Genomic DNA, 209,406 nt, shown 5'->3' with positions numbered 1-209,406 from the left:
AGTAGTTATATAAGGATAGATAGGTCAATATGAAAATGATAGATTCAAGATTTTTATTTATTCGTCACATATATAACTTGATGTTGTAAAAAGAGTAATGTTTTTGATGAGTGAATGTGAGAGATGTGACAGAGAGTGAGCCGTCAGCATATATGTTTCAGCTTCAGTAAAAGTTTGCTGGCAGGGCAACTGTCACAATGCAGTTACATTTTAACACATCACAGGTCATACTTGCTGGCATAACAGTAATATTCTTAGATTTCTGTGAAATTTGGACATTGCAATTCAGGCAAACGTCACAAGGTCGTGGTAAGCTGACTAAATGAAAAAATTTTATGTCGCAGAACAAAACTACCCATACACTGGGGTCTATGAATACCACATGACTAAGTGTATTTAGTTATTTGATGCAGTGTTGATTTGTACATATTGTACAAAAGTGACCCATTCAACTGTGAGAAACCACCTGTTCTTTTCTAATCTCTTATTCTGCTTTAAGAGTTTTTGATTTTGTGAACAGTTGACTGTGTTTAAGACAGGAGGGGATAAAATAACTAAAAAATCAAAGTAAAAAAAAAGTCAGGAGGGGAAAGCAGCTGGAGTTTTTCTCTAAAAACTGCTGGCTGAACTGGGTTGATTTTTTTGTTGCACACATTCCTGTAAGTGTTAACATGAAGGTAACGTGCTGTAGAATGCAAGGGAGAAAAAATACTGCCACAGCTACAAATGTTATACTTTTTATGAATACATTAAGCTGATTTTGCACAGCAGCCACTGCATGCATGTGTCCGTTCAGCAAAATTTCCATTGTTTATATAAAAGGAAATAACATTTCATATGCAAAAATTGTGGTTAGCATCAGATGTTCCGTGAAAAAATATGAATATTTACAGTGAAAATACATATTTAAAAAAATGCAAAATAAATATTAATAAGCCCACTTGACCTTTTCATGTGCTAATCTGATACTATTTGATAAGGATCTATGCACAATGCACAAAATAAATAAAATTACAGTAATCAGAAACAAATCCATCAAGGCATTCTCACTTTAAACTGTCGCTTCCGGCCAAAATAATCCATAATAACACTTCCTGCAGTGATAAGGTCAATTCCTTGTTGTCCTCTCCAATTAAAATTCACCAGCATATTTGTTTAAAACTGTTTTGGATTGTAAACGGTGCTTGATCTGTGCATATTTATTTTAACTTTGTCACTGGAGAAAGCGACAGATAGAGGCCTTTACATTTTAGTCAAAAGCAATAGTTTAAAGTTTTGATGGATTTGTTTCTTATAAACATGCAGCTTTTTACTTCACAAGGCATTTATTTATGGACAGGAATGGTGTGGATTACATGTGGATTATTGTGATGTTTTATCAGCTGTTTGGACTCTCATTCTGACCAGAGGCGTCATGCCTATTCAAAGTGAGATTCAGATTTTTGAGCCAAGTGGATTTTGAATGTAGCTTCCAAAAGACAAAAAATGTGTGTACGAATCTGTAAGATATTAATTTCATAGTGTAAACAGCTTCAGTGATTTTAATGGGAGTTTTTGAGAGTGCTTGAACTGTCAGTGTAAATGTTCTTTGCTCTCTTTCTGTACAATGAAAGTGTTATGATTCGTAGCCTAACTTGCAATGTTTTTATTCACATTAAATATAAAATCAGTCTTATTAAAAATATGTTATGGCATGACACCCATAAACAGACAAGTTTTTATGCATAGTTAATAGATTACATTATTAGGTTACTTTGACCATCGCCCACTATCAACATAATCTATAAATGTGAGAATCAAGATATTTCATGATATAGTTCATGCGTTTGGGAATGTTTTCCAAATAAAAAGGAAAAAATAAATAAAACATAAGTGCTGTTGTGGCTGCTGTGTGTCACATGACGATAACCCCAAACCCCCAACTCGTGCCCCCTCAAAAATAATGAGTGCATGACACCCCTGATTCTGACGGCACCCATTCACTTCAGAGGATTCATTGGCGAGCAAGTGATGGAATGCTAAATTTCTCCAAATCTGTTCTGATGAAGAAACAAACTCATCTACATCTTGGATGGTCTGAGGGTGAGTGAATATTTGGGTGAACCATTTCTTTAAATTTAAATCATAAATGCAAATAATATTGATTGTTCTAAACTTTAAAGAGATGAATCACCACAAATGTTGAGACAGGTACTAGTAAGCAGATAAACTATGCTACGAGGAAACAAAAAACAAGGTAGTAAACATTTTATTTATTACACATTTACACATAAAATATGAAAACTGTCAGAATGATGTTCAAAATCTAGAAGAGTTCAATCCATAATAAATAATACAGCAATACATCCAAAATAACACAAGAAAGAATCAATGTTTAAAACATTAAGAGCCAGGTGTCAATCTAAAAATATAATTTTATTCATGTACCCAAAGAACCAAAATGCTTTTCAGTTCATAAATATTTCTGGGTTTGTTTCTCTGCACTCCATATTAATTTTGTTCAGATCCAGAATTTTTATGCTCCCACAGGAATCTAGTCCTCCTTAACAGCCTGGCCTTCATGCTTCAGGAGGAGATGTCCACCACGCACTTGATATAGATGGTGTCATCCTTGCAGTAGGCGTGCTTAGGTGACTTCAATTTCCCCAGAGGGAAGAACAGGGGGCACCCGCTGGCCACATTCATCTCTGAGATGGGGCGGTGGAAAGATGCAGAGGTGAGGTCGGGACGGAAAGCGTCGACGACGTGCTCCCTCTGGTTCTGATCTATGAGAAAGAAAGTGACCTGCCAGGCACGTGCAGGAGATGTCAGCGGAAGGTCACGAAAAATGCTGATGGCACATGATTGAGGAACCAAAGCTGGTTCATTATAACAGAAGCCACTATTAAAGGGGTCATATCATACATTTATTATTGAATTCTTTGTCCTGAGGTGCCTTTAATAGGTTTTTTGCACCATAAACAGCTGAAATTTAGTTTAAGACCATTTTACATTCTCTCGAGCACTTTGAATGTAATGACATGCTTTTTGCTGCATTGTCTTTAACAATTCTATCTAAATGCTTTCTTTAGAGAGTCTTTAGTGAGTTTTTAGTGTTTTTAACTGCCTTCAATAACAGAATCATAAAGTAATCTACATTAAAATGTGCCACTCAAATAGCAAGAATCAGACTGAAATGCATTTAACTTTTTTTTTGGCTCAAAAAGTATTACCAACTATAAAACAGGACTTTTCTGACGTATGTCTTCATATTAGGTGTACTAAACACGCACACATGAGACGGTAACGCCCTTCATTGCTCACTGCAAGTGTTCGGCCCTCTTGAGAAGAACATGATGCTCATTTTACAATCACTGCAAGACATATAGTATACGATTATAAGCATTTTAATCAATCAGGACAGGGACAGGGATATTTTTGTATTATTGATATTTATATAGTATTTACTAATATTATGAATTAGCTTTTATTTTGTAAGTTTTGCTAGATTTTTTTAATATATTTTTTTATTTTTTCTATCTATTTAGCTTTCATTTATTTTTATTTAAAGTAATTTAATACTTAATATATTTTTATTTTGTTTAGTTTAAGTAATTTATATTTTATTTAGTCGTCAAGGCAACATTTCTAATTTTCATTTAAGTTTTTAAATGTCAGTTTTTACATTTATATTTTATTGATATATTCATATATTTTATTTGAGCTTTATTTCAATTAAAAATATTTGTAATAGTTTAGTTATAATTAAGAATATGAACTCTTTATAAGATAATATAGGTTTTTGTGCTCAAAAATAAAATAAAATGATCAGATATTTCAAGTAAGATAGTGATCAATTTGGATAATATTCTAAGCTCAGAATTCAAATTCGAATAATTTGAACAAATTGTCTTGCTGGACTGGGAAGAACATTTTGAGTTCATCATTTACATTTGAGTTCAAAATATTTGTAGTATAATTTCATAATACATCAAAGCTTTTTCTATTTCAAAAGATCAAGGATAATTTGATTCCTCATGATACGACTCCTTTAATGTATGAATTCACAATGTAAACATCATTAGCTAAGAGCAACACAGATGTTCAGAAAATGATTGACTGGATCACTGATTGACAGCTTGATTATAGCGTTTTACCTTGTGTCTGAATGGCCATGAAAGAATGGGGTCATATTCTCCTCTCATAATAACAAAGAAAAGAGAAATGTGCGTTCCCTTTCCAACTCCATCTCCGTTCAAGTAGAGTCGCATGCACACTTTAAATCCATACCTGGCGGTGTAGAAATCTGAAAAACACAATGCGTTGTCATTTTTATGTGAAGCGTGATGGGCTTTAGTTAAAACTCTTAAAAATAGCAGCCGATAATCAGAGAGCTCCTTTCATCTCGAAAATCAAATGCGTGGCTTCCTTTTTCTGACTGTTGTATTGGAAGTACAGTTATTCTGATATCCTGTTCTGTAATGACGTGAAAGAAAACAAGTCGATGAAATTACCTTCAGTTGTTCTCTTTCAGTCGTTCTCATTCCTGGTCTTGCTGTCTATTATGGTTGTGTTCACGCAGACACATGACTACTGGGCAAACAACCCCATTTCAGCCTTTATAACTGCTTCACATTTGCTTTTTTCGCTTTCCCTTTCGCTGGTACCAACCCAATTTTAGCACTGGTCTTATGAATGAGCATCGATTCAACTTCAATAAATGATAACAACTAACATTCATTCACCACAGCTCTCCTGATGAGTCCAGTCCAATGCATTAAAGTATTGAGTGCTGGCAAAACTGTTTTGCTTCAGCACAAAAGTGAAAAGTGATTGTCAGTAATATATTGATTACGTCAACTGAAACTGCAGATGGAACATGCTTAGAAAAATAAGGCCCAGGGGATCAAGATTTTTCTAAATCACAAGGTGGATATAGGCCTGTCCCCCACACAAACCATCATATGATGCACAGATAATATGGGTAGCCCTTAGTCAACATTTATCTAGGTTACAGGTAACCTGAACAAATTATTCCTTTAAACCAGTTCTCTTTATTGAACCAAAAAGACACAGTGCAACCAGTGTAGTTCAACTCACAAACAAATGTTTCTTATGAGCCAGTTCTTTTAATGAATCACTCTAGAAGACTCACTAACTCAGGAATTACCATTTGAATCAGTCTGATGGATCTATTGCTTAATGAACTCACTAAATCCATTTCTGAATCACTCAATGAACCCATTCAGAGTGTTGACTGAATAAACATCAAGTCACCATTATCTTTTAGTGCTGGAATATTTTTATAAGTTAGAATCAGAATCAGACAGAGGTTTATTACCAGTATAGATAGATAGACAGAAAGGCAGATAGACAGATAGATCTGTATTATATTATCTACAACCCGAATTCTGGAAATGTTGGGATGTTTTTTAAATTTTAATAAAGGAATTTCAAATCGCACAAGCCAATATTTTATTCACAATAGAACATAGATAACATAATTTTATGCACAAAATGTGCTAATTTCAAATTTGATGCCTGCTACAGGTCTCAAAATAGTTGGGACGGGGCATGTTTACCATGGTGTAGTATCTCCTCTTCTTTTCAAAAGAGTTTGAAATCGTCTGGGCATCGAGGTTATGAGTTTCTGGAGTTTTGATGTTGGAATTTGGTCCCATTCTTGTCTGATATAGGTTTCCAGCTGCTGAAGAGTTTGTGGTCATCTTTTACATATTTTTAATATAATGACACGCCAAATGTTCTCTATAGATGAAAGATCTGGACTGCAGGCAGGCCAATTCAGCACCCAGACTCTTCTACTATGAAGCCATTCTGTTGTAATAGCTGCAGTATGTGGTTTTGCATTGTTCTGCTGAAATACAGGCCTTCCCTGAAATAGACGTCATCTGGAGGGGAGCATATGTTGCTCTAAAACCTTTATATAGCTTTCAGCATTCATAGTGCCCTCCAAAACATGCAAGCTGCCCATACTGAATGCACTTATGCACCCCCATACCATCAGAGATGCTGGCTTTTGAACTGAATGCTGATAACACGCTGGAAGGCCTCCCTCCTCTTTAGCCCGGAGAACACAGCGTCTGCGTTTTCCAACAAGAATGTCAAATTTGGACTCGTCTGACCATAGAACACTTTTCCACTTTGAAACAGTCCATTTTAAATGAGCCTTGGCCCACAGGACACAACTGTGCTTCTGGACCATGTTCACATATGGCTTCCTTTTTGCATGATAGAGCTTTAGTTGGCATCTGCAGATAGCACGGCAGATTGTGTTTACCATTTCTGGAAGTATTCCTGGGTCCATTTAGTAATGTCAATGACAGAATCATGCCGATGAGTGATGTAGTGTTGTCTGAGGGCCCGAAGACCACGGGCATCCAACAAAGGTCTCCGGCCTTGTCCCTTACGCACAGAGGTTTCTTTGACTGTTTTGATGATGTTATGCACTGTAGATGATGAGATTTGCAAAGCATTTAAAATGTGATGTTGAGGAACTTCCACAATCTTTTTATGCACTCTTTCACAGGTTGAAGAGTCTCTGCCCATCTTTACTTCTGAGAGAGACTCTGCCTCTCTAAGACATCCCTTTTAAAGCTAATCATGTTACAGACCTGATGTCCATTAACTTAATTAGTTGCTAGATGTTCTCCCAGCTGAATATTTTCAAAGTTTCTTGCTTTTTTAGCCCTTTTTTCCCCCATGCCAACTTTTTTGAGACCTGTAGCAGGCATCAAATGTGAAATGAGCTCATTTAGTGGATAAAAGTGTAAAATTTCTCCATTTAAACATTTGTTATGTTCTCTATGTACTATTGTGAATAAAATATTGGCTCATGTGATTTGAAAGTCTTTTAGATTTTTATATATAATATATATATATATACACTGTATATATACTGTATATATACAGTGGGGAAAATTAGTTTTTTGATCCCCTGCTGATTTTGTACGTTTGCCCACTGACAAAGAAATGATTAGTCTATCATTTTAATGGTAGGCTTATTTTAACAGTGAGAGACAGAATAACAAAACAAAAAAATCCAGAAAAATGCATTTCAAAAAAGTTATAAATTGATTTGCATTTTAATGAGTGAAATAAGTATTTGACCCCTTCGCAAAACATGACTGACATGATCACATAGATCACATAGGTCAGACGTTTCTTGTAGTTGGCCACCAGGTTTGCACACATCTCAGGAGGGATTTTGTCCCACTCCTCTTTGCAGATCCTCTCCAAGTTATTAGGTTTCGAGGCTGACGTTTGTCAACTCGAACCATGGAATACCCATCCATGACCCATTTTCAATGCCCTGGCGGTACATGGCCCCGTCCATCGTCCCTTTGATGCAGTTTAGTTGTCCTGTCCCCTAAGCAGAAAAACACCCCCAAAGCATAATGTTTCCACCTCCATGTTTGACGGTGGGGATGGGGTTCTTGGGGTCATAGGCAGCATTCCTCCTCCTCCAAACACGGCGAGTTGAGTTGATGCCAAAGAGCTCGATTTTGGTCTCATCTGACCACAACACTTTCACCCAGTTCTCCTCTGAATCATTGGCAAACTTCAGACGGGCCTGTACATGTGCTTTCTTGAGCAGGGGGACTTTGCGGGCGCTGCAGGACTTCAGTCCTTCACGGCGTAGTGTGTTACCAATTGTTTTCTTGGTGACTTTGGTCCCAGCTGCCTTGAGATCATTGACAAGATCCTCCCGTGTAGTTCTGGGCTGATTCCTCACCGTTCTCATGATAATTGAAACTCCACAAGGTGAGATCTTGCATGGAGGCCCAGACCGAGGGAGATTGATAGTTATTTTGTGTTTCTTCCATTTGCGAATAATCGCACCAACTGTTGTCACCTTCTCACCAAGCTGCTTGGCGATGGTCTTGTAGCCCATTTCAGCCTTGTGTAGGTCTACAATTTTGTCCCTGACATCCTTGCACATCTCTTTGGTCTTGGCCATGGTGGAGAGTTTGGAATCTGATTGATTGATTGCTTCTGTGAACAGCTGTTTTTTGAGAGTGCCCCTAATCTCAGCTCCTTATCTTAATAAAAGACTCCTGGGAGCTAGAAATCTTGCTGATTGATAGGGGATCAAATACTTATTTGACTCATTAAAATGCAAATCAATTTATAACTTTTTTTAAATGCTTTTCTGTATTTTTTTTGTTGTTATTCTGTCTCTCACTGATCAAATAACCCTACCATTACAATTATAGACTGATCATTTCTTTGTCAGTGGGCAAATGTACAAAAACAGCAGGGGATCAAATATTTTTTCCCCCACTGTATATATATATTGGTGCTGTCAATCGATTAAAAAAAAAAAACTAATTAATCGCACATTTTTTATTGAAATTAATCGCGATTGATCCCACCTAACATTAAAGTTTTTAAATATACTTTTATATTGCAATCATTTCACATTCAATCTTCAAATTAATGTAAAAACAAAATAAAGACAGTATATGTTTAATATTTGTTTAATGGCATCTTTTTATGACCGAAGGCCAGTATCACTGATACCAATTAATACTGATTTCCCTATAAAAATGTTTCCCCCTAATATTTAACCATTGACTATAGCCATTCAACATTACATTATAATTAAGAGCTATCCATTTTAACATTATTAGACTTTAAAAATCATTTCTAATTTAAGTGAACTTAAAACAATCTTCACATAAACCCATTATAATAAATGTCAAATTTAGCTACCTGTGCTCCTCAGCAGAAATATGCAGAAATTGAATAAAGTTATCAAACACTAAATTTTAAACTAAATACAGGTGAATCCTTAAAACTATAAAAGTTATTTATTTCCTCTTTTGTTCATAATGTACAGACATCACATAAGCTGGTTATTTGGTTGTTTTGGCTGATATTTCTTTAAGAGCTGCCGCTACTGATCATGACGCAGATCTGACACGCATCGTAGTTTCTCTCAACTCTACCTTTTCTGACCCATTTCAGTCTCTTCTAATGAGCTGACGAGTTGAAACAGGTGTGTTATATATCCTTTTGATCTTTTATTAAAAAAAACAAAAATCACAAAAATCTTACTTTTCATTGAACTAAAACAACTGAAAATGGGGAAAACCACAATTTTTGGTACCCCTAGAAATTCTCATGAGTAAAATATCTCTGAAGTATATTCCCATTCATATTTACAATTTTGAGCACTCCAGGGTGAATATGAACATGAAATTATCCAGCCATGGCTTCCTGTTTCACAGAAATATAAATAGGAGGGAAAACAAAGCCCAAATTCCCTTAATCATCCATCACAATGAGAAAAACCAAAGAATATATTTCTGATGTGCAGCAAAAGATAATTGAGCTTCACAAATTAGTGAAGTGGCTTTAAGAAAAGAGCTAGAGCAGTGAAAATTCCCATTTCCAATCAACAAAAAATGTTTCGAAACTGCCTGGAAGAGGACGTGTGTCTATATCGTACTAGTGCACGGTGAGAAGGAGAGTTTGAGTGGCTAAAGACTCTCCAAGGACCACAGCTGGAGAATTGCAGAAAATAGTTGAGTCTCGGGGTCAGAAAACCTTTAAAAAATTTGGCAAACAGCACCGACATCACCACATGTTGTTTGGGAGGGTTTCAAGAAAAATTCTCCTCACTCAACCTAAAACAAACTCCAGCATTTTCAGTTATCAGACATGACTGGAACTTGAAATGGGACTGGCTTCTATGGTTAGATGAAACTAAAAAATGAGCTTTTTAGCAGCAAACACTCAAGATGGGTTTGGTGAATACAGGGATAAAAAAGTACCCCATGTGTACAATTAAATATACAGCTGTATTATGTTGTGGGCCTATATTTCTACTGGAGGTCCTGGACATCTTGTTTAGACACATGGCATTATGGATTCTATCAAATACCAACAGATAAAAAAATCAACAAATTACTGACTCTGTTAGAAATCTTATAATGAGCCATAATCCAAACACAAACTTCAAAAACAACACAAAAATGGGTCACTGAGCACTGAGTGAGGTGAACTGAAGAGAAGAAGCACCGTCATGGAGCTGGGAATCTGAAGGATCTGGAGAAATTCTGGATGAAGGAATGATCTCTGATCTCTTGTCATGTGTTCTCTAACCTCATCAGGCATTATAGGAAAAAATTTAGAGCTGTTAAACTGACAAATGGAGGTTTCAAAAAGTATTGAATAAAAGGGTGCCTTTAATTGTGGCCTGTGTGTATTAGAGAAAAACACTTATTTCATAATGATATTTCCCCCCATTTTAAATTCTTATTATCCAATGAAAGGTTAGATTTTTGTGAATTTTTAAAATAAAAGATCAAAAGTATTAACAATGCAGATTAATTTTCACAGCCTTCTTTGATCGTATTTACCAAGGGTGCCAATAATTCTGACCATGACTAATATATATATATATATATATATATATATATATATATATATATATATATATATATATATATATATATATATATATATAGAGAGAGAGAGAGAGAGAGAGAGAGAGAGAGAGAGAGAGAGAGAGTGAGAGAGAGTGAGAGATATTTTACTCTGTCATCATTTACCCTCATGCCATTCTAGACTTTTATGACTGACTTTCTTCTTTCCAGCTTCAAGTTGTAGAAAGAAGAAAGTCTAGTTAAGAAAGTTCAAAAAGAAAGTCAGTCATACAGGTCTAGAATGGCATGAGGATAAATGATAACAGAGAAAATGAGAGTAAATGACAGAATGTTTATTTTTAGAGAACTCTCCCTTTCAGAGCAGTACAGGAGAGATATGTGCTTTGGTACCTGGCGAGTACTGACTGATCTTTTGGCCACTGGCAGCCTCTTTCAGTCTCTGGCTGACATCACACAACCGCCAGAGAAAAGTGCCATCATATGAGATGTCCTGCTGGGCGCTGATACACTGCTGCAATGAAGTGATGTGAATCTCTTTCCTGACCAGTCTCTGCTGCTGTTCTGCTACCTAGAATGTGATGGAAAACCATTATCATGGATGAATCACCCAAAGGTACAGATTGGCTCACTGCAAAAGCGCAATATTAATGTATCATAATGGACCTTCAGAGCTGGTTAAGGTCGGCAGCCTTGTGTGAGACACTTCGAAATACAAAAAAAGAACGAGATGTCGACATCCTATTAGACACATCCTTTTTTTTTTTCAACCGCACTTGGAGAACTGTCACACAAATCTATTTTCTACCACTCATTCCCTTCTCATCCTTACTTCAACTTATCTCTTCATTTTCAGCATTTCAGGAGTGTCATCTCGGCTCCCGTGTGTTAAATAACCCCTCCAGGTCGAGCGTCAGAATACAGCCATAATCATTTGTTATCACCTCCCGGTGTTAAGATGAGCACAGGGACAAACATATCATTTCAGACCTCCCCAAAAGAATACCTTTGTTGGTTTTATGTGAATCCTTATTTAAAGCATGAATTATGCAACCCAGCGGCTACAAATAAAAAACACATCACAGGAAACAAATGTTTTCCAGAGATTCCTATATAGCATTTCAGCTCTTTTGTAACACAAACACATTCATTAGCTCTAACCATATTGCAGATTCACAGCATGAGATCAATGCCTAGTTAACTGCAAGGACACATCAAAGTAATGAAATCTGTTGTTGATATTTACACACAGTGAAAAGCAAGTGCTTTGATTTTAATAATCCAGGATGGAAATAATGTGATATCAGGGTTGTGCACCATTCAGAACTGCACTGAATTCCTGTTATTTCAATAGAGGCAGCAGTATGCACAGTTGTAATTTGATTTTGAATTTAGATAGAATTAAAATAAAGTTAAATTAATATATTTAATGTAATATTATAATATATATATTTAATGTAAGTCTAGCTTTTAATAATACAGGTCATGAATTAACCATAAACATGTTATCATACACACATTTCAAGAAACATTGTAAAATTAATGATGTTTAATTCATGTTTGAAAAGCAGAATTTGCATTTAATTTATATTAAAGGGATAGTTCACCCAAAAATGAAAATTTGATGTTTATCTGCTTACCCCCAGGGCATCCAAGATGTAGGTGACTTTGTTTCTTCAGTAGAACACAAACAAAGATTCTTAACTCAAACTGTCTGTCAGTCATATAATGGCAGTCAATGGGACCCGCGGCTTTGAGAGAGAAAAAAACATACACAGACAAAACCAAATTAAACCCTGCGGCTCCTGATGATACATTGAGGTCTAAAGACATGAAAAGATTGGTCTGTGCAAGAAACGGAACAGTATTTATATAGTTTTTACCTCTGATCCACCGCTCTGTCCAACAGTCCTGAGCGCATTCACAGCAGCCGGCACGTAACGCATCTTCTTGTTTCTTCTTGTCCTCAAATGGACCATTAACACTCTATCTACAATCTCAATTAGGAGTGTAAATGGTCCATTTGAGGGATAGGTGGCTGTAATGCACTTCTAAGTCTGTGATCCGCCGTAAAGCAAGAAGAAGACGACACGCCGGCTGTCGCATGTACGAGCTCAGGAGAGTTGGACAGTGCGGTAGATCAGAGGTAAAAAAACGATATAAATACTGTTCAGTTTCTTGCACAGTCCGATCTTTTTGTGTCTTTAGACCTCAATGTATCGTCACGAGCCGCAGGGTTTAATTTGGTTTTGTCTGTGTATGTTTTTTTTTCTCTCAAAGGCGCGAGTCCCATTGACTGCCATTATATGACTGACAGACTGCAACGATTTGAGTTAAAAATCTTCGTTTTTGTTCTACTGAAGAAACAAAGTCACCTACATCTTGGATGCCCTTGTGGTAAGCAGATAAACATCAAATTTTTATTTTTGGGTGAACTATCACTTTAAGTTTATTTAATAAATAAACCTGCTATATTTCATTATCAATTAATTCAAAGTTTGAATATTGGAGACAATGTGATGATTTAAGGATATTTGTGGTGCTGTATTAAATATTGTGAATTATTTAGATACCGTATTGACCCGAATATATGACAATGTTTTTTTCTTGGAAATACAGTTGAAAAAACGCGGTCGTCTTATATTCAGGGTCTAGACTTTGACATGTTAATAATACACCCACAACAATAGGTGATGCCAAATACGCGTAAAACGAGTGTGCCATGAAATACGTAATGTAATGCGTGTTGTAAAGATTGCAGGTGAAAACAAAAGAAAAAAAAAGCTTACAGCGGCATGAGTCGTGACTGTCATGTTAGCCTGATGGGAAACGCTTCCTCTGTAAGTGATTTTAAAACGTAAGACAGTACCCAGATATGAAGACTACAATAAGATTTCACTTCTGCTGTTAATAAAATGTTGGTAGGCTACTATGAGATGGATAGCCTAAATGTTATAGAATTCAGATGGGCTACCTGTTATTTATATGGTATATCAAAAAGTGTATATTTTTAAATGTCATTGTTGGTACATTTTACCAGTATTTACCATACTTTCAAAACAAAAATTAAAATAGGAAAAATATGCAATATGATAATAATTTAAGAAAAAACGTGTTTTACAGAGAAAAAAAAACAAGATTTGGTTTTCAAAAAGCGTTTTTCAAAAAGGTACATCTGGAACAAAGGGGGTCATCTTATATTCGGGTCAATAGGTAATGTTGAAATTATCACAGTTTCCATAAATATATATATATATATAAACATTTAAAAAAACGTACAGACCTTTGAACTGTAGTGTATGCCTGTTAAGCTGAAAAAACTACAAACACAGAATAAACAAAAAGTGTAAATGTGTTTGACTACAATTATGTAAATATTTCCAAATGTGGCCAATACAATTCACATTCCAACAAATTAATTAAAAGCCAATTCCATAACAAATTTTATGTACTGTATGTGTATGGATAGAACATTCTCACAAATCTATTTATTTGAGACCATCACCAAAAGACTATTTCAAAAGTAATTCAAGAAGGAATCAGAAAAAAATCTTTTTTTTTCTAAACTTTTCTGACAAGGCTTGCAACTGCATTGGAATTCTGATGTTCAAACTGGTGGACATGATTGGCAGGATATTAGCAGATAATGTGAATGTGAGCATCAGTGTGGCAGCACCACCGCTATGCAATTTCATCATCTGTACAGTGTCTAAAAATTCCCTAGATGTTTAAAAATCTGCTTTCTCAAATCATAATAACGGCATTTTAAAATTAACTACTGTTTACAAAGCCATTTAATTCCATATAAAGTTTAAATTCCCATACCATATTATTACGTGGCATGACAGATTTATTTTACAACTTGCCTTGGTTTCCAAGTGTTGAATGAGCTGCTGACCGTTGTAATTGTCCCTCTCCATCGCAACCACACTGATCTGCGTCTTCTCCACCTCTCGGTTCAAAGCTGAGATGATGTTCTCCATAACCTGCACTCTCTGCTGTAGAGCGTCCAGTTGCTGGCCCACAGCAATTTCAGCCTGATCATCGTGGAGACTAAGAGCCTTATCACTCACTCCTGGATCCCCTCCGTCGGTCTCAATCTCACCCTCACTCTGAGAAGTGAGGGAAGCACTACATTGTCCATGCTGAAGAAGATCAGGGCTTTCGTGGTAGCCTCGCTCAGCTGAGAAATGCAAGGTACGCTGAAGAGCTCTGGTCACATCCAAGAGAAGCTGTAGATGGCCAACATGGCTGCAGGATTCATGTTCTTTTACTTTATCTGCATTGCCCTGAAATAAAACATTGCAGAAAAACTTATCATTCCCACAAAACACTACATTCTCCACTGCAATAACAAGATTTACTTAAGAAGTAAAACTGTAACGAGACTGGTTTTTAGAGAATATTTTATTTTATTTATTTATAGTTTTTTTTTTGTTACACCGTTGATGATTTTTGTTTGTTTATTTTTCAAGCCAAAATCTTAAAAACATTTTTTTTACGAAAATTCATACAGGAAATAAAACAGAAAAGTATTATTTTTAGAATAAAAAAGTATAGTACAGGATTTTTTTCTGTGATTTTTTTTCTATGATTGTTTTCAATTTTTTTTTTATTCTACGAATTCTTGAAAATGATTCCCTTTAAACTTAGAGCATATCTTTTTTCCTGCAAAATATTTGTTTTCTCTGTCTAGCTAATATTGGGGGAAAAACAATTTACATAAATTTAAATGTATTCATAAGTACTTTTCACAATAAATATTGTTCCAAACAGCCATACAAATCTATATAAATATCATATGAATTATAAAACTATATAAAGTTTTTATTTGTAACTTAAAACAATTTTTATATTTTCATTTTAAAAATTAGCGTCTCAAATTTTCTGTAGACCTTTTTTTTTAAATGTGGCTCAGGTATCTAAAAGTTTCTGCTCAATATAAAACTCTGTTCCACAAAACTATATAATACATCACGATTAACATAAACAGGTACTGTTATTAAAATACCAACCTTAAAAGGACAACCAACGTCTGAGAAAATGCATGGCTCCTTCTTTTTTGAGCTGCCAGGGTGATTATTCTACAAAGGAAACACAGAGACATACTTTAGAATTGTTCACTTTCAGGGTACAATATTCAGTGGTCCACCAGCTTTTCTACCTTTTGTCGTTTATCTGTCTTCGTCATCTTTTTATCGCTTGAATTGGGACAAACATGCTTCTGTGAAAAAATTAGGAAATGTCACTTTCACTAACGACAGTGATGAAAGTTTTGCTCGAATAATTTGGTGCCACAAACTTTCCAAAACATCTCATTGAGACTTTTTATCTTAATTTGAAGCGTGAAACACATTGCATTTGAAAATATCTTGACTAATGTGTTGCGTTTGATGGTTGATGTTTAAATTCACTGGATGGCTGCTTTTTTCCCCTTCTTTTTATTCCTCTAATCCATGTCCCGGAGTGCAGGTCCCGATGGGTGAAATGGAAAAGAAAGTAATATGGGACAGCAGTAAACACTGGAGACTCCATCTGTGGCTTAAAACCGAGCCACGGTGCTTCAAGCAAGGGCACGCTGACCCAAAACCACTTTAGTAAAAACAAAAGAGGCCGAATATCTTGCACTATGAGCCTATTCGCACAATATCACCCATGTATCATACATATATATATGATTTGCACAAATATATTGTTTGTATGTTGGTTTTTGAGGCATATTCTATATAACTGTTTTCCAATAAAATATCCAAACATGCTTAAAAATAGAAGTAAAATATGTGTATGACAGTTTTGTGTTCATGGAAAATATTTTGAATTAGGGTTATTTTTATTAAGTTTGAAGAATAAATCTGACCAAATGTGAGTTCAAAACAAACAAACAAACAAAAAAAAGTAAAAGAAAAATAACATTTTAATTCTGAATTTCTTATACAGTTTTGCTTACAAAAAAGTATCTTGTTTTAAGGATCTAAATTAATTTAGATATAGTTCTAGATAAACAATGCAAAAATACTGATTTGGAAAATAATATTTTGTAGTCTCTAAAGTGTCATTTTCTAATCATACCTGGAGTTCTCTCAGTGTCAGGACACCTGAACAAGAGGGACATGTGGTCTTGTTGTTGGGACAGCCTGTCTCCAGATGTGTAGCCAGTGATTTCCTCTGCACCAATAAGCCACAGCCTATGTTGCAAGGGATCAGGGCATATTCACACTGACCCTGATGGTCCTGTTGAATGGGTCATTGAGCATATTAAAGGGACAATTCAAATAAAACATGAAAATGTATTTAATCTCATGTCACATCTGTATGCTTTTTTCTTAGAAAAACAGAAGACTTTTGTCATCCAAGAATCTTCAGCAGCTCTTTTGCATGCAAGGACAGTTCATAATGAGTCTCCAGAAAATGTCTATCCAGAAATAAAAAAAGCACCATACCAGTTCAATTTTAGAAAATACTTCTGGGTCTGTTCCTCACATAGATTTATTGTTTGTCTTTAAAAGACTTATTTTTATGCTTTAGTTTTTGCCAGGTTTAGAGTTTGGCGGTCACTATGAACTGCCATTGTATGAAAAAAGCTGTATGAAAAGATTCTTTAAGACATCTCAGTTTGTTTTCTAGTGCAAAAAATAACAGCGTATGGATCTGGAACAACATGAGGGTGAGTAAGTACTAAGTAAAGACAAATAATTTTATTTTTGGGTGAACTATTCCACTAAGCAAGTATGATAACTACAAATTACATAAAGCTGCTTTATTTCTATACACTTAACCTTAAAACTTATTATGCTTTTGATCATAATTTCCACTGAAAAACATCAAATCTAAAGCCCAACCTAAATGTTTCTATTGTAATAGGGAGCTTGTGAATAATACAATATTCTCAAAAGGCTTTCAGGCTTTCAGAAAAACATAAAAGACTTCCATTAGGCAGCCATGAGGGTCAAAGTCATAGAACATTACAGTGTTCTCAATAGCTTTATAGGTTTTACATGAATGTGTAGCAGCCCGTGAACAGCCCTGATCTCTGGTCTTACATTTATTAGTACAATGTTCTAATCCAGGGCTCGCAAAATCGCTAGCCCGATGTCCCGGGGCTATTGCGTCTTCCTGTCGGGCTACCAAAATGTATCATTGCCCTGCCCCACGGGCTAACTTAAATACAGGGCTCCCACGCAATGTTCCCTCTAAGCTGAGCGCACGCGCAACCACGCAGAAGAAATAATGTGCCTCGCGCACACAAAAATGAGTCGGGAAGCCATTTGATTGAATGTCACTAGTAAAAGGAAAACAATAGCAATGCTCGGGCAAACCGCTACAGAGCTGATGTCACGACAGAGTTAGAACCGGTGAATGCGGTTTACAGGTTTCATAGAAAGAGAACGATGTGCACCAAATGAGTCGCTGTAGAAACTGAATACTTCAATGGTTGCAGTGCGCTGAACACGAGAGTCAACGCAAACGCAATGACATGTGAAATAAAACATCCTCATGTATTAAAGAAGAGTGGCTTGATTAAGTGCTGGAAATAGCGGAGGATGGGCAAAGAACGGTAACAAAACTCTGAAACATGTACACGAGTATTATACAAACTGTACTTCATAACGATGTTTAGACAGCTATAGAAGAATTCATAGGTTCATGTTTTTTTTTAATATTTCACTTACAGATCTCAGCTTAAGTTTTGCTTCAGTTTGTTCTATTCTATCAGTTTAAATAGTATGTTTTGATAAAATATTATGTTAGGCCTATATTACAGACTCAAAAACAAGGTCAATTATTTACAATTTATACAATTTGTCAATTTATTTAGTCTCTTGCTCATTAAGGCTGTATTCATTTCAAAAATACAGAAAAAACAGTGATATAGTGAAATATTATTGCAATTTCTAATATTGGTTTCCTATTTTAATACCTATACTCTAAAATAGTATTTATTCCTGTGATCAAAGCTGAATTTTCAGCATCATTACTTCAGTGTCCCATGATCCTTCAGAAATCATTCTAATATGCTGATTTATTATCAGTGTTGAAACTGTTGTGCTGCTTCATATTCATTTGGAACCTGTGTTTCTTTTTCTTTGATTCTTTGATGAATAAAACGTTTAAAAGAACAGCATTTATTCAAAATAGAAATATTTTCTAACAATAGAAGTCTTTACTATCAATTTTATCCATTTAACACATCCTTGCTGAATAAAGTTTATTTAACTTTCTTTAAAAAAGTATCTTTAAAAAAGAAATAAAAACATTTCTGACCCCAAACTTTTGAATAGTTTATATTGTAACAAAAAATCTCTATTTTGACTAAACACTGTTCTTTTTAACTTTTTTATATTTTAAAAATATCACAGGTCCCAATACAGTATATATATATATAAAAAAGCAGTAAAACTGTTTCCAACATTGATTAAAAATCTGCATATTAGAATGATTTCTAAAGGATCATGTGACTCTGAAAATACTGCTTTGCTTCACAGGAATTAATTACATTTTAAAGTATATTAAAATAGAAAACATTTATTTTAAATTGCAATAATATTTCACAATATTATTTTGTGAAATAATATTCAGTATTTTTATCAAATAGATACAGCCTTGATGAGCATAAGAAACCTCTTTAAAAAACTTTATTGATCCAAACTTTTGAACTGCAGTGTATTGTACAGTGAAAATGTTTTCTCAGGTAACCTAAAATGTACATCATTTATTTACATCAAGGGTCAAATCAAATATAAATAGCACATTAATGTTAAAAGTTACACACTTTTGTGTGCATGCTGTACAGGTCTGGTATAAAGAACGATTTTGCTCAGGTGCCCGAAATGTCCGTCCAATAGAGAAAAATTTTGCTCAGCAAGAAAACAAATTAGAGGGAACATTGCTCCCACGGGTCCTTAAATTTGATACAACTAAACTGAAGAGTTTTTATGGCCTTAGACAGTTTTAAATACGTTAAACGGTATTAGAAATAATTTGCCTTAAATAGATTTTTAAGAATTCTGCAGATACCTTGTAAATAGTAAAATAAAACTCTTTCCTTGATATTCATTGATATTTGTGTATTGAAAATGTTTTTGATTGACATTTATGGTCTTTATTTTATTTGGGCTAGTTAAATAAATTTTCGGGCTACCAAAACCTGAAGAGTACCTGCCCGAAGGGCTACCAGGGATTTAGAAATTTTGCAAGCCCTGTAATCTGAACTACAGTGGAAAGTGCTAGACTTTATCTCATGGCTCAGGAAGTAGCTCACATTAAGTAGCTCACAGGAAGTAGCTCACATCATGTCCTGTGAAGTTCAAAAAAAGCATTTCCCATACTATAAATAAATACATAAATCAGAAAATCGCACAAATCGAGAATGGCCTTGATCATTCATTTGCTTAGATAGTGTTAAATGTATTCAAGTAACTACATCGCTGCTATAGAATAAGACTATCTCCACTCTTATTTTAAATTTCAGCAAGGTAAATAAATTGAATTTCTGTAGAAAAGTACCTCAAAGTTCTTCAGGGTGCTTCTCCAGAGGCAGCCTTGGTTGGCACAGTGGACATTCAGATCCAAAATTTCCTTATTAATAGCTGCATCGTTGAAGAACTGTGGTTTGAACAAGAAGGGAAATTATGATAACTTTCCAAACATGAGTCACGATGCTTCCACTGTCAAAATCAGACCTTTGACAGATCTGAATATGAACCTCTGTAGCCATCATATATTTTATCAATAGATAGATAGATAGGTAGATAGATAGATAGATAGATAGATAGATAGATAGATAGATAGATAGATAGATAGATAGATAGATAGATAGATAGATAGATAGATAGATAGATAGATAGATAGTTTTGATTACCTGGTCAAGAGTCAGTACACTAGTGTCATTCTCAACACTGGGATCTTCTTTACATTTTGTGCACAGGAGGTCCTTGTTGTTTCTATGGTGAAATAGAAGCATTCATTTATAACATTTTAATAAACCTTATACATAACGGTTTAGATGTTAGTTTCACTTAACTATATATATATATATATATATATATATATACATATATAGCCTACACATACAACAGCATCTATTCACCTTTTTAAAATTTCATGTTGTGTTTCTATATTTAGGTAGCTATTGCATTGTGATTATATGCCACAATTAAAACCACTTTCAAAACCGAAAATAATGTCTTGCCAACCATGTCCTGTGTGTTTTGATGAAACTGTGGTTGTTCTACTTGAACGCTTCTCATTCTCTTACCTGACCAGCCAGTTGACGCACGCGAGGCAGTAGCGGTGACCGCACACCGTTTGACGCGCTTTATTCAAGACATTATTACAGTTGCTGCACAAGTACTTCTCCTTCGGGACTTCATCACAGATGCTCAGAGGGAAACCCGACGGGTACTCGTTCTCACCCGGTGTGGACGAAACCCCGTGTAACGACGGGTCTAGAACAGCTGATCCAGAAGCCATTGAGGTTTTTGATGAAGTGTCTGTACCAGCAGCAGGTTATAATATTGATATGCTTTTGACTTTTTCGTGATATACCCACGGTTGAAAAACACCACGGGGTTCCCCCTCTTCAAACACCCGGAAATATAATTGCGCTGTTTTCCGCCCACTTATCAGGCACATTGTTACGGATGTTGCTAATAATAATAATTAGGGGGAAAGTCTACAAAACTGTTGTTAACATATAGGCTAAGTGAACGTGATACAAACACGTTTCACTGTGGCTGCGTTACTAAAACAAAAAGCAAAGTGCTGTCTAGCTCGACCCCGCCTACAGAGCGCTATGCTCAAAAACAAATAGGAGCGACCTCCAGGGGTTTTTTATTAAACTGAACTATTCTTCATCTGTTTAAAACACCGCTATGGCGACAGCCAGACCCAAATTCTGACCTGACAAGATAATAAGTACATAAAAAGTAGCGCAAAAACAGATCATAAAGTGAAGCCACTAGGCCTTTCCAAAAGTATTCGTGAATAAATGTGTATGTGAAATTATATTTGCAATGAATCAGTTTCACTAAATGCCATGCATTCTGAGTAATCCGAACTATGTTAACCAAATCCTCATGAACCGATTCACGAAAATGAATCTGATTTCCCGTAACTACAATACTGCCATTTAGGATAGCGCCGACGATGCTCAGAAGTGTTGTCTAGGTAGATGTCACTAGATGTTGAGCCGCAGAATCTCTCTCTCGCTTTCTCTCTCTCTCTCTCTCTCTCTCGCTCTCTCTCCTCGCTTTCTCTCTCTCTCTCTCTCTCTCTCTCTCTCTCCTCGCGTTCTCTCTCTCTCTCTCTCTCTCTCTCCTCGCTTTCTCTCGCTCTCTCCTCGCTTTCTCAGAATCCGTCAACACGGAAAGTCCCTGTTTGAAAAACTACCTGCGGTTCCAATGCGGTGGACTCGTTTCACGGCTGTTTTTATTTTTCATGCTCACCCGTCTCTGTTAATCATTAAAGTGGCTTGTCGGACACGTCATTATGGTGGTTATGGAACCATAAAGAGAGGAAGTGAGAAAAAATAACTATTATGCTATTACTTAAAAGGGACAGTTCCTGAGGCATTTAAAATACTATTTTTAAATACATTTTTTATATGTTTTGTTAAGTCTGTGGACAGTTTTTTTTTATTCTCTATTGAAACATATCACACATTGTGATTGCAGCACAATCCATTGTGCAGACATTTTTTTGAGAGAGTGAAACACTCACTGTGAGAAACAGTGTTTATGTAGTGTTTTAATAATATTTTTTTATTCAGTTTTTCTCTAAATGTTCTTTTATCAGAGAAGATAGTTCTTGTAATCCTACTCATGATGAATTTCAGTATTTTGCTCAATAAACTTTAAATTGTTAAACCGTTTATGCAATATTACGTCTGTGGTGTTACTTCAAAAAATATCTGAAATTTCTTTCCTTCAGAGCCATTTGATCATATAATTTAATGTTTTTAGACTGTAAAGTGGTTGTAATATTTTAGAATAAAGACTATAAAAGTAGCACAGACCATTTTTCCTGCCCTTTTTTATGTATATACACATTTTTTAAAAAACGAAACAATTCTTCTTTGGCAAAAATAGGGGCCAAGATGAACAATTAAGCATTTCTTTTGAAAAAATTAATTTAAATGATCAATGCAACTGAGTCCTTACAGTAATTTTTGTATTTATTAATTATTACCTAAAGTTGCATATCCCTGCTCATTTTAGAACAAACCAAAATTTTACTTCAAATATTGGTAACACCATAGACATAAGTGGTTGTTTCACCAGTTTTTGATTCAAATTATTTAAAAATCTAAATGTTATTAAGCTTCAGTTTTAATTGATATATAATATTAAACTAATTTTAAATGCATAGCATTACATTTTATTAAAAGAAAACAAACAAACATTTTTAAAATTTCTGCCTCTCATTTGCCACCCCAATTGAAGAATAAAGTCGTGACGTATTGTCAAGTATGGTGACCCATACTCGAAATTGGTGCTCTGCGTTTAACCCATCCAAGTGCACACACACAGCAGTGAGTAGTGAACAAATGCACACACACACACACCGTGAACACACACCCGGAGCAGTGGGCAGCCATGCTGCGGCGCCCGGGGAGCAGTTGGGGGTTCGGTGCCTTGCTCAAGGGCACCTCAGTCGTGGTATTGAGGGTGGAGAGAGCGCTGGACATTCACTCCCCCCACCTACAATTCCTGCCGGCCGGGGACTCGAACCCGCAACCTTTCTATTACGAGTCCGACTCTCTAACCATTAGGCCACGACTTCCCCAAAAATGAGTAATAGCATAAGAATGACCCTTATGCTATTACTTAAAAGGGACAGTTCCTGAGGTATTTAAAATACTCTTCATCGTGTTTTCCTGTTTTGATTATCATGCATTGCCTTATTTAAAGAAGGCTATACTGTGGATAAGTAATAATACTTTATTATTATTGATATAATGATAACAGTAAAACTAGGCTATATATTGATTCTTGTGTATTAGCATTACTCAATAAACTCAAGCCTTTGTGCAAACCAGTGAACTTTTTCATTTAATGAGATTTTGACCAAAACGTGGTTCTTCTGGTGATGAATAACACAGAAACCATGCAGTGAGACACTCTGCTGTGTCATTTATTCTCTGTAGAACTCATCTTTTTTCAATCTCTGACCTTCATGCTTGGAATATTTGCTTATATAATTGTCTAAAGCAGTGGTTGGCGGAACTCATGCCAACAGCCCGCAATATAACTGCATATTTAGCAAGAATTCACGTGTTAAACATATTTAGCTAGCTTGATAGAAAAGGATCACTCAAATCAGAAAGAATGTGAAGGCATGCAGTTCTCAAAGAATTAGTTTTTTCCTATAGGCCTACTAAATATTTTCAGCTGAAGGCATGATTTAAACAAGTACTAGGCTATAACACTTATTCACACGCAATTGCTTTCTCAATAATGCATTCAAACAAATGTAATGACTTTAAATGACTGTCCTACTACAGGATTTAACACAGAGTAACAGCTCACTACCAGTTACAAAAGACACTGTAACAGTCTGTCAGGCCATTGTAGTTGTATTTGTTATCAATTAATTTCTTAAATTATCCTTTGACTATATTCTGGCCCGCCATCTAGAAAATGTTTTTTGGCCCGATGCCAAACTTACTTGCCGACCCCTGGTCTAAAGACTTAATGTTTCACTTAAGCACCATCCACTCGCCTAGTGAGGTATTGATCTTGTTAATCATATGAGCATTATTTAATTTCAAGAGAAAGTGGAAAAACCCTCAGAAGACCCTTGCATATGCTCACTACTCAAACAGGAATCTCCCATTCAAATAGCAAGCTGCGTAGAAAGCCACACAAACTTCATAGTCAGACTATATAGTCATAGAGCTTACTTATTTCCTTACTGTACAGCGGGTGCCCGAGGTATTTTTTCTCTTAAACCTGTAAATGTCACTGCGTTGCCAAATATTAATTTCGAAAGCCACAAATAATTGCTGATAAATGATGAGTGAATGATGGTCTTTAAAACATTATGAGATGATACATACTGTCTGAACTGAGCCAAATCAGAAGACAGCCGATTAGATGATAAGAGAGTGCGGGAAAGAGAGCAAGGGAGATCATTTTTGCTAAAAGGGCAGTCAGGGGGGTTTCAATATCTGGTTGAAGGGATTAATGACTTGGGTAAAACTATTCACCTCTACAAGGGACATTCTTCACCTCAAATCAATTACTCTGTAATAGGAGAGCAGGGCTAGGCTGGCCTGTTTTTCATTAAACAGCAATCACATGAGGGACCAGTGCATCAAAATGACTGCAGCAGGTGGCTGGTGAGGGGCCCTTTTTCCTTTCTATGGAAAAGAAGATGTTTGTACCCTCATGAATCACTGTGAGAAGATGCAGTTCAATAATACAGAAACCTCATGATGCAAAAGCTTAAAATGCGATGGGCCTTATCGATCAGGCTGGTCGGGAGGCCCCAAGCGGTGTCTTGTTTGCTGGAAACAGAGAGGCGAGGTATAGAGCAGCATCTTCTGTAAATCTGTCTGGGTGGAAGACAAGTATGGGCGTTAAGGATATTGGGGAATGGAGATAAGGAGCCAGATGTGTTTATGACTTGCTGAGTGCTGAATATCTGAAGCGTTCCATCAGCACGCCTCTCACTTCTGATGCATCCCTCACTTGGTTTTCATCCTGAGTTCTGCTGAGTAGATGCACATCATTCTAACACTTCCTGAAACACAGATACTGATACTGTTCTAGGAATTCAGACCTGCAGAGTCATTCTTTACCACATAATAGATAAGACATGACTGAATCTCACAAACAGTCATGAATACACACACATACAGTACATATATGATTACGTATATGATTATAATATTGTGAAATTTTAAATTTGATTATAATAAGAACCATTAGTAATAACTGAGCAGCAAATCAGCATAATAGAATGATTTGTGAAGGATCATGTGACACTGAAGATTTGGATACTGACAATTCAGCTTTGCATCAAAGGAAGAAATTACATTTTGAAATATATTACAATATAAAAGTTATTTTATAATGTAAAAATATTCCATCATTTTAACTACATTTTTGATCAGATAAATGCAGCTTTGGTTAGTATAAATGAGGCTTCTATCGAAAACGGTAAAAAATCAGTTTGCAAAGCCCAAACGTTTGAACAGTTGGGGATAGTTAATCAATATTTTATAACCATTAAAAAGCATGAACAGAGATGAAAAATGAATCAAAAGAGTATAAAACCTTTGCATATTGGATTTTTTAGTGCTGTTGCACTAAAGTTTTTGCTATTATTGTTTTACAAGATGTATTGGCAGACACTCTTGAATTTTTATAGAATTTGGTGTGAAATGTCCCTTTTGCAGAGCTAGTAACCTTTTCGGAAATTATTGTTCTATTACTAAGGGACTTTGCATGAATTGCGTGAGGAGGGTGAACTAAATAATACACAGTAACACAGTCCTAGTGGTGTCACAATTTTAAGAAATATAATTTAAAAAAATTTAACAGTGACTTGAATATCAGCTCAACAAATATGGCCAATGTGAATTTTTTTGGCATTATTTAATTGTTGAATACAATCAAAAAGGCCAATATCTGAAAATCCCAAGAATGTGACAGTTCAGCTTATTTTACACTACCTGCTGGTTACTTTTCATGTTAGGTTCATTTTTTGTTACTTAATAGCAACATTAAGCACATCTAATACAAACATGCAACCATTGCAAACCACTATTTAAACTGATTGCAAAGACACTATTTAAACTTATTGACACATTATTTTCCTTTTTTGATATTGTGCAGTTGCTTTGACACAATTTGCATTGTAAAAAGCGCTATATAAATAAAGGTGACTTGACTTGACTTGACATTTGAGTCACTAATGCTTTGTAATGGGACACAAAATTACATCCAGTCTTATATCTAAGGATTTATGTAGTTATATTAGGAAATACAAAAATAATGTTAAAAAAGGAGTCTGCTGTCATCTAATGAAAATGAATGTTACATGATTGCTGGATATTAACCATTTTCCTCTCCATTCTGAAGGAGAGTCACAGAAAAAGGCAAAATCTCTCCTTTCCTCCATTTAATGTCATGCATTTTCACGACATTCCCGAAACATTAATCATTCGAGAGCCTCATTATGCAATCTAGGCCTGAGATTGGCATATATGCAAATATTTAAAAGTAAGGCAAATGCAATAGTCATAATATTCACATAACAAAGCTTTGCCTAGGGATCTATTCTTGGCCTACCTAGTAAATTACCAGCTGACCTCAGCTGACATTCACTCCCAACTGCTAAGGTGGAAGCAGTTTACTTCTTCTGTCAGGAGAAACGATCCAGTCACACTGCAAGCGAGTATGTTAGAAACTGTGGATGTTTATTAAATGTCACTCTGAACATTAAACACATTTTAATGATCAACAAAAAATACTGCTAATACAAGACTTAAAATGGAACATGGGTCCATCGTAATTCCTAAAATGTAGCAGAGCATACCAAATGTTAATAGCGTACAGTAGATCTGCATTCTTCCATAGCTCGTCAGAAAGAATGGGTTTGTAGGTTCGAGGGGATGTCAGGGAGAGCAGGATGTGTAAAGAAAGGAAAACGTCCTCTTGTCATCCTTGGGTGTTGTTATACTGCAAGACATGCTCAATTTCACGGTTAAATTATTTACACGGATGACTGGCAAGCGCTGTCAGCAGACAGGTGTAGTTTGAGGGGCCATCGGCAGGGGTTCCTGAGTTCCAAGAAGTTCACAGAAAGCAACTGAGGCCACGAACTAAAGATCTGTCATTCCCCAAAAGCAGTAGCTGTCGCACGTTCTCTCCTTTGGTGCAACAAAACCAATCTCAGTCCGTATCTTACATTTATCAGTTTCTTACCCGAAAAGAACAACATTTCTTTTAAAAATACCTGCGGAGAGCAAGAAAAACATGGCGGGATGAGGTGAGGTGATGTTTTTTATTGGCGTATTCTCTTTGTTTTGAATGTGCATGCTAGTACATCAGGACAACTGGATCATTGAAAGCCCTCCTACGGTTTCCAGAGAGAATTGACTGTGAAACTCAATCTACATAGCGGCGTTCATCTTAAACAATTTCACCTCACAGAAACGCCTGCGGTTCTCTTTATTGAGCAAGAATGTGTCACAAACTTGATCAAAACGCATCAGTTTGGTTGGGCTGTGACAGCTGTTCGCTCTGTTGTAGTTTTGAGCTCCTCTGATGGTGGCGAATTGGTTTTTCAGTAGGGGTTGGCATTGCAGTATATACTGTGAATTGCCCATTGAATCGTGAATGAAGAATAAAGCAGGCTGATGTTGAAATACTTTGCATTTTTTAAATAATCTGAGAGATTAGTTATCCTTTGATTCATAAAACTATTTTTGTAAATTCCTTCCGATGTAGATATAAAAGGCATTGTAAAACGTTTTGAAACAGAAATGAGTATTTCGATTTTGCTGTTTAAAGTGCAGACAATGTTCAGGATAATCAAAGTACAGTCACAACAAATATAAAGATACAAATAAACTTATGAAACATTCTAAACACTGGGCTAGTTAACGTGGCAGGATAAATTACATTAGTATACAAATAAAACAGCAGGTTGACATGTTGAAAATCGTACAATCAAGACTAACACAAAGACTCATGAAACACATGTAAATGGGTAAAAGGACATTGCAAGTTGATTGTTTGGAAAATTGACATATGCTCATTGTTAGTGCCATAAATGAAAAAAGAGAGAAATTAGTGAATCAAGCCTGCATAGATTTAAAAAAAAAAACAAAAAAAACAATACAAACGCAAATTGTTAAAACGCAAATCAGTAAAACAAGTTATACACATTCATGATGCTATACAACAGTTAAATAAATTTAGATTTAGTATTGCCAGACACTTTTTTTGCTCCACCAATGAAAACAACGTCAAAACAGAACCGTTGCACACCTCTGAGCAACTAACAAATAGTGGGGTTTCTTCCTTAATGATTCATAATTTTGAATAAATCGGTAAATGATTCAGCGATTGACGTATAAATAATCACTCTTTCGTTCTGAATGAACCAACATATTTATGAATAAATCAGGCAAGTAAATGATTCAATGGTTCACTCATAAAACAGCCTTTTGCTTAGTTTCCAAATGAATCTGTTTTTTGAACATGATTCACTCGTTAATTGCCACCTACTAGTGTAATGATGTAACATCTGAAGTCGCTGAAGAATCCCCACTAAAGAGGTCAAGAACTAACTGTTGTATAAATATATATATCTCTCTCTTTTGATGTTCATTTCACACTTTTAAGAGCCTCAAAAACAAACCAAGCACTGGTGTTTTTACCAGTCTGTTTATTATAGGCCTAATATGCATGCTTTAAATGTCCAAATACAATTTGAATCCTAACCCAAGTTCAATTCTCAGATCTTCTCCAAGTGCAAGCCTTAAAGCTCTGTCAATCCATCTCATTGTGATTTCTGGTGAATCTGACCTACTGTGCATAAGATAAAATCCAACACTCTTCTATCCGGCAGTAACACCAAAGGGTTATTGTGTTTTCTGGGAGACGTTCAGCTTCTCCATTGATAAAACCTTCCACCGACTGACCTGTCAAGAGTGAAAAATGCGCCTGTTGTGGCCCATCACTCTGAAAGCCACCACTGTGACACATATTCTCTTTGAGCATCCCTGGTGGTCAATAACTTATTTACTCGACATGTGGGAAAATCTAGTTACCTCCCAGATATTACAGCAGGGGCTGGACACACCAATAGCAACTTTGTCATGTTTAACCACGAGTTATTGATTAAGCAATGAACGAAAATAACATAGGACAAGCTGCCTCTCTTTCGGATGTCTGAAGAGATAAAAGTCTTTATTTTTATGAAAAGCTACACGTTCTTGCTAAATTTCACAGCTACAGAAGTTCATTTTTTTCTTTTTTCTTTTTTTTTTTAGACAACAACTATCAATTTTTTTTCCATTAGTACATTTTTGACAATACCTGCAATGTTTCGTAATAATATTCAGAGATGTGAACAGTAGATCAGGAGAAAAACATCGGCCCATTGGGCGTTAGCATAAACACTACAAGATGGTGGGAAAACAGTGTTTGAAAGATGGATAGAAACAGAAACATGAGAAAGAAGCTGTCGCCGGAAAGTTGCGTTTCTGCATCGAGTGTCTCTAACACCTACAACCTTTGAGCTCTTCTAGTTGAGTTTTCCAGTTCTCGCTCATTTATTCTCCTCTTTGGTTGGCCTGATCTTCATCTCGGTGAACTTCAGCGAGTACTGCCAACCGGTCCAGGATGACCACTCGATGCCGTCGGCATACGAGGTGTGCTGGCCGCGCAGGTACTGTCCGTTGAGGTTGGAGGTATGGCAGTTGCGGTACCACCAGGCGCCGTGGTAGAAGGATGCGCAGTTATTCTCAGAGTGGTCGTTGTCCTTGTCCTTAGTGGTGAATTTCATCCCGTTGTGTTTGAGCAGCGAGTCGCCTGCAGCGTCGGATCAATGCGTGATGGAAAGAAAGATTGAGAAAGACAGAGGATGGGTGCACGAGTGAGCATGTGAGAGACAGGGATGGCGAGAAAAAGAGACAGAAACAAAAGAACAAGTGAGTCACTCAACTGCAACGTCTTTGTTTATCTGTGTCATGGAAAGTTTAGATTACTGCAGTAAAACAGTACACAGTTTCAATAAAAAGCAGAAGTTTTCTTCCAAAACATAGTGAGCTACCTTGCTTTACATCCTAAATCAAAATCAAATGGAACCTCAAAAAAAGTGTAAAAATAAAGTACTGGAAAAACATTTTTGTTGTTTTTTTAAGATACTTTTTCCTCCAAAAATTGATTGCTAAATTTTTTTGTAACTGACATTAAGGCTGAAAACTAACCAGTAAAATTGATAATAATCAAGTGAATAAAAAGCAAGTAAGTTTGTGTTGAACTTCACAGATTTCACAAACATGTACAATTTAATGATTTTTTTAGTGGTTATCTTTCTTTTTATAATGTAGTTAATACACTTCCATTCAAAAATTTGAAGTCAGTAAGATTTTTTCTTTAAAATCAGTAATACATTCAGCAAGGATTCAATAAATTGATTAAAAGTGACGGTAAAACCTTAACACTGAAATAATAATAGTTACAACAATAATGCTGTTCTTTTTAACTTTACTGTATATTCATCAAAGTATCCTGAAAAAATTACTTTCCACAAAAATATTAAGCAGCACATTAATAATATTAGCAATATTAGCATATAAGAATGATTTCTGAAGACTCATGTGACACTGGAGACTGGAGTAATGATACTAAAAAATAAGCATACCATTCCAGGAATATATTACATTTTAATATATATTAAAATAGAAAAGAGTCATTTAAAATTGTCAAAAATATTTCACAACATTACAGTTCTTTTCTGTATATTTGATAAGCTAAATCCTGTCTTGGTGAGCATAAAGACTTAAACATAAAAAAAAAAAATCATCATCTTCGTCACCTTAAACTTTTGAATTACAGTGAATTTTAAAACATTAATCCTACATTAGTGGATTTACATTTGCTTTTTATAGCCTTCAATTCATAAAATCCAATTGCTTAGAATAGCAATGCTAAAACACTGCTTATAGGCTCATATATCGAGCAGCAAAACATCATTTGGAAATTTCACAATCACCTTAGTGTGTTTATATCTGCATACTGAGATTGCTAGCTCTGCTAGTGAAGAGAGAGACAGAAACCAAAGAGTGGAGCGTGTTAATGCGTTGCCGCTAATGTGCCCTTATTAAGCTCTGTGATGTATGTTTCTGGGACATAATGTTGCAGTGTGCAGCTAGGCTAATATAATCCCAGTTTCCTGACTCCATACCGCCCGGCTCCGTTGGGCCCGGCCTTGCTGACAAGATCAACCTTTTATTGCCAGCCTTGCAGTAAAACCCGTCTCCTGTCCTCTTCCTCTGACTCTAATTCCACTCTGCTGCAACATGAATCGTGATAGCCGTTTTATTGGGACAAAGGAGATCCAATTGATGCCGTTATGTCATATTGTAAAGTCTGTTACACATCATAAACTCGTTTCGGTTGCCTCACAGATTCATCATTGTGGTCTAGCAGATGACGAATCAGCAGAATGATGGTGGTATAAAATGACAGCACCTGGACTGTGAAAGGAGAGCCAATGAACAGATGCAGAGACGTTGCCTGCAGAAACATGACACATCAGCTGGCTTTACCTGGTTTTTAGCATGTCAAAGAAGGTCATTTATGATCTTTGGCTGTCTGTTTTTTTTTGGCTGGTTTAAAGGGATATTTCACCAAAAAAACCATTCTGTTTTATACACCAAACCACTTGAAAACTAAAACAGACCAGCCTAATATCTGGAATATCTGGAAACTAGCTAACATGTCAGGATGGTTTAAAAGGAAAGCTGCTTGAAGGAAATCCTTGACTCTCTATATATGAACAAATCTCAACAAGCTGCCTCTGCAATAGTAGTATGTTGTAATATTCATAAAGTGTTACATTTCAAAGAATACCCAATCATACAAACGACGCTAGAAAACTCATTTGCTAGAACGAGATGATTAATCATTGCAGTAAATTGCAGATTCTGTGCAAAACAGACTTCACAATTTGTGCACCTGAGGGGGTGTGTAGCGTGTGTCAGCATGAAGGTGCATCTCAGACTTTTATGAAATGTCTTGAGACAGACCCACTCAGGAGGGTGATACAAGTCATTAGCTATGCGCATGAATGCATAATCACGTTAATGCCGGAAAAAACACTGCAACATCAGAGAGAAATTATACACTCCTCTACTTAGACAAGCATTGTTACAAAATAATCAAACGCTCACATGCAATTTCGCTTCTTACTCTGGCCTCCCTAATGGTAGTAAAAACATTTCTGTGCGCTTGCAAAACTGTCATTAGCGCACTTTGAAGTTGGTACTGTATTAGTACTCAAAGTGTTTACAGAGATCAGGGCATCATGGGTGTAAAAACTCATCTCAGGTAATTATATCTTCCCAGAGATCCCCGCTGTGGCTGAGCGCTCTTTCTCTACGCTATCGTAAAGGCCTTTCATTAAACAGAGCGGTATTAAAGACACCATACTTGTGCACTGAAAGCAGTTATGATATAAAAATTTTAGCATGCAAGAAAAGAGTGTGTGAGGCACACTTTAACACCAAAAGATCTTCTTTTATCTCAGTTGCGAAAAAACATCAGAGTAATGCATGAAAAACAGAGGATTCTGGGGTACGGCTCATCAAAATCTCCACAGGGATGCACTGTCGTATTGAAATAATGTCATATCAAATCGGTATTTCAGCATCAACACACAATCGGTAAAACACTTTCCGACAGCTGCTCTGCACAGTTTTAGATGTCTGCTGAAGAAGTGACTTGGATGGTTTAGTTTAGTACTAATGGCCCACATGAATGAGATTCTCTGTGGTTTGATGGCAAATTGGCATATCTATCTATCTATCTATCTATCTATCTATCTATCTATCTATCTATCTATCTATCTATCTATCTATCTATCTATCTATCTATCTATCTATCTATCTATCTATCTATCTATCTATCTATCTATCTAAATAATACTACATATTTAAAAGGAACTGACTGTGTAAAAGAATTATGGTCAAAGCTGGTCAAGATGGTTAAAGCTGCTAGAACACCTTGCCTACCAGTAATGTGTTCCAAACTAACTCAATATTAAGTTTCGAAAACCAACTCGAACACCTTAAACTGGGACAATATGGTCAATTTAAACCAGATTAAACTGGTTAAGATAGTCTGATCAGTTGAATAATGGCCCAAACCACTTGAAAACACAATTAAAATTATAATTGATCTAGCAATTAAAATGCTATATCAAGTTTTCTTACTTAATTGTTGTCATCAGATGCATGGATACTTTGTGTTCAGAGACAGTGCATCAGATAAAGTGAGAATATATTAAAATCCTGCTGTTTGTTGAATTTTAAGATGCCTGCCACATTCAATTGTTTTCATCTGAATCTATGGCCAAGATGTGCCTTTTACCATTGACCTTGTGACAGAATTTTTCCTTTCTAATTTCTGTGACGGTTGGACTCTTGAGGAGGGACTTGTTTTTTGTCTGACAAACCGTTATTAAAGGTGTCAAGGACATCTCACAATGTTGCCCTCTAGGAGCCAAATATTTGCGAAGTTGTGTGTTTTTGTGCTTTTTCCTTTTGTTTTTCAGCTGCTGTTTTGTTCCACACTGCTGCTTGCTCTTGAAAAAATGACTGTTTGATTTCATTGTGCTAAAACATTCAATCTATGTTGAGCTCTTACAGCGTTTTATTCAAAACCAAGTTTCATACTTGAGCAAGCACAGCTCAGACGAAACATCAAAATGTGATTTAATGCTAACTGTCAGTCCAACCTACCATTCATGTACACATTAATTCTTTAAATGACCACACGCGCATTTTAATCCAGACAGCGGCGTAAAAGTCCAATCAGGACGTAATTGATAAGATTGGGAATCAATGTGGCATGACTCCTCCAGCGGGGGATGCTTAAGACAGCCTCGCTAATTAGATGCATGGGTGCAGTATTCTCCTCTTGATTTATGTTAATAGGAGTGTTTGTTTACGTCTCCCTTAATAAGCCGAGTGCCTGCTTTATTGGAATGCCATAGACGTATTCTACGGCTTCATTATCCCTGCCCTTTCCGGCACACGGCGGAGGTCACGTCTGTGTCCAGCCCCAGCGAGGAGGGCAGTGCTCGGAGAAAAACACCTGAGAATAATAGAATGCGGGACCCAATTAATGTTAAAAAGAGGCCCCAGCGACAGCGCAGGTGAAGCAGTGAGAATTGCTCATCACTTTGCCTCGGCGCAGGCGATAACCTGCGGCCTCCGTTGCTTTGCGTACCGCGGGAATATATCTGAATGCTGTTGACAACATGGCAGGAAACTTTAAATTAGTCTTGTGATTCTTATGATAGTTTCTATTCTGGGCTGATCTTTTTTGTTTAGATGGGTGCAATTCAGGCCGCTAAATTTGGATTTTCTCTCTGTGCTTAATGTGGGCTTGTTTTCAACACAAAAACTTTGCTAACAAACACACATTTATTTTTTTAGACACACATTCACACACGCATACACACACTTGTGTGTATGCGTGTGTGTGTTTGTGTGTGTATGTGTGTCTCTAAAAAATAAATGTGTTTGTTAGCAAAGTTTTTGTGTGTGTGCATATATATACATTTACATTTATTCATTTAGCTGACGCTTTTATCCAAAGCGACTTACAATTGCTATAGGTCAGAGGTCGCACGCCTCTGGAGCAACTAGGGGTTAAGTGTCTTGCTCAGGGACACATTGGTGTCTCACAGTGGATTCGAACCCGGGTCTCTCACACCAAAGTCATGTGTCTTATCCACTGGCCATCACCACCCCACCATATATATGTGTGTGTGTGTATATACACTATATTGCCAAAAGTATTGGGTCACCCCCTTCTAATGAACAGGTTTGACTACTTTAGTAATTTCCATGAGTACAAATCTTAATGTTTAAGCATATAATGATATTCTAGGGAATTGTGTGCTTCTAATTTTATTTCAACAGTTTGGACAGAGCCCTTTTCTATTCTAACATGACAGTGCCTCTGTGTATAAGGCAAGGTTCAAAAGACCTTGAGCCGAAGACTCATCACCAAACACAAAATTATTTTTTTGACCGTAACAAGCAGACAAAAAGTTAAACATGTAAGTGGATACCGTTTTGCAACCAATTTATTTGCTATGCTCAGTAACGTAAAAGAATGCTAGATATCGCATAATTGCTTTTATATTGACTTGAATGAAAATAGCCTAACCTAAAAAAACGACATGGATTAACGTGAACGCCAGCAAGCAGGAATGCTCAGAATGCTTGTGGATTAAACATCTTCGATGACGTTCATTGCCATGGATTGATTTTATTGGGTTACAAGAAAAGGTAGGATATGGATTTAACTGCGAACTGTTAGTACTGATTTTATGATTGATCATGCTACGGCATTCGAGTCCACACGCATCCAACTAGAAGTAAAAAATAAAAAAGGAAAAAATTAAAAAAATTAAAGATTATTCACGATTAGCTTGCGTATTACTATCTAGTCTTTACAGTGCTTTGTTAGCCTATATGGAGCTGTTTGGTAGATTGTGATCTAATTCGTTTGTCTAATAAAGTGCCAGATCAGATGTATGAAAGTATACAAGTTACACCGTAATTAAAATGCGGCATACTTTAATGGACAGTAAAACAAAGGCAGAACACATATAACTTCAAGCCGGCACCGTAACTTCATATTGCTGCGCGGCTAAACAAAGGCAGAACGCCGTAACTCAGTTTGAGCGTTCCAAACAAAGTGAAAAAGCTGTAACTGGTGTAATATGGTGTTCTGCCTTGGTTTCTCCAGGGGTTTTCAAAGTTACTGTTGAGACAACCCATTATTTTCTCAGAAAAACAATGAAATTGACTCCAGATACTTAACCACATTATAAAGGATGTCTTGAATGTCCCAAAAATATCAATAACTAATTTTCAACCAAAATTTGTTACTGTCTTTTGCCTTTGCACGGCAGTATACACTCCTGTCTAATATCTTAGTTTGTGTACAGCAACTTTCCATTCTTTTATTTATTTAGCCAGTAATATAAGCAATGTGATCATAAATTATAAATATATATAAGTTTGGATTTCCTCCAAATGTATATTTTTTATTATTTTTATCTGTATTTTCACTGCTGTCTAATATCTCCCTTTGGGTTCCACAGAATAAGAAATTATAAAAATTTTTTTATTTATTTTTTTTTTACTGTTTTTTGGTTTGCTTGTTTGTTTGCCAGTGAAATAATCAATACATACTTATACTCAGATATTAATTTTGATCATAAATTTGTAATTTTGTTACTTTTTTAGTGTAAACTTTTCTTTTGTTTTGCTAAGACTGCTGATATTTCAGATATATGTCCCTAAATGAAAAAATATATATTATAATGAAACTGAACACAATAAATGCCAGTTAAATTGTCTTGGTCTAAAGTGGTTGTTCTTGGGCAGAACAATCTGTCAAAAGTCTGTCTAGACGAGACTACATATCAGCCAAAGAGCTTTTACCAGCATTCACCTGAGGCTCCATTAAACCTGACATGAACTTTGGCTCCAGACATCAATGCAGGTCCATGATTGAACTGCTGATGTGCAGGATGTCTTAAGAATACAGAGCTTTAAAAGCAGGACACCATGACCTATGGCTTTCTGCGAGACCTCTGCCTTTGCAATAAATGTAATAGTTTTTGGCTCCACACTACAGGTAAGCATAGAAACTCTCAGTCAAAGGCAGAATAATGTGTAGCATACCAGCCGTTCCGGAGTAGTCCGCAACGCTCAGTGGGTAGCCATCCTCGTCGGGGTCAACAGAGAACAAACCCACTCCAAAAGAGCTATACTTCGCAAAGGAGGTACTGTTCTCGAAGTCCTCCAGGTCAATCCTCAGCTCGTAGTTGGCTTGAATGGTAAGTGCATGGATTCGTTTCATGCCTGAAAAAGAGATTTAGATTAAGTTAATGGAAAAGGTACAGATGAGATTCATTTGAATATACAGAAGGCTGAAAGTGTGTTTAGGTAACCAGCTTCTGCTACAAACATTAATGAAACCTCAAATCATGTGACTTGTTGAGGAGATGTGTGCCAGCAATATGGTAAAAAACACTCAAAACATCTTAGCAATCATATAGCTAGACCCCTGCAACCACTCAGAATGCTCATGGCAAGGTTTGCATAGAAAACTTTCCTAAAAATAAAATAAAAAAAGTGTATAAAAAATTAACTGTAGACTATAAATAAAAAAAAAAAAACATTAATAATTGTGCATTTAGTATTATGAACATTCATGCAAATATTAGTTTTGTATATCTATCTATCTATCTATCTATCTATCTATCTATCTATCTATCTATCTATCTATCTATCTATCTATCTATCTATCTATCTATCTATCTATCTATCTATATATATATATATATATATATATATATGTGTGTACTGTATATATACACACACATATATATATATATATATATATATATGAAATTAGACAACATTAACATGAAATTTATCAACATTACAAACTGAAATTCAATGACGTTCTGTGGAAAAAATTAGCACACCCCTACTTTTTCCCTCAACACTTCAATACTTAAATATTTTAGTTTACTTTATTTTATTTTTCTTTTATGTTATACAAGTTTACCAATTTGTGTTTCAATTTGAGAAGAAATCAGTACAATAACAGAAAGGGTACTGGTAATTTTCTGCCTGTTAAATTTACAGACATTTTCTATAAATCTATAACACACACAATTCAATGTGTAATCCATAATATGGGGAAAACACCTGTAAAAAATAAATATGAAATATTTCCTGAAATATCAGTGCAATACAATTCCTGCATATTATGACTGGTCCCTTCTTTTTTTTTTTACAGACTCTTCTTGGAGTGTTGAGGGCTCTTAAAAGTGTGAAATTGACTTTTTTTCCCTTATATTTTTTCCCGGTCTGCTACCTTCACAGCTCAAAATAGTCTTTATAATAGTGAAACCATCAGACAATCAGAAATTTCCCCCCCAAACTTGTACTTTAACTTTATCATCTAACACCTGCGACTGGGCTTTTGTTTTCAAACTTCTTTGTCTAACATGAAAAGAACTAGCAGTGAACTTTAAGATTCCACAGCTACATTTGTAGCAAAGTTTTATGGGAACCAGTGCAACAGTGTACTTCAGAAAGCACAAGGTCCACATCTTCTCTCTCCGAGGGGTGGGCCTGCTAAAGACATAACATCTCTTTCTTAGCTCAGACCGGCTCGAAGGACTCTGGTCTGCTTCCTGGGATCAATATCTCAACAGGAGACCCAGATTCTAGTAAGTTCTGCTCTTAATATTCCACCCAGTTTTCACAGAGACGAGGAGAGGCGCTTGACAGGAAACTAATGTGCTTGCCTACAAATGAATTCCCTTTGTAGCCCATTCACTGGCATGTGCGTTGCACCCATAGGACAGAAAATCAATACAGCAGAGTTTTGCTAGGTCTAATCGTAGCTTGCTGCTGGTCTTCAGCTGTTGTGAACCGCAGCGCATGTTTGGGTAGGGTGTTAGGTGAATAAACTTTAGCTGCATGCGGCCATATTTGCTAAACAGAATGTGTTGCTTAAAAAGCATCATACTGTGCCTAACAGATGTTCAACAGCCATTAGATATCTCCCAAAAAAGGGCTACGGGTTATAACAATTATTAACATTAGCACTGACACTGAGATATTGTTTTAAAGTCCAAGTGAAGCCATTCAAAACCCATTTCATTTGCATAAACTACCGAATTTCAGAATGAAAAAACATATTCAGACAGAAAACATGTAGGGTAGGACTTGATTTTATCAATCAGGAATTGATTAGATAATGAAAAGATGCTGTTATGTTTTAAAAGAGGAATTAATGATGTCATCCAAAAATAAACACTAGAAAAAATACTTGCACTGAATAAATCTTCCACAAGAAGACCAGCAAAAAAAAAAATTAATGCTAGGCTATAAATAATTTAAAAACATTTATGAATTGTGCATTTAATATTATTATTATTATTATGAACATTTATGCAAATATTAGTTATTATGCGTGTTGCTTTAGTATTTTTATGTATAATATTCATTAATATTTTAAATGATCATTTCAGTTTTCATTTTATTTTATACTTTCATAAATTTGTTACGAGAATTTGAACTTTTGATAAAAAAAAAAATTATTATATCAGCTTTTATTTATTTTTATTTCAGTTTTAGTAATTCAACTTAGACCTCTACATAATACATGCACCATATGGAAAAATGTATTGGGACACCATTACACCAACAGGTATACACTTCAATATGAATTTGGTCTCCGCTTTGCACATTGCTATAATAGCTTCAATTCTTCTGGAAAGACTTTCCACAAGATTTTGAAGTGTTTCTGTGGGAATTTTTGCCTGTTCATTCAGTAGAGCATTTGTGAGGTCTGACTCGCAATCTTCTTTCCAGTTTATCCCAAAGGTGTTTGATGGAGTTAAGGTCAGGGCTCTGAGTGGGTCAGTCAAGTTCATTCACACCAAACTCATCCACACTTGTCTTTACACAGAAGCCAAACATAGAAGTGTGATTCCTTACCCCACAGAACAGGTTTCCACTGCTCCAGAGTCCAGTGGTAGCATGCTTTACACCACGCCATCCAATGCTTGGCATTGTACTTGGTGATGTAAGGGTTATATGCAACTGAAATCCATTCCATGAAGCTCCTGCTGCACATTTTTGGATCCTATCACAGTACCATTTTTGAATTCACTCACTGAACTCTTCTTCGATCCATTTTTCACAAATGTTTGTAAATGCAAACTGCATGGCTAGATGCATGATTTTATGCAAGAGGTGTGTCCCAATACTTTTGTCCATACCTATATATATTTTCTGTCCTTAAATTAAAATGTCTATTTTTGGCTCCTATACCTTTAAGAAACATCTCATAGCAGTGAAATGCACAACACTTTGAGAATTTAAAGTTATAAGATAACCCTGGTGAGAAGCAGCAGTCTATCTGCCTCCCTCCAGTCCTGCAGAATAGACAAACATTTGTTCAAATGATATTGGCATAATGACAGAGATGGCTGTGAATGGAGGGGGACTGGTGTGGTGCCGTTCCAGCGGCAGCCGAGCGCAACATCAGGCTCTATTAAGCACCAACACCCTTCTAATGGTCTCCGCGCTGACTAAATGGATAGGCCATTTGCACTCGAAGGTAATTTCTGTTTCGACCCAGTGATTCAGAAATGTTACACAGAGGTGCAATATATCTGAACAGCCGTGTTAAAGACAGAAGGCTGGCTGTGCTGTTCTTCATGTAAAAACTAATGTGCGTATGATTATCTTCACCTGGTCGGAGCTTCAAATGATACGAGACCCATCTTCTTGATGGTCTGCTAGATATGATCAGGAACTGACCATACTTTGATAAGTCCACTGTTTTTCCCAACAAGCTTGCAGCTTGACCTGTTTTATGGCAACTAATTTAATATAAAAATTATTATTATGTTTTTTCCCTCATATAGTAGCATATGTAGGCCTATATACTACGAAAATGCACTGTTATAAAATATATATGCACTATAATTATATACATATTTACATAGACTACAGTTACTTTTTTATTGATTACTTGATTACATATTTTCACACAATAGCAATGCATTATTCAGAATTTATTGATTCTACCTAATTCTTTTTCATCTTTTTAATATTCATTTCTAAATGAATATTAAATATTAATGAATATTGCCTGCATGACAAGCAGGTAAACAAAATATAAAATTTTTTAGTAAGCATTTTATTTTGATTGATGTTATTTTTTTATTAGTTTATATTCATTTTACATTTTTATGACTTAATTATTAGCTTTTCATTAAACTCACAACCCCCCTGCAGATCTTTCACGAACCCCAGTTTAGGAAACCTTGAAATAATGTAATGCTTGGCTCACTTTATGTTGTTAATAACAACGAATGGAATATATTCTTTCTTTGCATTTTAATATCAATATGGTGCAATACTATCCTATTTAAATCAATATGATATATGAGTTAGGTTAAAAGTAATCAAAAAGTAGTCTGATTATATTACCTAAAATGTGTAATAATTTTTGACATGTATTTTGGAATTAGTAAAAGACTACAATTTGTAAGTAATTTGCAAGATTGCTTGAAAATTGTAATCCGTTACTCTCTCTCTCTCTCTGTATGTATATATATATATATATCTCACACAATACAATTTGGTTCTGTGTTAAGTTGCCACTAGATGTCCAATATAAGATCTGTTTCCTGAAGGAACCCATTGAGAATGACTGCTGTAAGTCATATGTATGAGTTGGATACAGAAGCAATAACATCTCAGGGTGACTTCATATAGCTGCCAGTACTGTTGACACAAAGCCGGTTTGATCTGCTTTTTGGGAAGCATTGATCACCCCCGAAACTGCCGTCTGAAAGCCCTGCGGGGAGGAGCTCACTCCACAGCGGAGTCCACACAACAAAATCAAACACAAGCCCCTCGACCTTTCATCATTTCATTTCCACGGCCTTGATGGGCCAACAATGTTGTTTAAGCACCAAACATCTAGTATATTGTGATGAAATAACTTTTTTAATTGGTGAATTGTAAACAGAAAAACAGTTCTCTTGCATTTACAAAAAGTCCCTGGGGGAAAATTATGTTTTTCATGTGAAAGAAAAAATAAACAAGGCTACTTTCATTCAAATGCTTCCTAGCATCCTAGTAGATATACTGTATGTGTGGAGCCACAAAAAACAACCTAGGGCCTTTACACACAAAAAAAGCTCAAATTTAAATTCTTTCCACTCAAAATGCCAAAAAGAGTTTAGAATGACTAAAAGCATTCGAATAATTAAGCATCTCAAAAGCTGAATTTGTCACATGTTCATCAGTTTACAACATAATTCAGTTTTTTTCCCATATTGTCTATATACCACAGCTTAGTATTTTTTGCTGAAAGGAGTCAAAATGTCTTTTGGCTATTAGAATGAAAATTTACATATCTTCAGGCATAAAATTTTACATGCTTTGACATCAAACAGAAATCTTTGAAATGTAAGTATCGTAGTTATGTTTAAACTGTGGGTTTCCTCTAAATTTACATAATTACATTCAGGCCTTTAATTAAATCTCAAGAGACTCACTCAACCCAAGTAACAATAATTTCTTAGAGATATATGAAACAGCGAATGTGTTGCCCTGAATTAGTATGAAGTACTTAGGTGTAGAAGGTAGTAATTTATCAATTGTTCTGTAAAAGCTACTTTAAAGTGCCGTTTAACTTTGAAAGGCTTCATGTCAAGCTTGAATGAAACAGTTGGAATTAAAGAGTTAGTTCACTCAAATATAAATATCCTGTCATCATTTACTCACCCTCATTTCATTTTAAACCTGTATAACTTTCTTTCTTCAGTGAAACACAAAAGAAGATATTAGAAAGAATGCGCAAGCTTCAATTTACCATACAAGAATCAATCTATCTATCCATCCATCCATCAGGATTTTAAACTCTGAGACATCAAGGCTTTTAAAACTTTTTAAACTGACATTCCAACTTTGCTTTTCTAATGAAAACTTACAATTACATGAATTTCTTGGAATGTCAAGTCATTTTAATTCTTCTTCCTTACATTTAAATTCCAATTCTGCACCTGTTTGAATGGTATTGGAATTTAAAAGGCATTCCCAACTGAGTTCTGTATAGTGCATGACCTTCTTTGCATCTAAACAGTAAAATTACTTGTTGATTCGCTGCTGGACTCTGGGTATTAAACCACATTTCAATTCTTCTGAGGCCTCTTTAAAGGAAGCGCAGTTCGTGTTTCAATTAGAACTAAAGCGAGGCACTTAGGACGTGAGACAGTAGTGAAAACGGAGGCCCTCGTGCTGAGCCATGCCAGCAGAGGAAAGATTTCTTTCTGTCAGGCCAAAAGCAGCACTCATTTTCTCCCCATGCAACGTCCTCTGCTATTAATTTTTAATCAAGCTGCTCCATCTGTGTTTCAGCGAGGGCTCTGCTGCTCGCCACAAACTGTTCTATGAGACGCGTCTCGCATGGCTGTTCCCTGCACCCTGTCAGACAAAAGCGAGACATTCGAGAAACGAGGCAGAGAGATTGGAGTTCAGAGCAGGGGGTTTCCACTCTCACAAACACACAAATTCGCACATGTGATTGCGCCCTGAGGTCGCGGCATACGGGGCTTTGAACAACTGCAAGCAGAGTGACACATTATCCGGCGCTTCTTCAGTTCTCCGCAGGATGAATCATCGCACCTAACGTGCCTGTCCCTTCCCAGCAAGCCACATCAAAGCTGCTGTTTACAGGTGGGCGCTGTCGACCGCACCGATATCGATTTTGCTAATTTTCCAAAGCCTGTCTTGCAAGTCTCTGTGAAATCCATTTTTGGGCCTTGAGCTCAATTATATGCAAATCAAGAAAAAGGGATTTAATTACTCCTGATGCAGCTCTTGTTTACATATTCAGAACGGAGAAAGTGTTTCTTGTCGGATTCTGGAGGAATATGCAACGACCCTTCCGCTGTCAGACGCCAGATCAGAGCATTAAATAAGAGACTCGATAAGGTACCGGAGCGCAGTGCTTTGAAAACAGCTGAGGTAAATGGACAAGATGTAAAACCTAGAGCAGAACAGCTGTTCATATGCTATTGAAAACACATCTATAAGTACACTTCACATTGATGCAGTTGTTTCAGCGCAATTAAAAAGAGCACATGGAGACCTGCCTCCAGAGACTGGAAGGAACACAGTGTTTCTGGCAACTTGCTGAAGACATAGAAGCTACAGAACAGGGAGAGCTGCTTTATATCATTGGCCATTCATACATTCCCGACCAATCCAATTAAAGACGCTGATAATGAGCTCTGCCCCATTAAAGCAGGGTAATTATCTATGACTACTACTAATGCGATACACCATTGTGCATTTAATTTCGCTGATTTCTCATTACAGAATTTACAAAAGCACAAATCCGTTGTTATTCTGGTTAAGTGCACTTTAAAATGTCAATTCTGTACCTTTAATATAATGTTAACTTTTTATTATGACTTTATTTTTATGGGATTCTTTTTCTTTAATTCATTTTATACAACAGTTAATTAACCAAGACATTAATATTAAGTAACTTAACTTTAAGAAACAATATTGCCAGTTATTTTGTCCATTTTTGCTCCGCAAACATAAATAGTTCCAGACAAACTTCATAGTGGTCTTCCTAAATAAATTAGTGTTACTTGACTGAATCAGTGTGTTTGAACAAATTGGTTATGTGAATGATTCTCTGATTTGCTCACTCATTAGTTATGTTCCAGAATGGATCAAATTGGCTGTGTGAATGATTCACTGACTCTCTCAAAGATATGCACTTGTTTTGTTCCAGAATGAATCAGTGTTTTTGAATGAATTGTTTGAGTAAATGATTCAGTGACTCACTCATAAACAGAGTCACTTGGTCTTTCCTGAATGAACTGATGGTTTTGAATGAATGGATTGAGTCAATTAGTCAATGACCCACTCATAAATAAATCCAATAGTGTTTCGTTTTTTTTTCTCAATGAATCAATGATTTTGAACAAATCTGTTGTGTGAATGATTCACTAACTCACTCATAAACACATGCACTTGTTTTATTCCAGGATGAATCAATGTTTTTGAACAAATTGTTTTAGTGAATGATTGAGTGAGTGAAAGTCACTTGGCCTTTCTTGAACAAATCCTTTGAGTAAATGATTTTGCTAGCATAACTAACATGCAACAATCCATATAAATATATAATTTTTAATTTAATAGATGTGGCTTCTACAGTATTTAGTGTATAGCTCTAGAAAAGCAAATCTAATAATCATATAACTGGCTCATAGTGCTGTAAAGCTGTAAATCTATGCATATGCAAATACAACAGCTTGCTTCATAAAGACTTTGGTTTGGACTTGAATCTGCGTCTCCAGCTTGAGCACAAGAGCTCAACGTCAGGAGCACACATATTAAACCAGCAACGTGAATTTGAAATTAATTCATTCTAATTTAATATGTGCCAACAGAGCATGTTTGAACTGGCACTGACAAAAATGAAGCTGAACAAGACGGTCGTCGGATCCAGCGCGATTCACATCCTTTATTCATGGGGGGACTGTCACAACAAATAACATTTCACGTGTCACTAAGGTAAAAACTTAGCCATCTCACTCGTCTATACATAGGGAAAATTAAATAAATCAGGGGGGTGGTGATGGCGCAGTGGATAAGACACATGCCTTTGGTGTGAGAGACCCGGGTTCGAATCCACTGTGAGACACCAATGTGTCCCTGAGCAAGACACTTAACCCCCTACTTGCTCCAGAGGCGTGCGACCTCTGACATATATAGCAATTGTAAGTCGCTTTGGATAAAAGCGTCAGCAAAAAAAAATAAAAATAAATCAGAACGTCTTAAATAATGCATTCAGACTCCAAGAGTCTTTATAGCGGAGATCAGAACAGCAGTTTGACTTTTCTCCTGCATTTTACAGCTGGTCACACAAAGGCTCAGTTTTGAAGCGATACACTCAAAAATGAGAATTTGGGCACACTCATCTCATTCCAAACTTGTATGACTTGCTTAGTTGCTTTTTCAATGGAACACAAAGAGGAGAAATGTTGAGGTAGCCTATTAGGATTGGAAACCTTGCTAAATTTAAACGTATACTTCACCCAAAAATTTTAATTCTGTCATCAGTTACTCATCCTCAAGTTGTTCTAAATCTGTAGTTTCTTTCTTCTGTTGAGCACAAAGAAGACTATTTGAAGAATGTTGGTAACCAAACAGTTGATGGTAGCCATTGACTTTGATAGAATGGAAAAAAAATGCTATGTCAAAGTCAATGGCTACCATTTGGTTCCCACCATTGTTCAAAATATCTTCTTTTGTGTTCAACAAAAGAAAGAAACTCGTGCAGGTTTAAACAAGTAGAGGGTGAATAAATGATGACAGAATTTTCATTTTTGGGTGAACTGTCTCTTTAAACCATCTTCCAAGTGAGATTATAATTCAAAGAACCGGTTCATTGATTCAATGAGTTAAATGGTCTGATTCATGCACAAAACATCCAGACACATTTTCTGATTCACTGTATAGACTGCCAGTATTTTTTTGTAGAAAATTACTTGATTTTGAAATAATTTCGGTCTGTTCACCACACAAATCTATTGTACGGTTTTAGATTTGAAATATAGTGCACTATATGGACTACATTTATGATATTTCAATGCAATTATGATGCTTTTGTTTACTTTTTGAAGCCTGAAAGCTTCATTATTAACTGCATGAAAATGATTAACTAGAACAATATTTAAAAATTCTTCTTTAATGTTCTCTCAGAAGTCACACAACATGAGGGTGAGTGAATAAAGAGAGAATATACATTTTTGCCTAAACTATCCTCTAGTTCCCCATCGCAGTGTATGCTGTATTAATAAGGTAAGGCCAGGTCTGTTCCCCACATTTATCTATGAAGTTATGAGGTATTAATGGCCTTTTGGGTAGCAGTGTGAAATTATCTGGAGTGTTTTCACTGATAGCATCACAGCGGCTTTGCGTTGCCATCAGCTGAAATCTTATCAGGGACATCAGCATCCTATCTGTGTGCTGACCCGGTTTCACGTCTACAGCTCGCCGCCTGCCTATTCCTCTGAAACGCTTCACAAAACACACATTACAGTTCATTACTGCGTCAGGTTTGGCTAAATGAATGGATGCCATGGAACAGAAAAATATGTAGAGCATCCCGAAGGTTACAGAGACTAGAAAAATAATACTGCTTGAAAAATAGCTTCCATTAGGAATCTGAAGCATTCAATGGTGCATTGCTATTTAACATTTTTAAAAATGCATCATCTTTGAGAACGGTAAAGCTTTGCATCCGTCTTAATAACAAGAAGAATCCTTGGCCAGATGCAACCTTTGAACAGTCATGAATTTGATTTTGGGCCACATCAAAAGAAATGATTAATTAATTTTTATGTGAACAGGGTTTTGTTCGGTAAGTTGTGCAAGTTAAATCACAAAGTTTTCTCAAGTAAAATAACTAACGTTTCTCAAATCAGTGATTCGCAACCAGAGGGAACTTGAGCAGGTTCCATGGGGAAAGATTTGGATGGTGCGCTTTTTAAACCGAAGAACAGAAATGAAAGAAGTAAAAAAAAAAAAAAGTATTTGGATACTTGAAAAACAGAAGAATTATAGTTCATTAAATTACTGTCTTTGGTATTGGTAAAAATGTTTAAAAGAAGTTTCTTATGCTTACCAAGGCTGCATTTATTTGATTAAAAGATATAGTAAAAACAGTAATTTTGTGAAATATTATTACAATTTTAAAACAACATTTGTTTAATGTATAACGTATAAATAACATATTTTGAAATGTAACCTTTTCCTCTGATGGCAAGGCTGAATTTTCAGCATCATTACTCCAGTCTTCAGTGTCACATGATCCTTCAGAAATCATTCTAATATGCTTGATGCTCAAGAATTGATGCTCAACATTTCTTATTATTATCAATTTTAAAAACAGTTGTGCCGCCTAATATTTTTGTGGAAACTGTGATGAATATTTTCATGTTTTTTGACGAATAGAAAGTTCAAAAGAACATAATTTATTTAAAACAGAAATATTTTATTTTTTAAATAATCATTTAATAAGATTTGTTATTTGTTACATTGTCTTGATTGTCACTTATGATTGATTTATAGCATCATTGCAAAATAAAATTAAATAAAATTAAATTAAAAAAGTTCTGAACGGTATAACAATATTACATATTTTAACCATATTATTTTATAATATAATACAATACATTTAAAAAGTTATTTATTTTTATTATTTATTTATTTTTTTTAAATGTTATATACTTTATTTATGAATAAAATTATATTTTTTCATATGATAAAATAATATAAATAAATGCTACTTGGTTTGTTTTTTGTTATATAATGCAAAGACATTCAGACATTTATAAGTGTGGATAAAATGTCCAAATACTTTTTTGGGTCACTGTACACTCTTAAAAATAAAGGTTCCAAAGGTGTGCTTTCATAGTGGTGCAACAGCAGATCCATTTAGGGTTCCCAAAGAACCTTTCAGGGAACAGATCTTAAAAAGAACCATTTCTTTCTTAATGTGAATATTTGAATAATCTGAAGAACCTTTTTCCAATATAAAGAACCTTTCGTGCAGTTTCTACATGGAACCACTGACAGCAATAAAGAACCTTAATTTTTAAGAGCGTATGCAAACAAACCTGTCGCAAAAGTTCTGTCAACATATCATCAACATAACTGCTTGATACGAGGTGACACTTTTCTGGTGTTGATGAAGTGATGTTTCTGGATGGGTCTGTGCAGGTAAAACAAACACAGTTGGGAAACACTGTGAAAATATGCAACGATAACACAGGCGTGCACGCTTGGAGAAGCATTGCCAGTGTCTGTCATGACTTTTTCTTTTCCAAGAGGAAAACACTGGGATTGATAACATTTATAATGGATTAGGGTGTTTAAAAGAAAATCCAAAAGCTGTGATAACCATTCCCACAGAAGGAAGAAGAAAGATAGAGAGAAAAACAGAAAATAATGCAGAAGGGCAAGGACGGGAGGAGAAGAAAATCAGGGGAGTTTTCAATTTTAGCTTGCATCTCCCCCATAAAATTCAAGGCCATCCGTGCATGGCCAGCAAGCGCCGTGTGGTTAATCCTCGGCGCGAGATAAGTAGTCGGTCTAAAACAATCCGAATGGCGATTAATGGAACGCTTTGTGGATGCTGAGCAAGGTCATGTTTTATTCAGAGCCTCTGGAGAGCTATACTCACAAATAAATCACAGATAAAGACTCAGTGAAAATTGCCAATACTTTCATAGCGCCAAACAAGTCAGTAGAGACCACGTTGGTTTGATATCCATCTATTTCCCTGGTTAGATTCATTCCTCCAGTCTGTAGACACATTGCAGCACTCCATCGAAGGGGCGATAGATGTGTCTTGAAAGATCTACCCTATCTATTTTGTCCGTCCGTTATTTTTATCTCTCTGAGTCATCCGGGAATTCACCTACAGACCAATACAACAAAACAACTGGATGTGGACACAACGCTGTTCTCTATTACCTTACATGAGATGTATGAAAAATGCACAGAGATCCCACAGAGGAAACCTGACCTGTGAAGAAGACTAAATTGTGAAGGGAAGACTAAATCCATCATGAGAGAAATGCATTGTTAAAACAGGTATCACAACAGCGGCACCAGCCAGCCAGTAACTAACTAAAAGTAGCAGCACTACATTTTTCAGTAGTGTGACAGTTGCCCACACTACAAAAAACAATGTCTTACTCAGTATTTTTGTCGTTTTCCAGTAAAAACTATCTAGACATTCTTAAAACAAAGTCAGTGTACTTGAAAAGCAAAGCTGCTCACCAAGACTTGTTTTCAGAGAACATTTCAACAAGTAAATTAATTTATAATTTAAAATGTTTTAAGCATATCACTAATTTGTTAGATTCATGCTTAAAACCCGCAACCTTTGGATTACGAGTCCGACTCTCTAACCATTAGGCCACGACTTCCCAAAAATGTCAAACTTCTCTCGGCTTGTGAGCTGTAAAGGTTTCTCTCCCGCAGCTGTGATCGAACCCACTACAGTATCAGCTGCACTTTAGACTGTTTAAAAATTTATTCTGAATTAACACTTTCTGACAGAAACATCTCGCTTGAGTATCTGTACCATGGAGAGTCACAGTATCGACTCGTGTTCATTGAAATCCTCTGTTTTTTTTAAATATTGAGGAGGTCACTGTATAGTGGATTCTTCCATCTTGTGGAAGGAAACAATAATAGTGTGATTCAGAAGGGAGAGCTTACACAAGCACACACACACAGAGCGAGTGAGAGAGTAAAAAAAAAAACAGGATCCAGTAGAGACAAGCAGTGAAATGAAAATATGTTTGTCGGCAGTATCTTGGCCATACATCTCGGTGTAACATCCAGGGGGTTTTGGGAGTGTAATACCAGGATACAGATTGGAAATGAGCGAGTGAGAGAACAAACCATGAATTTCAAAAAGACACGAGGAGGTGAGGATGCAAAGAAAGAGAGAGAAAACCAGCAGAGCCTTGATGTAGCTTGAATAGAGTAGGAAATGAAGCAAATTAGCAAGACTATTTTGTTATTGTTGTTTTGTTTGGGGGTTTCTTTTAAGAAAAAGTCATTATTTCATCTGTCAACAAAAAAACAAAAGTGCTCAGGATCAACGTTAATCTTGTCAACGAAAATGGCGATAAACTAGATTAGACATAATTATACATGACATATTGAGATTATTTTTGACAATGAGATGATTTTAATTAAAACATACTTTAGATGAAAATATGACTAAAAATAACACTTATAACAAATTATTGGCACCCTTGGTAAATATGATCAAAGAAGGCTCTGAAAATAAACCTGCATTATTAATCATTTAAAAAAAAATCACAAAAATCTAACCTTTCATTGAACTAAAGCAATTGAAAATGGGGGAAAATCTCATTATGAAATAAATGTTTTTCTCAAATACACGTTGGATACAATTATTACCCCAAGAAATTCTTATGAGTAAAATATCTCTGAAGGATATTCCCATTCATATTTACAATTTTGAGCACTCCAGGGGGATTATGAACATGAAATTATCACAGAAATATAAATACGAGGGAAATCAAAATCCAAATTCCCTTAATCATCCATCACAATGAGAAAAACCAAAGCAAAAGATAATTGAGCTTCACAATTTCCACCATCAGGGCAATAATTAATAATTTCCAATCAACAAAAAATGTTATGAATCTGCCTGGAAGAGGATGTGTGTCTATATCGTCCTAATGCACGGTGAGGTGGAGAGTTTGAGTGGCTAAAGACTCTCCAAGGACCACAGCTGGAGAATTGCAGAAAATAGTTGAGTCTCGGGGTCAGAAAACTTTCAAAAAAAAAAAAAATTGTCAAACAGCCCCTACATCACCACATGTTGTTTGGGAGGATTTCAAGAAAAATTCTCCTCACTCATCCAAAAACAATCTCCAGCATATTCAGTTGTCAGACACGACTGGAACTTCAAATGGGACTGGCTTCTATGGTCAGATGAAACAAAAAAATGAGCTTTTTAGCAGCAAATACTCAAGATGGGTTTGGTGAACACAGGGATAAAAAGTACCCCATGTGTACAATTAAATATACTGCTGTATTTATAATGTTGTGGGCCTATATTTCTGCTGGAGGTCCTGGACATCTTGTTCAGACACATGGCATCATGGATTCTATCAAATACCAACCAATAAAAAATCAACAAGTGACTGACTCTGTAAGAAATCTTATAATGGGCCATGTTTGGATTTTCCAACCGCACAATAATCCAAACATAAACCTCAAAAACAACACACAAATGGGTCACTGAGCACAAAACCAAGCTTCTGCTATGGCCATTCCAGTCCTTTGACATGAACCCTGTAGAAAATGAGTGAGGTGAACTGAAGAGAAGAAGCACCGTCATGGAGCTGGGAATCTGAAGGATCTGATCTCTTGTCAGGTGTTCTCTAACCTCATCAGGCATTATAGGACAAAATTTAGAGCTGTTAAACTGGTTTAAAAAATTATTGAATAAAAGGGTGCCGTTAATTGTGGCCAATGTGTATTAGAGAAAAACTGTTATTTCATTATGATATTTCCTCCCATTTTAAATTCTTATTCTCCAATGAAAGGTTAGATTTTTGTGAATTTTTTAAATAAAAGATCAAAAGTATTAACAATGCAGATTAATTTGCACAGCCTGCTTTGATCATATTTACCAAGGGTGCCAATAATTCTGACCACGACTGTATATATATATATATATATATATACAGTCATGGCCAAAAATATCTGTACCCTTCAATTGAACATGATGAAATAATTACTAAATTTAAAAGATTCTTCTTCTTCAAAAAAAAAACTGTAACTAAATCAAAAACTGTGCAAAAATGAAAACTGGCCAGAATATTCACCTAAAAAATTAAATTATTTTGTGTTCCACAGAGTAGAGTAAGTCAACTTCAAATAACATTAGAATAAGTAAATGATGACAGACTTCTCTTTTTAAATATATTGGATCTCTTCACAGATGCAAATGGCAGAATGACAATAAACCAGACCAGGTAGCGAAAAGCTGACTTCACAGGCTCCTATCACAGCGTGGCTCATTTTTGAAGCAGTTCGTGCTGTTAGAATGCATAGCAGTCTATTAATGGAGATTCTGTGTTGAGTAATGAGTGTAGAGACAGGGGAGAAACACCCAGGAGAGGCAGCCATCTTTTTAACCCACTTTTTAAAATTCACTTGGCCAGACGTGGGAAGCCTGCATGGAGCCCACATCAGTGGTGAGAAAATGCCTGTCTAAGCTTAATGAAGTCAGCAGGACTTCAACATCCGAATAAGAAAATAAAGCGAGAAAGCTGAGATTTAAGGGGGATTACGATATTCCGACCGTCAGCAATACATTGAGAGAGACGAGGGAAAACCTGGTAGAAGCAGTTAACGACTTCTTTCTCTCGTGACCAGTACGAGCGCCTGAGGCACAGCCAGTTTATGCATGTGTAGAAAATGGAAGTTACACTCGTATGTCAAGCTGTAAGAAATAAAAGCCACCGGCATGCTTTTCTGAGATGTTCTGCAGGTAACTAAGTCACTTCACATCAACGGCATACATCCACCCTCGCTTTCTTCACTTACGAGATGCGTTCACGCTGTTTACACACTCTACCACAAAAAGGAAAATGTAATGGGTCAAAAAGCCCTTGAGATAACATCTTCATTTATCGCTAGCTGAACCAAGAGTGCATATCTGTGAATAAATTGCAAATGCACATGACAGTGAAGTTGACTGAGGAATGATTTTTTTATGTTTTCACAGCTGGTGATTCAACAAGTACAAAAGTCTTTTTCACTGACTCTGTTAAAGAAGCAGATAAGAGCAAAGTACAGCTAGATATTTTTTCTTGACCATGACCAGGCAAGCCAATATAGTGGCTTAAAAATATATATATTTTTTGTTCTAATGGTCCATTTGAGCCAGTAATTTAGCCCTAACAAAATATGTCTTTTGCTAACCGAGGCTGCATTTATTTGATTACAAATACAGTAAAATTGTAAAATATTATTACAATTTAAAATAACTTTTCTACTGTAATATATTTTGATATAATAATATATTTCAATGTACATGTTGCAATATATTTCTGTGAAGTAGAATTTTCAGCTGCCCTTACTGATATGCTTATTTGCTGCTCAGTTTTTCTAATTTAATATTGGTTCTCAATATTAATATCTAATAACAATAAAGTAATAATTAATTGGTATTATTATCAATGTTGAAAACATTTGTTGCTGCCCACTGGAACCAGTTGAGCCCTTACAATCTGACTTTGCTGCAGTTGGAACAAACTGATGGTTCGTTTGGCCAGTGGAGAACTCCCCCCCCCCCCCGACTGAGCCTGCTTTCTCCCAAAGTTTTTTTCTCCATTCTGTCACCAATGGAGTTTTGGTTCCTTGCTGCTGTCGCCTCTGGCTTGCTTAGTTGGGGACATTTCATTTCCAGCGATATCGTCGACCTGATTGCAAAGAGACTATTTAAACTGAACTGAGCTGGATGATGACATCACTGAATTCAATAATGAAATGCCTTTAACTGAAAATCGAGTGTTTAATCTTGTCATTTTACATTATTGACACACTATTTTCCTATTTTGATATTGTGCATATCATACATCTCATATTTTAACAATTTGCATTGTTAAAAGCGCTATATAAATAAAGGTAACTTGACAAATTTTTTTTGTGTGGAATGTTTTTCAGTGTTATTTGATTAATAGAAAGTTCAATGATATTTGATATAAACCATTTGCAACATTACAAAATGTTGTTGCTGTCACTTTTGATCAATTTAATGCATCCTTACTAAATAAAAGCATAAGAGACGTCTATATGGTAATAAAGTTTGTATTTATAATTTATTAACATATTTTCAATGAGACAAAAAATGCAACCTAGATTTTTAATGATCAAGAATAGATGGAAATTATACAGAAATAATGTGACTCCATAAAACACCTCACATTTGATCTATTCTAGAACATTCCACAATGATTTGTCATTTTCAATCTGCCCTAACTGATGCTTCAAAACATCACAAGTCCATACAAAAACCTCTATGCCAGCCAGCTAGATAACTTTAACTTGGTAAAAAAAGTTAAAATCACAATAATGTTCAGTGTATCACAGAAAATCAAATCAAATGGTATAAAAACATGTAGATTCAAAATGCATTGGTGCATGCGTTTTCATCTAAAATATGGTTGTCTTCAAGACATTTATGATTTAGAATGCATGCAAAGTTTGTACACAATAGATGAAGGGCTCTTTAACAGACATCTTAGAGATGTATGTGTGCTTACTAGAGACTGGGTAAGTGACAGCAACACTTTCACACTGCGCCTCAGGCAATCCATCCTTATTGGTGAGCCCTGAAATATGATATCTTCAGAAAAAAAAAAAAAAATCAATGAACAAAATAATGATTCTTGTTCTTTACCTCTGCATAGTCTTTTATATATCGACTACAGCCTTTAGCCTGACCAACTTCTGCAAAGTTTCCTTGCCAGAAGGAAGTTCACAGGGTCAGACTAAACTGTCTGTCATGGCATACTTCGCAAAGCAGTTTCACTGTTTGACTCTTATCTCTGTCTAGATATTGTAGCAGTATCTACTCTCAGGACGATAAGGACTGAGGACACACAATTTCAAACTACAGACCATTTGTTATGAGTCATGTATGTTTCATTGTCAAACTACTTCCTTAATATAAAGACTCAAATATAAGACAGGCTTCCTTGAAAAGACAGGAGTCTATTATTGAACTCTTGTTTTTCTAATTGTGCAGACATGACAGATTTCAGCTTTAATGAGTGCTGACTGACGGTGCTAACACCACATGCTGTGCAGCACTGGCAAACCAGACACGTTTCATATCAATTATGCTGAAAAATTCTCACATAGTCTCTCAGGGTCTCTCTAGTGAGATTACGTCACCAAAAAACTAATCAGAAACATCCATCTGTCCTGTCTTGTATCCAAAACATGACAAAGAGCAAACGAATAGCTAAATCGTTTGTAGTGTAAACAGTTGTGCCAATTTCTGACTTCTATCTGGACACATTTGTGATGAGACGAGGCTTGTGAGGATCGATGAGATTATAGGCGACGATCCTTTTTTCTGCTGATGTGGAGCTGGACAGACTTTCAGGAATGCTATGTGATGACTGCGGGGATACGGCAGGGATAGAGTAAATGTGATTAAATACACCCTTTTCTTCCTTAACTTCATTATTTTGGGCAAAAGAAGTAAGTTCACTTCACAAAAGAACAGACCGATATGATTCTGATAAAAAGTTCACCACAATTTCATGCCTGCTTTATTATTTGATTTGTGATCATGTTAACATGTGCACACATAAACATTTTTGGAACCTTAATAGACTATATAACTTAAGCCCGGCTCACACTGTGCGATTTTGGCCACGATTTGGTCGTCTGAGACAAATTTTGAAAATCCTAAAAGATTCCTACAATCCTAGGCTAAAATCGGTTGTCTAGATCGCTGGTTTGACATGTTCACCGACAGCCGATTAATGGGCTTTGCGATCAATTTTTTCCTCCGATTAAATTCTGGCAGTGTCAGAAGATTTCAGACACTTTCCTGCAGTGTGACATCTCCTACGACGACCGTCAAACCAAGAACCAATAGGAGCACTGAACTTGATGACGCAATTAGCGCGACAACTTCAAACCATTCATTATTTGTAAAAAACAATATATGTACAAAGTAAAGTTTACTTAAAGTTTATTTATTAAGGGGCAGGATGTTTAAACTCGAATAACAAAATTACCTCAAGTTCGCTCTGTAGAACTGGAAGTCCATAAAGTCCTCTTTTGCCCGGCCATGACTTGCTCCACACACGTCGTCTTTTTCGTTTTTTTTTTAACATCAAGGCATGTAATTAATAAAACTAAAGCTACACGTTGCTGTTGTTTGCTAGCTACCATTATAGCGAGAGAATGCGGGTCACGTATTGATGACGTAAAACTCCGGAGAAGTCTTCTTGAGTACGTCCGTTTTTGAAAAAAAAAAAGTACTCCGTTTTTGTCGCGTCTTGACTGTCCTACAGTCTGACATTAAGACAACTGAGATCCTACAGTCTGACATGGGGATCTGTTCGTACAGTGTGACAAGCAGCAATCGCAAAAGACTATTACAAATCGCACAGTGTGAGCCCGGCTTTACTGAAATTTGACATTTACCTTTGGTAAATAATTACATTTTAGTTATACTCATAATTGATTTTGGGGTCAATATAAGAGTTTTAAAATGTTTTTGCAAGAAGTCTCATATGCTCATTAAAGCTCAAATTAGAGCAAAAATAAATAAATAAAATAACAATAAATCTTAATGGGTTCAGTAGAAGTACAATGGAAATAGCTGATCTGGCATTTCCCAGATATAAAGCTTGATACAATCAGTTACATATAAAATGAAACCTGCTGATTCAATTCATAGCAAACTATAAAACTGACATAAAACTACCCTAGTAAAAAAGTAAGATATTTAAAATACATTATTTCATAATAAGTATAGTTAAAATCTATTAACATATTTACAGACTTACTGATATAAAAATTATAATTAAACTTTATTTGGAGTACTACTTGTGCACAGTGCACATAAATATTAAAGGAACACTCCACTTTTTTTTGGAAATAGGCTCATTTTAGAACTCCCCAAGAGTTAAAGAGTTGAGTTTTCCTTTTTTGGATCCATTCAGCCGATCTCCGGGTCTGGCGGTAGCACGTTTAGCTTAGCTTAGCATAGATCATTGAATCGGATTAGACCATTAGCATCTCGCTCAAAAATGACCAAAGAGTTTCGATAATTTTCCTACTTAAATCTTGACACTTCTGTAGTTACATCGTGTACCAAGACCGACGGAAAATGAAAAGTTGCGATTTTCTAGGCTGATATGGCTAGGAACTATACTCTCATTCCGGCGTAATAATCAACTTTCCGGCTGAATGGATTCAAAAACGGTAAAACTCAACTGTTTAACTCTTGGGGAGTTGTAAAATGAGCCTATTTCCAAAAAAAGTGGAGTGTTCCTTCAATATTAAGTCTAAAATGGCACTATTGATGAAGATCGCATGATCTTTGTATAATATAAGTCTTTAACTGCAAGATTTTTAAAGTGTACCTGAAGTATATTTGCAATAGTTCCACTTTAGCACAATCAAATATGCTTCAGTATATCTTTAATTAGACTTCAGCACTTGGATGATGGTCACGTATGATCCCCCCTTCTAACTCGTTTCATTAGTTAAATAGATGGTGTTACAACACTCCTCGCTCTTCCCTATACTAATGATTCAAGATTCAAGATTCAAGAGTTTTATTCGTCACATACACAATTATACAGAGTATAACCAGCAGTGAAATGTAGGTAAGGTATAATGATGTAATCATTATAATTATTAAGAACAATAACAGTTCATGGGAGTTCCTCACAAGTGTAAGCGTGTGAGCTTTTGATGAGCACTTGAGTCTTGTATAGACACTCATCTGTAAATATTCAGGGAATGGGAATGACTTATTATAAGCAATTCAACAGAATTATGTGGAAATGACTGATAAAAGACTTATTTATAGTGCTCTGGGAGGTTGATCATGAATGGATATGCTAATACACTACAAAAGGAAATTATGGAATGATAATTCAAACCTCTCCTTTGATGACACAAAAATACACTCTTGTGCATTAATATTCATATTGCTCCCTTAATATTCGACTTACATTTATGCAGCATTTCATGCTAATTGGTAATGCAGCACTAAAACGATCTTCGCTTGCATGCATGCCAAAAGTAGCTCATAAGTTTCTCTGAGAAACTTCAGATTTGTCCGGCATTCGCTCTATACGGAAACCAAAAGAAATATTGATAAATATAATTATATTTTACTCAGTATTGAAAAAGTATCAGCAAAAAAGTTAAGTTTTTAAATAAAAAATGTAATTACTTAATTCAATTTATTGAAGCAACATGGAGTCGCAGCGCTTATGCACATCTACGGTACAAAGAAGAGAAATGAGAGCGCAATGAACTCCAGCAAGTTATAATCATTTTATGTGAATCCCCAGACCTTTATCTACACATCAAGTATTAAAATGGGGATACATAATCTTGGAGAGAGAGTTTTAATACATTCACACACATAACTGAATGTGAATGTAACAAACATTAATAAATGCTTTGAAAATATATTTTTCATTGGTAGTTCATGTTAGTTAATGCATTTACTAATGTTAACAAATGAGACATTATTATAGTGTTACCAAAGCTTTTAATGATTTATAAGCATTTTTTAAGTATTTACTTTTCCATGAACTAACATGAATCATTTTTACTAACACAAATAAAGTAAAAATATATTGTTCATATTTAGTTTATGTTAGTTTATGTAATTAACCAATGTTAAAAAACTATATTAAGGAACTGTTAATTAATATCAACATTAATTATATACCATTTATTAATGTTAATTAATATTAAGTCCAAAATGTATTAATACATTATTAAAATTTAAAGTTGTATCTTTTGAACATGACTATTTTTACTAACAATAAAAAGATTAATAAATGCTGTAAAAAATATTTTGTTCATTGTTAGTTCATACTATCAATAAAGAATTAACATGCTGTAAAAATATATTGTTCATTGTTAGTTCAAGTTAGTTAATGCATTCCCTAATGTTAACAAATGAGACTTAATTATAAAGTGTTACCTAAACCTTTAATGATTCATAAGCATTTTTAAAGGTTTTATTGATCTATAAGCATCTGTGAAATATTTTGCCTGCATTACAGCTTAATCTCTTCATCTGTTTTACTGTTACATTCATGAGATGATGTAAATTCAGATGAATATCATGTCACAGGATCTCAAAGCTCAGTATCAAATTAGTGTCAAATTATTATTTGCAGCACAAAAATTTATAAGACCACGTGTATGCATCTTTAGATTTTTTTTATGTTGTAATTAACATAATTATTAACCTAACTATATAAAATTATGTTGTCAGTGCCCTACAAATGAACTGGTTCTTGGATTTTATTAAGTCTGACAGAAACAGATAAGGCCTAAGAGATTTCTTAAGCTATAATGCAAAAAAATAAATAAATAAATACTGATTGATTTTGTTTCTAGTGATTAAAGAGATTTTTAACCCTCTACGGTACGCAATATGATATCAACGAGGAAAAAATTATTTGTGATGGTTAAAATTGGACACTATAACAATATCAATAAACATTTTCATTAATTTTTAATTCATTTATTTTTTTTAAAGTTTGTTGCCTCAAGGCAATATTGTACCACAAGGGACAAATTTAAACATTTGACATTTTCATGCATAAAAAATAAATATATTTATTGTTAACATCATTTTCTTTAACCCAATACTTGAACAGTTTTATCTAGTTTTTTAATTTTTTAATCTAGTGATTAATGACAAAGTTTTAATTTTGGGGTGGAGTAACCCTTGAAACACTTAAATAAAGACTGAAAGAGTGGAGAGAGTCATGCAACCGTGGTCTAGTTCGCTATAGCCAATTTAGGCTTTAAAATTCATAAAAGTTGTGTTCATTTGTGAAGATTATCATGATGAACAAAATGTAAAGGAATCATAAATGTTTGTTGGTCACAGAGCTAATTTTATTTTGCAATAATCCAAAAGCCAATGGAAAAATCCTATTGGGTTTTTGTGGAGGGAACCAAGGTGATACAAACTAGATTGGACTACAAAAAATACGTCATCACTGCAGCACTCTATTCAAGCACCCTGGCTATATATTAGTATTCATAAATCACATATTAATGCCTTATTCTGCATGACCACATTTTAGATCCTTTAACCCTACCTTAACTTAACAACAGGCTTACTAACTATTAATTAGCAGCAAATTAGGAGTTTATTGAGGCAAAAGTCATAGTTAATAGTGAATAGTGAAGTGACATTCAGCCAAGTATGGTGACCCATACTCGGAATTCGTGCTCTGCATTTAACCCATCCAACGTGCACACACACAGCAGTGAACACACACACACCGTGAACACACACCCGGAGCAGTGGGCAGCCATTAATGCTGCGGCACCCGGGGAGCAGTTGGGGGTTCGGTGCCTTGCTCAAGGGCACCTCAGTCGTGGTATTGAGGGTGGAGAGAGCGCTGGACATTCACTCCCCCCACCTACAATCCCTGCCGGCCGGAGACTCGAACCCGCAACCTTTGGATCACGAGTCCAACTCTCTAACCATTAGGCCACGACTTCCCCAATAGTAAGTTAATAGTGAGAATTGGTCCTTAAAATAAAGTGTGACCCTTTTTGATTTACTTTTTTCAAAACTTTCAGCCAAGGCTTTGTTAAACCAACATTCAAAGGTTTAACTTTTCTACTTAAAATTAGTTGTATGAGTTCCAATTCACTTTAATTCTAATTTCTTACATTCAAATACAGCAATTCTGCATCCTCTTTGTTCAGAATCAGTTTAAATCCAGCAACTGAACTGGAATTTATCAGGTATTCCCAATTCAATTCAGAATGGCGCCCGAGCAAGTTCTGCAACAGAGCTATTGTGAACTGTGATCCGTATCCTATTTGTTGGAGGTGAGAGGCTAGATTGTCTCTCGCTACAGGTCCTCTGCCCTCCCCGGTTTCCCTGTCACCTCATTCCTGATGAGTCTGTGTTGTTGATATTTTCTGGAACTCATTTCGCCAGCCCTGGAGGTTAATTGTCTCCAGCTCCCTCATGTCTCTTATTGATTAAGAGCGTGGGCTGGAGCAGCTCAACTCATTGGCACCGATGCACATCTTCAACATGAGGCAGGGCCCTGAACCTCGTCACTCCAGGGAGGACTGTTCCATCCTGGGCTTGCCCACGGGGACCCGAACCCCTGACCACCAGCGGCACAAGCAATATCCTGTGTCGAACAGCCTGTGGAATTGCTCTAGGCTGGTCTTAATCACTGTGAAGAAAAAGGAGCAGGCCCTGGGAAAAGTCATTCTCAGCCACAGCGGGCGTGAGAGACGCTGCTAGCCCGCGCTGTCCTGCACTCGCTGTGAAGCCGTCAATCTCTCCAAGATGACATTCCGTGACGGGCCTGTCATAGTTCATCACGGCTGATTGAGACACAGGACCCTGAATGCACATTACAGACAACAACTCTACAAGTCTAGACCGAAAATGTTTATCAGGCAAAGGCGAAAAAAGAAACAAGACGCAGCCCATAAGCATCGCCTTCACAGAAAATATTTCCATCTTTTTTTACAACCTTGCAGTAAATAAAAGAAAATGCTATTTATCTTCTCCACGTCCAACATATTGGAGAGCAACTTGCTGTTATGGAAAATACACAAATAAACAACACCGTTTTCCTTATTCCATCTATCAGGTTTAAAAGAATAGGTCATCCAACAATGAAAATACTGTCATTTAATTGCCTCACATCGTTGCAAATGGATTCTCAAATTTTTTTTGAGAATCTTTAAGCTTTTTTTCCATTCAATGACAGTTTACTAGCAACCTGGTTTGTCAAGTATCTTAAAAGTAGAGTATACGACTCTATTCCAGGTTTGAAGCCATATCATAGCTTTGTTTGAGAAACAGACCTAACACCAAACAGAAGACATGGACTACTTATGTGGTGTTTTGACTTTTTATTTTATTTTTAATTTTATTTGAATAAAATACCTTTCAGTTTTGAAATAATGAAATACAAATATATTGATACTTTACATACCCCTGAGCTTGTCACAATTAATTCTGGGATTTCCTTTATTTTTATTTTTTATTTTATATTTTATTTCAATTTTAGACCAATTTTATTTCATTTTATAGAATAGCATATAGTTTAATAAAATATTAATATCAGCTATTTGTAAGTTATCTGTCATAACATAAAAATGTATTATCCAATTATCTTATCTGTATTGGCCATCATTTTTAAAAAGTTACCTTTCAATTTTGAATGAAATATAAATATATTTATACTTCACATTTCTCTGACCCTGTCACAATGCATTCTGAAACCGCCTTTATTTTAGTTTAGTTTCATTTATATTTAATTTAATATTTTATTTTTATTTAATTTAATTTATATTTAATTTAATATTGAATAATTATTTGATTTAATTGAATTGTTATTTAATAAAATTTTATTTTTGTTCTTTATTGAAAAACAGCAGAATACAGGTTTGGAATAACAAAGTTGCGTAAATAATGAGAGCACATTAAATTTTAAGAAACTACTGCCTTAAAAATTGTGAGCTGAATCAACAAGCACTAATCTGTAATTCCAGTATTGGATAGAAGCAAACAATGTCCAATGCTTGATCAGTGGCCGCTATGATGAGTTTCCTCGCTACATTCAGTCTCTTTATAAAGCTCTGCTCCCTGTCCACCCACAGCCATCTGCTACGCTCGGCTTTGGACACACAGCTTGGCATTTTGTCCGCGCTGGCAGCTCATCGTGGCAATAACTGAACTCGCCCGTGTTCCTTACAGTTGTCGGAAAAACAGTCATATATAAAAGAGTGACAAATATGATGAGCTTGTTTGTGTGTGTGTGTCACGACAGAAGCAGAATAACTCCTCAGCTTGCTTTTAAAGACATTAATGCCATTCAAAACCAAAAAGTGAGAAACTGTGATTCACGGTTGCGGGTGCGCTTTTATACAACAGTTCTATAAACAAGAAGTTATATAAAGATACTTAGATTTCAGACACAACGTGATCAGCTATTCTGGTAAGTTTTGCTCCTTCAACAGAAACTGTTTTATAAAATATTATAAAATATTATGAACCAAATTATCTATTTGTATAGTGATTATCACATAATATATAGTACTTATAATACACTATATATGATGTAAATTGTTTAATATGCAGAAATGGATATTACAGCTCCATGCAACTAAACATTTGTAACACCTCAGAAATGAGGAGAAAAACTGTTTGGAAATGTTCTATACATCTCTTAGTGACATTAATATTACTAAAGCATTTTCCAGACAGATTGTTTTACAGATAGTGGCACGGAAGGCTTACCAAGCCAATGTTCTCCTGTTATCTTGCCAAATCCTTCACGATAAGCTTCCCAGTCACGGAAAAAGTTAACAGAGCCATCTTCTCTGCGTTGAATCACCTGAAAAAAAGTAAAAAATGTCATTGTTGTACATTTAAACACACTGTTATCTATATTATATTCATGTGGAGGTGATATGTGAATAAACCCCCTATAATAGGAAAATGTATGATTATTATAGACACCACTTTAAAGCAAATTGTAGCCTTCCCTGCAACAATTTTGGCATCAGAATGGTAAAGTTACAACTATTAGCAGGGATAACCCTCATCCTTCCGACTAAACTGCTTCGATGAGAGATGCATGATATATTATCATATGGCGGATATTAGATTTTTTTTAAACGATTTTATATAGATATGTTTTTTTAATTACTTATATATATATATATAAGTATGCAAAATATGTATACATATACATATTTTTAAATTTTGTGTATGTTCATTATTTATTGTTACCTTTAGATTACACTTAGATTCGCCATTGTCTAACACTCACATAATGAAATCTTTACAAAACATTAATTTAATTATACAAAAAATGTCATCTTTAGCATATTATAATGTTGTAATTTCTAAATTGTAATTTCTTGTAGCACTTTGTGATTTTAGCTTTTGGTGTTTTACTTTTAATCTATTTCGACAAAACAGTATAGAATTTTAATATCAGCTATTTATTAGTTATTAGTTATAACATGAAAAAAATCAACTTATCTGTATTGGCTAGAATTTTACAGAAAGCTAATGAATCCTAGTGAAACCTGATTCAGTCACTAAGTAGATAACACACGCGTTTCTTTCCTGCAGGTACATCCTTTGTCTTTGGTATGCAGATGTATTCTTTACTCTGAGAGGAATGAAGGGGAAACATGTAAATTGACTGGAGATGGATATTTCAGGAGTACGGTACAGAGGACGCATGTAGACGGGTCGGGGTCCTCAAGGGAAAGGTGACGCACACGTGTAATTCAAAGGGAAATTCAGACACTAATTGACTCCTGATCCCTTTATAGAACATTAATCAGGCAGGCAGTGGATCAATGGTTGTTGAAAATGATGGCAAGACTTCTGCTTTGCTGGCAATGTAAATGAGCCAAGCACAGTGCCCTTCTCACATGCTCACCAGTGCCTGCCAAGATGAAAACACACATGCCTCCAGGGACAGTTCCCAGAGGAACACCCTCACCTAAACAAGTCGGGAGGAACTCAAGGAAATCAACACTCAAGGAAAACCACCTTCCGACCTCAGTTAGAAATATTACAGCCATCTACCTATTCATGAGATGACAGTGATGTCAATGTGTTTGTTTAAAATAAGGCAAGAATTTAAGCAGGTATGTAAATGTTACTTAGGGTGTATTCACACCAGCAAAGTCCACTAGTTCACTTGCTTTGGTCCAGACCAAATGCAATGTTGATTGTCTTTTGTTTTGTGCGGTTCGCTTTCACACTGCTCTTTTTGTAAGTGAACCAGAAATTGTAAATAAAACAGTGTGTGCTTAAGGTCATCCATTCATTGGTTTATCCATTCAACCATACCAGAGTTCATTTGGAAGCGGACCGAGACCACCTCTTCAGCTGGGTCTCGGTACGGTTGTTTGGTCCACACTCGAGTGCGATTGTGACTTTGCACACGTACTTTGTACTATCAATTGCTGCCACATGTGAAAATCATGTTTGTGTCGCTAGAAACATATGAATTCACACACTTGTGTAGGAGTTTCAGTCCTGAATATACTGAAGGTGCTTTTTCCTTGTTAGAGGAGTTTATGTTTAGCTAAGGGGCTTTATGTGTGATGACACACAACATATAGATTCTGCAGAGAAGCCCTTTGAGTGGGATCTCCTGGGCATGTGATCTTGGAAAACAGCCACTCTCTCAATAAAACATGCCAACACTCTGTGCAGGTGCTTTGGGCCGCATTCAAAATTAATGGATGTGGCTTGACTCTGAATAAATCCTTTCATTGGTTCCTCTTCCAACCCGCAGAGCAACCTAAAAAATTTTAATTATTCACCATAATCTCTGTAAATGAACACTGCATCACCTTTCAGCAGTGGGCTCACTTAATCTTTATTGTACCTCGAGTATAAAACAGGTAATTAAAATACAGGGAAATTTTCGTGTTCTGATAAATATTTCATAAGTGCTGCTTTGAATATTCCCACCAGCGCAGCATGAGTAGACTTCAAGCGAGGCACCGTTTAGATGGTGGAAAATCAGATGCATATTTCAGGTGGGCACATCTTGGGGCATTCCCAGGGTTCAGGGCGGGGATACTGGGGGCGACTGATGGCTTCTGGCCTGTTGTGTCACTGCACAGATGAATAGCTGACTAAAAACATTTGATGCACTAAATATATGCAAATAAATATTAGGGCCATCAATTTTACACATTTATTTCTGTGTATATATACAGTCAGGTCCATAAATATTGGGACATCGACTCAATTCTAACATTTTTGTCTCTATACACCACCACAATGGATTTCAAATGAAACGAACAAGATGTTTTTAACTGCAGACTGTCAGCTTTAATTTGAGGGTATTTACATCCAAATCAGGTGAACGGTGTAGGAATTACATCAGTTTGCATATGTGCCTCCCACTTGTTAAGGGACCAAAAGTAATGGGACAATTGGCTTCTCAGCTGTTCCATGGCCAGGTGTGTGTTATTCCCTCATTATCCCAATTACAATGAGCAGATAAAAGGTCCAGAGTTCATTTCAAGTGTGCTATTTGCATTTGGAATCTGTTGCTGTCAACTGTCAAGATGAGATCCAAAGAGCTGTCACTATCAGTGAAGCAAGCCATCATTAGGCTGAAAAAAACAAAAAAAAAACATCAGAGAGATAGCAAAAACATTAGGCGTGGCCAAAACAACTGTTTGGAACATTCTTAAAAAGAAGGAACGCACCGGTGAGCTCAGCAACAGCAAAAGACCCGGAAGACCACGGAAAACAACTGTGGTGGATGACCGAATAATTATTTCCCTGGTGAAGAAAACACCCTTCACAACAGTTGGCCAGATCAAGAACACTCTCCAGGAGGTAGGTGTATGTGTGTCAAAGTCAACAATCAAGAGAAGGCTTCACCAGAGTGAATACAGAGGGTTCACCACAAGATGTAAACCATTGGTGAGCCTCAAAAACAGGAAGGCCAGATTAGAGTTTGCCAAACGACATCTAAAAAAAGCCTTCACAGTTCTGGAACAACATCCTATGGACAGATGAGACCAAGATCAACTTGTACCAGAGTGATGGGAAGAGAAGAATATGGAGAAGGAAAGGAACTGCTCATGATCCTAAGCATACCACCTCATCAGTGAAGCATGGTGGTGGTAGTGTCATGGCGTGGGAATGTATTGATGATGTGACTGCTGACAAAAGCAGCAGGATGAATTCTGAAGTGTTTCGGGCAATATTATCTGCTCATATTCAGCCAAATGCTTCAGAACTCACTGGACGGCGCTTCAAAGTGCAGATGGACAATGACCCAAAGCATACTGCAAAAGCAACCAAAGAGTTTTTGACGCGAAAGAAGTGGACTGTTATGCAATGGCCAAGTCAGTCACCTGACCTGAATCCGATTGAGCATGCATTTCACTTGCTGAAGACAAAACTGAAGGGAAAATGCCCCAAGAACAAGCAGGAACTGAAGACAGTTGCAGTAGAGGCCTGGCAGAGCATCACCAGGGATGAAACCCAGCGTCTGGTGATGTCTATGCGTTCCAGACTTCAGGCTGTAATTGACTGCAAAGGATTTGCAACCAAGTATTAAAAAGTGAAAGTTTGATTTATGATTATTATTCTGTCCCATTACTTTTGGTCCCTTAACAAGTGGGAGGCACATATGCAAACTGTTGTAATTCCTACACCGTTCACCCGATTTGGATGTAAATACCCTCAAATTAAAGCTGACAGTCTGCAGTTAAAGCACATCTTGTTCGTTTCATTTGAAATCCATTGTGGTGGTGTATAGAGCCAAAAATGTTAGAATTGTGTCGATGTCCCAATATTTATGGACCTGACTGTACAGGTATATATGTGCTGTCAAACAATTAATCGTGATTAATCACATCCAAAATAAAAGTTTTTGTTTACATAGTATATGTGTGTGTACTGTGTATATTTATTATGTATATATATATATATAAATACACACCCATGCATGTATATATTGAAGAAAAATATGTTATGTTTATATATTAAATATATTTATATATAATATAAATTATATGAATATAAATATATACATGTAAGTACATGTAAATATTTTCAAAATATGTACTGTATGTGTGCGTATACACAGTACACACAGATATATTATGTAAATAAAAATTAAAAAAAAAAAAAAAAAAAATTTTTTAAGTAAAATAAAACAGAATAATCTTTTATTTTAACTAGTTGTCAAAGCAACATTTGCTAAAATAACTTAAAATTGAAATCAAAATTTATATATAACTTATTGTATATTTATTTATATATTTATTTATCTTATTATATACATTCAGATATATAGATAACTACTAACATTGACACATATTTAAACACAAAATTAAAGTTTAAAATTAAAAAAGACAACAGGATATAAAAATAAAAAACTGACTCAAAATATTAATAAAACCTATACTCCAATACTCTAAGGGCCAGTTTTACTAAACAGGGCAAATTAGCGCGAGAGTGCAATTCCAAAACAGCACCGATGTGAGGGGAAAATTTCTGTGGGTGATTTACTAACAACGCGCAAATGAAAGAACACAGACGCAACATCTCATCTCATCACATCTCAACATCTCAATGACTAACACAATCTACCAAGCGCAGTGCAAATTAGCGTAGTCACAAATAAAGAATAAAGCAACCACAGCACGTTGAAAATAACCAGAGGACAAAAAATGAAGATTTGCAAGAAGTTTTGATAGAGCTGGTATTGCGTGACTCCCAATTGGGGGTCCCAAGGTGTCTTTTATTTCCTGAAGCAAATTAAAAATAGCATGGCTTGACAAACGATATGTTTAGACAATGTGTTCTTCTTGCTTTCTAAATATGTGTGGAAAAAATCCTCTCCATTCTACCACGTGCCTCCTCCTAGCAACAATAATTGCAGTGATTTCAAGCGCAAAATCGTTTAAGACATGCTTTATTTGGGCGTTAAATAATGGCGCAAAGACCAGTCATTTGACAAGCGCAAACATTAGTAAACCTCATTGAGTGATTCATTTGAATACTCTGCTCCCATAAATTTTGCGCCTAAAAGGGAAACTCCTACAAATACATATTCAATCAGGTCAGGCGCAAAAAAAAACTGTATCCACACCTTTTCAGCACTAATTCTTTAGTAAAACATGACAGTACAATTTTAACACCAAAAGATGTTAGTAAAACTGACCCTAAAACTACTCTGATACAGGTGCTGGTCATAAAATTAGAATATCATGAAAAAGTTGATTTATTTCAGTAATACCATTCAAAAAGTGAAACTTGTATATTAGATATACATAGGTTTTCTATGGGGTTAAGGTCAGGCGAGTTTGCTGGCCAATCAAGAACAGGGATACCATGGTCCTTAAACCAGGTACTGGTAGCTTTGGCAGTGTGTGCAGGTGCCAAGTCCTGTTGGAAAATGAAATCTGCATCTCCATAAAGTTGGTCAGCAGCAGGAAGCATGAAGCGCTCTAAAACTTCCTGGTAGATGGCTGCGTTGACCTTGGACCTCAGAAAACACAATGGACCAACACCAGCAGATGACATGACACCCCAAGAGCTCTGTGAACAGCCAGCCTCTTTAGCAATGACCTTTTGTGTCTTGCCCTCCTTGTGCAAGGTGTCAATGGTCGTCTTTTGAACAACTGTCAAGTCAGCAGTCTTCCCCATGATTGTGTAGCCTACAGAACTAGACTGAGAGACCATTTAAAGGCTTTTGCAGGTGTTTTGAGTTAATTAGCTGATTAGAGTGTGGCACCAGTGGTCTTCAATATTGAACATTTTCACAATATTCTAATTTTCTGAGATACGGAATTTGGGACTTTCATTAGTTGTCAGTTATAATCATCAAAATTAAAGGAAATAAACATTTGAAATATATCAGTCGATGTGTAATGAATCAATCTAATATACAAGTTTCACTTTTTGAATGGTATTACTGAAATAAATAAACTTTTTCATGATATTCAAATTTTATGACCAGCACCTGTATGTAAAATTAAATACAGGTGCATCTCAATAAATTAGAATGTCATGGAAAAGTTCATTTATTTCAGTAATCTCAAATTGTGAAACTCATGTATTAAATAAATTCAATGCACACAGACTGAAGTAGTTTAAGTCTTTGGTTCTTTTAATTGTGATGATTTAGGCTCACATTTAACAAAACCCCACCAATTCACTATCTCAACAAATCAGAATACTTCATAAGACCAATAAAAAAAAACATTTTTAGTGAATTTTTGACTTCTGGAAAGTATGTTCATTTACTGTATATGTGCTCAATACTTGGTAGGGGCTCCTTTTGCTTTAATTACTGCCTCAATTCAGCGTGGCATGGAGATGATCAGTTTGTGGCACTGCTGAGGTGGTATGGAAGCCCAGGTTGCTTTGATAGTGGCCTTCAGGTCATTTGTATTGTTGGGTCTGGTGTCTGTCATCTTCCTCTTGGCAATACCCCATAGATTCTCTATGGGGTTCAGGTCAGGCGAGTTTGCTGGCCAATCAAGCACAGTAACACCATGGTCATTGAACCAGCTTTTGGTACTTTTGGCAGTGTGGGCAGGTGCCAAGTCCTGCTGGAAAATGAAATCAGCATCTCCATAAAGCTTATCAGCAGAAGCAAGCATGAAGTGCTCTAAAATTTCCTAGTAGATGGCTGCGTTGACTGTGGACTTCAGAAAACACAGTGGATCAACACCAGCAGATGACATGGCAGCCATGCATGAGACTTCACACTGGACTTCAAGCAACATGGATTCTGTGCCTCTCCACTCTTCCTCCAGACTCTGGGACCTTGATTTACAAATGAAATGCAAAATTTACTTTCATCTGAAAAGAGGACTTTGGACCACTGAGCAACAGTCCAGTTATTTTTCTCCACAGCCCAGGTAAGATGCTTCTGACGTTGTCTCTGGTTCAGAAGTGGTTTGGTAGCCCTTTTCCTGAAGACGTCTGAGCGTGGTGACTCTTGATGCAGTGACTCCAGCTTCAGTCCACTCCTTGTGAAGCTCTCAGAATCAGCTTTGCTTGACAGTATTCTCAAGCTTGCAGTCATCCCTGTTGCTTGTGCACCTTTTCCTACCCAAATTCTTCCTTCCATTCAACTTTGCATTTAATATGCTTTGATACAGCACTCTGTAAACAGCCACACCTTTCAGTAATGACCTCTTTGTGGAGGGCGTCAATGTTTGTCTTCTGGATCATTGCCAAGTCAGCAATGATCCAGATTGCTGATTTCTCCATTATTGTGGTTTCAAAGAACAAGAGATACCCGGAATTCATACTGTAGGGATGGTCATTAATTGAAACTCAAATGTAAATATTCTAATGTTTTGAGATACTGATTTACATTTACATTTATTCATTTAGCTGACGCTTTTATCCAAAGCGACTTACAATTGTCACATATGTCAGATATGTCAGAGGTCGCACGCCTCTGGAGCAACTAGGGGGTTAAGTGTCTTGCTCAGGGTGTCTCACAGTGGATTCGAACCCGGGTCTCTCACACCAAAGGCATGTGTCTTATCCACTGCGCCATCTTTTGAAATGTTTTACTTTACATGCAATGAATCTAAAATATATGAAAATTTTACTTTTTTAAATAACTTACAAGAAAAAATGAACTTTTTCACGACATTCTAATTTATTGAGATGCACCTGTATTAACATTGTATATCATTACATATGATTAAATATGTAATAATAATAATAATAATTTAAATATGATAATACACCCTTAGTGTATTATATACCGTCTATATATACAGTATCTCACAGAAGTGAGTACACCATCACATTTTTGTAAATATTTTATTATATCTTTTCATGTGACAACACTGAAGAAATTACACTTTGCTACAATGTAACGTAGTGAGTGTAAAGCTTGTATAACAGTGTAAATTTGCTGTCCCCTCAAAATAACTCAACACACAGCTATTAATGTCTAAACCGCTGGCCACAAAAGTGAGTACACCCCTAAATGAAAATGTCCAAATTGGGCCCAAAGTGTCAATATTTTGTGTGGCCGCCATTATTTTCCAGCACTCCCTTAACCCGCTTGGACATGGAGTTCATCAGAGCTTCACAGGTTGCCACTGGAGTCCTCTTCCACTCCTCCATGACGACATCACGGAGCTGGTGGATGTTAGAGACCTGGCGCTCCTCCACCATCCGTTTGAGGATGCCCCACAGATGCTCAATAGGGTTTAGGTCTGGAGACATGCTTGGCCAGTCCATCACCTTTACCCTCAGCTTCTTTAGCAAGGCAGTGGTCATCTTGGAGGTGTGTTTGGGGTTGTTATCATGTTGGAATTCTGCCCTGCGTCCCAGTCTCTGCTTCAGTATGTCACAGTACATGTTGGCATTCATTAGATTAGATTAGATTAGATTCAACTTTATTGTCATTTATGCAGAGTACAAGTACAGAGCTAATGAAATGCAGTTAGCATCTAACCAGAAGTGCAAGAATATAGTGTTTTATATACATATAAGTGCAGAGTAAATGAAGATATGATTTACAGAATGTACAGTGGAATTGCTATATACAGTATTGTACAGTATTGAGCAGAGTATATACAGAATATAAATAGGAATGCAATGTAGGGATTGTATGTACATATGAACAGAGCAATGTAGGATTATATACATTATGAACAGCAGAAACATGAGAACAGTGGTAATAAATAAATACAGCTGGATGAGTGTGCAAAATATTGATAGAACAATGTATTCTATGCAAAATAGCAGTAGTGCAATATTTTATAGAAATAGTTTACTGTGCTTTGTGTAGTAACAACTTTATACAGTTTATAGTGTGATAACTTGTGCAGTCTGTGCAAAATAAGAGTAGTGCAAATGCATGTGTGTAAAGTACTGTGACCAGTGCAGTAATAAGCAGGTGCAGGTTAGATTGGTGGTGTGGCGTTCAGAAATGTCACAGCCTCGGGGAAGAAGCTCTTCCTGAGCCTACTAGTGCGAGAGCGTAGGCACCTGTAACGCCTGCCGGATGGAAGGAGGGTGAAAAGTCCATGGTTAGGGTGAGAGGCATCCTTGATGATGTTTCTTGCCCTGCCCAGACAGCGCTTATGATAAATGTTCTCAATGGAAGTTAACTGGGTGCCGGTGATCCGTTGAGCAGTTTTCACCACCCGCTGGAGTGCTTTGCGGTCAGATGCGGAGCAATTGCTGTACCATACTGAGATGCAGTTCGTGAGTATGCTCTCAATGGTACAGCGGTAGAATTCCACAAGGATCCTGGGATTCAGGTGAACTTTCTTAAGGCTCCTTAAGAAGTAAAGGCGCTGCTGTGCCTTTTTGACTAGAGTGGAGGTGTTATGGGACCATGTGAGGTCATCAGAGATGTGGATGCCAAGGAACTTGAAACTCGACACACGCTCCACTACAGCTCCGTTGATGTAGATGGGTGTGTGTGCATGACTCCTAGTCCGCCTGAAGTCCACAATGATCTCCTTTGTCTTCTGGGTGTTTAGTTGTAGATTATTGGTGGCACACCACACAGCCAGGTGCTGCACCTCATCCCTGTAGGCTGATTCATCGTCATCCTTGATCAGACCTACCACCGTGGTGTCATCTGCAAATTTAATTATGGTGTTGGAGCCATAAACAGGAACACAGTCATGGGTGAAGAGGGAGTACAGGAGAGGGCTCAGTACGCAGCCCTGTGGCACGCCGGTGTTCAGGGTGATGATGGAGGAGGAGAGGTTATCTAACTTAACGGACTGAGGTCTGTTAGTCAGAAAATCTAGAATCCAATTGCAGATGGGTGTGCTGATTCCAAGCTGGCTGAGCTTGGAGATCAGCTTGGAGGGGATTACTGTATTAAATGCAGAACTGAAGTCTATGAACAGCATTCTCACATGTGTGTTTTGACTGTCCAGGTGGGTGAGGGCAGAGTGAAGCGCTGTTGAGATGGCGTCCTCTGTTGACCTATTGTGGCGATAGGCAAATTGGAATGGGTCCAGTGTAGCAGGGAGACAGGATTTTAAGTGGGATGCAACCAGTTTCTCAAAACACTTGGCAATGATGGGGGTGAGTGCAACAGGACGGAAGTCGTTAGGGACCGAGGCAGTGGAATGTTTCGGTACTGGTACGATGGTGGAGGTTTTAAAGATAGTGGGGACAGTTGTTTGGGCCAGGGACAGATTGAAAATGTCCGTGAAGACCTCAGCTAGCTGCTCCGCACAGGCTTTAAGCACACGACCAGGTATTCCGTCAGGGCCAGCTGCCTTCCGTGCATTCACCTTGCACAGAGTGGAGTAAACATCTGATGTGGAGAGAGTGAGAGGCAGTTCACTGGGTTGATGCTCAGCTTTGAGTGAGATCTCCTTATTATTTTGATCAAAACGAGCATAAGTGATTGAGCTCGTCTGGGAGGGAGGCAGAGCTGGAGGGGGGCACAGAGTTAGGTGGTTTGTAATCTGTGATAGATTGTATGCCTTGCCACATACGTCGGGGGTCTGAAGAATTGAAGTGTTCTTCAATCTTCTGTTTGTGTGTGAGTTTGGCCTGGCGGATACCCTTCCTCAGGTTGGCTCTGGCTGAGCTGTAAGCCTCCTGGTCTCCAGACCTGAAGGCTGCATCTCTTGCTTTGAGCAGGAGGCGAACCTCTCTGTTCATCCAGGGCTTCTGATTGGGGAAAAATTTTATTTTTTTGTGTGTGGTCACTCTGCTCACACAGCTGTTGATGTGCTCCATGACAGAGTTGGTATAAATGTCAATGTTAATCTGAGAGTTTGTGGTGGCCTGGACAGCAAACTCACTCCAGTCTGTGTGCTGGAATTTATGTTGAAGAGTGGAGTCAGCACCTTCCAGCCAGATTTTAACAGTCCTTATTGTAGGTTTCACGCGTTTGATGACTGGGGTATACTTGGGGAGCAGGAACAAAGAGAGGTGATCAGACTGACCCAGGTGGGGGAGGGGTGTGACTTTGTAGGCATCACTCACATTAGTATAAACGTGGTCCAATGTTTTATGTCCCCTTGTAGTGCAGGAGACATTTTGATGAAATTTAGGGAGAACAGATCTAAAAGTGCAGTGATTGAAGTCCCCAGCAACGATAAAGGCTCCATCCGGGTGCAGGGTTTGTAATTTGCTAATAGCAGCACAAAGTTCTTTCATAGCCACGTTAGCATTAGCGTCCGGAGGTACATAAACTGCAGCAGCAACAATGCAAGTGAACTCACGTGGTAGATAGAAAGGCCTGCACTTGATAATCAGGAACTCCAGCTCAGCAGAGCAGTAGGTATCAACAATGACAGAGTCTTTGCACCATGATTTATTTACATAAATGCATACTCCACCACCCTTGTTTTTACCAGAGGTTGCTGCTACTCTGTCAGCCCTGAAGAGAGAGCGTCCATCCATATGCACCACGCTGTTTGGAACATCGTTGCAGAGCCATGTTTCAGTGAAGAACATAACATTACAGTCCATAAGCCATTTCTGTGTGAGGGTCCAGATCTTTAGTTCGTCCATCTTGTTCATCAGAGACCGTACATTGGCAAGGAAGATGCTGGGCAGAGCTGGTCGATGTGGGTTTAGCCTTAGCTTAGCACGCAGCCCTCCACGCTTTCCCCGTCTTTGTTTACGGTCTCGACGCCGACGCCGAGCACTTCCGGCCGGTACGAGTGATCCGCTTGTCCGCGGTGAACTCAGTAGCTCCGGCGGGAGTTCGCTGAAGTCGAAAGGATGATCTAAAACTATGTTGGAACACTGTTTGTTGATGTCCAAAAGTGACTGTTTACTATAGCTGTAGTTCGCATAACTGAATCGCGCGAACACGAGTGAAATAACCAGGTAAATTAACACTATTTTCCTAAATCTGGTAAGATGCTGAGCCTCGCGATGTGTTCGCGCCGCCATCTTGGATTCATGGTTCCCTCAATGAACTGTAGCTCTCCAGTGCCGGCAGCACTCATGCAGCCCCAGACCATGACACTCCCCCACCATGCTTGACTGTAGGCAAGACACACTTGTCTTTGTACTCCTCACCTGGTTGCCTCCACACACGCTTGACACCATCTGAACCAAATAGCAAAGTGTCATTTCTTCAGTGTTGTGACATGAAAAGATACAATAAAATATTTACAAAAATGTGAGGGGTGTACTCACTTCTGTGAGATACTGTATATGTGTGTGTGTGTGTGTGTATGTGTGTGTGTGTATGTATATATATATATATATATATATATATTGTGGCGGGAGGAGCATACGACAGACACAGTGGGTGTGGCATCAAGCCTCGGAGAGGTTTTTATTAAACAATAATCATCAAAATAGTGTCCAAGGGGAAAAAGTGTCCAAAATAAACAGGGGATCTGGTGTCCTCGCCGTGATACAGGGTTCGTGAAGGAGGGCAGTGTTCCGAAAGGAAGGGTCCAGGAAAGGGGCGGAGTCCGGTGGCCGCACGCGCTCCCCTCTCGGGTCCGGGAGCGAGTGGCGGCGGCTTTTTCCCGTGGCTTCGTCCTACTCCTTGGCCTCCGGAGCTTCTGGGGGATTAAACGGCCCGGCATCCTGGCCCGTCAGCCGTAACGGGTCTCCCTTCTCGATGCTCCCTTCCTGGACCCGCGAGGACACCAGCGTGCATGCACGGGGAAGAGACCGGTCTCCCGAGGAGAGGCGTGCTCGGCATTTAAACGGCGGCGGTGATGAGGCTCTATTCACATCAGGTGTGCCTCATCACACTCCGCCAGCCCTGGCTGTTTCAGCGCCCCTCCTCTCTCACACACCCACTCCCGTCGTTAGCCTGGTGAAGGGTGTCGAATACGGGACGGGGTGGTGATGATGATAAGGGGGGAGGCAGTTGACTCGTCACAATATATACATATACATATATATATACACACATATACATATAAATGTTTCTTCACTTATTTACTTGTCTGCCAAAAATTAATTTGTGCACTTTTCTCAGCACACTGGTTATTTGTAATTTAACTGACAGATCATGTAATGAAATGATTGACAGCCCTAGTAAGAATGTAAATCGATATTATTTTCATCATGATGTCATAAACAGAAGGGAACCACTGTGTTCTGCTCCTGCTGTTTTGTTCCTCCGTGCATCTATTTCCGTTAGCCTAATTCCAGAGCCACACTCCAGCTGACCAATGAATCTCCAACGGCAGCAGAGCACACGGCAGCAGTGTTAATTTCGTTGACGAAGACGACGACGAAAAATATTCGTCAACGAACCTTTTTTCTGTGACTAAGACGAGACGTTGACGAGCTAAAACTAATATCTGATGATAAAAACTATGACGAAATTTATGCGCGTCTTCGTTAACAAGACGAGACGGGACTAAAATGTTATTTGAGGACTACCGGACATTCAAAATACATCCTATAGGCTAAGTTAACTGTCTTGTCTTTCAAAATGTGCTTCTCTGTCATTGGATAAGGTGCGTTTGCATATCTAGTCTCAGTATGGCAGCCGCAGTGGACGGATAGCCTACCAAAACGCGAACTAGCGATCTGAAACAATGGTCTCAGCAACCGAAGGGTTAGGGAGTGGGTGACTAGACGTCCCGTTTTTCCCGGGATTCACAATTCGTTGTCGATTAACTTAAAGTCAGTGAAGGTGCGATATGGCAGAAACGCGCTGATAGAAGTGCTCTCTCTCGCGCACGCTCCACTTCTTCAGTTCTCATACAGCACGCGATCAGTTCTCAGTGCTCAAATACACACACAGCAGTCCACATGTCTCTCATGTAGAGTATCTCACGGAAATACAGTCCGTTCTGGTTTAAGTGAGCTTAAACAGGTGGGTGAAAACTGAATGTATGTCAGTAGGCTATTACATGCATACCTTCCGTCTTAAATGGACAGCATTCCTAATTATCTGTCATAAATGTTAACCAACAAAAGATGTTAAATAAATGTATACTTGTTAAGTAAACCTACTGTATCTGAAAAATGAGTTGAATTTATATTTCTACCAAAAAATGAAAATTTATTCCAGTTTTTCCAAATCCTTTTCTCATAAGCTTAATTGATTTGGTCTAAAGAGAGAAGAATTAATGACTATTTTTGTTAGAATACTACATATAAAATAGCTACCAAAATAAATGTTGGTAACTGCAGTTTGACTAAAAGTAATGACTAAAAGTTGACAAAAATGCAATGACTTTTCGTCGACTAAAACTAGACTAAAACTATGATAGACTCAAATGACTAAAATGTGACTAAGACTATTAAGCATTTTCGTCTCAAGATAAAGACTAAGACTAAATCAAAAATGCCTGCCAAAATTAACACTGCACGGCAGCAGACGTGAGTCCTTCAACGCAGATGAGGCTCAGCTCCAGGTCGCTGCATCGGGGCCGCAAATCGGTCACACACTTTGTCTGAAGCGCTAACGCAGATGGATGACCTTGTTCCACAGGAGACGAGATATTCTTCACTTTCACAATTGCCACAGACTTGCACGTGCGCAATTCAGACAGAGAACGAGCCGGACAATCTTCCCTCCTTAAGAGAGTTCAATTGAGTCACTCGCGCAGAAGGAAAGCATCCTTAAGAATCGTCTTGTTATTTCTTAATTATCTACGTTTTGATTTGCGGCACTACGGCAGACAGCACACAGCGAGGCCCGGGGGAGTTTTGAAAAACCTCTAGCGAGCTGGTAAAAATTAATAATTGTTCTCAAAGGCTGAACCTCTCTCATATTAGCTGAAGTATTTCATTTGCAGTCAATGTAAGAGAGGGAGTGTGTGAAAGATAAAAAGGAAAATGAGAATTGTGTTGAATATTCAGAAATGATGGAGTGTTTTGGCTCCCTCAAGCAAATTAGATTACGAATTTATTTCACCGTTTTGCAGCCGATGGCTAGGTTTAATTCTAAAGAAGAGGAAAAGAAGTGCGAGTTTATTGGTCTAACAACGGTTCTATAAAAGCTGATTTATCTTTTGGAGTGTAGGTAATGACCTCTGTAATTTCTCAAGAGATATCCTTTGTAATCTACCTCATTTTTCATTGTTTTGCTATGTTTTTTGCTATGCTAGTTGTGGCCTAATGGTTAGAGAATCGGACTTGTAACCCAAAGGTCGTGGGTTTTAGTCTCAGGTCCAGCAGGGATTGTAGGTGGGGGGAGTGAATAACCAGCGCTCTCTTCCACCTTCAATACCACGACTGAGGTGAGACCCTTGAGCAAGGTACTGAAACCCCAACTGCTCCCCAGGCGCCACCGCAGCATTGCACTACTCTGGGTGTGTGCTCACTACTGTGTGTGTGCACTTGGATGGGTTAAACGCAGAGCACAAATTCCGTGGATGGGACGCCATACGTTACTTCACTTAAAATAAAGCACATAAAGAACATCGACCGTGTATAATTTAGCTGCCTAAATGAAATGCATTAAAATATTGTGCATGCAGAACCAGATCTTTAATATGCACCAAGTGACCGCAAAAACAGACTTCTGAAAGAAATCAATGACCTTTTATTTGAACAGCAGACAAAACCTGTAGTTTAAAATATCCTAAACTTCAATGATACGCTTTGTTCACATCTGTTAACCGCACATGTTGCAAAATATAAGAATAATGTCACTCCTTTAGGTAAATAGCCTCTCCGAGCTTGTAGTGGAACATTTGTGGGCTATAAATGCTGCAGCAGTGTGGGCTGTTTTTCACTGGAGAGTCGCTAGGTACTGGCAGGTTTGGTTTCATATTGCTGAGAGCAGAGAAAACAACCCTGCTCCAAAAAAAACTGAAATCAAATCATGTTGTTCGCTCATATTCCCCATTGAGACCCCTCCCGCAGTCAGCAGTTGCACAACAGACCGCTGGAAACAATCTGCTGGGCTGGAACAAGAGAAGACATTCAGTGCCAAAAAACACGGCCTCCTCCTGTCACTCTGACAGAGTCTGACCACACACAGGGCAAAGAGGTGGAAGATTTGACAATGGTCTCCCCGAGGGCTGTCAATCAACGGAGGTATAAACTTGTGGCATCTACACCGCTGGTTGCACTGGCGGAGGGTCAGAAGCGGTGACAGAGCACCACAGATGTGTCCGCTTCCTACTACAGCGACATTGTCTCCGACATTGATCCAAAACTAAAAATTGATGCTGACGGTACATTGCATGACAGAGATGATCAGAACGGTTGAATAATTTAAGAAATTAGATAATACAATCAGTCATGTCAGTGCAAGGATTTTCATTGACAATTCATTGGTATTCCTTTGATTTGTTTAATCTTAAGAGTAGTCCAAAACGGATTTGGACATTTAACTTACACTTCAAAATGCTTTAAATTACATTATATTACATTACATTACAAATTATTGCATTATGCTTTTTTAAGAAAGACATTTCACAACAAATGTTTGTTAGCCCTAGTAAAAAAGTAATATATTTATTTCATACTAAGTATAGTTCAAATCTATTAACATATTTACTGATATAAAAATAACAATTAAACTTTAGAGTACTACTTGTGCACAATGCACCTTTATTAAACCTAAAATGTGTTTTAATGTCACTATTGATGAAGATCTTTGAATAATATCAGTCTTTAAATGCAAGATATTTCAAGTTTACCAAAGTATACTTGCAACAGTTTCACTTCAGCACAATTAAATATACTTCAGTATATATTTAGTTGGACTTCAGCACTACTTCCACAAAATTAGAGTGCATTAAGTACAAAATGAGTTTTTCCAGTTTATCAGAATTTAAGTATACCAGTTTAGTATACTAAAAGTACAATTGCAGGGTATTTTTTTATTAAGTACATAAATCTATAAATGTATTTGTAGTATACTTAGTGTGAAACAAATGTACTTCCAATACATTTTAGTATATTCATTTTTCACTAGGGAGGTTTTAATTGATAAAACAATATATATATATCTTTCATATAGGACTAAATAGTTAAAGGCCATCGCAAAAAAAAAGCAGCTGAGTAATTAAATCAATGAATATGGTAATATTAGTGATAATATCATCAGTCATGTCAGTAGCTACTGTACATTCTGATTCACAATTTATTGCTTTTCTTTACATTTATTTAAGAGAGGCCTAAAAAGTATTTATAATTCACAATTAAAGATGCATTAATGACATTATGTTACATTATTTAACAAATAATTGAATTATACTCTATAACACAGGATCAAAACAATATATAGATATCATTCATATTAGAAAATCAATCATGTCAGTGCCTTAATTGTGATTCACAATTTATTTTTCTTTAAATTCATTTAATTCTTAGAGTCTAAAAAGTACTTGGACACTTAAGTCACACTTTGAATTGCAATTCAAGGCATTATATTACATTATATAATACATTTTGAACAATGATCAGACCAAATGTTAAAGCAAGCCCTAAAAAGGACAAAAAGCATCTAAACAGCTCGTGTGTGTGTGTGTGTTTGTGTGTGTGTGTGTGTGTTTGTGTGTGTTTGTGTGTGTGTGTATGTATATATCTACTGTATGTATGTATGTATGTATACTGTAAATAGTGCAGTGTAGGGAAATATTCTATTTAAACCTTCAATGGCAAAATAATATTACAAAATATACTCAGAGGAGCAAACCTGTACCAATATACCCCCCCCCCCCCCCCCCCTCCCAAAAAAAGAAAAGACAAGAAAAAGAATGAATGAATACAATAAAAAAAAAAATCTGAGAAAAATGCATCGTTTATTTTTAGTGTGATTTTAGTGTACAAATGCTTTTTGGAGCCATCATATGCTTATTTCAACATTCACTGCAAAAGTGAAACTAGATCCCTTTTGCAACTACAGTAAAGATATAGAATTCATAAAAATAGGCGTAATAGATAAAATGATAAAAATCCCTGTTTTTCTTCAGTTTATGGTGCATATTCTGCCTCTTTCTGGAGTCATGCAGAGTTAAAATGGCCCATGACGTCTATTGCATAACTAGAATTTACCGTAAAAATTACTTTGCACTAACCGAAAGCCAACCGGAATGCACAGCATCCTTGAGACACTTCTCTATAAAAGGCTTGCATGTGTCTGACACAAAGTCATTTGAGCTGACGTCAGAGCGAGAGCAGGTCACACTCTGAGTGGTGACCCTTTCCTTCTCTGTTCTCACCAACATCAGCTCTCCAAATTAGAGAAAATACAGCGAATGGAACCAGCCGCACTGTTATTTTCAGACAGATCACACAGTGTCTATATTGAACAACCAATTCATTCTTTATCAAGGCAGAAATACCGCCTGGCTAACATAGTCCTGAAACAAAAAGACAAACAAAATGTAGCATTACTTCATGTACCACAAAAGACATGATTAAACAAATTGAAGGGGTGGATTTCAGATCACTACATGTTCTTACTGATACTCCGAGTATTTAATTAAGACTAATCTTGTAATCTACTTGTGTAATCTGGCATTTTGCATCACAGACTAAGTCTGATCCTTGTTTTTAATAATCGCTTCAGTTTGTGAAGCTGCTGGGAAATGGTTTGTAAACACAAAAAGTGTAATTATTTTCTCATTCTTGTCATTCCAAGTATTGTATATTGTTGTTGTTGTTTTTCTATGGAGCATGTTGTTGTTTTTCCTTTTCTTAAGGAAGGAAGGATGGATGGAAGGATGGATAATATAACCAGAGTATGATATTCTAAGCCTTCTGCAGACATATAATACTATACAGCAAAATTATATGCATTTTCTGGCCAAAACAACCAAAATATATTCTAAATATATGCTGTAAATAGTGCAGTTCAAGGAAATATAGTATATATTTCATCTAAGCCTTCAAATACAAATTAATATTGCAAAATGCAAGAAAATACGATTTCCAGTCTTAACTTTTCTTTTTGTAGATGTATTTTGGATATATATATTTAAAAATTCTTAAATTCTTAAAATGGCCAAAAATATATAATATAACAATTATTATATTATATTATGTTATATATTCTCCTACTATATATGTGACCCTGGACCACAAAACCAGTCTTAAGTCGCTAGACTATATTTGTAGCAATAGACAAAAATACATTGTATGGGTCAAAATTATAAATTTTCTTTTATGCCAAAAATCATTAGGATATTAAGTCAAGATCATGTTCCATGAAGATATTTTGTAAATTTCTTACCATAAATATATCAAAACTTCATTTTTTATTAGTAATATACATTGCTAAGAACTTCATTTGGACAACTTTAAAGGCAATTTTCTCAATATTTTGATTATTTTGCACCCTCAGATTCCAGATATTTGTATCTCGGCCAAATATTGTCCAATCCTAACATACCATATATCAATTGAAAGCTTATTTATTCAGCTTTCAGATGTATGTATAAATCTCAATTTTGAAAAATTGACACTTAAGACTGGTTTTGTGGTCCAGGTTCACATATTAGACATTCTCCTAACTATACTCTTGACTCCTAACTTTGCAACATGTCAACCAACTCTCATTAGAGCATTAGTAGATTGTTAGGTTAGTTGTAGGGTTAGTAAGACGACATGTTACTTAAAGTAAGTAGAATGTATGTTGAGGAATCATCAAAATAAAGTGTTTACAGATATTAAGCAGACAGTCTACTAATACTCTTATGACTAATAAAGATATTTGGAACAATGTGGGTAACCAAACAGTTGCCGGTAGCCATTGACTTCCATAGAATTTTTTTTTTTCCCAAAACTACTTGATAGTGAGTAAATGATGACAATTTTTATTTTGGGGGTGAAATATCCCTTTAATTATGACTTATGTCACCTTGATTACTGATGGTGAATCAGACTCAAGAAACAGCCTGGTGTTTTTATGGCTATATATAGCCATAAAAATATGTGGGTATTATCAGTACTCTTTAAACGGCATACAGCATAGGCTTTCTTATATGCATCCAATCTGTGTCACAGGTCGCTGGTGACCCTGATCCTCACTCAGCGATTTAAGGTCAAACAGTTAAGCCGTTTGGATTACCCATCATGTCATGAAGTTTAAGCACATGGAATGAACAGGCTCTTAAATGATCTACGCCACCTGTGAAGGACCACACTTCTTACCTTCACAAATCATAGCCATGTAATCCTGTCAACGCTGATAAACTCGCTAACAAACACCACTAACCCGATCAGAACCAAGCTGTACTTAAACACCCGATGCTCACTTCTGATTGGCTGCTCAGGTTATTATCAATCTGCTAGCTCGCGCCGTGTGCCAACTGTGTCACTGTTGCTCATGAGATCAGGGTTGTTGCCGCATGATTGAGAATGTTCACTTTGACGCATCGTGTTCTGGCAAAGCATCTGCAATACATAATGAAGAAAAGCTCTCAGATACCTTTTGCTAAAGTCAGGTTTTGGGCTACGCTGCAGTCTCTTTAGACACAAATGATCAAACTGAAATACAGCCAGTGAAAGAATTTTACTGCAAAGCATGACACGACTGTTTGAGTCAGATATCTGAATTTCCTTTTGAGACATGCAATGGAAAATGTCCTTCAAATGAGAGAGAGAGAGAGAGAGAGAGAGAGGAGTAGAGGAGGAGTTTTTTTTTTTTTTTTTGTTTAACTTAGAAAAATCATTTTACTGTCTTAGGGTCATTCCTATTCTACAATATATTTTCGTGCCCACATCATATAAAGTTAATATAATGAATTAAATATTGAATTCACATTTTTAAAGGATGGAAATCATACTACGTAGTTTTCTTTCATCACAATTTCACCACTAAGTGGACATACAGAGTTCATTTTAAATAATTTTACTACTTTGATTTGAGCAGATGTTGGAAATGACATAGTTTTGTTAGAAAAACTACAGTATTAACATTAGTAACAATTGTGTGATTTTTTTGCCATTATTAATTCAGGCTGCGGAAATATTTTGTCAAAAAATGGCATAAAACATGAAAACGGAGAGAATATATGCCAAAAAATATGAACAGAACCACAACTTTAACAGGTTGTGCAAAATAAATTTTGAAGTGGGAAAAAATTCTGAAGTTTAGAATATTGTCCAAACCAACGCATATTTAATCTAAACAAAGACTGATGTTGCTTGTATTATCCAAAAACCAGTTTGAGACTATTTTTTTTTATATAAATTGCCATTTGGAAGTGACATTACATTTATGTATTTGGCATATGCTTTTTTTTCCCCAAAGCAACTGTGCTTCCAAGTTACACGTTTTGTCATGTAATAGAACCCATAATCTCAGGTATGATCTACCGGCTGAGCTGACAAAATCTGTTCAAACTACATAAAATAAAAAAAATTGAATTCACATTTTTAAAAGAAGGAAACTAAACACAAAGGGCAAATTATTTAATCAATTCAATACTTTGGTTTGAGCAGATGTTGGAAATCACATGGTTTTGGTTAGAAAACAACATCTGTGATTTTTGGGGCGGTATTAGTTGGCATATTTTGAGATGCTGATTTTTTATAAAAAAATTTGCCAAAAATTGCCATAAAACATGAAAATAGGGAGATAAAATGTGCCAAATAAAAAATATGAACAGATCTAATCTACCAACTGAGCTGACAAAACCTGTTCATCCAAACAAAATGAAATTACTCATTTAAATTCACTTAACATTTACTCAAATGTGATAGATATCAATTAATTCTATAAAATTTCCATAGGATTTAAATATGTTACATCCCACAATCTCAGAGTTTCACTGTCCCCAACTAAAAATGCCACATTGGCACAAAATTAAGATGGACACAAATAACTTTTAAACCCATAGGGGGTCATGACACTCCATATAGTGTAAACCACAGAATAAAAAGTTCCTGGCATCCGAGCTGTACTTTCAGGCAGAGTAAAGTCAGCCATTCTTGTGCCATTGTCTTTCACTGTGAGAGTGTAAATTGATCCAAACACACAATACTGTCCAGAAAATACACTGACACTTCAAAGGGCCGGGCTCTCGGAGGCCAAAGAACCATTTCACACCTAATCAAGTCAGCCCTTAATCCGGGCTGGGCCTGAGCAGATAACACACTTTGAAGTAAGGAGGTCCACTGACGGGAAAACTCGCAAGTCTGAAAAAAGGATTCCTTCATTCAGACTCATACGTGCTTATTCCGCTTTGCTTCATGGTTCAAGTTTGTCAGGCTCTGCAGTGTTATCATTCAAATGCTTCATTTTCTTCCAATTCAAACTGCTCTAAACAAAACTTAATTTCAGCCTTGTTTACACCAGGTATTACCATCAGTCACGGGTGATCTAATTACACTGGTCAGCCAATCTAACATGCTTCTCAAACATGACCACTTGTGATCGGATTATGTTGTAGGGGAAGGTCTTTCATTTCAAGACTACATACATCATTTATGTCAGAAAAAGAAATGTATAAATTAATTCAGCAAGGATGCATTAAATTGATCAAAAGTGACTGTAAACACATTTACATTGATACAAAAAATAAATGCTTTTGAACTTTCTATAATCAACATTAATAATAAGACATTTTTCTTGAACACCAAATAAGATTTCTGAAGGAGTATGCGACATTGAAGACTGGAGTAATGACTGCTCAAATTCAGCTTTGCCATCACAGGAATAAATTATATTTAAAAAAGAGAGATTTCTAATAATATTTTGCCATATTACTGTTTTTACTGTATTTTAGCAAATAAATGTAGCCTTGTTGAGCATAAGAAACTTTCAAAAACATAAAAAAATCCTACGAACTCTCAAAACTTTTGAACTATATTGTATATAAATTTTTTGGTGTAAACTGATTTTTAGGATGTTACAGCTGACTGTGATAAAGATTTTAAACTGTGACACAATATATCCCAGTTACGTTGATTTAAGTGTTGTTCCGTTCCTGATCAGATCATCGAAGCTGGAACATTAATACGAGGTATAAATGAGGGCTAATAAATGGTTCAATCTTTATGAGCCAGACGTACCATCATTTCAAACTAATTTTCAGTTTAAAACTTCAGCAGTAAACATCTAGTAAACAGCTGAAAGGTTGATAAACTTCAGGCATAATTTTCTAAATACACATTAATGATGTTTAATATGCAGATTGTGTGGTTAAATCAGAGGAGAGTTGAGTCTCCATTAAAATCAATGGGACCATCTGCAACCCATCAGCGATTTTACACCCTCTAATGTGGTTCAAATTGAACTGTGGCACTGGACATTCAGACTTCCAACACCAGCGGATCAATAAAAGGCAGTCGTGCCGTGAAGGATTGCACAGATAACATCTGTAACAAACTCTTGTTCAGATTCCAGCTGTGCACTGCTTTCCAGCCCTTAATACAATACCACAAATATTGCAATATATGCGTGCTTTGTACAGAAGCCCTGTATATGGCATATAAATAGTATATGCAATGCAGGAGTATTAGTATTAGTCTTCTAAGACTAAATATCTCAGGTGAAGGCCGCGTAGCGAACAGGCTATCTGTAAAGTGCAGTGAATGGGGCCAGATTTCAAGGGTTTACCCTCTAATTCTCAAGGTTAACATAGGCTTTCTCCTGTTATCTGGACCACATTAATCATTATATGAGTTGTGAGCTATATTAGGAGAATCATTGTGTGCTTGAACATATTCGCAGGGGTATAAAAGCAGATTTTTAACGTTGGATTATGTTTTGTGAGAATCACATACAGTAAAAGGCCAGAATATGTATAGGAATAATGGTTGAAAAGCATATTTTGAAGTTATATACGTTATATAGTTTCAGCACAAAGGTATATGGATTATGTGCATTTATAGGCATGGTGTTTGGGTGTTAACATGCGTTTGGCCATATTAGAAGCACATTAGAGGGTGTAAAATCGCTGGTGGATTGCAGATGGTACCATTAATTTTAATGAACACTCACTCTCTTCTGATTTAGCCTCACAATTTGCATATTAAACATCCTTAATAAATACAGTATTTGCATACAGACAGACAGATAGTTTAGCACCTGGATACATCAAAGCTGTTAACAAACTGATTGTGTCAATGCTTCAGTGGCTCACTCATAAATAAAGCCAACTGTATTGTTCCTGAACTGTGTTGTTGAATGAAAACAGTTGACTGAATGTTTCAACTGACTAACTCATGAAGACAGTCATTTGTCTCCACCAATTGTCGTATCTTTTTAACAGTAATTGTTTGACCATTTGAAATGCTTCAGTCTATAAACATGAATGTCTAATATCAAGAAATCACTTATGCTCAGCAATGCTACATTTATTGGATCAAAAACAATGTAAAAAGTGCAATATTGTGAAATATTATTACAATTTAAAATAACTATTTAATTTTGAAATCTTATTGATGGTAATCACAGGAATATACACTGCTCCAAAAAATTAAAGGAACACTTTTTAATCAGAGTATAGCATCAATTAATCAGTTTAAGTCAATTAAACTCCTGGGATATTGATCTGCTCAGTTAAGTAGCAGAGGGGGTTGTTAATGAGTTTCAGCTGCTTTGTGGTTAATGAAATTAACAACAGGTGCACTAGTTGGGCAACAATGAGATGACCCCAAAACAGGAATGGTTTCACAGGTGGAGGCCACTGACATTTTTTCGCTACTCATCTTTTCTGACTGTTTTTCACTAGTTTTGAATTGGCTAGGGTCAGTGTCACTATGAGTAGCATGAGGCGATACCTGGACTGCCAGAGCCCTACAAAATGACCTCCAGCAGGCCACTGCATGGTGTGAATGTCTCTGACCAAACAAGAGTATGCAGGCAGTTCCTGGAGGATGAAGGAATTGATACCATTGAATAGCCCCCACACTCGCCTGACCTAAATCCAATAGAATACCTCTGGGACGTTGTGTTTCGGTCCATCCGACGCCACCAGGTTGCACCTCAGACTGTCCAGGAGCTCAGTGATGCCCTGGTCCAGATCTGGGAGGAAATACCCCAGGACACCATCCGTCTTTGAATTCAGCCCTCTGTAGGTTGATAATTTTAATTTCTATCAAACGATGTGGCATCCTTTCATTCCTAACACATTACCCAGTCCATATCATTATAGAAAGCCAGAATTATATTTTTCCCCATTGAGCTCTGATGTGTTTTCAAAGTGTTCCTTTAATTTTTTTGAGCAGTGTATATTGAGCTATTTGTATGCATATAGAGAGCTGTTTTAATGTGTTGGAGAATGAATGGTGTTAGTAGGTGTGTCAGAGTCAAAAACATCCACCGTAGAGAAAAGTGAGAGATAACTTGACAAATATTGCAAATATGTCCTGAAGGGCCAAAGAGTTACAGAACAGATGAATGAATAGCAAAGGCTTTTCAGGAAATAAAAACACGGCAATGCTTACTCACAAATTTCATAAAACATCAGTCCTGCTGGGAGCTTGAAGAAAGCCAGTGAATTGCATGGAAATTTACATGCTCTATGAGAGCGGCCCGTGTAATAACCTTAATCCAGGAAAAAAAAACAAAAAACAAAAAGCCTACTGTCTGAGGCCTGACAGCATGCACGTAAAGATTTGCTTTACAGAAGAGGTAAATATTTCAACAGAGCCACTTCATGTGCCATCTTCTGGCAATCTATAATAGATAAAGCATTTAATTTCACCAGGCCGCTTTCAAAAAATAGGAAATTATAATACAGCAAATAATGCTTTTTCCAGAGTGTTGTGATTACACTTGAAATTTTCAAAAAAGTACAGTGCAGAGTCACGTGACGTGCTCATGAACCTAGTCGCACTTGAGTAGAGCTCCGTATGTTTGACTTCTTTTTGCTGATTTTTTTTTTCGTTTTGTTTTAAGTTTTATTCATTGGTGGTGCTTTACCTGATGGAATGCAGTTGTAAACAGCAGGAGTTGTCTTCGTCGGCTTCTCCGATTAAGAAGAAATCCAAGTCACCGAACCCAAGCGATATCATTGACAAGATGGCGAACACTGTTGCACACTTTGAGGACATTCTAAGAACCGAGTTGACGGCGATGCGGAACGAGTTCGCTTCTCACATGTCAGACGCTATGCCCTAAACTGGATCTTCTTACAGGGGAGATGAGAGAACAAAAGAAAGTTGACGCAGATCATGATAGACGCATTGCCACACTCGAGCAACAGGTTGTGGACTTGCAGGATCGCAATAGGCGCAGCAATCAGCGTCTGGTTGTATTGCCTGAAGGTTCCGAAAAGGACTATGGGCTTTTTGAAAAGATCGCTACCGATGTGGCTCCCGTCTCTGGTGGGCAAAGAAATTGAAGTGGACACGCATCGCGTGTACACAAGGCTCTCCTCAGATCGTGCTAAACCACGGGTTTTCATCTTTAAACTGTTGCGGTACACGGACAGGGAGCTCATTCTGCGGGCCGCCAGACTTCATGCACCGGTGAAAATTTTGCACGGAGCAACACTGTCTTTCTTTCCAGATTTTTCTCGTCACCGCAAAAAGAAGTGCATTTGCGCCAATTAGGAAGGAGATGAGAGACACTGGCATCCAGAATTTTCTCCTTTATCCTGCAATGCTGAAAGTCATTCTAAATCAAGGTGAACCTAAAATGCTACACTCCCCATTAGAAGCAATATTTTTTATCAGATCCCTTTCATCCACCAACTCTCAGTGATCTCCAGCTGGACATTTGCTGTCTAATCAGAGAAGAGATGCTCTAATTGGGAGTGCCCCTCTCTCTCTCACCTTTTTGGACCTATCATATTTGTTGGGTACTGAGATATGTTGGACTCCGTGCCATTTTTTCATGAATGACTTTTGGGACTTCACCTTGTCCATCCAACAAAGATCTTTACTGTTAGCTGCTCTCACAGCAGCAAAAAAAAATTCTAGTCAACCGTTGGAATCCTCCTCACACAATGGACACACGAATCTGGACTGTGTATTTGTTTGACATTATCTCAATAGAAATCTCTACTTCTCGTATACATGGATCTAACGTGAAAACTGCAAATTCATGGCATTCAGCTTTTAATGTTGTGTCTTCGTTTCTAAAATCTTTGTAAAAATTATTTTATTGTTATTTGTTTATCTATTAATATTAATTAATGTGTTTATTATTATTATTTATTTTATTTTATTTTATTTATTTATTTATTTTTTGAGTCTACCAAGGGGTGGGTTTTAAATTTGTACAGATGCTTTTTGTTTTGTACTACTGTTCCAAAAAAAAAAAAAAAACAGTAAAAACAACAACAAAAATGACATTGCAATCTGCACAAGGAATAATGCATTTTTCTTTCCCCTTTGAGACCAGCCTTACAATTCCAGCCTGTCTGTAATCATGAGAAATCATTACTCTCTGCTAAGATCAATGCCAGAGAGAAACACGTCTGCCCCGGCACCCGGCCATTTTGAAACAACCTAGGGGTAGCGCTAGCTGCCTGAATATAAATAGAGCAACCTCAAGAATCGTTAGACCTCCAGACCTTTAGTGGTCATGCAAAATTCAAACCGTCAAGATGGAAAAAGAAAAAGAAAGATATGCTGAGACTTTTCCCCCTCTGGCAATAATGTTACTTTCAACTTTCATCACCTTTTAAGATCTGCCATCAAAAACCGACCCCCCCCCCCCCCCCCCCCCCCTCCTCCACATCTCCAGAATTGCTTCTCAAAGGTTACAAGGGGAGAAAAATACAGCAATTAGTGGATATCCGGGGCAGGACCAGAGACGGCGGAGCAGGGACGATTAAGCTGCGGGAGTTTGGGAGTGGGCGGAGGGGCTCCAGTTGAAACTTTTCTGGGTTTAAATTGAAATTAGATTGATATATTTCATTCCCCTGCCATGCCAACAAAGTAAGATGCCATCGCTGGTGCAATTTCCTCTCAGATGCCTTGATTGCCGCCCGTGTCAGGCCATCTTTCAAAGAGCTTTCTCTTGATGGCCTCCCTCGACTGAAGTCTGTCTTTAGGAAAAAAAAAACGTTCATGAACCGCGCAGAGACCGCTTGAAGGTCTGCTCTAGTTTCTTCAATCATTCTGGTGGTGCGTTCTAACAAGTGCAGTGTGTACTCTTACACGCTTAAATAAAAAACAACTAATGTCCAATATGCTGCCTCGGGTTCAAAAGAACACAAAATTCAATCTAGCAACAGCAAATATCATTGTGTACACACTCTCAAGTCATTTCAAACCCACATGAGAGGACATGAGAGAGGTAGCCATGTCAGATTTGTGAATGAATCACTCTTTTGAATTTATTTGTTGATCCAGATCACAAAAACGATCGGAATGATTATTTTACAAATCTGACTTAGTGACTCAGCCAAAGCGGTTAACAGCTCACTGGAGAAGATTATCAATAAATAATGACTTCATTTTTACATCTTCTGAATCATATGGCTTCAGGAGACTAGCGCACAAGATTTATGGGTCACTTTTATGGTGCTTTTGCAAGTTTGAAAGCTTCAGAAGCCATTCATTGTAATTGCATGGACTACAATACTATTCATATACACTAGTCAAAATGTTAAATTTCTGTTTTTGTGTTCCACAGAACAAAAAAAAAAATGTTTGGAAGAACATGGGGGTGAGTAAACAATTTTCATTTTAAAAGCAGCTTAAAAGTCTTGATTAAGAAGGTAGAGAAAAATAATCGAAAACAACAGAAATATATCCAGAGCACTTTTATGGCTCTCCTAAAAATAAAAGCTATTTATTATGTGTCCCAAAAACCAAAATGCATAAAGTTTGAAAAAACACAGAGGAGGACAGCACTACTTATTAAAATGCCTCAGGGGACTCTGGTTTCCAATTTTTGAGGTGTTTGTTTTTGCCTGGGAGTGCATTGTTATTTTTGACAAATAGTACTACGAGAAAGCTTCTGACAGAGGGGAAATATTACACAAAGAAACAAATCATTGCATTCAAGTGCAAAATAATCAGAATTTCTTGAAAAAATGCTGGGGGGGGGGGGGTAATTAAGGAGGAAACGGTATGCAACTTTTGGTGTTAAATGAGCTTTGAAGATCCAAATGTCAGCTGCACCATCTGACAGTGCCGAATGAGATCACTAGCTATTAGAAAACCAGGTGAGGGGCTGATGTATGGTTGGAATCAAAGATGGGGTCCATTTTTGAAAAACAATATTGAAACTGAATGATTTTTATGAGCTCCATTTATGGTACTAGGTTATCTGTATGTGGACGAATGCTGCACTAAAATACTTTTGACAGTGTTTCCTGCAGTGCAACTGAGCTTGTGAGTTTTAGCTTGCAGTTTGAATTGACTATGATGAGGGAGAAAGACTATTGGCTCTCACTGGTTTAACACAACAATCAGTTTGTTTAAATTAATCTGTTATAAAGACTAAAAGAATCAGCTCTGAACAAATGTGTTATCAGTCTGAATCTGCATTAAAACCCACTGGGAACAGAAGAATCATACGTTTAGAAGATTATTATTGTTTAAATGGATAAACAGAAAGTCAGAAACATACACTCATAGTTTGGGGTCAGCAAGAAATTTTAAAAGCTTTTAAAATATTATTACATTTTAAACTAACTTCTACAACATACAAAAATAATTCTGATATGTCAACAAATGTTCAAAACAGTTATGCTGCTTAATATTTTTGTATTTTTTTTTTCTGGATATTTCTCCAGGATTCTTTGATGAATAGAAAATTCAATAGAACAGCATTATAAAAAAAGAAGAAGAAATATTTTGATACATTATAAACATCCTTACTTTCACGTCAATCAATTTAACGCATCATAAACGGCTTAAGCATAAACAGGTCGTAGCAGTTTTTTTGCCTCTTACTCCGATTTCGCGCAGCATGTAATGCAATAACCCGCTTTCTGTCGGCTTATTGAAGTGTGCATGTGTGATGTGTGACAGCAACGCATCGTTAGTGCAGATTTAAGCACATCTAGACCGAGCAGTAAAGAAAGAAGGAAATATATCACAAAAGCAGACTTTTTCATGACTCAGAAAATGATAAAAATGTGTTCTCATCTCATGCAGCAGAAGTAAAAGTGGTTCAGTCGCAATGCTGCATTTATAACTGCATTAGAGGATAATATATGAGCTGTAAGTTTCCCGCTGACATGTTGCAAGCATAATTTAACATCACAACTAACAAATGTATGGAATACTTAAGAGTCAGATATGCAAATTATTAAATTTTGATGACGTCACTACAGGGAAATAACCTGATTTATTAATGAAGTCATGTAAACGCAGCTTACTTGTGTTGTCAGGTTACTGATGTGCATGTAAACGGCGAAAACTGGTTATTTTAATAAGCTGATATTTGTGAGTTATCAGCTTACTGATGTGCATGTAAACGTGCTCACTGACTAAATGAATCAGTTATTCTGAATGCTTATTCAGCTAAATGAATCATTAGTATGTCATTACAAGGGTGCATAAAGACAAGCCAGGTTACATGAAGTAAATCTGAACAGACTGTGTGTGAAAATGACCTATAGAAATTCCTTCATTGTATAATTCACAAACTAAGCATGCATGCTTTCACGTGTCAAAACAGTTAATTCAAATGTAAACAACAGGGCGTATGAAATACCCAGAACTCAGACAGGTGCTAGTTTTGCAAGCTGATGGAATGTGTGAGGACCTGAAATTCGTGTCACTTCACTTCTCTGTTTCCTCACTTCTGCGTAGACATTGATATTCTGTTCACAAGCTTCCAACAGTGGTTCACATCACACTGAGTCGTGTCACACTTTCCTTCCCAACCAGTATGCTGAGAGAAAGACTTTGGGGTGAAGATTCTGTAGTAGATTGTAATACACCAATAAAAAAACCCTACAAACCGAAACAAAGAGTCAGGACTGTGCTTCTCTAACTCTTTGCTGTTGGTCGATTTAACTGAGCGTTTAGGAAAGTGGTGTTCAGGAACGCTGTTTGGGGGCGGAATGCACCTGTGTGCTGACAGAGGTAGAACAGGGATATTTTCCAGACGTGGCCGACAGCCACAGCTGCCTTCCAGATGTTTACACATCTGATTACAGCATAAATGAAGTATCTGCTCCAATTAACCACAGTTTGCCATTGTCATTTGTAGTTTCAGAGGATTCTAGCTTTTTTCATCACTCCCATGTGCACTTTCTCCCCCTGACCCCTGTCTGTCTATGTCTTTCTGCCTTTTTCTGTATGTATACAGGAGCAGCAATTGAACTGAACACATTTAAAGAAATATTGTGGTCGAAAATGAAAATTGTGTGGTTATTTTACCTATGGAACACTAAAGAAAATCAACAATCAGATCTTTAAATTCATTACTGTCAAGCTTATAAAAGCATCATAAAGTGGCATAAAATTGTTCCATATGGCTCACAAACAAATTATTCTAATGTGTCAGTTTTTTTTTATCAATTAGTTAAAAGAGCCAAAAATCAGCCTTGAACATATGAGGTATTGTTCTGAATCAGTGTAACAAAATGTGAACAACCGATTCACCTGGGGTAGGTATTTTATATGAAATAGTAAAAAAAAACATCCATAAAAGAATAAAATAAAAGCAATTAAAAACAGTCTTTAATGTATGGATTTGATTCAATGCTAATGCCAAATGAGCAATTCTGATGAGCGACTATTGATTTAAATAGTTTAGTTAAAAAGTGTCAAAAATCTTGAATGAATTATGAGTCTGAATGAGGGTAAAGACTCACAGCAATTGGATGATTGGCTATAAAGACTCAAAAATCTATCTTAAACCCACAAAACATTGATTTGAATCATTGTAACAGCTCACTGCAAAACATATTCTTATGACCAAGAACTTTTAAATGAATTGGTTAAAAAAGTGAAAAATCAGCCTTGAACAGTCTTGAGTTATCGGTCTGAATCAGTGTAACAACTGTACTGCAAACAAATGTTTCCTCTGGGCCAGGTTTTGTATATGAATTGGTTAAAAAGACTCAAAAATGTCTTCTTTTTTGTTCAACAGAAAAAAATAACACTATGCAGGTTTAGAATGACATAAAGGTGTGTAAGTAATGACAGAATTTCATTTCTGCTGAACTATTCCTTTAATAAAACACCAGAGACCAAGCGTTTGGAGAGGTGAAGAGAGGACAGCTCATTCCACCGCTAACTGGGAATGTCTGTGGCAGGGATTGTGTGCATGTCCGAGCATGTGAAATTACACCCCCTCCCCCACCACCCATCTCCGTGACCCGCCTGAGCTCGGCCTGATCTACTCCGCTACCAGCAGAAAAGCCCCACATCCTCATCAAAAACTGCTGGAGGCCGCAAATGATGAATAGGGGCGCTGGATCTATTAATTCCCTGTACCAGTTCCTTTCTGCCTCTTCAGATTCCCAGCACTCCCGGCACGCTTAATGGTGAAAGACGACGTGCTAAGCTAACGCTCTCGCTGCCGCAAAGCAGCTTTGACTGTAATCAGGGAATACAATATGTCACCCTTTTCAACACCATGTATGTAAGCCACCGAGAGCAAATATGAAAATACAGGTCCTGGCAATTGTATCGGAATGGAAGCTATTGCGTTTTTGTGTTCTCAACACAAGGACAACTCAGTACCGTACCGTCCTGTCCTTTCCACCTCTACCACTGACCTTAACGAAATACATTAAGAGGCTGATGACCATAAAGACGATGTGTCATCAAATATCTTCTTTCCTTTTACTGCAGATGTCAGCCTACCTACTGTGTCTTTATCAGAATGCTCAAAGTTAGTAACACCATCTGCTATTTGAAATATCTCCTTTCATTGTAATAGCCTTGCAGAAACAAGTATTGTTCAAAGTATCTTCTCTGAGGACGGCGAGCACATGAGGATACGGCGGTAACGGCGTTCTTTCAATTATTCATTATCAGATACGTTTCACATAGTCTAATCAGTTGGTTTTACAAATAATTGCGCTAAATTAAATTAAAACAAAGTGCTTTTCTGTTTCATATGCTTAGAGGATTGAAAATAATGAATACAAGATCTGAAGCCACTTGTTTATGAAGCAGTACCACTACCTATCAACAAGCACTAAAAGTCGTCCTTGAGAATTGATTAAACCATTTTTAAGAAGGAACATGCTGTCTGAAAAGCAAGACCTGGAAACGTGCCACTTTGAAGCAATCAGCTGTATGCCACTGTAATAGCAATTTTACAAAGTGGACTCTTTAATAATGGTGCTAGAAAACACTGTTAAAGTTTCTTAAATAGCTGTCCTATTTGTGGTGAGCAGCATTATCAAAACCTCATAGTACTGTATGAGCAATTTTACACAGTATGCTACAGCCTATAAATATATATATATTTTTATAAATTTATATATATATATATATATATATATATTAGGGGTGGCAAAGTACACAGATGTCACGGTTCTGTACGTACCTCGGTTCGGGGGTCACGGTTCGATATGATTTCGGTACAACAGGAAAAAAACAACAAATCTACTATGCTAGGTTTCTTTTCATTTATTTTTGAACAGTGATTAGTACTGCAGTAATACTAAATATTATATTACATTATATATATAATCAGCAGTACATATATACATACAAGGAATAAATTCTTGAAATATATTTGATTTAGTTAACAGATAAACAAGGGGGGAATCAGTGTGACGTAACATAGCCTATATATGCAGAGTTTCAATTCATTTTTGTGACAGGCTTAATTTGTTCACAGAAAGGAAACTCAAATCATTTTGTTTTCATTGTGAGTGTACACAAATAAAAGCAGATCTTTATACAGTGATGCATAATTAAGACGATAAGTGTTTAAAGTTGATTCTGTTGATATAAGGAAACAGTTGATGTGATCGCGTCACACACACACACACACACACACATCAGTTCCAGCATTGCTAAAGTTGGTACTTTATCAAAATAAAATACAAACATCAGCGCACACGCCTCTGTGTCACCGTTGGAACGCGACTGAAGAATAAAGCCTATAATTTACATAAATAATAGTTTAGCATTCAGATACATTACATCGCAAATATGGAAATATTATGGAATATTTGGATTTGTGCCGAATGGGAGAGGTAGGATCCAAAAGCACAAAGCTCCATTTCAGTTGAGTGCGCAAGCCTTTAAAGTATACTCCTTTGTCAGTCTATGTGAGAGACGCGTTCAGAATCAGCACATAGTCACTGTCTAGTGGGCTTTGTTTTCAAGCGCGCAACTCATGGCTGTTCCTCTGCTGGCGATTATCAAACAGCGTTGAATTGCTGCGGGCACCCCCTTCTGGATTGAGGATGAATTGCTTGTTTTCGTTGTAAGGCCTCACGCACCGAACCGAGATATGCCCGTACCGTGACGGTTCGGTACAAATACATGTACCGTGCCACCCCTAATATATATATATATTAGGGCCGGGACTTTAACGCGTTAATTTAGATTAATTAATTACACAAAAATAACGCATTAAAAATTTTTAACGCATTTTAATCGCACTTATTTTTGCACTGCTGAACGTTTCTCACTGGATGAGTTTCGGCGGACCGATTACACTAGAGCACCAACTAGCGTTCAGACAAAAACAAACCACAGTGAACATGGACAAAGAAGCTGATGAGACCGCTTTGGTTGGCCCTGTGGATGGGAAATTTAAAAATCCATATGAAAAAACTTACTTCTCACTGTTCTCAGGTCAAATATTTATATGCGATTAAAATGCGATTAATTTCGATTAATTAATTACAAAGCCTCTAATTAATTAGATTTTTTTTTTAATCGAGTCCCGGCCCTAATATATATATATATATACACACACACACACACACAATGATAATGAAAATATAATTATTTTAATAATAATATTTAATAATAACATTTATTATTTTATATGTTATATATGTAAAGGTATTATGTTTTATGGGTTTTTAAAAATATTTTTAAATTGTATTTTTTTATTTATATTAGAACTAATTAAATGTCAAAAGCATATAACAAGAGGACAAACTAAAAATCTAACAAAATATTGAAATATAAAATGATAATAATATTTAGGAAGTTAATTATAGTTTAATATTTAAAATGTAATATTTTTAATTAAAATACCAAAATAATTACATATATAAACATACATATTGTTTTAGATTAAATTCTAATACTATATATAAACATGTTTAATGTTTAAAAATGACTCTTTATAAAACATATAGTCTCCAAAAAATAAAGTTTCTTGTGAATAAGTTTCTTATTCCGTTATAATTTAAATAGTAATGCATAAAATGTCATGATAAATTATCCTATCGACTTTGAAATGAACACAATATTCTAATTCTTAAAATATATTTACCATCTATGATTAAACAGGCTTCTCTGGTAAGAACAGAGCAGTGGCTTGGACACACTTGCAGTGTCACCTCTGCTTATAAGCCATAATCTAATTCTGTTTACACTCAGTAAACCAAATTCAAGTTCTGAGCGTCATATCATCAGCAATTAAATCGAGATTAAACTCAAACGGGACCCTAATGATAAGATTATTCATAACAACTGAATAATCAGTCAGTGCAAACCCACCAAAAGTAAATCACTCATATTGCAGGCAAAATAGCTGGAAGCACCAGTCTGTGACACATTTTAGAGTACTCTATAGTTTTCTGCTTGTCAGACTTGTTAATGCATATAAGCTTGGCATAAACGGCACAGCAGAATCTTTACCAACTGGCACTCTTCTATCGCAGCATGATATATACTGCCATCCCTATGTCTTATCTTTATTTTTATTCAAAAGACCATGAAATTAAAACTCTCCTGCGTGCATCGAATGTGAAGATAATGTTCACGGAAAAGATAGTTTGCTCTGTCTATTCTGTATGCAGCTGCTGTAATGAACTGTACACTTGTGAAACATCGGTTTGAAGCGTGTTTGTGCATGCGAATGCGTTCATGCGCGTATCTGTGACCTGCTTACGGATGTGTGGGAGCGTACGCTTAATAAGTCAATGCCTAATGGAGTGACTCATTACTAGTGATTTTTATTCCTACGGCTGTTCAGTCAATTCAGATATATTTGCAGAAAAAAAACAGCTTAGAGGTGACTGGAAACAACGTCCGAATTTTGCCCCAAGCTGCTGGTGTACTGTATGATGCTGACTTTGGGAACTGTGTGACTCACCGTCCATCCACCCCCATCAGTAGTCATGTCACAGAAGACCTGGAAGCCTGCTGGGTAATGTGTGGGGAACACAGAGTAGATACCATCCTCTCTTTGCCCGCTGGCATAGATGTCACTGCAATCCCTGGGTCTGGAACCTGCCAGAAGATACGACATGCCAGCATCATCAATCTACATTAAATGCCAAGCCATAAATGCATCTGGGTTTTTTTTTTTCATTTTTTGAGAAACCCGTTCAAGGTAAGGCATAAGAAAAGAAAGCTTCAGACTTCAAATCTGCCATCATACACCTGCTGTCTAAGCAGTGGCATGTCTCTTTCACACTGCTAGAAAGCTTATGAGGGAATAGGTGTGAAACCATTCTAGGGCTCATTAGGGATGGCTGGAGACTTGAGAATATGTGTCTAATGAGGAGGGTTTTTTTTTCTTTTACCTTCTCCACCGGCACAGTCCTTAGGCCGGACGCTGCGCACCGGAGCTCTCTGCAGATCTGCCTTGAGACGGCTCTTGATGTTTCCGGCTTCCTTCTGCATGGAGCTGAGTGCGTCGCTCACAGAGTTCACCACTTTCACCATGTTGATCTGGCTCTCCGACAGCAGCTGGAGAGAGAAAGCAGGGGAAAGTGTGAAGAACAGAGAATAACACACATGTTCCATCAGGCTCCCATTTTTATGTTCAGATATTTCACTTAAATGGCAATGAAAAGAACCTATTCATTGCCATTAAAGTGAAAATACTGAAACTACACATAGGAGCCTTATAAAAATGCTCATTTTAGAAGACAATTTCAAACAGCACTTAAATGCTTTTGCATCTGAACTCTTCATATATGTTTTAAAATTTATATTTATAATTTATAAAATAGAAATAGACTCTTGTCTAATTTTTATTATAATGTATTACATTTATAGTTTAATGTTTTAGTTTTTTATAGTTTTGTATAGTTTTTTATTAAAATGAAAATCACTCAAACAATAAAATATGTAACTAAAATGCTATTTTTAAATATATTGTTTTATATAAAAATTCAAATATTATATATAAACATTTTAATGCTTAAAATTATTACACACACACATATATATATATATATTTATATACATATATACACACACTAGATATTTACGGACGGACGGACGGACAGACGGACAGACGGACAGACGGACAGACGGACAGACGGACAGACGGACAGACGGACAGACGGACAGACAGACAGACAGACAGATAGACAGATAGACAGATAGATAGATAGATAGATAGATAGATAGATAGATAGATAGATAGATAGATAGATGTTTGCCCTGCCTTATATTTGTCATCAATCAACTGTGTGAAATGTCAGATGACCCACATAGGTCTGGGGTGGGGCAAGTGCGTTAATAATTTTAACGTGTTATTTTTCACCGAAATTAATTAATCTAATTAATCAATTAATCTAATTAATACGTTAAATTACCAGCCCTAATACACACACACACACACAGACACACACATACAGTACCATACACAATCACGTCTACTGTTGAGAAACCATTTAAAACCATTTTTGCCGTTTAACATTTTTGTGGAAAAATTGCTGAAATCGTGTTGCATCATACCTGATTTCTGTGGCGTTTCTGTGCTGTTATAACATTGTCAGAGACCTGGTTCTAACAGAGCTTTGGTTGACTTTGGCCTTTCCTAAAAGCCTTACTTAAACAATAACAACAATGGAGTCTCTGTATCAGCATGTGGTCCCCGGCACTGCATTAAAGTAACAGGTGCACTCTGCTGCACAACACTGATAGCGCTTCAGTTTAGCAGGCTCACAGCCAGCGGCTCTGGAAACCGCTCGGTTTGAGGTTCCCAGACAGCTCTCTTTATTGCCTGCATCAGCAAAGCCGTTCAGGTCACCTCGATGGGGAAAAAAAAATTGATTCTGAGTGAGGCAAACTGTGCACCTTTCTCCAAGGACAGCTCTTCGTGTCTCACATCAAACATCATGAATCAACGTGGCACTTGAGGATGTAGGAAGCTCAGTTGGCGATTAGCAAAAAATTAGCCTTAAAGTGAAGCTTGTTTCCTATGACACATGAAAGCGTAAAGCTATCCTTTGGGGTGTGAACGAGCATCGAGTTCTTTGAGAGTGTGTCATTAACACGTCTGCGTGTGCGCATATGTCACTGTGTCACACTGCAAGTTAAGTAGGAGCTGGTGTGTGTGTGTGTGTGAACTCGCTTGAAGTTGATGACGGCTGACGCACTGAGCGGATGGTCAGGACATTAGCACTCGCAGCTCTCAAAACGCTGCCATAGCAACATGTCTATCATTACGAGGCCATCCAGCATCAACAGAAAAAGCATAATGTCCCCAAAAGTACAATGCACTCCATGCTATAACCTCTAACTAAACCTGTTTTTTTCAATGGCTTGAACTTCTTGGCATACACTCGACAGGACACAAGACCTCAGTCACATCTACTCCAAACATTGCCTCTCTTTCATTAAAGCACACAGCTGGAAACTACCAATTAAAAGATCCAGGCCTTCAAAACGCACCTTGAACTATCAATTTCAATGGCTGTGTTTGGAACAGAATGCATTGTTTGCTGCATACATACATTTTTTAACAAAGATGTCAGTATGTCAACAGTAGCCATTATTTCATGATGAATGTTTCGATGACTGTTTGCATGTATAAACATATTCGAGTATTAGTCAGAATTTGCTCATGATTGTAAACACATCAATATTCCTTTTTTCTCAAAAATGTAAAACATCTGGCATTTGGGTGTTTTTATCAGAATTTGGGAGCAGGTAAGCACCTATTTTTGAATATTTAATTATTTTAATTATTTATTGGTGTATTTGTATGAATGATTATTAACATGGACATTAAATAAGAATAAGAATTATTTAATCTTATTTAATTATTATTTTTATTTTATCTTATTATATATATATTTCTTTGAATATCCACATGTCCAAACAATGGCCAAACAAAGGTAAATGTGGGTGATTTTAGATACAGACAGAAGAAACACATTTTTATGGTAAAAATAAATTATTTATTTATTTAAAAAAATAATAAAGTATATTATGGATATTCAAAATAATAATAATAATAACACATTAGTTGTATTATTTGAATATTCACAGTAACAGAACTTTCATTTTTATCTGTGCATGTCTAATCAAAGATCATTTTAGGAGATTTTAGACACAGGCAGTTAAAAAGTCAACCTATTGAAGAAACACATTTTTTCAGCGAGGAAGACACAAAAATTTCATAAATGTTAAAACCAAGGTCATCCTTCTCTTGTTTTATTGTTAAAGACAAGAATGAGAATGAATGAGTTAGCCAAAATTTCAGCAAAATATAATGCAAAAGTGTATCTTAAGTGTTTCCAGAAGAAAAATTGAGGAAAACAGCATGCATGTCTTCAATATATTTAGATCATGCTGATTACATTTATGCTAGAAAATTCAATTAAACTTTAACCTGAAAATTATATACAGTACATGTACACAACATAAACACCACATGACCTCATCATCACGTTGCATCTGCTAGCATCTCAGAAATAAAATAAATTTTGCATAATGCATTAATCCAATTTTGTGTAATTTGTTTTACAATTTGGCCATCCAATCAAATAATGAGTCAAGAAAGAGATATATTATTATTATTTCTGTATTGTATATCACACTGTAATTGGAAGATCAAGTCAGCCACACTTCATTGTGTGATGTCATATTCCACACTGTAAACTCTGGTTTATAAGACAAATATAGCAGGTTATGCAAGTATTTTGTGTGAATATACCTGTATACCTGTACTGTATATTGCAGAAACAGCAAGAGCGATAAGATAGTAAGCTATTACGAGCACAGCCAATGTCACGGCATGGTACTGGCCACATTAGCGCCCACTGACTGCACATCTACCCGAGGTATGTATACGTTCATCGCTCTAAAACCGTGTTAAGAGATGATGGAGGAAAATGAACTGAGGTTAAGAGTCTCATGCCAAAACATTTTAGCAGATAAAGAGACACAGATAGCCCCTCTTTAAAATAAGTGCTACCTGGCCCATTTGTCATATCCAGGCTGGACCAGGACATCGATGGCATGAACATTATTTAAAGGGAATTTGCTTCTTGTTTGAGGGGCTGCCATTAATCACAGACATATTCCAGTGCACTTCCTCCGCAAGACTCTGTATCATCAATAATCTCGCCAACAGAGTATGCATCCAAGTTTGGAACACAGCTCTCAGTTTTGGAAATGACTGATGATAGATCAAAGGCGAAAGATTAATAAGCACAATCGAACAGGAGGAGACCAAAGGGAAAAATTGTGCTGCTTGCTGACACATCAAAACTTTCTTATTATGCAAATGACTGAAACACAAGATTCTGCACTCATGTGAACTCAATGTTTCCTATAGATTGGGCATTCATTTTAAATTCTCTGGTTCTACAGCAATAGCTTTCAGATAATGCTGCTGTTAAGTTATTTCAAGCCTAATTTCATAGCGATGTCAACATGTACCTATAAATTATAATATAAAATGGCCATAAAATGTTTTTGGACACCTTTGAACATATAATGTAAGTCACGCTTAAAATGTATGAATGTATTATATATAAACATATTTTAATGCTTAAAATTATTACAGATAGATAGATAGATAGATAGATAGATAGATAGATAGATAGATAGATAGATAGATAGATAGATAGATAGATAGATAGATATTTTTGATATACTCAAAAATGTAAAAAAAATTTTTTAAATAAAATAAATTAATTAATACATACCTAAATAAAATATAAATATATATATAATATAATCCAGATTATAATTAGAAATTGTAGTATTTAGAATTAAAGGTCACCCAGAAAATACATTTCTGTCATCCTCTAAATATGCAATAAATAAATAATATAATATAATATATAATAAATAAATATAAATATGTGTGTGTGTGTGTGTGTGTGTGATGTAAAATGAGTGACAACAATTATGAAAATTATAATAATAATAACAATAATTTTCTATAATCTCCTTTTTCTGTGTCACAGGTTATTTTCAGAGAGTTTAGGGTTCTTTTGAAAGATAGTGAAAGCATATTTAAATAATCAAATAATTAACAACGTTGTTGTCCAGGCATAACAACATTCACAAAAAAGTTAAGTCGAAACTGATCTTTCATTCGAGACACCATCCTAGAGTTTCGCGGCAGACGACAGATACGATTTTGCCAGGAGAAAATGGAAAGTGTCAGCAAGTATTAATTTCAAAGTCTGGCTGACAGATGAGTCAACATTTCCTTCCTACACCCACCTTCCAAAGCAAAGGGCAAAAGAAAGTGGTCTCTTTGCCAAAAGTTTATCGTAAAGAAAGAAAGGCTGCAAGCTTCTCCATTCACAGAGCAATCTCCCCGGGCAACTGCTCTAATGAGTCTACACTCATAATTAACAAGAGAGTTTTAATAAGGTCCTGTAGCAGGACTAATAAGTTCTCCTGCAGGACCAAATGGGGTTTAAAAAAAAGACTGTCAGAGGGCACCTGCCCTTTACAAAACCCAGGTTTCATGACATACTGAACACTGGTGTTAAGATGCTGTTAAAGTGGAACAGTGAGGTGCAAACTACTTCCCCAAATGCATGTTACTGATCTCCTGCCACTTCAGATGTGCTGCCAACTCTGCAGCCGTGGCAGTGACCTAGTTGTGAGTGCTCCGGTCTTAACAAGGAGACGGAGATGGCAAGTACTTGTGCTTTATGCCGGAAACAAATTATATTCCATGAAAGTTAACGACGTGCAACTATTTAAAAACGTCAATTTAATTTAGCTTGAGCTGACTTTGTAATAGAAGTACAGAGATTAAAGTATGATTAATCACTGAATTGAATAGATCATGCTCTTAAAAATAAAGGTTATCTATCCGTATCTATGGTTCCAGAAGAACCTTTAAAGAAATAGTTCACCCAAAAATTAAAATTGGCTGAAAATCTATTCACTCTCAAACCGTCCAAGATGTAGATGAGTTTGTTTCTTCATCGGAACAGATTTGGAGAAGTTTAGCATTGCATCACTTACTCACCAATGGATCCTTTCAGTGAATGGGTGCCGTCATTGAGAGTCCAAACAGCTGATAAAAACATCACAATAATCCACAAGTAATCTACACCACTCCAGTCCATTAATTAACATCTTGTGAAGTTAAAACCGCATGTTTGTAATAAATAAATCAATCGTTAGGATGTTTTAGCTTTAAACTGTCACTTCTGGCCAAAATACAAGTTTATAATTCATAATAACAATTCCTCCAGTGAAAAGGTCACATCAAAATCCACCAACATATTTGTTTAGAACTGTTTCCGCTTGTAAATGGTGCTTGATCTGTGCTTATTTCTCTGCTAATTCAAATGAGATGACTTGTTCACTAGAGAAAGCAATATTATGGAGTTCAAAGTTCAAATTACTTTATTTGTCCCCAATGGGGCAATTCGTTGTGCAACAGATAGTACAAATCACACACAATACAGAGATTGCCTACCTTACAGGCATGGCTAAAAACAATAAAAACCAATAAACAATGAATAATAGTAAGTCAATAAGTTATCTATGGTTCTTTATAGAATTGAGAAGCAGAATGGCAGCAGGTACAAAAGAGTGTTTATATCTGTGTATGGAAGCAATGGCTTTAAGTTAAAAACATCTTAATGACAGATTTGTTTCCTACAAACATGCAGCGTTTCACTTTACAAGACAAACTGATCAGCTGGAGTCATGTGGATTACTTATGGATTATTATGATGTTTTTATCAGCTGTTTAAACTCTCATTCTGACGGCACCCATTCACTGCAGAAGGTGAGCAAGTGATGTAATTCTAAATTTCTCCAAATCTGTTCCAATTAAGAAACAAAGTCATTTACATCTTGGATGGCCTGATGGTGAGTAAATTTTTGTTCTTTTAACATCCATGGTACCTTTTCATTGCATTTTCAATGGAAAAAGATTATTTAAAATGTAATTATTTAAAATTAAAAGGATTATTTTTAAAATGTTCACATTAAAAAATTGTTATTTCAAAAGCTGCTCACTAAAGGGTTCTTTGGGGAACAAAAAAAAGAGCAGGTTCTTCTATGAAATAGCTGTGAAAATCCCTTTCGGACCTTTATTGGAGTGTATGCAATGGGGTTCAACAGTGAGAAAGCTAACACTCAGATCAAAAGCATGCAGACTCATGCAATGTTACACAGTGGTAACATTCTGTGGAAGTTATGCTATAAAAGTGGCATATTCACCCCAATGCGTCACCATGTTCCCCGTGTTCTAGTTTCTCAGCACTGAGGTGGGATAATGACTAAGGAGGCCTGGATTCAGCCAACCTCATTAATAATCCAGGCCTTCTGCCGAGTCAGATCGCTAGCACCTTGGGATCCACAAAAGAAACCTTTATCCATCCTTCAAAGACGCCCTGAGGATAGATTTACTTAGCATGTCTGCAATTCCATTGTCACTGGAAGAAATAAGCCTTCTATTGATCAAAGTTCGAGTATGTGATTTTTGCACCACTAGTGGTGAAAACTGGAATTGCAAAAATAAAGAGATTCCAAACTGTGTGTTTGTGTGTGTGCGTGTGTGTGTGTGTGTGTGTAAAGTCACCACAAAACTAATGTTGTTTTAAGGTTAGATAAATTAATAATTCCATGAAGTAATGATAAGTGAGAACATAATTTAAGTTTACTGCAAAATATTCAGATATTTACTAATTTAAAAGTTCCAAACATTTGGAAGAAACTGATGCTTCTATTCAACAAGAATGCTTTAAATTTATCAAAAGTGACAGTAAAAATATTTACAACAAAAAAAAGATTTCTATTTCAAATATTCATCAAATATTCCTGAAAAAAAAAGCATATGGTTTCCACAAAAATATTAAAATTTATGATTTCTGAAGGATCTTGTAAGACTAAAGACTACGGTAATGGCTGCTATAAATTCAACTTTGCCATCACTGGAATAAACTACATTTTAAATTAAAATATATTTAAATAAATATCGGTCCACTTAGAGCAATTTTCCCTACAGTGTTAGACCAATCGCTTACATACAGCCTGTAAAAATACATTTAATGATGCCTATTGTGATTTACTTGAGCTTACTTTAAATAACATGATCGAATCCATTATTTTCTAGTAAGCACTGAGCAGATATTGCATTTCATTTCATCTATAGAGGGTAAGTAAACACAGGTTATAGACAGATCTAATCATATGAGCTCAGGGTATCATGGTATATCTGTAATTAAGTTTTGAAATTACCCCTCAGAACTTTCATTTGGTATTCTTGTAATTCCGCTCAATGACCTCATATTTGCTTTCAGATTTAAGAGAGAAAGAGTGTGCAAACCAGTTTATAGCTCCCATCAAGCTAACCACGACAAGCGTATGTGTCCCTTGGGCTGAGAAACCCATCCATATCATGAAGTTATCTCTGACTCTGTGATAAATAATAAAAAGCTCCCATGATATTACCAGGCTGTATAGTCTAAACCCCACAAGGCTGAAGAATACAACCCCCTTTTCTCAACCCAATCATCCCTATTGATGGTGCTGTGTTTTTATTGTCTGGCAGAGGGAATCTAATGAAAGCATGGCCCTAGTCTAGTTTACTGGCTGAATTCATAAACCGTTGATCTGAATGTAGGGGCCGCAGATCCCATCTGTCTCTCATTCTGTCTCCTGCTCTCCAGAGCCAGGTCTGAAATGATGCTATCACATATCAGACACACAGAACACCTACGGTACTACAAATATTTTTAAAAATATGGACAATTACACCATAATTTACACAATTTAACAAGGGATTTGACTGATCAGACTTTTAGTAGATTATCAAGACATTCCTATAACAAAAAGGTGTTTAAAAAGTACTATTATGAGATACTAGGAAACATAGAAATAGCTGATTTGATAAAATATGTAATAGAATATATTGGTCAAAATATATAAGACAGCTACGAACTGTAAATGTTTTACAGGAAAAAGCAGCACATGAATCTCGATAAAGAATATTGAAATATATAAACATTGTCATAGACAGACAACTGTATGTAATATATATTTTCTATATATTTTTATAATACATTTTAATATAAAAAGTGCTACTATAAATATTATGTAGATATATTACATAATATGCATATATGGCAAACGCAAAAGGTTTTAAAATAAAATATATGTAAAACATTTTAGAATATTTGTGGACATTAAATGAGATAATGCAATATTATATTATATTATGTTAATATTATTACTTTTTATAAGTAAAAAGTTTTTCAATAAAACGCAGCACAGCCGAATTTCAATTAAGCACATTCAAATATACACACACGCAGACAACTGTACATAATATATTTTATAATGTTTCTGGATATAAAATAATTATGTAATATTGACTGTAAAATCGATTAATCAAAATTAATCCCATCCAAAATAGTGTTTATATAATATATGTGTGTGTACTGTGAATATTTATATGTATAAATATTTAAGAAATATATACGTTATATATGTATATTTATATAAATCGCTTATAAATATGGTAAATATTTGTAATAGTAAAATATAGTAAATAATGGTAAAATATGGTAAATATTTCCTAAATATATACATGCATGTGTGTTTCTTTACATAGAAATACTTTATTTTAAATGTGATTAATCACGATTTTACAGCCTACTAGTATTACGTACAGTAAATATGTCATATATAACAATATAACAATAAAATATATATTTTGTTTAATATAACAATAAAATACATGTTATATGTTTAATAATATAATATAATATAATATAATATAGCAAAAGAAAAACATTTAGCCATAAAAAGCTGCACAGCCGAATCTCAATAAAGCACATTCAAATAAGTCTATATCTCTTAAACAGACATCATTAGGTCGACTAAATTCTCTGCTATAAATTCCTTGTGGTGTGCCACATCGAATAAAGTCCTCCACTGTTTGACACCACTGAGCTCCAATGCATTTTGTCATCTCATCTTCAAATGCACAGTGAAAAGGAAGTGTGTGCCTAGTGGGGATGTTAGCATACGGCTGCATAGTGTGAGCTCGATCCCCCACTTGTTCACATGCAAATCAATTCCCTCAAATTTCAATAAAAAATAAATAAAAAAAAGAACAGAACGAAATAAAGATGGAGCTGTTTCATCACATGGGAAAAGCTCATAAAGAGCTTTAGTATGCCAACAACATATTGGCGGAAGAGACAAATGGTATCTTGTAAACACTAGGAGATTTGTTGAATGTTTGAGAAACCTTAGTATTTCAGCCTCAAATTAGTGTCAAGGATAAATAATCTCTCCGTCTGCTGTAATCAGTAAGTGTTACACTCATAAAAGGTCATAAAGTGGGAGCTTGTGGGACATTGTGAGTAATGGTGCTTGTGATTTTCTTTCAGTCTTTCATCTTGACAATCTAGATGGTGCTGATGAAGGCTTTTATAATAAGGACATAGGTGAAGGAGAGGCAAGCGGTATGGTACTTATGAAGTTGAGCCGAACTATTTTAAAACTGCTATAAGTAAAAAGTTTAGAAAAATGCTAAATGTGGTTTTCAAGTTTTCAAGGCCTGTTCACATGAAATCAGATGCCACACAGAAGCATAACCTATTTCAAAGTTGGGTTATATTGACAATGTGGAGCGTCTCAGGTTACGTATCGTAACTGCGTCGGAACACATTGGGAATGCCTCCAGCGTGACCGCGCTCTGAATCACATATGTAATCTGTCCTATGGCTGGGCGAGATGTCATAGGCAGGTGACGTCACCGACCGGGAAGCATAAAAGCACGTGCGGTGGAGCCGGCGTCAGCATCTAGGAGTGAAGCAACCGCTCACAGGGATGCCAGAAGTATGGCCTCGAGATGCAGCGTCTCTTTCCCTTCAGGGAACCGGGGTTACATACGTAACTTGAGACATTCCCTTCCAGGAACTAAAGCTGCGTCGGAATGCATTGGGAACGAGATGCCCACGCCTCCAGATTGACAGCATCCCTGCCTAGTGTGTGTGATGCACAGCTAAGGCGAGAGAACAGAAGAGCCCGGAGTGGCCCGCATGTCTAGGCCATAGAACCTGACGAAGGTTAGGGACGTGGACCATCCTGCAGCGTTGCAGATGTCCTGCATCGGAACACCTGCTAGAAAGGTCTTAGAGGCCGCCACACTTCGGGTAGAATAAGCTCTGACTCCCATCGGTGAGGGGAGCTGAAAGAACTCATAAGCAGTGGTGATGGCATCCACAATCCACCGACTGAGGGTTTGCTTTGTAGCAGGCAGACCCCTCCTAGGAGGACCATAGCATACCAGTAGTTGGTCCGTCCTTCTCCACAGGGCAGCTCGCATTGGACACATACAATTAAGCTTCCGTTGGTCGGTCTCCCTGAAGGGAGGAGGACTGAAGACTTGCAGCACGACAGGCCGTGGTGTAGAGGAAGGAACCTTGGGGACAAAAAGGCTTTGGCCAGACCGGACGCAAAGTCAAGATATGAAGGGGCCACTGAGCGGGCCTGTAAATCCCCAACTCTCTTGAGAGAAGATATCGCCAGAAGGAAGGTAGTCTTAATAGTGAGAAGGCGATCAGAGATCTCCTCAATAGGCTTGAATGGAGGTCTACGGAGAGCTTCTAACACCACAGCCAGGTCCCACGTGGGGACACGGGACCATACTGGAGGTCTCAGCCTCAGCGCACAGCGGGGGAAACGTGTAACCTGGGGGTGTCTACCCACTGACTGACCACCGAGAGGGGTGTGGTAGGCCGCAATGGCCACTACGTAAACTTTAATGGTGGAGTGGGTTAACCCTGCGGAGAGTCAGGCCTGCAGGAACTCCAGCACTGTACCAATCGGGCAGTTGACTGGGTCGAGCTGGCGGTCTCCGCACCATGAAGTGAGAAGTTTCCACTTCAGGGCGTACAATTTCCTCGTAGAGGGAGCTCTGGATTGGAGGATGGTCTCAGCAACCTCGGTTGAGAGACCGGAAGCTATGAGCTGTGCCCCCTCAGAGGCCACACCCACAGCTTCCACAGCTCCGGGCGAGGGTGGACGATAGTGCCCCCTGCCTGTGAAAGGAGATCCCTCCTGACGGGAATCTCCCATGGAGAGCCGTCGAGGAGAGAAATCAGGTCCGAGAACCATACTCGGCCTGGCCAGAACAGTGCTACCAGTAGTAGACTGACCTCGTCCCGGCACACTCTCGCCAGAACTCCTTGGAGCAGAGCGATCGGGGGAAAGGCGTACAGATGAAGCCTCAGAGTCAGAGAGAACCAGAGGGGACATTGCGATGTCTCCTTAGTCGCAAAGAGGTCCACCTGTGCCTGGCCAAAAACTCTCCATACCTGCTTCACCACCTGGGGAATGGTGAAGCATCCATTCCCCAGGCCTCGGCCCCTGTCTCGACAGGATGTCTGCTCCCACACTGAGATACCCAGGAATGTAGACAGCTCTCAGCGAGCGGAATTTGTCCTGGGACCACACAAGGATCTGGTGCGCCAGCTTGTACAAGGGGCGCGATCGCAAACCTCCCTGGTGGTTGACGTAAGAGACCACTGCTGTGCTGTTGGTGCTCACCAACACATGGTGATCTCTTAGATCCAGGAGAAAGTGTTTCAGTGCATTCCTATTTACTACTAGTTATAGCACTAAATAAAAATGAATGAACATTAGAATGTATGTTGAAAGAAACCATCATGGTTTAAATGTTTATGTTTCAACAACAAATTGGAGTAGAAACATAATTCAGTTATCAAAATGTTGACATAAAAACTGCCTTATGTGCAATTATACTAAGTCCAGAAGAACTGTGGCAACGTCTCCAAGATGCTTCAAAAGACCTACCTGCAAAGCTACAGTACTGTCAAAAGTTTTAGGCACTTGTGTAAAAATGCTGTAAAATGAGGATGCTGTCAAAAATTATTTCATAAATAGATTTTCTTTATCAATTACCTTCTATTAACTAAATTAAATCAACATTTGGTGTGACCATCCTTTGCATTTAAAGCAGCTTTTCCTCTTGGTGCATTTGCGCATAGTTTTTCAGGTAGCTTAGCAGGTAGGTCTCTTGAAGCATCTTGGAGACGTTGCCACAGTTCTTCTGGATTTAGTCTGTCTCAGTTTGTTCTATTTCTTCATGTCCTTCCAGACAGATTGGATGATGATGAGATCAGATCTCTATGTGGATCACTGGCTGTTGTCAGACTCCTTGTGCAAACAAAAATCTCACTGGATTATTACAATTAATGGCTAAATTAATGTTTGGAAATGTAAACTGATACTTCCTACAGACACACTACAGCAAAAGAAATAACTGACTTAAAACCATTTTTAGCCACCACTATTTTGGCCACCACTGTATATATATGTAACAATTTATAAGCTCAAAAGGGAATTGTATATAAATAATTACGATTAATTATGATTAATGACAATTATTTATATTGGCTGCCAGTAATAACTGTCACAGAATAAAATTGCGAACATTCAGTGTAAGTTCGTATCAAATTTAAGAAAGGGTATTTCCTTGGCCACAGAAAATACTTTCCTATTAATGCATTAGAGCATTGTAGCAAGGGTCAAAATCGTAAAGGGACATTTAATATACAAGGCAGAATCAGAAACTCATGTAATTTGTGCACACAACTTTTATTAACTAAACACTAAGGCAGACTAGTCTAACAAACAAACAAACAAACAAACAAACAAACATACATACGTACAATCACTCATACATGGGGAAAGGGCAAATGATAGTTGATGGATGAAGCCATCAGGAAAACCAGAGAATGCAGTTATGGAGAAAGTCATTTAACCACCAGAGTAAAACCATCAGCACCATTTATAATGGGGTCTATAACTTATACTAAACCTCTGTTTTGTTTAGTTAAATGTTATACTTGCACTGCCTTTGGTCGGGTCGAGTGTCCGGAATGCAGTCTCAGATGAAAGTCTTAATGGTTTCAAAGTTTTGGACTCCCGATCATGTTCTTCCGGGTTGAAGAGTGATGAATTCCAAAGATGTTCTCAGGTAGAAATGTTCTTCCGAGTATTGAATGGAAAAAGAGCTAAGAGAAAGATCTGCTGAGGTCCAAGGAGCTTGGTTGAATGGAAAGACGAGGCCGCAAGGCCCGGCACAAAACTTAGAGGCTCCAGAACAAGTTCTAGCTCACATCCTCTTAGGATCTAACAAAACCGCAGACTGCTTGGGCATCTCTGAAGTGACAGCTTATCTGCTATAGAGGTCACACCTCTGGGGTGTCAAATACCCAATGGAGTCCTGGATTTTTGGAGGGAAAGTTTTACGACCCTTTGTCTCTGAACATGGTAATGTGCATAGGTAATTCACCTGGGTTAATGCACAAACTTCTAGAGACTCTTAGGACACTAGTATGTTGCATAGGTATCGACATGTAATATTCACTCTCAATTAGATCATCCGAAGACGAATTGATAGAGACTAAACATGATGCAGCTAAAGTGATATTAACTAGTGATCTATCATGCAGAAAACAGTGTACAATACACAAAAACATATACAAGAACAATAATAATATACACAATGACCTAAAGATATGTGTGTTCATTCAAAGAAGGGTTTTCTATGAATTAAGTAGAGAAGAGTCCATTTTTATGGTGTAATGTGCCTTTCCTAAGAGGAAGTGTTGCTCTACCCGCATTCCTTTGAGCAATAAAACCAGTGTTATCAGATGGGTTGCCATGGAACCAGAGACCTGGAGTCGTTGACAGACCCACCAGCACCAGTATGTGTATTAGGTGGGGGGGTCTGTGAGCATTTGTTAATCTAATAACTAATTGATTTGTTAAATCAATTGCAAAATTGTGTGTCTGATTGGTCAAAATGCTACATATATAAATGTGTATGTGAATGAACGCGATTAAATGCGATTAATCATTTTGTAGCCCTAATATATATATATTTTTCTTGTCTTTTTCTATGTATAAAAAAGCTCTTGCACCTGGGACTATTAACGCCAATGGAAAGCAGACGGTAAACCAAATTTAGAATAGCTGTTCCATTATAACCAGGCACATATCCAGACCAGTGAGGTGAGTGAGCCGAGTCAGGTACCTGGACCACAGTCATTGGGCAATGCTGTACAGTCCCAGAAAAGTATGCCAGATCACATAGTGTGCAGCATTACCCAACAACCTCAAAATCAGAACCAGCCTGAAAAATAGTCACATTTGTATGGTTAACTAATTTGCATAAATCCTTTAGTGAATCAGCCACTAAAACAATGCAAACAGCACATGCAAATTAAACAGCGCTATCAACGGCACCATTCATTCATTGTGAATCCTCCCAGCATTGTTGTATTTTAAAATCTTGTTTTCTAAGTTCTTCCTGCCAGAAATTCAGAATTGGTACGCACTGGAATTTGGCTTTGTGGATAACGCAACAACTACAAGGGACAAATTAATTTCAGCCTGTTTCTTCAAGTCTCCACTTGGAGTGAAATTTCCCAAACTAACCTGAATAAGCCGGCCCTGTTCGTTGTGCAGAGTGCTGAGCTCCTGTCCAATGTTGCTCTGGCCTTGTCTCAGCGCGTTGTACTCCATCTTCAGCTGACTGGCATGGGCGGACAGCTTGGCCACCTCCTCAGCCAGTTTAACAAGCAGAGCCCGATCTTGCCCTTTCACTGACTTCAGATCAGTGTCATGGTCGCTGAGCGAGTGCAGTAGCGAGGTCTGCACACCCTCTAGACGCAGGAAGTTATTGTTGTAGTCAGGGCAGTTGGGGTCAATGAAGATGTTGATGCGGGAGCCGTCACCTCTCTCGATGGTTACCAGGGCATTACCCTCATCCTGGTTAGTGCTGATGAGAGGGGGGCCATCCGGGCCGCTGGGTGCTTGGGAATGGTTCATCAGAAGGATGATCCCGGTTACTGTGACAGCCAGTAACACAGCAACAAAGAGCAGGATGGTGCATAGGAGATAGCTACAGCTCATCCTCTGTAGAAAAACAGATATAACAAGACGCATTAGCATACAGAAATAAAAGACAAGTCTGAAAAGAAGCATTAAAATGACCAGCACGTCAAAGACAGTCGGAATTTATTTATTTTTTTTCATTTTAATCTCAAATACAACTCCGTAAAGCTGATACATAAGTAATACACGCTGATTAAACTTGCAGGAGGCCATATCAAATCTGATATACACCGATAACACAGATTCAAAAGTAGGTTCCTCACAACTGCAGCTTACAAATTTCTAAAAATCCCTGTTGAGCATTAAACATGTATGGATATGCTTCTTGAAAATTTAATCTGCTATTATGTAATACCTGAAGACTCCCAAATGCATAAATGCAGGCTTTACACAAAGGTGTTTATAAAAGACGGAAAATAAATTGTATTTGCTCGGTTGCCTAAGACCTAATCATCATCCCTTGCTCCAGATAATTTAAGTCAGGATGATAGTATTCATAGCACATGAATGCAACCTCAACCAGTAGGAAACTCTGGATTTTCTCTGAGCCCGGACTTTCTGAATTGGGGATGTTTTGATAAAGAATTGTGGCGAATGCAAACTGATATTGGAGGTAATTACATTTTTATTTTGAGTGCGCTGTTTGGTTTGCAGTGAATGTATTTAGAAAAGCTACAAAGCTAAAATACTACTCATTTAACTTGTTTAAGAAGCAACTAAACTACATTCTCTGTGCATTTTATCATTCTAGTTCTCCCACAGGTAAATCACCAATTACACATAATGTGCATCATTTGCTCCTCATTATGTACTAGAGATAATATATATTGTGAATATATGAAATTTCTCACATCATCATTATGACCTCTGGGACTTTGAATCAGTATATAATTCCGTTCATGAATTTACATACCCTTTGGAGAATATGCAAGGTGTTAATAATTTTAACAAAATAAGAGTGGTGATTAAAAAATGCATGTTATTTTTTATTTACTACTCTACTGGATAAGCAGTTTCACACAGATGTTTACATAGAGTCCACCAAGACAAAATAATAACTGAATTTACATAAATTAACTAGTTCAAAAGTTCACATACCCTTGAATCGTAATACTGTGTTGGAGGATCAACAACTGTTTTGTTTTGCAAGGTGTTCCTGAGTTCCTTGTTTGTCCTGAGTAGTGAAACATCCCACTGTTCTTCAGGAAAAATGCAATTAACTGAACCCTTAGCAGTGACTGCATGATTTTGAGATCCATCTTCTCACAATGAAGACAACTGAGGGAGGACTCAACTATTACAAAAGGTGAAAACATCACTGACGCTCAAGAAGGAAACACAATGCATTAAGAGCTGGGAGTGCAAACTTTGATTGAGCTGTAATTATTTATTATTTTGTTAAAAGATTATATATTTTTTCATTTAGTACTGCCCTTCGGAAACTATGTGGATGTTTACATGTTTCCCAAAAGACAAAATAAGAACAATTTACACAGATAATCCAATAAAAAAAAGAAGCCATCAATACATATTTTCAGAATACAGAAAACACTGTAAATTAGTGCTAGCATTTGAGAAAGAAAAATAATTACGTACATGATATGCTGATCAATCAAATCCAATTAGCCACAAAAACAAAAATTAATATTAGTACAATATGAGCAAATTTTACTCAGAAATCGTAAGCAAATTTCACAGATAATTACAAAGAAACAGCATTTATTTATGTACAAAACCTAAATACAACTATATATATATATATATATATATATATATATATATATATATATATATATATATACACACACACATGCATACTTACATATAACTTTCCATTTCCATTCTGTTTATTTCCATACTATTCTATTTCCAAATCTGCTTTCAATTTGGGCAGGAGCCACGATTAATTGCATTCATTTTTGTATCACACAATTGATAACCCTACTTTAAATGCACAGTTTTCAAACATAAGATGCACCTCACTGTGGTTGAGATGCATGTAAGCTTCTGTTCATCTTATTGTGCATTAAAAATGTAGCATAAAACCAGAACCAGTGTACATTAGAAAGAGGAGTGGGAGTAGATAATTTGTGAACACTTTACACTGATTTCTGTGATTGCCCAGGGCCCAAGCGGTGGGCTGGAATATAAACGATAAGATGAGCAGTGTTTCCTTTGAGGATCTAGGAAGGCAAATCCCCACAGGGCAAAAGACTAGAAACTACAGACATAAGCCTTACAGCTCAATATTACGGTTTGGTTAAGTGCCCAGAGTTGACAACTCTCTCATCTACGTGAGTGTGTGCCAGCATGCGGACGTGTGTGTGTGTGTGTGTGTGTGCATTCGGCAACAAACACAGATATAACAACAAATGAAGTGAAGAACATTTGATGGGAAACTGGGGACTGCCACACAGGCACTGGAATTGACTTGCTTATCATTTTGCCTTGTCTTTTTATTCACGGGGACCCTGCATTGCTTGCCCCGCTGTTATACAAGTGCCACTTCAATATTCCACTTGACAGCGGGTGTCGGTCCCTCGTGTGAGCTTTGAGTACATTTTGTGTATTTATTTGTCGCACTTTTACATATATGCCAGAGTGACTCAATGCTCATGTGCAGTAGTGCCATTTATGAATGAAATTAAATCACTGACACTCAGATCAGAAGAAATAAATATTTCAGGTCAGTTGAATTGTTCAGATTTCTATTTGACAGCATAATCACTGGCCCCAGCACAGAAAAGATTATAAATATAAACATTTTAGAAATTATATTAGAAATTAATATAGCCTATATAATTCATATAGTCTTTTTTGTGCTGAGGCCAGTGAATATGTTGGTAAACAGAAATTTGAACAATTGGGCTGACCATGTAAGCAACGATATTTCATTAAATTAATCATTTTTAAATTTAAAAATTTAAAAATACATTCATTGTTTTATACTTATTTGTAAATTATGAACTAAGTAATTAATAATACATAATTTAAAATTATTTAGCATATGTTTTTTAAATATTATTTATTAGCATTTTTAAATATATCTTTATCGTGTTTTAAACTTGCTTTATAAGAAAAGAAAAAATGCAATAAAGAAAATGTGCAATAAAAACTAAATTAAGACAACAACAAAAAAAAAGAAAGAAAAGAAAAGAAAAAATACACAGCAAAATAATACTTCAAGGTTCATGATTTTTAACCTATTCAAATCCATGCAAAAAAAAATAAAACATTTTAACATGTCAGGCTACTCAATAAATTTATCCTAGTTGACAGGTTTAAAATGTTTTTTGCAATCCTATGTAACAGAAAACTAAATGTTTGAGGCATTATAATGCATGTGCATGTTCAAAGAAGTAAGATATAGTGATGGCACAATTGGGCATGTGACAGTTAAACTATTGCCTATTTATAGCTTATATTGCTTATAGCTTATAAACTATATATATTTCACGCTTTACATGTTACCCTTGGGAAATATCATCAGGAAACACGGGGTTAGCTTTGACTGTTATGCTGATGATACTCAGCTCAGCTGATACTGATAATACTCAGCTCTATATCCCGGTGAAACACACCAAATTGAGAAACTTATGGAATGCATAGTCGATATAAAAAACTGGATGACGAGTAATTTCTTACTGCTAAATTCTGAAAAAACAGAGGTGTTAATTATCGGACCTAAAACCCCCACAAGAAATAACCTGGAACATTGTCTAACACTTGATGGCTGCTCTGTCGATTCTTTGTCATCAGTCAGGAACCTAGGTGTGCTATTCGATAGCAATCTCTCCTTTGACAGCCACGTTTCTAGCATTTGTAAAACTGCTTTTTTTCCATCTTAAAAATGTATCTAAACTGAGACCTATGCTCTCAATGTCAAATGCAGAAATGTTAATTCATGTGTTTATGACCTCAAGGTTAGATTATTGTAATGCTTTATTGGGTGGTTGTTCTGCACGCTTAATAAACAATCTACAAATGGTTCAAAATGCAGCAGCTAGAGTTCTTACTAGAACCAGGAATTATGACCACATTAGCCGGTTCTGTCAACACTGCACTGGCTCCCTATTAAACATCGTATAGATTTTAAAATCGTGTTAATTACTTATAAAGCCCTGAATGGTTTAGCTCCTCAGTACTTGAGCGAGCTCTTATCACATTATAGTCCTTCACGGCCACTACATTCTCAAAACTCTGGCCATTTGATAATACCTAGGATATCAAAATCAACTGCAGGCGGCAGATCCTTTTCCTATTTAGCACCCAAACTCTGGAACAATCTACCTAATACTGTTCGGGAGGCAGACACACTCTGTCAGTTTAAATCTAGATTAAAGACCCATCTCTTTAACCTGGCTTACACATAATACACTAATACGATTCTATTATTCAAATCCGTTAAAGGATTGTTAGGCTGCATTAATTAGGTCAACCAGAACCGGGAACACTTCCCATAACACATGATGTACTCGTTACATCGTAAGAAGATTGACATCTATGCTAATATTAGTCTGTTTCTTTCTTATTCCGAGGTCACCGTAGCCACCCGATCCAATCCGTATCCAGCCCAGATGGTGGATCAGCACCTAGAGACGACCTCTACAGCCCTGAACGTCAGCGGAGATCAGGACACCTAGATGAGACAGAGACAGGACCCCGTCACCTAAGCCCCTTTCACACAGAGATTCTGGAAAATACACGCGTAATGTGTTCCGGCAATTGTTCGCGGATCGTTAGATTTTGGTTCATTCACACTGCCAGTGATTTTCCGGAATCTGTACGTGTGTTCACACACAACCCGTAAAGACATTTCATGTGACGTGTATAATGCCCCGCGCACCATTTCACTAAACTGGCAAATGAAAAAAAAAAAAAACTAAACTGGTGAACGATTTCAGCTTCAGCGAGGATAGTGAGGAGCTCCGATCGCTGCTTCATTCCAGTTTACACATTTTTCATTGTGTGAACTTTGATCTGCCTTCAAAACACCCGGTAAAAGAGTCGCATGATAACGTGCGTCATCAGACTTTACGGCATTGATCCGGCATTGTTCACACAGCACTCGTTCCGGGACTGAACCCGGCAATGTTACTAGGTCCCCAACCCGAGATTGATCCCGGAATCAATCCCGGGACGTTGTTGCGTTCACACAGAAGGCACTCCGGCAATTTTCCGGGACCAACGTGCAGTGTGAAAGGGGCTCTAGACAGCCATTGGGGAAAGACCACTGGAACCAGTTGAGCCCTTACAATCTGACTTTGCTGCAGTTGGAACAAACTGCTGGTTCGTCTGGCCAGTGGAGAACTGGCCCCCCAACTGAGCCTGCTTTCTCCCAAGGTTTTTTTCTCCATTCTGTCACCAATGGAGTTTTGGTTCCTTGCTGCTGTCGCCTCTGGCTTGCTTTGTTGGGGACACTTCATTTCCAGTGATATCGTCGACCTGATTGCACAGATACTATTTAAACTGAACTGAGCTGGACGATGCCATCACTGAATTCAATAATGAAATTCCATTAACTGAAAATTGAGTGTTTAATCTTGTCATTTTACATTATTGACACACTATTTTCCTAAAATGATATTGTGCAGTTGCTTTGACACAATTTATATTGTTAAAAGCGCTATATAAAAAAGGTGACTTGACTTGACTATAGCTATAGATCAGAGTTCTTCAACAGAGTATGGCGCTAACAACACCAAGGTCATGGGTCTGACAGGAAATGCATTCACTGGAGAAGAAAAAGAAAACATAACTTGAATGCACTTTAAGCTTCTTTGGAAAAAATCTTCTGCCAAATATATAAATGTAAATGAGGTGGTCCTACATTTCCATGTGAAGTTAAATCACCAAGTGCTGTACACTCGCATATACGCAAACACACTCCCACAAACGCAATAAAAATCCATATACCCTCTGAGATGTTGATTTAGCAGTCACTGCGGTGAATAACAGCCCCTGCTCTCGTGAAAAAGTTCCAGTAAAACACATCTAAATTTACAATGCCTGTGTTCTGTCCTTAATGGATACATTAATTTGCAGAGAATATTCTATTTCTATACTTGTGTGATAAAGTATCTCTTTACAAGACACCTATGAACAAAAGCAAAAGTGCAGCCCAGTGAAGAGGGCCCTATTCCCGCACAGAGAGCAGACATTGTCATATTTATTTTAAAGATAATTAATGTGCACAAAAGACTCCGGCCTACTTCATCATGCAGCAGCAGACGAGAGCGGTCTCAGATCAATTTGTTACAATAAAGTAACAATACCTGCTGTCTGCAGAAATTAGCCAGGCTTATATCTGACCCCTCCGCTGCGGGCGTATCGCATGCAGCCGCGCGGCAACAAAGACGTGGGCGAGACCTGGCTTTTCCCTCCAGAGCAGCCCTGCGAGAAATCCTCACCAACACAATGAGGCAGCAAGCACGTCCATTCTATGTACGTGCACACCATCAATCTTGCTCTTCTTCATTGTGATAGAGCCTCTCTACGGGTGTTTAGGAGAAAAACCGAGGGCTCGTAAACATTCGGTCGCCGTTCCACGACCTGCATCTTAACTAGACGGAGGGCCCTGACTGTGGCCGTCTTCGGAGGCGTCTATGCACCTTTACTTCCCTCTCACAGTCTAGTGGGCAGCAGGTATTCAGATGCCCCCTGAGCAGACACAGGTTGAGATTAGAGGGTCACGCTTAGCTGAGCGCAGACAATATTTGATAAGGGCTTTTATCTGTCGCGCTGAGACGAGGCTCTTGAATGAGAAGAGGTGAAACAGAGGAGCCTGCAAACAAAAACACTGCTGCATTTTTTCCAACGCCCTCTTTAGACCTGTAAGACACACAGCGGATCGACACAGATACCAGCCGCAGGAACTGAGAGGGAGGTCAAGCGCATTGACACACTTGGAATGTCACATGACCAGAGCTGGTGATTGCTTATTCGGGGAGATGTAGATGAGGTGTTGGGTTCTCCTCTTGACACTGGTTTCCGACAAAAGAAAATGCACAAGAAATAATGCATCGCCTGGCTATAATAAAGCAAAATTAAAGTAAGATCACTAAGAGACAACAATAAGATTAAATAGAATTTAATGGAGAGGAAACCCTAGTAATTCAGATATATTCTGATTCAGAATTGTGCAAAATCCAGAAATGAAGAACTGACTTCTTATTTCAATTAATTTGTGTAAATTTTAATTTAAAGGGATAGTTCACCCAAAACTTTAAATTCTGTCATTAATTACTCACCCTTCATTCATCTTCGGAACACAAATTAAGATATTTTGGATGAAATAAAGGAGCTTTCTGACCCTCCATAGACAGCATGGAGGACTCCATAGACAACTACCACATTCAAGGCCCAGAAAGGACATTGTTAAAATAGCTTAAAATTGGATTTCATCAAAAATATCTTAATTTGTGTTCCGAAGATGAACAAAGGTCTTATGGGTTTGAAACAACATGAGGGTGAGTAATTAATGACAGAATTTTCATTGTTGGATGAACTATGGCCACATGCTACAGAAAGTTAAGTTGGAATTTGAATGGGAAAGACAGAAACGATAAAATATTAAATATGAAATATGATATTAAAAATATTAAATATGAAAAAGTGGCATTCAAAATACAGTTCATCAACTCAAATCTAAATTTAAATTCAAATTCTGCATCCTGTTGGCTACCTCAATTCATACTTATATTAAAAGGCTTTCTCAATTCAATTTAGAATGGTGCACAACCTTAGTCTCCTCTAAAGTTTCAGGACACATCGAGGAAGATCCTTCAAGGATCCGTCCTAGAGGAGAGGGGCATCTAGCGGAAATCATATCAGCTACCACTTGGCCGTCTCAGGGTTCTTCTGTTTAAAGTAATTTAAGAGAAACATCTGACAAAAAGTTAAAATATAATTGAAGTCCATTAAGTCTCCAGAGCTATGAAAAAGCAACCTCCAAGCTATAAAATGTCCCCCGGGTGGTTTCGCTCACCATAACTTTAATTGTAGGTTATATACCAGTAGTTGAGATACCAGGGAAAACGGTTTTCTCTCTGTTCCTGAAAACTATGACTCTCTTTTTGGAAGGGGCAGCATCCTACCCTTGAGACACATATGGTTTAATCATAATTCAATCAATACTAAAATAACAACCCTAAACCTCATTGCATTTGTGTGCCCTTCTAATCTTATAAATGCAGCTCTGCCAGTTACAAACCACGAGACTGTGAACTGCCTCAGGTTTATATTGGTTTTTCAATGAATGCATGCATTCTAAAGGGTTCTCAATACAATGAACTGCCAGCAAGGTTGCAGGCACTTTCAATAGCGATTCACAGTCTGCTCGGCTTAGCTTCATTGTAAGGCCAAAGCTTTTAAAGTCACTTTTTTAGGTGTCATATGTTCTAATATGTACCATAATGTTGTTGTAAAGATGACCATAAAACTAGCCAGGTATTAGTGAAAATTAAACAACACTAAGCTTTTGAAAACCTTCATAGAAGTATAAATCCAGGCTATGAATGTAGCATGTGAGAAGATGTAGCATGTGAATAGCAGATATATTTCAATGGCTTAGCATCACTGTTGATTCCTTGGGCCTCTGAAAAGCAGTAATTTCTGATTTCAACATGGTAAATTGATTGTGGAGTGAATTTTACCTTAGTATTTGTACCAGTGGTCAGTCTACCTTCTACTCTGCTAAACTTAAAGGAACACAAGTATGTCAACATTTGCACAGCCAGTTTATTAATATATGTTACGAAGAACCATCTTTGCGAGATAGACTGTAAGTTAAAGTCCTCACTTAACAGATGGAAAAGGGCTTAAATATAAACATTTAATAATGTTTGTACTGTACATGCAAGGATAACAGGCAGACAGGACAGCACTTCCGGTCAGCACCTGATAACAAACTTGATGATGTTTATCACAATATTTGCTTTAGCTCAGGAGTTGCTTTATCTTGCAATACAAATCTACAGCTCTTGCTGAAATATCGGGGTGCCTCAAGACTCTAATCTAGGCCCGACCTAATCTTTTTATAAGAGCTTAAGTTAGAAAGATGCTCTACCAGCTGTGCACATACATTGGGAGGGTGAAATAAACAGGCTGGCAGTCAGACGTATGTAGTTACTCTTTCCCCTGAGGCACAGATCTTCCTGATTTAAGAGTGCTGGGTATTCATTAACTACTGTACGGGTCTTCATGAGTGACCTTTTAAAGTTCTCAATGCTTCAGCAGAAAACCAATCCCAGACAGACGAAAAAGCATCTGCTAATGTGTACGTAACTTGACCTACTAACAGCATACATTCAGAATATATGCTATTTATATTCATTAGGGTTGAGAACTGAGAAAGGGGTCTTATTCAGAACTGAAAAAAGCTGAATGATTTATATGTTTTGGTTCTGGAAATGGCATGTATTCTTTTCACTCTTTTTAACCGGTTATTTTTCGTGAATCAAAAACCCTTCAGAATCAGTCCAGTTATTTTATGAAAAAAATGAATGATGCTACCAAATTTATCTGGTTTAATAAAAAAACAAAAATAGCTTAAAAACAAAATAAACATTTTTTATTTATATATAGTTCTTAAGGAAGCCAGTTTCCACCACTGAATAAAAAATAAAAAAGGTTATTGTGACTTTTTATCTCACAATTCTGACTTTTTTTCACAGAATTGTGAGATATAAACTCGCAATTGCGAGTTATAAAGTCAGAATTGCGAAATATAAAATCAAAATCTGCCTTTTTTTCTCAGAATTGCGTGATATAAACTCACAATTGCGAGTTATACAGTCTGAATTACGATTTATAAAGTCAATAAAAACTCGCAATTCCGCCTTTTTTACTCGCAATTCTGACTTTTTTCTCGATGATTCGATGCTTCGATAGGAGGAGCCTGATTCGACTCCCAATCTCACAGTCGAATATTCGCGGGGTGTTATGATCATGCCATTTTGGCTATTATGGGGGTGCTCAAATGTCTGATTTCACATATAACTACCGTTTTTTTCCCAATAAGTTAATACAGCCTATTAAGATAATGCTGTAAATAAGAATCTGAAAAGAAATAAGCTTTAGATAAATATTGTAACATGCGTAAATAAATCCAACCACCCCTATAGATTTAAGTTTCACTTTCCATAATCCGTGACCGACAGAGGATCTTGGCGGCAGGGATTTAAATCTTTAACAAGACTCAAACTGACACAGGCAGAGTGAAAGACTGGATTTTTTCAATCAGGTAGGGTACAAGTGATTTCAAAACATTTCAGCAGGTTTATATATATCGTGCATATAGTATTATTTATCTCGTATAAGATGCATTTGGTTGAGTTGCGGTAAAGCGCTTCACTGTACATCTCGCCAGTACGCAGCGCGAGCAGTACAAACAACAATGCAGAATATTAATAACTACGACTGGGACTGTCATATACATAACATTATAATGAGAACACTATGATAATAAAACGTATTTACAGTTGAATTTTTAGTTGCCGTGTTTCTGCACGTTGTTGGGTGAAGAACGCTTTCATAACAAGAGTTAATTCAGAGCCGTGCAGACACGTTCACTTCTGCATTCGGGGCATTTTGTGCAGATAAGTCGTAATATTAACGTTATGTTGTATAAATAACAAAGCGTATTCTATATAGATAAGATGATAAGTTAAATTCCGTTGATTAAAAACCTGCTATCAAATGCTTTATTCTATTGGTCATCTATAGCGCACGCAGCAAAAAAACAGAAATGCAGAATATTAAACTGTCATATCCATAACGTTATAATGAGGGCACTGTTGTAAAAAAATATTGTGAATTCTTAGGGTTTCCCTGACGTTTAATGCTAACTATCTTTTAATCAAAACATAAAACATTATTTTTGTATCTGCGAGGCGTCCATTACACATTTTCCCTGTGTGTTATGTGAAAATTCCGATTCGACTGTGAAAATCCTTAGTCAGGGACACGCCTAATCTCGGAGTTCTGACTTTATTTCTCAGATTTGTTATATTTTTGTTCTATATAATTCTGAAATTATCTCATCACTTGCTAGCAAAATGCAAAATAAAAAATAGATGTTTCTATCTCAAAAGTACTGAAAGATTCTAAAAAGACGCTAATAAAGACGCTAATATTGTTCAATATTAATACAATATTGGTATTAAAGATAGTACAATATAGTTCAGAATACATTTATTAAAGTTTTGGATGCTTAAGTGAAGTGACATTCAGCCAAGTGTGGTGACCCATACTCGGAATTTGTGCTCTGCATTTAACCCATCCAACGTGCACACACATAGCAGTGAACACACACACCGTGAACACACACCCGGAGCAGTGGGCAGCCATTTATGCTGCAGTCGTGGTATTGAGGGTGGAGAGAGCGCTGGACATTCACTCCCCCCACCTACAATCCCTGCCGGCCTGAGACTCGAACCTGCAACCTTTGGATTACAAGTCTGACTCTCTAACCATTAGGCCACGACTTAAAACTCATTAAAACTTTATTTCCTTTTTTTCTGATTGTCATTGTCAAAAGAACACAAATGAATAAATGTAATGCATCATTTACTGTAAATTTCAAATGTTGATCTTTTTTTTGTCCTAAAAACCGGCATATATCACATATTTAACATTTATATTGCACTCAGGTTCATGCTGCTGACACGGTTTATATCAAGGTTTCAACCGAAGACCCCTAGAGCACTTTCAGACCCTTCAAAAACACACAAGTCTTAAATGTGGTCAAGCTCCAGTTGTTTTACAAATGAGACACTTGTAAGGCCAAACGCCTGAAAGCAACGCCCGTCAACACGCATTAAAGGATCACTACGCCATTCGTCCTGAATTACACAGCAACCCGAGGTTTAAAAATTATCTTGTGATACAACATGAAAGCAGAAATGCCAACGAGTAAGTCTTAGCGCTTTGGGCAGACCAGATGTAGGGGATTATTGGCCACACAACTCTAGCGCTTCTTCTCCAGTTCATTTATCACTAACGTTGCATGGCAGTAAGTCGCGGGACCCTGAGCACTGACTCACTACAAGATCCGCACTGCCGCAGCCACACAAATCAAAACACACACACATGCGTTCACACATACAAGCACAATTTGTGCTGGCTCAGAATATGTGACTTCATTAGCCGGTTTGAAATGATAAATAGTTTATTGTGCGAGGGGGGGCATGTCCGAGGCTGTCAAAAGCAGACTGTTCCTCCCCCTCCACCAAGGCTATTAAAATGGCATCTTGCTAAAGTGTAAAACTGCTTGTCTGAGCCAATAGGTGATGACATCCTGAGAAGGGCTCTCTGCATATCTTTGAAATATCTCACGAGCATCTCCGAAGCAGATAACTGCACCTCGCCGACAATCTGAGAAGTTCGTAGAGGGTCACAGCGATGCAACGTCCTCGTTGTAGCCTGAGGTGAATGATAAAAATGATTCTGCTTCCCGTGTAGGGCGAGACGGGTAGACAAGGCAGGGGATATGACTTCAAAATGAACCTCGTAGCACTCATACAGTTAATTAAAACGGAAAGGAAACAATGGTTCCCCAACTGTAGCGATGTCAAACTAAGATCTATACAAGCGTGGGTCAAAAACAGCATTCTTTGTATAAAAATTGCAGGTCTTTCTGCGTAAAAGCACAATGTTGTCTTATCGAAGGCATTTGCAGAGAAGCGGTCAGACTTTGAGCTCTGCGTCCTCTCACCATCTCAAAGGAAATAAGTGGGTGCCACTGCGAATAGAGGAAATCAACACTTCAACGTTACATGTTGCTTCACGAAATGGCTGTCATGTGCAGCTAAAGTGGGTCTCAAATCTCGTCCATCAATTTTTAATCATGGTCCTCCTCCACTGACCCTAAACCTCATTTCTGCAAACCTTAGATAACTTGGACTTATGTGAAAGTGTACGCCTGCTCTTTTTGTTGAATATCTCTTGCCTCTTCAGCTATAGGAAAGAAAAATCACAACTGAGCTCTCTTTAATATCGCAAATCTTTAAATGGAGACTTTTTCATGAATCTTTTAATCTCAGATTTGTTTCAGAGTTTCAGAAGGGATTTCCACAATGTCTCAAACTGGGCTCAGATTTACCAAAATGTCCACAATCAAAAATGAAAGAATTCAATATGGTCTCAAAATATCTTACAATGTTGCATAATCTTTGCTATACTTACATTTATTTATTTATTTATTTACATAGTCTTTTATTATTTAATTATTGTTGTTTTTATTTAATATAGAATAATAATAATTTATATATATAATAATAATTTTATACAATATTAAACAACAGTTTTTAACATTAATATTAGGGTTAATATATAATATATATTTTACATTAATATATACATTAATATATATTTACTGCTATATACAACAAAAAAATTTGTAACTGTAGTGTGTGTCCACTCAACTGTGTGTGTTTGCGGCTTGTGTATGTGTAACTCGGCAGAGAGGCAAGCAGCAGTGACAGTGCCTTCTCTCTGCAGGCTTGCCTGTCAGTGCACTCCAAGGACAGGCAGCGATGTGTGCAGGCAGCGATTTGTCTTTCAGGCCTCTTCTCTTCTCTCCAGAGAGCAGCTTCTGCAGGGATGCCACAAGTCACTATTCACACTCTTCCTCTCCACTCCCTAATGGCTGACACACAGAAGTCAGTTCTGGCTTTGCTCTGAAACACTGGATCAAAACTGCAAGGGACAAAAGATCAGCCTGTACACTCACACAGAGACACACACTCACGGACCAATGGAAGCCATATGACAGAAAGTAAATGCATAAGACGTAAAAGCGAACAGCGCCTCTTATTTGTGTGATGCCAGCAGTGAGTAAACACTCTCAAAATGTTATTTCGCTGTGTTCGAGCAGCAAGCAAAATGTTGTTTTGGTTGTCTTGTGCACAAGTTCAATATCCTTCACGCAAAAGTTCAAAGCAATGAGAAATTTTCAGGAGAAATCCAGTTGTGACATTTAGGTTGGGAGTCTGAAATGAACAAGATTTCAGAGGAATTTTACATAATTTTACTGAAACATTGCAAAATGCTTGGTTAAATAGAAACTAGAGAAAAAGCTTTTTTATACATCTTGCTAATTTTGGGTAAAACTGTAGAGTCGTCTACAGTGTCGTTATTGATACCTTAAAGTAAATGTATTAAAGATTATTTTATTAATTGAAATAAAGATGAAAATTAACCAAATATATTGAAATAAACAATGAAAAACTTAAAAGAAAAGAAAATTTTCCTTGGAAAATAAAATAAAGTAAAATACAAAATTAATATTTAAATAGATATTTACAAAATATTTATAAATTAACAAATTATTAAATTAATTAAAAAACTGAAAAACAAAATTCAAGATGAAATAATATAATTTAGAACAATTACAAAAGCATATAACAAAATTACTAAAACTGTAATTAAAATGAAAACTGATATTTTAAAAATAAAAGCTAATTAAAAATGTTAATAAATACTATAACAGAATATAAATAATACTAAAATAACACTGGTCATTTGGGGAAATTGCAGCAATTGTTGATTCAATTCTGAGACCGATTCTATAGCTTTAAAATTCACTGGCAGAGAAAATATGCAAAAATAAATAAATAAAAATAATTACATTTAACTGGGGCAATACCATCAAAGGTACAACAATGAATGTTAACTTCCACTAAATAGTGCATATTAGTACTTCAATGACATGAGTAAAATGATTTTTATTTTGGGGTGAACTATCCTTTTAAACTAGCTGTGCCATCTATTTATTGTCTTTCTCTTATCCCCACATTCAATTAAATTTCAATTTAAATTGAATTGAATAGAAAGCATAATGGTTTTACCCTTATATGGCTTAATACAATCCTAAAGGCCACAAAATTTGAAGTGTTTCTGCTCAGCAATTGAGAAAGAAAAAGCAAATGGAAATATTCTATCACTCATGGGAAGTCACAGCTTGTGGTGCTTAATAATGGTCATTTATTTCTGTTACAGAGAGAACCCCCCCCCCCCCCCCCCCCAGCCCCCCCAGAAAGCCATAGTTAGAAAGTTGCAGGAAATACTACTGGGAGGAAATGTCTCGCTGAAAGAATCTGAGATACATTTCCATAAAACGCTGCAGTATTGTAAGGGTCAGACAAAATGTTTTCAAGTCACATCTTTAAAAATCCAAAATAGAAGGAACAGAAGAATACTGCCAATGGAAATCTTTTTAAAATTCAGCGTATTATGCACAGACGTTCAATAAATTGCAGCTTTCACACACTTATGAACACCATCACGAAATGCACTTCGCTTCAAAATGGGAACCTTCAAGAATTAGCCGGTAATTTGCACATAGAACCCCCTGAATGGCATGCGTTTTGAACCTTGGCTTGTGCTGAGCATTTCAAATGACACAGCCGGTTAGAGCTTCACAGTGCAGAAACTAATTAGATTGTCCATAATGGATTCCATCTCACTTTATATGATGTGACTTGACAGCTGCCAACGCAGTTGTGAAGTATGTAACTGGTTTTTGTGTGTGTCTGAGGACAGTAATTCGGCCCCTTATCTCTGGCTTTCTAAGTGTATTCTTCTAAAATCCCTGTTAGTCGATGACCGGCTCTGTCCGCAGAGGTCAAATCCATTTGCGCCTCCAGCAGGTGGCATCACACCAGGATGACCCCGGGTTAGAGCGGCACCGAAAACAGCCTTTTAAAAGCCATCAGAAATCCCAAGCCACATGCACAAACTCGGAGATGTTATGTCAACACAAATGCACAGTAAAAGTAAAGGTGGGCCGGGGGGATTTAATGCCACTTGTTTTGTTAGTGACTGATGAACATGGTCCAGATTTTGGGCTGTGATGCTCATGAGAAATCCAGATGAAGACCTACAGTATTTCAATTCAATGGTTTACCTTTGGACAAAAACATCATTCGATGTTCACCATTTACAGGGTCTCCACTTGTGATATTTTCATCAACTGTTGGCAATCTGACACTTCTCTCTGTTTGCTTTCTGCTAAGCCTCATATACACAACCCGACCAATCATTCCACAAGTGAGCCATTTAACAGGACTGTTTTGTTGCATTGTAAAAATCCTATTAATGGTCACAAAACAGTTTACTGAAAAGGCTTCATGGTTGCCTAGGAAAGCAAAACAGAACGTTTCCACAACAATTTTCAATGATGACACTGGATGTTGAGAGAAAAAGCAATGCAATACCAAGCAGACACAAGAACTACTACTTGAATAAAGCCCTGAAATCTCTCAAACTGTGTACCAAGATTAGATTTTATATAACGTCACCAATTGCAAAAAAATATATACTTTTCAGATTGTTCCTGCTATTTTACATGCAGCCATTTTTTCAATCAAAGCAATCCTTTCTTTTCCTAAAGCCACCATACTGATAGTTGCAAATGATAAAACATCTACATAAAAGTCAATTACACAATTAATGCTTCTTTTTTTTTTTTTTACATATAGGATTAATGATAACGCACATTCTTTCTCATTTGGGGATTGAAAAAGCTTTATATTTTGTTATATTACTGACCAAAGTCATCTGAACGCACAACATGCTACAATTATTCAATTCAATTCAAGTTTATTTGTATAGCGCTTTTTACGATACAAATCGTTGCAAAGCAGCTCTACAGGAATTTAAGTTTCCACAATATATTTATATGTTGCAGAACCTTAATATATTTAACTTATGGCAAAATTAGGTAATTCTGTATGTTGTCTGAGCTTTGGCATCCTCTGAGGGGTTGGCATTATGAAGTCAAAATTTCCCAAGAGGAGTGATAAGTGGCATTGGCATTGATCCAGTGGTTGATTTGGATAAAGGAGTCTTTATGCTAGGCAGAAGAAAAAGGTGATCATTTAGTAATAGTGATTGAACAGTCAACTGTCCTTCATTACAAATAACAAATTAAACGCGAGTTGCATACTCAGATTACTTTTTTCCAGTAACTAGTAAGGTAACACATTACTTTTAAATTTACAAGAAAATATCTGAGTTACTTTTCCAAATAAGCAACACAAGTTACTTTGTTTTTCCATTTATTCACTGACAGCTCTCCCCATGTTGAGCGACATTGGGAGTGAGGTGCATTGCTTCAGGCTGAGGCTGATTAATTTAGCTTTTGGTGTGAAAGAGCCTTTACAGTTGCCAAAAATATAATGTTTGGGTTTTTTGCTATTAAAGAATAAATAATCATATCCCAGCTCATGTGACAAAAAGTAACTTAATGCATTATTTTCCATAAAAAAAATTAAGTTAAAGCGACTTTATGCTCAATATTTGCTTATGTAGAACATATACGGTAGTCTATTAGAGCATATATCATATGTGACCCTGGACCACAAAACCAGTCTTAAGTCTCTGGGGTATATTTGTAGCGATAACCAAAAATACATTGTATGGGTCAAAATGATTGATTTTTCTTTTATGCCAAAAATCATTAGGAAATTAAGTAAAGATCATGTTCCATGAAGATATTGTGTAAATTTCCCACAGTAAATACATCAAAACTTAATTTTTGATTAGTAATATGCATTGCAAAGAACTTCATTTGACAACTTTAATGGCTATTTTCTCAATATTTAGATTTTTTTGCACCCTCAGATTCCAAATTTTAAAATAGTTGTATCTCGGCCAAATATTGTCCTATCATAACAAACCATGGAAAGCTTATTTATTCAGTTTTCAGATGATTTATAAATCTCGATTATATATGCTTTTATGTATGCTTTATATGTCTACCCACAGAGCCTGTGTAAGAACTTTATGGTCCTCCAGGGGCTCTACAGGAATCCCTGATGGAAGAAATAATTGTTATTTCAAACAATTAGGCCAGTGCCATGTTTCAGTGAGATGTGATATGGGGGTGAAATTAGTCTGATTATTTTTCGTTCAGTCCAGTCAAATGAAGAAGGTTGTGGTTATGTTGCTAGGTGTCACATTCCAATCAGACACTTGATATATCCGTGGCCACTGTAAAGTTGGTTGGCCAGCTTTTAGTGTTACATTTACAAGAGGCTAAAATAGATGAGGTAGATCTCACCAGTAAATGCCTTATTTACTGGTCACTATTGACAGCAAACATTTGGGGAAGTTATGGAGAAACACAGCTTGCGATATAACAGGAAATCTATAGGTGCAGTCAGTGGGTGGTTGGCAGAAAGCAGAGCTGGATGTCGTAATGAGCAATGCCTTAGATATAAGGTTCTGCGAGACATTACACAGGGCAGAATGGCCATTAACATCCTCTCTATATGGCTTCAAGCTAAAAGGAGCTGTCAGCAAAGCTCCAGTTTTCCAAATGTAGCCCCTATCATCTATATGCAACACTGTTGTATCTGCAGAAAATCATCTCCTCTTCAGTTCAATTTGAGAAAGAATGATTATATGATTGTTCTGCTGTTACTTGACTACCAAAAAAAATAGTTTGACGTCAAAAAGCCACTAGATCACTGATGTGAAACTTCTAACTGCAGAGCAGTAAAAAAAAACATATGTTGGCCTTAGCGCATAATACATTAAATAGTGTAGCAATCATTTTTGTCCACACAATAAAATGACATCATATGCAAGTCAGCAACCTTAGAAACAGAACAAAAGATCAGATTTTGCGCAATACTTTCAAACTGAAAACAAACAAGGACAATAATAGGACTGTGTGATATACTCCTTAATATTTATGTATTTGCAGTGAATTAGCTTAAAATCAATTTTATTCATTTATTTACATAATTTTAATTTAATTTTATTCATTTATTTTTGTAACAGAGGAACCATCATTTCTACCAAAGGGTCACTGATGTCAATTAGATTAAAAATACATGAACTGAAACACATACACAAATAATAATAATAATTATTTTTATTTAATTTTTTTATTATTATTATTATTAATCATCATCATTATTGATGAAGTCATGTTTTCCCACACTATTTTTCAATAAATTAACACAATAAACCAATAAATTAATAAATAATAATATTAATAATAATTATAATAATATAATTTTAAAAATATAGTAAAATATTAACATTAAAAAATACCTATTATACTAAAAATAATATATGGCTACATATATTTTTTACATTTATGAAAATGCCAAACAGGGACAAACTTCTGATCATATATTTTTAAGTGATGATGCATCTTAAATTCAAAAGTCATGATACAATATTTAGGAAACTTAAAAGCTAAAAATCCACATGAACAATATTGCAATGTTCACAATCATCCTTAAAGAGATAGAAAATTCTCTCTTCATTTACTCACCCGCATGCTGTTCTGCTGAACACAAAAGAAGAAATCTTGGCAAAAAAATATGACCCCCATAACATTTTTCAACACAATGGAAGTCAACTGGTTTGGTTACAACTATTTTTTTTTTTTTAAGTATTATTTTATGTTATACAGAAAAAAGAAACTCATACAGGTTTGGAACAACTTGAAGCTTAGTAAAAAAAAAACTACCTTTTTTAAATTGTGAATATTCAATTTGTATTGCCCAGTAGTGTAGCCCTAGGTCTATTTATGAGATCAGACAATCTGGCAAGGGAAAAATATGGGCATGAGAGGTTAAAAATGCAGAAGGCTTCCGGGATTCACAGAGCTAAGAACAGCTGAGTCCTGTTTCAGACGTGTTTAATCTCCATCTCTCCTTTTTAAAACCACTCAGCTTCAAAATGGCCACCACAGCGACAGAGATCAGAAAAGCCGAGGTATCCTGTCTTAAATCATTACTTGCACTTGGTCTTAAAATACTGGTGATCTTTCACATTAACTGCCCTTTCCCCAGAGCACCTAAAACATCATCCAGTTTGTAAATCACACCAATTGACTGGCAGAAAGCAAATCGTCCTGTCCTGCATGCTGCTCAATCGCTGTAAGTGACAATTATATTAGCGTTTGTACAGAAATCAACTGAAAAGCCAATGCACACTGATTTCCTGACAGAAGCGATAGAAGCAGACCACCAGTCGTGATAATGACCAATATAACTTCATTAGCACACAGACCTACAAATCAACCACAAGATGTTCTCAACATTTCAGTTACGACTGCAAGCCATAACGTCAGGATCATTTGCTGATGATAGCAAGAAAACTACTGGCTGAATACCTCAACAGAACTGTCTGCACAACTGCCACAAATTGCCCCGAGTGTGAATGGGACTAAAGACCTTCTAAGAGACATGAACAGAAATCTGAACAGCAACAGCAGGATTTGCAGTAATGTTTTGTAAGAAGAGACAGTGAGGATGTGCTAAAAAATACAGTCAACATGAAGTTAAGTAAAAATATATAATATTATATATTTACTACATATTTATAGTATGTGCAGTATGTACACACACACACATTTTATTTTAAAATATTTAATTTTAATAACTAATTTAATTTAGAAATATAACTTATTTTGACTACATATTCTGACATATAACTAAACTGTTTTGTGTGTGTATACTGTACATAGTAATGCACACATTTTTTACATAAAATTTAAATAAAATTTAATTTTTTCCTTTGAGATTAAGTTTTTGTATTAATGTAGTGTATTATACATATGAATGTATATATGTACATACTGTACATATAGTGTGTTTTTATTGAATTTTAATATTTAAATTAATTTTATTACTTTAAGAGACTTTAAGTTTATTTTGACCAAATGTTGATACAGTGTTTTGATGTTTTATTGTGTATATCGACCCACTACAATCTTTTATAAGTATTCCTGATATTGATTAACATATCAGCCTTCGTGGAAAATTCCCTCAGAAACACCACTGAGAAACTGGTGGATGTTTAAGATAGCTCAAAACTAAAAGTCTCCTGAAACCTGATAAAATTTACCTGAAACCTGATAAAGACAACAGATGCACATCGGTTCTGTGAATCTCTTGCAGACCGCATGCAGTATGAGCAAACGAACATGCGCTTTTATCGCGGCACCAGAGAAAATAACTTTATCCTTGCTATCGCTGTCTGTTACAGCTATACAAAAGTGCACGAATGGAAGGCCACTCCAGGGTCAATTCCAACAGCAGCAAAAATTGCATGCTCTGACCTACCAATACATTGAACAAATCTCTGGCAGCCATTGTCACGTACAAATCCCTCATACTGCCAGATTCAATCCACCTAGATCATAATCTATCCCCCCCCCCCCCCCCCCCCAATTGGCTCCAGCAGAAGATTTTGTCTCCTAATAACACAATCCACCACATTCAAAATCAGCTTTTATTCACCGGGTGACAAACAAAGAACAGACCGCCTTAAGCACTTGCTTAATATGATTATCTTTCCTCTAATACATTGGACTAATAGGCTTTGTGGCTATAATTTTCACACTCCCCTGCTCATTATAATGCAGCAAATGCAACTCCATTTGTATTTATTCCACCATATGTGGCTGTTTACTGAATTGGATAACTGTGTTGATACCATGTAATGTTCTACTTTGTATTTGTCGCAATGCATCAAATTATCCTGTTTAGTGCCACTCTGTTTCAAGGCCTTTGACTCAACAATACGTAAATGCATTGAATTATTATTGCAAAATATTAAAGTGGTATACTTTTTTTTTTTTTTAAAGCACACATTTCATGCAAAAATAAGTTTGTTTGCTATAGAATAAAAAATAAACACTAATATATATATATATATTTATTATAATTTTTTTTTTTTACAAATATTATGGACCATAGTGATGGTGTCAGGTGCTATGCTATACCTAAATAAATTAATAAATTGTTTTGGTCATATACAGTATATAATGTTACATAAAAATGCCATGCCTAGCAGCACACACACACACACACGCTCTAGACAAGTTGAGCTGTAGTCCTAGTGGGAGATCCAGGTCTGCCTCCGGTTCCCGTTCCCACTAATTCCCTGTCGCCTCTCTACTGCCTGTGTCAATAAAAATAGCACAAACCACCAAAAATAAGAGCTGTGAAAACTGCTGAATCTTGAACACAACTGGTCAAGCAACATCACTGACTATGTCCATTGCTCTGGTGAGAGTTTGTGCTGCAGAATGAACGTGCCACTTTGAAATTGTAATAAAATCTCAGCACAGGAAAACACTTTGCATGCGGCACTTTTCTACTGGGAAAATTAAGATGCATGTTTTTGCATTTAAATATACAGTGTGCAAAACCAGGCAACTGTTTAATGAATTTAAATTAGTCGACAATATCCACATATTTTTATAAGATTTTTGAGCACAGTGTCTCCTCTTTCATTCAGGTTGACTTAAGATGGGTTTAATCTCAAAAGCGGAGAAGAAATGTCAAACACAAAATAAATACCAAAAGGTGTGTCTATAGTCCTGAATTAAATAAAGGTGGCTTTTGCAAAATGTCAACAGATCTGACCCAGAGCAAATTAGATTGTTTACTCCCATACCTCATCTTAAAAATCATTCCATCATTGTTGAAGGTGAGAGGGAAGAGACACGTCGGGGATCATCCGAATGATGTCAGAGGTTAAACCAAATAACATTCGCTCCATCACACTGAAAAAAATGATCCATGACAGTTTGATATACAGACGCCATCTAGGAGAGCCATTGATGGCCTATAATTATACAACTACTCTTAAGAGCGAGACCCTCGCCTGTGGGACTCCATATATCAGGATTCATACGCCCCCAAATAGCCTCACAATCCTGTGATGGATATCCAGCACAGATAACAGCAGAGAAGGGAAAACCATATATCTGCAGGGACTTAATAGCTTTCACATCCATCCACTGTCAATGTGCTACAACCAAGGCCAGAAGACTTTATTATGCATACAGGAGAGATTGACGAGAAATAAGGTATAGTTGAAAGGATGGGGTTGAAATTCTGATTGCATTTCCAGTCACAATAAACATCGAAACACCAAAAGGATGGAAAGTGGAGGGGTTTTGAAGGATACTTTTTTTTAATTCGAGCCACAGCTGATTGATTTAAACCCATTTTTTTCCTGGATCAAACATAAAATACCATAAGTACTATTGTGAGAGGAAATAAACGGCTTTCAGAAGAGAATAAGCAGGGTTTTGTCATTAATCCGGCTGAAAAAGCACATGAACGTCACGACATAATGAAATGGGAAGTGTTTTAGAGTCGTCGCAGCATACTTATTAAGCTAGGGGACATGCTAGGTATCCAGTGTTTTATCCCATACACACATAATGGCTATGTTCAGTCATGCAGTTACAGCTTTCATTACAGAACAGCAGGCTTCCAGGTTTTTGGAGGAGTGTTTAATTGGCAGCGCCGTGTTTGACAATCATCCCGAAGAAATGAATTTCGGCCCACATGTTTGGACTTTCCATCCCCATTGTGTCCAGCACACAATTGGTAAACATTTCTCACATTGTCTTTGTTTGGCCACATTGAATTGCTGTGCGCGCCAGTGGGGAATTGCTGGACAGAAAGCAGACATCGGCTGGGCACGACTTCGCAGATTCTCCAAAGATTAATAAAAGTATCTGGGTTTCCTCCACATCTACACTTCGTCCTGATGAAAAGCTACCCAGGCTGTCAGCAAGTCTGTTCACTTTGCAAATCCTAATAGCTACTACAACTTAAGCAGCTTGACACATTTGAGAGGAAAATGAATTGATATAACTCTATTTAACTTCAGGTGGCTGCTATCATCCTGTGCTGAGATGAAGTCTGCAAGTTGTGATGGCCACTGCTCATTTTTTGGGCTCTACAGGATGGCAAATGTTTCTTACAGCTTTCAAAATCCTCAATCCCTCCAGCCCTTTATAGTAAAATGCCTGTAAGTCAAAAAGCCGACAAGCAAATCAATTACCTGCTCTGAAGAACCAGTCAGATGTTTTAGCCTGCAGTTACCAGGGTTACAAATACAGTAGCAGCTTAAAGAAACAGACTGTTCACTCAAGAACGGATGTTCTGTCATTCTTTACTCACCTTCATGACGTTCCAAACCTGAATGAGAAGGAAAAGACATGTTTGGCAGGATGTTCATGCTATTCTCTCCCATACAATGACAGTCAATGGTGACCAGGGGCTGTCAAGCTCCAGAAATGACAAAACGGCAACATAAAAATTCATAAAGCATCATAAAAACAGCAGTCCATACAAACCGTGCACTATATTCCAAGTCAGAAGGCATATGATCAATTCTCTATAATCTGCTCTAATTTGTGTAATGTGAATTTGAGAACATCCAAATTGGGAATGTCACAAATAGGATAAAAGAGACATTTCGCAAACCTTTGAATTAATGAATGAGATTTCAGATTCAAGACGTGAGGCTCGTTCACAGCAAAAATTATAATTATGTTAGTGTCCACGCCATTGAACAATTACATTTAGTTTCAGCTGAAAAAAACATTTTTATCAGCTGGACAATCAACAATATCATTCCTCTCTTTCATCATCATTATTATAGCTGTGGTATGGATATAAAAAAGGTTCCAAAAGGGGGTTTTCACAGTGAATAACCATTCTGGGTTTCCCAAAGAACCATTATTTTCAAAGCACAAAGAACATTTTTTCCACTTGTACAATGGAAATGTTCTTCAAAGTTCTTCATGGAACCACAGATGACAATAAAGAACCTTTACTTTAAAGAGTGAACCTATTCTCATAGAATTAGAATGTTTATGAAAACATATAGTCATTGTTCTTGAGGCAAACAGCCCTGTAGATTGTAGTGCATGATTTGTGTGGGCTCTTTTTAAGGTCCTTTTGGTGACCACTGGTCAAAATTCACTTTAATTTTACACAAAATGGCTTCCAAACATCTCTTTTTGTGTTCTACCAAAAAAAAATATATCATACGGTTTTGGAAAGACATGAAGGTTGGTAAATAACGACAGAAAGAGAGATTTAAAAATCACTGCAGCTGTTTTGTTCCAGAGTGTGATCGGGTGTGTGTCTGCAGGAGTAGACCTTAAAGAATAACACGGGTGGGCCGACAATGAAAAAAATCTCCAGGTACAAGGAGATAATAAGTCCATCTGACCGTACCATACAATAATGTTACAGCCTGCAACTTAAAACTAGCTTACTGTGACTCCTTTGGCCATTATATAACACACACACCACATCGCTGAAGGAAAGCTAAAAAATGCAAATCCTTCTTTTACCTGTACGCCTCACAGGACCCTTAAGCCGATTTTTAACTACTGCACGACAGACCAGAGGCTTCACCTATTATACTCAACTATAAAAATCAAGGCACAAAGAGCAGCACGAGGAATTACAAATCGTGTCCATCAAAGTCTGAACGCTCCAGCACAGCAGGTGAACAGTTTTATTCGTCCCATGAGATCCCACCCCTCCTCTCTCTCTCTCTTTCTCTCTCCCAAGCGAATATTTTATTAATAAACATCAGAAATGGATGGCAGACGAATTCACGTTGATTAATTAACAACCCCTAAAATAACTTATGCAGCACAAAGCAAACAAGCCCAGGCAGTTTGATAAATTGGCAGGGCACTTCAGTTGTGTTGCGTGCTAAAATGACTCAGTTTCACAAGATGGCCAAATAAAGAAGTGTCATTAGAACAAGAGGCTCGTGTTGATGTTGATGCTTCAAAAGCAGGACTTGACATATTCCTGAAAGTGCGTTGTATTATGCACACTTCCACTGAGAGAAGGTTAGAAGACGCCACGTGAGGATGATAGCAGTAATAAACAGCTGTTATGGCCATGATCCCATCCTTAAACCTCTATAATCAGGATTGCTATAAACAGCATGTTATATACATTCCCCCATAAATGCTCACAGCAGATTACAGTGGCTGTGAAATGCAGGCAGTGGTGAGACAGAATTTTTCAAACAAGCTTTGAAATAGACAGAGAGAGATAAAGAAAGCAAAGATGCAACACCCTTCAGCACGCTGAGCTCCACCGTCAGATCTGTGATGTGCTCTCTCTCTGCAGTGAATGCATGAATTTCCAGCACTCATGAGTGAAATTTTCTGGCAGACATGCAGTCGCTCATACATGGAGGGGCTGAGCTTAATCCCTTAGTTCTGTGTGAGCTGCATAATAGAAACAAATGTATTCCCTCGTGTGCAGAGGGCATAGAGAGAGGTATCATCTGACACTGGTACTATATCACTCTGAACGCTTGAGAACTAAAGGGGCTTATTCTTTACTAGCAATAAACTTATTTTGATTGACGATTAATCTGTCATTATTTTGGTATTGTCATATTATCAGTATCCGCTTGGGCAACAGTCAGTTGCAAAATTTACCAAAGATTTTCTGCTTTCAAATAATTTTGAGTGATTCTTAGTAAATACTGTGTATAGCAAATTATTCTTTAAATTCTCCAATTTTATTTGCTGACACTAAATTGTACTTGTTCTGACAAAGAGTATGCAATGCTGACCATTTATCTCTTTTTGTATAGCCTATCAATATTTAAATATTATAATTATTATTATTATTGAAGGACTTTTTTCTGCATGTGCAATTATTGTGGCCTAACTAATTTTCTATTATATTATATAAATTATATATATATATATATATATATATATATATATATATAGCCTATATCAAACATAGTCATATTCCTTAAATCAAAAGCAATTAGTTATAAGACACAGAATAAATAAATAAATACAATATCTTACTATAATTTAATCAAATATTTGTTTAAACAAATAGTTTATTCCTCAAGGTTTGAACGCATGACGTGTTCGAGAGGCAAAACATTCAGCTCTGAGTAATATCTCATGGACTGTGTTTGCTGTCTATATAAACGCAATGAGACCTGCATATGGTCATATTTATTGTTTTTGACCTGCCTGAGCATCACGAATGCATCGACACTAATAGCTCCCTACATGATGCGCGTGAAACATACCTGCGATCTATGCCGCTGTCCATCCTCGAGTTCTGAAACACTGTTCATGATTTTCCATCGATCATTTACCATTCTCTGGAATCCTTACCATCCGAGAGTTGTTTTCATGAGCATGAGGAGAGAACGGGACTGTCAGTCTTAAATTCCAGCATCCAAGAAAGAGAAAAGGGAGACAACACAACAGTCTACGGGAACTAAAACTACTTCACAAGATGATCCGCACAAACCTACTGAAAACCGGGGCACAGAACTAGAGATCCACACTCATTTTGTAAAATAAAATTATACGTACTTCTGAGGGACTTGTCCCTCACCCCCAAAAAGAAGCAAACAAGAAAATGCAGTCCGAAAGCAGATCCGATCTCCTCAAATACTGAGGCGAAGGTGTGACGGTTTGCGGATGATGCCAGGTATTCCTCCTCATATATAAAACTTTCCCTGTTAAGTCTATGAGAAACAAAAAAGACGCGGATTTAGATAATAAACCATAAAGTTATGCAAAATAACTGTGTGCTGGGAGTCCGTTTGATTTGCTTCATTCCTGTGGTGTAAGGACACGCTTGTGGTGGAGAGCTCCTGAAATCCGCCCCCTCCCAATCTTGCGTTTAAACCGCGTCTACTGGCGAAGTCCGACCTGTGAGCGAATCATTCCTTCAGAATCGGATCTTCTCCGTGAATCATCCGAACCGGTTCACTAAACTATTCGCTCACCGCACGATTCGGCCACGAGTGAACAACTCTATGACTCATTCGACAAGAAATCGAACATGTCCGAATCACAATGAGCCGAGAACCGATGAGTGAGTGATTTTTCTGATGGTGAGAATAGCAGAAACACACACACACACACACACACACACAAAACCTAATAAAACGTAAATTATTCAACAGACATACATATTCAATAAATAAATTAACAAAAACAAATAGTAGCCTATTAAAACATTTTAAAAAAAGTCTAGTCAGGAACTGTAGCCTTGAGTAAATTATAGTTATAGCATTGTTTATTGGACTTTTTCACATTTCCGGGTTTCTAAGCAGCGGAAGTCGCCATAGTTGGGTTAACATCGAGAGCAGTGAATGGGAGAGTATAATATCCATAAAAGTAAAATGAATCATTCTAAACCTTGTTTGAAGGTTTTTATGGTTGTTTTACGTTCATATATGGATTCTCTTCAGTTTATTGATAGTAAAAAAATGTAAAGATACAATTGTATTTGCTAAAGAGCTGAATTTAATAGAAAAGTGACCTCATATGCTGTCTTTTGGATTATTGACATTTAGTTGCTGTATTTTCTTTGTATTCTTGTCAAAATGTATATTTGTACATTTATATCTGTAATGTAGGCTGTAAACCCACGTTTATTTTTATTTTTTTTATTTTTTTATTTGGATGTCTTGATATAATTGTATATTTTTCTTTGTTGTAATTCTAATAAAAAAAATAAAAAGTGAATGGCAGAGTACCACAAAACTATATTTTTGCTCAAACAGCAAGTGTTCACATATTAAAAAAAAAAATAAAAATAAATTGAGAGACTGATAATGGCAGTCAGAAGAGAGAAAGATGTCAAATGTACTGTCCCTCTCATAGATGCTGCATTAAAAACACCCTCGCATTAGCGTTAGCTAGGTTTTTTTGTAATTTGATGCAAAGGTAATATAATACAAAGTATTGTGTTATGAATGTACATTCATTTAAAAAATATATATATAAATATAAAAAACATTTGAGGAGTTACGATGCTGATGAAGTCTTATGAAAAGGGTCCATTATGCTGCGTTCACGCTATTTTGCAATTACGTAATTCCAAGATGCAATATGTGATGTTCAACTAAGTGCTGTTCACGTCCTCGGACTGGAGATTATCCGTTTTTATAGCAACAAAATGAATCCACGTGAAATAATGTTACTGGTAGCTGTAAAACACCATACAAGCATCAGTTGCTATGTAAATGCGTTATTATTACAATTTAATAACGCATTTACATGGGAAGTTGCATTTACAAGGGGAAGTTGTGGCCTAATGGTTAGAGATTCGGACTCGTAATCCAAAAGTTGTGGGTTCGAGTCTCAGGCCGGCAGGGATTGTAGGTGGGGGGAGTGAATGTCCAGCGCTCTCTCCACCCTCAACCCTTGAGCAAGGCACCGAACCCCGAACTGCTCCCCGGGCACCACAGCATAAATTGCTAGTCTACATCTTCATTGGCAAGTCAATAACACAAATTTTAAAACAAATGTTACAGAATAACTGATTACTTACATTTGACTACTGGAAGCGACGCCATTTTTCACGTGGTACAAGTCGTAGCTCTCAAAAATTTCCCAGTTCACAAATTGTAATTACGAGTTCTACGAGAACGTGAACGCTTTTTTCAAGTTGGTATCTGGTAATCACGGTAATTACGATATGGCGTGAATGCACCTTTACTAGGCTACATATATTTAAAAGCGTATGGTTGCTACAGTCTTAATTTAGACACAATAACAATAAACACAATTATTAATAATATTTGGTATTTGGATAAACATTGAAATTTAATCATTCAAAACAACTTTTTGAATCGCTTCTGGAAACAAGCTGTTTGAAGGAACAGATTCATCCAGACACCACTAAAACGCCAATTTAACAGAAACCGTTACTAGCATAATGAACATCCGTTCAGACTTTTTCCAGCTGTATGCAATTTAGGCACAAGGAACAGTAACCAGCTACTTAATATGTGTGCTTGTCAAACCGCCGAGTCAGCTGGAAACCGAGAGTTGCCCTCTGTCAAAAAGCAGCCTTCTGCAAATAAAAAGTCTCTGAATAAGATGCTCCAAAAAGCGAAGGCACCAACAGCAGCTTGGTAATATAGGCTAAAACAAGATGCATCTCCCTGACAACTCGAAAAAGATTGAAAAACAGTTTTTGTTGTTCTTAAGCTTACCAAAAAATGGATTTGCTTTTCAAGATAAGTTGTTGCATAAAATGTATTTATCTTCGTTTTACACATACACCGACTGGCAACAACCTAATAGGGACCCCAAAACAAGTGACTCCACAGGACCTCTGAACGTGTCCTGTGGTATCTGGCATGAAGACATTAGCAGCAGATACTTAAAATCTTGCAAGGTGGAGCCTACATGTATCAGATTTTTAGTCCAGCACATTGGCCAGCAAAGTGTTTTTTTACTTCATTGTTGTCTGTATTTATGTAGCACCGTGGTCCTGCGAGGCACAACATTTCGTTCCACTGTATGTCCCCACATGTAGCGGAATGACAATAAAGCTCAACTTGAACTTGTACATTGTAGTCTGTATAAGAAACGTCTCGGTTACGTATGTAACCCTCGTTCCCTGAAGGAGGGAACGGAGACGTCACGTCGGTAACCGACGAATTGGGATCTCGCTTAGAGAGACCAATCCACTACGAGTGTATCTAAACGAGCCAATGCACATTGGCATGCGATTATTACATCCTTCTGCCGCTGATCACAGCGTGAGTATAAGTAGGCAGCAGGTGCAGCGCATATTCAGGTTTTCGCTGAGGGCCACCAAAGGGCCACGGATACTGCCCCTTCCAGTGTCCTGTGCCCCTATTTTTTGGCGCAGGTCAGGGCTTAGCACAGAAGACCAGTTACTGTTTCTATGGCACTACCCACTCAGTAAGACTGGATAACACTGGAAAAACGTACCCGTTCCACTTGGAACCGGACGATGCGGAAGCCCACCCTTCCCGAAGGAGGTTCGGAAGCACTTACGCATATGATCAACCGTTTAGGTGCATATGGAAGATTAGAGGAGATTGTAGCCTCTTGGACAACGCCGTAGACGGCGCTCTCGCCGAAGTGATGGTGTCAACTACCGCTTGGGGTAGGTCACCTAGAACCGCCAGGGACCAGACATGAAGTTTCCAGAGGTCTGGTCGCGGGTGCCACAAGGTGCCCCGTCTCTGAGTCAGTAGATCCTTCCTCAGAGGAATCTAGCAAAAAGGGGCTGTCACAAGGAGGATCAGCTCTGGGAACCAAGTCTGAATGGGCCAGTATGATGCCACGAGCAGGACCTGCTCCTCGTCCTCCCTGATCTTGCACAGTGTCTGTGCGAGAAGGCTCACTGGGGGGAACGCATACTTGCGAAGGCCCCGCGGCCAGCGGTGTGCCAGTGCATCCGTGCCGCGTGTTCCCTCGGTCAGGGAGTAAAACAACTGGCAATGAGAGGTCTCTAGAGATGCAAACAGGTCTACCTGAGCAGGTCCGAAACGTCTCCAAATCAGCTGGACTGTCTGGGGATGGAGTCTCCACTCTCCGGGGAGCGCAGCTCGTGACAGCTTGTCGGCTGCCCGGTTGAGCAAGCCTGGAATGTGAATGGCACGAAGCGACCTCAGATGCTTCTGACTCCAGAGGAGGAGGTGGCGGGCGAGTTGCGACATGCGACGGGAGCCTAGACCACCTTGTCGGTTGATGTACGCAACGGTCGCAGTGTTGTCCGTGCGGACCAGTACGTGCTTGCCTCGTAAGCGCCTCCTGAGACGGATCAAGGCCAGGCGTACTGCTAGCAACTCCAGGCAATTGATGTGCCAGCGCAGTTGGGGGCCCATCCAAACCCCCGACACTGCAAGCCCGTCGAACGTGGCGCCCCAGCCGGTGGTGGTGACTGCTGCCGCAGCTGCCATATGCCCCAGGAGCCTCTGAAATTGTTTCAGTGGGACCGCTGTCCTGTTCTCCGAATCCAACTCCATACCGAGAAAAGAGATCCTCTGCGTCAGGGAGGGTTTTCTCTTTTCCCAGTTGACCCGAAGGCCCAACTGGCTGAGGTGTGAGAGCACCAAGTCCCTGTGTTCGTACAACTGGTCCTGAGACTGAGCCAGTATGAGCCAGTCGTCGAGGTAGTTGAGAATGCGAACTCCCTGTTCTCTCATGGGAACAAGGGCTGCTTCCGCCACTTTCGTGAAAACATGGGGCAATAGGGACAGCCCGAAGGGCAGGACCTTGTACTGATATACCCGTCATTCGAAAGCAAACCGCAGGAATGGCCTGTGGTGCGGAAGGATCGACACATGGAAGTACGCGTCCTTCAGGTCGATCGCTGCAAACCAATCTCGGGGACGGATGCACCCAAAGATGCGTTTCTGCGTGAGCATCTTGAACGGAAGCTTGTGAAAGGCCCGGTTCAAGATGCGCAGATCCAAGATTGGTCTCAACCCACCGCTTTTCTTGGGTACAATGAAGTAGGGGCTGTAGAACCACGTCCTCATATCGGCTGGAGGGACCGGCTCTATCGCATCCTTCGCCAGGAGGACTGTGATCTCTGCACGCAAGACAGGAGCATCTACCGCCTTCACTGAAGTGAAGTGGACGCCCCTGAACTTGGGAGGACCCCAGGCGAACTGAATTGCATAGCCGAGTCTGATAGTCTGACGGAGCCAACGAGACGGACTGGGAAGCACTAGCCAGGCTCCCAGAAACCGCACAAGTGGCACCAGCGGAACCACCGACGTACCCGCAGTGGGGCAGCGAGGGGAATGCAGGGACCCTGCTCGGGCGTCTCCTTGCCGGTCCGAAGCAGGGTCAGCGTGTGTGCAACACCAACCTGCGTTCTGGCAGAGGGTGCGTGAGTAGTACAATTGACCGCACTCCCGAACCACCCACAGCTGCTCACTGGCGAGAGAGGAGGGTGAGTGTGAATCAAGACTGGCTCGTCCACAACTCCCCATCCCCTCTGGGGACCCAGAGATAGAGGAAACTGCTCTTTTGTTGAGAAACAAAAGATTCTACGCCCGTACCTCCTCCGGGGGAGGGAGTGGTGCGTTCACCATCTCCCGAAGAGCATCCTCCTCCACCTCCAGGTCGCCCGTCTCAGGGCCTCTTGCTCTTTCACTTGCCACCATGTTTGGCGGGGGCCTGAACGGGCGGGGTGGCTGCCCTGCGACCAGCTCAACGGCGCTGCTTTGCTGGAGGCTGCTGCGTTTGCTGCGAGTAGACTGAGGTGCTGCCGCCGGCGGCCGGGTGGAGGCAGCAGCTGCACGCCGGGGCAGGATGTGCCTGATGGCCTCAGTCTGCTTCTGTGCAGCAGAGAACTGCTGGGCGAAGTTCTCCACTGCGTCGCCAAAAAGGCCGGTCTGGGACACTGGGGCATTCAAGAACTGCATCGTCTCAGATTCCCTCATGTCGGCCAGACACAGCCAGAGGTGGCGTTCCTGGACCACCATAGTGGACATCGCACGGCCCAGAGACCGCGCAGTGACCTTCGTCGCTCGTAGGTCTATGAGAACTTCTGGGTCGTGCCCACCCTCGTGCAGGTCCTTCAGTGCCTTGGCCTGATGAACCTGCAACAACGCCATAGCGTGTAGGTCGGAAGCAGCTTCACCACAGGCTGCATAAGCACTGGCGGTCAGGGCCGATGAGTACTTAAGGGCCCAGGAGGGGAGCGATTCCTCGGAGGGGAATTCCTCACCGTCACCGTAAGACCAGTCCGGCTACTGTCAGAAGTAGCGCTCCCCCAGCTGCCGCCAGGTGGAGCCCTAGATCTAGGCAGAGGTACGGGCACCCCGCCCCTTTGCAGGAAATGGAGTCTGGTCTGCGACTCTGCGACGGTCATTTTCCCGCAATGGGAGCATGACTCGTCCACGAAAGCCGCCTCAGCGTGATTAATGCCCAGACACGAGAGGCAGCGATCGTGACCATCCCCCGGCGCCAAGTAACGACCGCATCCAGAAACGCACGGATGGAAGGGCATCTTTAAAAAGACGTTCCACCCATGAATGCTCTTTCAGAGAAATTACTCTTTTAGTGTGCTGAAGCGCACAGGGGAGATGGCCGCTTGCAACGCAATCAGGGGGTAGTGCAAACCGATGTGTGCAATCCACTCGAAAGGAAGGAACAACCGCCGCTGAAGCGCCGTGACACCAGCACAAGAGACCTCCAGAAAGCGTGCTTAACTGTCAGACACCATAATCGATAGGCTTTGTCAGGAGCAGAACGATGAACCGCTCGGCTCCGAAGCGAAAAGCTGAATATGCGCTGCACCTGCTGCCTACTTATACTCACGCTGTGATCAGTGGCAGCTGGATGCAATAATCGCATGCCAATGTGCATTGGCTCATTTAGATACACTCGTAGTGGATTGGTCTCTCTAAGCGAGATCCCAATTCGTCAGTCACCGACGTGACTCGGAGTGACCGACTGATAGGGAACTTTTCAAAAACACAAAGAAAAAACTCAGATCTTTTGACTTGCCCATTTCTCATGCTTCCAAAAAGTGAAATTCAGAATCTGACTGTTCACTTGCTGCCTATATATCCCACCCCTTGACAGGTGCCATTGTAACAATAAAATCAATGTTAGTCACCTCACCTGTCAGTGGTTTTAATGTTGTGGCTGATCGGTTTATGATGCTCCAAGACACATTTGAGATGGATTTTCCCGATTTGAAACACAATCTTGACAAACAGTTACAGCCATTCTGGTTTTTCTCCATTCAAGTAGACAAGAGCTATACTTGTACGGTTAGAAAGGCGTAAGGCCCAGAGGGTGTTACAAATATGATTGCAGATTTGCCTTAAAGGGTCTAAACTGAATGATAAACACAGATAACCTATATTAATTACTAACGTAAACTATTTAAAGTCCTCATAAGCCTCTATTTCTTGCATGGGCCTATAAAAATGAAATATTCAGATACTGTACGAAGGCAGGACCTCAGCTGGAACAACTCAATTTTTTCGCTGATTGGCTTTAATTAATTGACATAGTTTTGTTCAAAGCACAAAGAATTCATATCAAAACCACTCGTTATTTAGTAAAATGAAAAACATGATTAAAATTAATCAAAAGAGCAAACTTACTTAAGGCCAAATTCATTTTTTTCAGAGCTGAAGGCAGACAAAAAATGAGCTCCTACTCCAGAAATAACCAAATTAGTCTTAATTTATCAAAAGTCCTCAAGGGGTTTGGATAAAAATCTGAGCTGGCGAAAGGAATAAAGGGGAAACTCGAGAAACTAGCTGAAAAATCCACAATCAATCAAGCAGTCAGTCCAATAGACCAACTGCTTTGTCGATAAGTTGTTTTTTTTACCTGTCCATTTACCTCACATTCATCAGCCCACTTGCTGCTGTCATCGGAGTTCCCCGTCTTTCTCGCCTCCTCTTTCACTCTCCAGCTATCTGTCGATCTACATCACAGTTTTCTCTCCTTTTAGGCCTTATATTACAAATGCAAGTTACAGTGTTCTGTTCTCACTCGAGTCGCTCCTCCGCGGTCTAGACGTCAGATGTTGACAGCATAATTGGCAATTACTTGCCATTTTGCTTTGATCCACATCTTTAACCTTCCAATACATAACATTTACTGCAAGGTTATTTTACTCTGAATAGCAGTAAATATGAGGATGCATGATTTCTGTAGTAAAATTATAACCTCAAGAGAGGATGACAATATTGGCTTATCATATCATCAGCCTTAACACAGATTTATCTTCACATGTCCTCTCGTGAAATGAATAAACCACTGAGGTCAAGGTGAAACAAGGGATCTCAGCTGCACTAGTAGCATTTTTGAAACTTGATACAAAGTTAATGTGCTTTAGGACACCCAACAAATGACTGTAAAATCATTCCTCTGTTGTTGTAATTTGATATTCATATTTAATGAAGGAATGTATCTACCTTCGGCTTTCATACTCCAGGAGTGGGCAGTATATATAATAGTTTTAGTTAAAATAATTAGTTATTGATGAGTATGTATATTGCACTTATACCTTATGATATAGATATGAATAAAATTAGTATATATACATACATACATACATACATACATACATACATATATATATATACATATATACATATATATATATATATATATATATATATATATATATATATATATATATATATTTCCACATACATATATATATACATTTCTTTAATTGATAATCATGTGCGCTATATGGCTGTGATGGACTACGTTCTCACACTTCCCTAGTCCTGTTAAATGTAATGGGTCAAAAATAGAGACAAGATACCAATCATCCATTTAATCCTCATATAAACAATGTGTTTTTGTGACTCCCCGTCTACACCTGTTATTAACATCTGCCTGGGGTGATCTGATTACAAGTACGCGGCTGAAACAGAATGCTTTTTACATGCCTCTCTGGTGACCACATTAGTATGTCACTGCATATTGATATTAGATGTTTTGTGGAAATATATATGTATGGGTTGTTTCCTATTAAAGCAGAAACTAGTTCTCTTTTTGGCACAATGATTACATGTTGTATGACTATGAGGTCCTTCAAATGGCGCCTGAGGTGCATTAGCATTTATATTACATATGCAATGTGTCCATGACAACATCCAATTGCGGTTTCAGTGACCAGATCACAGTGTGTTTCGAAGACACCTGTGTTTAGCTCTGTCCACTAATTGATAAATGTTAATGCCATGTGTAAATGGGGCATATGAGTGGTTGTTTAGGAAAAGGAAGTAATGGATTTTTAAGACATGGTAGGCCAAATCATACTTTTTGTCATTAGTGTCAAAAATGTGTTGTGTCCAGGGGACAGAGAGCGTTCACTTATTTACCGCATTAGGCGATGGTAGAGTGACCAAAGCAACAGACAGTCCTGCACTGCCAGCCTGTTGTGCCGCCACCTGGGAATATCATTATGGTTCTGCGTTTCGGCTTCAGGTAGGAGGTTCAGAAAACAGCCAAATTGTGAAAATGCCCATCTGTCATGTCCCTATGTTTATAGAGAATGAGAGAGGCTTAAGGAGCGATGGAGAGAGATATACAGGTAGAGAGGAGATAATAAAGCGAGAATTACAGGATAGACGGGTGGTTTTAGAACAGAGCCACTGGATTACGTAGAGGATATCTACTTCAGCAATGAGTATAATAGATCTTTTAGAGTGCTTCCTACAGCAGTTATCAGAGCTAAATCATGACCTATTAATGAACCATTAGCCGTTTAAGATTGAAAAATTATTCGCTTCTGATACCAAGAAAAGTGCCAGACTCCCGACTTTTTTAAACGATTTTCACTGTATAAATAAAAGAGCAAATTGCAGATGAGTGAAGACAAAAAGGCAGATGAAAATGGTAATATTGCATTAGGGAGGCTGTTGCAGATAACTGCAACTGTTGCAGAGTGTGAAAAAGAGGAGATTTGGATTAATCGCTCGTGGTGAGGGGAGCGATCAGTAAGCAGGATACAGTGATGGTAGGTGGATATGGTGCATTTGGTGGATATGGTGCGTTTCCAGTCATTTAAACCTTCTGTTTGAAAGAATGTCTTCCAGGAGCAAACGCATACCTCTTGGATAAAAAAAAAAGAAAAAAAAAAAAAGAAAAAGTTAACTATAACTTTAATACTTAAAAAAAAAACACATGTCCAATGCTTGTCAATCTAATCAAGTTGCACCCTGGAATTTTTCCCTGCAGAACACAAATGTTATATTAGTTATTAATATTATATATAGTTATTATAGAAGTGATAACGCTCCAACACTGTAAAAAAAAAAAAGAATCCGTAACATAAGCCAGCTGACATTCTCCACTAATTTTATATACATTTCTGTTAACTCTAAAATACAATGCAATGCAGTGTAAAATTCTAAATACAGGTAAAACACCTGTAAATCACAGTTTTTAATGTTTTTATATCGATTTACCCTTTTTTAACTACTCTTACACAAAGTACTGTTGAACACAGTTAGACAAATTTAAGTTGATAAAATTGTGAAAAACTTTTAAATTCTATATTATACTATAATATTTCAGTGTTTATTATAAAAGATTTATTTGAAATTTGTACATTTTTATTTACGTCAATATGTCAAAAATATTTAAAACAACGACCGACCGATCGATAGATCGATAGATCACACACACACACTCACACACATATACACATATATTTATTTTGCCTGAACATTAAAGACACTCTTTCGAAATGACGGTTTCCACGAAAGGCTTCATTTGAATACGGGATAGATTGAATTTCTTTCGAAATTGAAACAATTTTTCACAGTTTAAATTCAATGCCACAAATTACGCCCTCTAATATCCCAAAGGTGACAAGCAGGAAAACAAGAGAGAGACAGCGTAATGCGACAGTTGTGTGACAAGCGTGTGGGGTGGCAGAAATCTCAAATGGGGTGGCCGAGGGAGGACGCTGCCGGGCTCGCTGCAACACTGACAGGACTGACACCGCCTCATCAGGCTTGCATTTTATACTCTATTTGTGCTGAAACACTTCAGTGGGTTTGTAAATAGGCATGCAATTATTTCCGAAAGCAGACAGAGTCAAGGATTTTCCCATTGACAGCTGCGTTGAGTTTACCGAGTGTATTAATAGAGGAAGGTCATGCATTCGGTGTGATGGTCTGAGACATCATAATGACCTGAGTCTCACAATTGCTTCACCTCAGTCATTGGCCTGAACAGATAACCAAAGGAGTGCTCGTGCTAATCTTACAAAGCAACGGTGTGTTCATGAGGGGTTACATGGCACACAAGCAAAGTAGACGTGTCACAGTGCTTTCTAAGCTACAGGCTATTTTATAACCCTTTTGAAATGTAGTTACAAGCTGCTAATAAAATGTAGTAACTACAGTGGAGGTACTTAACAACAAAATAGCACTGGAAAATATAAATTGTTAATGGAAAAGCTTACACTTCATCATTTGCATCACAGAATGCTATTAAAACATTTTGAGATGTGATGGAAATTACACTGCAGTGAAAAAATAACAAAAATGACAGAAATCTTGCAAAAAAAAGCTGAGCTTCCGTTATGCTACTGAAATATGTTGCTAAGCTAGTAGCATCGCTACTTTTAGACAGTTTTGTTAACACAGTCTCGTTCTTATGCCTCAGGGGTTTGCGGCCCACCCTTGATGCATTACAAACATGCAAACCTAGTTTCCATTAATCTGCTATCGACAGATCCCATCTGTGAGAATTAAGACCCGCTCAAACTCTCATTATCACATGAGACAGAGATTCCCGGATGTTTGCATGCGTGTATGTGCATTCGCTCTCTCTCTGCTTCAGTTTTCAGTGTCAGTCTTCAGGTCATTTCAACCAGAACACATCACAAAGGAAATTTATCAAATCACTCACAGCTTCCCTTTGACAAGCATCCAATGAAAGCCCCAGACTGCATTTAGTCATGCTGCAATGGAGATTAAGCATTGGATTGCGTCGCCGGATGCAGTGAAAACGATCATCTTCAGCATCTTTGTCAAAACAATTGTGGAAAAGCTTGCCGTTGCAAAATCACAGCTGTTTGTAAACCAATAGGAAGAACTCAAAGAGATTAATGGCATGGTTGATATTCACTGCATTAAAGTCTGAACCTAAAAAAGTTAAACACAGAGATGTTAAAGGTCATAACAGATATCAGAAAGGAAATTACTTTGCAAAATCACTGGAATACACAGCTCTATTAGGCCCAAAGCACTTGTCTGTAGATTACATTGTGTTCCTGTGAGTGGGAGATTGCTGCAGGCAATATCAAAGAGATTTCTATTTAAAAAAAGAAGTCAAAAACAAAATGTCTAAACTGCAATCTCATGCAAAGAACCCTTGAGTTTCTTAAAGAGATTGTTGACAAAAATAGAAAGAAGTGATGTTTTATAATCAAATTTCAGGAGGAGCACGCACAGATAATTAAAACCCATTCATCATTAATAATTACACCAAGAGAGAACCCCTATAAATAATCAAGTATATCCTACCTTCATTATCTCTCGACTGAACAAACTCGGTGAACAAACTCTTTAAAAGGTCCATATGTCATTTTTTCTATGTTAAAACACTTTCTCCTATCTGTGAAACCTGGTGCCGATGTCTGTAAATGTATTCCACTGGTACCCTATGGCAAAAACAGAAATAAAAGAAGAAAATAGAGGATGAAAGACTGTCAAGACTGTCTTGCAAATATATGTATTTTAAATCAGATTTTTGACATCAGTAAATGGCACAGGACAATTGCTCACTCTCACAGAACTCTAATATCCAAGAATATCTATTTGAGACATTATCACAGGAGATAAATAAAAAGGACTGAATAAGAATGGCAATGGTGCACAAAACCCACTCACAGCTCTCAGGACCAACAAACACTGACCTGTAATTTAGAGCCAATGGAAGGGGGTGGAGGAACACAGCATCTGATGCTTATTTCACATGTATGGCTCAGAATCAACCGTGAATCTAGCAGAGAGCAGGATTGCCATAATTATATTTTCATTTCGCAGAGTCCACAAAGAGCATCTTTAAATGGCAGTGATTGAATCTGAGGGCTTTTATTAAAGGGATAGTTCACCCAAAAATAAAAATTTGATGTTTATCTGCTTACCCCCAGGGCATCCAAGATGTAAGTGATTTTGTTTCTTCAGTAGAACACAAACAAAGATTTTTAACTCAAACCGTTTCAGTCTATCAGTCATATAATGGCAGTCAATGGGACCCATGGCTTTGAGAGTCAAAAAAGACATACACAGACAAAACCACAACATCCGGCGCGTGATGCATCAACATGCTCTGGCATAGTAGATGCATGCGCGAAAGCGATCTAAACAATGAGTGACGTATATGCGTGACAGATCGCTTCCGCACATGCGTCTACTATGCCAGAGCACGTTGTCGCGTCGCACGCCAGATGTTGTGATTTTGTCTGTGTATGTTTTTTTTTACTCTCAAAGCCGGAGTTGTGAACGTGCTCAAAGACGGTTGGACATTGTGATGGATCAGAGGTAAAAAATTATATAAATACTGTTCAGTTTCTCGCACTGACCGATTGTTTTGTTTCTTGAAACCTCAATGTATCGTCACGAGCCGTAGGGTTTAATTTGGTTTTGTCCGTGTATGTTTTTTTGACTCTCAAGGCCGTGGGTCCCATTGACTGCCATTATATGACTGACAGACTACAACGGTTTGAGTTAAAAATCTTAATTTGTGTTCTACTGAAGAATCAAAGTCACCTACATCTCGGATGCCCTGGGGGTAAGCAGATAAACATCAAATTTTCATTTTTGGGTGAACTATCCCTTTAATCCGCACAAAGAAATGCACTCAGATGAAGAAAATAAGACATGAGGCAGCACTATTTCCGGTTTATAAAGGATGAGATTGGCATTTTAAATAAATCGAGGCTGCTTACCTGTTGATAGAACACGGGGAGCACTGGACTTTCAGACCCCACAGGTAATGAGAGTGAACTAGCAGATGGTGCCCCAGATGGAGCTTCTCTGCTCTGGACTGGACATTTCAGCAGGAGGGAGAGCATTTTGTGTCACCTGATGGCGCGTGTGAGAGAATATGATTCTGGAAGCCATGCATGATGTGACACCACAACATTAGGCAGAGTATCTGAAAATAATGACAGGCCCTTTCGTAATAGTTAGAGGCTGTCCTCTCATGCTCAAAATCATGAAAGTGTGGACATGAGAGGTCATGTTTTATCAGAGCACAGGGCACTGGCACACACAGTATGACATCATTCTGAAGAACTACTGGTGAGCAGTGCATGAGATCCCTCTGTAATGTTAGACAACATTTAGCTTTCCGTTATAGGTCGCCTTTCAGTTCCTGTGCATTTAATATATTACAGTATTCCTCATTACAGAGGATGCATACACTACAATTCAAAAGGATGAGGTTGATAAGATTATTTAATATTTTTGAAAGAAATTTCTCACCAAAAAAAAAAAGAAAAAGAAAAACGGTAATATTGTGAAATATTACAATTTAAAAACAACTGTCCTATTTTAATAGATTTTAAAAAGCAATTTACAGCAGCCAGTCATTCTAATATGCTGATTTGGTGCTCAGAAATCTCTTATTATTATCAGTGTTGAAAGCAGTTGTGCTGCTTAATATTTTTGTGAAAACTGTTACATTATTTTTGTCTGGATTCTTTGATGGATATGAAGTTCAAAGGAACATAATGTGTCTGAAATAGAAATATTTTGTAACATTATAAACATCTTTATTGCCACTTTTGATCAGTTTAATGCATCCTTAATAAAAGTATGAATTTCTGTCATAAAAATGACCTCAGTCCTTTGAACGGTAGTATAAATCACTGGCTTTCAGCAAAGAGGGAGGATATGGACCACTCATAGAAAATGAATGAGACTATTTGATAATGTGTTTGCAAAATTAACAGTTCATTATCCCTAAAATACCTTTTTTTGTCTGGTTTAAAACCATGAAACCATTTTTGTCCTTTTTTTTTTTTTTGCTCAGATGTAATGTAAGCTTAGCAAATATTTGTTTTTATATACAATAGATATTTTCTATTGTGTCAAACTTATATTTTCTGTTTAATGTGAAGGAATGAACAAGCAAACTAGTTAAAATGCATATCCAATGAATTTAGTCTGGAATATTTACAACTTAAACATATCGAAAAGCATTTATGTGTCAAAATATTGAATTACTATCACATAACCTGTTATTATTATGCACCATTTGAAATGATAATGCATTACAAATGATTTAACAAAGAAGATTAAGATGCTAGTAACATCAATTCTGTTTTTCCAATGGCTGAGGACAGCGTTTTAAAGATATGGTATCTCCTATTTGCACTGTGGCCGAGCGTTTTGATTGGACGAACATTTCTTGGTCTTACGCCTTCCACAGAATATATAAATACAGATAAATACATTTAGACCACTTAACTTAATGATTGCTATCAGGATGTTAAGAGATTTTCAACCAGAATAACAAAAAAAAATTTCTGAAGACAATCACCTATTGCACCTTTAACATAATAAAGAGGAAAGTTGTTTTAAAAAATACTAAAAAATAATTTCTAAGTGCTTATCCATGCAAGTTTTGCTTGGCATTGCAACACAAATAACAACAGTAGTCCTCATGAAATGCTATTTAAAATATTGATGTAGAAATCTTGGAATACCTTGAACGAAAGCTCATTAAACTCTGTCTGCCAAATAATTTATTGCAGAATAATTACTGTAGAGTAATTGCTTTTTGCATACACAAGAAACAAGGAAACTGGCCTCTCACTGCTATCACTATACTATCAGGTTAAAGGTAACATAAAAATAAAGAAATACATTTATGTCCTTAACTAAAGTACTTTCCTATCAAGATGTCAGCTTTGAATAGGTGATATTCGTGTCTCTCTGACAGATTGTTATGCATGGCTTAAACTTGTTAGCGGTTGCAATGAGAAGCTCTCTCCCACACATTTCTGCATATATAACCTAAGTCCTTGTAGACCTGGTTTGTATATTTAGAGTGATTTGGAGTCATTCTGCTGCAACTAAATGCCTGGGGGCCAGAAATGAGGGCTGTAGGAGTCAGAGGTCATTGACGAGGGAGTATTATTTGTTTCTTTTCCCATAATCACTGCCACAGACTGCAGACAGAGCTCCAATCTACATATCAAACCCTACAGTATGATGACAAGATGCTGTATTCATCTGAAGAACAGAGGCTTATGTGAATCCACAGTAAACATCGAACAACATTTGCCTTTGATTTTCACTGATGTCCACATTCTCTCTGAAAAATATAAATAGGATGGGAAAATAGGATATGTACAGAAAGATTATAGAATTAGTAATAATATTTACTTTCATAATTGAAAGAAGGATGGCACAAGCAAACCAGAGTCTCTTGTGTTCAGCAGAAATCATCAATCAAAATTATTTATAATGCACCATCAAAATGAAAACGCAATCAAAAATGATTTTATGCATTATCAAAAATTTTAATTACATATCAATATCAATAGTTTTAATAAGCCGATGACTGTCTATCAAAATCTGTATAAATAATTTTGATTTGTAAAAATCTGTTTAAAATTATTAGTAATTTGATAAAAATTACTAATAAATTTTTTTTTTTAAGTATCATTAGAAAATCATTTATTAAATATTTGTACTAATTTTAAAAGTATTTTTTATCAAGCTAAGCAACATTTATACATTTTTTAAAAATTACAAATTATAAATATTTTAATTTTGTCGCATTTATGTATTGAAATCAATGTCTATCTATAATATACTTATAATATTAAAAACATCTATAAAATTTCATTTGTAATAAATCTATCAAGAATGATTTGTAATAATTTTACTACAATGCATAATAAATTATCAAATATTATATAATCAATTAAATTATTAGCAATAATTAAAATAAAATGTTACAAATTTATTAGCCTCATTCATTTTAATTAAAAACCTTTTTGCACAAAAGTATTTGTAATAATTGTTTATTATATATGTATCAAAAAATATAAAAATGCATTTAAATTTATCACAACTGTCTATTATAATTAACGTCACATATGTCTGCCTATTTATCATGCAAGATTGTGTTTCAAAACATCATTTAAAAGCATTGCTGTACTCACAGTTGCCATTATATTATTTGAATAGTTAAAAAAATGGTGTCAGGTGCAATGCACAAATCACAGGACTTATTCATTCATGCATACTGTCAAGCATAGAACTGGCCTTCATTGTCTTCCTCTGCCTTGAGGAGTGAGCGTTTTACTGTATTTACATACTTCACAGAAGTCAGATGGGAGCAACTGAGCAAGACGACACTTTCTCGGGTTGCCTTTCCTCGGACAGGGGCTGAATATTCTCATGATTTGTTTTGAAAACAGAAGACCTTCTCTCGGTTCAGGATAAGCCGCATAATTCGGTTTAGATGTTGACGCCGAGGCCTCGGAAAAGAGGGAGCTACTAAAATGACAGAGAGAGGAAAAGAAAACATTATACTCTTTTATGACTCCACATACGGACAACAGAAAAGAGTTTCGGTGTTACATCACCAGCGCTAACGGTTTTATTGGCCGTGTCTGACACCAAACCGCACATTAACAGGTTGATGCAGTCAGCCTCGCCGCTAATAACAATGACATCGCAAATACAAACGACACACTCCACTGTTATTGTTATCATTTACCTAATGAGTGTATAAGCAGACTCAATGCTTGGCAGCCAGAGCCGATATTTGAACACAGGAGCTGATTAAGTGCAATTCACACACAATCACTCAGTGGAACCAGAACCTTGTTTATGAGACGGAAATCTGTTCATCTATTTGTGCCAGTGGGAAGCTGAGCGCAAGAAAAGCATCTCTGGAAGAGTCACGCAGATGCCACCGACTCTTGGAATAATACAGCTGCAAATGGAATACCGAGTGTCCCTCGGAGAGCTCTTGTCACTGAGTCTTTATCTCCGAATAATCTGCTTGGATTTGAAGCGTTTCAGGGCCTCCCACAGCAACGTGATGGAGAGAGAGTGGGGAGAGCGGAGGTTGACAATCAGCCACATGGCGCTCCCAGCAGTGGGCCAGTCTCCAGGGGGAGGCCTGGAGGGAGAGTACATGCATACTTACACATACACACACACACACCCGCGTTGCGTGCATCCTCAACCACCGCCGACTGACAAGTCTCAGCGGTGGTCTCCAAGTGGTCCATTTTGTAAGTGCCTTTCCCAGGAGGGAGATATTTGACCAAAAGACCTGGGCTTTCAAGATCAACCAATCATCGGCGAGGTTCACGGGGCCTCTTTTAGATCGAGCGCACTCACACTTTTAAGACGATGGAGAAAATGCATTACGGTGGTGTCAGGAAAGTTCAATCGAGTAAAGATCAGGGGGCAAAAAGCATGACAATTCTCTAAGACTGAAGTAGGAAATGGATTACAGGGATTAAAGGAATCAAAAGCATGCGACGGATAGTTTACCAAAAAAATATAAATTAAACATGAAATAAATATTTCAACATTGTTCATAATTAAATAACATTATTTACTCACCCTCGCATGCTTGCAGACCTGCAAGCCTTTCATTTTTCTGTGGAATACTGAATATTTTTGAAAATATCCTGAGGACAAAAAGACAAAATAGGAAAAAAATACATCATAAAAGTAGTCCGTTTTACAAAAAAAAAAAAAAAAGAAATTAATAATTTTATTCAGCAAATATGCATTAAATTGATCAAAAATTACAATATGACTGGAGTAATGGCTGATGAAAATTCAGCATTTGCATCACATGAATAAATTATATTTTAAAATATAGCCAAATAGAAAAAATATTTTATATTGTAATAATTTTTTTGTAATAAAATTACTTTATTACTGTACTATTTATTGTATTTTTAAATAAATAAATCAAATAAATGGGAGGCTTGAAAACTTTTGAACAGTGGTGTCTTATAATAGTTTAATGCATCAAATAAAAATAAAAATAAAAACTATGCAATTAAAAATTTCGAGGCTGATTTCACATTGTGACTGGTTCACAACATTGTTTGTGGTGATCTCGCACCTTGATGAATATAAATTATAAAAATGTACAGTAAGCTTTCCAATTATTAGGGTCCTTCAAAATTCTTCAGCCAGCGAGGAATAATACAATTGGCGAACGTCCCTGACATCTTACTTTTAGTGTTAGTTAAATAAGAACTGTGTAACAGTATTTCTCTCTTTGCCATTACTACACTGGGCCACAATGGGCCAAGAAGGCAATGATGTGTAAATGTAGGATGTAGAAAAACTCATTGTTGCAGCCAATTTTCAATAAATAGTTTTTGGACTATAAAAGAGGTTTTTAGTTATGAAATTTATATTTTCATGCTACATTGAGCTTTTTATCTTAAAGGATCAGGGTGAATTTGATTCTTCATGACCCGCTTTAAATACAGCTGCTGAATGCTACGCCATGGAAAATCAATGACGATGTATGAAATTACATAAGTTAATCTAAAAGACACTAAAACTCAAGGCAGAGACACTAATGGCACTGACAGTAAGAAATATCTTGATCCTCATGGTGCACTTAAGATGTTTGTCTGGTAGGATTAGTCTGCCTGAACGAAAACTCTCAATGTTCCACAATGCTTTTATTGTGCATATGGCCATGAATTGTGAATGAGTGAAAATGCAATAATTTTCTTTGTTCAATAATATTTGCCTGCCTTTTTTGGTCAAATATATATATACAGTATATGTTTTTTTCCTCTTGTGTATTCAGACATATTCAGGCAGATGCATTCAGTGCCGTCCTCTGCAGCATGAAGTGCATTTACAGACTGGTAAGTGCATGTAAACTGGAAAGCATTGGAAAGAATTGATTTCAAGTTTAGTGCAAGAATATACACTACCATTAAAATGTTTGGTGTCAGTTAAAAAATACAAATAAAATCAGTTACTTTTATTCAAGATGCATTAAGTGACAAAATTGACAGTCAAGATATTTCTAACGTTACAAAAGTTTTATATTTTAATCAAATCGAAATACAAATAGAAAATTATTAATCTATAATTAATCAACTATAATTGTTTTACTATATTTTACATTGAATAAATGTAGTCTAACATAAGCATAAAATACTTCTTTTACTGACCTCAAACTTTTAAATGGTACGGTACATGAAATCAACAGTGGAGTCACTGAAATATCAACATTCATCACAGCACATAAATAAACATTGGACTGAATATGAATAAATAGGCTATTACATCAATATATGTACAAAAAGCAAATAAACATGTCTCTTTGAATGTTAAAATGAGACTTACACCACTAATTAAAAGAGTATATCCTAAATTGTACTGTACTATACACTGTATATATATATATATATATATATATATATATATATATATATATGAATGACATGTAAGCATCAGATGAAAAATTTCCATTTCATTTCATTCCATTGGAACACAGTATATTTTTGAGTGGTGAGCATTCTATGAATGTTTCTCGAAAACTTGTAAATACAATTAGATTTACAAAAGTATAAAGTTGAAAAAAGCTAGATTAGATCAAGATTATCTACAAAGCAGTGTGAATTGAGTCTGTACTTAATACTCAATCTGTATAAAGCAGATTGGCTGAAGTAATTGCAGAAGTTTCATACTCAGAGTTAAGGATTTAGAGAACCCCTAACCAGAACATTTGAGGAATAACAATACAGTGCAGCTTCATAATTACATCTTCAGGATGAACACATACACACCAAACAGATGTCTCGACAATATACATATGCTATCAGAGGGATTCTGGCAAAAGCATAACGTTTTTCATAGTCGGGTAAATATAGCTTGCACTCACCCCATCACAAATCCCTGAAGCACAATTGCTGTCAGTGAATTTGTATTTTATGTTGAATTGACCTCATAGAATTTTGCTCCTCACATTTACTCAGTCATAAGAGTGTAAAGGCTATGGCTAATATGTGAACTAGCTTATTTCCTGCTAACATATCCTGACATCCTCATAATTGCAAATGCAGCCAAGCAGATAACATTCACAACTGCAATCTAGCCATTTGTTGACCACTGCAGTCTCAAATTGCATCAAGAAAATGGTGCCTTTCTTCATATATAGTACGAAGAAAGCACTTTATGTTGAAACGAGATCATCTGCTAAATGACTTAAATGTTAATGCAAACAGGACAGTATAATTTAACACAAGGACACATAATTACAAAATGTTGCACATGCATATTATTACAAAAAGGTTGTAGTTAGTAAAATACATCTACAGGGTCTGTCCTGAGCGAATGCAAGAGCAGCTAAATTTAGCATTAATGGAGCGTATCAGGGAGGTTAAATGAAGCCAAGATGACGTGCGAAGTTTAGACCACTTTGCATTCTGGTATCTCGTTCTCGGCGCTGCATAAGAAGAATTTTGATGTCTAAAAAGCTTTGGCAAAACAAACCTGGAACAAAGCAATGACATTTTGTATGGGTCATTCAGGGCGAGACTCTCCATCAAATAGAATGGGCCTTTGTTTACCTCTTCAGAGCATCAGGTTTTGAATAATTCATAGACATGCATGCAAGAATCATTTGACTCATCAACCGCATTGATTTGCCAAATAGAGCCAACGTAGAAGTATAAACTCAAGGACCAATCAAAAGCCTGGATAAGCACTTGGAGAAACAGTTTGAGATTTCTTTTACGTTTGACCTGACAATCAATATATCTGAATCAATATCATGTGTGAAGTGAGTTTGCTTTAGCCTCTCTGTGACATACTTCACATTTACTCCTGGTTCTCTGACAAAAATATATATATACTCACTGGCCACTTTATTAGGTACACCTTGCTTTGCCTTCAGAACTGCCTTAATTCTTCGTGGCATAGATTCAACAAGGTGTTGGAAACATTCCTCAGAGATTTTGGTCCATATTGATGTGATAGCATCATGCAGTTGCTGCAGATTTGTCGGCTGCACATCCATGATGCGAATCTCCCGTTCCACCACATCCCAAAGGTGCTCTATTGGATTGAAATCTGGTGACTGTGGAGGCCATTTGAGTAAAGTGAACTCATTGTCATGTTCAAGAAACCAGTCTGAGATTATTTGAGCTTTGTGACATGGTGCATTATCCTGCTGGAAGTAGCCATCAGAAGATGGGTACACTGTAGTCATAAGGGGATGGACATGGTCAGCAACAATACTCAAATAGGCTGTGGCGTTTAAACGATGCTAAATTGGTACTAAGGGGCCCAAAGTGTGCCAAGAAAATATCCCCCACACCATTACACCACCAATCGTTGAGATCCATGGAAGGATGGATCCATGCTTTCATGTTCTTTATGCCAAATTCTGACCCTACTATCTGAATGTCACAGCAAAAGTCGAGACTCATCAGACCAGGCAACGTTTTTCCAATCTTCTATTGTCTCATTTTGGTGAGCCTGTGCGAACTGTAGCCTCCGTTTCCTGTTCTTAGCTGACAGGAGAGGCACCCGCTGTGGTCTTCTGCTGCTGTAGCCCATCTGCTTCAGTGTTCGACGTGTTGTGCGTTCAAAGATGGTATTCTGCATACCTTGGTTGTAATGAGTGGTTATTTGAGTTACTGTTGCCTTTCTATCATCTCTAACCAGTCTGCCCATTCTCCTCTGACCTCTGACATCAACAAGGCATTTTCCATTCTCTGTAAATCCTAGAGATGGTAAATCCCAGTAGATCAGCAGTTTTTGAAATACTCAGACCAGCCCATCTGGCACCAACAACCATTCCACATTCAAAGTCACTTAAATCCCCTTTCTTCCCCATTCTGATGCTCGGTTTGAACTTCAGCAAGTCGTCTTCACCACATCTAGATGCCTAAATGCATTGAGTTGCTGCCATGTGATTGGCTGATTAGCAATTTGTGTTACCAAGCAATTGAAAAGGTGTACCTAATAAAGTGGCCGGTGAGTGTATATATATATATATATATATATATATATATATATATATATATATATATATATATATATATATATATATATACACACATGTAAAAAAAAAATTAGCTACTTAATATTTTTGTGGAAGCCATGACGCACAACAAAAGTCTGAAGTAAAAAAATTATTATTTAGCAAGGACGCATTAAATTGCTCAAAAGTAACATTTACAATGTTACAAAACATTTATATTTCAAAAAATGTTGTTTATTGAACTTTCTGTTTTTCAGATAATTCTGAAAAAAAAAAGATCAAGGTTTCCACAAAAATATAATTATTTCTGAAGGTTTATGTGACATTAAGAACTGTAGAAATGGATGCTGAAAAGTAGCAGCTTCTTCATCACAGGAAAAAGAATTACATTTCTATATATGTTAAAATAGATTTTTTAATTATAATATATTTCACAATATTGCTGTCACATTTTTTTATCAAATAGATAGGGCTTTGAAGAGCATGAAACTTATTACAAAAATGTATTTTACAAAAATGTTATTTACAAAAATAAATAAATAAAAAATCTAATTATTTTAATAGTGTATATGTAAATTTTACCCAAAGGCTGTGGGCGAAGATATTGTACACCACTGGCTTTATAACATATTTCATTGATTTAGATATGTGACAAAGAAAGCATCATCAAAACACCATTATAATTGAACAAAAAAAAGCACATGTGAACAGAACAAGCTAGATTTAGAATGTGAGGGACACGGTAATTAGACACAGGCAAAGCAGCGGACACCTGGTGCTGTGTTACCTGGGGTCTCTTACGCTTCTACGTTTCTCTTTGATCAAGTGATAGTTCTGTGCGTGTTGACCGTACCACGACATGTAAAACACATAATGCTACCGAGCCAGAGGGGAGAAGGTCACACACTCCAGGCACAGAATACACAAAACAAACCCACATTCAAAACAATGTTTCATCGTATTGCATGATGCTTTTATTGAATAATTGAATGTGTCCCTGGAATGCAAATGTGCAAGAGCAGAATTAATTATCTTACTGCATTTCTGCTGTATCATGAATTCAGAAGTAATCTTGTCTAATTAGTTTGTCTTAGGCTTCTGTGTGTTAGAGGAACAAATATTCCTCTATTTCGACACATAAAGTGCTGAATAATTCAGTAGCTGTATTTGACTTGTGGCAATAGGTAACACCACAGGCTTGAGAAGAGTCAAAAAATATTCATTGGCTAGTCAAAGACGTGGGTTATGATTCTACATATATTTATTCCTGGTAAAAGATCATTTCTGGTAAATGTACTGCATATATATTTACACTTGAGCATTACTCAGACTGCTAAAACAGACTATTGCCGGTGGCTACGTTCGGAAAGCATCAGATAATAATCAAATCATGGAAGTGACAAATGCGCCACACATGGGAAAGCTTGGAATAGACAATAATGTACCTTAAAATATTATAATAAGGCAGAGAAATGTGTGTGTACTTGGATTGAATTTCAATTATATACACACATCGCTTGCCTGCTATAGCACATACTATACTTTTCAAATTCACACATAAATGCATCTTATATTCTGCTGAACAAGCCAACATTTTCCTTCAGATATGAGTATATGTATATACACTTTATATGATCTATACATTTTGTATAGTTTTTGTGTGTAAGTAGAACAATAGAGTGATAAAACAATGATTTATTGAAGTATAGAAAGATAGGATAGAAAGATAGAAGGGTAGATAGAACAGTAGACAGAAAGGACGACAGACAGACAGACAGACAGACAGACAGACAGACAGACAGACAGACAGACAGACAGACAGACAGACAGACAGATAGATAGATAGATAGATAGATAGATAGATAGATAGATAGATAGATAGATAGATAAAAATAAAAATAAATAAAATGTATGAATATGGTGTGGGGAAACATCCGAATCAAAAAATAACTTCCAGTTTCCAAGAAGCGCAAAGTTTATTTTGAGCGTAACCAAAATCCCAGCTTATGCATACGACAACATTAAGTAGATCCCCAGTTGACACAGGGGTCGCGAGGTCATCAGTAAAGCAAGACATCCTTTGGCACGCTCTGGGCTTTGTTGCCATACGGACAGCATGTTTGATTCGGTGACCTATGGTCCCCATCAGTCTTGGCAGAAGCTAAAGATTAGAAGCTGTGCACAGCATTAATTAATAAGGCTTTATAGACAAATCTCTGTGTAAAACCCACATCTTTGATTAAATCCCTTGTTTAAAACTGAACTTGACAGCCCAGAGCCTCTCTGGACCAATTTAGCCTCTCGTCCCTCTGCCGTGCCAACCTGCCGACGGCCTGATCCCAGACCTCGGCCGCAGCCAGGTGCGAAAGCCATTAACCCATCCCCACAAAGCTTGCGTCCAGCAGAGCATCTTAAGACTCGGAGTGGCTGGCATGGATGTGGGACGTCTTTACTCACATTTGGCTCCACAGCTGTCAAGAGTAATTATCTGTGTTTGAGCACAGGACATGGAAGCTTTAGTGGCACTTCTAAGAAGGATTCTGATTAAGACTCATAATCTGCAATGGAGAAATCACCAGTGACTGGAGAGGAATTTCTAGGACAAAGCCCTTGGGGACCGCACAGATTCTGGGCAAGAGTTCAGGAAAGATTCCCAACAGGCACCATTCACTTTCTCCTCATTATCACACCATGTTTCTTTTCAGAAAATGTTAAATTTTTCAATCAGCCGACCACAGAGATGCACAATCCGTGCTGAAACACAACTGACGGGGTTTAAACAAATCAGTCCGAAGAGAGAAAGCGAGTCTCCGAGATGAAAACGAGCAATAAACAAAATGAGACTATGAATTTTAATCAGGATGGTTAAAACTTGGGCTTATCCATTTGTAGCAGTAAATCAGTACACGTTTTAGGTGGAGAGTGGGGGTTTATTCTTTACGGCTTCTATTTGAGACCAAAAATGCCCATGTGAGAAACTTTAGAGTTGCTTTATAGCATGAATTACTGACACTTTCCAAATTGAAGCTCATTTTATTAAAGCACAAGCAGAAAAATGGCCCTGCCTGTAGCATGCCAGTAAATTGCTCAAATGGAAAAAAATGTGACGAGATAGATCCAGGAATATATATTGTTTACTGCTGAAGCTTTTAATGCTAATCCAGAAAATATATTAAAATGATTAGTGGAAAAGGCCACGGTAAAGCAAGATTAAATACATAACACAATTTGACAGGATGATTAAACACTTGCATTTATATGATGGCGTTTGAGGACCTGAAAACCTGCATCTCTAATTTAAGAAACATGCTTATGAAGAAACACGTAAGCTATTATTAGCCATAGCAAATGTTGTATCACAGCAATGATATATCTGTAGTCGTCGAATATGGTAATTGGGGTGATTAAACCACACCAAACACAATGAGCTACCTATATAAACAGGATTTGAGGGCATCAATCTATGTTAACACATTGTAGTTGGAGGAATAACGCTCAAATATGCTAGATAGGCAGCACACTATTGAAATACAGCCACTCGTGCCAGGCTGGTTAGCCATACGGTCAGTACAGTTTGTGTACGTGTGTTTGGGGTTTAACACACCTCAAGCATCAAACAGGCCAAAGGTTAATCATGAGAGGATTACGCAGGAGATCTCTGGCTCCTTAAAATTAGGGCAAGACAGAAGGCGTCCAGCACAGGTGCTAAAATCACAGATTTAAGTCAGGATCAATTCGACAGGATATTTTTGTGCTCTTTACATGTGTTAATTTCATTAGTGTTCTTTGTTAATTAGTTTTTAAAATACCAATCCACATTTCTGTCAGGGCCGTGAGGTTTAGTCTTAAATGACTAGAAATAGATGTAATGAAATCTGCTTTGTTTACTGTGGACTGACAATTCCAGAGACCAATATAAAAAGAAAACAAAATATACACACACACACACTCTTAAATTATTCAAATGTTAACTATTTAATTTCTAATAATTAATATAAATAATGCAGTTAAACTGTTAATTGTAAAGAAATGTTTCATTACCAACTTTTTATTCTATGGATCTTGAATCTGACTACAGATGTTGCTGGGTTTTGATTTCGACGCTCCAAAGGGGTCTCTGTTTCTGACCCCCTGAGTCATCGCACAGGCTCTAGCAGGTGTTAGGTAATTGAACAGCACTCTTCTGTGTTGATGTTGCTCTGCAGTTCCAACACGTGCTCAACACTGCACTCTTATCATTAGCCCTGAGGAATGTAACTGTAACGGGGCGAACAAGATGTGAGACGGGTGGCTCCAAGTGCAAGCTTTTATTTACAGGCATGGTCAATAACAGGCAGGGTCGAACAAACAGCAAACAGGTATAGAGAGGGCAAGACAGAAGAGTACTCAAGTAAACAGGCGTGGTCAGCAATCGGCGTACAATATCCAAGGGGCTTGACAGAAGGGGTAATCCAGGTACGAGAGCAATCGAGGTGCAAACAGAGTCCAAATGGAAAGGCAAAAGGGTAAATCGAGAAAACATGGGCAGGAGTCAAAACACAAGAGAACACACAATAAAGCAAGGCAAGACTATGACAACAAAGTGGGTTCCATATCGCAGCTAAAACTAGGAGAGTTATAAATGCCGAACAATACTGAAACTAAACAGAAAAACACAGAATGGCTCTGTAAGGCAGCTAACATTAGGGGAGTGCTAAACACAGAACAATACTCGGCAGAGAGGAAGAGGAATTCCATGGTTTAAGTAGGGTGTGTGATTGTGTGATAATTCTCAGGTGTGAGCGTGATTAATGCAATCAGCTGTATATGTGTCGTCAGTGCAATGAATGATGGGAATTGTAGTTCGTGGGTGAAGTGCAACAGTAGTGTGGTGCAAAAGTCAATGTGATGGAGGAGTGACCTCTGGTGGTGAGTAAACAGAAGTCCACAGACCAGATTTGTGACAGTAACGTGGATGATGACATGAATTTTCGCACCCAAAATCAACTTGATTTTCAAGGGTTTTTGGCAGGAGTGTAGCGATGCAAAATCTGACGTTTGTGTTTCTATGGACTTTTCAAATTGCTCACCTGTGGTTTTGGGCTCGATTTGTATGCACAGCAAATCATCTTTGTACTGTTTTAAAGTTTGGGGACAGTAAGATTTTAAGAAATAAATACTTTTTATTCAGCAAGGACAAATTCAATTGATCAAAAGTGACAGTAAAAACATTTCTAATGTTACAGAATCTTTTGTGGAAATGTATCATGGTTTCCACAAAAATATTAACCAGCACAACTGTTTTTAACACTGATAATAATAAGAAATAAGAACGGTAACGCTTTAGATTAAAGCCCGCAATGTACCGCGTAATTAAACAGAATTTACAGCGTACCTATTTTGTAGCTAAAGAGTACCTCCACAGTACCTACTCGTAGGTATAAGGGAACAATATGCAACGTTTAGGGAATAAGGGAGTAATAACCTGCGGAATTATGAAGCATTCATACTGTAACTATTTTATAACTAAAGGGTACCTATTCTGAAATTGCGTGGTATGTATGATACACAAAGCACAATTTTCTGCGTGAGCATAACTTACAGCTGTACGTACGTGTAGGTAAACGGAAACGATGTGCAAAGTTTGGGGGATAAGGGGGGTAATGACTTGGAAAATTAAAAGTATTTATAATGTTAGTATTTCATATGTAATATAACTATTCTAAGATTATGTGGTATGCATGACATGCTGTCACGAATCCGGTTCATTCCGTATACTCACCATCAGAGGTCGCCCTTCCATAATATTGACTCTTGCACCACACTACTGTTGCTCTTCACCCACGGACTACAATTGCCATCATCCATTGCACTGACGACACACAGCTGTCACCAATCTCACATTGCTCTGATCACACAGCTGATTGCACTGATTACACACATTTTATAAGCCTTGAACTTCCTCTCTGTCTTTTCAGAGTATTGTTTTGCATATAACACTCTCCTAGTGTTAGCTGCCTTACCGAGCCTTCTGTGTGTATGTCTAGCTCTGAGTCTGGTTCTGCGTATAGCACTCTCCTAGTGTTAGCTGCCTTACTGAGCCATTCTGTGTTTTGTAAGTCTAAGTTTAGTTTGTTTTGTTTATAGTCTCGTTTCCTGTTTCCCGCCCTTGTATCGTGGATTTACCCTTGTCTCTCCGTTTCGGACTCTGTGTATATCCCGTTTGGATTGTTGCTCAGGTTATCGGACTACCCCTCTTCTCAAGCCCTCTGGATATTGTTCGCCGATCGAGGACCCACGCATGCCCTAGGATTACTCTTGTGTCTTGCCCATGCCATACTCGTTTGCTGGTGATTTGACCCTGCCTGTTATTTGACTGTTTATTAATAAAAGCTTGTAAATGGATCCGCATGTCTCTCGTCTCGTCGGCTCCGTTACACCTACTTTGTTTGGCAACAATATTATGATTTGTAACAAGTTGCCTTATTGTAATAACATAAAATATATGATGCAGTATATTTTACACTACATACTGGGTACTTATTGTGTTATTACAACATATACCTTACATGACAAATAGTAAACTGTGGTAGGCCTATACTATAGTATAATTTCCCTGCTAAAAAAAACAACAGAAGCCCAATAGAAACCATCACAGAAATTTCAATGGTTTCCATTAAAATACCATTATGAACCATTAGCTTTTTCCAGTAAAACCATTACAAAATTCCTTTCTGTAGTGTGCTTTGGGCATTTTTCCAATAGGATTTAACATCCCACCAATAAAATCCATCACATACCAGTAGACACCATTATAGTTTCCATTAAAACCAATAGAATTCCCATTAAATCCATTATATTTTCTATTGTGGTTTGGGCAGGGTTCTATTGTTTTTTTCAGCAGGGTTAGTAATTATAATAAAGTTAAAAACCACCATAGTCGAGATTACTAAAGTGTGGGGAAATTTTTTAATGAGTTTCTGCTATGATTTGGTTTAAAAATTGATATGAAAATTTACCTGATAAAAGAGCATTGCATATGGTCATCTCAGCAGCGAATCATGTCCGTTGAGGTGCAGTACAGTGGAAAACTAGATTACCTCTTTCCAGGTGTTCCCAGGATATAACAGATAAATATAACATCATATTACACATGTACAGTTTTTTTGATAGCTGTAGTGCTGTTGGTGCACTGGCAAGTAGAGGTTTGAGGCAATAAAATGCACTACAACATTTTTCTTAAGTACTATGCAAACATACACCCTTGTTACGTGTAGTTACTGTGTAAGTGTAACATCTGCGGGCTGTAATCTAAAGCGATGCCTTGTTACCCTCTTGTTACGTGTAGTTACTGTGTAAGTGTAACATCCACAGGCTGTAATCTAAAGCGATGCCTTGTTACCCTCTTGTTACGTGTAGTTACTGTGTAAGTGTAACATCCGTGGGCTGTAATCTAAAGCGATGCTTTGTTACCCTCTTGTTACGTGTAGTTACTGTGTAAGTGAAACATCCACGGGCTGTAATCTAAAGCGATGCCTGTGCATCAAGGAAGCCCTCACGGAGCTCCCGGAGCCTCCCGAGTCCCCGGATCCGCCATGGCTTCCTGAGTCTTCAGTCCCGCTATGGCTTCCCGAGTCTCCTGTCCCGCCATGGATGCTGGAGTCCCCAGACCCACCCTGGAGGCTTCCCCAGAGCCCCTGCCCAACACTAGCCTCCAGGGCGCCTACGACTAGGTACTGTGGAGGTACTCTATAGTTCCAAAATAGGTACGCTGTAAATTCTGTTTAATTACGTGGTACATTGCGGGCTGTAATCTAAAGCGTTACCATAAGAACTATATTATTTAAACACAAAATCTAATAAATTATATCCACATCAGTACAGAAAACCACAACTGCTTCAAGTAACAGTTATTAATGTTGCCTATTACTTTGCATTCTTTTCTTATATTCACATTCAGTTTTTCCTCTATAACTGTAAAGCCCTGAAACCTAACATGATCGTTCTTATAAATACATGTAATTATTTTTTAAGTGTTCTGGTTTCTTTTCAAACTACTGTATAATATAGACTTTTGCTAAATTCTTTTTTTGTTTTGTTTTGTTTGCTATTAATAAGCAAGCTGTCAGTCTGTGGGTAAGTCTTTGTCCCTGATGCTCAGCATTGGCACTTATATAACAGGACGTGGCATACTTGGGCGAAAATTTTGTAAAAAATATATATATTGCCCGCTGCTGATTAAGGAAATGTTTTAAGCATATCAGAGTCAAGCAGAAAACAAGCTTTAACCTCCCTCAAAGTTGGATCATTCAAATTTCATGCCACATTATAACAATTTGGGCTCTGCAAGACTCGCTGGTATAACATTTAATCACATCGGTTCTATGGTGCTCTTTTTGGGCCGAATTGAGAATGTGAAACAGACCCTTGGTGCAGTTGGTAAAACTTTATCTGAGGGTCATGACAGCTGTGGGGCCATATGCTGATTCTTGAATATACAAATCATTCGAGAACAAGATATGATGATCTGGGGTTTTGTCAATGCTTACCATATGCTTCCTGAGCATGTGGTTTAATGCATAATCATGTAGGGTATAAATCAGGCCAAATCACCCGATTTAGTAGAGCTGGGCAGTATGTCATGCATCAGTAGACATGTCTCAGACAATAGAGATTTTGCTATAATGTTTACACAGTGTCTGAAATATGACAAAGGACAGGATGGGCATGTTTCGGTTTGTGTCCATCAGGCTGCAAATGAAAGTAGAAAATATATCTATATCTATCTATCTATATACATACAAGCACATTTATTTTTGTTTATGCATTTAACATAAGTGTAAATTTTCCAATACTCAAATGTTGTTAAACTAGTCTGAAATGCATAGGCCAAAAAGTCTGCTAAAGCCTTGGTTTTGAGGTAATTTTTTCATTTGCATGAATTGTTTACATGCTTACATACATGATCTTGTGATCTCAGAGCCTTGAACTGAAATAACAGCAAGGTATTTTTCAGCCAAGCCAACATTGTTTTGTTTTTTTTTCGTCTTAGCGAGCAACCTGCCATGGGTAATTACAATAATAAAACCTCCATGCCACTTTACCTGTGGGATGCTGTTCCCATAAAACGCCAACTTTAATGCAATGTCATGGGGGCCTGAGTTCACTTATGAGCTGCCTGCTAGTTCTTTATTGGATCGATAGCACCACAACCCCTCCTGCGCTCCAGACGGGCTGCTGCTCGGTGCCCTCTGTCCAGAGTATGGAGCTCTGGGGCCTGGCACCCCCGCATTTCAGAGTGTTCTCCGAATGTGGGAGGGAGAATGTGATGGGTCTGTAAACAAACCGTCTCCTGCTTCCTTTCTCTCTGCATTTCTCTTTTTCTTCACAAGCAAAGTCATTTGAGGCTTCCTAGAGGGATTTCTCTCTGATCTTTTACATGACCCGCAAAATGAGCCTTAAATCAGAGGTTGTCAGCTGGATTTGCTTCAGGACCCAGATTTATATTAGACACCAAATGGCGACCCAACATAACACCCAATACAAAAAAAATAATCATCAAATAAAAATACCCCAAAATAACCTTGTAATATAATAAAATAACATTGAAATGTTGTAATAGTCTGAACTGTATATGCCAAAAAGTAGTATAGATACTATTTTCCTTTACGACTGGCATTAATAATAAATGATATGGTAAGCATATGAAAGGCTGACACACCTAGTTATTTAGCTATCCCAACTTTGTATAATTATTATGTTTGCTTACATTTAGCGATGCACCAATATTAAAATTCTGGCTAATACCAATAAGTAGATTATTTTTATGTTATGGACAATAACCAATATATATATATATATATATATATATATGATACTCATATGTCTCTATACTATTTTTGCCTAAATAAATTAGAAAACAAAACATTAAAAACTCAAATCAATCATTTTGTGAATTTAGATGCACATTTAAATGTGCTGTTAAACTATAAAGATTACTTTGACTGTGATGACAGCAAATGTAACAAATGCTAAACCATAAAAATGAGCATGCACTATTAAGTATTCAGTATTGCCTATTTCGAATCAACTAATAACTGATATGGTATATATATCATGCTCATATTTTATTTTTGCATTCTGCATTGTTCCCGCTGTCCTGCTGCAAAAATAAAAACCTGCAATGCATTTTCAGGTCTTGACCCACCAGTTGAGAAGCACTACCTTAAATATGATATAAAATTTTTAAAAGAATTATCCAGCTGTATCGCTGTCGCAAGCAGGGCAATAGTTACTGAGAGGTCAGGACTGCAAAGTCAAGTCACTGTTGACAAATTTGGTTATAAAATCTGAATCATGCCGGTCTGTTCTCTCTACAGACAGCTGAGTAAGCTACTCTGGCATCAAAATTCATTTTTACCCTCAAGCCTAGGAGACTATTCTTTAAACTGACAGACTACTTCTTCACAGCATAATAGCCAAAGCTGTCCTTCATAATATATTCATCTGATTTAGTGGGAAAATGCATATCTGACTGTTTAAAGACAGAGAGAGGACAAAATTACACTGAAGGAGGATTTAAAATCCTCTGCGAATGCAGAAATTATGCTCAGAAGTGTCACTCCGCTATTTTCTATTATATTTGAGCTAGCTTTTCTTCCCTTATTTGGGATCTTGTTAGAAAAAAACTGAATAAATTAACAAATATATAAATAAGTAAATACAAATAAAAAAGACAGGTTCCCAAATAAGTCAAAAAGGCCTTTTACCTTATTATGCATTGTTCCTTAGCTCTCCAAAACCTGATGAACTGTCTCTGTATGCATCATGGGTGCCCATCTGACATGAAGGTTGTTCAAAAGGTAGAAAACCTCATTATTGTGGAAAAAATGTTGATTATAAATATACAATTTATTCAACTTAATTTAAATATACCACAAAATTATTTAAACTCACACACACACAAACAAACATTTTATATATAAAATAAATTCTGTAAATATTTATATCTTAAATTATATTAAAATAATTTATGTTAAATGTAAAATAAAACTTATTAAAAGAACTGTTGTTCCTCTCACTTCTCCTGCATTGAAATCAATTGAAGAATGTAGAATATTCCAAATAAGACACTTGATTTGGTTCCATTTCAATTGAAAGGTTGCCTGCAATGAGGCAGCTCACAAGGGTTTGTATCAGAGCTTTTGTGATTCCAGGCCTTGTGTGCTATTGTCTCTAGGTAAAAAGATTCGGGCTAATATACAATATAATTGAACTGTAATGATCTGTAGCATCCGAAAGATCACAGTGGGCATTTGCCAATTGATTAAGAAGAACCATGCTGAGTCTAAATCAGCCATGTCTGACAAATCAGAAGTCATTTGCATGAAGGGCATTCTGAGAGAGAGAGAGAATCTCTCACCTGCTCGCTCTCAGAGGCGGCTCCAACTGCTCTTTTTCATCTCGACCTAATTAGTTAATTCTGCGGATAATTGAATCCCATCCCTCCTTAAACCGGAAGCAGCCAAGGAGGTTCTTTTGAGACATATCAAGGACTCTTTTATTGGAAGAGACTTTTTTTTCTAAAATACAGTGAGGGGGAATTCACCAAGAATGAGCTGCTGATAGCGTACGTTGTTTATTTGCGTGTGCTATAACGAATATGACTAAGGAATTATCCACAAAACATCCCCAGACCATGGCACTGAAGTCCTGCATTTCATTAAGATATATATAGACTGGAATAATGGCTGCTGACACGCAAATAAATTACATTTTTAAATATATTAAAATACAAGCATGTTATCAATTCACATCAGGCATCAAACAGAAAGTAGGATGTTGTGAGTTTTTTTTTTTTTTTTTTTTTTACACAAGTTCACCTATAATACTGTACAATTGTTTAGTTATTCATCCTTGAGTATTTTGTAGTATTATTTGGAAATAATTGCGCTGTCTAAAAAAGTAGAGGCTGCTGAAGTATCCAATTGTGAGTGACCTTTCTTCTTCATTTCTTACTATTCAAAACAAATTTAACATGCAACCCTGGACGGCTACAAATAAGATCTCGAGCAGAGATCTGATCATGGTCTTGTGGAAATATATGTGGAATCTATATAAACTCTCCTTAACAAAAACAAAATGGCATTATCTTCCATGTTTGCAAAATATATTTTATGATCAAACTCATAGATGTCTTTATAACTGTCCACCCAAGGACAGTTATGCCCCCGGCTCTCATATTTACTGCTCTGAGAAGGGAAAATCTAGCTAAATCCCTGCCATCTCTTTTCCCTATTTATTTTTCTTCTGCCAGAATTGTTTAAGTAATTGGTTTTTGCTCACTGATGGTTTAAACAGTACAACAATTTTCATGTGTATATTCACACGCCTCACATATATTGACTAATTGTCCCCAGTGTGTGCTTTACTTTAATTTATTGAATCGCTTCCTCCTCACCTCAATTACAAATCAGTCAAAATTAAATCAATAAATATATGTGTGGCTGTGGCAGTTCAGTTTAATAGCTAAATCAGATGCTGTACTAAAGAAGGCAACAGAATGAAAACAGCATTTCTTGCAACTCTTCTTAGACCAGATGAGATCTGTGTTAATTCATTATTATTATTCTCTAATTAAATCACAACAAACACATTGTTTTCTCATTCCTGAATCTAATCAGCAGCTCATAATTGATCGCTTAGAGGTTTTACAAGGTGCTTTCAACAACAAAGAATCTTTGCCAATGCAACAGCATTTGGGGGAGAAATACATTATGCCTTGTTTTAATATAGGTAATATAATTACTGGTATATACCATGGAGAATAGAGAGAATTATCCATTATTCCAAAGTCTATAAGCCTATTTGGGTATGTTTTAATAGTTTGTCGCATGTAATCCAAAAAATCCAAAAAAACATTTACAATTTTACAAAAAAATATATTTTAAACAAATGCAGTTCTATTGAAGTTTCTATTCATTGAAGAATCCTGAAAAAAATGCATCATGGTTTCTACAAAAATATTAAGCAGCACAACTGTTTTGAACACTGATAATAGCAGCAAATCGGCATATAAGAATGATTTCTAATGGATCGTGACACTGAAGACTGGAGTTATGGCTGCTGAAAATTCAACTTTGCCATTACAGGAATAAATAAATAAAAAAAAACAACGTTATTTTAAATTTTAATATTTCAAAATAATGTTGTTTTACCAAAATTTCAATAAAATAAATCCAGCCTTGCATTATAAAAACAATATTTAAAAAAATCCCCTGTTTGATCACTGTTGTGGCTATATTTTGAACAGCTTTTTTAGCTTAAAAATCCAGTTTTAGAGCAAATAAGTAACTGTACACTTTTCTTTGTTTTCAAAGTCATGTCAGTAAAATAATTAGCACTTCTTACTTTTGGACCGACGGCATGTCTACACACATTATCCACTCATTTAGTCTGTGCTGTTTGTGCAGCTTTCACAAAGACTGCAGTACTACTGTTTAAATGAGCTGACACTGTGTTGCATGCCAGTCTGTTATTAACATAGATTTCAGATTTCCCTACCCCTAAATGTCAAACAAAACATTTTTATCATTGTACATGGCAGTTTCACAACCCCTTCCTGTCTGAATGGGTGTTTTTTTTTTTTTGGCCACAATAAGCTTCAAGTTCCTGGATAAAGAGGCAGCATCCACTGCATTCAAACTGTTCAAGAAGAGGATATTATCTGCCATTAGTATTTGGCACAGTGGGAAAGCATTCTTTCCTGTAACACAGCTCTGTAATGAGCTTTTCAACTGTATTCCACATCGTAGTAAAATAAGACTGCAGTGTTATTCATAATGTGGCTGAGCTTGGTGGAGAAACAATCAGTGTTGAAAATGACAAAAACATTCCAAAATTGCATAGAAATTAGATATGGGAGGAAATGGAAAAATAAACTATGTGAATGCTTTTTGCCCCCAAATTATTGAATGCTTGGGTGAAAAAAAGAAAAAAAAGAATGAGGGGGTATCTTTTGAGCTACACAAGGAGTCGCTGTGTACTGTACCAAATATGACATATTTTAAATATGACATCCTATAAATACTTCATTGCATGTAATCGTCTGGTTGCTTACACCAAAATTCCATTTAATAATGATTTATTTATACTGAAGTGACGCCAGTGGAGGTGGCAGTTTCTAGCAGGGTTTCAGCAGGACGGTCCAGAAATATTCCAATTAACAACTCGAAAATATATATTTAAATATCACATTGCATTTATTAAAAATTGTTTGTGTGAAGGCAGCACTTCCAGCTTTTATTAAACAAATAACAAACACAAGTGTCTTATCATGGCACTCGGCATAGCACTTACATCCCACAGGTCAAAGGTCGACTCCATTGTAAATACCAATGAGCACTCAGCAGTCCCTCAGCTGGCAGTTCTGTGTCGGTACCAAAAGACTCTTGTAGCCTTGGCCAGTGTATGTTCTCTGCTTATGAATTCAGTGCATTTATAATGTAGCAAGGTCACTGGGGCAAGGATGGGCTATGCTTGCTAAGGACGTCAAACATCCTTCAGTGTCTCTCTCTCTGTGTCTCTTTGAGACCTCTATGCATTTATTTAACAGCCCTCTGATTTGCTGTGCAATCAGACATCAGTTCGTAATGAAGTGTCTGGGAATTTAAATGAAGAGGCGGGTCATCTGTTGAAATGTTAAAGAGATAGTTCACCCAAAAATGATATCTTGTCATGATTTACTTACCCCAATGCAATTTCAAAACCTGTGTTACTTTTCTGTGAAACACAAAGGGAACTATTTTGCTGTAAAGTAAAATCAATACAATGAAAATGATTTGTGACCTGTAAAACTTCAATTTAACCTTAAATTTTAGTCAATCCTCACACAAAGCTATGGCATTAGATGACTTGGAACATATTGCACAAGTTATAAGGAGTCATATTGTTTTATACTTTTATGGTGCTTTTGATTCTTTTTAACCTGGGCAACTCCACGTTTCATTCACTTTCATGGCAAATATGCCTCTGTAGAGGCCATTTTTCAGTGACTTCTATTTTGAAAAAAAACAAATAGTAATAATCAGGCTTAATAATTCTGTGACTAACTATACTTCCAATAATAATGAAGATTTACCAACCAGAAATCGACATGACCATGTAAGCAGAAAATGCTGTATGAGCTCTCAGCAGAAACCAAAATGATTAAGGATTGAAAATTACATTTTCACTTAAATAAACATGCTATATGTTGTTATACTTGGTAACTATAATGAATGCTTATAATTAATTTGCAAAGCGTTAGGGATGAGTCAAGTGATGAGATATTTTGTATTTTTTAATATTATTTTACTATATTACACAGTATATTTGCTACTATATATATATATATATATATATATATATATATATATATATATAAGAAGAGTAAGAAATTTTCTTCTAAACTGAGCATTTTTATCAGGCTCCTATGTTTAGGATTCATTTACTTTAATGGCAATGAATATGTTCTTTTTATTGCTATTTAAGTGAAATAACTGAACATAAACATAGGAGCCCGAGAAAAATGCTAATTTTAGAAGAAAATTTCAGATGGCACTTAGAGGCTTTTGCATCTGAACTCTTCATATACATACATATATATACATACATATATATAGTATACATACACATATTATATATACATATGGGCAAATGACAGATTTAACATTAGCAGATGCTTTTTAGCAGTGACCTTTGGTATTTTCAAACGCTGAATTAACAACAACTTGTGAAAAGCATTTTTGGTCAACAAGCTAGTACCATCCTGTATGCTTTTTTACTGCACTCTTCAGCAAATAGTAATGTCAGCTGTGACTTTGATATAGATGAAAACTGTCATTTTTAGGACTTTTTGTTTCTCTTCGTAGAAACACACTATGACCCTCTGATAATATTCGTGTAAGTTGGATTCAACTCAGGAGAAAGCTATTCTGCGTCGACTCAAAAATGCCTGTCAGAGCTGACCGGATGTGTTGTTTTAACAGACAGCGAGAACTAGCGTGGAATAAAAAGCGAGTTCATCCTCGAAAGCCAGAGGCTACAATTACTCGCTGGGAGAACCCCACTCAAAAAGCCCCAAAGGAAAGCAAGCGATGTCATGTAGAACTCAGAGTCTCGCTGAGATGAAACGGGCCAAATGCCTAGTCAGTAAAATTAAGAGGTCAGAGATATCAAAGCAGTGGAGTATGTGGCTGGGAGCAGTTTGTGAAGGACTTGTTTGCATCAGAGCTCGTTTATCTTTATCAGCGTGTGGCGTTTCCCCTTAATGCACAGTTGCGCTTGTTCACACAGTGTGTCCCCTAAAGGCCAACAGGAAAGGAACATATAGGATAAAGCTTCAAAGCAAAAGATTCACTTGTTGAAACAGCAATACCTACATGAACACACTGAAACAGTATTATGCCAGAGCGTTGTGCCAACCCTTAAGTTGAACCTCATTCAATGGAAGTTTTACATATGTTTATCATCAGAAAGTAAGCCAGCCTCTCACCAAAGTCACAGAATTTGTGGCACTGGGCTTGGGTGCAGCAAACACCTTAAGCAAAACCTACTAATTATTAACAAGAACAATGCAAGTTTAAAAATAACCCATTAAAACCCATTATCCTCAGTAGGACTGCAACACTATGTCCTGAGGCAGACATTCCCATTCAAATACTGAAATGGATTACAATCTAAAACCATATTTCATTCGCTCTCATAACCAGGCTATAATAGATGGTTCATTTCATGCTATCAAGCAACATTACCCAGCTTTGTACCTAATATTCTTCTGTCTGTGTTCTTTCTTCCTGCTGATCCTCTGAGTCAGGCAATGTAAACAGCGGCAGTGAGGAAAGATAAAAAACAAGAAGCTGGCAGATGAACAATACAGAAATGATACCAGGTTTCAGCTTGTGTTTGGAGAAGGGCTGTACCGAAGTGACAAAATACAGTGTGTTGATTCAGACAGGGATCTGAAAACATAAAAATGATTGGTTTATTAAAGTCAAACCTTGACTCAGCTTTGAAATAGTTGGGGTTTGTTGAAGCTCCATTGGGATCTGATTTATTTACCCCCTCATGCAAATGTATGTTCTGATAGGATGTAGCCTGACTCTTCCATTTATACTGGATAACGTCCAGCACGTTAAATTAGCAACCACAGTTTGCTTTCATTTATGTGCCATTTACGTCAAGGTTTATCTGAAACAACAATAATAGACAGTCACGTAAAAAAAAAAGGGAAAAAAATTGCTATGCAGTCTCATCTGCAAAACAAAAACTGAATCAGAATTGCTATCCATCTAAAAGTAATAAGTACAGATTATCTATCACATAAAGAAGATGAAGCAGAACACATTCTGCTTGTGAATATACAGTATGACAAATGCTTCTATCCAAGGTGATTTACATACACATACAAAACTCTTTCTACATGCATATTTCAATGTATCTATATTTATCCATCTATATCCAGAGCTGGGTAGTAACTGGTTACATGTAATCTGGATTACGTAATCAGATTCCAAAAATTAAGTATTTGTAATTCAAATAAATGACGTTTTAAAATACTCGTAATCAGACTACAGTTACTTTTTTATGGATTACATGATTACATATTATTTACACATTACATAATAGCAATAATTTATTGATTCTCCCTAATACCTCTTTTTCATACCGCTTATATACTCGTCTTCTGGTTTTGTGGATGTTCACACAGAGATCTACGTTTGACCACAGGACATACAAAATTCCTACACTGCATTAACTGCTGATGAAAATGTTCATTTTTATTTGAATTATCACTCAGCAGTTTATTTAACCAAGCATTAATTTTGTTTGTCTTTCAACCACATTAAAATACTTAAAACTTTTTTTGCCATCTGATCCTCTTTCACCTAATATATTTTTATTTGAAGTACCCCTGAGATTTTAAAATAAACTATTTAATAAAGTATCACATTTGCATGTTCCCGGTTTTCTGACATTGGTTATGTTCACATGAGTTGCAAAAAAAAATTTTGTTAAGTGTTTTACTTTGATTCATTTTAAAATGATTTGTTTTAATTGAAAATTTTTATGATTTAATTAGTTATTAGCTTTTCATTAAACTCACAAACCCATTTTAGGAAACCCTGACGTAATATAATATTTAATGCACTTCATGCAAATGGAATATGTTTTCTTACTCTTTGTATTTTATATCAAAATGGTACAAGATTATCCTAATTATATCAATGCGATGAACAAATTAGGTCAAAAGTAATTGCAACGTAATCTAAAAGTAGTCTGATTATATTACCTAAAATATGTAATGTAATGGATTACATTACTAACTGCAATTTTTGTCATGTAATTTGGAATTAGTAACAGATCACAATTTGTAAGTAATCTACCCAGTTCTGTCTATATCTATTGAATAGAGAAGTACAGGTCCTTCTCAAAAAATTAGCATATTGTGATAAAGTTCATTATTTTCTGTAATGTACTGATAAGCATTAGACTTTCATATATTTTAGATTCATTACAACACAACTGAAGTAGTTCAAGCCTTTTATTGTTTTAATATTGATGATTTTGGCATACAGCTCATGAAAACCCAAAATTCCTATCTCAAAAAATTAGCATATAATGAAAAGGTTCTCTAAACGAGCTATTAACCTAATCATCTGAATCAACTAATTAACTCTAAACACCTGCAAAAGATTCCTGAGGCTTTTAAAAACTCCCAGCCTGGTTCATTACTCAAAACAGCAATCATGGGTAAGACTGCCGACCTGACTGCTGTCCAGAAGGCCATCATTGACACCCTCAAGCAAGAGGGTAAGACACAGAAAGAAATTTCTGAACGAATAGGCTGTTCCCAGAGTGCTGTATCAAGGCACCTCAGTGGGAAGTCTGTGGGAAGGAAAAAGTGTGGCAGAAAACGCAGCACAACGAGAAGAGGTGACCGGACCCTGAGGAAGATTGTGGAGAAGGACCGATTCCAGACCTTGGGGGACCTGCGGAAGCAGTGGACTGAGTCTGGAGTAGAAACATCCAGAGCCACCGTGTACAGGCGTGTGCAGGAAATGGGCTACAGGTGCCGCATTCCCCAGGTCAAGCCACTTTTGAACCAGAAACAGCGGCAGAAGCGCCTGACCTGGGCTACAGAGAAGCAGCACTGGACTGTTGCTCAGTGGTCCAAAGTACTTTTTTCGGATGAAAGCAAATTTTGCATGTCATTCGGAAATCAAGGTGCCAGAGTCTGGAGGAAGACTGGGGAGAGGGAAATGCCAAAATGCCTGAAGTCCAGTGTCAAGTACCCACAGTCAGTGATGCTGGTGTTGGTCCACTGTGTTTTATCAAGGGCAGGGTCAATGCAGCTAGCTATCAGGAGATTTTGGAGCACTTCATGCTTCCATCTGCTGAAAAGCTTTATGGAGATGAAGATTTCATTTTTCAGCACGACCTGGCACCTGCTCACAGTGCCAAAACCACTGGTAAATGGTTTACTGACCATAGTATTACTGTGCTCAATTGGCCTGCCAACTCTCCTGACCTGAACCCCATAGAGAATCTGTGGGATATTGTGAAGAGAAAGTTGAGAGACGCAAGACCCAACACTCTGGATGAGCTTAAGGCCGCTATCGAAGCATCCTGGGCCTCCATAACACCTCAGCAGTGCCACAGGCTGATTGCCTCCATGCCACGCCGCACTGAAGCAGTCATTTCTGCAAAAGGATTCCCGACCAAGTATTGAGTGCATAACTGAACATAATTATTTGAAGGTTGAATTTTTTTGTATTAAAAACACTTTTCTTTTATTGGTCGGATGAAATATGCTAATTTTTTGAGATAGGAATTTTGGGTTTTCATGAGCTGTATGCCAAAATCATCAATATTAAAACAATAAAAGGCTTGAACTACTTCAGTTGTGTTGTAATGAATCTAAAATATATGAAAGTCTAATGTTTATCAGTACATTACAGAAAATAATGAACTTTATCACAATATGCTAATTTTTTGAGAAGGACCTGTATATGCATCTCTCTCTCTATACAGTAGATGTACGTGCATCTATCAATTTAGACAGACAGAAAGACAGACAGACAGTAGTTGAATAGTATAGCAGACTTTGCCGCTTCGGCGCATATTTTCCCTGTCCAGAAGAAAGTAGAGGCTGGTTATTCCTCCCTGAGATTTGGGAGCTGTGATTATCTGTTCTGCTCCTTTAATGAGCGAATGAAAGTTCAGATCGATACATTACCTCAAGCTATCTGACACCCTGTGCGGCTCGTCTTCCAAAAGACCAGTCCTGAGCTAGTGTTGACGGACAGCTCGTAACTCCTGGATCTCTGAGGAAGGACCCTTCTTCAAGATGGATACAGAGAAATATACGGGATATATCTTGTTTTCTGTTTACACTGGGTCTTCGTGATTGAGACCTCAACAGGGATAAAGTGTTCCCCCACAGGTCACAACAGAAATCAAACAACTTCTACATGATCAAGCAGCTTTTATAGAGGAAATAATCCTGAGTAATTGCTTATAAAGCTGTTGAGCTCCCAAAATGACAAATAAGACCCATAAAAGCACCTTTCCCTTAACAGCAGGTCTCTCGTAACCAATCAGGATGCTGAAATTTTGAGTATATGTGAATGCGAATGAAATTTGATAGCTCCTGTGGTGGGTAAGGTTATTATGATATGCGGCAATGGAAAAGGATAATACACAAGGTTATGAGACACAAGTTGGACTTGGTGTAATGGTCAAAAATGTCTGTTAAGAGCATGTTTACATAGAAAATGACAGTGGAAAAGCAGTGCAATGTAAAAACCTGTAAAGAACTACTGTATGTTCGATATTTCATGTTTGTATGATGGTGACATTCAGGGGTGGACTGGGACAAAATTTCAAGCCGGGAAATCTCACTCTCATCCAGACCATCCCATAAACCCACAACAAAATTTGAAACCACAGACAACAATATTTTTTGTATGACCATCATCATCATCACATAAAAAAAGTTTAAATCCCTAGGCTGAGGCTGTGCAAAATAATTCAAGGTTATCACTTGAACTTTCATTTTCCCTGACATCTCTCTGTCCCTTATGTGTGTTTAATTGTTTTCATCAACACATGTCCACCTTGTTGCAAAACAACCACATCATTATAATTTGCTTGCACATAGTATACTTTTTAATTTGAGAAAGAAATAAGTATTACATTAGGACCATATGTTATTGTTTTATCTTACCTAAATGTAAAAATTGGTACAATAATAGCTACATCCTGAATATATCTTCTGAACATGTTGAACATGTTTTTGCATCATCATGGGTCATGTTTTATCCTATAAGGAAAATTAACCATGGTATTATTAGGCCTATGGTAAAAGTAACCATGTTTTTTTTTTTTTGGCAGACTGATTACCAGTTGTATAGCCAAAGTTTTACTACAAATACCATGGTGAACTATATAGTGTAAAACCTTGCTTACTTGAGGTATGTTGGTTCCAAAAACGAGTCCTGGGGCCCGTTTCAATAAGGAGGTTCAACCAACTCTGAGTTTAAACTTGAACTCTGAAGTTGACTTACCCTGAGATGGGAAACAGAACCGAAACAGTTTTCGGTTACAGAACAGCTGAACTGAGTTAGTTTACTCAACTCTAAGTAGGTTATCTCTGAGTTAAGCGCGTGCACCACGACTATGAAAAGTCATGATCAGCGGAGTGCTGAAATTACGATTCACCATGGCTACAGCTCCACCAAAAAGATGTCAGCGTGCATACTTCCGCCAATGCGTAACTTTAATTCTTAATAACTGTCAATAACTTAATAACTGCTATAATGGTTAAAACTGTAAATTATTGAACTAATATTCATTTTAATGGTATCCCATGGCCACAAAAAAAGCAAAAAGACAGAAAAAAGAAACAAGAACGTGGCAGCAGCTAAAAATGAAGGATAAAAACAATTCGGTCAAGGTAAAGCTTTAAGCATGAAAAGTTTATGGGTGTGGGCTACATGACTTTACAACCATTTGACATTAAATATCATTCAATGTCTATTTCAATGCACTGCAGCTTTTTCCACATAGTCTAACACTCTTTTCACATAATTAAATCCAACCTGTTACATTTCTTAATTAGAGTAATAAAATGAACCACTGACTTGTCGACAGCAAGAAGGCAGAGGCTCCCAAAAAGGGGGGAGAACCTGCACCAGCACCACTGACAGATGAAGAGGAGATGGTCAAGTATCAGAAGAATTCTAAAATCCAAAAGTAAAAAGAATAACTTTTGCTTTTGTATTACGAAATAAAGAATGAATAATTTGTGTTTATTTAACAGCTGTTGTGGTGGTTACAGCTCTTACTAACCCTCCATCTGGCATCCTTCCATTCCATACAGTAATCAGTTTCAGTTTCAGAAGGTGCGATGGTGGGGATATGCTTGTCATCAATGCATCCAACCACAGTGGAAATCCTGAAGGAAATTCTGATTATTGGGTTACTTCCAGAGGTCACAGAAAGATGTTATCAAGTGAACGTCATTTATCAGATTAGCCTCATTTAAACCAATTTCTGCACTACTGACCTACAGTCCTGTGATACTCCTCTTTGACAGATTTGAAAGTGACGTGACATACGGCCAAGTATGGTGACCCATACTCAGAATTTGTGCTCTGCATTTAACCCATCCAAAATGCACACACACAGCAGTGAACACACACAAACACCGTGAACACACACCCGGAGCAGTGGGCAGCCATTTATGCTGCGGCACCCGGGGAGCAGTTGGGGGTTCGGTGCCTTGCTCGAGGGCACCTAAGTCGTGGTATTGAGGGTGGAGAGAGCGCTGTACATTCACTCCCCCCACCTACAATCCCTGCCGGACCTGAGACTCAAACTCGCAACCTTTGGGTTACGAGTCCGACTCTTGGGCCACGACTTCCCTGTCTTTAAAATTCTCAGAAAGAGCGTGAGAGCGATGCGCACTTTCCTTAAAATCTGCATACAGGACCGATAATGTGCTCTGCATCTCCGATGTTTTGAAGAAAACTACCATTTAAAATGGTACTGCTCAAATAAATATAATATAAAAAATTATAATAAAATAAATAATATAAGGTGTTTAGTTTTACTTCCTTGAAAGGAAAAAAAAATAATTTAAGTGATTTTTTCATTTTTTATTTTGCAAATTATCTGGTAATGCGGTAAGAAATTAAAATTAGCCTATTCTTGTTTCCGTTTGCATTAAGATTATTTTTCTTACCCTATGCAGAACAATTTTATATTTTAACAAGACTAAATATCTAGATAATTTTTCATCTATAGAAAATGCATCTTAACTTAAGAATCTTTAAATATTTGTACTTGAAATAAGAAAGAAATACTCAGTAAGAAAAAAGCAATTTTGTAGAATGAATGAATGAGGTATTAAAACGTCGCTAACACTTTAAAAAGGGGGAGGAGGTGGAAAGAAACTCTGGGTTTAGCAAGAAAACCTGCTCCTGACCAGGTTAGATTCACAGAGTAAGTTACCACGGTATCTGACTCTGAGTATAAGTTATCTCTCTTTCAGAAAGGGGCTTGACTTACGCTGCTTTCCCGGGTTTGACAAACCTCCCATTTTGAAACGGAAAACCCTGCGTTTCCCTCATTTCAGGGTTAACATACTCAGAGTTTTCACTTAACCTCCTTTCTGAAACGGGCCCCAGGAGTAAGTTCATTCAACCCAGAGTATGCTCCTGGTTAACATGCAAGACATTGGCCGTTTCTCAATACCAAGTACGCAAAGTTCGGACTTGTGTCCTCGGTAGTTCGGACTTCGCAAGTTCGACTCGGGAGTGTGAACTCCCGAGGACGGGAGGACACAAGTCCGGTAATTCTGCAAATGGAACAGAAGTGGACTTGATAACGTCAATCAGTTATCTACACTGTTTTACAATACGACAAAATATATCAAACACCACTGCCTCTTTTTGTTTTCATGTAAACATATTAATAGCCGCAAAAAAATGTATTTCAGGGAACGTACATACATTACAGTGAAACAAAATTATATCAAACAGCGTTGCCTCTTTTCTGTTTCATTTAAAATATTAATAGCCACAAAAAATGTGGTTCATGCAACGCATACATGCATTACAATAAAACAAAACACCAATGCCTTTTCGTTTTCTTCAAAATATAAAACACAACCCTCTTTTAGTTTTCATTTTAAGAATACAAAACATTAAAATGTGGTTTAGGTAATATGTGCACACATAGCCTACTCTGATTCACTGTATGTATAATAACATGTAATGTAATATGACAAGCACAACTCTGCCTTTTTTGTAAAATGTCAATTTTAATGAACAATAATAGCCATTATAAAAGTAAAGTATAAGAGACTAATTTAATAGGAAATAAAGACAAAAGCAAACAAATCAGTCACATTAACAACGTAAGCGCTGTATTACGATTAATAAATAAATAATTTATGAAAAATAACTTTGTGCTCAACCAAAACGATATGACCTGGAAGAAACGATAGATTCATGAGACCAAAGATTGCCTGTTAGATTTACCCAAAACGAATTTTACCTCATGTTTAACCACAGAGACATCAGATCCAGCGGCAGATGTCAGAAGGCCTAGCCGCAGTGAGCTCTGAGCACTTAGCGCCCGGTGATCACCTGGAACTCATGTCTCCGAAATCGGCGAAACTAATTTTCAAATAGGTGCTTTCTTTATAAATAAACCGCAGATATAAGTTTTAAACAACTACATTTTCGCCTGAAAAATACTCTTAGAATAGCATTTCATGACACAATAGCAGCAATGTTTTGAAATTTTGCGATTTTCCCCTCCGCCATTAATGCTCGCTGATTGGTGCGAAATGCATTGTGGGATACCTGGCCGCCTCAAGTTCGCACAAGTCACCTCTGGATGCATCCTTGATAAAAGAGATGGAGCAAGGACACCTACAGGGATTTGAACTGTTCTCAATATGCGTTCTTCAGCGATCTTGCGGCCTTGTGTTCTCATTTAATGTCATCATTAACCGTCGAAGTAGAACAGAATGTCTACATTTTGTCTAAGAAATATTTAGCATTTTTCTTATTTTATATTATTCCTGAACATGTAGGATATGTTTAAGACCAATTTGTACAATATTTGCCTTCATATTTCATGCATATTTTCTACAAAGTGAAAAAATGGAGTATGAAAAATTGACTGTAAGTGAATTTGTTTACATTTACACCACGATGAGTACTTTGTTTGTATTTTTAATAAAGAGAATGTTACTTTAATCACGTTGTAATTACATATTTGACTTAAAAGTGGACTAGTTAAACTTACAAAAAATTATCTTGAATGGACCAAACACTGAAAGAAGAAAAAATTTTTTTTTTTTTTTAACATAACACCCAGCCCTACTTAACTTTATATTAAAACATATTTATTTTAGTTTATTTTATATGTTCCACAAAATAAAGAAAGTCAAAGGTTGGGAACAATATAAAGGGGAGTAAAATTATATCGGGATTTGTGTGAATTTATTTGATATTTAAAACTGTGCCACATATAAACATTGAAAATATCCTAAATAAAGAGATAAACATAAAAACAGGTATTCTGTTCAATTAGCGTTCACTGCATTGGTTTACAACAGGTGGTGTCCAAAAAGTAGTACCAAAAATTGCATTTTTTAATAGAAATCCACAATCCATTTAGTTTATCTCATGATTCAAAGCTGCAGCCCTCACAAACAGAATAAAGTAACAGGGAGACGGGTTGAATGCAAAAACACATTCTGTATTCAAAGTGCATGAGAGAGCTCCAAGCAAGCAATCTGGTAGAGAGAGACAAATCCATTCTCTGCTTAATTAATTAGCATGTTAAATATGGTGATTTAAATTCCACTTAAGTTCATTTCTGCTGCTATGTGGTCTAGAAAGAAAACCATTAAGTGGACCTTTTAATTGCAGTAGTAATAGTGGCAGCCATATTGATACTTACTGTATTGAAGTACTAGGCCTACTGGTGGTAGAGAAAGGAATATAATTATGGAAATAAAAGCTACACTTGTTTGCTGACCTCAAAACATTCAAATTATCACATTAATGAGCAGGGCCTGCTTTGAATTTATGCATTTATTATAATTATTATTACTTGATCTCTGTATGCTTTTACACACGGATACACCTAAATCCTACATGACATGCAGTTGGCAAACAATTTCACTTTAATAATATGATAACACTGATAAATTACAGAGACAAGCATTTTATTTTATTTAGAATAATGTGCACTGATGAATGGGTCACAATAAGACCAATATGTAAGTGAGCAAATAGAGTCAGTTCTGATTTTGTATCAACTTTAAATTAGAACATGCAGGGTAGGAGGTCTGAATTTTGCCCATGCACTGATTAATTGTTTATATTTGGTTTTATCACCTTGATTGACCAAAAGAATTATGCAAATCAGGTAACAACACAATCAGCAACTTAATAAATGCACATTATAACACTCTTCTCCATGAAGAACTGCTTCTGTGATTAACAGGACATTGTTTTGTGTGTAAAGCACTGAAATGCTGATTGTAAATGTGGCACAATTGTTCAGTGAATTCATCCCACAATCTCTCCTGAATGGAGAAAGTCTTTTGCATTGTCACTTGAGGGTCGCTTTCAGAACGGAGAGGTACTGTGGTTGACACACTCAACCTGAAACTAAAAATCATCTCTGAGAACAAGACGGTTGGTGCATCTTACACTAAAATACTGCATCATCCTCGCTGCTCTTGAAGCTTAACACTGGACATATGAAAATGTTAATTATTTTTATAAAATACAGTTTTTATCTGTGAGATGTCTGCCTATCTGCCTCGTGGCATTGGCAGGTCTGTTGTGTTGTATCTGTGCCAAGGTCTGGAGAGACAATAAACATAAAAAAAAGATCACAAGTACCTTTCGCTGATGCCACGCTGACTGAAAAAGCCCAAACAGATCTCCACTTGGCAGAAGCAGCCTCCATATGTTTGAATAAACCATCAGAGAAGTGTTTTGTATGGCTGGGGTCAGACGGAAAGAAGACAAGGGAATCGCAGTACAAACTGTTCAAACGATGGCAACAAGTACTGTTGTTTTAAAATAATCCAAGATACATGATGCTACATCAAACACGTCTGAAGTGAACAGAAAAATCTCTCTCAAAATATGCACCAAGGCCGATTTCCCCCGAAGAGGCAAAAACCAGATGAGAAAAAGAGCAATACGGTTCTCGTGCCTCTTTGCATTTTAACCAGTTGATGGGAAAATTATTTTTAAAATAAAATAATCTGAATAATTTGTTATAAATAATTATTCACTGTATTTTTGAGTGTCCACGATAACAATGTTGTGCATGTTTATTATCATGAAATTACCAAAAACGAGACATGTCTAGTGAAAAATTATGAAAACGGACAGAATAATTACAAAGTAGAGAAGCCACCTACTCACTAATTTGAAAATGAACTTGTAAGAAACAAGTTGTTTTTTATCAACCTTTCAGCAAATGTAAATTAAAGCTGCACCTCTAAATCTGCGATCTCAAGACACATTCAGTGTTTCATCAGGATCTGATGACTAATGGTCCTTTAAGGTGACTAATAATAATCTGTTAGTAGTAACAAATAAATCTACATAAAATACAGTGTACTATTATGCTTATTTTTTAAAGTAATTAAAAAACGTTTAATAATGCATTACTTACTGACTTATGGCTTGATTTAAATAAAATGTATGTGAATATATAAAACTATTCCACATGCTGTTCAAAAGAAACATGAAATGTAAATAAATATCAGCATTTATTTATATTCACATTAATCTTTACAGGGGACTCATACCAAACAAGTCAACCGCATGCAAATATTTTCACATGTTACTTGCTGATTTGCATATATTATCATATCATGATGCCCGTCTTCCTGCCCCATTCATTTGCCTGAAGACTTCTTGGTGAACTAATTCTTTTTCAGACGTCAAATAGTATGACTAACTTGTTTTTGTAGTTCTGGCAGTGCAAGTGAAGCATGTCTTTCAATTACATTTGCAGGCTGGGAAATTACAAGTGCCAGTTGTAATCAATGCCAAATACTGCCCATTTAAAAATGTCCTGTTTCTCTCATCGCCTTTGTCACCTTCAAAATTAATAAGATTTTGTTTCAAGTGTAAAAGATGAGTGCCTGTGGTTTAAGACAAAAACAAAAGCTACAAACACATTCTTATTAGGATTGTTTGCATAATTACTGAACAGATATAACAGATACTGGTTCAGCCAAATCTGACCTCAGAAGACTACGGAGGGTAGTCCGGACTGCTGAACGAATCATTGGTACAACCCTCCCCACTCTCCAAGAACTGTACTTATCCAGAGTGAGCAAAAGGGCTGGTAAAATCACTCTGGATCCCTCACATCCAGCACACAACCTCTTTGAACTGTTAAAGTCTGGTCGACGCTACAGAGCTCTGAGCACCAGAACGACCAGACACAGGAACAGTTTCTTCCCTCAGGCAATCCATCTCATGAACATTTGAACTCTTAACAATAAACATGAAACACACAACACTATCATACTTTTTATTTTTTATTTAACACACATACTTATTATTACATTTCAAATTTGCACCTAACATACCTGTACATACTGAATTGTCTATTTTGTATATTGTCCATTTTGTATATTTGTACATTATTATTTATTTTTTTATTATTATGATCTGTGTCCTTCAAATTTAATTTAATACAACTTTCCTTATAAATTATATCATTAAAATATATAAATATCAAACTTATGTATATATACATATATACACATATACACATACATATATAGAGAGAGAGAACATTTACAAGCACAAAAGTAAATTTTTATACGTTTTTATTGATGCTAAAAGTACAATTTAAATGTATTTCAACGTTTAAAACGTACAATTCGATACATATTTTTAGCTAAAACACGTAAAAATATTTACGCATCTTTTATAAAGTAAATGTACATTTTATAGAACCACATTTTACATAAAATACATACAAATTATCATGAGATCACGTTGGACTATCAAATGTTATTGCGTGACAGGTTTTATTCAAAGAACAGGGATCTATCAAAGTCTGATCGTGTTTGTGGAAGTGAATCATGTCAAGAGCAAAGGAGATTACCGAGGACCTCGAAAAACGAGTTGATGTTGCTCATCAGGCTAGAAAAGGTTACAAAACCATCTCTAAAGAGTTTGGACTCCACAAATTCACAGTCAGACAGATTGTGTGCAAATGGAGGAAATTCAAGACCACTGTTACCTTCCCGAGAAGTGGTCAACCAACAAAGATCACTCCAAAGCAGAACGTGTAATAGTCTGCGAGGTTGCAAAAGATCCCAGGGTAACTTCTAAGCAACTAAAGGTCTTTCTCACATTGGCTAATATTAATGTTCATGAGCCCACCAACATTAAAACACTGAGCAACCATGGTGTGCATGGCAGAGTTGCAAGAAGAAAACCACTGTTCACCAAAAAGAAAATTGCTAGCTAAAAATCATGTGGACAAGCCAGAGGATGATCAGAGAAAGGTTTAATAGATGGATTAAAACAAAATATAACTTATTGGTTTAAATGAGAAGCTATTATGTTCGGAGAAAAGAACACACTGCATTCCAGCTTAAGAATCTTATCCCATCTCTGAAATATGGCGGCGGTAGTATCATGGCTTGGGCCTGTTTTGCTGCATCTTGGCCAGGACAGCCTGCCATCATTGATGGAACAATGAATTCTGAATTATATCAGCAAATTCTAAAGGAAAATGTCAGGACATCTCTTTAAGAACAGAGTTTCAATAGAACATGGGTCATGCAGCAAGACAACAACCCCAAGCACACAAAGTCATTCTACTAAAGAAAGGTTAAAGAAGAACAAAGTTAATGTTTTGGAAGGGCTGAGTCAAAGTTCAGACCTTAATCCAATTAAAACGTTGTGGAAGGATCTAAGCAAGCAGTTCATAGGATGAAACCCACCAATATCACAGAGTTTAAGTGGTTCTAATGAATGGGCTTAAACTTCTACATGTTATTGTGCTGGACTGATCAGCATTTATCTCTAACCAGTCTGCCCATTCTCCTCTGACATCAACAAGACATTTTCGTCCACACAATTTTTTCTCTTTTTTGGACCATTCTCTGTAAACCCTAGAGATGGTTGTGCATGAAAATCCCAGTAGATCGGCCGTTTTTTGAAATACTCAGACCAGCCCATCTGGCACCAACAACCATTCCATGTTCAAAGTCTCTTAAATCCCCTTTCTTCCCCATTCTGATGCTCCTTTGAACTTCAGCAAGTTGTCTTCACCACATCTAGATGCCTAAATGCATTGAGTTGCTGCCATGTGATTGGCTGATTAGCAATTTGTGTTACCAAGCAATTGAACAGGTGCACCTAATAGTGTTGCTTTCGTCAATGGAAATTATGACTAAATATCGTCGTCAACGAACCTTTATCACGTGACGAAAACAAGATGAGACGCAACGTAAATGCTGGTCATGTGACGATGACTATAATTAAATATATAATGCAATATTATTGACGAATAAAAATGAAACTAAATGTATTTTACAAAATAAAACTATGCTAAAATGTCTCTTAATTTCCGTTGACCAAAACGAGATGAAACAAAATGTTATAACGTTATTTCGTCTCGTTTAGTCGCGTTATTATTATTATTTTGCCGTATTTCTGTTTCCTGTGTCTCACTTCAGGGGCTGCATCAGGTTGCACTGCGCAGACGCAGGCGACGTCACTATGTCGCGAAAAAATGTTCCTGGGACATATTGTTCCAGGTAATATCGGTGGTAAAGCGGCTTAAGTTTCATAAAACTAATCGTTGCCTGGGTTGCGTAGGCTACATACGTATTTATTATATAGAGATCAGTGGGTGAGACCCTTTTGGGGTAGGGGCGTGATTTCAAATATAAACATTGGCTTCCAGAAATGACTTACCCTGCCTTTAAAATGCAAAATAAACTTCAGAATATAGCATTGTTTTTTAATTAAAATTGTTTTATAAACCATTTTAATCTCTGTATTATCTACAGATTAATTACATAAAAGAAAATAATTATCTTGACTATTAATCAGTAGAGTATTAATTTTCTCCAAAGTTCATCTCTCAAAACAGTAAGAGATGTTTTCCAGACATCTTTCTTGAAGTAATTAAAAGTAGATTTAGACAAGTGTTTGTTTCTTGAACAGAAATTTCCAATAAACAAAGCCTTGTGACTCACTTACCAAATTAAATAGGTATGACAACACGTGCTTAGGTTCTGCTCCCCTGTTATGCTCATGCATACATAATATAGCTAATAAACTGATTTAAAATGCAGATGAAACCTGGAAAATCACAGAGTTTATTTCATAGTGTCTTGCTTGTCATTTTCTCGACACAGCACTGCAGGCAAAATTTAACCGTGGCTCTCAGTTAGACAGATACGCTGACTAATTGCCCCGCTCCTTTCCTAATTTATGTGACTTTTTAAATCAGCTATCAGGTAATTACAATACCTCCTTATCAGCTAAATGGATTTCTACCCCATTAGCGCTCCAACAACTGCATGTATCTTAAGTGTGTCTTTGCAGAGACCATTTATAACATCACAACACCTGGTAAAATGAGTCTGGCTGCCTCATAAAGCCATTTTACATTAAAAACATATTTTCATTAATTTTCCACAGGAGGAAGCCAAAGCAAATGAGCACATGCACATGTTTATCTAAGACATCATCTAATTGAGGGCACAGCATAGACTTCTTTAGTTTTTATATAAAGCTAATTAATTATAGTTGACTAACTCAAACTCAACACTTAAGAGAAAACTTTTTATAAAGTTTATCATAATTACTAAAGTTCTTCAACTGGTTTTGCTTCAAGACACAGATGGTGATCCATGTGACTATTTTATGACAAAAAAATTATATATATACACACACACATACATATACATATATATCTACATATACATATATATTGATGTAGAAAAAATTTAAATTTAAAGCAGTTAACATAAGGCAGCAACATAAAACGTGAAAAAAAATATAGAGGTATGAATACTTTCGCAAGGCACTGTATATATATATATATATATATATATATATATATATATATATATATATATATATATATAGAGAGAGAGAGAGAGAGAGAGAGAGAGACATATATAGACATATATAGACATATAGACATACATACATATATATATAGTGCCTTGCGAAAGTATTCATACCCCTTCATTTTTTCACATTTTATGTTGCTGCCTTATGTTAACTGCTTTAAATTATTTATTTTCTACGTCAGTCTACACCATACACCATATTGACAAAGCAAAAACAGAATTGTCACAACTTTGTAAATTAATTACAAATAAATAAAAAAAACTGAAATAGGTCCATTGCATAAGTATTCATAACTAAATTAACTAAATATTTAGCTGAAGCACCTTTACAGCCTCAAGTCTTTTTTGTTTGATGCGACAAGCTTTGCTCATCAGCATTTGGCAATTATCTGCTATTCTTCTCCTCACCTCTTCACCTCTCAAGCTCTGTCAGGTTGGATGGGTGCATTTTCAGGTTTCTCCAGAAATATTTGATTGGGTTCAAGCTCAGGCTCTGGCTGGGCCACTCAAGGACATTCACAGAGTTGTCTATAAGCCGCTCTTGCTGTGTGCTTAGTGTCACTGTCCTGTTGGAAGGTAAACCTTCTGCCCAGTCTGAGGTTCTGAATGCTCTGGACTGGGTTTTCATTAAGGCTCTCTCAATATTTTGGTGCATTGAGCTTTTCTTCTATTCTGATGAGTCCCTCAGTCCCTGCCGCTGAAAAACAGCCCCACAGCATGAGGCTGCTACCAGCACACTTTACGTTTGGGATGGTACTCTGCAGGTGATGAGCAGAGCTGGTTCCCTTCAAACACGATGCTTAGAACTGAGGTTCATCAGACCAGAGAATCTTGTTTCTCAGAGTCTGTGGGTCCTTTAGGTGCTTTTTTGTAAATTCCAAGTGTGTTTTCTTTTGTCTTCACTGAGGGGGGATTGAGTTTGGCCACACCGCCATAAAGCCCAGATCAGTGGAGTGTTGCAGTGATGTTTGTCCTGCTGTAGATTTCTCCTATCTCCACATATGATCATGGAGCTCAACTAGAGTGACCATCAGGATCTTCGTCACCACTCTAACCAAAGCCCTTCTTCATCAATTGCTCAGTTTGGCCTGGAGGCCAGCTCTAAGAAGAATCCTGGTTGTTTCAAACTTCTTCCATTAAGGGTAACAGACTACATGCTTCTGTGACCCTTCAATGAACCAGAATTCTTTTCTGAACTCTTCCCCATATGTGTAGCTAGACACAAACCTGTTTCTGAGCTCTACAGACTGTTCTTTTGACCCCAGGACTTGGTTTTTGCTCTGATATGCACTATCAGCTGTTGGACCTTTTATTAAGACGTGTGTGCCTTTCCAAATCATACAGTTGAATTTGCCACTGGTTACCTTCACTCAAAATCTAGTAACACCTACAAACTAAATGAATGCTCCTGAGCTAAATTCCAACTGTCCCAGATAAGGGTATGAGTACTTATGCAATGGAATCATTTAAGTTTTTTATTTTTAATAAATTTGCAAAGATGTTAAAACCATTTTTTTTATTTTTTTTGCTTTACCATTATAGTTTATGGAGTGTAGATTGATGTGGAAAAAAGTCATTTAAAGCAGTTTAACATAAGGCAGCAACATAAAACTTGAACAAAATGAAGGGGTATGAACACTTTCGCAAGGCACTGTTTATATATGTATATATATATATATATATATATATATATATATATATATATATGTGTATATATATATATATATATATATATATATATATATATATATATATATATATATATATATGTATATATATATATATATATATATGTGTATATATATATATATATATATGTGTATATATATATATATATATATATATATATATATATATGTGTATATATATATATATATATATATATGTATATATGTGTATATATATATATATATATATATATATATATATATATATATGAAATAGATTTTTTTTTTAATATAATTTTTGCATTCCCGTTTGCTCCAAAAGCAAACGAAAAACTCCATGTCATAACAGACTAGGGTTCATGTTATAAAATGATTATTATTAAAAATTTACTTTAAATGAGTGTTAAGTGAATGCAAATGATCATCCAAATGTAAAAACAGGGGGAAATAAACATGCACAATTCAATATATAATATAAGCTAATAAAAACATAAAAAACTTAATTCAATTAATTAAATAATCCGTATAGAATCAATAAAATTTGATTACAATCGTCCCTATAATGTGATTGGTTGCATTTTATTTGCATTTAACATAGTTTTCCCCTTTACAATAAGATGTCAGATATCATTAGAGCCGTTCATGAAGTTGTATTCATGGTGGGGGGGAAACAAGCTGGGTTTTACAACTTTTGTGGGAATATTTGGTCCTTTCAAAATCAACACAAAACTCTTCAGATATTTAGTTCACCCTTTAAAACTCAGTGACTGTAAAAACAATGCTGTTAAAAATATGAATCACTTTTCCTCCAAACCGACCCCATCATAAGAACAGACAGAGAACATACCACACAGCTGAATTTACCACAAGCCACATTTGTCATTAGCTGTTTCCTTGAAGCTTTCCAAACAAATCTTAACACTGAGCCAGCTGCACTCTGTTCCAAAACCTGCTGAGCTCCCTACAGAGGCAGCATCTCAAGGCATCACAGGCACAGAAGCTGTTCCCGAAGGTAGGCATCTTAATTATGCCTCCTAAGATACCTCCATTTGGCCAAGTTTTACAGCAGGATTGCAAATATCCTTGGCAGTGAAATGTCATAATACAGTGCAACAAGCTCTGTGAGACATGTTGATTATAAATAAAATTGCATGTATTAAAAAATGATTATAGAAATGCTACTATTGTATAGTAATTTCACAAACAATAACAAAGAAACAGTAATTAACACATTTATTAAATGGAAAATGTTTAAGGAAAACTAAAATGGTAGGTTATATTTTTGTAATATACTCCAATAAGCTTTGGTTTACTTTCATTAAAAAAAAAAAAAAAAAAAAAAAATACTGAATTTAATTGAGAGTCAAGTATTAGCATTTTTATAGTGCTGCTAATGTGGGAAATTGCTCGGCTGAGTTTCCGTGACTTGGTTGCTGCCTTATTAGGGAGCTGCCTATGTAGGCAATGAGGCAGCTCACTAGATTTCTGAACTGAACTCATGCGTATGTTTATTTAATCACATTTTTAATGATTTACTCATTCAGCAAATTGTTCCTCATCTGTTAATATCCAGCGGTGGTTTTGTTTTAACACAGTCGAGCGCAACATCAACACTTAACTGGCAGGGGACGCCGGGGCCTGGGAGTTGAGTAAATTACCACCATATGAGATATTAAAAAAAAATGCATTACAGAAGATCTAGGCATACCAATGGGACCAATAAATGGTCTTGATCTCAGCTGCCGTCTGCAATGAACTCTGAGAATTGCCTCAGAGATGCCGCCTCCGGCCCTCTGGAGGAGGCATTTTTGGCAGCACTTACGTAACAAGCTTCAACGCGGAGCCACAAAGACCGCCGCATTCTTCTTCTAGAATGCTGTCAGATAAAGTTTACATAATGACTTCTCTGCACTATAGGGTAGTGGCCAAGGCCAAATTACATTCAGGCAACTGAGTTTCTCCCACTTAACATACAACTCCCTAATAGCATCTGTTTTAAGTCCTTTTACATAGAAATAAGGTGCTAAAACTGCTTCAATTCAGACTTAACACACAGTAAGAACACAAGAGCACCATCTTGTTGGCATGTAAATGCCTTCAGAAGAAACCACGCAACAGCCTTCCAAAATGTGTTAAAAAAATATTTAGAATTTACATTATTTAATGATTCATGATGGACACGTTCAAAACACTGCTTCAGAAAACTTTTAGGAATCTTATATTTTGAATCACTGCTTCAGAACATGTTGCAAATGACCAAGGCTTTGTTACTATATATAGTTTCAAAAATTAGGGGGTTGTAGCAGCTTGCATTCATTTGTACCACCTACAAAAAGTGCTACAAAAAAAGTCTAAATATAGTGGGCAGCAACCAGAGTTCGAGACCTGTGGCTTATGGTGCTTTGCCAGTCCCATTCCTGTATTCACTGATATTATAGATTACAAATTAATGGAAAAACTTCATTGCACATCAAACATTTTGCGGTGTTTTCATTGCATATACACAGCTTTAACCAGCAGAAGTCCGTAGCATGCAGTTTCAAGAATTTCAAAACAGTGAATCATTTGACAAAGCAATTGGTTCAATTGATTCAAAGCTTCAAAAAGCCTTGATTCTATCATCAGTTATACTATTTATATCAATTCCACAATAATCAGTTAGGTTACACACACACAATTTTCCCCCTCAGTATAGTTCAATATTTCTTACTGTTAAATGCATGCTGGGAATTACCAGTTTCAACTAAGTTCAACAAAAGTGATATTTTACAAGAGTATTGAAAACACTGAAATTAGGTTGGATAAAAAGTTCAAGAATTGTGTTGCACTGGTTCCTTTTAAATCAAACTGAACAAGCAACAAACATATTTGTTTTTCGGTGCATACGCTCACATTGGTGACTTTGTGCCTTGAGAAAAATGAATTTTGGATTATTGTAAAGGCCACACAGGGGGAAAAAGATAAATGTGGATAAAGCTCGAGGTCAGGTTTATCCTTATTGTCTGTCTTCAGCCCAACTCCTCAGACGCCACTGTGCCCTTGTGCGCTGTTCTGTAAATGGCAACTGCAACAGTAGACAGCTTAGATGTCCATCATATATGAGGTGCATACAGGCAGCACTCTGCCTCAGGCTTAAGTTGGGCAAACAAGGCACGACTGGTCTGAAAAGGTGGTGTGTGGCGGCGGCGTTTGAGATCTGGTGGACACTAATGGAGCGAGCCAGCTGAGGTTGTGACAAATGCACCGGCACCTGCGGCGATGGCACATCACATCACATCACCATGGGTGACTGACACGTCACCTTCACCAAATCCAGAGGACCTAGATAGGAAAGAGACGAGCGCAAATTCTGTGAGCAACTCTGCAGGGCACAGATACGCAAACACCCCTCTCTCCATTTCCCTCTTTTTGTATTTTTATCTCTCCATCTTGCTTCCTTTGACTTGCTGTCTCTCTTGCTGCTGAAAGTGTCTGCTGTGAAAAAAATACTAAAAATCGCCTTTCGGAATTCACAGCGCCCCAATGTTGCTTGTCACGGCGAGGGTGGTATCAAGGATCAAACCTGTCTGATGTCTGTCACACATCACTGACCCTAAATTGTATTTAATTCATAAAATCAGTATGTGGAAACTATTTTTATGTCTCAGCTGTTTCAGTTCTACTTTTTTATGTTTACCTTAATTAAAATCGCTTCACAATGTGGAGTAATTGGCATTAGCAGTGCTGAACAACACATCCATTCTGAATTTTGACAAACATTAAAAGCCTCCATTAAATCATAAGTGATTGAGTTTTGTGGTGTTCAGTCCTTTTATATTAACTTTGAGGATTTCTGTGTGCTATAGTGTACTCAAAGTTCACTAAATGAATTTTTAGCATATATAAACACACATTTATCATTAAGAGGAAAATCACCAGGATGAGTCTTCTTCTTCACAGGTGCATAATTCACGACCAATTAAATGCTGTCTAAAATAAATTATAAATACCACCTGCCTTTGACTACAGCAATAGCAGATCATGGTTTGTGAATGAGATGTAAATTAAAATATATAATGAAGATGATGATGATGAAGCAATGCAAGAAAGTGTCATCATATTGCAGCCCTAGTGCAAAGAAACATTTTACTTATAGTGACAAATATAGTGAATACTTTTATAAGATTTCTACTCTACCATGATAATGTGTAATATATGCTAATGTCCTTAATGTCATGAAAATTTGATTAAATATATTAATATTTGAAAGGTAGTTTCAATAAACTACTGATTTGATAACTATTTTTATATCTGTAATGACAAACATTATTGCAAAGTGTCACCAAATAAATCAGATACTGTAACACTGCATACAAAGTTAGCTAAATGTGACAAATGGAGGGAAGTTAATGTCCCAAAGGCAACTTTCATTAAATCTGACAAAATCAAATAAACTTAAAAAATAAACAAAGGACAGCATCCACCAAAAAAAACAAAAAAGCATGGGGTTATACAGGTCAAATACAAAAAACAAGGACTAAAACTCCCCAAAATAGTCAAGAAACAACACTGGACTATAGATTTTCATTCTGTGTGAATATTTCCACTTATTGGGCTATTGTGTATGGTTTATTTTTGTTTGCACTACTTCCACACAAGAGACAATTTCTTACAATTAGCACAGGAAGCGATACACAGGAGAACAGGAAATGGAAAAACAACAAAAGAAAAACCTCAAAACAAAAAGTCACACAGAGAACCCTATGGTCACTAAAAACCCCATAACGTTACACGAAGGGAGGCTAAAGACCATTTCTCATTTACTGGGTTTCATTGGAGAGAAAATAGCCTAGATAGCAAGTTTTAAACTGTCATCTTAGGAGTTGTCAGAGATGCAATAGGAACTATTTGAAAAAGTTTTACAAAAGTCCTGACACTGATCTGTTGTACTACTTCACTGTACTGAAATCACAGTTTGAAATCTTATATTAACAGTGACCTGTCGAACCTCTGGCTCCCCTCTGACGATCCCCAGCTTTGCGCGGCTACACGTTTCACAGAAAATGTCACATTCCATTTCTCTTCAGCCATTACTGATGTCCATATGCCAAACGCTAACAGAGTCTTGACAGCAGACAGCTGTGCAGGCTAAGCGACGCCTGCCAAACACACTGGCAGGGCTGAGGCAGGGAGCAAGCCACTTAAAGTTCAAATACAACTTTAAGCGGCGATATGAAACGTTAACAGACCACATAATGACCTCCAGTCCTGCTCTGTGACACATTCAGAAGACTTTCTCTTTATAATTCATATTGGCTATGCATATTTCATGAGGTTTGTAATGGGAATTGCATCCATACTTAATATTCTTTGACTAATCCCTGGGTGCAAAGGACCAGCATGCATTTTAGCACAAAACAGATGCGGTCTGCATTCTGGATGAAGTTTTGATTTAGTTTGGATGGCAAGAGCTGGAAATATGTTGCTGGTTGGACATCTATGACTGTGCAGCCTGCTAAGATACAAAAAATTGAAACGGGAAGGCTGTCATAGTTTATACCATCCCTTATTTTCTTGGCACTTCCTTAGACGATCGTGCAATTTGCTAAGACGGTTAGGAGTATCTCTTTTGGCAAGCCTTCGAACTGCACCAGACATTCAGACAACTGGAAGTGGCTGCTGTCCAGAAGAGACGCATTAGTAACCTACACACCGGGTGAGCGAGTGATTAATACAGACCTCTACTGTGACAGATTCCCCAGGAAATCTGTACGATCCTGGTTTCTGTCATGTTTCCAGATCAAAGGTTATTTGTCTCGGTGAGTGGTCAAGGAGAGGAGTAAGTGTGGGTGAAAACATGTGTTACTCACTGTCTTGGATGGATTTTATATTAAGCAGTGGATTAGAAAATTCTCAATGGGGGTGCAGAGCAAATAGTCAGATAATAAGTGTGGCTTATGATTATTATTTTGTGGCTTATTTTTGGGGGGGTAAAAACCTACCAAGTATGTGCCAATATTTCACTCCAAAAATCTATATAAAATATAGTTGTTTTTTTTCTTAAAGAGAGTTAAGACTATTTATAAAATCGTGCATTTTTGTAACTGCCACCCACTATTGTCAATCAAATTGGCAAAATAAGAATCTACGGCCCAGTTTCACAGACAGGACTTAGGTTAAGCCAAGATTAGGCCATCGTTAAATTAGGACATTTAAGTAGCTTTTATAAATATGCCTAAAATAAAAACATTACTGGTGTGCATCTTGAGGCAAAACAATGAATCTGACATACTTTTAGATCACTCAAGTGCAAGTTTCTTTCAGTTGAAATAGCATTTCATGCATTTTAGTCTGGGACTAGGCTTAAGCCTTGTCTATGAAACCGGGGGTAAATTGTCAATAGTGTAATATAAAAAGTACAATATTTTAATTAGAAGTATATCATGCGTATTTGTTGCACTACCTATAAATTCTCGGATTAAAAAAACAAAACAACAATTGCATAACAGTATAATTTTAAAACCAAAAAAAACAATACAATACTTTATTACAGAGAAGCTAATGAGATCATTAACATTAGGAAATACCAAAAAAAAAAAAATCTGTGCACATTACAGTTCTGAGAATGAGAATATATTATAACAATTAAAAAAAAAACACACAAAAAAATATTATGGTTTTATTTCACATATTACGGTAATGAGAATGTGAGGGGTAAATGTGTTTGTTAATGTCATAATGCAAACAAACAAAAAATAAGTACATAACAAAAAAATAAGCAAATTAATAAATAAAATAAATAAATAGCTAGCCGGCCATAATCCTAAAATCATGCTACCATTTCATGACGAAAAGTTTAATTTCTTTAATTATTGTCTTTTGGTTTTAGGATGAAATATCACCTGGACATGTTTTCATAAGATTCAATTCATTTTGATTCTGTTTAGTAAAGATTAGCCACAACATAGTATCAAGGTATCGATTGCAAGAGGCAACGCCATCTGCACAGGATGATATAAATTGGCATCTGGGCCAAAGCAGTGCAAAAAATGTGTTTTCCACATGCAGCTTCAATCATTTTGAAATAGTTACTGATGCAGACACAGGCTAATGAGCCTAAATGATCCATTCAACGACATCAATAACATATTGCACAAAATAACAAAATAACTTATTGCACAAAAAAGTCAATATCCTTTCTTTTGTGGTGCCTGAAATAAATGGCCCAAAGTGCACAAATGTTGATTTAAATAAACCGAGGTCTTGGTCATGCAGTGAGCTTATAATATACGTCTTTGAATTATAATAAGTTAAATTAGCAGTCTTACTTCCAGAGCTCTGCAGGGCAGCCATGCTGCTCACAGCGAGGGTTAATGTGATCCCACTGAGGGAACGTCTACAGCCTGCCTACAGGAGGAGCCCGACTCCATTTAAAACCCACACAGGAGCGTTTCAACCTGCGGCTAATAAGCAGTACGGTTTAAGGGACCTCTGTAATACCACCACAATCAAGTTTTCATCCCCCCACTGCTAATCTTAGCTGGTCTTGTTATTCTTCTGTAATGAGGTGATCAGTTAGGAACACTTTCTGTTGTTTGTCTGGCATATAATCTGTTGTTCAGTTTACAAAAAAGAGCTCCCCTTCTGCTGACACTGGGAAAACTCCTGGCAGCCGCATGAAATCCCATAGCACACTAGGGCTTTCAAGAGCCAACAAAACCTAATGACTATTAAAGGCTAATCTGTGGGCATTGTTTTGGACACGGCCAGTGATTGCGGCTATTGCTTGTGCTGCCTTCGCAAATGGCATTTTAAAATAAGCTGCTTGCTTGTTGTATTGCTTCTTATCGAAAAACTCGAATGGAAAAGCAATCCTATATTTTGGTCAGTTGTATGCACATGAAGTAAATTCATTTATTTTGATATTTGAGGCCCTCATTCATGAAACACGAGGAGAGTGAATTTAAATTTGTAAATGCATTCTTCGTATTGTCACATTGAATTAACAACAATTTACATAAGAACAGTTTTTGATTGAGAAACTACAACTTTTAAAAAAAAGTGACGTTTGCGTAGAACTTAAAAAAATATATATAAAGGCAACTGTCTGTAGGTTTAACTAAAGTAGATATTCTGGTAGTAAATTTTATGACTGAACTTAAAACGTGAAATTGCCATCACAAACTATATTAGATAAAATTACTATATTATCTAAAATTATTTATTTTAAGAATGTTTTAAACATCTCTATGGTAACTAATTTTTTTCCATTATATTATATACTTTATTAAGAATATGCATGTCATGGAGAGCTCACCAAAAATGAAAATTTGCTCATGGGTTCACCCACAAATGAAAATTCTGTCGACATCTACTAACCCTGTGTCACGGGTCAGGGTGCCTGTCTGTGTTGTCATGTCTTTTTCGGCGGCTCGTGACAGGTGCAATCAGCGCTGATCTGGCAGTGGGGCTGCATGTGTCATGAGCTGCTTCTATTCCACCTGTCGCTCATTACCCTTTCCTTTATAGTTCTCTTCTGACTAGTCCTTGTTGTGAGTAGATTGTTGTGTGTTCTGTGCTCATGCTGTGTTGTGCTCTTATGTTTCACTCACGTTCCGTCTGTCTGTATCCCAGGACGCCAGCCAGAGAGAGTAGGACTGCCACTCTCTGCCTCGCTCCACTCTCAGGTGGTTGGTCCTGTGCGAACGCTAGGTCTTGGGCAGTTATCAGCTTATTGGATCCGCATCTCACTGCCGATGGTAGCTGTATATTACCCCAGAGACTTGCTCGCTGTTTTTGTTACCGTTTTATTTGTTTTGTTCACCTTTGGAGAATAAACCTTCTGTTTGCATCTAATCCTCTGCCTTTGAGTCCTCTGTTCTCGTCTCGTCACACCCTGATGTCACTGCAAAACTGTACCACTTTCTTTCTTCATTGAGACACAAAATAAGACCTTTTTTTTTGGTGTCCATGCCAAAACTGTTTAGCAACCATCAAAATATCATCTTTTGTGTTCTGCAAAAGAAAGAAAGTCGTACAGGTCTGGAATGACATGATTGAGTAAATAATGAAAATTTAAATTATTTGATTTATTATCCCATTAAGTTACTAAAAACATCACAATACATCACACCACCGAGTGGGAATTGAGTAAATTATCAATTTAAAGGGATAGTTCACCCAAACATATTTTGTCCCAAAAAAAACTCCCCCTCATGTCGTTCCAAACCCGTAAGACCTTTGTTCTTTCTTTGTGCAGAAAATGCATTCTTGTAGCTTCATAAAATTATAGTTGAACCATGGGGGTGAGTAATTAATGATAGAATTTTCAACTATCCCTTTAAGTAGAGAAACAGGCTCATCCTGACATCAAAAGACAACACATTAATAAACATAAATCCAACAATTGGAAATAAAACGGGCAAACTGGCAAACACTGCAACCATAATTAGCCATGCCCCAGTGCATGCTTGGAGGAAGGCAAATGGGTCTGTTGATTTTACATAAATTGTAATGGATATTATTTACTCAATCTAAGCATACATGTTTCAGTGTTGGAATTCGTTCTGCTCATGTTTCATGAAGTGGAACATGAGCTGAATCCTGTATTGTGAATTGATCATGATTTCATATACCAATTATCAAAGATCTGCATTGTTGTATGACATCTGGAGATACGTGAGGCAAACATTATAATGGATGTTATCAAGAAAAGCACATCTTGACTCAGGGGAGCCTTCTTTCACAGACCAAAAAAAAGAGAATGACAACTCGTTTCTTATCTCTAGTAAAACCATCACCAATTCATTTCCTTTCCCATGTAGAAAAAAAAAAAAACACGTTTTTTTTTTTTTTTTTTTTTTTTTTTGAGCTACTG

General features: G+C 37.0%; 2 protein-coding genes across 2 annotated transcripts; both read right to left on the bottom strand.

Moving 5' to 3' along the window:
• Positions 1–2,232: 2,232 nt before the first annotated feature.
• Positions 2,233–21,628, bottom strand: LOC306849381 (TNF receptor-associated factor 1-like). The gene is made up of 10 exons (XM_079384346.1): positions 20,644–21,628; positions 20,248–20,329; positions 19,893–19,991; positions 16,458–16,619; positions 15,553–15,612; positions 15,404–15,472; positions 14,255–14,677; positions 10,782–10,959; positions 4,137–4,285; positions 2,233–2,784 (listed from the first exon to the last, which is right to left on the bottom strand). Exons 1-10 carry the CDS (start codon positions 20,856–20,858, stop codon positions 2,566–2,568), a joined length of 1,656 nt encoding a protein of 551 aa, XP_079240472.1. The 5' UTR covers positions 20,859–21,628; the 3' UTR covers positions 2,233–2,565.
• Positions 21,629–29,276: 7,648 nt separating this feature from the next.
• LOC306849376 (fibrinogen C domain-containing protein 1-like) lies at positions 29,277–143,095 on the bottom strand. Its single transcript, XM_079384340.1, has 8 exons — positions 142,770–143,095; positions 142,478–142,560; positions 115,151–115,630; positions 100,024–100,189; positions 99,591–99,727; positions 63,365–63,461; positions 36,838–37,017; positions 29,277–29,935 (listed from the first exon to the last, which is right to left on the bottom strand). Exons 2-8 carry the CDS (start codon positions 142,547–142,549, stop codon positions 29,673–29,675), a joined length of 1,395 nt encoding a protein of 464 aa, XP_079240466.1. The 5' UTR covers positions 142,550–142,560; positions 142,770–143,095; the 3' UTR covers positions 29,277–29,672.
• Positions 143,096–209,406: the final 66,311 nt, after the last annotated feature.

Source organism: Barbus barbus (assembly GCF_936440315.1).
Source record: "Barbus barbus genome assembly, chromosome: 29".
NCBI lineage: Eukaryota > Metazoa > Chordata > Actinopteri > Cypriniformes > Cyprinidae > Barbus > Barbus barbus.
This window is presented reverse-complemented; position numbering and strand designations above follow the sequence as displayed.

Bases quoted from the DNA above. Each gene is read 5' to 3' on its own strand.
- LOC306849376 (XM_079384340.1), bottom strand. From the start codon at position 142,549: ATGGTAAATGATCGATGGAAAATCATGAACAGTGTTTCAGAACTCGAG. The intron at 99,728-100,023 runs GTAAAAGAAAAA...ATCTTCTGGCAG, and splicing joins GGACTGTGCCGGTGGAGAAG to GTTCCAGACCCAGGGATTGC. The intron at 63,462-99,590 runs GTGAGTCACACA...ACTTTTTTTCAG, and splicing joins CTGATGGGGGTGGATGGACG to GTGATTCAACGCAGAGAAGA.
- LOC306849381 (XM_079384346.1), bottom strand. From the start codon at position 20,858: ATGGCTTCTGGATCAGCTGTTCTAGACCCGTCGTTACACGGGGTTTCG. The intron at 20,330-20,643 runs GTAAGAGAATGA...ATTTCACCATAG, and splicing joins TGCGTCAACTGGCTGGTCAG to AAACAACAAGGACCTCCTGT. The intron at 15,613-16,457 runs GTATGATTAGAA...ATTTTTTCACAG, and splicing joins TGACACTGAGAGAACTCCAG to AAGCATGTTTGTCCCAATTC.